Genomic DNA, 288358 nt, shown 5'->3' on the forward strand with positions numbered 1-288358 from the left:
GCTTTGTCAAGTCACGCAAGCCAAGGGCAGATGTATTTGTGTTTCACTGACCACTGAATCTCTTAAGACTGACCCAATCTCTGCATCTCGAAGGGAGAATGAAGCACGGCCCACAACTGGAGCTATACCCAGGGATGTAACAGGTAGAACAGGCTGGCTGGATGCCTCTTACAGCCGTCACTCTTCTCCAGAAACCCTCCGTGGGGAAAACCAGATGTAAACACCAGGAACTGCAAGCCTGTCCCAACAAGCCATGCCAACATCTTGGCCTAAGCACCCACCCCTCTGGAATGTAACGCAGGATAAGAGCAAAGTGTCTCAGCATGAGCTGCTTTCTTCCAACACTGACCAAGAGACATTATGTGAAAAAAGGGAAGAGTTTTATCTCTAAAGCTGCACACACTTGTGGCTGCTTCTGCACTTCACAGTTTTCAACAGTTTTCTTGCCCTAACTGCAATTCGTTGGCTTTTGCCCATATTTTGAAGGGTTACAGACCCTTGGTGGACATAAAACCCTTCTCCTGGCAGAAGGGATCAGATGCTGAACTGATGTACATTCATGTTGATATTGAATTATGCCAGCAAAGGGCTAGATCCCAGGATTTTTCCTTTTTTAATCTCCAGTGCAACCCTCTAAGTGACTAGAGAAAAAGGAGTAGGATAGCTGCATCTTCTGTATATATTTGTGTTCATTCTTACTATTCTATAAAAGGCCAGATGAGATAAGAAGTACCAGTCTCTTTAGATGTAAATACAGAACATAATTATACTCTATTTTTTCACAGGTATATAAACCCCAATTTTCACAATTAAATGCAAATTTTGAGTCCTCTCCAAAGGCCAAGATGTAAACCAAGGTCGCCGCTGCTCAAAACAACTAGAGGCCAAACATCCCTGTGTAACTCCTGCATGTAGCTGTCAGAAGTGATCACAATAACTTCCCTTTTCTTATTTTAGAGGCAGCACTCTCACTCTTATGTAACGAAGGCGAAATCTGTTGAGGTCAGGGATTCAGAGACACCAGCTTCATCCACTAAACAGTCTTTGCCTCTCAGTGACAGGCCCTGGGAAGTTCACAAGACACTGCAGGTATCTATCTCCCTTTAGTTATCACTCGTTCATGTCAGACCCCGTTAGTCTGCTTTATGCTCTGTGCTTTGATAGGAGATGTCGTCTGCACAATATCCTCAGCTGAGAATTGGTTTTTCCTGGAGACATTAATGCATGTAATTGGCACATGCTTTTCTGGAGTATTTCTATCGCCTTTTAAAGATAGAGACAATCAAATCTCTCCTCCACTCATCAAGGAAATGCTTAAAGCATCAAGTGGGGAATTCCAGGCCAGTTCATAGCTGTTACTTACTTTACATTTTCTCAAGCAGCAAGGTAACATGGGACAAGGACTGTCAGGGTGTTTATTTTGAGTTCCCTGGTGAGGAAAACATTTTACACTTATCCTGTATGGGTGAAACCTTCCTCCCCTCCTGGGGAAGTCAGGCTATCTCTGCCGTTCATATACAGCTCCTGTTACTTGACTTGACCCATCCCCACTGAACACACATTGCGGAAGGCGCTGAAGTCAGTTATCCTAGATCAGGCTCTAACCTTCAAAAGGGTAAGGTAAAATAGAGCTCTCATCTCTAGCTAGGTCATAGTGCTCATTAGAGATGAGCTCAAAACTCAGAACCTCACCTCAAAGAAAAGAAAAGTACTAGGAAAAGACCAAAACCCTTCTCAAAGTTCTGCATCTCTCTAGCTCCTGCCATGCTGTTTTCAGTCCTGAACTAGGACATTTCAAAATGGAAGAATCGAGAAAAATACACTCAAAAGGGGAAAAGAGGTCCTGTAATAAAGTGATTAGCCTGACCAGGGTTTAATTTCAAACACTGACATAAGATTGCTTTGTATCAATGGGCAGATGGAGCTATGGGCTCTCTTCACCGTGCCATTTTAAGAATAAATGAGAGATGATAACACTTTTCTCCAAATCTTTGTTTTGATTGTCAGTGTTTAGAGGCAGATATTTTTTATTTGATCAGAAAGTAGCTTGCACAACAAGCCCTCTCATCTTCTGAGAGATCTCTGTGTTGTGATACACCTTTTATTTGTGCACTCCAGAACACGCCCAGACAACAAGGAACGCAATGCACCTCTATGCGCCATGTATCCTTTCAGCAAAAAGGAGTGAATTCGGAGGTGGAGACACAGATGATCTAGGTACAGGTCATAGCCAAAGACCTACAAAACTGCATGCCGAATTCAATCCAGCAGAGAAATTACAGAAACACAGAATGGAGGGTCTATTTATGTTATTAATAATAAAGGTACTGCAACCAGTGAGTCCAGAGCTATGCAATTACAAGGAGACATGCAGTGTACACAGTCAGGAATCCTTATCAGATTGTTTGGTCTATCTTTTCCATTTAAAAGTGATGTTTAAACTATGTTTATAGACAAAAGAATTGATCAATGAACCTGTCATTTGGTCATGAGTAACATGGAAAAAATTAATCAGGTGATGAAAATATTGTCATTTCTCCACTTGGGGAATAAATTGAAGATATTTCAAAAGATTTTGTCAAAACTTTGGGGACACGTGCATCAGCAAAGTCAAATACTACATCTTTGAAAATTTCCCACAGGCAAACATCTCCGAAGATATTCGGAAATGAGATTTTCCAAAGGTAAAATAGTTGGAAAAACCAAAACCAAAGATTTACTATTATTTAAGCTTTTCAACTGCTCCCTAAGAAAATAAACTTGGAGTTAAACAAAAACTTCACTGTTTTCCTACAAAATAAATAACAGTAACATTATACCCACTAAACAGGAATCAGCTGTATAAACAGTTTACCTGCCTCTGACAGCATCAACTAGAGAGAGAATTTCTGGGCAACTATATTCAAAGAAGGAATAACCCAAGTTATGGTAACCATTGTTACCTGATGCATAATAAATATGAAGTAGAAAAGGAGGGAAAAATACCTAAAAACTTCATCACCTTGACTAAGCATCTTCAAATATTATACTTGAAAAAGATGACAATCATCACACTCTTCTCCTGCTTGTCACTTTAAGCTCGTCCAGTAATTGCCAGATTCAAAATCGAACTGTCTTCAACCAGCTAATCTCACTTCAGTCATTTCTGAAACTTTGGTGTCTGATTTTCCACATTCATTCCCTTCACTCACAAATAGACAGATAGACACTGTATGTAATTTGAAAGCATTTTGCAGCTCGGAAACAAACCCCTATTTTTCTGTCATGTAGTCCCCTCTGGATACTTTGCTTAATTTCAGTGAACTAAATCTGAAGAGCTCACAGGCCTCACATGGTCCAAGCAAGAGAAGAGAAAAAAAAATCAATCATTTTCACAGTATCGTACTCTGCAAACTTGAACTATAACAACTCAGTGATCAAACAATTTGCAGTTGTGAACACTAAGAAATGGGAGCTTTTGAAATATGTCAGCGTGGCAGAAACGTCTCTCCCTCTACTCTCATCCTTCCCACTAGCTCAGCATATGTAAACTTTTAGGTACTGCATGTTCAAGTTGTTCCCACAATATATAACAGAAAAATGTATGCTGTTGCGGAACAGAGGCATGTGTAATAAATATTTTGTGTGCTCAAGAGCCTAGAAATAGATTGTAGGCTACATGTGTATTACAGACTTGTGTCAACAAAGCTAGATCTATCAGGTGCATGAAGAGAAATGATCCTGATGGACACAGCTGGGTTTCAGAAGCTGCTTCTACAGCCTTATTTATAGCAGCAAAACTGTCCGTGGTCTAGTTCAGCTCTTGACAAAAGGATATGTAACAGAGCTTTGCTAATGGGGCTGCATCCACAGTAGGAGTGTATCAGCTGTAGAACACATGATATTTGCAACTGATACAAATCACCCAGTACAAATCTGGCATGAGATCTATGAATAGAAGTTGTATGTGGAGGGATTACATCCAGCACTTTCTAAGACAGTGCTCTCTGAAGAATGAAAAGGGCTTGATGCTACCTTGCCCCAAATTTTGTGCTGTCATCCTCATCAAAGCAACCAAGATGAAAAACCTTCTCTCTTCAATCTTGGATACTGGTACATTTCACACTGCTTTGTGAACAGCTTTCTTCAGTAACCAAGTGCCTTGAAATAACAAACCTGAATCCTCTCATACCATTTCAGCTTTATCACGCCTGTAGTCACTTTTCTTTTAGAGGATTTGCAACAGGAACTGAATGCTGAATTGCTCTTTATGCTTCTTTGGACCAGATCCTCAGCTAATACAAACTAACTTAACACCCACAGATGTCACGAAATCTTCCCATATTTATACCAGCTGAAGATCCAGCTTTTGTTTGCCAATGAGGGTGTTGCTCTACAGTAATACTGTTTCTGTTCCAAGTAATTCCTAACATTATTGTAATTTACAACACTACCAGGCACAAAAGAGAAAGAGTAACCACCATGAACAAATCTTTTCTGATTCTCTAGAATATGTGCATGTAGCTAATATATGGTCAACAGAAAAAATATAGGGATATGGCCATAAAAATATCCTATAATTATCTTAACCTGCTGCTTTGGGACAGACTTCATTTTTTACTTCCCTCAGATGCTCTCCTGCCTCCCTCCTCACACCTTGAGTGCTGTCAGTTTGCTGCCAGCTTTACAGTATCAAGCGTGTGATCTCTCTGTTGGTACCCTGTTCAGTGTCATTTAAGCTGGCCAGTCTGCAAGGCCACCAAGGTCAAGGAACTATCAGGAATAAGGTTTCTTAAGTGCAACGTGTGAGACACCATCTGACACTGTTTATAGATAGAGTTAGCCTCTTATTGACCACAGGATAGAAGTTAAAAGCATTGCTTTGGGAGTTCAAATGTGTTAACCTCTGAAGTGATGTTTGAATTAGGGTTATAAAGGGCCTAAAGTTTTGATCAGAGGCTTGGAGAATAAAAAGGATTTGGAAAAATTTTAGAGTAGGATCAGAGTAGCTACACTGAGTGTGCCAACTGCTATATTATTGTTGATTTAATTGAGTCCATCTATCAGGTCTGTGCATTATGTGATCCAGTTCCAAAGATGTTTCCCTGCTGCAGCTGACAAAATACAGACTATACACTTCAAATGCAGTTGTCGGTCTTTAAAACAGGCAGTTACAAAACACGTTGGCTGCTCTAGCAATCAATAATGGGAAGGGCAGTGTACGTTGGACTAACTCCCAAACAATTAAATACTTGCCAGTGTAAAGTAAAAAACGACGTGAGACCACGCCAAAAGCTTGTTCACTGTTTGGCAACTCAGAGTATTACAAACACTGATGGTTTAATAATCAGGAAAAATTAACAAAGCTGGAAGAGCAGAAATGTTTTCTGAGAAGTTTTCTGATGAATACACTGAAGAGGTAACAAATACACCTTCCCTTGAACTGCATCCACATGCCACCTGGAATTCCTGATGCACTGTTTTCCTGGAAGTTGACTCAGCGAGGAGAAGGTGAGGTACCTGTCATGAATTGCACACACAAACTATGAAGACACCACACCACCTTCAGCAAAAGAAGCAATGCCTCTTACCCCAAGAGGAGGCACCTAACAGCTTAAATGTTTGGAACACTGGACTTGCACTCTGCAGACTAAGAATGAGCAATTCAGCCCAGCCCTGAGAACAAGGGAAGGAAAGTGCCACATCAGGGTGCAGCAAGGGCCAGTCACTCCCTAAAGGACCAGAGGCTGAGCATGATGACACAGGCAGGAGACAGGCCAGCGAGGCGAGCAGGGCAGCTCTCAGGGGACAGCCCAGGGGCAGCCTGGAGCCCGGACCACCAGCCAAGTTCACCGAGAGCTGAGGCCAGCCCAGGCCATCAGACTGCAGGTTGGGCCTGGTGCGGCAGGGCCGGTGGCCAGGCAGGGCAGGGCTGTGACCCAGCTGGAGAGCGGCATCCCATAGCGTCACTGGGGCAATGAGTAACGGCCCCAGCTGGGCTGAACTGGAGCCCTGAGCCATGCGCAGGAATGCGAGCGGAAGCCCCAGGAGAGGCAGGCAGGGCCAATAAGGGCCATTAGTGCCATTTTTCCCTTAAGAATGTCACTGGTTTTCACTATTAAATTATCTCGCTTCCCATGCCTTGGTTTCACCACAACAAAGTGTTAAATATTTTGAAACTTTGAGCACTGTTATTAATTTTTCCACATTTGTGACCTGTCTTACCAATACAGAAAAGACAGAAAGAGCAACAAAACTGCAGAGAAAGAATGGTAGAAAGGTCCACTCTATATGCTATTCCAATGGTTACACTTAAATAGTATGGACTTGCTTTTACTACTCCACAGTCTTGCAATATGTTACTCCTCTTCACCAAAAGAATAAGGTTCAGGCATCTATGCCTTGATGTATGGGTGGAAGGAGGGAGCCACTTAGGGGCTTCCAGTCAACCTCCCCCCTGCTATTAATGCCAGCTCATGTGGCATGTTTATTTGTCATCATATAACATGCAGGTACACAGCTGTTTCCCTCAACCTCTCCGTTCAGACAAGGGCTGGGCATAGCCCGGCTCTATTCCGGGAAGGACTGAGCAGACTCCGCAGCCAAACTGGATAGATGATGCCTCGGAGACATCCTAGTCTTAGTCAATGGCTATTGCTCATGTGGCCAGAAACAGAGACCCTAACTGGCATTACAGAATAGCCCTGAGTAGAAACAGGTCCTGTGGGCCATTCTCTTTTCTGGACTAAAAGCTACAGACTTGTTGCAAATCTCCTCAGTCTTTCAGAGTGTGGAAAATATGGTAAATTTTGGTATTAATTCTCTGAAACATAACAGGAAATGCGATGTACTCAGCTACTCTTGCTGCTTGCTACTGTGGTGTACCCTGTCCACAGTGGTGTTATAGGATATAAGATCCATAATCACCTTTTCTATCTCCATCAATTATCTGGGATAATAATCTCTTCATATTTTATAATGTCTCCACTGCATAGCTGAGGAAATAACCAAGTATAGGTAGCTATTAACCTTGCGTTAAAGGTCATTTAGAATGCTCCCATTACACACACATATCTCTGGATTAAGCTGGACTTAACTTCAAAGACATTTCTCTTTCAAAAGATGGTGTATGTACCTGGGACAATGAGCATTACTAGTAATTAAATATTCTGGTGCTCAAATTAACACAAAACAGGTTGGTTCCTTTAATTCTTCCCCTCTACCCTTCCTCCATCTCCCACTTTCTCTCTTTTTCCCTTACTCTCTTCCTTTCTTTATTTCTTAACTAGTACATGAAACTACCATGGGAGTAACTGGATACAGAAATACATACCTATTAGTTTTTATGCTTCAGGTAAAACACGGTACTGTGTGATTTCTAGGCACGTACAGAAAAAGATTAAACAAAGTTACCTGGCAAGTATCAGTCTTAATACTCCAAACTATCATTTCAGAGTGCTGCAGAATATAGTTCCCTTTCTTCAACCCTGTAATAGAATGTGTGTCAAGTCTCTGTAGACCAGACCCCAAATAGTCCAAGTCCAAGGCTGCGCAACCCTTCCATCTGCTACTCAGATATCAGTAAAAGAACTGTCCCAGGCAGGACGTGTAAACAAATTGTCAAAATGCAGTAATCTGTAGCACCAAAGTCTCAATGTAGACAACAACCTCTGATTAATGAAAGAAAAAAACTGATGTCAGCCAAATCAAGAAGTCCTAGACCTGGAGATGACACCATAGGTATATCACAGAAAAATTCCCAGCCAACAACAAAGAAAGAAGGTAGTGACAGAGGGGTAAGTGGCATTTACTTCAGAACTGTTAAGAGGTGGATTCTTATGCATAGTCCCACGGTTGTTCAGGTGAGACATGCTAGGAGCATGGGCTACCTAAGAAACTTTGACAATCTCACTAGAATATGAACACAGTGTTACTTGGGCATCTTCCTTTTTTCACTCTTAATTTTTTCTCTGAGGAAAAGGATATGCTGTTAGAAAATGAATTCTGTTAGGGGCATATTAGTCTGTAGCAGAAGATACAAACTGTTACTCAGTGCTTTATAAGGAAATGCACTGATGTGCAGTCTAACTCAAACTGCCTGTTGGCAGTTTAACTGAAACCCTGGGAAAACCAGACCAACAATATGTGCCCTGTAATGGAAAACCAAAATATAGTTCTAGAAGCTAATTCTGACCCCAAAAGCTTTTTTTGAGCTCTCGTATAATGCTAATAACTTTTTTCTAAGTCAGGATCACTTTAGATGGGAGGTACAATCAATCTGATCTGCAATTCACAGTTATTCAGAGGACTTGCAATAGCTCACTGACATTAAAATTGATAGTTTGGCTGAGTATTCCATCCTAGCAGGAATCAACAAATATTTAGAAGAGAAACCTCAGATCCTGATTACTACCCTTTTGCAGAAATCATGTAAAAAAATCAGAAAGAAAAGTTTGGTCTTGAAAATTAATAAAAATGCAAGCATGACTTTCCATATTTTAAGAGCAGACTAAAACATAAGTTGGTTGACTTAAGGTAATATTTTAACCAGAAAGCACAAGAAAAGAAACATCCTAATTGACTGAAAATCCAGCTGTGGACTTAAAATAGAATTTTAAAAAGTCGCATTTTTCATGTTACTAAGTTCAGCACTGTCTAGTCTTTGAAGAAATGGATTGGCTCAACAGAGCTAGCTGGAACACTCAGCATTCACACGGGAACTCTCTTCTGCTGTCAACTGGCCCAAAAGCATGGCTGTGAGACTTACCATATCCTGACTGCTAGCTATTAAACATATCTGCTAGGGCCACCTTCGTGCTTGAAGGAGAGATTTAGAGATGGAACTTTTTAAGCTTTTTGTGGATGCTTTGTTCTGTTTAAAAACATTTTTGCCTTTACCGAAGAGATTTTCAAAGCTGAGGAAAGAGTATGTGGGCTGGATCCATTCCATTTCAGTAGTAATTAAACTCTCTATTCTGAGAGGCCCAGTCTAACTCTTAATGAAATAAACAGCATAGCTCCCATAGCGTTCTGGAGAGGCAGGATCCAGTTCCGTCTACTTAGGGTTCTTCACACGAATGCTTCCTAACTGTGATCAAGACAGCAGCAGATAGAAATCAAAGTAGAGCAAAGTGTTTGAAATTATTATCTCTAGCACAATGATTAATCTGTGCCGCATTTTCCACTATCAGTCCCTCAATGGAAACTCCATAAACCATATCCACTGTCTGTTATATTAGCATTCTGTACTTAAACCAACCACTTCATTCACTGATTTCCATGTAACACCCACCTCGTAACCATATACCTTAAAATCTTGCAGTGCCAAGTGTGTCAGGGATCCTGAAATGAGTCCCTGCTAGCATTAACTTTTCCATCTTCCAGGCCTTTACCCTACCCACTGAACTCTCCCCCTATTTCCTTGCTGCCTCATGACTCACCACTGAACCATGCTGTCTGTGCAACGCAACCAAGCGATCTCTAGCTGCCGAGCCCCAAAACCCTCCTCACTCAAAAGCAGTACAGTAGCACTGTTCTAAAATTCAGCTGAACTCACAGGGCTTCTGACTTCTCTTAGAACCAATACTGGTTGGAAAAAATGCTGATTTGGTAAAATCAAGACATTCCACAGAATCATTTTAACATTTTCTTTTTTTTATGAAGGAAAAAAATAATCAAGAAATGTTTCAACCTGAAACCTCTTTAATTTCCTGACAGCTCATCTATCCAGCACATTGACAGCTCATCAGGTGGAGAGGCATCCAGCATCTGTAGTTTATTACCCAGATGGAGCCAGGGGACCTCAGACTTCCAACTGATCACTGGAAAGCTCTGTAGTAAGATGAAGTATTTATCTCAATTTATAAGCTTCAGGGACAAGGTGCTTCAGAGAGTGAAAAATCAATGCAGCTGAACGGAAACTAGCAAATGCCAGGGCATTTGAGGGAGCTGGGGATTTGGCCCTTGTTTTGTAATATTTGATTGAAACAGACTTCCACATCCCAAATGCTACACTGCCAAAGTTGAACATCAACTGCTTGAGCAGCCATGTGGCAGGATGTGGAAAACTACTTTGTGTTAATGATTCTATGCTCTGATCAATATTCTACAGTCTCCCCATAAACAAGTTAGTGTTTCACAGAAGATAACACAGTGGAAGCAACAAGTGTCAAATCACTAGGGCCCTGTCAGGTTTCACACTGCTACAATCCTGTACTGCAAGCATTTGAAAGGCTGCCTGAAGCAAAATAATAGTAATTGCACAAAACATATGCAAAAGAATCTCACTGTTCTATGAAATGTAGCATTTAATCACATGGGTTCTTGCTGTTTGGAGGATAGAGAAGCAAAGGACTCTAATGAATACTCTTCAATGGGAAGTCAATTAGCTTATGGCTGTTTATATCGCATAAGGACTTGATCATATGTCTGACTCTCATTTGGTATTTTTTAAAGAATTAATGTTATATAAATCGCATGATTAAAGCCATTGCAGGGTGGTTTATAGACGTAGGCTCCCTTTACAAACCATAAACTTACTATGTGACCTAAACCTGGCTATCTTTTCTAATTTTTTTTATTCAGTTGCCAAGAAAATCAACTGGCAACGCTTCCCTAGTTGTCTGCACATACATCTAGAAGGTTTTCAAGGATTCTTCTCATTCAAGTCTTTCTACCTGCCTTCATTAAAATTCTGTGAACCTCTGCTGGTTAACCAGAGAGACCTGACCTTGAACAGCCTGTCCCATCTGTGATTACAAACCTGTGTTGCTCTCTCCGCTGGGACTTCACCGAGACACCCATTCACGGGGTAAGAGTACCAAACCTGAGCCCACAGTGAACACAGATCTATACAGACACCCTCTGCTTGCCCACCAATCACACATGATTTCTCCCATTCATTATTTTTTTGAAATCCCAGAAACTGTTCCGGGTACCTGATCAGTTAGTCTTTACCTTCTTTTTTTTAAGAGGCCTGGAAGAGAATGAAGAATGTTGTAACATGAGACATAGTTCACTAACATGAGTGTGGAAAAGATCTTTGGCACTGTCAAAACCACCTGTTAAAATGAATACATTTAACAAACCTTATCTCTCTTGATGGTATGAAAAGCTAAGCACTTTATCCCAAAGGTTTTCTCAGCTCTCTTTTTTTTTTTTTTTCCAGATCAGTTTCCAATTCTGGTATGTAAAGATGGCTTCAAACCATTTCTCTTTGTAAAGTACCACAGAATTTATTAGTCTGAAGACAGGAAGTATTCTGCTCCAGAAACCTCTTCTGCTTGTGTGCTGTTGGAATGGAAAGGGTTAAATATCTGGGCAGTGGGGATTGTCCTACATAGGCCCACCAAGTCAGCAAAACTCAGTTGTTTTTTTTCTTTTACACAGGCAATACAGGAAGAGTCTGATAATTAGAAGAATAACAATGAAGTTACTCTCACAGCCTAGGAATAGAGAAGCCTACAAAGGCAATCATGAATTAACAGTTCAGAGCCCAAGTTCTTCATTCTAAAACTAGAAGACAGTTGGGGGAGAAGAGATATCTGTTCCCAGAACAAAAGGCCAAGAGGGACAGGACGGGGGGAGCTCAGCTTGTTGCAGCCCCAACTGAGTTGCTACGTTTGTTTTAGCCTGATATGATTTTTAGCTCTCTTTGGAAGAGGCATGCATTTGACACTGTGCTTGTTCTACTTACTGTCACTATTAAACATTTTTTACTCCTTTGCAAAGGGAAAGCTCAGTCACTGGATCTGTCTACTCCTTCTCCCATCTTCTCCCATTTCTCCTCCCCTCTCCTCTGACCCTCGAAGCCAAGACATGAAGTTACATTTCTCTCTTTCTTCCATCAGCTATTGTGGTATGAGAGTTCCACTAAGACATGGGCATGTTCCAAAAATAACATGCGAATAAGGACTTCTGTGTTTTTAAGACCTGACCCAAAATATTTATTTACCCAGAAGTTGAAATTCTCACGAGCAATGGGTGAAATTCTGAGGAGAGGAGATCTGCAGCAGGCCGGGACGTAACACTGAATCTCAGGGCAACAAGTGCTATAACATAGGCAATGAAGGATAAGGCATAAACCAAGCATCAGCAGAAATCTATATATTAACATCATTTCATAACTCACATCAGTCACTTTTATATTAGAAAGGAGGGAGAATGAAAGCATAGGTACACTTAAATAATAATAGGGATTCCTACAAATCCTGGAATGATTTACTACTGACAGTGCAGTAATGGATTGCTTATGGCAAACAGGAGATTCACAGTTTCCCAGGAGGCTTATTCCACCACTGCAGGATACAAATAATTCCCATTGACTTCAGTGACTTTCCTGCCATGAAGGTCTAGGAATTTATTGGCTTCAGTGGGAATAACTGAAGTACGAATAACTTGCATGAGGAAAATGAAACCCTAAAGAAACAAATTAAGAATGACTCTGTCTACTTCTTAAATCTATTTCAAATATTTCTCTCTATGTCAGCTGGAAAAAAACCCACACTCAACTCAAACTTAACCATCTATAGAAAACAGAAATTGTAGCAACATCCATAAACAAATGTATATGCTCAGTGTAGAGCAGAAGTAGCAAGAAAAGCCATAAGAATCTGAAAGATTTCTCATGGAAGAAGTTCTTTGTAAAGTATTTGTCTCCTGGGCAGATTTCACCAGCTAACAGCCAAGATGCCTTCACCCTGCAGATGCACATAGGATTCTCTCACTAACACCGTGTAGTCATCTCGCCGTAATTGTGCTCCTCGTTTCATTTAGCAGTGAAGAGCAATTGCATTAAAAAAATCAAACCAAGTTATAGGTTCTACTTTTTGACTGTTGTGTGCTTAAATTTCCATCCTGCTCATCTGTACCACTTGTCTGACAGTGTATCTGGCACAGAAGAGAAGGAAGAAATGTCCTTCTTTGAGAACCATATTTGGAGAAAATTCATTGCTTTAAAGGAGACATGAGGGCTAATATTTAATCTGGTAGGCCAGCAGATGGACAATCACACAGCTGTTGGCCTACCTAATCAGGAGAATCACATGTCCACAGCAGGAAAGTTCAAGAAACCAGTGAAATGTGCATGTTTGGCAGCTAAGTAGGTGAGCAGAGGACTGGTGTGGATTTTTTACTGCCTCCTTGCAGACATCTAGCTGGGGCGACTCCTAATGACAGGAAACACGACCAGAGCATCTGCTCCAGTGTAACAATTTGTATGGAAGGAGACCCTACTGCAATCTCCACTGGAATGGCAGCAGCGAAGGAATCACTCCTGGAAAGAGGAATTAATAAATTACTCTCAGACATCCTAGGAAGTCTCCCACTGATGTCAGTGACACTCTGGGCATGAGTGAGGGAACAAACCTGAAAAGGCTGGGCTTTTCAACAGGAGAAAAATACACATTTAGACTCTTTGTGTCTAAATCAGTAATTTTATATGTGATATAGCATTTAGTTTCAGCTGAGCTTTCCCAAGCTAATGCAGACTCACAAAACTGAGTAAAATATGGAAACATGTCCTTGTAAGTCACCTTTATGTAGCAGATAGGGATTATGCAATGCGTTTGTTATTTTCAACTTCTCGTTTAAAATTTAAAAGTCTTTTGCTTTGCCAAACTCTACTGCCCTTATGACGTTCCCAAAGATATCGCTGTCAAGTGTCTCAGGTTGTACCAGAAATGTCAGATGATTTCTAGTCACATCGCCCTCAGTAAATGGAGGGAAGGATTGTATTATGGTAAAGTGCTTCAATACTACCATAGAAAATCTACATCCAGCTGGAAAGGAAAGAGCATCTCCAGAGTATTCAGGACCACATAAGCTGGCAGAACAGTTTGGGGACATAGGAATTGCTCCATGTACTTATTTTCCTTTTAAGCAGAAACTAGGCCCTGAAAAAGCTAACAGTTTGTGTGTACACACGATTATAAGCAACGCATTTGCTTGAATTGGTTCGCCTTTGCTGTTGAAGAAAGTGTGGACAGCCTGTATGACTAAGTAATACAGGTTCTGCTAGAAGGGGATGAAGTAAAGATGCAGTTTTGTAAAGGATTTAGAAGGAAGCAGGGGAAAAAGGGAGGCTTCATCCTCTATTTACTATTTGTTAAAACACCTGTCATTCAGTCTGTTCCTAAAGCTCAAAAAAGAGAGTATCCTTCCAGAGTATTTTCATGAGCCCTGGGGCCAGGCAAAATAATCTGGATGAGTCAAGAGCATCCACTACAGAGGAAGCAACAGCAGGAAGCATGGAAATAATCTCAGATTTTCCTTGGCTTTACTGATTTAATAGGGAGACCCCACCTACACATTTAACAGGGTCAGAGCCATAACCCGAGGCTATAGGGTATTCAGATTCTTGATCATTCTATTACAGTAAGGATGTATATTTCTAGTTAAACTCACAAACAATGCTGAATAGCTACTCAGAAGATTAACAGGACCTCCCACTTCATGGAAACAGTGACTGTTTACATAATATGTAATGACAGTAAATCATAACAAATCCTAGGAGAAAACTCCAGTGAGAGATAAAATAACATGACCTTCTGATTTTTCTTCTATTCTCAGTCTTACAATCCATGTCTTTATTCCCCCATCCTGTCAGGATTTCTGCATATGCTTAACTTTCAGCACATCAGTAGTCTCCCAGGTTTCAATTAGTCTAATTAGGTGCAAAAAAATAAGTGCACACCTAAGAGAATGTCCTTTCTTTCCTTTTGCTTATGCAGTGCGTAACGTGGTAGGGTGCCTCTCCATAGCTTGAACTTCCTACCACTGTGATATAAATAATACAACACGTTCCACTTCACAAGGTTAAACAATTAGCATTCTAAGTACAGGGCTGGTATAAAGTAGCACCACTATTGATCTCCATTACTGTGCTGAGCTAGACCAGCTGAGGATCAGACCCTGCCTAAGGTGGTGAGCAGTTTACAATATGCAAAGGAACTAAACAAACATACTTCTGTGGGGAAAAAATTTGCAACTGGACAACTGCCTTCTGAAACTCATCTGTCAGTTGAAATTAATTCCTGCATGAGAAATTCTTCTTCTATCATTTGCTGTGTTATAATACAACATAGCTTTTGCAAGACAGACTTCATTACTTTCCCCTTGGGAACTCCTCCACTCTCTTTTTGCGCATGTGCACGTGAGCAGATCCATAATTACACAACCAGAACTCAGATTTTCTGAAAATGAACCATCCTAGTGCTTATTTTCTGACAGGACACTCCTGTGAAAAAACACCTATTCCCTGCTAAAACAACAGAGTCAAGGCAAGAAAAAAAAATATTAAAAAGAAAATTTGTTTCTTTCCACATCTAGCATTTACTTGTGCTGCACTTGCATCAAGAAGCTAACACATCAGGCCTGAAAGCCAGTATGCTGGGTGCTGTAACCCACATGTGAAAAAAAAGGCAGTCTGCTCCTGAAGCTTTCCACCAGAAGCACCTCAGTGTTGCATCACAATGTGTGACTTTAAGGGATTGCCTGTAGCAAATGTGCAAGGCTTGGTGCAAAAGGGGGAGTGCAGGAGTGCAAATCCTTCACATCAGTGCTAGAAGGAGGTGATGCACAACCGGAGAGCCCTGTCTGCAGCCTTCTGCCAACCCTTGCCACCGGGCCAGGGTGTCTGACACAGACATGCTGGGGAGTCCTGCAGAGTCTCCCCATGTGGCCAGTGGTCAGGAGAGGGTTCTGGCTGCTCTTTTAGTATTATTAGTGATTTAATCATCCAACACCGAAACAAAACTCAAAACAAGGACTCTCACATGTGAATTCACTACACTTCAGCACTTGTCCAGCTCCCATTCATGTGGCAGCTAAAAGATCTGGTGGAAAAGAACAAGCTTTAATGACCATGCGTCCTTGTGCTCTGGAGTGTGGGCTACAGCAACTAATAATAGATGAAGGTTTACATGTTTTTCTTGTGTTTCTGCTGGGGCTGCTGTGTCATTAATCCAGCTTGTGCCTGGCTACTTATGTTAAACATTCCCTTTGTGGCTTTCTCTAAATCTTAAATTTTGCATGTGACCACATGTAAATGTAAATGTGTATTTTTATGGTGCTGTAATCTCAGTGCTTTTAAATCCCAGTTGCCTGAAGGCATACAGGGAGCTGAAGCAGAAAAGCTTGGTCAGTTTGTGATCATTTAGAGCCAGTTTATTTGCTCTTTCTGAGTGGATTCAGTTCCTGTAGAGGTTTTTGCCATTCGGGTAATAGACTAAAGATAAGATCTAGGAACCTAATTAACCCTACAGGGCCTGTGAACAAGGCTCATTAGAAAACAGTCAAACACATTTATATTTAAATACCTTATTTACAGGAATTCATATCATATTTCTGAACAGCAGATACACATGCCACACACTCATACCTTTAACCACTGTAAAGCATTTCCTTAAATAAACCTGAAAAAATGCACCAAATTTGAGCTCAAAGTCATCTGGATTATACATGTAAATAGTCTACAGTTTGAAAGACTACCCAGTAATAAATGAAAGTCCTGCCTGCAGCACACTGTAAGCTATAATGTCCTTTCACCTGCACCCAAAAAAAAAGCGCACATGTTCCACAAAACCAGCGTTACTGCAGCCCACATCCTGACCAGTAACCACCACTCTGAAGCAATTTCTCTGGGGACTTTCCCATCTGTCCAAGGCAGTGACAATAAGATACGCGTGATCATAGACATCTTTGAGAACTTCTGGAAAGTCTTCATAAGGAGTCAGAATAAGGTTATTAAAAACCTCATTCTGAGGTTATCTCTGTAAATATCCTGGGTCAGACAGTAGCAAAGCACGGGTTCTAGTACTCAGTGCCTGTGAATATATATGTACTTTTCATACAGGTTCCAGTTATTTGAAATCAACAGTATCCTCCACAATTCTGAATTCTCCTTCTTTCCTAACCCTTCATTCCTTGCACCCCCACCCCTCATCTCAGAGAGACCAGAAAAGCCAAGCGAAGAGAGATCTTTGGAAATATCTGCCCCAATTTTCTACTCTGCAGAAAGGTATGGGGAAAAGAAATGTTTATTCGTGGGCACAATTGCTAGTTCAAATCCACATCCTCAAAGTGCCAGCACTTGACACATCCCGTTGATTGAGGACTTCAGGAGCCAACAGCCTGATGCCGGTGATTAGCCCCTGCCTCGTATGCTGGTGCATTAACTGGGTGCAGCTCTACGTATGTACTGTGTCCATAGGGGCTTAAAAGCCAGAAGAATTAGTCTTTCTTCTCCTGACATCTTGAAGGGCAGCCTGGATTCAGAATTAGGTCTGGACAGTACCTAACTTTGTTGTAAGTGACTGCCTGACCAGTGAGTAGGATAAATTATGCCACTGGGACTGAAATATATCTTCAAATTAATCATTTGCTTAATGGTTTTCCTGGGGAAGGCTGGGTTTAAATACAAATTTAAGGGCATTTTCTGCTGCAAGGCTTGTAGGAGTGAAGGTCCTGTCACAGAGAGATTCTAACCAAGACAGACCTACATTGTGTCATGGATATTTTAAAATCAAAGACATTATAAATTTAATGTATTTTATATTCTATATGTAGACACAACTGGTAAAAGCAACCAAACCTTTACACTATAAGTTCTTCAGGAAAGGAATGAGTTTTGTTTGGGATTTATATGGCATTTAATACAGCAGAAACCAGTCTAGGACTGGGGCAACTGCATTGTAATGCCATACAAATTAATATAATTTTGTTTTTTTAAAAACCCTTAGCTTAAAATTCTGCTTCAAAGGCCTGAAATTAATATTTTATTACCCAGTTTAAAAGCATGCTGTTTAAAAAAGACAAAACCCCAACTGCTTCTATAAGTAGATTCATGATTTATATTGTGAATCACTTTGGCAAGAGTAGGAAAATCCCAAATCAAGTTACTCTTCAACCTGCACTAATAAATCCTGTGTTGACATGAATTCTTTTTTCAGTGCTTCATTTTCAAGGAGTCATGTGGTTTTTTAATAATCAGTCTTGTTTTTTCCTCTTCATCCTATTCAACAAAGTAGTGATAACTGGAAAAGCATCTCAGGCAACACACAGCAACTCAAATGCAGCACTGAGAAATATCTCTGTGAAATCAAGTTTAATGAGATATCAAAATATTACATCTGCAAGTCTTGGCTGCCGGACAGTACTTTGGAAAGCAAAGTCAGTTTCCCTAGTCCAGATTAGTCAACATCAGGTTCATTGGTCTAACATTTCACAAAATATTTTCCCACATTTGTCCGACTGCAGTTTGAAGGGTGTAGCTGACAACATAAATGTGCCCTAAGGTGAAAATCCCTAAACATTTCCCTCAGCGATCTTTTCGTCTGGACATTACCAATGCAGATGTCTGTAATCAAGAGATCTCTATGGACTTGCTAATTATTCCCTAGGCTTTTCCACTGGCAATAAAAATCCCATTTGTCGCAGCTTGTTTGCAGAACTGCTTCAATTTCCACAGTGGTGGCATTAATTAGCAAAAACCTGTGAAAATTGTTGGAGTTTATAGGTTCAGAAAAACCCACTAAGCATAACTCCTAAATATTCCTATAAATTCAACCATGGCAACAAGTACTGAAAGTCCAACTTTCTCAGTTGGAACAATTTTTCATGCTTGTAGCAATAAGTGGGAAATAATGGGGGTCTCAGAGTCACATTAGGAAAGTTGCTTCTGTGACCTCTTCATGCAGATGGATGGTGAATTTCTCAGATAATAAATCAAAGTTTCCTGATGGTACAGTGGCATCTCTTGCTGGGGCCCGTAGAGCTGCTAGCTGCCCTCTATTCAAAGGCAGCAGGCCTCTACCCTGCAGGATGCTTTCTCTACAAATCCTTCAGTCACAATCAGGAGATATTAGGGCCTCTATAAACTGCCCAGGCATTTTGGGGAACAGCCAGCATCCTGCTGGGAAATGGACACATTTCAATTTCATTGACATCTGTCACATACAAAGAATAGAAAGTGATCAGGAAAAAAGCCACATTATGACTTTCCCATCAGCAGGGCCAGTTAAGTCTTTGTTCTTAAAAGATATTTAGGAGGTTCATCAGAGCTACCTTGCTTAATAGTATCTGTACTAAGAGAATCTTACCTTTGGGTTTTAATGACCATAGAATGTTTCTCTGTTTCTTGATACTTTTTGCATTCAGCTAACTTTCCTGTAGGAATTTTAAACAAAACAAAACAAAAAAAAATTAGCTGTGATGCTAGTTTTTCCATGAAGTTTTTATTAACTTTCTTCCGAATAAGTCCCTGCAAGGAAAATGACACTGATTTTTATTATCAGAAATATATTTATTAAGTGACAATCTAACTCCCAGAATAGCAATGCATTCATTTTTTTGGAGTTAAGGCTTTTTCCCAAATGACCCTAAAATAAGCATGGGAAAGCAGTACTGTAAATACAGTAATGAACTTCAAGCAAATACACTTTTTTCCCTCAACGTATTGCCTATATTAAACACCATTTGGGGGATAAGGCTATCAATTATTGTGCTTGTATAACATAAGGATAAAACTTAAGGTGATGCTCTCTTGCTATTTATAATCATTTTTAAGTGTCTTAAACACAGAGTGACAAAATTTCAACAGGAATTTCACCCCCTCTGAGTGTGATGTATATACACAACTACTTTTTCAGTTCCTTCTTCATGCAAGTATTTCCCTCAAAAAGCAATAGAATCCAGCAGGTAAAGGAACCTTGCAGGAAAACTAGAAATTTCAGCCGTAGCTCTGACATGCTATGGGACCATGGGCATACTTCTGGGACTCAGTTTCTTCAAAAGCTAATGATGCATAATGTAAGTGGGTTTAGATGGCATTGTGATACCTAATTTTCAATTGCTTTTGCACTTATCACAGAAATCAATATAATCTATTCATTCTGGGGTTTCTCTGTTGACTTCAGTAGTCAGTGTACTTCACGTAATGGTAACTGAAAACAAGATTTGGCCTGCTGGCTTCAGTCTTTTTACTAGTCCCACCCGAGTCAACTAAATTCAACAGTGAGGTGAACGAAGCAAGCAAGACTGGATCATATTTTATCAAAGACACCGTTGAGCTTGATCTGGCAGAAGTATGGGAGAAAATGTACTTACCCAAATAAAAACTGGGGGGAAAATCTCAACGTGCCTGCTGAGCTACAATGACAAAACCCTGGTACCGCATGGGCACCTGGGGAAAGGGATTTAGTTGCTGGTGGCTGGACAAACAGGAGCAGTGACAGGCTGGGATCATCAGTCACTGAATGCTGACCATGGTATAATATTTGCAATTTAAGATTAGATGTAAGATTAGATGAGTAAAGGATAAGGTGGGCTTAGAAATGGGTCCTGGTGAGGTTTACGGCAGACCACTAAGCCCAAAGGCAGCTGGTGCACTGGTTTCCCAAAGCAGAGTGAGAGCCAGAATCATATAAATGAGTCACATTTGCTTAAAGCCATTGCAACAGAGCGCGATGAAGGGCAACCTGGTAATGGAAAGCAGTGTGGATCCCTCCACCGGCTGACAGATTTTTAATAACCCTTTTTGCCCCTCTAGTTAGAAGACTTTTTTCTAAAGGCTGAACCTGACAGAGCAAACTTAGCAGCAACGTCAAATTTAGGAGTCCTCAAAGTTTTAATGGAAAACACTAGTAAATTCTGTTGGGCAGAAAAGATGCTTTTCATGAAGAAAACCTCTTTGTTAAAAATTAACACACTGAAAGCATTAACATAGTGTTTAAAAGACTAGGCTCATTCCGAACACTTTAAAACAAAAGTAACTACAACATTCCAGAAATAGGTTTTCATTCAGTCAGGAGTTTAACAGTTAAATACCTTTAAAGGTCCAAAGTTTAATGATTCAGACCCTGGAATGACTTTTAAAACTGCTTAATTCTACTAAAGCATGTAATTTTTTATAGCGAATGGACTTTTCTGAAATAAAGCTGCAACTTCCATCTTTCTTACTATGATTTCATGGACTGCCCACAGAATGTAGTTTACTGCTATAGTTATAGTTCTGGGTGTAAGTGAACACAGCACGAGGCTGATGGAGCTCAGTTCATCACCGTCAGTCCTACCTGTGCTCAGAGCTCAGGTTTGGAGCACAGGACAACCCAATGAAGTATTTAAGCATACACTTCATTTTCTAGGATACAAACAATGAAACCAAAGTCAAAGAGTCTGTTCGACTGCTTAAAACCACTCACAACTTCAAGCATTTGGCAGACGAGCCTGAAGCACTCCCTATCCTGCTGGATCAAGCTCTGATGTAAGGGCAAAGAGGTGCAAAATTGCAACACGGCCAACTCAAGTCAAAGGCAGCACTGAAGTAAGTCAGTGGTCTTCCCAGTTCATGCTAAAGCTACTCCGTACAAAACATTTTAAATGTCAGTGCTTTAATTGTGTATTGACTCTACTTTCAAAAAGGGAAATTATTCAAAGTAATTCAAAAAGTATCTTTCTATTTTTGAACACAGTTTAAACATTGCAAAACCGAGATTTTCAAAGTGTTGTTTTGATTTCTGTTTATTTTCTAGATAAACTATAAACTATTCTCTATAAACAATAAACTATTGTCCTTCTATCAGACTGTACCTTTTTCTGAATGGCTGCATCTTTTATAGCTCTATAGAGAGGGCATTTTATCACCGAGATTTGAAACAACCTAGATATTCTGGAATAAAAATATTCTAGAAGTGTCCTTAACAATCGGCCAGTATCTACATATACTAAAGAAGTGCATTTAATACTGACAATCTGTGCACAGCTAAAGTCCTAAGGCAAACAGCAAAACTTCTGAAACACAGACATTTATGATTTTTAATTTTATATCATCAGGTTCTCTTTCTAGCATTATAATACAGCTTCAGAAATAACTTGATACTGTTGTTCCCATGTGCCCTGTATATAACAAATTGCCATCCTTCTTTTACCTATTGTCTTATTCCATGGAGGGACTTCTGGGTTCTTGTTTTGTTTAGGAAAATCCTACAAAATGCTGAACAAGCCTTACTGTCATTCAAGCACATTTAAAAGCTATGTCTCTCCTCTCCCTGGATCAAACAATTTCCTCCATGTGTACATGTTTAACATTTTAAAACTCCTTTTACACAAGAAAAAAATCTGGCAATCTTTTCCCCAGGATTTTCTGAAGAACACATGAATACTTCATATTCCTGTGCTGTAAAGGGAAAAAGTCATTCATCCTCTGACATTCATCCTTTGCAGTTCCTGCAGAAGATAAGCTAATGACCCAAGATTTGCAAGAGGACTGCCCCATGCTGCGACTTCCAGCTTTGTAAAGGCCACACGGAAGCTTTCATTTGTCTCATTAACTTTCCCACTGTCCCAACGAGTTTATTATACAGTACTTTTCTCTTTCAACTTTTACAGTTCATATACCTCAGCAGGAGCCTGGACACAATGACCCAGGACGCCCCTTCCAGTCATGGGTTCCTATGAGATGCATGAAAACAAATCACAAAGGTCCAAAGCAGTATTTTTAGAAACTCTAGGTTAGATGAAGCACAACAATGGAACATATAATTACAACAACAACCTTCAAGGTAATATGACAGACACAAACCATATTGTGTTCTCTATAAACTTTATACATATACTTTAAACTATATACATTTCCACTTGATTTCCTAAGGAAATGAGGCTTATGCAGTCATGCCGTCTGTCTGTTCATGTCTCCCCCAACAACTTTCAACGCAAGTTGTCAGGGGAGAAGCAAAAGGCTGGGAGATAATTATGTTCCTACAGGTCTTGTCATTGCACAGAGGAAAGAGACCTAAATTAGTGCCCCCAGCTGAGGAAAATCTCCTTGAAGGTGTGGGATCAATGGTTACATGTCCAATCAGTACAAATCAGCTTATTTCTAGCCTTCGAATCAGTACATGTGTAGCTCCATGGCAGACGCAGCAGAAGCTGTCTTTTGCCCTTCTGGTCATGGAGTGGTTCTGGGAAGGATCTGGGGGTCTCATGAAGGTCCCTAAGGTGCGTGGGAGACAGAGGGTATGGTTCCAAAGGAAACTGAGCTTCTGCTGCTCCTGGAACTGCTCCTTATATTTTTTTCACAAAACAAACAGGATAGTTTCTGACTTTAATCCCTTAGTTGGACTATTTCTGCTCTGTCAGTTCTTCCACTGGCCTCAAAGGATAGGAATCCAGTACACAGTCATTCAAGAAGGCTTGGTCATACTACTGGCTGCATTTTTCATTTGAGATTGAGAAATTTATTACTGGGCTCAGGATTCCCTCAGACCTTTCAGTGACTCTTCTAGAGAGGGCATGTCCCATTCTCCTAACCTTCCAGTAATTTATTAAACCATATGAGTCCCTACTGACATGCAAGGTTTGCTGTTTCTCACACTGAAGTTAAATCTCCCTAATTTTAAACTTTCACCACCCTTTGCTTGAGGGTGTCCTTTGGAACCAGTTCATCTTCCATAATACCTTCCCTCCCCTGCTCGCCGCCTTCTGTTTTTATTCCCACATCACACACACTAATACTGTCATATTCAGAGGCGTTCTGAGACACCTGTTAAACTCATGCTAAGTGGAAAGCAAAATGAGAAGACACTCCTTGAAGCTGTGCTGCTGACATGCATCACATGGAAAAGTTTTGTGAAAGTGGCTGACTTCAGCATCCTGTGGAGCATTCTAAATCCTGTCACTGCACTTGAAAAAAAAAAAAAAAAAAATTAGTACATCTGGGTGCAAGAAAAATCACCCTGAAAAAAGAACTAACTCTCTGAAAAACATCTGACACGGTTTCCAATCCGCTAATAAAGTCAAACAGAGCAGGTAGTGCAGCAACTTGAGATCTGAGCAGAAGAAAAAAAAGCTTTAATCCAAATGTGCCTTGAAGTACAATACTTATGGATCCAGCAAGGCCTGTCCTCTAGGTTAACAGCTATTAAGTACTCACACACAGGGAAGAAGGACAGATTCATTGCATTTGAGATAAACAGAATACTGATGCCAAGTTGGGGAGTCTCTTAAAATTCAGATCAATTCAGTCAATAAATTAAAGACTGCAGTGTTTTACACACTTGGGATGGAAAGGTTCCTCCCCTTCCAAGTTATCTGACACTTCTTTGAGGAATTACAGTACTCATAAAGGATTTCTAGAGATTGTGATTTTGAAAAAGGTTTACACTTGCATTCTTTCATGAAAGTGGGGCACGTTGCTGGGGATGTAGTCATATTTTTAAAGGATTCACCATCAGACCTTACTTTTAGTAACTGTTTAACCATTCTGCCAACAGAGCATTACTCTTAAGAATTTGTTAAAATAGTGTTTTTAAGAAGGACCAAGCAAAATCGAAACTGCAATCAGGGCATCTGAACAAACAACACACCATCCTCCAAACCCAGTGTTATAACTCAGTTGGGCACTGTTGCTGAAGCCAGTCCGTTATTTGCACGGGGAATTGTGAGAATCGGGCTTTTTTCTTTTTAATGAGTTATTGATTTTAGAAAATCACTCAAGGCAGAAAATCCATACATTAACAGGCTGGCTTCCCTTGCCAAGATGTGTTATTTTATAGCACTACTGAGAAAATTCAATACATAAAGTCCTTTCAGCTACTCTAGACAAGAGATGTCAATGTGCCTCTTAGACAGAGATCAACGCTTTACAGTACTGATCAATAAGGAAATACCTGAGAGCCTCCTCCCTCAGAGGGATTAAGATGTTTACACTTTTTCAGTATGACAAAGACCTGAGATACAGAACTAGGGGGTGAAGTAGATACCCTATTTATTGTAGACAGAGCTCTTACAGAATTCCAGCAGATTTCCTTGTATAAGAAATTCCAGGTCTTGAAAACTAAGACCTTGTGAGAATGTAAAGGAATATACTTTTAAATTCAACAGGATGTTAAAGCGGATGTGCTTTTGAAGGGAAAAAAGAAAAGCAGCAAGACGCCAGAAAACAGAACTCCCTTAAAATAGTTGAAGACACAAGCTATATCTCCAGTTCAGGAAAGCATCCTTATTCAGAAAAGGTTACATGTTGTCCATAAGAAGGATGGATTTCAGTAGTGTTTAAGTGTTGTCAGAGTCTGGATTGGCAGCCTTCTATAAAACAGATGTGTTCAAATACATTTAGAAAATATTCCTGAATTTAGGAAATGCAATGGTAACAAAGCTCAAAGGGACTTTTGAGGAGGATTTTTTGTCTGGGCTCACTTGTTTTTTAAATACTAAATACCCTAAATACTAATACCCTAAAAAATGAAAAAAAAAAAAAAGTATAAATTTAATTCCTGCTTCGACTACCTTAGGTGTTAAAGGTACTCACTTCCTTGTGGCTTGTTAACTGACACACATTTCCAAGTTAAACATTGATTTTCCTTTGCCTGCTTTCATTCCTGTCTTGAGCAATCTCTCGGATTGTGGGATTACAAAAAGAGTACATATATATATCACTCATTTCAGGTTTCATGGACTTCGGAATCATTAGGTCTTTATACAGTAAACCTACAACAGCCAAGCCAGACTACATCTTTGGAGAGTGCTATTGCTTTGAAACCGAAGTAGTTAAAGTGAGAAGAGGTGCGATCTGGCCCACTATCTGACAGGAAATAGTTTTGCAGAGATAACTGGGTGGAATTCTATGGCATGCAAAATACATATGGTCATATTAGATAGTCTTGAGTTTCCTTCTCATCTAAAATACATTAATTTAGTCATGTTTCCTTGGTAAATGAAGGAGTAACTTTTGACAAGATGCAGATACAGTTGCATCTTCTCTACATTTCTGCTGTACCTCTTGAACTCAATATTGTCCCAACTTTGGACTAACTTCACTGTGATTTTACTGCTTTCTGTTTATGAAAGTAATCACAAAAATGAATAAAATAAGCACAACATCCTATGAAAAACATTAAAAAGTAAAATGTCAGCGGAGTAGACAAAGCCCAGAACAAAAATCTTCTGAATTTTGGGTCTGTTTTGCTACTTGCTCCCAAGAGCAAAGTTACTTGTTTCGTTTTTCTGTCTCATTTTTTTTTTCTTAAAAGTAAGAGAAAAGCTGCCTGCTTGCTTTTCTCTCAAGCATATTGTAAAAATTAATTGATTTTTGTGCTAGCTTGGTTTATTTAGTTTACTCAAATTTAATAAGGCCCTCATACAGCAAAGCTCCTAAGCATATACTCCACAAACTATTGTACAGCCTTCTGTAGGAACAGAACACCTTGAACCTGACCTTCCCAACTGTGAGTTTTCATCTTGCTTTCCGTGCACTCACTGAAGTTTACCAGCACATTTAGGGGTTCTTGTTAAAATAAATTTCTGCTTCTACACTTGCAATGAGACTATCTCTAAGAGCAAACCTGCCCTTCAGCTTGGCTTCCCTCTGGACACAGCAGAGACTGCACCGATGGATTCAGGGAAAAGAAAAGCTTGTTGGAGAGAGACATAAGGGAGATGAAGGGGAATTTATGTTTCTTCTGCAGTGAAAAGAGTAATGATATAGAAGGGCAGAAGAAAATGTTTGAGATACTACTTTGTGTCATTCAGGTTTAGGCAGGGGTCACCTACCCTGATTTCTAACGAAAAAAGCAAAAAGGAGCCCAGTGGCCATACAACGTAAGAACTATGCATACCCCAGAGTTTAAGTGCCTAAATGGCACATTTAAGGCTCATGGAAACTGCATCTTCAATAGGCTCTGACATCTGTCAATCAGACTCTCATTAACAAATCAGGCTCCAGCATTAAGTGATGTTGTTATTAAGAGTGACGGAGGCTGTTGGTTAGGCAGAGTACTATCTCCCTTTATCTAGAGCAACTTCTGAGAACTGCAAAATAATAGGGATAAAGTGAACAAAGACAATATTCTGTGTGGAAGAAAGAAGAACTTAAATCCCACCAAAGTCAAAGTCCTTCAGAAAGACAGAGTAGAGAAGAGAAGTTTAAGCAGTAACTTGCCTTCCTAGCCAACAAGAACATGCTCTCCTTTCAGCTACTGGTTGATTCTGAAGCCATAGATGATTTATACAGTTTAGTTAACTCAGGCAGGGGAGGCAGACTGTTAAATGTGCAAGAGTTCTATGCTGAAACAGTACAGAAAAAAAGATGGAAATATTCTGTTACTAATTGATAGCTGAAAACACAAGCTGGTATGAGAGTCAAGCTGATATTACAGTGTAGGGGAAAAAAAAGAGAGAGAGAAATATTGTTAAAAGATTTAGGAATAACCCAACTAGAACTTGCCAAGAAAAGGAAGCCACTCTACCCAAACTGAACCTTAGTGGGCAGGGACAGTTCTGACAGATATGAGAGACAACATACAGAAAAAGAGACCTGTGGCAAAAATGTTGGAGTCTGCAAAAAAAAGGCACAGTATGTGAATAAGAGAAGCCAAGACCACATCTGGTATTTGGAAAAAGATACCAGAACTGCAAAGGCTCACATCATTTTGGCATTTGCAAACTCTTGAAGGGAGGTACTGGAGAAAGTCCAGTACAAAGTCAATGGCCACTGCATGTCTAGCTCAGAAAAGGTTGTAGGACATTAGATAATGCCGCAGAGGATCAGCTGACTGCTGAGAAAATGAATTGCTTCATTCAAGTTGGACACGAATGTGCAAGACAGTTTGATCCCAGAAAATACAATATTTGTGCTACTTTGTCAATATGAGCCATAAGCATTGAAAACAGCCAACAAAAACTCAAAACTCTACTAAGAAAATGTAAACTAAGCATTGAGGTAGATAAACTAGAGAAAGATATTGTGTAGCAGTACCAGGAGAAAGTATCTGCAGTGGTAAAAATCATGCTCCTGGGTCTTCTTAAGAGTGTACATTCACTGCAAGGTTATGGGACAGAAACAAATGAAGACTTTGATGTCAACTTTTGGGGACAAGCAAATTCTCTGAGTACACAAAACTCAGAGAGCCCAAACATGATATTTTACACTCCTGGGAAAGTGTTCCTGGAAGCTACTTTGAATAAGATTATTGTTTGAAAATAAGCAGAAGAGCCAAGAGTCAGTTCAATCATCAGTTCAGATTAAGGGAAAAAAATGAGTTCTTCAGCTATGTATTGGCACCTCCATTCTCCCCCAACAACAAAAAAAACCAAAAAAACCCAAAAAAACCCAACTAAAAACAACCCTGAACCTTCAAATGTGCTCGCTCAAGCAGTGGAAGAGATCAGATACAGAGATCCACTGGGAGAGTGGTGTGTGATATGAAGATAATGCTCAGTCTAAACATCCAATACTGATCTGAGAGGACGATGGCAGGGAACAGGCCCCAGGGGAAACCACAGTTAAAACCAGGAAAAACTGAAGGAGCAAGTTAGAAGTGCCAGACCCAAGGTGTGACTGCAAAGGTAAATCTGAATTCCCCTGGAAATTTCTAAGGTGGGTACCAGCACAGCCTGGACAGCTGGGATGCTGAGGTTGCTGAAGACTCACAGCTTGCTGTAGTGGCACAGAGCATCCTGAACACCGGATGAATATTATTAATTAATTAATAGATATTTAGACCACACAAAATGCTGTATTAGGATAATGTTTTGTGGGAAACTATCTTTACTGAATAATTTGCATAATTTATTGAGCAAGTTGGAGTTTCATATGTCACACAGTCTCATATTAAGTGAAGCTGAGCCTGTCAGACACCTTGGCTCCAAGTAATTTCTGCATGGCAGAGGACTGGATGCTACTCTTGCTTTTTACGTGTTTCCCAGTGATGACAGTCCTCTGCCAAAACTTGCAAGGTTGTATCTGTATCAAGTTCATGGTGAATGAGGTAAGGTTCTGCTCACTCTGACGCAATCTGAAATAAATGGGATGGACAAGGGATCAGATTAAAGAAGTGGGTCAAATCTGTCGCTAGCACCGCTCCACTGACGTCAATGGAACTAAGCTGATTTACACCAGCTGAGTATCTGGCCTGGAGGTTTCAATGTATTTAGACAAAATAAATGAAAATGCACATAAAAAGCTTGGAAGATCCCCTCATTCCTAAATAGAGTAAATAAATTACAAGAAAGCAGTTACTGTAGACATCATTCATTGCAAGTCAACAGTGACCAGAATAAAGGTCAGGCCACCCTAAATCTTTAACTGCCCCTTCCACTCCTGAGTGAGAAAGAAACTGATAATTCAGCACAAAATCACCTTAACTCTGACCCAAAACAAATATCTTAGCAGTAACCATTCCTGGAATGAACAGGTGCAGTCCTTTGCCTCATGAAACATTAACTTCAATCCATATCAGGCAATTGAGTCTATGAAATAAAGTTTAGCTTCTGCCTAGAACTGGGACATACCTTTACTGCTGAAGGAAAGCAGTGTTTGTGGTCCACATACAGGAACACAAACACTTTCTGAAAATAAATCTACATGCATAGATAAATTTTCAGGTGTTCCTCAGACTTAAGTTCACACCCCCACATCCTTATCCTAACTTTAATACAATTTCCTTTGGAAAATGTCTTTATAATTGCTGTCCTTTTAAATAATGCTTTGAAAATACTGCAGTCAGATAGTATGTGTGTATTGTAATACTTCACAACTTTGTCCCTGATGAGGAAATATTTAGCTGTTGATAGTGTAAAGCAACCATAAGAAATGGAAAATCAGGCTTATTATAATGAAATTATAAATCATACACATTTCTTTGCGTCTAGGAAAAATAGGCTATATCCTCAAATTGTTGGAAATCAGGGTTGCCCTGCAGAAATTACATACCTTTGCCACTCACACCAAGTGACTCTTTGCTTTGGCACATTCATCATACCAAAAAATAAACCATGCCTCAGTTATTTAAGGATAGTGATCTAGAGAGGCGGAATTTCAGACAAGTTTAGATATACTTATTTTCACGAATGACACTAAACTGTACACATTCCGTGCAAAAGCACTCTAATCTGTGTTTCCAATTTACTTCAACCTGAGCTGTTCCTAAGTGCTTCTGTTCACACTGTCTTGACTTAAAGCACAGATGTTTCTGCTGTGGCGTAGAAGAGAGCTGGAGACTTTTATCATGTTTTAAAAGTCCATCAGAAATCATACATTCAAGAAGCAGTCACACTCTCTTGCTGGACATACGAAATTAATCTGGCATCTCCCGAGTCTCTACTGCTTGTGTTTGCCACAAGAAACTTAGGTGTGTTTTACATACACAAACTCTCCCCACAATATTTGCAGACTAAATAGATTTGTTTATATTTATGTTACTGATTTTTTTTCCTCACAGAAAAATAACAATTTTCTACTTCTACACTTGAGCCTCAGTTTTGAGGTCTTACTGATGCCAGCTTTCTGCTGTGTTGGGACTCAGTCTACACCTGCTTTGTGCTACAGAGATCACAAGCAAGGATGCAAACCTGGGAAGGCTGACTTGCTAGTTTAATCTTTCCTCCTCTACATGCAATTATCAAAGCCTACTTTCCTGATGTGTGTTTGTGCACTAGAAACCCTCCTCTCCAAACATCTACCCCGGGTAGTTGTATGCAGAATAAGTCTTGGGTTCCTAAAATGCTACAGCAAAGCACAGAATTTGACCTATAGCAGAGCAGAGGGAAAGTTCAAACACAAAATGAGATATTCATTCCACAATCTGAATTCCAATAAGCAATTTCCTTTTCCTAGTGTACCACAGAATCTGATCAGATAGGCAGTGACAGACAGAAACCTTGCCAGTTTTTATTTTATTTTTTTATAACCCATAAAATTTTTTCAAGCCATTGTACAGATCTCAGGCTTCCCTTTGATCGGTCTTTGCAACAATGACTCCGGGCCTTTGCCTAGGTATGATTCCTCAATCCCAACACATACAATGGAAGTGCCCTAGCCCACAGAAAGCCTTCTCATTAAAGCTCTAATCTGTTCCACTACATTCTTGCAAGACAGAATTATCCAGCTTTAAAGCATGCCTCAATAGTGAGCCGTAATAAGACTGATAGAAACAGCTTAAGTAATTGGATTGCTATATGGTATTGAATGTCTGACAACAAAAGATATCAATCTCTATTCTACTACCGAATCTTTGTTCCAGCAATGAATTCATTTAGTAATGCACTTGGAGGCTTGCAGTCCCTGCAGGAGAAATAACAGACTGCGGACACAAAAGCAGGGCCATCTGATGAGCACAGAGAAAGCGACTGTGCCATTCCAAGAAGTTAATTACAGTGAACAAAAGCACAAGACTATGACTTGTTGACCATTACCATAATCACGTTACTATAGTCTTCTTTTATTCCCAGTAGCAGAGGGTCTATTCTTTCTTTCCATTTGGCACTTTGAATCATATTTGTGTTTTGTCACCTGAAATGTATTGTAGAACAGACCTCCCTCTAAAGATAGCTGGAAACGTCACACTTCTGTTTTGGTGCTGTTTCTTTCACAATTTATTCTTTCAAGGCTGATTTACAAATACTGTAAGTAGATTATTTTTTTTTAAACTTTGAACAAAGACAAAAGCTCCCAAGATTTTCTGCAAATGAATATTTGTAAGAATGATTGTCTATGAAATCTTGTGTTTATGACATACGATACTCCTATGATTTATGTATATTATTGTAACTCTGACACGATAGAATGGTTCATGACATACTGTTTACACCCACTCCACTTTTGGAGCTAAACATAACCTGCACTTGCATAGAAACTAAAAGAGGGTAGATTTAGACTAGATATAAGGAAGAAGTTTTTTACGATGAGGGTGGTGAAACACTGGCACAGGTCACCCAGAGAGGTGGTAGATGCCCCATCCCTGGAAACATTCAAGGCCAGGTTGGACAAGGATCCAAGCAACCTGATCTAGTTGAAGATGTCCCTGCTCACTGCAGAGGAGTTGGAACTCGATGATCTTTAAAGGTTCCTTCCAACCCAAACCATTCTAGTATTCTATGATATTTAACAGTGGTTTAAGTCCTTCTGGTTACTCCTGATTTGCTCCACAGTAAGGTCCTTTCTAATAACATGTGACAAATATTGTGCATCAGACAAAAGCAAGTTCTAAGACTTTTTAAATGGATGACTTGATGGAAATAGCACTGGAACCCAGTGTTTTCCTATCTGTTAGGCATAGTAACATACCAGGGGGCTAGGATACCTAGAATCAAGGGAGCTGGGTGGCATCTGTGTCTGGGAAAACCATCAGCTTTCGATTCTGTATGCCAGGGGACAAATTTTTAACTGGTGTACATCAGCCTAGCACGAAGTTAATATATCTGGTTTCAATAACTCCACACATTTCATTTCAAAATACAACCAAAATAAAATGTAGCTAGATCTCTTCTTCTTCAAAGTATCTTAAACGGCACAGTGAATTAATTCCCAACCACTTAGAATTACTCAAATGGTGCTGTGCCAAAAACTGTATGAATTTATTTTTTAACACTATGATCAGCTTCAGTAGAGCAGTAAGTACTTCCCAGTTAGAAGGACAGGGAGAAATGGGATTGTTTGCAGTGGAAAAGACCAGAGCAGTGTCCATTCCTCCCAGAAAGCTCCAGAAACAAGATCCCCAAGTGCTCTCCAAGGAAAGGGAAAAATGAACAAAAGCATGAGAGAATATCAAGATCACCAACTTTCTCTGGTGTTCAACCAGTGGCCAGGAAGAAAACGTGTAAGTAGCAGGAACCTGCCTGCAATCCATCATGGATGGACTCACAGTTTCTCTATAAAGGGCCCAATATCTCTGCTATTGAATTTAACATAAGGATTATGAATCAGCAGAATGTCTTTTAACTAACCAGCCAGGGTATGAGGAGCACTGTCATAGGAGCGACGGAATTGCCAAGTGCTAATTGAACAATCAAGCCTCAAAAGAAGCTCTAGTCTATCCAAATCCTATGTGACCCGTGGCTGCTCACAGAACACCTTAACTAGTGATTACAGCCCACATCCTACCTCGGTAGTGAACCTTCTCTGCCACAGTGCAGCTCCCAAATGAAGGGCAGGGAGGTTTAGTGAAGCATGGTTCTCCAGACCTCAGCTCACCAGTGTAATTTCTACTTTGCTAGAATGCATCTCACCCAAACCAATCCTTTTCACACCCCAAAAAAATCCCTTGTGGAGCAGCCAAACCCTGAAAAATTTCAACCAAAGCGGGACATGCTATTGAACAAGAAACCCTCCAGCAGAGCCCTGGGGAGTCCACTGGATGACCACAGGGCAGTCTGATAAAAATCACCCACCATTGACTGGAATCGCTCTCTGTGGTACAGTCTGACACACCACAGCACATTTCCTGTCATACGCAACCCATATTCCAGCAACAGCCCATCAACACCAAGAAACAAAAATACCCGTTGCTCCTGAAGCATTTCTCCCATCCAGAATGGCAACGGGCTACAGAGCACTGGCCTCAGAACCCAGTGTTCAGAGGTGGAAACCGAGGCACCAAATAGTAGTGCGGCTTACTGGTTGGTTAAACCTGGAGAGGACCATGAGGTCTCTGCTCACCAGGCCTCTCCTCTTTCAGCTGTGAATTCAGGAATCCCCAAGAAAGTTCTGTTTGATTTCTGACAGCTTCTAAATCCAGGCCTGACTTTTTAATAGCAGCACCGCTGGTTTGGAAACACTAAACAGTATAGACACTTCCCTATGTAGAGTAATGATTAAAATCAGCAGTGCTGTAGGCTCTCTTGAAACTTGCTGAAGATTTATTCTTTAAACAAGAGAATGATTTATTTCAACAATTATCTTCAGGCGGATTAAATTATGTGCTTTCAGGGCTCTTATTCACCACAAAATTAAGAACACTGGGTGCCAGCCATGGAAGCCCCATGATCCTTTGAGACTCGGCACTGATGGAGACTCATCCCGACCCAGCAGAAAGAGCTGTCTCTTTCCCATGGCCACAAAATGCCATCCCTGACCTTCTGCTTGGCTCCACCATTTGCACAAATCCTTTGGCTTCCCCCTACTTGACCTCCTGCAAGTTGCAATGGACATATAAGGCACATGGCTCCCCAGGACTACACTAGGCGTGCTCTGGGTTGGTGTCATGACAGAAGAGTTAGGCTCTGAAAGGACTGACTGATTACAAGCCAGATGCCCCAAAGCAATAGCATTTCCTAAGACTATCTGTTTTAAAATGCTCTAAAAGACCAATGATTTTTCAAAGAAGCAGTAGCTTTCAGTGAGCTGGAAGTCTCCACCAGGAACACTGAAAGCAGGGGGGGTTTTAAGAATAAAATCTACAAAAGCTTTTTCTGCATGTTACAAGGGAGGACCCTAACTTCAGCGAGCAGTCTATATTTATCATCACGTAAGGCCACGTTTTGACTTTGATGAATCAGGCTGAAAGTTGAGAGGGAGGGAAGGTGGTGGTGAATTCTTGCTGATAAATAATCTCTTCACCTCCAAGAACCTCAAACCCAAACTTAAATAAAGGGGTTCTTGCATCAAGCAAAGTTTTGGAAGAATGACTCATGCCTTTTCCCCATTGCTGGAACCCAGATCTCTATTTCATACAGAAGAACCCTCAAATGTTGATTCTCCTTTTCCCTTCCCACTCCATTATTTCTATTTCCCTTGATTTCAGCTTTTGCTCCCTTTATGGTTTTACAGCTTTGACTCAGTAAACAAAAGCCAGTTGTTCTGTGTGTACTGGACTTGTTCCTGTTCTTTTCACCACAGACCAAGATCCCTTGAAATGAGCCATTCACACTGCCTAATGCTCAGTGTCAGCAGCAAGACACTGAAATACGGAGAGTGCGAGCCTTCCTGAAACATGTACTCTAGAATTAAAGATACCCAAATGTGCAGGAAACATTAAAATTGTAACGTGATAATCCTGTAGAAGACCACAGACCCTGAACCAACAGATTTTCAGTACCACCATGCTATGAGTCACTACCAATTTACCTCCAGCAGCAATATGAAAGATCATGCTCAGGCTGAAAAGTCATGCTCAGTGCTGCAGCTCTCCTGTAATTTAAATAATACCTTTATTTTCACTCAGCTGTAATTATTAAGTAGTAGCAGCACAGCATGCCTACCTGGCTCAGCCAAGCCATCGTTTACTTAGCAACAGAATTCATTACACTTCTCCATTGATAGTCTAAAACCTAAAAAATAAGAGCCTTGGATAAGTGTTGTAAAATCTTGTCTAGACGGTTGTTTATAATAGATGGGCATCTAGTATAAACTTTATTATTTTCCTATTACAATAGTGTCGCTACATAAGTTCCTTGTCTGAAATACTGAATCCACGGGAAGAAGAGAAGAGAGCAAAAACAAGAGTGGTCCAGAGACTGGCAAGTGAAGTGCCTAGAAGCTTAAAGAAATACCTGGAAAAAATAGGCTGAAAACACTAAGATTGTGATTGTGAAATGAAAATGAGATGAGAGTTACATAACAGATTAAACATACAGAAAGGGAGCCATGTCCTCTTCAGCCTCTCTCATAACAAAAGACAAAGATTCTGCCAATGAAGTAGAATGATAATATTTAAAAGTGATTCAAGAAAAGGCTCAGTATGAATAATTAATCTGTGGAACTCTGCCAGAAGAACAACTGGGAAACCAAAAATGCTGCCTTTCAGAATGAATTAGTGTTATTTATGACAAGATACAACTACATGGTTATAAAGCCCTGTGATTCTGACCCAAACTACTAACTAAAGGCTCAGGATATTTTTTTCCTTTAGGCAAATAATTAATTGCTTTCTAATTTCTTTACCTCTTGGACTGACCAGTACCCACAAATGTTATTGCACTGGATATCTTATCTGGTATGACAGTGTTTGTGCTCCTCTACTGCTTTCCTTCTTATGTAACTGACTTCTCTACAATATAGTGATATTAATAGCGTTTTCCTTTTTTAAAAACAGTCCCTTTCAAGCTCAAAGTTGTTAGAAATCTCTTGAATGCTGGACTTTCATTGTGAAAGTGCTGCTTATATGAAAATTATTCTGATTATAGCTTTGTGTTGACAAAAAGTCAATGACTATTTTGGGTGAGAATGCAATTCTTGTGCTAACATACGTAAGCGTAACAGATACGCTGAAGGAACCGCACTGTAATAAAACCAATAGCTATATTAACAGTTGTGCAAAGCCAGCTGTTTCTAATGTTTAAGGATCTTCTTTACAGGCTTTTGAGCTTCTGGAAGTTTGCGGGCAATTGTTTATTTATTTTTGAAAAACCTTGAATTATAGACTAATCAGTTCTAATTGTGGTCAAAGTTATCAAATATTTAATCATGTTTTAGAGAGCTCTGTCGTGATGAAAAATGTGTAAAATAAAAATCCCACAGGTCCTTTTAGATCAGTTTTCAGGCTATGTTTATCAACATCAGAATGAAAGACTAGCCTTGTAGTCAATCCATGGGGCACACAGCAAGGTATTTCAGCAAAAGAATCTCAGACAATTGACGTCTTCAGTTTCATGTTAAAGTATATATTTCATTTCCTGCCCGGGTTGTTTTTGTGTAAGGTCTGGGCTAAGTGCTTATTCCTAAGCAGTCTTTCTTATGCACTTTAATTCACTTTTCTGTCCCAACTACTTAAACTCTGTTTTACAGACTAGGGATTGTCTCTTGATTAATATAATTGATCTCTGATACCAGTTATCAGTGCTAAGCACAACAACCATCACAATCATACTGGAAGCTGTCTCACAGGAATCAGCCTTTCACTCTTCATGTCTGTACAAGGCCTTGGCCAAGGGATTTGTTGTTCTTAAAAAAAATCCAATTCCAATATGACTTTCCATATATCTGAGACCAGCTAAACACAGTGGGATGGTACAAAAACTCCTGGACTCAATGGGAGATTTTCTAGTAACTTTGAAATACTCTGTATAAAGTTATTCAGAAGTTGTCCAGACTGTTTTAGGGCTGGTCTACTCCATACTTTTCATTGTGGTCTCTTCAACCTTTCTGGTATCAGTGAACTTCCTCCCAAAACTCTGCAAGCCCAGCATCTTCTCCTCTGGCAACCAGGCTCACCCAGCTAGCCACTGGATGCAGGGTGCTACCTGAATTTCAGATCTGCTGGCCATCTATCTACCAACAACAAAGGAGGTCACAAATGTAAATTTCTTCTGTACTTGGAAGGCATCACCTTGGGAATAAATTTTGCAAAAATCCTCCTCCAGTAGCAAATTTCCTTTAGCAAAGCTAGCTGGGCTCAGGGATAATTCTCTTTCAACAAAACCCCCCACTTTTTTTGCAACCTGAATTCACAAAAATAAAGACCACATCTGAGTAGAAAAACATAAGTCACTACATGGACATACTCTTTTGAGAATGCCAGCTCTATTTTGCCAGTTCAGGTCTGACAGCTTTCTTTTTTGTCACTTGATGTGGATAGGTTGAAACAACTTAAAATCAAGCCCTGCACAAGCTTGTGTACAGCCACAAATCTTCCCAGTCACTTGCCATCAATGGCTGCAGTGCACTCACCCTGCCTCCACCGCACCATAAGCAGTCTTTGGAAGGGAAACATCACGCTTAGAATCACAGCATAGTGAACTGTCAAGTCTTATTTCCCTCCTTAATGGGTTAGCAAAAGGGCTGACAATTTTTTTACAAGCATCTAACTTGTGAATTGATAGTGTTTACCCTTGGCTATTATTTTTAAGGAAGCCTACTCCAGCCACAGTACAAACATCCCTTTTGCTGCAGGCTGCCTCTTTGTTTAACAATCTGATACGTGGAGCCTATTGACTGGTCCACTGCTCACACAGAGATGAGCTTCCCTGGATATAGAGCTCAAACTTTCACTAGTCTCCATTCAGGCTAAAAGTGGCCCAAGTTAAAAAAAGTTCAAAGAACTGGCAAACAATTCCAGAGTCCTAGAGAAATAAAGAATTGCTAGAGGAAATCTTCGTCTGGCACAAAAAAGCCTCTATTGGTACAGTGGGAAAGCATTGTTTTCCACCTACCCCTTAGCTATCCCAGAGACAGGCTTCAGAAGAGTAACATTTCTACAGCAACCTGCCCTTCACACAATGAGCCAGCATCTTTTTGTGCACAGCCAAGGGGAAGATGGGAAGGTGCGACGTATATCCGATGACCTGTACAGGATGGGTGCAGTGGGGCCTGCCCTTCCTGATGGCAGCCTGCTCTGGAAAGCAGAGAGAAAATGGGCTGCTCTACATTTAGAAAAGAAAAAAGTAAAAAAAAAGAAGGAAACAGAATCTTTCCAACTACCAGGACAGCGTGAATCCAGTTTCTGTCCTGTCCTCACATCTATAGTACCCTGGGGAACCTGCTCTGCTCCAGCCCTAGGCAGTATGGACCAGGGTCCTTTCAAAAGCTGGCTGAAGAATTAATAGATGGGGGGTGAGAGGTAAGAGGCACATTCAGTTCTATGTAAAGAAATGCAGCCCCTAAAGAAATGTTGCCTTCTCACTTGTTGGCCTAAATGAAATAAATTACCTTCCACAAAGAAAAGAGTTGTTTCCTACCAGAGGTGAGGTAGGTGCCACACATGCAGCTTCTTCAGCTGGAGAGGCACATGGAAGGAGCTATCAGGACAGAAGAGACAGGGTCTGCAGGACCCACAGGAGGGAACACAGTTATCCCAGAAATCCCAGTCTCTTCCTGGCTGTTGGACAAAGGACCTTTCTCCCTTCTGCAAGGTCCTTCCTCTTGTATTGAGAATTCTGTGAATCAAAACCTTGAGGAGTTCAGGAATTATATGCCCATCACTTCATGAAGATGCATTCAAGAAAGCACTGGACAAGTCATTAAGCTAAAGAGAGACTTCACTGCAACAACTGCCTAATCCCTGTCGATTCAATTTTTACAAGCATTGGTTATTGCAGCAACATACTTACTCAAACACAAGTAAAACAATGAGCTTAAAAATATTTAGCAATAACTTTCTTTTTATATTTTCTATTAAAATAGTTCTGAAGTAGATTTATACTCTCATATATAACACACTAAAGAAATGCATTCCAATTTAACCAGCTAATACCTGTATACCTTCAGAATTGTTCTGTTCTGAAAGTATGAAAGTTAAACTACCTAAATATTGAAAGTTTAGTTATGGAGGATGACTTGATGATGTGCTTTAACAGCATTATGGGCAAGCAGTAAAACAAACACGTTTTGCCACAGATTTAGTCAGAGGGAGGCTCAGGGAAGCTAGCAGGAGAAGGAAAGTAAAAGATAAGATAGAGTGGTGAAAAGCAAAAGTTGGTATCAGTGAGATCTGGTGCTGAGTATGTCCCTTATATGTTACTTTGCAAATACAATGGACATGCAAAAACAGGCTGGAAAATATCCTCTGAGGAGAAAAATCTATAGCCTTATATGTCCCTCTCAAGTATCTTCTTTAGCAATCTTGCCTTTGGTTTCAGTGTAATATGAACAGACCTATCTACTTACAAAAGCTCCCCTCTTCCCACCAGCCTTGTTTGTTATTTTATGTGTTTCTGCATCATTTGCAGAGCTTGCTTTGATCTACATTCCTCCTGGATGTGCGGTTTCCTTTTCGGCTACCAAAAGGAAAACTGTTTGGTTAGAGAATTTGCTTATTTTGAAGCTCCGCTGGCCCAAAATACCTATTTTTAATCCAAATGAGCACAGCTCACTGCTTTCAGCTCTTCAGCACTGGTTGCCTTCCTTTCAGGAAAAACCCCTTTGAAACAATAAGTGACCTCTTCATACTCTAATAAAATTGCCAAACTGTAATCCTAGCTGGCATAAATGAGAGCATTCTGTTTGCTACAGCTGAGTTTGAATATTTACACTCATGCATAATTTGATCCTTGAATTGTTTTTATTTTAGCACCATCCTGAAACGGCCAATATTTTGTTCCACATCTGACACCCAACAACATATACCATGCTGCTCTAAAACATCATCAGAACAGGTAGTTATGTATTCTCTATTTCTCTATTACAGACTCAATCTCTCTTCCACTGATGGCAGAATTCCCGCCGCCTCCAAGGGTTGGCTGGGCTTTGGTGCATTTGTAATGTGACTGTAAATCCTTCTGCATACAATATGTGATGTTGAATGTGAAGTCTGAGCCATTTTAATCCTTCCTCCTTCCCCAAGAAGCACCACAATGCCACCACACTAGGAATAGTCCATAGACAAAACACAGTTCATAAATAACAGGTAAACAATCTTCAAATGAGAAGAGAAGACAGGACACATCCTTGGAATGACTCTTTGACTGGGAAACAGGATATATTCTTCAAGGATCTTGCAGAAATAGTCCCAGAGGACAATTAGAGATTAGATCTTCTCTTCTATGGGGTTAGGCCGCAGGAGTTAACTTGGGAAACATTTCAGATAAACAAAGCGCTAGCGAGAGGAAGGACACTGTTAAGATTTTTGCTTCTGTGCCTTTACTAGACACGGGTCTCAATGTCAAGCTCCATTAAGAACTTAGTTTCAAATGGTAACAGAGCATTAACTGACATCACCAGTATTGGAAAGGAGCAACCCCCTATGATCCTGGAGACTAATTAACTATTGTGAGAATAGTCTTAACGAGATAGCCTAGAATTAGAGTATCCTGATCCACTGACTGAAAGTAAGGACAAATGTGGCTAGCATCCCTCAGCAAATACACAACTCCTTCTGTAAGAGCCAGTGCAGAAGCTTGGAGATTTATGTTCTTTTCATCTGCAGCCTGGTGTACTACATGCAGTCAAAGGCAGACATGCTCTCTATGAATAATTTTTGGTTTAAGAAAAAATTGATGAGGGAAATTTGTATTCAAGTGCATGTGCACACACAGACACCGCCACATGTAGAGCTGCATAAGTAGTGGGGGAAAGAGTGTTTCTACTTTGCAAGAAGAAAAACATTCCTCCTAAAAACACAGCTATGCCCATTTTACCAGAATAAATATTAAGAAAAGAGTTATCAAGGATAAGTTAACAGAAATGTCTAAGAATAGCTCCCCTTTTTCATGCAGATATATATGAGGGGGGAAAAAAAGCAAATACGTGGAGCAATGTATTTGCCCACCCTCGTAAGCTTATATGAACTATAAAGAAGCTTTGCTGGAAGAGGAGACATAGAGAAGATCCGAACTTCTAATCTGCTCTGTATCCAATGTAAAATTAAGAAAATGGAAGCTGTTTCCCGCTAAGTGTACGTGGATGAGGCTATCACAGATGCTAATGTAAAACATAGTGGTTTTCTGTACACACTCTTTTGAAATACATTTCTCTGTATCTTTAAAATATAAGGCTTTAATAACAAGTATACATTAGAACACGCTGGTGGTGTTCTGTGTGGTTCATTCTGCACAGCCAGGTTCCCTGTCTCAGAAAGCGTAAAGATTAAAAGATCACAGAAGAGATTTAGTACTTGAGGCACCCAAAGAGTAGTGCCAGTGGATGATCCAGGGAAACACCTGGTTTCTTTCTACTAGATTTAAAGTCTCTAGAAACATATATAAATTGTAAACCTCAGATAAATAAGCTAAAAGCAGGAAACACCACACGTGCTGGCTGGCAACGCGTTACTAAAGCAGCACATCAGGGATACCCTGAAGCAGACCCCTACGAGCGGTGTCGGTCCTGCTGCCTGCAAGGCAGTGCCTCAGCTGCCCTGCCTGCCATCTTCTGCATTGTCAGGACCACAGCTTGCATCCCTAAGACTGGAAACTGATCCACTTCAGTGATTAGGCTGATCCAAGGACACGGACAGAAGAGCAGGATTTAATGGGCAGGCAGGCAGGAAAAGTCTTTTAACACTTTAGAAAACATTGACTTGGTGGAAGGAATTGGCTAGCTCAAGGGATTAGTAATGAGATACTGAGCCCCTTAGCTCTAGGTCACCACACTGAATCTGGTCCAGGTCAGTAGAAATCAAAAGCTGTTGCTGTTCGGTGGCCTTCAGAAAGCCAGTTGGTGGTCCTACCCCAGCTACTACTGGCAAAATATCTGTACCGTCATTACCGATAACAGCTGGCAGCACCAGGAAAGGTTTAGGACTGGCACGGTGCAGGAAAAGACTGAGCAGAGGAAGATGTCTCAGCAAACACACTAGGCTGGGACTCAAGAAAAATGAGAAAACAAGCTCCCTGATCTTCTACAGATTTTCAGTGTGACTTGGGGCACGAGATTAAGGACCCCGTTCAATAAAAATTTGTTTCCTCACCGCTATGGTCTTCACAAGGCATTTGTGGCCTAAATGTCTCTGAAGGGCATAGCAATTGCTGAAGTTCAGATCCCCACCTTTAAAGTGGGAGCAACTAGCTCACAGGGCTGCTGCAGGGAGATCCACAGTGAAGGGGTGATTAGATACAAAAGCTAAAAAAGAAACCAAGACAGTGAGCAAACCCTTTCTACCTAAAATCAGTTCCCCTAACTCCAAAGCAAAGCGTTTGCCGTGTGTGCACAAGGCTCCCATTTGCAAAGCTCTGTGTTTAACGTGCTTAAAAAGAACAAATTCTCCTTATAGCAAAAAGTACCACCAAAAACCCCACACATTTCCACGGCTGCCCAGCGGAGCAGCAGCAAAGAATCCAGCTGCTCCCAGCTTTTATCCCACCTAGGATGAGATTCTGATGTCTGTGTTGAGCAGGAGGTCAAATAGATTATCATAATAGTCCCTTCTGGCCTTAAAAACTATGAAATTGGAGAGTGAATCACAAGATATCGGTCACTGTTGAGGGCAGGATGGTAGGCGGCATAGATCAGTGATGGGGTGTGATATGGCAGAGTAAATCCGATGTTCTTAGGCCGCGTGAAGCTGGGAAACTGACATTTTGCCTTCTTTGTTGCCCCTTTGGGACACCAAGAGAGATGCAGGTTATTATAATAATAAGCCCGGTCCACTCTCAATGCAGCCTAAGAATATTGCCTCTTACAGGAGTGAGTGCGTGAAGGATTGAGAAACACTAGGTATTTTGAAACTGGATTAAGTCTTTCAAAAGCTAATAGGTTTCCAATGAGCTGTGGTGTTGCTGCTGCAGCTGCTCTAATTTGAGAATAAAAGAATGCAGGCTTTGTGCCTAGGGACCTGTTATTGATCTGAGCAAGGAGGATGGGAAGGAAGGGGGTAGAGGAGGGTTATCCTCCTTTCAGCTGGGGTGGGGGCGTTCTTTTCAAAGTCACATTATCTGCTAGTAACAACAAAGCCTAACCCCATGACATGCTGCTCTATACAGGATTGCACTTGTTGAGAACTAAAAGCATTAGAGAAAAAAAACTCCTCTGGCAACCTTGCGCAGCTAACTTCATTGAAGGCCCACGAGACTCAACAGATGGGTCGCGGGACTCCCTCATTAGGAAACGCGCCTGTCCCTTTGCATCTGGTGCCCCACTCTGCTCTGTGCCACGCACTCATTAGCATCGCAGGCTCACAGATTCCTTAGCACGTGCTTCCAATAAATATTGGAAAGAAAGGAGGGGAGGGAAGCCACTGCTTGGAGCATCGAGATGAGGGGTCACCCACTAGGCTGGGAAATCCTTCTACACACACACACACACACACACTCCCCTGCAGCCCCAGAGGAGGGAGGACAATAAGAGGCAGCCAACCACAAATGGGCATTTAAAGGGACAGGTGTGGAATTGCTTCTATTCATGCTGCGGCAGATCCTCATTCGTTCCCCTCTGCCACAGTAAATAAAAATCATCATTACATATATAAAAAACCCCAACAATTCAGGGCAACACACAGACTGGGGACCTGCGAGAGTCTGTGGCTCTTGTCAGACATGAAGCGGATACACACTGGGTAATGCCATTACCTTCAAAGAAATTAATTGGTTCTAAGGGTCCAGTTCTACAGCCAGGCTCTTTTTCTTTCAGGTCTTCACCAAGCATGTCTTGCTGCCCCAGTGCCACAGATTGGGGATGTCCTTCCTCACACCTGGAGTGGTCCGTGACTCAGGGCTGACATCAGGAGCACTCGAAGGGAAAATCATCTCCCGTGTGTTTGAAAACTTTGTGAGACAGAACAGCTGACAGGGAGTGAGGGATGTAAAACCTCCAGGTACTGTGGAAAGAGCAAAGAAAAACAGAAAAATCAGAGAAGCAGGGTGGCAGGGCACTGTATCTTGGTCATACTCCCAAGAATAAGGCCTTTATTTGCCATCTCTCCATGATGCTCCTAGCCTATTCTTACTCCACTCCTTCTCAATCACTCTTGTTTCCACTACCCTGCTAGTAGTTGCAGGCACTTGGATCACAGCTAACTCCAGATCAGGACTGGGAGAAGCTCAAGAGATTAACTGCTGAAGTTGATACGGACCTTGTTCAAAACACAGTGTTTCAACAGCAAAACCCCCAAATCAGAGCAGACTCGGACTCCTCCGAATGCTGCTGGCTCTAACGCGCCGTCCTGTCACACCTCTCACTGCATGACCAGTGACAGAAAAGCCCTCAGGGCACATCCAGGTAACATCTGCACGCCAGCGGCACTGTTGTAACACGCACAATGGTCGAGGGTGTTTTGTAATTCCTGCATAAAGGATGGACACAGCCATTTTTAGCCCCTTTGCACAGGACCTTCTCTTTATCTGTACCACCAAGGACGCTAGCCACCCTCTGGAGCTTATTTTATCTAAAAATATTTAGTTGATACAAAAAGGTTCCTTCTGCCAGGGAGCAGGCAGCGCCAAGGGACTAGATAAACACAGGCCGTGGTGCCACTGTACAGACCCCTCACTCCCTGGAGAAACGTTTCCCCGGAAGATCAGTAGGATCCCTCCCATCCACCCAACTCTGAGGCTCAACTCCCTGGCCATCCCAGCAAGTTCCTTAAGTACATCCCTAACTTAAAAGTTTTTCATTCCTTGATTTAGGCACATTTATATTTGGCGCTGAATCAGGATTTTAGTAATCCTAACTTCTCTAAATGTTTCTTCATGCCAAATGAAGCAACTCCCTTTATATCCCCCGTGCAGGACTAAGTAAACTCAAGGCCCAGAATATTAGATCAGACATGGAATAATGGTGGTCAAGGGCAAGAAGTCATGTACTGTACACCCAAATTTAAATTTGCTAATCACAGCTCTCTCCTCTTCAGTCATTTCCTTAGCTAAATGACACCCCTGTATACTTCAGTCTTGCACCCTTAGGATAGTCTGTGATCGAGAACTTAGTGAACACATACTATCATATGCATTTAACAATGAAGAGAAAACAACCTACACAAAAAGAAAACTTCAGACATTTTGACGTTTTCATAACAAGAAAATGAAACTTGATCTGAGCACTTAATAAAATTGGCTAAAAGAAGCACCCTTGCAGAAAGCTGGGAGGAAAACCCTACTAGAAACTTGGAGCTGTCTTAAAAGCATCCGTTGTTTATTGGAGACAGGGCTCAGCCTCGGTTTCAGTGCAGTCTTTTCTACAACTGACAAGAATAGCTGAGGTTACTGCTTATCAAATGAAAGTGTCATCTTGTCTGTGACAGACGTGCCAGCACTGCTCAGTGTCATAGTCTTTGCACCTACTGGAAGCTACTCTAGCTCGATAAGCTGTATCCCTACTCAGATCTAAAACTGTAGTCCCAGCTCTCCCCTGTTTTTAGAAAGCAGGGATTTGAGATCAAATCACTGGCGTAGGGGAATCCCACCACTGGGGAGGATAACTGAAGGACAAAGCAATTGGGTTCACAGATTAACATGGAGGCATCCAATCCTTGAAGGGTTAACAGAGAAACAACCAGAAAGCAGGTTTCATATGCATATAAATAAAGGAAACTGAAGGAGAAACAGTACTATTCTCTGGAATGGAGTAAGGTCTCAATTTTAAGCTGTGACAGAAAGCAATAATGTTACGGATTCAGTTAATTACAGCTGGATAAAACTTAAAAGCTCTACAATAGATGTATTTTTTGGCTCTACAACTTTTAACCCTTTTGGGGACTTTACTGGTTCTCATTACAGTCATTGCTCAGTACCCCACAGTCTTTACTTTCTACCATTCTCAGAGCATCCTCTGAATTAGATTTAGTGCAGTCTTTTAATTCCAGGGAGATAAGGTGCAGAAAAACTAAGGTGGGAATTGCAAAGTCACAAAACACACATACACAATATACACAACAGGGCTTTGAAATTTTAACTCTCTTAAGCAACGTGCTGCAGAGAAAGAGGAAAGTAAGTGCTTGTAGCAGCAAACTGGATTTGGGTCTCTAGTCCCTAGAGCATCTTCTTCTCCAACATCTTTTGTCACATTTGCAAAGCTTGCCTAGAGATACAGCTTGAAGAAATTGCCTGACTCTGAAGAACTGATGCTTTTACGGAAGTAGGCACACACTGCTCAGCGTCTGGTAAACTGTACTCGTTCTCCTAACCTCTGCTCAACTTTCTCATCAGAGGGAGTTTTCTCTCCCTATCCATTTGTGAAATAGTCTAACTCGGGATGCGGCCTCCCCACAAAACGCTTTCTAATTAGTTTCTAAACATTAAATGATTGTTGGAAGTGCAATTCCCATTCCACTCAGGTGATGAAAAGCTTTACAGGAGTTCAGTCTCACTTTGTAATTAGAGAAATTAGCTTTCTAAGTTTAGATCACTCAACTGTGCAAATGGGTTCATCTGCTGGAATGTGTTGCTCTGAAATGTGTGTCAGCCAAGCAGCACGGCGCAGTCCCTATCTCTGCCTCCGCGACACTCGCCCAAGTGGGGAGGTCAGTTCCAGTACAGCAAGAGGAAAATAAAGTGTTATGGGTGTATTATGGGAAAGGCCTTATCTAAAAGCTCACTCATCCGTGATTGACTGTAGTGATACGTTCTTCTCCTTGCAGTAGGGAAGCTTAACTCCTAGATAAAGGATTATCCAAGTGGATGAAATTTTCACTCTTTCACACAGCTTGTCCATCCAGACTTGTATCTAAAACTGCAGCAATTTTAGAGGGTGGCTAATTTTGAGAACAAAACTACTTTTATAAAAACCTAGAGAAACAAAGGGCTCCTCTAGCCTCTTCGTTTGCTGTGAAACGAGGTCATCAACCTTTATGAATTCTTTACGACTACAGATTCCACATTTCAAGAGATCCTTTTCTAGTAGCCCTTTCTACTGGTTTATTAAAGGCTGATGCAGGATCAGGCCCCCACAATTATGCAAGCGTCTTGATCTGCATTACAGTAGTAAACAAAAGTTTAGTCACTGACTTGAAAACGAGATGGATCGGGTCCCTGAGCGAAGAATTTTTCCAGGGGCGCCATTCCAAGCTTACCTTCAGGTATCACAAATCTAAGGAAATCCTGTGGGATTGTTCACAGCCATGATTCAATGACTCACTGAGCTTTAAAAGGAAATTACAACCTTCCTAACACAAAGAATTGACTTCACGACACCTGACCCCCGTAAGCCAGGCGCTCCCTCTAAAGGCTGCGATCCTCACCCCGCCGAAGTCCTGGGCATTCGCCCAGTGGCTTCAGTGAAGCGGGATCTGACTCTATATTAGGGAATTGATTCAGGCCCAAAGCGAGGTACTATCTGTAGCACTGGACCTTGGCACACTAGATGTTTATAACGGCTTCTAATGTGGATGTAATCTAATTACACCAGAATAGGAAGATTAGCAGGAAGTAACTTTACGCAATGTATAAAGCTGAGTGCCAGACATTGAAAAGTTCTTCACCGGCCTCAAAGGAAGACACGTCGGCTCCGCACCTCCCGAGACACGGACATATGCAAGCAGAACATTGCAGTAGGAGTTTTACACGCACTGGGCTCAGGCTACTCAAAGCAACTATACTTCAGGCCCCCTGCGCACATGCAGCAATTTGCACATTGCTGTACACGTAGGAAAAGGGAATCTTAAAAAGATCCTCGGGCTGCGTAATGCACCCTGCTCAATCGGTTTTCAGTGCTGCTGAGCAGGGGCTAAAGATCCGGCCTTGAGAGCTCAGTGCAGAAAAGCAGGAGATAGGACTTCAAGGGTGAAATTCTGGCCTTAATAAGTTAAGGGGATTTTACTCCTGACTTCCACGAGGTCAAAATTTCCTTCAGGGCTGCGAGGGAGAGGGCTTGCAGTGTGCTTCTGCACATGACTCACACTCTGCCTCGGTTTACCTATCAGTAATACTTTGCATCTCAAGACATTGGGAGGCTTAATTCATTAGTGCTTGCAAAGCATTTTAAGTTGCTGGACAAGTAATTCTGTTGAAGGGCAGCTACACTGCTGAGTCACAAGCACTGTGGGAACCAGAACTCTGGATTTCCTAAGCGCTGGAGTCAAACAGGCGGAGTAACCTTCTGCAGAAAGGCCAACTCCAGACCTGCCCTAAAGGTACGGAGCATACCAGCAAGCAGCAGGGTATTTAAAGGCCCAGAGGAGCAGATGTGTGGCACTTGTGAATGAGTAACATTTAAATAGGCTGCGGAAACTAACCAACACCCACTGAAAAAAAAAAAAAAAAAAAAAAAAGGGAGAGAGGCACTGATTCTTGTATCACCAAACTGCAGCTGCTTTGTGGATAAAACACAATGAAGGTTTACCAGCCTAAGGAAAGTTAATGACTCCAAGGAGCAACCGATACTGTTAGAACTCCTGAGGCTGGAAGGGGAATTCGGCAACCGCGCAGCTCACAGGCGTGCCAAAATTGCTGGTATGTAATCTAAGCTTTGAACTCAAAAATGGGAAGTGGTCTGCAGGAGTCTGATAAAAGTACGAGCACGGTTCTAGGGCTCGGGGCACAAATACCGCTAGCTTCACAGCCTTAGACACCCCGTAACAGGACAGACCTCACCACAGCCAAGAATGAGCATGCTTTGGCCGTAGGAAATGAAAACAAAGGATATAAAATTAGGTCAGAAATCTTATTTTCCTCTATACCACTGACCCTGGCATATGCAATAGACATTCACACATCTACGGCGTTAGATCAGGGTGGAATAGGAGATAGGGACGTAAGAATAGCTGTTCTGGGTCAGACCGAACGTCATGTAGGCCAGGTTCCTGTCTCCAGCGCCTCAGGAAGAAAGGGACAGCGATGCAGTGACAGTTCCCAGCACACTCGCCCAACTTCTAGATCAGCGGCTCAGGGACTTCCCGAACCAGAGACAAAGTTAGGGGTGGTGGTTTGGTTGGGTTGTTTTTTTTTTTGTTCAATGCCCTTTGATGCATAGCTCTTCCTCTGGGAGCTGCTCTGAATGCTTTTGGCTACTGTGCAAACTGTTGGGCTTCTCAGTATCCTGTGGCAAGGAGTCTCACCTGGCTAGGTGTCCGTCCTTCGAGGATGGGGCTGACAAACCCCAGCACACACTTGGAAGCCGGGCAGGCGGGATGTAGGTCTCCAGCGCCAGGAGCAGGCGAGCCTGAGGGAGACCCTGAACTAAACAGCCAGGAGCTGTAGCTGAGGGGTGAGCCCCGTTTCCAGCTCCTTCCCGCCTGAACTGCGGGGGTTTTCTTGGCGGTGCGGCCTCGTGTTGAGGAGGGGACAACGAGTCCCACGGGGGCGACGGCCACCCCCGCTTCCCTCAGGAGAGCCGCTGGCCCGCGCAGCGGCCACTACCTCAGAGACGGGGCCGCCCGTCCCTCCTTTCCCCTCACCGAGCGAAAAACCCGCTCCCGGGGAGCGCCATCACCTCAGCGGTCCCGCTCCGTAAAGGCTGCGCTCCCTCAGATAGCGCCGGGCGGGAAGGCGGGCGGCAGCCGCCGGCCGAGGGCGGGGGGGGGGGGAAGTTTTCACTCGCACAAGCGACCCCGGGAGGTTTCCTTTTCCCTTCCACCAGCCCCGAGGAGGACGCGGTGCGGCGAGTGTCCGCGCGTTCCCCTCAGCGAGCGGCAGGCGGGAAAACCCGCGCTCTCTCCTCAGCTGAGGGGAAGGCGCGCGCCCGCCCTTCCCGGGCCGCCTCAGCGCGGCCGCTCCAGGTAGCCCGGGACGCACCTGCGACCCTTGGGGCGGCCTGAGGCCGGGGCCCGCCGCCTCCCTCAGGAGGAGCAGCCGCCGCTCGCTCGCCTCGCTCCCGCCCAGCCCTCCTCTCCGCGCCCTCTTCTTCCTAATCCTCCTCCTCCTCCTCTCCTGCCGGTACCTGCCTTCCCTCCTCCCGCCATTCCCCTCCCTTCTTTCCCCCTCATGCATATGGATGGGCGCATGCGCGGGCGGGCGGCCTCCCCGCCTGCCGCCGTGGGCTAGATGAAGCCGAGCGGCGGCGGGGCTCCCAGACGGGCGGCCGGCTCCGGGGCGGTGTGTGTGTGCTGGATGTGCGTGTGTGTGGTGTGTGCGTGTGTGTGTGTGTTTGAGTGCGTGTGTGTGTGTCTCGGGGGGGGGGGGCCGGGGGGCTCGCCGCGCCTCCACCGCGCGGTGGCCGGCGACCTGAAAGGAATAAAAGGATCGGGATAATAATCGCAGTAATAAAAAAAAAAAAAAAAAAAAAAGAAAAAGAGAGGGAGAGAAGAAAAGGGAAAGAAAAGAGGGAGGCGAGAGAATAAGGAGAATAAAAGGAGGCTGGGCTGCTTTGCATTGAAGACCGGGGCGCTATTGAAAGCGCTTGAAAAGCGGCGTTGTTCGGCGCGGGTGCGCGCCGCGGCCGGCGCGGTATATTAGAGCGGGGCGGCGGCGGCGGCGGGCAGCAGCGGCGGCGCCTCCTCCTCCTCCTCCTCCCTCCTGGCCCTCCCCGTCCCGTCCCGGAGCGAGCGGCGGCGGCGGCCTGCAGGCAGGCGGGCGGGCAGCGCGGCGGCGGCATGCGTGCGCCCCGGCGGGCAGCCGCGGCGGCGTGCTCCCTCGTCCTCCTCCTCCTCGCCCTGCTGGGGCTGCGGGCAAAGGTACGTCCCTGGGGCTGCAGCGGGAGGGAGAGGGGGGAACCGCCAACCGGGCTCCCGGATCCGCCGCGCTGAGCGGTTGTTGCCGGTGATTTTTTGACGCTTTTTCTGCGGAACGCGGCTCCCGTGGGGATGGCGGTAGGTGGCTTTTTTTTAAAAAAAAACCCAAAACCCCCAGACTTTCAGCGGGGCACAAGGCGCTTTTGCAGAGCTCCTCCAGCCGGAGCGGGGTGACTGCTGCGAACTTTTCTGCGGAGATGGCAAACGCAGAAGTGCTCCTTGCAGCAAGACTTAATTCCCTGGGAATAAAAAACGCAATGACTGCAAACCGCTTTTCTTTTTTCTTTTTTTTTTTTTCCCCGAAATCACGTTTTTCTTTTAAATTTTTCATTTTTTTCTTTAAACCGGGGCTAACCGCGCTACTCTTGGGGGGTGACTAATGAGCAAGGTCTGAATCTCAGCTGGGCAGCCTTGAGCGGGGAGGCTGTTTTCCCCGTTTCAGCTGCACCTCGGAGAAGGCAGAGGGGTTGCCTTTCCAGGGTGCTTTAGCTACATCGTTTTGTTGGGTTTGCCCTGGCGTGTGCACTCCTGGTCCGTTTTGGTTATTTCCTAACGATTTAGAAGCCTTCCTCACATACACAGTGTGTGTTGGAGTTGGCACCTACGGTTCTTTTTTAGCATTAATGGCATTATTTGGTTGGGATGATTTATGAGCCTTTCTCATGGATGTCTGATAGGGAAAAGCTTGGAGTGGTTCTTTTTTTTTTTTTTTTTTCCTTTAATATTATGTGTGTGCTTCTTGAAAGCATGCTTAAAATGACTTTCTCCTGTTTGCAGAGTTGTTGTAGATCGCATTTGGGGGAAAAAGTGAGGTAACTGTCTGTTTCTTGTTTCTCTTTTTTTTTTTTTTTGTTTGTTTGTTTGGTTTTTTTGTTTCTCCTCCGGTTCTTTCTTGGGATTAACAGGTGACTTTAGCATCGGGACAGTTCGAGTTGGAGATTTTATCCATGCAAAATGTGAATGGTGAACTGCAAAATGGAAATTGCTGTGATGGCACCCGAAACCCAGGAGATAGAAAATGCACCAGAGACGAGTGTGATACCTATTTTAAAGTTTGCCTGAAGGAGTATCAATCACGGGTCACTGCTGGCGGTCCTTGCAGCTTTGGATCCAAATCCACTCCTGTCATCGGAGGAAATACCTTCAATTTAAAGTACAGCCGGAATAATGAAAAGAACCGGATTGTTATCCCTTTCAGCTTCGCCTGGCCGGTGAGTTGCGTGGCCTGCTCTGGCTCTGCTTCTGTTGGACGGTGCTGTTTGAGATGGCCATAGTGAGCCGAGCTCTAACTTCTTGCGCAGGGGGAGAGGGACCAGGACTGGAGAGGGAGCAGGCATCTTGGCAAAAGCGTCGGGAATCGGCAGCACAGAAATGAGTAAAATGTTGGTGGTGTTTTTGTTTTTGTTCCCTGGGGCTCACAATGCACAGCCTGTTAAATTTGAAAGTCAGATGTGCAGCGAGGGGGATCTAAATGGGTCAGGGAAGCAAACCCAGTATCTCTGCACTTTACAGCATGAATAAGTCTCTTGAGACTTAGAAGGTCAGAAGTTCATTTTTTTTTTTTTTTTTTTTTTTTTCCCCCCTAACCAGTGAAGTCTTGGGCTTAAGCCAAAAGAGCAGTGGGTTAGGGGCTGTAGAGGGATCCCGTGTGAAAAGTGTGTGTCATAGCTGGCCTCCTTCCCTGGAGCGTGTTTGGGAAGGCTTCCTGCTTCTCCCAAGGGGAAATCTCGCTGCACTGCTTTGGTGTTGATGGGAGCCGCTGCTGCTCTTGGTGAAGTAGTTGCCAGCCTCCCTGAGAAGCTTGCTATGTTTTGAGGTACTTGCGGACCCTAGGAGCTAAAGGCTGAGAAAAGCCTGGCCTTAGCTGTCAGTCCATTTCGCCCGCTCCTCCCCACAGCACACCTTTTCCTGGCTACTTGTCTCTGTGGTCCATAGATTCTGGCTTCCCTGTACTTGTGTGCAGAACTTGATGGCTTGGGGGAGGTGGGGCTCTCAGCCGGGCTCTTTCCCAGTGTTGTCCACTCTAGCAAATACTGGTCAGCCTTGCAGAGCGGTGAGATGGAGGACTGGCAACCCCTTGATTAGCCAAGCCTGCTTTGTTGTTGGTCATGTAAAGAACACTTGCTTAGACTTCAGTGCAGCTTATTTCTTCTGGGGTGCTCAGAGGGTTGAAGCTTTGATACGGTCAGCTCTGTGGAGGAGTGCTCTACTCGCTGCACAGAAACTGAGGATCACCTTTCCAAAACAGCCATCGCCCAGGACAGACCCACAGGGGTGGGTTCCGGGGCCGTAGGCTTTCTGGACATAGAAGAGTGCCATGGCTGTGGGTGGCAGGAGGTGCGTTGTGCTGCGCCCAGCAGCGCTGCGTGCAGGCAAGCAAAAAAACTGAGGGCGACTGCTCTGGGGGGCTCTTACGCACACACTGGCTTTTGAGGTGGCTCTCTGGGGTGCCGTGGTCAGAAAGCCGAAAGCTCCCAAATTTATGCTTCTAAAACTTATATTTAGAAATCACCTAGGAAACAAAACTGTTTTTCCCCCCCTCCCCTTCTCCAGAGGTGCTGAGCAGGCAATTTCCCACCGACTGCCTTGGGATATGTTGATGCTCAGCAGTTTTGAAAATCCAGTCATCCTAACCTAGATGCCTAAGGTCATTTTTGTGAGGGGAGGAGGACTCTTACGTGCATGCAGGGGAGGGGTGAATCTTGTTTCCTATCCTCTGTCACTATCACTGCTGGCGAGGTGGAAGCATGCGTAGACTTTCCGCTCCCTCCAAAGCTTGGCCCTTCCTAGTCAGATAAGGACTGGTTGCTGGGAGGGCCTGGACTTTTTTTTTTTTTTTTGGTGGGGGGGTGGAAAGGCCGCCTCAAAAGCATTCCTTCTCCAGTTGTAGTGTAGACACCCACTTTGTAGTCCTGCAGCCAAGTGCTGCAGGCAGCCATGTGTTCTTGAAGTGTCCTGTGCTGCCTCCTACCTGCCTCCTCCGTCAGTTGTGACTTCTGGAGTATTGAGGGCTGCAGAGCCACGAGGGTGAAATCAAATCTGCGTTTTTAAGGAGATAGTATTACAAAGTACAATAGCAGACTTAACAAAAGTATTCTCTGTTGGAAGTACAAGTCCTCCCTTTCTTTCTTTCTTTCTCTTTTATTTCTTTTTTTTTTCTAACATGAAATGAGATAAAACTGTTATCAAATATGCCATCAAAGGGATAAAGGGCTTTGTAAAAATCTGAGGTATTTGAAGCTCTGCCAATGGCTGCAGTGCTTGTGTTGCAGATTTTTACTTTTTTTCAGGAAAGTCAGGTTCATCAAAGATTTTTTTTTTTTTTGTTTTAACTAGCCCCCTGCCCTGCTCCCAGTAATTCAAGTGCCTCGAATCTGAAGATACGTGTATGTATATAAAAATGGTGTGAAAACTGAACACGTTCCTTCTAACAGCTCCTCTCTTCATAGAGTTGGGAAGGGAAATCTGTGTGTAGAGGGTGGGTTTGGAGGGGTGGGGACCCTGGGAGAAGTTTCTTAAGCTTGCCTGCATCTTAGTAAAAGAAATGCTTCTATTGTCCTGCTGAATCTAATTGAGCACTGGAATCCTAGAGCAGCAGCAGCAAAACTCCAGCGCAGCATTTGAAATGTGTGAAACTTGACGACTTCAGACACTCTGGTTCCTAAGACTGGAATTTTTGGAATAAACTCTTGCATGTTCCCATGCAGAAATGCACTTTTCGAGATTGTGATGGTAGTCTGTTTGCAATTATCAAGCCTGCCCCCCCAGCTTTAACTTCTATAGGACACAGCTTTTATCCTAGCCATTGTGACTTTCAAATGGCATTTGAACAAAAGAATATCTAATGTGGCAAAGCTCTTATTTGTACTAAAATTGTGTACACAAAACATTTTAGGCATTTTGAAAGCTCTACAGATAAAGTAGTAAACTGAATTAGTCAAATCTGATGCTGGAATTTTAGAACTTAAAAAATTATTTAGGTGGGTAAATACTGTTGACTTTAGTAAAAGCTTGAGACTAGCGTTGCGTTTACCAATGTGGCTAATCGTGAGAGATGTCTTTGAATACATCCGACTGAAAATTGCAATAAAGGTGGTAGGAGCCAGACCGACATGTTAATCGTATTGCACTTCAAAATTCATGCTCATCTCTGAATATGTGTTGTTTGTGTTCTACTGTCTGAAGGAGGTTTTTGTTGGATGTTCCAGCTTGAGTCAGTAACATTAAGAAATCTTGTTGCCTTGACTACTTTAAAAAAAAAAAAAAATCTCTTCCCATGTCAAGCTGCCCCCTTATGCCATTTGTGAAAAATAGTTACATTGCATTAAAGGCCTTTATTCATCATGCAGGAGAAGAAGAAGAGAGGATGGTGTGTTTTAAATGTATTGTTAGATTTGGCTTGTAGTTGTAATGTAGATTTGCAGTGTCAGAGTCTTATTAATAACTTAGGTGGTTTGCTCTTGTCAGTTCTGATATGTACCCCTGTGAGTAATGGCTGTGGAGATGGTGGGCCATAAATTAATTTAAGTGATGGGAGGTTTGAGCAAGTTGCTAGGAAACAGGGCAGCAGACCAGCATAAAGGAACTAGAGTGCATCAGAAAGCTGCCCCTGCAGTAGCTAGCAATTCTTCAGTAAACTGAAACAATAGTGATGATGATTTAAAAAAAAAAAAAAAAAAAAAAAACAAACCACAACACATAGGCTTGCTTCCTGCGTTCATTTTGAGACTTCAGTCACTTTCTTGACAGGCAAACTTGGCTTGTGAAGCCATATAGAAAAGTACAGAACAAAAGAATTTCCATGTTCCACTTGTCAAAGTCTGTCTCAACAAGTTTTGTTTCGTGGTAGACACATGCTCTTCTTTGACATAAATCAAATCTCTTGCCTTTCTTAAAGAAGCCAAAGTGTGATTTGTGCTATACCTTAAGGGAGCTGTGCATGAATTAACTAAGCAAAGCTTAGCACTAAACTTTGCTTTTATGTAAAGAAAGATCTTTTGGGGGTTTGGCGAGACTGTGAGTAAGAAGGAGGTCAAACTTGGCAATTCCTTTGGTATGCATAGCTCCAATTTCAAACGGCTTGTTTATCCTGAAATTATGATCCTTGTAATTATTTAATATTGGGGCCAATTGCATGAACACATCAGGAAACTACTGAGGTGGAAAAAAAGCCTCCAGCATCTAAATGACTTTAGCACGAAATACAATTAAAAAGAGGTTTGAATGTCTTATTTCAACCTTACTCTAAAAAATACAATAGTCAGCCTTTCCCCTCTTTAATGACAAATCTTACTGCTACTGGTTCCTGAAGACGTAAAATATGTTTTCTGGGTAGGCATTGTTTTTTCTGGCTACAAAGAGATAATAAAAGAGCTTTAGTGTTTTTTAAGCTTCGTGAACTTTTTCCCCCGTCTTAACACAAGAGGCTTCCAAAATACTAATCTGCAGCTGATATTAAAGTAACAGCCTTTTGAATCTGAAACAAAAATATCAACTGCTCTTTTTTTAAAAAAAACCAAACAACCAAACAACAAAACACAACAGTAGGTCACTGCCATAAAACTAAAGTTTGTTTTTTGATTTTTTTTTTTGTTTTTCCTTCCTTCCAGTTAACTTTTTAAAAACTTGTAGAAGCGAATGTTAGATATTGTTCAAGCTTTTCTTAAAGAATGCCCAATAAGTCATCTTGGAGCACGGGCAGATCAGAAGACATTTTTATAACAAAATGCATATTAATCAAATCCCCACTGTGTCATTTATTGTTGACTAATAATTTAAGAATAAATCTTCAGCACTCAAAGGGCAATGTTTTGCCTAGGATTACTATCAAGAATGGAGCTGAGAGTACTAAGTGACATCTGAAGCATAATTAGCACCCACAAGGCTGGTTTTTTCCCAGGACTGCAGAGAAGTGATGCATCCATTTGGAGGGTTTGGACTTTTTACATGTTCTTAGGAGTTACTTATGTTCCAGTCAGTTCAGAACTTCATCTTCCTGGTAAATCCATTTGACTGTATTACCACAATATATCTAAAAATAAATCCTTGTCCTGCCTGCTCCCAGGATTTTTGTTCTTGTTGTAATAAAGGCCTGCTCCAGTTTAGCTTCTGTGGCAGCTGGATTGGGCCTGGCATTGGAGCTTATTCCTAAACTTTCTCAGACTGCATACATCCAGCACTGTCAGCTTGTTTATGCAGCTGGAAGTCTGCGTGTCTGAAAATGAATTGCATAAAATTGATGCTTTATGCTTAAAATTCTAGTATACTCAAGGAAACATACCACTTCATTGTGGACTGAAGGCTGGAATAGAAGTAAACTAGTTCTGAAGCTAGTGAAGTTGGGCCTTAGCTAATGAAGTGAGGTGAGGTGCCATGCACGAGGCTTGCACTCATCATTGTACATGGCACTTATTCCAGCTTCAGTTCTTAAGGCTGATGCCCTGCAGTATGTGCAAAAACCTTAAGCTACAGTTCTTAAAAGTATTTCTGTGCAGATAATACTAACGACACGATTGGTTTTGAAAATTCAAACTAAACTTGGCTTTGCGTTTCTGCTGATGAATAGAAGTTCTCTGTGTTAATTGACACAGTTCTGATAATTTTACCTGGTAACCCATATGCCTGAACATGGGGAAAGATGTCAAAACTGGAAGCTGTTGCGTTTGTTTCCTGTTAGTCTGTGGAGCTCATGGTTCTGTGGTAACTATTCTGCAGCATAAATTACACTCGTTATTCTTGTAGTATTCAGAAGAAACTGTAAGATGTGGATAGAAGTGGTTAAAGTGGTTTGTAAATAGTCAAACATCCAGAGTCCTTTACCAGCTCAACCCAGTTCTTATGCACTTAGGTAAATAAGTAGAAAGGCTTCTTGTTCAGGCTTGCTCTATGTGAACCTGACTGTTTTGCTTGGCTGGCTACTAGGTATTCTCTCTATTAACCTTGCCACCCTTTTGTAACTGGTGCATTTAATTATCAGTGGGATGCTTTAAACAGGTAGGGGGACTGATAAGAGCAGGTAATCTGCTTGTTGGGGAAGGTTGAAAGCAACCATTGACATTTTGGCCTACCTGCTAGTCTTTGACAAGTGGGGCTCCGTGAGAAAATAACTCCGTAACTAGATAAGGTGCTGATTAAAATGCTGTTGTTGTATGAAGCATCCTGGTAGCTGAAATAACTTAAAATCATTAGTTTAAAAAGAAAGAAAAAAAAAAAAAGGGGGGGGGGGGAAGATGCTATACTTTTTTCTTTTTTTAAAGGAGGGGGGAGGAGGGAGGACCCCAAGTCTCCCCCCTCTATCCCAGTACATTGTTTGGTTAATGCATGCTAGTTTTATGATTGGAATACATTGTAGTCCGGCCACCCAGACAGAGGCATTGACTGCTAATATTAACCAAGAACAATAGTGTGGCCATACTGACTGCAGTGAGGATTACAGAACATAATGGGGCCTATCCAAAAATAATGCTAATACAGGACAAGCAACAGGAAGCAGCAGTAGACTCAGCATTGCTCGGCTCCCAGACAAACCATGGACTTACTTCACACAATGGCAACTTCAGCACATTATGTATTCACAGGATACTCATTATTCCAGCAGGCTTGCCAGATCAGAGATCAGCCTGGTTTACTGGATGCTTAAGCGTATGCATGGTTTGGATAGCGGTACTTTTGTGTCCTTCATCATTTGGCAGGAGGGTGGCAGTTGCATCGCAGAGAAGGTCTTGACTTCGGTTACTGACTTGGCTTGTGCCAAGGCAGAATGGGGAGGGGAGTGGGGGGAGTCTCTCCTGGAAGCTGCTAATATAGTTAAATTTGTTTTCGTGTCTTCTCCTTTATGTGGCAATGAAGTGTTTACTGGCACTAAGAGCAATGAAGGAGCTACTCAAAATGAAGACTAAAGGAACAGTGTGCTCTGTTTTCATGTGGGCATATTCTGTTGAGGCTCCTGGCTGGGCTGCCTGCTTGAGGTTCAGCCCAGCTCTTGGCTGTGAACTCTGAGGCGTGAGATTTTTACAGCCTCGACGCTGTTAATAGATGCAGGGCTGAGAGAGTAACAGCTTTATAGGGTCTTGCCTTATCCTTACGTAGGCTGACCCAAAGAAGATCTTCCTGATGATGTTGCATTTGACAAAGGGTTAAGAGGGTTAGGCTGTTTCCCTCCTTTTCCCAGACAGGTCTGCATCTCCTCTGAATGAGCTCCCTTGAAGGAATATTCTGTTGTCAGAGCTGGCTGGCTGTCCGTGATGTGACGCATCTGTGTAGCGTCATCGTGACTTGTCACGTGGCAACAGGGGTACCCAAGCGAGTGCTGCTGAGGTTTAGAGGAAGGGCTTTTGTGACCAGCCTTTGCTCTGCTCGGAGATGCCCTCCTCCCTCGCCCTCGGGCGCTTTGAAATACGCCTCAGTTTCCCTCTTCCCCGTCTCCCCCCCTCCCAGCTGAAGGGAGGGGGGATTGCTGGAGCTCTTGGCAATTTGCTGTGGCAGCGTGCCGGTCTCCTAACCTTCTGCCAGAGGACGCAGGCAGGGTGCGAGCACCGTTCTCAAACTGGTCTCCACAGCTGTGCGTGGCTGGCGGAGCGTGAGGAGAATGTTGCTGGGCTTAACCTGCTCTCCTTGTTTGGCAGAGGAGGAGCAGGCGCAGCATCCAGAACGCGAACTTCCCACTGCATTTGTCTAGTCATGGTTTCACATGCTCAGCAAAGCTCTTGCATGGTTTAACCACAAGGATAGGAGGGAAAGAAGTTTGACTAGTTGCAACGTCTTTCAAAAAGGAGGCAGTCCTTTCACTAATGAGCCTGATGTTTTAATCTTGCTCTGTCCCACTGACTCGCAGAATGCCTTTAGCAGCCAAAGTACAAAAACACATCTTTTGGGTGGATGTCTGCATGAAGGGAGGGAAGAAGGTAATCAAGCTGAGAGCTTTAAACACCTTCTGCTTACCTGGAGCTGCTAGTATTTCATTTAAATAACCAGAAAAGAGGTTGCCTTGCCCTTTGAGACCCTTAAAAGGGACAGTTTCTGATGGACTTCAGGGTCTTCAAAGTCTTTCTTGAGTTGTATTATCAATGGATCAAGACTAAATCCCGGTGTCTCATTGAGGAAAATGGCCCTTGCCTGTTGGGGCTTTCTCAGTTTTTTGGAGTGTGAACTTAACCATTTCCATCCTCTCATGGCTTAACTCATAGGAGTTTTGCTTAAATTTGACCATGCTGCCTTTCAGCCCTCTGGGCCGATCAGACTGTGGATGTTCTGCAAACTGTGCCGGCTTGCTGTTCCTTTCAAGCTGCCTTTCCTCTCGAGCCAGAATCCCTGCCTTCTGGTCAAGCTCAGGTTTACAGTGGCTAATTGGGTGTGACTCTGGAAAGTTCACTGCTGCCTTGTTGCCTAGGACATTGCTTTGATGGAATAAGGTGCATGATGTGGAATTCTTGTGTCTGGATGTATATATTTATTCAAAGATGGGCAGAGGTCATCTGTGGGCATGGGAAAACTTAAACCTCCGTGCTGTAAGTAGTCATTCCTGAGATATCTGAATCGTTGATCTATAGAGTGGGGATGATATGCACTCTTAAAAAAATCTCAACAGTGCAGTCTTTGCACAGAACTGGTTTCTTTTTTTGGGTGGGGGTGGGAATTGGCTGGAGGTATGTGATAGTTGGATTGTTGAGGGGGGCTTGCTACTGTTGTCGTGGGGCTGTGGGTGTCTGTGTGCCTTTTGTTTAGGAGTGTTCCATCTTGAACACAAAGTCTTGTCCTTTCTTTGCCTCGTGCTGAGAGGGACAGAGCCAAGAGATTAAACTGCCATTCTTTGTATCATCTCTTTTCAGGACAGGGATTCTTCATTTAAAATATTCAGATGAGGTGAGAGGGGGCACACAGAAACAAGGGAATTGCTAGGGTAGGTCTGTTCCCCCTGCATTTTGTTTCCATCCAGTTAAGCAGAAGCGTCTCCTCTCTTTAAACAAACTCTGAAAAGTGGTCACACAAGTATCTAGCAACAGTAGCACTAGGATTCAGCCTTTCCTTTCCTTAAGGGCTAGGTGTGTTGGTAAACAGTCCTGAGAACCAACCGGGAACTGTTGCTATGAGTTTAGACAAAATATCTTCCAAAACAATTATGCAAGGCCAAAAGGAAAACATCCTTCACTTTATTGGAGTAGTGCTAGTTGCCATAATTCATTCTCTAGATCATAATATTTTTTTCAAGCTTGCAGTAACATGTTGTGCTTGTGCTTCTCAATGTTGGTAATTAAACCAGTGAGGAAGCACCCAGGATAGTGCAATCTGTATCTGTGATATGGCTCTGGAGTTCTATTCTGGTTTTGTTTGGTTTTTGTGGTTTTTTTTTTTTTACCTCTGACTTGTGTAAGAACTTCTTAAATCTGCTTTAAACAGTGTTAAATGATCATGTTGTGTCGTGTTTTATTTTCAGAGGTTTTTTTAAGCTGGCAGACTGCATCTAGAATAGTAACAAACAATATGTAACTTTTATGAAATGTTAACCAAAAATGGTTTGGGCCAGTGGAGCCTCTCTATAGAAGTTTGGGTGCATGTCTTGGCTTGCCCAGCTTTGCTTACTTTGGAAGCATTTTCCCACAGTTATCAGTGAACGAAATGGAATCCTAGTCTGCTTTGAATATGAAACATATTTAGGCTATATTGCAAGCCAGTGTCCATCACAAACTAGGTTTTCATTCAGAGGCTGCATGCTGTGTCCAGTCGTGAGAAAGCAGTCTGCTTCAACTCTTTTTTTTTTTTTTCCCCCTTCTTTTTTTTTTTTTTTTTTTTTCCTCTCAAGGAATTTGAGGTCTGCCTTACGCTCGCACCTTGTAGCAGCTTACTCTCGGAACTGTATTTTGGTTTCTGTTACAGAAAAGGTGTTAAGCACTGCAGACCACAAATGAGCAGACTGTGAGTGAGCGCAGATACAATTAAGGAGAAATAAACCTTACGATATACAGCTTGTATGGCAAAGTATCAAAACTCTTCATGGAGAGTTTTTATTTGTTCTATTATTGTTCCGCTCACCAGAAAGAGCGTTACCTCATTTATAGTTATTATTATACTTTTTAAAGTAATTTTTTTTCTTATTTTTCCTCAGCGCTTTTTTTTCTTTTTTTTTTGCAGGGGGGTGTGTGTGTGTGTTGTTTTGTTTTTGAATCATTCTGTAAATTTGAATATGGCTTGCTAAATGACAATTTTGAAAGATACAGCCTGGATAATAATATCTCAGAGTAGAGCTGGGGGAGGAGAAGACGTTTTAATGGCTCTTGTTCTCAAGTTAGGATTGAAGATAAAGGTGGCTTAGATGTAATAGCTGGCAGCTTCCCAACCCATGGAGTCACTTCAGTTAGTTTATGCTTATGATTATTATTACTGGAGTGCTGGCGAGCTCATTGGCAGATTAGTGCATCTGTAAATGTGACACGGGGTGGATAGCGCGTCTTCCCTTTCCCTGCTCTTCCAAATAGTCTGGTCTTAGCCTTTGTTTTACAATGCTTCTCTCTCACCCCACCCCCTTCCCATATCCATCAGTTCTTCCCTCGGTTACCTGATACTTGTGGGAGCTGCGATGGCCCTCATGCAGACAAAGCTTTCAAAGGGGGTGCTGAAAAGCAAAGTCCCTAGAGATCGCGCTGTCAAGGCAGAGCACAGTAATCTTAGCAACACTTCTTGCTTTCAGGACGGTTGGGGGAAGGGACATCAAGACTATTCTTCTGTAACAAAATTCTTTTGAAGCAGTTTTTGAGGGTGGGGGTTTGGTTCTGCTTTTTTGATGCTGCTCTGCCAGCCCGGTGTTTTCTGTCTTCCATGTGCAGTTCTTCCACACGTGCTTTATTGTGGCTACAGCATAGTGTCAAAGGCTGTACTTCCTGGTTAAGTACATAAGATGCATTAATGATGACAAAGATGAGCTATCCAAGGTGAAAGGTCTTCTAAGTCAGACTGGATAAGGTAGCTTAGGGGGTTTCAGGAAGATCATGTTTGTCTCAAGTATAATCTATTACCTATTTATGTTTTCAAGTATTCCATTTTAGGGCAGAGACCAGGAATTTTCCCTTTTAATTAAAATTGTTGCTGGTGGACGTGGGTTTTTTTTAATGTCTTACAGTCATGTGTGGCCTTGAAACTAACTCTTTTTTTTCTTCTTTTGCAGAGATCCTACACACTGCTTGTTGAGGCATGGGATTACAATGATAACTCTACTAGTAAGTATTCATTCTGCTGGTTTACTTAGTTTGGACACCTTGATTTCCTGTCCATTGAAAGGCCTTTAGTAGACTAACCAGCTTACTGTGAAGTAGAGCATGAGGAGAGGGAAAAGCTCTCCCCCAGACAATTTGGAGCAACTACTCCAGGCTCTGCAGCAGCCTGTCCCCCTCATGTTGCCTGTAGAGGGTGAGTAGCTCACTCACCTAGGCACCAATGGTTTGATGCCTAAAAATAGACACTGTTAATTCCCTTTTTCTCCTTAGGGAGAATAAAAGCCAAGGGATTTCTTCAGGTTTTTCTGTTTGGATTATTATTTTTTTAAATTAGGAGTGGTATTCAGAAGCCTAAGTCTTGTCCACTTGGGACCTCTCTATAAACTATGTACTTCTCAAAACCGAACATGCTGCTTTTAAAAAAAAAAAATAAAAAAAAATCTCCATAACACTTGGTATAGCTATCCATTTTATGACTGTAGATGAGAAACAGGAGTGACTACCAGCTCTTCCTTGGGAGTTGGATGACTAGGGATTTATATTGAGGGACTGAAAAATATTTACCAGACACCATCTGGTAGAGCTGGCTGCAAATCAAGGGTGGGAATCTTTTGCCTGGAATGTCTTTGGTTGGTTTCAGAAACTTTCTGCTAAGCTTTTCCTGCTGGCTAGAGGAAGCCACATAGAGTCTCTTGGCACATGAGCTGTTCTGCTTGCTGCCTACTGTTACTGAAGTAGGTGGGCAAAATTAGCTCTATTTTCAATCTAAGGCTCTAATAGTGTGTGGTAAAAGCCACAGGAGAAAGTATGAATCTGAACTCATAAACCTTTTGTTGACACAACAAGCCTTTTCCTTCAACGAGGAAGCAGCAGTGCTATGGCCCATCTTAAACCAGCCTTTTTGCAGTCCGCTCTGGAATGCCAGGTGACAGCCGCACAGTAATGAAATGGACTTCATGCTTCACGAGAGAAAGGCCTTGTAAAAATGTGCACAGTGCTGTGGTTTTGTGTTTTAATCGGTGAAGAGCACGCTGCTTGGGAATGGCTTTTGAGTCTGGGAACCTTTCTGCACAGATCTGCTCTTTAATATCTTCTTTTAATATACACGGGATGTCCTATTAGTTCTTAGTTCCAGAATAGAGGTTGTCCATTGCAGATAATTCCTGTGACCTGTCAGTGGGAGCCATGGTTTGCTTTACAACCCGCCACACTCAACACTGTCGCAGTGCCTGTGATTTCAGGCCCTACCCCAGCACAGTCGTGGAGCGCTGGCTGGGAGATTTCTTGGCTCTTGTCTACGAAGTGTTTTATGGAGGAACAGAAAATAGATTGCTGCTGCTGCAGCAGCAGAGTTGTATTAAAAATGGAAGATGCCTGAATTCAAAATGAAGGTCTTGTTTACAGTAGGATCTGAGAGTTTTTTCAGACTGGGTCTCTGCCACTTTTACTATTATTAGAGCTCATCTTTTTTCATGAAAAAACAACTGCATTTCCAAAGCTACACAATGAACCCTTTCTTTGCTTTCATGTTCTGGAAGTACAATTGTCTTCAGACAAAATTGCCTCATTTCTCAGCAGTGCGTTTGACCAAGTGCAGACATGTTCTTACATATGTTCCTGATTTGCATTCCTGCTCCAGCTTTGCTGTCACATATCCATCTGTAGGTCACTTCAGTCGCTGTACTGCACAAAGCTTTTCTTTTGTACCTCATCGCTTAGTCAGCTTTCCCATAGCTGAAGAATAAGTCTTGAAGAACTAGTTAAGGCAATCATTAGAACTAAACAATTATCATATAAAGTGATGAGTATTTTTTTTGATGTCCAGGATTTTCTTTTGCCCTAATTACTGCTCAATTGTAAGGACTCTGTGACAGCTCAAAAAAAAAAAAAAAAAAAAAAAAATAGATGGGTTTAGTAGGCTTTGTGTAACTTTTCCATAGCTCTAGCATCCTCTGATCAATGCAGTCGTTAGGAGATCCTAGAGTGGATGCTTCCTTCCCCCCTCTACATTCCACTCCTCCTACGTTCCCCTTACCACATACTCTCTCTTGTCTCCCTTCCAAGAGTGGCTTGCAGTTAAATTCTGGCCCTGTTGAAGTTGATGAGAATCGTGCTTTGTTGGAGCCAAGATTCAGCTTAAATGGTTTTCTTACTCTGGTTCTTGTCTAGATGCCATCTTGCTACTGTCGCTTCATACATAAAGCTAATGGGGCTGACATTGCATCTCAAACTATGTCAAAGAGCTATTGTAAATTACTGGTATCAGTTGCATGTGAATTCCAGACGGGCATAAGAGACTTCAGCACAATGTAAACCAAGCCATAGCTGGAAGTTGTCTGAAACAAAGACTTTCAAAAATAACTGTGGTGTCCTTGGCCACCCAAAACGCCTAGAGGAGTCTGGGCTTTTGTTGTTGTTTGCTTCCTGGTGCTGCATAGTTATAATTTCCAGAAATTGGAGCACTGAAAAGCAAAGGTGGGCAGTCAAAATAGCTAATTGCCCCGTGCCTAAAACCTTTGATAAAGTTGCCGACAGAATAAAAAGACAGACTAATAGCTTTGAAGCGCAGCCACAAAAAGTGAATGAAACCAACAAACTTTGTCAGCGAAGTGCAGAGTGGAAGCTCAAGATGTACGGAAAGCCTCTCTCTTCCACTTCATCAATTTCTAATTGGTTAATGTTTCCTGTAACCTTTCTATCAGAGCATGGGATTCCGAGTCAGATGATGTCAGACGAGTTAGGAAGATCGCCTTTCTCTCAAGCCTGGCTGACTGCTTCTTTTTATTTACTTAACCAGTCTGCTGCTTTGGGATTGCTTACTATAAAATTTAAAACATTGCTGGTGCGGGCTAAGAATGGAAGAGTTGTTGCAACGCCTTCCCTGAAGTCTGGGTCAGCGCACTTGTGTAAGGGCGTACTGACAGGTGGGAATAGGGAAGGGTGGAGAAATTTTTGTACAAGAAGGAACATGCCAATACTTCATTGTGAAAACTCTGGGTGATGGCTAATGGAAAGGGATCTTAAGTCTGTGAGATCTTACTTGAATTTAAATGCACGGTGGTAGCTTTATAACGAGTATCAAATGGAAGGCATTTTAGCCATGATCCAAAGTGAAATCACAGCTGGTTTTCATCTGGGCCCTTTAAAAAAATTAGTTTATCCAGTGGACTAATAAGGATGTTTCCATTTGAGTTCAGCCTGTGGTTAAGGGCTCAAAAGAGCCGGTGACTGGAGTGAGATGTTGTAGACATACAGCAAGGATGTGCTTCCTAATGAGCTGGCAGATAGGGGAATGATAGAGCAGAGGCAGGAGGAAAGATCTCTTTTCCAAGGCGACTGTTTTTCTGGTGCCAAGGACTCAAATAGCTGTCAGTGGTATGTTCCCAACAGGGAACAGGAAAAGACTGGAAAAGCAAGAGTGAGAGTGCGTGTGTGTGCGTGGAGGGGGGGCGGTTTGCAAAACTAAATTGAGTGTCATTCCCCTTTTCTTCTGCCACTTAGAGGAGAAAAGGATAGAGTTGTTTTACTCGCAAGAAACAGGATGTCTTTATGCACGGAGTCGGTATTTGGGGAAACGCATTTGCTTTCCAACTGTGCTGTAGATCGGGGTGTAATCTTGGCAAGTGCAGCAAAGCCATCTCCAGCATGCATGAGTGGAGCTCTAATCGCTCGACTAGCCCCATTCAAGGCGAACAGATATGCATCTGCTTAAGTACCTCTTAGAATTAGTCAGTAATCTTGTTGATGAGATCTAAGAGCCTTACACCTGCACAGTACAGGACATGATATTGCTCTGGATATACCAGTATGGAAAAGTCCTTAGGCATCTATGTTACTTGTGAATGGGATTTAAATTAATAAAGGCCTGCATGCATTTGAAACTCTCACGCATAGATGTGGGGTTGGGGGCTTAGTGCCAATGAATAATAAAAACTGATTTAAATGGAAAATATTATAGAACCAGAAATACCAGAAGGTGAATAAGAAGTTGTTGCCCTTAATTTCACACTGTAAACACTTAATGGATGCCGTAGTCTCCAGCCAAGAATACCCCCCAAAATGGGTAAATGCGTACAATGTCTGTGTATTGTCACTCTTCTGTGGTTGTGCAGCCAGTGCTTTGACTTGACTTTATTCAAAACTGCAGACAAGCAGGGAGGATCTAGTGGTGAATTGATAATGGGTATCTGAGGCTTGAGAAGCCTGTTTGGAAGTTCTTTTTGAAAGCCACAAAGCAAAGGTCCTTAGCAAGATATTTAAAAGCATTTTAGATGAAAAACTGCCCGTGTGTCATCTCAAGCTTTATGTGACAACTTCTTTAGTCTTCAGCTCTGCCTTATGTTAAATCCATGAACTTTCCGTTGTAACTGTTAGAAGAACATGCTGAACATCAGTAAGTTTTAATTATTAACACTCAAATGTGCCAGTACTTCACGCGCCGCTTTCTAACACATCATTGGCAAACTGCCCTTCTACCTAAAATTCTTCTGTCGCTGGATTATGCTCCCATATACAGAGCAGTGTAGCCTGGTACTTATTTTTGGGTTTTGTACTATGTCTGCAAGGATATTTTGGCTGTTTTATGATAAACTTTCGCTCGGCAGTCAAGTGCTTGCTAGCAGCAGGTCGTAAGGCAGTGTCAGATCATTTAAGTCACAAGACCTGGATTACGAAGTGAAATACCACAGATATATACAATGTTCCGAGCTAATGTGAAGTATTATTATTTCAAACCATAATTTAGACAGTTGTAGGGCTCTAAAAGCCAGAAGACCTTTGCTGCAACTAAATGTCAAGTACAAAGTCTAAACTTTGACAGGCTCTGTAGAGAGAAGGGGGATCTGTAGCACATACATGCAGTAATTTGAGTTCTCTGCTTTGAGCTCTGGTAGTCTTGAATTTTTAGTGTCAGCTAACAGCTGAAGAGAGAATTTCCACGGTATTTCTCAGCCAAAACCTGGTGAGGTCACTGATGTCATCTGAATGCCAGAGTTGCTAGTTTTCAATTTAATGTTTACCCCAGAGTCCTGGGAGGCTGCAAACCTTTTGCGGTGCTTACGTTCAGTTTGTAGACATTGCTTTATTAGGCTATTGTAGTATGATGTTTTTGTAAATATTCCTGTTAAAAACAAAACTAGTACCATGAATGGACAAGCCTGGAAAACCACATTATGTACCAATCTGTTGGAGCTAGATGTGAAAGCAGCTGAGTTTTTCTTTACTCACAAACTGTGTGATTCTTACTGGATGCCCTTACAGTGCAAAAGGGATAAGTGATTGGCAGTAACCTAACAGTCCCTTTTGATTTCAAGCTTTGTTCAGTTTGATAATGCTGCATGTGTGTTTCAGTTAATGGTTTGTAGCTCCAGGGCAGACTTATCTTACTCTCTAAAACAGAAAATTAATAAAACCAACTGGCTGCCTCAGAGAGTCTTGCCAGTGAAGCTAGAGAGATGTGACGTGGGAGGTAATGATACCTAAAGGAAGCTTTAACTCTGACATCTCTTCTGACTTGTAGATCCTGATCGCATTATTGAGAAGGCATCCCACTCTGGCATGATCAACCCGAGCCGTCAGTGGCAGACTTTGAAGCATAACGCAGGAGTTGCCCACTTTGAGTACCAAATCCGTGTGACTTGTGCAGAACATTACTATGGCTTCGGCTGCAACAAGTTTTGTCGACCGAGAGATGACTTCTTCACTCACCATACCTGTGACCAGAATGGCAACAAAACATGCTTGGAAGGCTGGATGGGACCAGAATGCAACAAAGGTTTGTGACGAATGCTCGACCCCCGGATGACCGGCGGGCTTGGGCAGGATTTGAGTGCGTCATATCCGGGTTGCAATTCAGTGTGGCCAGTTTGTGCAGACAACGGGGCTAAGGACCGATGGGACAGCGACTAACTCTTTACACACAGAACTAGGGGCAGGGGAGGACTAGTTTCTGCCTTGTTTTAAAATCTCAGAGAGGTCTGACAAGTACTGGGCACTTAGCAGATGTGTTCTTTCTCTGATTATCCACATCTTTGCCCTTGGGAATAAAACCCAGCCCACTGACTTCAATAGGAATTCTGCTGCTGACTTCAAAAAGGATTTCCCCTTTGGTGCAGAACTTCAAGACAAGCAGGAAGGAGAGACTTGTTTTAGAGCTGACCTGGCAAGTGTAAAGCTTTGGTGTTTGAAAAGTCCCAGGCTGTTTGTTCTACCTGAGAAGATGTTTAACACGTTTATTAGGGAATGGCAACTTCCTAGGTAATTTCAGAAGGAGAAAGCAGGACTCTTGAGTAGGAACAGACTATCAGTATGCCTTGCTGACTGAGTTTCCCTGCAATTTGAATCGATGCTCATCTTAATATCCTGTCTGTTCAGAGATAATGGCTCAAAAGTAAATCCAGAGTAGTTAAAGGTTGCTTTGAGTTAGATGGAAAGCCAGGGAGAGTGGGCCATTTCACCTGCAAAAGACAGGGAAAGGAAACCTGTGGACTCAGAGTGACTTGAGCTCTCTGAGGCGAGATGGTTTCTGTTGCATAGAAAGAACTGAACAGCGTGAGATACGATTCCTCTGCAAAGCTAGCTGATTTCCTATCGCAGGGAGCCACCTACCTTGGTTTTTCCTTCCAGTAGACTTGATACGAGAGACTTGTTAAAACCTTGGATTTAGTACGATTACAATACTGGTTAAAGTTTAAAACATTCCCACGAGTGTGAAGATGCAGGAAGCAGGCAGCATGCTGATACTCTTCTTTTTTTGTTTTAACAGCTATTTGTCGTCAGGGATGTAGCCCCAAGCATGGTTCTTGCACGATTCCAGGAGAGTGCAGGTAAATGCTCCCTCTCCCTCCTTGTTCCCCCCCCCCGCCACCTCCCCATCCCCAAATAATTAAACAAGTGATGCTAAACACAATAGAATTGGGGAGGGAGGGTGTTTTTGGAGTCATGTTTTTGACCAAGGCACATTATTCATGCTGACTTGCCCAGAATAAGGGGGGAGCAGGCTTTTTAATGCACTGATAATTTTAAGAAGCTTTTGGTTTGTGAAATGGTGGCACTGAGGGGGGGGAGGAGGGTACAGGATACATCGTGTGAATGCTGCCTAATGAGCACTAACTAATTGTTTCTGCATAAATAGTGCAAATGTTTTGTGGGTACGTTGTTTTTTTTTTTTTTTTTTCCAACAGCCTGATTAATAGGCTTTTTCAACTACAAGCTTGAAGTACAGTGTGGCTTTTCTCTCCTCTTCTCCCTTTCACTGTTTCCCCCTTCCTCCCTCCCACCCCCTGGTTTCTTCCATCAGTAGGCAAAAGTCAAGCATTCTTTAGAATGGGATTAGTTAAATCTCTCGGTTCCTTTACCATTGTGAGCCAGGCTCCGAGTGCTGAGAGGTTAATAGCTGGGATGAAATCTTGTCGGTAGGCTCCGATGAATGCAGAATTCTGCTCCCGTGCTTTGAAGTCCCGTTCTGTCCTGGCAAGGAGACAATGAAAAGTAGAGTTTATCCATAACTCAACAATTAAATATTTGGAATGCCTCAAAATACATGAAATACATTTACAGCACGGGGATGTTTTCTCCCCTACTAATAGAGGGTTAATGGATATTAAATGTGGACGTTCTTTATCAACAAACTGGTTGTAAGTTGCTTCATGTAACCCTTTATCATATCTGTTTACCTGCGATAGGGAACGGAGGGCTTCTGAGGTTACAAAATGTTGATATTGATCCTGTGTAGGAAGGGTTAAAAGTGAAGCTTGGGTGTTCACGAATAAAACTCAGAAGTCTGAAGGAACAGAAAGTAATTTTTCTACCTCACAAACCTATTGGTGGATTCTCTATTGCTGGAAACTTTTGCATGAAGAGGACTGCTCTTCGTTCTAGATAAGCTGTAGTTCAAACAAGAACTAAATCTGGGGTGTCTGACAGACTATATATTATATAAGAAGTCAGCCTAAATAGCCACAGTGGCTCATTCTTTCTCTCTGTCCCTGTAATTCATGCTTCCAAAACAAAACAAACAAAAAAAAAATCACCGAGGAACATTCTGAAAGTAAGGTAGGAAGTAACTTCTCGTTCTCCACAGGAGACATGGCAAAGTGAAAGTCAAGCTGCAGGATGGACCCTTGTAGGTTGCTCACTGATTTTAATGTTTAGCAGCACTGATATAAGCCGGTTAACCCCCAGAACACCAAATCTAAATCTTTTTTTAATTAAAAAAAGAAAAAAGCCTAGCAAGTAGTAGGAAATACTGGGGGGCCAGATGGTGAGAGGAGTGTATCAGTCAAGGCTACCAGTGATTTGTGCTTCTGTCATCAGAATAAACATGCCTTGTAGGGGTTGCTGTCTCCTAGTCAGAACAACAGGCTTTGTTTCCAGATTTTTTTTTTTTCTTTCCTTTCTCTTTCTAAGTCTCTTACCTCCCACTCACTGCCCAGACATGCACTAGTGCTCTTATTTACTTAAGGTGCAACTTTCCCACACTTGATTTGCATAGTCTTGAAACAATGCTGTCCTTCTGGTGCTTTCAGATAACTTCTGCTTGCCAAGTTAGACCAATATCTTTAAAGTGAACACAGAAACAAGATTTTATTTTCTTTTAAGTTTTGATGAGTCATATAGCCTGTATGTTACAAATGCAACAGAGGTTAAAAATAACATCCCAGCAGAAACTGCTCTGGGTTCTGGTACAATAGACGACTTGCAAACATTCTTAAAATATCCCTTTCCCTTTTGGTGCGAGTCACTTTCTTTAATGCAGGCCAGCCAACAAAACCATATTTACTCATGAATCACTATACAAGGAAAGTTAACTTCAGATTTCTCATGAGAAACTGCTGCATACATATTATTAAACAAGAATTATTACCATGAAACTTTTTCTGGAATTGATATCTAACTTTTCTTTTAAATGCCCGTAGCCTTATCCAATTTTGTTTGTTATACTTTGAAGCTGATGTTTGAAGAAAGTCGTAGCTTTGGCTCTAAAGCTCATGGCTTTTTTTGTGTGTGTTGTGTTTTTTTTTAATTACTTGTCTCTCTTTACACTTGCTTTAAAGAAAACAAAAAAACCCACCCCTTTGATTTAGCAAAAAGGAGTAAAACTCTTGATTTGGATACGTAGTTTTGCAGGTGAGGTCCCTTGGTTTTGCTTGTGTGCAAGCTCACAGGCAAGTTGCTTTGAATGCAATACAAATTAAAAGGGTATGTTCCTAAATTTTGATCTCTGTGCATTGTTATTGTATTCCCTATATGGAAGGATTTTCCAAGAGCTACTTGAGAGAGGTTATTTTGCCTGATCCAGTTTTCTTTCATGTTCTTTGCACACAAAGACACATAAGTTGGACTAGATTTTTTTTTTAAACACACAAACTAGTAAGAATTTCCCATTGACTTTGAATAGGCTGCTACTGAAATAGCTATTAAAAAAAAAAGTTAATTAGGATGCAGTTTGTCACCTGAGATTTTTAGAAGGGAAGTCTGACTTACCACTAGCTGTGTCTGTGATTACCCAATGGATAGATCCTTCTGGCTTTTTCCCATGAGAAGAAATTGCCCGTAGAAGAATGGTGGGGGGTTTTATAAATAGAAAGCTTAGCTGACTTCTGTACAGATGAGGTTTGTTTTCATAATTTAGTGACAGCTTAGTGCATAATTGCTGCTGATCAATTACTCTCAGGACCTGTTAATGAAATACAGTACCTCAACAAACCCTTGCTCTTCATTTTCAGCTTGTTTTCCTTGTTTCTATCTATAGATCCTCTTTAATTTGAAGAATCCTTGGTCTGCCTTGCTAGTGAGAACTGAATGAAAGCCAAAATGAGCTTCCCCTTAAAGGGGCTTTACTTTAGAAGAACATCTTCCTTTTAAGTACCAAATTCGGGTAGCTCATTGATAGTGGCAATAAACAATGTAAATAATAATAACTTCTTCTCCAGACGTGAACTTAAAAGTTTCTCAGAATTGGATATGTTTTAGTTATTCCCTGAAAAGAGGTTAGCATAAATCAAACTCTGAACCACACTTACAACTGATCATCTTTGAACACATGTAAACTCCTGATGTGTGCTGTTTTCTTTCATGCCTTTCTGTGGCCCAGTCCATACTTGCTGTGTGTCTAGTCCAGACTAAGGTTGGCTTCCAACAGAGCAGAGAACTCCCGATGCTTTGCTGAGGGCTCAGAGTTGGTGTTGATGGTTTTGTTTGTCTTCCTACAAACCCCAGAGTGGCTGAAATGCCTGGAACCTTGTATTCATGAGGATCTCTGGATAACTATTGTTTCCACTGACTTTCCTCCCCCCCCTCAATTTATAAAGCACCCTGTCAAAGTCCAGAGATTGATTTGTAGTGCACACCCACCCTCTCCGCCACATTTGTATGAGGCTCCAAAAGAGTATTATTGTGCTGAATGGCCTCATGCTGGTTCTCTCAGAACAGTTATTCTTTTGTCAGGAGCCCGGCTACAGAGACCTTGGCAAAACTACGAAAATGTTTGTTTACAAGAAACCATCAAACAAACCTTGAATAGCTTCTCCCCTCCCCTCGTCCTGCCCTTCTCCCCCACCTCCCCGGTCTTTCTCCAAGCTTTGGAGTGCCACCCTCACATCTACACCAAGCAATTCTAATGGATTTTTGGTTTGTTTCCCTGTTCTGATTATCTTTTTTTTTTTTTTTTTTTTTCCCTTTTTAAACGAAGGTGTCAGTATGGATGGCAAGGCCAGTACTGTGATAAGTGCATTCCACACCCAGGATGTGTCCATGGCACTTGCATTGAACCATGGCAATGCCTCTGTGAAACCAACTGGGGTGGTCAGCTCTGTGACAAAGGTATGCTAATCTTGTGGAGAGCCAAGTGCAACACTTGAATTTTAGCACCGGCAGATCGAGCGAGCCTTCTGAAACACGGTGGGAGGGTTTTGTCCTTCAGCTCCTCAGCATCGTCTCCTCTGCTGTTCTGGCGTTGTTAGCATATGTGCTTAACTTCTCCCTGTCCCGTCCTGCTCTCGTGTGTGGATGTATTCTGTAAAGGCTCTAGAATAATGGAACAAAGCATGCACGTGGTGATGCTTCCGTTCTTTTTTGCAACCATGGCTTTAACGTTCCTCGCCTCTTGCAGATCTGAACTACTGTGGAACCCACCCACCCTGCTTGAACGGGGGTACCTGCAGCAACACTGGCCCTGATAAATACCAATGTTCCTGCCCTGAGGGCTACTCGGGACAGAACTGTGAAATTGGTGAGTGTCTGGTGCAGCTGCTGAGCTGCCACTTGGCAGTGAATTCTTGCCAGCTTTTAGTAGCTGGTTTGGGATGTATTTTATGAGGCTGGGGAAAAGTCAATTTATGATACGAATTATGATGTCAGGGCTAGGTACAAAGATCCAGACTTGCTTGTTCATGCTTCATCATGAACAGTTGGCATCTCTGAAAGTCAGCCTTCTGCTCACCAGAGAGATCACTAGACTTTACCTTGTCTGGCTCAAACTCAGACAGGTCCAAGTCAGCGTGGTGATGAGTTTAGGGTGGAAGGCGGCTCCCTGCTGGCTAGTAGCTTTTTAATTCACAGGAGTGCGATACATCAAGCGTAACGATGGTGTAGCCCAGAGCAGGAGCGTGTGAAGGGAGCGGGGGGTGGCTTCTGGGGATGTTCCTGTAGTCCCTACCGTGACGTACTTGTGTCCTGGCACAGCGGAGCACGCCTGCCTCTCTGATCCTTGTCACAATGGAGGGAGCTGCTTAGAGACGTCTACGGGATTTGAATGTGTCTGTGCGCCTGGCTGGGCTGGACCAACTTGCACTGATAGTAAGTCCTTTCAAAATTGAATTAAAAATGGGCTAGTTTGCTGGTTTAGATCAGTCTTTCTAATCCCCGATAAACTTACAGGGCAGCCTACTTAACCTTTCTCAGCTTTAGTGTTGGTTCTTGGCAGCCATTTATACCACTGTGCACTCTCTTCTCCTTTGCTTGTACTAAAGTTTTTTTGTTAAATGCCAGGGGAAGGAAGGGCCAACGGCTTCTTGAAAGAAGCAGAACACTGAAGTGTTACAGCGTTCCGGCAAGTTGTTTAAAATGCTGCTTAGAGAGACTTGCTGGATCAAAATCTGACTTCTACGTGCAAAAAGGCCACAGGTGTAAACCTCTTCCCTTGTGTTTGAACCCCCTGTCATGCTACTGTTATTTTTAAAGGAGACTTTTGCTGAAATCAGAACAGACCTAGAAATTCCAAGTAGAAGTCCTGTTGTCTTGCTGTTCCTCCGGGCAAATCCCAGTAGCAGCAACCATTTATCAAATTTGTCAGTTAGTGACACCGCCTGTTCAGTAACAGAGCTAAGCCTCTCCTCGCTCTGCCTTACAGATATTGATGATTGTTCTCCAAATCCCTGCGGTCATGGAGGAACTTGCCAAGATCTAGTTGATGGATTTAAGTGTATTTGCCCACCTCAGTGGACCGGCAAAACATGCCAGCTAGGTGAGAACCGCTTTTCTCTTCATCTAGCGTTGCTCTGTGGTGGGGGGGAAAGACAAATTCAAGAGGGATTGTAGTCCAGCGGGCAAGGGCAGCCGTGCCCCTTGCGTTAGGCAAAGGTTTATGGTTCCAAAGCCTGCAGATGTATTCTGGCACATCGAGAACATTGCAGGCCTGGGGTCTAGGACAGCCCCAAAGCCTCGAGTGTCTGTCTTCTGTCCGTGTTTTGCTGATGCGTGCTGGTGGTCGAAGGAAATGGTTAACTAAGCCAGAGAGGCGTGCTTTAAACCGTAAATGAACCGGAGTGGGGAGGGTGCCTGTGTCTGCCTCCCAGTCCCGCCCCCACGTGCATTGCTTCCTTCACCCTGTGAGAAAGTTGCTGTAGCTCTTGGGCCGTGTCAACTCCTCCGGACTGAGGAGTTCACAGCTGGGTTCCAAAATGTGGATGATCTCACGAAGAAGGAGCTGTCTGCATTCTTGACACAACACACTAATCCCAGTGACCAGGCTGCAGTGCTCCTCCTTCAAAATGCTGGGCTGAGATGTGGGGGGGAAGTTGCTCTTAATGAGTGGCTGGGTAATCATCAAATAATTAGCGTAGCCTGTATGTTCTAATTGCAGAGAAATTGAAAGAGACTTCAGAGACTGCTGTATGATTGACTTTTGTTCATTCCAGTCACGCTAATCCACGCTGTATATTACAAGTTCCTTTTAGATCTGAATGAAGTGCTGATTATTGCTGTGAAAACCGGCTGTAGGATTTTTTATTTTTTTTTCCCTTCTCCCCCTGCCCTACAAGCCCTGCATTTGACCATTCACCTTGTTTTTTCAGATGCGAATGAATGTGAGGGCAAACCCTGTGTCAATGCCAACTCCTGCAGGAACCTGATTGGCAGCTACTATTGTGACTGCATTACTGGCTGGTCTGGCCACAACTGTGATATAAGTAAGTGTCTATATCCTTGGGTTTGTCAAAAACCAGTCGTGTGGTGTGTATGTCACTGAGTTTAAGCTCAGATTTAAACATCAGGCAGAGTCCCAGCAGCTGATGTTTTTAGAAAGGGAGTAGTTGGTGTGGAATGAAAATACACAATTTTATCAAACTCATTAGTCCATAACATAGCTATATTCTGATAAAGTGGCTAAAACAATGATGTGAAGTTTCACTGCCTCTAGTAGAAGAATCATGAAAGGTTCCCACCCATTATAATAACCTTATCTCAAGGAAGGCATGCAGGAAACTTGACAAAAGTTTTATCAAGCTCCAGTTTTAGAGAGACTTGAACCCTGTATCTAGTGTAAATATATTTTTGCCTTCTAACCACGCTAATTTTATTACAGATATTAATGACTGTCGTGGACAATGTCAGAATGGAGGATCCTGTCGGGTGAGCCATGCTTGTTTTATTTTGGTTTCCCTGAGACTTCAGCAGTAACTAAAACACTTGAGTCTAAACACAAATAGTGTGGAAAAGAGCAATTAGCTGGTATAAATTGTCACTTCTTTGAGTTGGAGGGAAGGTCTGTGTCATGCTACAGCATGTCGGGCTACGTCTGTAGAACAGCAAGGGCAAAAAAATATAACTGTAATAAATGACTCATTTTCACTGCTGGTGTCACCAGTGAATGGGCTGGTTATTGTGCAAACTACTTGCTGTAAGTGTAGATACTCCACTTCAAAATGGGGATTAACGTATCTTGCCTGGAAACCAAGAACATAAGCCAGTGTTGGGGGGGTTGTTGTGTGTGTTTAATATTTCCCCCTAAATATTCTTGCCTTGTTTGGACATATAGAATCTTTTTCCTTTTTTTTTTTTTTTTTCCTCTTTAATAAGGATATGTCAAGAGGGAGGAAAAAAAATCTTAACGCTAAACTTTTTTATTCCTTCCCAGGACTTGGTTAATGGTTATCGGTGTATCTGTTCACCTGGCTATGCAGGAGATCACTGTGAGAAAGACATCAATGAATGTGCAAGTAACCCTTGCATGAATGGGGGTCACTGCCAGGATGAAATCAATGGATTCCAATGTCTGTGTCCCGCTGGTTTCTCAGGAAACCTCTGTCAGGTAAGAAGCCTGGGTGAAAGGCAGGCCCTCAGCCAGTCGCGTTTCTACCAGCACTCTGGATCCGTACACGGAATGCCTTGCATCCAGTGAACCATAGTATAAACTTGTACTTGATATCGCTGTCAGCCTGCCAAGAAAGTGCTTGATTAATATATATTGGGGGGGGGGGGGAAGAAACCAACAAAAAACCCTGACGGGCCGCTGAGGATTCTTTTCGTTGAACGGACTGCAAGCGTTTGCACATCAGGTTTTGTTGCCCGCTAACTATTAACTTTCAGTGGCTGTTTAATATCAAGAGTGCTGTCTGCTGAAATAGTTGCAAGTCTAACTAAACTCTGGGCATTCTGAACAATTCATTGAGGCAGCAGATAAAAAGGTCAGATTCCACAATGTCTGCCTGTCGTAGTGCGGGAAAGCTATGATAAAGCAGCTGTTTCACTCGGCCTTCCCCCCTCTTTTTTTATTTTTTCCCCTCCTTTCCTCTCTCTGCACTGCTTACAGCTGGACATAGATTATTGTGAGCCAAATCCTTGCCAGAACGGCGCTCAGTGCTTCAACCTTGCTATGGACTATTTCTGTAACTGCCCTGAAGATTACGAAGGGAAGAACTGCTCCCACCTGAAAGATCACTGCCGCACGACTCCTTGTGAAGGTTTGTGTCACCTTGCAGGCGAATGAGAACCACGGGCAATAGTTTCTGCCCCTCCCCTGGCTGAAGCCATAACACAGCTCCACTGGGGTGGTCGCTGGGGTAGCTCACGCGTAAAGAGGCTGAATTTTGCCCTGTGCCTTATGCCTCTCTCGGGAAGATGAGTAATATTTGTAAATACCGGCCATTTGAAAGACAGCATTATGTCAGCGTGGACAGAAAACACACGTAGCTAATAGTCTGTTTTGCTGAATTTATTCCGGGCCACAGATGTGGTCCAGCAATCTTCAGAGAAGATGCTGTGATTATGTTATGCACAAGCAGTGGGTATAGTTCTTTGATTTTTAAAGCGGCAAGCGTATTTGGCAGCGTTCAGTTTATGGTTGGACTCGATGATCTTAAAGGTCTTTTCCAACCCTAAAGGATCCTACGATACATACGTCTATTAAACGTCCATGGCTGGGAATTAACATGTTGCTCTTAGCTTAAGAAAGCAGATAGAATGGGCAATCCTCATGCAGGTCTCTGCTTTTTCTACAGTAATTGACAGCTGTACTGTGGCAGTAGCTTCTAACAGCACGCCAGAAGGGGTTCGTTATATTTCTTCAAATGTCTGTGGTCCTCACGGAAAATGCAAGAGCCAAGCAGGTGGAAAATTCACCTGTGAATGCAACAAAGGATTCACTGGCACCTACTGTCATGAGAGTAAGAGCTAAAAAGAGAATATATTTTACTGTCCCCTACTCTTTTTGGAAGAAGATTCCATCCTTTCCTCCCAGACTGCTTTAAGGTTTTGATCTTGTAACACAGTGAACCTTGGAACTGCTTTAAATTTTCATATCCCGCTTGGGCGAGGCAGATTGGAATTTGCTAGGCCTTGGGGAAAGTTCACAGTAATGAACCTTCTGGCCTTGAATTGTATGTTTTGAAAAACCTTATGTATACAAGGTCTGAGGTAGTTAATAGTGGGGTTTAACATGGATCTTAAGGACTCCTGATTTTCTTTGGTTTTAATAGTAATTGAGTGACAGGCTCATCACTTTGTGCCCTGTTTTTCAGCTATTCCTCATCTTCTTTATAACCCTTCATCTCAAAAGGGTCGTAGAAATGGGAGTAGCACCAAATAGTCTGCAATAAGACGATGACCTCTAGTAGCTGTACTTCTAGCTGATTTTTTTTTTTTCTTTCCCTCCAAACTGTTGCAGATATTAATGACTGCGAGAGCAACCCCTGTAAAAATGGTGGCACTTGTATCGATGGCATCAACTCCTACAAATGTATTTGTAGTGATGGATGGGAGGGAACATATTGTGAAACAAGTAAGTTAACCATTCTTCAGCTCGCAGAAGGATGTCTTGAGCCAAAAAACATCAGGAAGGAATGGCTAGTGCTGTCTTTAAGATGATAGTGACCAACTGGCACCAAATCAATGGAAAGTTTGCTCCGAAGGCCACACAGGACAAGGTGTCCTCTTTTCCCCTGAGTCCCCAGGCTTTTGTATCAGAACTAAACCCAAGTTACAGAGCTGGACTGGGAATAGAACCTGGCTCTCCTCCCGTTTGGTTTTCTGCTCTACCCTTTGGATGACTTCCTATAAGAAACCCTTAGCATTAGTACGCTGCTTTAGCAAAGACATACCTGCGTTTCACACTTGTATTTAGTCGGTATCAGGAGTAGAAGAGGAGTGAGCACTCCCCTCCTATCCTCTGACTGATAGGATAGTTTATGTAATAGGCCTTTTCTTGTTTACTGAAACAAGATGACAAATGAAATGAACGCAAACTGGAGGAATGTGGTGACATAGTCTTCATCTCTGTGACAGCGCTTAAAGCTTTAAAATACTGTTTTAAGTGTTTAAACACAGGCCAAAACTAGGGATGGGACATGCACCTTTCAAGCATGAAGTGTTTGTCAATTCCGTAAGCACTGCTTAGCTTGTTTTCTTTTCTTAACATATCTAGATATTAATGACTGCAGTAAAAACCCTTGCCACAATGGAGGAACTTGCCGAGACTTGGTCAACGACTTCTTCTGTGAATGTAAAAATGGGTGGAAAGGAAAAACTTGCCACTCCCGTAAGTTCAGCATTTCCAAACCAAAACAGGCGTGCTCTGTTAGGCTGCTTAAACTTGTTGCGTTCCCTTAAGAAAGCACCAGGTATTAAGGATCCTTTGGGTTCTTCGCAGGTGACAGCCAGTGCGATGAGGCAACGTGCAACAACGGAGGAACGTGTTACGACGAGGGGGACACGTTCAAGTGCATGTGTCCTGCAGGATGGGAAGGAGCCACTTGTAACATAGGTAAGGACCTGGCCTAATCCCCAGGGAGCAGAGGCAGCGCTGGGTCCGTGACCTCGGTCTTTCCTCTTGGCCCGGTTTTGACGGCTTTCTAACCACTTAGCGGCGAATCCTGTTTCTGTTTACAGCAAGGAACAGCAGCTGCCTGCCAAACCCCTGTCACAACGGTGGTACCTGCGTCGTCAGCGGGGATTCTTTCACTTGTGTCTGCAAGGAGGGCTGGGAAGGACCCACGTGTACCCAGAGTAAGTCATCTCAGCTTGAACTTTTCCAGAGTGTTGCGTGATGAGAACATTAGCTCATCCTGTCGCCCTTGGAGTCCAGATTGAAACCAGAAGGGAAAGCTTGTTTGATGTAGGCTTTAGCATCACCTGAATCTTTGTTTTTAATGACTTTATGTGATAGAGCCTTGACCTGGGCATGAGAAAGTTGCAAATGAGCTAAGTGGAGACAGATGTTGTCTTGTTTTCTCCCGCATTCTTTTTCTACGAGCAGCTCTGTCTGCTTCCACTTTTTTTTTTTTTTTCCCCTGTTAGATTCTTTACAAGGATCTCTTCCTGTGTACATGTGTTCCACAATGTAGTTAACAAATTTTGTGGTAGAAGCCTGGAATCAATTTAGTAGAGAATTTCAGCATATTTTTGTAAAAGTTGAGCTAAGTGTAACTTGGGCATTAGGGGAAGTTTGATCCTTCTTTACTGACAGTGGAGTTGTATTAGCCAAAGGCTGCATATTTAATGTTGTCTCTCTTTGCTTTGCAGACACAAATGACTGCAGTCCTCATCCTTGGTGAGTTTAATATGTTTATCTTTCATACTTGGCTTTTTTGTTATTTTAGAATTCTAGATTCTTTTTATCTGTTGCAGGTTTTTAATGTATATAACGACTTTTCTTTATTAGTTATAATAGTGGCACTTGTGTGGATGGAGACAACTGGTACCGCTGTGAATGTGCTCCAGGCTTCGCAGGCCCCGACTGCAGGATCAGTAAGTGTTTCACTGGCACCCTACCTTTAATTTTTTTTTTTTTCTTACTTGAATCTTGTGGTGAGACAATCATCTTAATTAAGTGGTAGATCAGATTAATGACAGGTGTCCTGTGTCTTCTGTATCCGTACCCACACCTGTAGCAGATGTGGGGAGGGCAGGAATAGCACTGAAAATGAAAGAAGTCTTAAAGTCAGTTCAGCCGAGCAGGCAAAATGCCCTTCAGGATAGTCTTCCCTGTTAGAATGTGTTTGTGTGGCAGAGGTTTCTGCTCGAGACGAAAGCGTGCCAGCCAAAAACCTTGTCAATTAATAATCCACCTACACGCCCTGAGGTGATGTATGCACTTCCCTGTAATTTAATAATAATTACAGGTAGGAGGACACTAACACTTTTTTTTTAATAACAGCCATGGAAATAGAAGTTTCATAGCAGCAATACAACTGGAAGGGGGTTTAACACTGTCATCGGTTGAAGACTCTAGGAGGGAGGGGGGGGGAAGCTGGAGTATGTCAAAGGAGAGGAAGTGTGTTTGTGTGAGGAGGAATGTGTCCTTGCCCTTGAAAAGCTGAAGTAGCCATAGGGTCAGGTTTTGATCTCTGTTAGTGCCACACAGCAGGAACTTCAAAGAACGTGCTCTGAGATTACACCGGTGCTACTAATAAGAACCTATCTCTGAGTAGACACTAGAAAATGAACATGAAGCTCCAGCAGGCAAATCTCTTTTCTGACAAAATAAAAGGATATTTAGACTGGCTATTAGGAAGCATTTCTTTCCAGAAGGGGTTGTTGGGCGTTGGAATGGGCTGCCCAGGGCAGTGGTGGAGTCCCCATCCCTGGAGGGGTTGAAGAGTCGGGTTGACCCAGCGCTGAGGGATCTGGTGGAGTTGGGAACGGTCAGTGTGAGGTTAATGGTTGGACTGGGTGATCTTCAAGGTCTTTTCCAGCCCAGGTAGTTCTGTGATACTATAGATAGCTTTTATTTCCTCTCCTTCCCATCGCAGATATCAACGAATGCCAGTCGTCACCCTGTGCCTTTGGAGCTACGTGCGTAGACGAAATTAACGGCTACCGTTGTATTTGCCCACCGGGTCGGAGTGGTCCAGGATGCCAAGAAGGTATTCCAGTGGCCATGGCTGCGTATATACATCTATATACATAATATACCTGTAGCAAGAGCTGTGTAACTGTGTGGTAACAGGTTTGGGGTTGTTGGGGGGGGGTTATTTGTTGTTACTTGAAAGCAAGTATATTCTTTTACTGAAGAAGGAAACTTAGTGGTAAGATGAACCCTTGGGAAAGGGTTATTTTCACTTGTTGTTTCCCTGTTTTGAAGTTTATAATTCCGCTCAATCTCTCTTCAGTTACAGGAAGGCCTTGCATTACCAGTGTTCGAGTAATGCCAGATGGGGCGAAGTGGGATGATGACTGTAATACCTGTCAGTGTCTCAACGGAAAAGTCACCTGTTCTAAGGTACAGCGGTGCTGTGGTTCGGGTTACGCCGCCTCCCGCCCCGTAACCAGCGGTTACTTACCCGTATTTATTCTCTGCTAGGTTTGGTGTGGTCCTCGACCTTGCGTCATACATGCCAAAGGTCAGAGCGAATGCCCAGCTGGACACGCCTGCGTTCCTGTCAGAGAAGACCACTGCTTCACGCACCCGTGCGCGGCCGTGGGGGAGTGCTGGCCTTCCAACCAACAGCCTGTGAAGACCAAATGCAATTCTGATTCTTACTACCAAGAGAACTGTGCCAACATCACCTTTACCTTCAATAAAGAGATGATGGCACCAGTAAGTAGCAGGACGTAGCTCGCCATGCTGCGGCACACGTGTGCCTGTTTGCCAGAGCATAAAACCACTTTTTGGACTGGTAAAAGGACAGTAAAAGCTGACACTCCCTTATTATTAAAGAAAACAGAAGGTATAGAAAGATTAATACAGACTTCTACCCAAAGTGCTTTTGTGTCCAGAGAAAAACAAAAGCTGGTTTGGAGGGGATTTCCCCCTCCTCTTCCCTTGAGAACTCTTACTTCAGGGCAAAAAAAAAAAAAATAATTCTCGTATCTGTGTGTTTGTGTGCATATGTATTGAAAAAAAAAAAAATAAAACCACCTTTTTTTTCGTATCCTCCAGGGACTTACCACAGAGCACATTTGCAGCGAATTGAGGAATCTGAATATTCTGAAGAATGTTTCTGTTGAATATTCCATCTATATTACCTGTGAGCCTTCACACTTGGCAAATAATGAAATACATGTTGCGATTGTAAGTATTCCTGGAATATTTTTAAATGTCTTAGTAGTTAATTGCTTGGATATGTGTGCAACATCTGGATTTCATAAAAATCGTAATTCCTGGCTTTGTCAGCACTTCTCATGGTTTAGTTTCCATCCCAATTCCCTTTAAGAACAGGGAAGAAATCCGGGTTCCATGTGCGTACCTGAGAGCTACCATCTGGTGGCAACTGTAACGGGGTAGTAAAACTGTTATACTCTCGAGTGCTGCTTTTTTGGGGGTCTTTTGGCTGTCTTTTTTTAAAGACGGGGACAAAAATTCTGCGTTATTAGTTTCTGCTCATAGCTGGGCTTTTTGTTTGCTCCTGTTTTGCGTTTTAAGTATTAAAAGACCTGAGAGCCAAGTGATTGTGAAAGTTTATAAAGAGCAGGTTACCCACGCATCTGATCTGGCATTTGGGATTAATTGTCTGACTTCCTCTGTAGTCTGCAGAAGATATAGGGGAAGATGAAAACCCAATCAAAGACATCACAGATAAGATTATTGACCTTGTCAGTAAGCGCGATGGTAACAACACGCTAATTGCTGCAGTGGCGGAAGTCCGAGTACAGCGGCGACCAGTTAAAAACAAAACAGGTGAGTTTTTTTACCTTGTCTCCAAAAACTCGCACGCTTGCCCTGGCTAGAACAGCCCTTCAGAGATGGGGAAGCTTTTCTCGCTTCTGAAAGTTGTAGCAAGTCTGAGAATCTCTGTCTCTTGGCCCTGTTAACTGGGAACAAGAAGGAGACTTCGCACCAGGGTCTTGTTACTTTAGAAAAAAGAAAGTTCTCCAGCCAGCACTGAGCAGGTTAAGAGGAAGGAAGACGTTTGCCTCGGGGGCGATCGGTCAGTACTCCCGAGTCCTAAACTCACGTTAAACCTCTTGTGTTCTAAAACAGCCAAGATTATGTTACAGTCTGGACCCCGGTGGAAAAAAAGCAAGGCTTAAGAACTGAGACTTGTTTCTGTAGAAAGCCGGGGCTGGAACGCTTGGTGTGCAGCAGCGTTAACTGGTCTCGTATCTCTTCCAGATTTCTTGGTGCCGTTACTGAGCTCGGTCCTAACAGTGGCCTGGATCTGTTGCCTGGTAACTGTTTTTTACTGGTGCATCCGAAAGCGCAGAAAGCAGAGCAGCCACACTCACACGGCCTCTGATGACAACACTACCAACAACGTCAGGGAGCAGCTGAATCAGATCAAAAACCCCATTGAGAAACACGGAGCAAATACTGTCCCAATCAAAGACTACGAAAATAAAAACTCTAAAATCGCCAAAATAAGGACACACAACTCAGAGGTGGAGGAAGACGACATGGACAAACACCAGCAGAAGGCCCGATTTGCCAAGCAGCCAGCCTACACTTTGGTAGACAGAGATGAAAAGCCCCCCAACAGCACACCCACCAAACACCCAAACTGGACAAACAAACAAGACAACAGAGACTTGGAAAGTGCACAAAGCCTAAACCGAATGGAGTACATCGTATAGCAGACAGCGGGGTGCTGCCGCGCAGGGCCTTTAAACGGCGTTCTAAAGGCACTCAAGAGCTTGTAGTTCTTAAACTGTTGTGTAATATTTGAGTCTAAGGCTATTATTTACTTAGAATCCCTGTGTTAATTTAAGTTTTGACAAGCTGGCTTACACTGGCAATGATAGTTGCTGTGGTTGGCTGGAATACCAAGTGCTGCATTTCACATCTATGCAAAACTAGTCAAAAGTGCCCTCCTGTAAATTCAGCTGTAGCTGACACATCATGGAAACGTTTCATAAGGTATTACATAGCCTTATTACTCTTCCTTAGTGTTAATTTTTTTTTTCTGCCAGATGTCCCGATTTATACAGTTTCTTTAGAATAATACATTTTATTTATATTTATTGAATTTGAGTTTTTTGTATATTGGTTTTATGGTGACGTACAACTAGTTCTGTATTTGAAAGTGCCTTTGCAGCTCGGAACCACAGCAACTATCAAAAATAAGTTTATTATTTATTTTTTTATTGTATTTTTGTTGGGGGCGGGTGGGGGGAACTTGTCAGCAGTTGCTGGTAAATGAAGAATTTAAAGAGGAAAATGTGTCAAAAATAGAAGTTTGTATAGATATGTAAATAATTCTTTTTTTATTAATCACTGTGTATATTTGATTTATTAACTTAATAATCAAGAGCCTTAAAATATCATTCCTTTTTATTTATATGTATGTGTTTAGAGTTGAAGGTTTTTGATAGCATTGTAAGCTTGTGGCTTCTCTATTTTGAATTTATTTTCTTGTTACATGTTGCCTATATGCCAAAACTAAAGTGTTCTAAAATAGTTTATTTTTAATAGGATGGGCTTTCATGCCTTGATGCTGGTTTTTGTACAATGTCAAACGTTTGAAACACCTTCCATAGTATCACTTTAAGACTATTTGTAAGTACTGACTGAGGCAGTTTAGATAATTAGACTAGAAAATTTTTTTTGCTGCTTTAGACTTGAAAAACGAGTGACAGGCAGATAATCTGCTAAGAAGCAGTTTAAGGGAACAAAACTGAGTTTATTACTTTATGTAGATGAAATGTGAGTGGTTGCATGTAATTAAAATATCAAATTAGCGTGTGAAGTTGGAAACACAGCAATCTTATTTTGTAAATTCTAATTATTTTTTTTCTCACCATGAATATGTAATACTGAACCACTTGTAGATTTGACTTTTTTTGTAATCTACTGCATTTAGGGAGTATTCTAATAAGCTAGTTGTTGAATACTTGAACAGTAGAATGTCCAGTAAGATCACTGTGTAGGTTTGCCATAGATTACACTGCCCGCCTTAACAAGTGAGGAAATCAAAGTGCTATTACAACGTTTAAGATCAAAAGGCTTATAAACATAGTAATCTCGGTGGTTAACCATCGAGATCATGAAGATACCTTGTATTGTGATATTAGTGTTATATGAAAATGCATCTTTGATGTGTTGTTCCTGGCAATAAATCTTGAAAAGTAATATTTATTAAATTTTTTGTATGAAAACATAAAAGAGCGTGGAGATTATTGAGCTGGGAGGCACTCCCAACTAAGTTAGTTGTGCAAAACCAGGGGCAGGTGCTGGCTTACATTTCCAAGACCTGCCACTGATTTCAGTGGAGTCAGTCAGATTTTTGTTAGATGATTACACGTTCCCCTCTGGCTCTGAACCAGGCTGAGGGGGTTTGAAAGCAGCAGGTCCCTTGTTCTCAGTGTCTTCTGGCTCGTGTACCTCCGTGTACTTCTGAGAGGAGGAGGAGGTGACTGGAGTTGTGCAACACGTTTACTTTGCATGGGCCAATGAGCTACCACCAGATAGTAACCAAATTTAAGTAGCTAGGCAAGATCCAAACTGCTGACCGGGATGGGAAAGGATCCATAGATTATTCTGATTTTGAATGGGCAGAAAGTGCTTTGTAAAGCATAAAATAAACTCTTGAAATATTCAACGTATGGCTTCTCATGCTTAACTAATGCTGCCCCTCCCACCTACGAGGGGCTGCGTGTGGGAATAGGGGTTAGCTGGCTGAGAGTTACTCTTATTTTAGCATGTTTTCCTGAGGAAGCTGCAAGTTTGTTTTGGGAAGAGGCTAGTACGAATCTGAAAGAACAATTGACAGTGTGTAACAAATGTAATTGAAAAATAATATAAAATAAGGTCAGGCTGCTGCTTGTACTTCAGCTTAAACCAACCCTCCGCAAGGTTAGGCCTTTTCATCCATATTTGTTTGTAGTAAATACTTTATATAAAGATTGCTGCGATATGAATACAATGAACACTTAAATCTGATAGCAAGACATACTCTGTTCTGTACCTTCTTTACAGCTGTCTAAAAAAAAAAATCGATAAAATCTATTTAGTGTTACTTTTTATTTCAAACTCGCTTTAAAAGGAGCTTTCTAACTTGTCACTGCGCTGCCGTCAAAGGGGGACTGCCTCACTCTTCGCAATCACATGCCACATAACTTAAGTACCAGAGAATCAGCAGTTTACTGCCTCCTGAATGGGAATTCAACACGATTAGCTTCATCTCACCACTTCAATAACTCCTCATCAAACAAATCCCAGGAGCATTTATTTCCCTTTGTTCCCTGACTTCTACAATCTGCAATAAAGCAAACACGTCGTGTCTAAAAAAGCCACTTAAAGAGAAGCGAATCTTCCACCCGCCTCAGAAGTACAAAGCGAGGCTGTGAACTGAGTGCTTTTCGCCACTTTTCATGTTGAATTGGCCATCTTCCTGATGGCTCCTGTTCACGTAGGTCTCAAAGTCAATGATGCAGGAGCCAACTGCTTCTTTAAGTGACAAACATTTGTACCTGATGTTGTGGGAATAAATCTGAGTCTGCCTTCTATTAAGAAAAAGCAGAAAATAAATTTTCAAAGAGAGGGCTTTTGCTAGTCCTGGGAACATGTATTAAGCGACTTCAAAACCTACTTCAAAACTCTAATTACAGACTTAACATAGTGACAAAGGTGTCTAGATCTCTGAAGACACCGTAGAGCAAAACCGGGGTTCCTCAAGCTTCAAAACTCATCAGAGCCCTGAGCATGTTCATTTATTTGTTTCCAGCCTTTCCTGGGCTACAAAGTACCGTATCGACCACGCAGAGCTTCTCTGTACACAACCTGGTTTTCCCCTATGACTCATTTCATCACTACCTCACAGTGTTATGAAATTAGAGCCACACAAGTCGTACAGGGGGAGGGAAGAGAATTCCGTGACATTGCTTTAATGATATTTTTAAAATTATATCCTCATATCTCAGCAGTAGCTTCAGAATTTACACCGGTGAATAGAACACAAAAACAGTCTTCCAAAGCCCAGAACCGCCACCAGGCTGGGGGCTGGTAGATGAAATGTTTTCCGTTGTCACGAAAATAAATAGGAACATGAAGTTTAAGGCCTTCCCATTAGACTACTACCAAGGCACATTTATTTTTGTGGAAATTATACTTTGCCAGTTCACAGTTTACTACTCCGGGAATCACAGAATCATCTCGGTTGGAAAAGACCTTGAAGATCCTCCAGCCCAACCATTAACCTCACACTAACCGTTCTCAACTCCACCAGATCCCTCAGCGCTGGGTCAACCCGACTCTTCAACCCCTCCAGGGATGGGGACTCCACCCCTGCCCTGGGCAGCCCATTCCAACGCCCAACAACCCCTTCTGGAAAGAAATACTTCCTAAGAGCCAGTCTAACTCTGCCCTGGCGCAGCTTGAGGCCATTCCCTCTTGTCCTATCGCTTGTTCCTTGGTTCAAGAGACTCATCCCCAGCTCTCTGCACCCTCCTTTCAGGTAGTTGTAGAGGGCGATGAGGTCTCCCCTCAACATCCTCTTCTCCAGACCAAACCCCCCCAGTTCCCTCAGCCGTTCCTCGTACGACACGTACTCCAGACCCTTTTAGTCAGGAGAAGTTTCCCGCTGCTAGCGCGTGGGGGTTCTTTGGATCCTTATTCATCCAAGAACTGAAAAATGTGTGCTTCCTGAGCTGCCATTTACACAGAGGAGCTTTAAATAAATAAATAAACAAAATTACTCCCCTTCGCACCCTCTGCTTTGCTCTACCTACAGCTAATTGAACCTGTTGAATCTGGGTTTGGTTCAACTCGAGCTGAGCAGAGCCACATCAAAGCCTCTGCACCTCCGCGTGGAGAGGGCCCGTCTTACGTAGAGGGAACTAGGGGAAAGGCGCTGATTGTGCACCTCACATCAGCCGTGACGCCGAGATATTCATGTCACTGGGGGGGGAAAGACAAGCCTTGGGAACGGCTCTTTCTGCGCTGCTAACAGGAGCAAACGACAGCCAGGTAGCGCTGGGACACGTGGAGCCTAGCAAGTGACAAACCTAAACTGGCTCAGGGCCTAAACACGAGACCAGCACCTCCAAGGGATTTCGCTGATGAAGCTCCTTTCCTTTCCACAGAAACACCACTTGTTCTCACACCAGCTGGCACACCTGCACAGCAAGAGTTAATATTATTAATCAGCTCTCCGCCAAGCTAGAAAACCAACAAGGTTACGCTCTCGTTGCTCCTTGAGTTCAGCTTCCTACTGCCAGCCCTGGCCCTCAGGCTGCAGCCGGCCTTGCCTCCTCCCCCGGCCCAGGCCCAGGCCCCTACCCTGGCCCTTTGCTGGAGCAAGTCACCAGGCAGAGGCTCGATGTTTTCATTAATGTATGCAAAGATGAGAAGTTCTGACAAGGGAAGTACCAAATTCAGCCTTTTCCTCCCCAGAAGACGGAAGCGACTGAGTAAGCTCCCCCTCCCCTTCTAAACAGAGCGAGAATATTTAAGTATACTTAAGAATTTGTCAACTTCCTCTTTTTCAGTATTTACACCAGTGGCCATCATGATTACTGTTTACCCGTGCACACGGAGTTTGTTTTTAGAGGTCAGCTGTTGTTCCCAAAAGAGGGAAAACCCCAGTAAAACAGCTGTGCAAGGATTAATCCCAGTTTCTGGGGGTGATGAGGAGGAAGAGGAAGGTGCTGAAGGTTCTGAATGGTCTGTTGGCCACCGGCTGGAGGTTCAGCAGATGGAGCGATGTGGTATCAGACAGGGCGTCAGACCGGAGTTCCAGCCTGGATCTTCCAGCGAGCGCCTTCTCTGTGATGTGCAAATTGTTTCAACCAGTTTCTCTACAGGGTGGAGAAATAAATCTCTATTCTTTTCATTCTAGCACTATGAGATCATATTAATATTAAAAAGGGGCATGCCCATCTCTAGAATTATAGCTCAAGACACTTTTCTTTAATGATCTGATGCATAAATCAAAAAGATAATTATTATGGCAGCAAATAAAGCAGTTATGGAGCTGGATTACCAATTCCTACTACTGAGGTACTATGTCTCAGCTATACTAAAGGATCTAACTTGGATAGAATGGGAGCAAATCAGTGAAATTCTCATTGAAAAAAGGTGCACTGTCAGCTCTCACAGGAACCAATTCCCAGCTCTGGAATAATTTAAACAGTAAAGGAGGTAGGACAGTCGAGATTACTTCCCTGGACAATTTCCAGGTTGCAGCTGAAATGCCCTGTGGCACTACACCATTTTCACAACTCGTTTATAATTTCTCACCATGGGCCATCAACAAACAAACCAACAGTCCTCATCTAAAACTGTCACCTTATTGCCACTATGAAAAGGACAAGGTCATGCACTACCAGATTCCACTTTAATTATCTGGGGAAAAAAGTGAACAAGATGGAAGAGCTGTCCTCAAAAATACCTGAACGAGTTGATGAAAGAATTTGCAGTACGAGTTCCTTAACCAGCTTGCGTTACCTTGAAGAAATTGCTTATGCTCAGTGCTGCCTCAACTGTCAAAATAAGCATATTCATATCCCCCCCAGGTTCAGCTGCAGAACGCTTTGATATCCCTTGGATGAAAGGCTCCGCGCGCTGCTATTCCTCCGTCCCACATCTTCCCCTTCACATAGGGTTTTGGGTGCTAGTTAATGCTTATTAGAGAAAAGCAGAAAGCAAAGAAGCGAGGAGTGCCTTTTATTAAAGCTAATTTCTGAGGCCAACCCACACTTCCCACTGTTGGCTAAAAGACTCTTGATACTATTAACTCAGTTTGCTCAAGCCTGCATTAGGGTGTTTTAACACAGTATGAAACCTTTTATTTGATACTGATATAGACAAGGAGATAATACTAATAACATGCAATCTGGGGTAGTCTAATTGTACTTTACATCTTTCTTATTCCAACTGCAAACAAAACAATATTTCCTCCACCTTTTTCTTTAAAAAGGATCCATTTTCCAGTCAAAACCAATGAGATGATGCTGTAAAAATGTCAATAAAAACTTAGCTGATGTGACCCACACGCAGAGCGGCGAGAAGGAAGGAAGTTCACACTGACAAAATAAACGCCTTCAGAACGCTACTTAACACCTTGGTCAAAACCTTCTGTGGTGAGGAAAAGCTTTGGTTCTTAAAATTCTCCATTTTTGTTAGAAACAGGTGCCCTTGAAATTCTTCAAGTCAAGCATAACACAGAAATGTGGCCACACAACTGTCATAACACACTAACATACGCTCTAGATCCTGGTATGCAGAACTACAACCTGACAGATACTATCAGAGCTAGCACAAAGCTTATTACTCAAAATAACTCTTGCCATGGTTAAAGCCTTCCTACCGATCAACACTGGGCCAGGGAGATTTTACAGCAGCTTCCTCTTTATAAATAAATATGTAAAAGGCCGGTCTAGCTTTTGATGTGTGTTTAAACACAAAAGTTCACTAAACAAATATTTTCAACTACTTTGATGTAAAGAATAATGGAACTGATAGTCTGCACACATTAGAAAGTGTTTGGCTAGGAAAGGACTGTTTCACTATCAGCAAACAGCACTGACCAAATTAACCAGATGATTCATTAAAAAAAAAAAAACAAAACAAACACATAAAAAACAACCCCAAAGTTGGCTGGTTTGGAATAGACAGTTATTTCTCTTTAAGACAAACATGTATTTTTGAATGTGAGTATTGCATTGTGGGCTTTAGCCAGTCTCAGATCTACACATATTTCAGAGGAGTTCAAAGAAGCTCTAAAAATGAAAAAAGCCAACAAAACAAATAAACACAAAAGAAAAAAAATGAACCCAAGACATTGTTTCTGTGCTTCAATGGCAGTTTCAGAACAGAACAGAGCCTTAAATATTTATTACTTTTAACAGAAAGGTATGCTAACGCTGCCCAGAAGCAAATTGGTAACAGAAAGCCACAGCCAAGACTTGCAAGTTTTACCCTAGTTCAGTTTCCAGCTCCCTTTTTTTTTTTTTTTCTCCCCTAAACCTGATTTAGGAAATTGAGTTTGTGGTTCAAGAGCGTGTCAGACCACACCTCTGCCAGTCATCTGGGTGCAGGTGGATTGCTGATAAAGGCAAAGACTAAGAAGACAACCTTGCCCTTAAAGTACAGAGATAAGAGAGCCATACGGTAGCGGTACAGCCTGGATGTCACAGCATCACGTAAAGCACCCACAGGGTTTGCAAAAGGGAAACTTTTATAATAGTCCTGCTGCTCAGACAAAAGAAACAATAGTTTTGAGCGGCGACACCATCTAAAATCCAGAAACAATCATGAATTCAAAGCTTCTTCTCGGAATAACGGCATTTCTGAGAGGATCCAAGGGACAGCTTTTTAAAGGACACAGCTACAAAGAGCCTCAGAACCTACCAAGTCAGTAATTACAGTAAGAATGACGCAAATATGGACTTTTGAGAAAGTGCACTTGTATTTGTTCTGACTCTCTAGGCTCTAACACCTTTAATCGATCTAGGCCTACATTTCTCAGTGTTGCACAATCCCCATTTTAGGAGGAGGATGTTCCCATGCTATCAGTGAGGTGATGGAAACAGCATTTTAAGTAACATAACAAAATATCCTAAAGGAAAAATCAAGTGATTTTAGCTACACAGACAATGGTTTATTCTACACAAGCCCCCTATAAACGTATGACATTCCTTTGTAAGGGTGCATGCAGGTACGTTACTCAGTTCAAACTAAATTATAATTACAAGATTGAACTACGTATATAACAACAGTATGCAATGATATGATAAACTATATGGGGTTGCCCTCTGGTTTCTAACACTTAAGTGAAATGGATTAAGAGAGGACAGATGCAAGAAGAAGAGAAGCTTCTTAGCAGTAATAGTTTGAGGCGTACTTGCTCAAGACCATCCACAATTTTCACAGATACAATCCATGTGTTCAGCAGTTTGCAAAAGCAAGCAGAAGGTCTTTTTCCTGACCAGAATGAAATAAAAAGTAACTGATTTTATAAACTCAACATCTGTCTGACACTGCATAACAGTATCATACAGCGTAAGACCTAAACCTCTCCTGTAGCTATCTGTTACAACCAAGAACATCATCACAAAGATCCATGGTAAAAGCAAAGTAGAAATAATGGAAATTTAAAACTGTGGTCTAAAATATGTGCTTGTACAATTTGTTACCTTTATTCACTGAAGTAAGAAGCCACTCAGAAAATCTACACTAAGACTTTAATATAAACTATCAAGTTATTCTACCTTAATAATTCTTATTTTTCTGATAAATACTTAATTAAATGTCCTTATACCTCTTTTAAGTCCATCAAAATGTGCTTTTTACTGCCTTCCTGGCCCAGTATCTCGAGTCCATACAAAAGACAACAGTAAACATATCTCAGGCTATTCTTCCTCCAAACCCAGCTCGGTTTTGCTGTTACTAGGAAAGACCTTATTGCAAAGCACTGTGAGAAACCTCATGCAAACAGGCTGAAAGAAAAAAAGGGAAAATGTCTTCAGGCATGCAGAATCTTTTTCATTTATAGCAAAAGCAGAAATTATTTATAGCAGAAAGATGCTGTTTGATCGAGAGTGTCTTGCTGTCAATTGCTGAGTTGCTAACACTCATCAGGACCTGTATTACACTGCCAACGCTAATGCTTATGGATGGGAGTCGTCTTCCTAACCTAAATGAGGATATTCACAGTCCTAAGTACATGTCAGTAACATTTTTCAAAATTGCTTCACGTATAATGTCTGTGGTCACACTGATTTTAAGAGAATTATGAAAGAAAACTGCTTATAATTTTATTTTAAACATTTAAAAAAAGATAAGCATGAATTAAAAGTTGCATTTCCTTAGCTCATTAGCACATGAGTTACAAAAGCAGTATGGAAAAGCAGTGTGCAATTCAAAATTACCTCTATCTTAAAATAACAAATAACTCGGGCATCGCTAATACATGAAAAACAGTGTGTTGTCCTTGCACACAAACAAGGCCTGATTTTGAAACATGACTGCCTGAAGATGCGTATGCGTGTTTATGTATGAACTTCTCCCAGTAGCAATGTTTGCACGTCCAGGTGACTGCACGTATAAAACCAATCTTCGTTTTTCCAAAGACTGAACGCATCATCACTTGTATCCACAACGCGGGTTAGAAATAAATGTTCGTATCAAAACTGCCCAAGCAGAAACCACAGGGATTTTGAAACCCCATGGAAAAGGTGGGCTTTAAATTATCAGCAACGTTAAATCCTGGTTAAAGATTTATTTGAAATAACCTTAATTTGCCTTACTGCTGTAAAGATCATGTGAATAAACCATGAACTTCCTAACACAAAAAGGATTAATTATTACTAAAATAAACTATGTGTTCAGAAACAAAACACTGAATAACTGCAGCTGCTAACAGATCACGAAAGTGGTTTTAACTTTTGCTGTCATCAGCTGATAGGACTTTTTAGGAGTACTAAAACATATATGGATCTAAAATTTTGCTTAGTAAATATTATAAGAGATTTTTCTTGCTATAAATACTACCCTGGTTTGTACAATATTAAACTCTAATTCCTAAAGACTTCACAGAATTATCTTCACTACAGTTCCAAATGCCTAAGATACTTAGTTAACTAAATTTTCTTTAAAAGTCTTATCTAATTTTAACTTTGTATTTTTATTATCTTTAATTATTTTGAAGAGTTTCCTACTTTTTGCATATGCTCCTGAACACAAACGTGGCTGTCCACCCATGCCACCAAGGTAATATTTTAGACTTTATGACTTCTTCAGCCTTCGCAGTTTTAACCTCCCGAGACCATTTTCAACTTCTTTTTTTCTCTTTTGGATAAGCTTCTCTGAAGACATGGGCTGCAGTTCTAAACAAGATGATGGCATCACAGACAATTCTTCAGGGGTTGTGCTTGGCTCATTTTGGCTTGTCTGCACTGTGTTGTTCCTCACAGAAAGAGGCCGGGAGAGGTTTTTTCCCAAAGTTAGTGACTCCTCATCAGATGCACTCTTTGTCATGTCTTGTTTAGAAAACAACCCGGAATTAAGTGGGGTCTTCTCCTCCAGGAATGGACCTAAACAATCACCATTGGACTTATTCATTTCTGTATTGCTAGGAATTAAAGGAGTTTCTTCAGAGGATACTTTTTTGAAATGCTCTAACTTTTCTCCTGCACCACAGCTCTTTTGTTGAGCCTGTGTTTTGGTCACTCTTTGACTTTGTTTTGGACCTAGCAGTGCTGACTCAGAGCTACAAGGAGGGTTCTCGCTTAGAGGGCTCAACTTCAACCACTCCACAGAGGGAGGTTTTTGCTGGCTGCTAACATCATCTGGCTGTCTCTGATTAACATAATTTTCCGGCTCTAAAACAGGAAGCTCCAAGTTGCTTTCAGCTGTATTTGTGCAGTCCTTTAACAGTCCTCTACTCCTACATTTCACTTCAGATGGAGGACCGAGAGAAGTTTGACAGTCGTTCTTTCTGTTCCCTGTCTGCGAGTCCACTGAGCCAAGACACACTTTCTTGGAGTCCTTCCTGATTTGAGGTTTGCTTGTACTCCTTCTCCTTGTTTTTGTCCTTTTCACACTGCAATAAAAAGGAATTTCGGTTTTAAATTTAAAAAGAATCTTCGCTGCCTCAATCCGCCCTTCTTGCAAACTCTGAAACACCACTAGGGCAACCCTCTTTCTGAATGTGGAAAAAAACCCCGTATATCATCTTGACAAGCAGCGTTTTGTCTAGTGTGGATAATATCAAGTGTCATCCATCTCATTTTCCACTGCACTAGGGGAACCCTATTTATTAATGACTAAGCCATGAAGGACTTCACATTCTATTCCAAGAGGCAGAACTGGATTCATTACAGATGTTAAAGGTCAACACGGCAGAAGTATGTTGAATTCCCTCCCAGACTGGCTAGATAAAATAGTATTTCATAAGTGCCTAAATGATTTCAAACCATTCCCATATATTCACATGCATAATGTGTATCTAAAGAATAGATGGGAGCAGGCGGAGAGAGGCAGCGTGCGCGTCTCTGTGTGAGAGTTTCTAATCTCTATTTTAGAATGTTCCTCTGGAATTTTTCCCAGGACATTTCAAAGCATCACTTTAAAGTTAACCACTACTCATCTGGTATCAAGCCCGTTCATCTGGGAAGGACTTGGGGTAATGCAAGTAGATGATATTCTAAAAGGAATTATACAGGAAAATGGGATCACAAGGGACCTGATAGAGTGTCAGTACATAAACACTCCTCAGCAGCGTGTTTCCTACAAATCTAGATTTTGCATAGGCTATAAGATGAACTTCATACACAAGTGTTGAAGCTGCCTATGTAAGATTTTGAGTCTAAAAATATTACTATAGATTGTCCCATGCCGAGACCGTTTTCTGCTGCTCTGCTGATGCCAAGCAGATTCCAGCCCTTCAGAAAGGGGGATCTTCCCAAATAGGTAGAGCTGGCACACCTCCAAACCTAATCTCATTTCTAAAGACAACACAGATGGGACAACGTGGGTAAAAAGAAAATTTGCCAAGGTTCACAGCAAATCCCCGATTCCACATTGATTTGGGGCTACTGAGAGCTCACACAAGTAAGAATGGCATCCTGGTACAGCAGAGGACCAGTAAAATGTTCAGCAGACCAACTAACCCTCCCCATCCACTACACCTGGGACACTCTTTAACTGCAACAGAAGATCCAGATTAATATCATGATACACTGCAGGCTCTCAAAACGAACAACAAACATCTTTGCAAAGTGTTTTTCACCAGTTTCAAGCATCACATGTTTATTCTGGCTCAGATCTTCATTCAAGGAAAAAACACCCTGTTTTGATTCTGCCTAGTGCTATGCGAGCTATCTATGTGGGTTGTAATAGCTTTTTTCATGCCGTACAAAACAACAACGATCATTTTATGTGCTTTTCCACACTAGAGTAGTAGTCTCTTAGCAATTTAAAATAATCTTTTCTAAAGGAGTTTATATTATTTGAAATTTTACTATGTAGGCTAGATTCTATTTACCCAAATTCTACCAGATTATAAATTTAACACCTTAGAAAGAATAGTGACATACATTTCTTTCAAGATGTCTTGCTTTATTTGTTCATTCCGACTAATCTTAGGCTCCTTGTTCTCAGCAGATTCAGTAAAATATTCAGACGTCCCATTGGAAAGTTCTTCTTTCTGCTCCAAAAGAAAACGCAGGTTTAAAACACGACACATCAAGCTATGATTATTCAACATAAAACTCCATTTCTAATACTAAGACTTACAGATGTTCTTTATTATTTTGATCTGAGCAGTCTAAGAGAAACAGAATTATTTTTAATCTTTTAATATTTGGGAGTCTAGTCAGTTCCCTCCCCTTTCAGACTCCCAACAAACATATTTCATATGCTAAAATATACTGCAAACAAACAAGACTGTAATGCAAAGGATGTAGCTTTCCAAACCGTCTGAGGAAACTGTTGGCAAATATTTGACATCTTTGTGGCTCAAACTGTGACAAATGCCAGGAATCTCTCTTGCAGACAGGAGCATGTTTGTCAGGTTTTTTTCTGAAGAGACTGACTGGCGCAGTGGTCTATACACTTATTCTCAGAAGAATCCCCATAATTTTCCATACTTACAAAAAAATATACAGTGTTATTTGCTCATATAAGAAGGTAAGGGTTAAAACTTTTAATACTAACATTCAAATGCTCACAGCTTGTAGTGGTTGGCTACTATAGGACAACAGGGGAATTCTTTCTGGTCTCAGCTAACAGCAGCACCATGGTTTTATATAATGCAAGATTGGGGCGAGAGGGAGGGAAGGAAAATGCTCTTTTTCTTCAAGCTGCGAGCATTTCCTTTCACAGCGAAACAAGCTCAATGAGAGAAGAGCCATTTGCTGACTTCACTATTAACTACCCCGTACTTCAAAAAAGTATTATCTCTGAGGCTATGGAGAAGAGAGAAAAACACGTGGCAAAGTCAAGAAGAGAAGAGGCTTTGTGCATCTCCTTTTCTTTAATAGTATTTTTCTTCATCAGCCTGCCCGATGCAACTTCTGACTGGGGCTCAGCAAATGTAGGAGCACTTGTTTATACCCTTTCTTGCTCTGCACAGTGAAGCCAGCACACTGGAGCCAGGCGCTACGAAAGAACTGAAGAAAGTAGAGACAGACTGTGGAGGCGCGAGGCCAAAGCGTGTACATGACCGTTGCCTGGAACACCCCTCAGGAACCCGTCACTTACAGGGGATTAAGCCCTGCCCATTTTTATTTTTATTTCTATTTTAAAAGAGAGGGGGTAAACCTCACCGCTCTTTCCAGAAGAATAAGCCAGTGAAAACAACTTCCTGTTTTGTAAGCAGAAAGAGGGGAGTCAGGCAAAGAAATAAAGCCATTTCGACAGTTTAAAAAACTACAGCTGGTTTAAGCCTTCCTTTCAAGGGAAAATTATGGAAATGTTTTTGTGTGTATCGATAGATGCGTGAAGTTCTGTCCACTAATGCTGCAACACGTGTTTACAGCAGGCAAAAAACACAAGAGACGTACATGCAATGGGATTTCAACCTCAGAAATCAAGACTAACTAGTTTAATCTGAGGGATTAATTGCTGCTTCTATTCTCGTTAGAGGTACGGAGTCCCCTAATTTGACTAAATACATTTTCATATTTTGTAAACTATTAAAGAAGGGAATATTACTAAGATACTCAAGAGTTTAATTTTAAGAAAAGGCACAGGCTCTTAACTGCAAAGTCTGTAGAAACTATTCTGATTTTCAGAAACGTTCACACAACTCAGACTGAAGGCTCTTGCACAATCGTTCTGCATCGAAGCAGCTGGGGAGCACTCTGACTTAGCCAGAGAACGGGAGCACAAGCAGAAGCGTTTGAGCTGTCCTTGTTCTGCTTTACAGTAACTGGTAAGGCTAATACTATTAGACCGGCTTCGGTCCTCAGCTGAGGACATCAACACGGCAGCCCGACAGGATCGCCACTCTGCTCAGGCAACTCCAAGCAATAGGTGGGAAGCGGCACTTTGTACAAACTCCAGAGGAGGACTGGGGACAGTTCCCGTCCACACGTACTCGCTACTGCAGATAAACAGTCAACCTCAGTTCTGACTTGCATCTGATTACGAACAGTGCGTGATCGTTGCCTGGAGAGTTCCGTCATCCGGGGTGTGAAGAGCAGACCCTGGAGGGAGTCAAAGATGACGAAGCCATGTCACTTGTGAGCTGAGTCAGACTGGAGTTAATGGTCCAGAGCTGAAGGGCTAACACATTCCCTCACTATGCCATCGTCAACCTTCCAGTTTGCTTTCAAATAACTTATCACACAAAGCAGTGATAGAAAAGGGTTAACGCATTAAAAAAATTAAAAATCAAAATGATTTATATGTGAAACACTTCTGAACATGCCCTCTAAGTACAGTAGATTTTCCCCTTGGAACCACACCCTCTAAGTGGTGTATTTTGAGAGCTGAACAATTAACATAAGGCATATGAGTCAGTCTTTGAAAGACTCTGTGGGAACCAGAGAGCCTTTTGCTATTAGGAGTGATGTAAACTCCCTAAGGCTGGAATAAGTCCACAATAGAAGGCAAAGAGAGTCATAAATAACAACAATGGACACCCCATATACTACTAAGACACTCAGCCATTACTGGTGATACTTCCTTTATTTTCTTTATTAGGCTTAATAATTTTAGTTAATTAAAAAAAATAAAAAACACTGTCTGTTTTGGGAATACTATTTATTTCCTATGGGAACTTCAGGACTTGTTAAAGAAAGAAAAAAAGCTAATCTGCTCTCATCCTGTCTAGTAATCCCAAATTCCTTTTAGGCAGTGAAATAATTAAAGAAAAATATTCCAGGCATAAAAAGGAGGACAGCAGAAGCAGACATCATATAAACAATGACACCATGACAGAGAAAAACGTCAAAGCACCGCCAGACTTGTGACTTGACTCTGAAAGAGCTGCAGGGAGTGGGATTGCTGCTAACAAATTAAAACCACATTTCTTGGCAAATTGTTAAAGACAGACATATTTACATTTGTATAGAGACTGGGTGGGCACGGAAGATTAAAATGCTTCTTTAGCCCTTGAACTGCCAAGTTCTATTAGAAATATGTGCTCTTAAAATCCTAGGGCAAGCTCACTCCTTTTTGTCACTAAAACTCGGCAAAGAAGGGCCTGCAGAAAGGAAGCTTACAAAGTCTTGCTACCCTACCTGCTCATAATATTGGCCTCTCAAAACCTGATTTTAAGATCCTTAGTACTTATCCAAAGAGATGCCTGGGAAAAAAACTCTCTTGAGAAACATGATGGTTAGGCACACGATATACTTGCTTTAGGGCTTAACAAACTGAAAATTCATTCTTTTACTATCTTACTCAACTCTCTATCTCACTCCAAATGAAAAAGAAACCCTCAGAAATGTAAAAAGTGGTGACTGCCATCTGCAGCTCTCTCCAGGATGGCTGAGTTCAGCAATACAGCATTAAATACCCGCAAAAGAACTACTCATGGATGTGCACTCATAGAATCCTTACAACCCATTATCCTGAAGAGTGAAAGGTTTGGCCTTTTCAGCCTGACAGTGATACTCATACAAATCTTGAATTTATTTTTCTTTCAGTCCAGGGTTTGGGATGCTGGGCTGAAAGAAAAATTTCCAATGCTGCCCCTCTTCCCACCTCTTATTTGGTTTCATACTTTCTAGTTGTCTCTTACTACGCTCAGGGTAACAGTTGCACATGTTCATGTACCAATTAAGTAATGCTCAGGGATAATTAAATTTCGTGTCTGGTTAACAAATAAAAACCCCAAACACAATAAAAACCACACATTGTTTCTGAGCTGCATTTATCAATGTGGCTCAACTTGCTCATCAAAAAATACTTAATAGAAAACATCAATGGGTCCAAAAAATCAAATTTAGTATCAAGAGTGCTGTACGGGAGGGGACTCTGAATATAAAAATGTAGATGAAGCAATGAAATAAAGTATTATCCCAGGCACATACAAGTGAATAACATGTAAATGAGTAAAAGGAATCAGACAGAAACAGTTAGTTAGGGGAGCTTTATGTGAGCTTGCAACTGCACGATTTCTCTTAATGTCACTCTAAGGAGTGCCTCGAGCTCAACCACCTGAGATAACCTTTACATCTCAGAACTCTTCTAACAGATGATTGACAGATCAGAGAGGTCATACAGGACTCCTTCCAATCTGATAAACAGAAAAGGGCTCCTAAAGCAAGTGAGGAGGCTTGTCAGTGAAGGATGAATCAGATCCTATCATCTAACTGATAGAAAATCAACAGAGACAGGACTTTGGGTCTAGTCTTCTGCCCTCTCCCATCCCACATGAAGGAAAAGCTTCCCACAATTTCACGATGCAAATTTTTCAGCATTTCCAATGTAGTGAGGCATCTGTCCTAGCAATTCTACTTATGAACTCCTACCACATCATAAAACATTGACAGAAGTTTTCCAAGTACAGGAATGGATATTATTCTCAAACCAAAATACAGTTCCTTGATTGGACTTGCAGAATACAGCTCTACATTGTAAAATGGACTGTCCTGCTCTGTACGTCAGTAAGTTCCAGTAAAAACATTAAGGATCATTCCATGTTACACATGGGAGTACTGATTTTTCATTTGAAATAGGTATTTCTAAGGAATGCTGATGGTTTTAAAAAATACATTCTTTTCAAGATTGAAATTGAGGAAACTACCAGAGAAAACTGCACCTCTCTGGTGAGGAGCAGAACCATATAACCTACCTGTGGCCTAGCACAGAAAGCAAAATCTAACTCCTGGACCAGCGCAGTCTTCATTATCTACTACCAAAATTCATTTTGATTTGACACCATAGATCTTAACTATTAAGTTTTTGCTTGTCAAGAGACTGTACTATTTAGTCCAAGAGTTGGCCCAATCTGTTACAAGCCCCTGTGATACACATTCCACTTTCTCAAAATACAAGGTGTGATCCGGTTTTCTCACTTGATACGTAAGTCCTGGCAATTTCAAAACACTCCCAAGGTCCCCAAAGCATCATCAGATTAGCTTACTGCATATGGCTTCTATATGAAAAATGCCTTCTTGCTTTTGAAGTCTTTTGCTTGGACTTTAATCATATTTTACATATAGCAGGAATCCCAGCCTCTTCTGAATGTAGGAAATTCAGAGTTCTCTAGATCTGCGTTTGAACACTTGCTAGGTAACAGAAAATGGCAAAATTCCTAATAAGCTGTAAATGGCATAAAATGCAATACATGATTAAGAAAATGAAGTTGGGCCCTTTTTAAAAAATCAGTACACATCTGTAACACAGATAGCAAGAACATACATAACACCTTCTAAAGCCACAGAAGGTGCTCCTGAAACAAACCATTTATTTACATACTGAGAAGCACGTGATACGGGCTGTGTGTATTTGCTTGAAGGCAAACAGCCTTAAAATTAATGTTAAGTAATTGAGCTATTAATCATTCTGATTTTATATACTGATGCTACAAGACTCAGATTCTATCTTCAGAGAAAGTGTCCACTGATAAGAAATGGAGGAAAAGACAATGGCTTTTCAACCAAAATAACTCCTCTCAGTGACACTGAAGAAAACTGTAAAGCATACTAATGCTGAATTTTTTTTTTTCTTAAGAACACTGATGTCTTAAAAGCACACATCTTTAGCTAGCCTTTCCTGTCAATTTTAAAGTTCCTGCCTCCAGCTGTTATTAAAGGGGACAGGCATGCAAGATATAAGTTTTAAACTTTAAAGACTTTTTTAAAAAATAGAAGATATTAGGTGGAGCTCGACCTCTTTACCTCATGGTTTGTAAGTTGGGCAAAGGAATCTACTACTCAATTGTCACATGAGTATCTGAAGAAGCAAGGCACTCGTGTAATCTTGTACTACAGAGTTTTTAGCAGTCTGACATGAGGATCCTCCATCTGCCTACCAAATCTAAATGGATACCAGAGTCAACCCGTGCAGATGTCTAAACACCTATCAGTAATACTGAAGTAAACTTTGTATTTATCCTTCCAGATCTAGCATGGGTTATGACATAACTGAATACTACTTATAGTACCTGATGTCCACAAAACCATGATTCATATATGTAAAACTTCAATTCTTACAGAAAAAAATCTGGAGAAGAATACATAAATTTTAAAAAACAACTGTTCTCTTTATACAATTACAATAGTGTTTAACAACTGCAGGAGATCTTGGAAAGAATAACTAATACTCTTGATCTTGCTGGTTATACAGAAGCAAAATATGTAAAACAGGCAGAACTGCACAGCCCAGGAGATAATTACTGTTCAACAATTTAGTCAATGTCTTAGTTTGGTTTCCAAAACAACCACCACCCCACCCCCCACAAAGCCCCCAAGATTTGTGAGCTCACACTGGGGATCCATCCCTCCAAATAATTTCAAATCATTACAAATTGTTCAAAACTCCTTCCATGAACTTTACCATCATATATTTCAGCTTACTGTTCCGTCAAGTTATGAAATTCCTATTAGTTGTAACAGATTTCTGCTAAAGGCTGAGGGATGGATTGCTCTTTAAAACAATTTAAAAAAAAACATGGTCAAATATTCTTTGCCCAACAGGAATATGGAGAATTGTTATCAGAAACTGAAGTAATTTAAACCTTTTAAAGTCCTAGAGTCATCAAAACCTCACAGATGCACAGCAGCTAAATAAAACCTTTAGCTCACTGTAGCTTTAAACATTATCACTGCCAGCCTTCCACCCTGCACCTTTGCTGGGGGTGCCTGTCCTCTCAAAGTCTGCAGAGAGGAAAGAACATCACTCACTGGAAAGTCTAGAACCTTAACTCAAATCCCCATTAACCACCAGCATAAGCTGTGACAGCAAGAGAGTGAGAGGGGGGAGGAAAATGAGGGAGGCGAAAGAATGATGACAGACGATAATATCTTAAATAACCACAAAGTTTTGACAAATGAGATCTTGTGAACACTGCTAAGCAGTTACATTTAAATCAACTGAAGCACTTATAGAAGAAGCAACTATCAAAATCAGTAAAAGATTATTCAATTTGTCCCTACTTTTTGAGTACTGCTTCATATGGAAATCATTTTACGTGCTTAATCATCTATACTGCAGTTACCGAACCTCTGGTATTTCTGCAACTTCATCGGGATTTTGCACAATGAGGGGTACATAATCTTTTATTGATGATGTATTCACCTTGACTTATTGGCTTTAAGACAATTTAAGTATTTTTATTTCGTTCCATACATACTCTAATATTCTCTCTGCTTTTGAGATACATAATGCTGTAGAACAAAGATTTTCAAATCAGTTCCTTGCAGCAATATGTCAGCCTTTTTTCCAGAGATCATACAGTTAATTCACTCAACAGTATGCATGAACACTGTAATTGCTCTTTTCAGTAAAAATACTGTGCATTTATCAACAGATGATTTTCATTTACAGTCCTAATGCTCCTCTAACCAGCTCTGTGAGGTTTCTCTGAAATTCTCCACAGCCTTCTCCAGTCTTGACTAATTGAAGTAATTGTGTCAGATTCCATTTCATCATTTGTCCACTTCTCTGGATCATTGATATAACAAACAGCAGACAGCTATTAGACTTTTGCCATGCAGAAAATAAATCAGTCAGTTTGTAAGCTATAAGAAGAAACTACGACAAGTTCAGACAAATCTCACTGAGGCAATTCACAGCATTACCGCTCTCAGGTATCCTCCCCCCCCTTCTGCAGGAGGTTCCTACCCCCACTGCAGAGTTGGCAGAAGGGAGCACACACACACCCCAGCTGCTCCCACCCACAATTCAATGCACTAGCTTAAAAACCAGGGAAGTTTGGTTTGCATGAATCCACAAGACTCTGATATGCAGCGAGATGAGATGCAGGCACACAGCCCTTTTGGCAAACTCTGCTATAGGAGCGGTAATCTCCAAGGAGAAGAGACAGACAGCAGGGACAAAAGGGAATATTGTAAAAGTGCTGTTAGCTTTCTTCTTTATGACCAAGTCAAAGACTTTAGTATCATTACTTTGTGATGTAGTTTCTCAGAGAGAGCAGTCTTATGATTCAAGCTAATTTAAAGCTATCCTTACATTGAAAGGGAAATCTCACCCTTACCCAACACACGGCCCTGCCAAGTCTCTGTATCAACACTAGTGTTTATGCAGCCATGCAGTGAGTCTGACTGAAGTGATCCAGCTGAAAGCTAACCATGCAAACAACAAAAAAACCTCAAAACCAAAAAAACCCCTTCTTTTCAGAGAGATCAATGAATTAATCCAGCTCCCCACACCTGTCAGGTACTGACAGACACTGAGGACAAAAGTACACAGCTGAGAGAAGGGAAAAGAAGGCAGGAGGGACAGCATGTCTCAGCATCATCCGTCTTGCATCAGCTTGAGCAGAATATGAAGGATGAGTAGAAAAAAAGTGACAGAAGCTTCAAGTGTCAAAAGTAAAAACTCACCAAAGAGAAAACTCTTTACCTGTTCCACTATGTGGTATTATAGAGTTCATTAGTCTGCAGTTTCCTCTGCTCTACCTTTCTGAAAAAAGTAGTGAACCCTCTTCATACAGTTAGCAAACTACAGCTTAATACTGTTTCCCCCTAGCTATGTTCCCTATAATGACTGAAAAGAATTGAGCATATTATTTGAAAACACATGAAAACTAGATTTTATGAAATTTTAAAAAAGGGTAATGAAATCGAAAACCATCAACGAGACAAGTGTTACAACAAATGCAACATTAATGCGTGTTTTGGATGTTACTTGCAAACCAGGGTAACTCTCAGCTGCTACCTAAAGGAGGAGGTCTTGCTCTCTTCACCCAAATCCTGACTGCGTGCTGCTGCAACATTTTTTGTGTTACAATTGGCAACTGTGGGAGTACAGGATGAGTTGGTTCAGTGTCCTCCAATAAAAAACAGAGAAACTTCACAAATAAATTGGTTTTTGCTGGATCAAGTCAATGAATTAATTCATTCTCAACTGAAGAATCACTTGGCCCATTGTAACCAGAAAGGACAGGAATATGTCAAACTAGAGGGGATGTGGACTGACCTTTTCAGTAGTAGTCCACCACTACAGTAGTTTAACTGTGATATTTTTTATATATATATATATATATACACACACACAGTTCCTTGCCAAGATTATTCACATTTATGCAGTGTGAATTGTGCAACTGTATTTCAGTTTCCTTCTTCCCCTACCCAATCTGATATCACTTAACAATAAAAGTCTTTACAGTATTTAAGATAACTAAATTTCACATAAAGTCTACTAATCTTTACAAATTGCTGCTATCTGAAAAAAGTTTTCATTCTGCCTTCCAACAGACACACTATTCCAGCAGCATATATACTCTAATTAAAAGTCTCCTGTTAATTACACCTAAGTGTACATGTTTTCACGAAAGAACCAGAAGCCTCTTCCCAGCATAGCCATGTCATTCGTGCTCTTAGGAGTTTTAAGAAAGAGAATTCTCTAACGTACCTGAGGTATGTTACAATGGCACCATTTACAAAATCAGACATGTATGAAGAAGATGAAGTAGTTTGCTTTCGTTTCTCTGTTGGGGATTTTAAAAGGACTGGGCATATCTTTAGCACTTTTCTTCCCCTTGCGTACCTATGCAGGTTTTTTTGTTCAGTTGGTTTTTTTTAAAGTAATATTCTGTTTGAAAAAGAATCTTTATTTTTGTATAATATTCTCTGTAACTTAACGAGGCTCAGCAGAAAGAAGCCCTGAGATCTTTTTAATCAAGACAGGATCTCCTACTCCCCACTTTCTTTTCTGATTTCACATGAATGGTTAATTTTAAATTTCCACTTTAATGTCATGATTAGCTTAACCTCCTTCATGGTTTCCCTGCAACTGCTTCCTCTCATAGACTCTAGTATAAAGCTGATGTGGTTATCAATGAATACTCCATTGTTAGCACATTTTCAAATGCTCACAAGCCTCCAATAAGCCTTCCACCCATTTCCATTTCCACTGTTTCTTCAGATAACCCATTTCCATTTTTCCATTTTAGCTCTCTACATAATACTCATCAAGAAAATGTCGTCATTGACAAAGATGACTAATCTCTCCAGAGCTCTCACATATTTCCCTGGGTTTTCTCTTTTGCCATGTTCCCAAAACTGTCGCATTTTTCAAGATAAAACTATTCAAGATTGCAAACATAGTTTGGCAAAACAGGAAACAATGGTTTTATGTTTAAACGTAGCATTAATCAGCCAAGCTATTCTTCCATCTTTTCCTTGAGACTTCCAATTTGCTTATGTCTTTTCAATAACTTGCTGTATTGGTTTTTTAATAGAGATTTCCCTTCTTCCAAAATGATTATTACTGCCTGAAGCCTGATTTTGAGATATGACCACTAAATAGATTCTAGAAAATAGAAAATTACGTATCGATAGATTTTATTCTATTTTATTCCAGCTCTACTCCTTAGAAATGCTCTCAAATCTTTTATTAGTTTATGCTTAAAGTTAATCTGACAGAAACTGCCTAAATCCACCTTTTCCTTGATCTTCCAAGCTGCATCACAGAAGGCCTCAAATTGCTTCTCTCGCAACTGATGCTAAGGTTTGTGCTTGTGACTATCTCAAAAGCAATCTAATTATGATCTTTCCTAAGATGTAGGACATCAGAATTTGGCTACATCCCTTGAAACTCCTAGTTTAAGCACAGTCTATTTCAGAGACACAGCCTAAAAGGCAGTGAAAAGGCAAAGAATAAAGTGCTGAAGACAGGGGGAGAAAGAGAAAGCTGCAGTAAGTCAAAGAAACGTTTATCAGGCTGACATTAAACTGGTTCCAAGTAATGGGAAAGCAGGGCATTGAGCCTGACTTGTCTTGACAGAGCTCAGGAATAAAAGCTTGACCCAAACCATAAAACAGCATGAAAACAGTTTAAAAAAAAAAATAAAAAATTGTTAAGTCTTGACTAAGTGAATTGCAGTGACATTCAGCAACACTGAGAAGTGACAAAGTCTCCCTTAACGCATAGTCAACTACTTTTATAAAACACAGATAGGCCCTCAAAACCAAGGGTGTGAGCAGATTAAACGTTTAAAAGAACTTGCATGCAACATTATGAAATTATTCAAACCCAAACAACATACGGAGGAAAACAAAACATATGCCTCATTTTTAGCCCATGACAGAATACACTGGAGTATATCAACGGAAAGGTCTTCTGGGTGGTCTTTTGTAGTTTAGTTTAGAGTTCAAGCATACTCACTGCTAAATTGCATAGAGAAAAGTACACACACAAAGTGCAGATCCTTAGCCTTTACTTCTGGAGTGCCAAAAACTTGAAATTACCTCGCAGTGGCAATCAAACACTCCCCCAGTTTGGCAAAGTACTGAGCTGGAGTATATGACAAATTCGGTACTAATGTGCTATAGAAATTCTGGATCAACAAAACAGTCTGGAGTGAACCCTTTGAGTTACACAAAAACATTTGCTGAGGGTCTGTTCACTTCTTGTTAGTTCTCCAAATCGGGGCTCAGGGGTAACTTTATCTTACTCTCTCCCACCAACATACTGCACTGACCATCCCAGCCAGTTCTATGCACATGCATTGCATCTGGAAGTAAAGCCAACTCCCAAGACTTTATTATTGATTAGGTTATCATACCACTAAGAGATTTATTTTTTTAAAACGTAAAAGGCTTTAAACTCCCTTTTTAGACAACAAGGTGTTTCCATAGATCAAGATCAAATTTTGAAATAGTCAAGCTAAAGTCCACAGCATTATATTTTTCATTTGCCTTCTCCTTGCTACACAGAATAATATGAAAGAAACTAAAGAAAACTTCTCTTTTGTTTTATGGAAAGATTAAAAATACCAAATGAGGGAATTGGATATCTCGTAAGAGATACTTAAGCAAGAAGAAAGAAGATAATTATTTCTCAGTCAAAATGCAGAGACAGGATTTTGTAGTTAAAGCATCTAAGCAGCTTTCAAGACAATACTGAGAAAGTAGTAGTTTTCAAAATAGCAAAGTATTTCTAAAGCAGTTACATATTTTTTTCTGAGAGAGAAAAACATTTGCTTGATCCTCTGACATTTAAGGATACTTATCAATCTAGGAATCAAGATAATAAAATCGGCATTTAGTCTAATAAATAAAAACACCCTGCTTGATTTTAAAAAAATACTAAGTTGAATGAGTAGAAGAAAACCTTTTTTTTCCCAAGGGTCAAACATACTTTAATACCTCTAAGATAAACTACTAAAATCTAAATAGACCTCAGCATGTAATTCTGAGTCTTTCTGTGAGCACAGAAGAGACTGCCTGCCATATAGCAGGTCACCTGGGTCAACGTGAGCACTCCTGAGACAATCAGCAGTTAACCACAGCATAAAATTCATAAGCCTTTGACCCTGATAAAGCCTTCAGGATGAAATATTTAAGTTGAATTGTTTATGGTATTTAACTACACACCAGTGCCTTTTTCTCCATAAATGTTTGGTGGTTTTTTTTTCCCCCAGCAGGACTAGCACTGATCCATTTGAGTTGTTTTGCAGAACAAGTGCTAAGAAAATGTACAAGAAACCTGTGGACATTAAAAACTGCCCCATTATAATTTTGGAAAGTAAAAAGGACAAAATATAAAGGAAGAGATGATCCTTAAATCATCTAAATCTAAAATCATACCTAGCTTTCTAAATACATGGTCTTTTTCTCTGAGCCTTATATGACTCAGAAAATGCTGAGCTTCCAAAAATTCCCATTTTTATCTGCTTCAGACTCACTTCAGGATGTCCTTTTGAATACTTTGGCCCAACTGTTAACGTGACTTTCTGCTTCCAAGATGACAGTCACAAATACGTGAATAACTACATCTCTATACAAACAGTCGTCTTACCACTATAAAATAAACCAGAAAATTTATAGAAGGGTTTTGTACATACCAATACACCACTTTCACATGTCCAAGCACTTGGATTAGATTCAAGTTTACTGACACAAACTATAAATCTGTCTGGAAACACACGTAGCTCTATACAAAAAGAATTGAAAAGATTACAAAAATTATAACCATAATTCAAAACCACACGTATTGACAACATATATACATGTTATTTTAGTAAACAAAAGACTTTATTTTTTAAATTGCACACTAACTCACTTCATGCACTCCACTAATTTCTTACCTACTCTCTCTTCAACATCCCATCCCTCCTTTTGTTTTGCTTTTTTAAATCATTCCAAATAATCAATAAGCCAGAGTAAATTTAGTTCCCAAGAGGATAGTCATAGCTGCAAATTAGTCCACCTGCACCCCTGGACAAATATACCAGACAGAACCAACAGACAAACCACTTAACCATAATTTCTTTTGTGCCATTCTGGTGATGAGCCTTTTCATCACAAAAGCTGTAAATTATGTTTGTAATACAGCACAACATATTCAATCAAGACTTGGCATAAAAACTCAGCATAAGGCTGTTTCAAATTCTGACTGCAGTGATTTCTGAAGTCATTAAAAAAATTGGTTAACTACTACAGAACTACGATGGTTTACTCAAGATCACATGGTTTGTTATGAACACAACAAAAGTTTCTATTTACAAAGGATTAACAATTGAAGGGTTCTCAGATTAGAATAGACAAGACAAAGCTTTATTCAGTGTCTATCATCGCTGGATATTTTGTTATTTTACATATTGGATTATTTCCAGATAGCTACCTTCATATTCTCAGCTCAGATTTTTTTGCTGTAGGTTTTTAGTTTGGTTTTCTAAAAAGAGAATTACTAATTTTTAAAGTTTGTTGTACTTCAAAACCAAGCCATAACACCCTATTTTCTGGAACAAGAAAGAGACAAGGCAAGCAGAAAAAACCACGAGGTTGACCTCAGAATTTTTTGGTAGAACATCTCCTCACAATGAATTGAGTATAGGCATAGGGGCACAATTTGCCAGCAATGTTCAGCTCCCATATGGGTGGCTGCCTCTCTACAAGGTACTGCTGCTTCGCCAACAGCATATTTCCATTAGTATCCGACAAAGCCCTCTGAGAACATACCAGCAGCAACTTTTCTAGAGTCATTACAATGAAAGATGGGGATGTTGAAACAGATCGCCTTGCCTTTGCCATTGGTTGAAAAAGCAGACACAGAGACCTCGGATGCATCTGTACCGACACAACAGCTTGTTAAGCTACTACAACTTCATAATGAATATGAGCCTTTCATAAACCTTTCAAAAATATCAATTCTGTTAGCAAAAGGAAGTATTCATGTGGTGCCTTATGTCCAGATGATTCTTCTTCTGCTTGTATCCTCAAGACTTGAAAAGCCACCCCCAAAGGTCTAGTCCAATGGCTTTCAAACTGCGAGCAGTCTATGGACATCTTCCAAATGGACTACAAAAGAAAAACTGGACAGCTGCTGCAAGGACTGAATTTGGTATGTGGGGTTCCAATAAGAGCCTCTTAGGTAACTTTAAATACTAAGTGAGCATCACAAATTAAAGTACGCAACATTCTGCTTCTGTTCGGCTCAACATCTAGTTTTTGTTTGTGAAGTACTTGGTGTAACTTACAGAAAGGAAACATTGGTGCCAAATTATTTATTTTTTTAGCATATGTGCTTATTTTGTTATCTATTGAGAGAGAAACCCAGCCAAATGAAGTTCCTTTCTTGTCAGGAACTTCACATGGAAGCAAAGTTTTGACTGCAGCATCACAGGCTCTCTTTTTGGCAGCACTAGTAGGACAAGTTAATTCCAGTTAGACATCTTTATTGTTACATTTTATAACAATCTCACTTGCTGGCTAACAAAATGAAAGTATTTTTAGGTATTCATTGATGCTTAAAAAAAGCTCAAATTCAATACACAGAAACCAGTGTTGACTTACCAATGCAGACACTCTGCTATTCTATTCTAACTATTCTTCCAGGAAGCTGGGAGAACAAGTTTGATGAAATATTTAAAACCAACACTCCAATCTCTTCAACCAATATGGACATAGAAAACAATGACTTGACACTTGAAGAGAAATTTAAACATTTACAAATATGATGAATTCCTATAAAAATAAGAAATGCTTTAAAAATATCCATTCAAGTATTCAATATTTTTAAGGGCACCTAATTGATTTATTCTGCTTTTTTAAATACGAAAAGCTCAACACAAAGAGCAGTGATTGTTATAGCTCCTTTTTATTGCTGTTGGTGGGACAGGATTGATATCACTTCCTCACAGGGCATCTTGGCTTGAGAAAACATGAAAAAAAATCTGGTCCAATGACATCACCTGTGTAAAGATTTTATAGCACTGAAGTGAATGAAAGCTTTTTCTTGCATACACTTGTACTGTACCGTTGATGTCACAAGACACTCAAGAAATAATGAAGTGATTCATACTGCAACCTCTGGTTAATTCACCCTGCAGAGACTCAGTAAAATGCTGAGTCTCATCATACGTACAGAATTTGGTGTGGCTTAGCTGATTACCCTGGGGCAAGGCATACACAAATTTAAAATTAAGTTTAAAAAAAAAAATCCATCATATGTTAAGAAACACATCTCTCTTTTTTAGGATACATCCTCTGGGGAAAAAAAAACAAAAACCAAAAACCAAAAGAAAACCAAGATCTGAAAGAAATTTTGATTAAGTAGACCAAAATCTGACAAAGTATTAGTTTATGTTCCTTTTTTTCCTCCCAGAAATGGAAAATTCTAAGTAACTCTATAAGAAACTGATTTCTTACCACGATAATGTTTCCCTACAGCACAACGGAGATTAACCCATCTCTTCATAAAGTAGGCAGTAATGTGAAAACTGTTGGCTGCAACATAAAACAAAGGGATAATAATAAGTGTAAGGGTATATTTGGCATTCTTGTCTCAAAGTGTTGCACATCTGCGAAGATAGGATTGAGAGAAATCAGCAGCAGCAGCTCAAGAATACAAAAGAGAAGGTAACTTTAAAGGAATATTTTTAAAATGAAATGGCTCATACTGAAATCTCAAGAAATTAGTATCTGAAGCAAGGGAAAAATCTAAACAAATTACTAACCATCAAATTTTGGTATCCAACCACAGAAATAAATTTTATGAATTAATTGATCAGAGGTGTCTTCTGCTTGATAGCCTAGCGTCACAGTCACTAGTCCAATAGGCTAAAGTACTATTCACTATGATGTTTTCGTACATATTCTACAAGAACACTACAGATGACCATTCACTTAACTGCCTTCTAGAAAAAGGTGGCATACTCAAAGCTGACAGAAAAAATGCTAGCTATAAAAGCAAACAAACATACATGAAAGGTCTTAATTATCCACAATTCCATTGAATTAAGTGAGAAATGCATATTTTTAAACTCCTCAGTAGCTACAAGTAGACAGAGATAGCCTGGCTGACCCAGCAGGTACCTGTAACACACACAGAGGCTTCTTCAGTTTCTATTCCTGAGAACGACAGAAATCCTTGTGCACCAGGAGCATAAGGAAAGGACAGAAAGGATTCTATTACGGCGAAGAGACTATTAGACTACGGCTAAGGAAATCAGCTTTTCCTTTTGTTCTACTTAAATTCCCAAATGACCCTGAGTAAGTCAGTTAGGACTTGATTCATAGAGGTATTTAGCAACCTAACTCCCACTGCAATTGAAAGAAGTTAGCATCGGTGACTCCTCCTCCATAGTCTCTCTGTACACCTCACTAAAATGAATGTGCAAAAGAGGGTTAGTGGTGTTTGCCCTAACTCTGATGGGTTTTGCAAGACTTAAATTATTGTTGCTTCCAAGACAGTCAGGTATCCTAAATGCAATTACCACAGAAGAGTTAAAAAATTAAGTGCTACTGCTGTTCTTCTAATCTAACCATTTAAAAAGAAGTAAGGAAAGCTTGTCTGTTCCAGCCTCAATCTCTACTGAGCAAGTGCCAAGACATGCATTATTTCTGAGCGTAAGCCCCAAAATGCATGTCCTCTCCTGCCCAGTCTACAACTCTCCTACTTGTACAAGATCTCCTGGAGCTCACCACCGAGTGCTGTTCAGCATCACCTCTCATTAAGAACTATAGTTATTGATCACAATCAATCCCTTTGAAATTTATCAGCCATCTTTTTTCCTTCCCCTCAGGAAGATACCCAAAATTTGACTTCCCTTTAGAGATCAAGTCAAGATGTGACAAGTTAAACCATCCCTTAAAAATGATGAGCGCTAGAGAAAAATTTGGATGTAATCCACCAGCTTTATTAACTGTATATTTACGAGCACAATTAAAGAAAATTACTTTTAGCTATTTCCAGTTTGGCATCCACAATTCTTTAACGTTGTTAGTAGGGTTAGCCAAATCAAAGAATTTGCCCTGTATATACATCAGTTATTAGTGTGATAATAGCATCTTCCACTGTGACCTCTGTATCGCTGGAAAAATAACATTCCTAAAAGGACAACTTTGCAAACAAATCTTCAAACAGAGAGTCAATAGTAAAAGTCTTTCCACTTCCATTTGTCTAGGATATTCCAAATGTATTTTTCTTGAGAGGAACTTAAAATGAAGTAGTGTGAATCTTTTGCTTTTCACAGGGAAGAACATAATACTGTGTTCCTGAAATTCTTTTATGAATCAGTGACATGTATATCTGTTTATTTTTCTTGCTATCCTGGTATTCTCTGACAGGTTAAGTGTTTAATCATATTTGATTGGCTAATGGTCTGAACAAAATTTCAGATTCCTCTTAAAGGCCCTTGATCAGCTAGCTACTGTTCTCTGGAAGAGAACACCTACCTCAAATCTAAGAAAATAAATAATTACATAAGAAATCAAGACACTTCTACACTATTTTTGCAGTTTCAGCTCCAGTCTGGAAGTCTTCTAAAGCCTTCACAGGGAGTTGCACCTGAGCTAATAAACTCAGCCCAGAAGGACTAACACTAGAAAATAATTTGAGTGTCCATTACTATTTACTACTTGACTTTGCTGAAAAAGCCTGAACAGATGATTTGCTGTCATTTATTACTAACTGTGAGAAAATTTTAAGATGTATTACATTCAAGATACCTGTATTTTGAAAATATCACAGCCATGCTCATCAAATGTTCTGAAACCCTCTTGTATTTGACAGCTGGAGTTTGCAAAACTTCCCTAGTTTTAAAGTTGCCAGAGTTACTGCAGAACTATAAAAACAGTGATGTCCTCTTTCTGCTTCCTTCAAGAGAAATATATTATCCAATTAACCATTCTGCTTCATGAAATAAGAAACTTAAAAATAAGCCCCACAAGAAAACCTTCTTATCCGACAACCTCATGCAACCTGCAGCTTTTTAAACTTTCTACACAGTTACTCAGCATGAGTCTAAGTCTGTTCTCAATTCCAGACTTGTCCACCGTCAACACTGTTTAAATACTAGCACATACAAATGTTGGCTTTGGGCAAGCTGTGGATTATGCTGCAGGGAAGATGGCCAATATATCCTCAGCAGGGACCAAAAGCTGCTGTTCATGATATCTGGAAGGAAGGACCAACTGATATGTACCAAATGATCCATCACTAGCTCCTTTTAAGCACACCACAGAAGTTTTAATCTCAAGCTACATACAGTGTTTTGCAGCCAGTAACAGAGAGAGAAAATTCACAGAGCTTAGGCTCAGCAAATCCAGTTGGCCCAATCTTCAGTTTCCTCTTCATCGTGCAATGTAGACAAAGCTCCACTTGTAGATTACCAACACAGAAATAGAAATAAAATTGCTGTTAGTGATTTGGAGTTTTTTCTAACTTCAAAACTGCATACCTAAATCATCCGATCCAGGTTCCACAAGCAAACGAGGGAAAAAAAAAAAAAAACCAAACAAAAAAACCACCACAAAACACCCCCACCAAACCCAACAAAATAAATAGACCCTAAAACCCATAATGTGACTGAATAAAAGTGGCTCTAGAAAAGCCACAGTTCAATTTCAGCTGAAATACGCATCAGAGTGCTGCCTTTTAAGGGAATAGTAATTTGCCCTGCTTGTTATATTTCATAGTCCCACGACACCGAGAGGAAGTATCAGACACTGGCTCTTTACTGTAAGACTATCCAGCAACACTTGTTTTCCAAAGGAGTCACAGCCAAACTGACTTGTGCTTCCAGAAGGCTGCCAAGAAGAGGCTGTGGTACAGCGTGGAGCAGTGGGAAGCCCTCTCCCACGGCTATTACGGACCATTCATCTGGGAGCCTGGGAAAATGCCTCTGAGCTGCTGAGTTATCTGGAGCAGCCTGGCAGGTGTTCACTTCCCAGCACAATCTGGCACCTGCACAGCTCTGTAACTGAATTCAGTCAAGTCTTCTCCAAAGCCACAGTACAAGCCTAAAAAGGCTGACTGCCCCCAAAACATTTCCGTATCTGACAGGCACCTTCGTCTCATCACACAGTATTTTTACATCATCTGTAAAAAAAACACCTCCTCTTCCTCCCAGCCTAGATGTTTCACATTTCTGGCAGGTTGTTCTGGATTAGGACTGCCTCTACTTTTAGAAAGTAGCAACAAAGTAAATCATTGCAACACACAGATATTAAAAAAATTAGAGGATGTCTTTCTTATGTACAATGTGAAGTAAATACATCCTTCATTAGACTTTCTGAAACACTATATTGTACATTTAAAAAAATAAAAATCTACATTTTGCTTATGCTAGATTATTCCACACAGATTAAACTATACTAGTAATAATGTTTACAGTATATAGAGCTTTTCATCTTCAAAGTGCTCTACAGACATATTATTACACTGCTTTTTAGCAGTCATATTTCTCCACTTAAAATTATTCACCACCAAATCCAAATTCCCGATTGTTTGTAAACAAAACAAAAAAGGAACATTTTATTCTAAACCTACTGTTAATCACGCAACTTTCCTTCCCCAAAACAAATGTTCACATTCATAGCATGTGCTCCAGAGTAGATTGCCATTTCTAATTTAGAAGAGATTCAAAACCAAACGTTGGCATGTAAGTTTAAGTCCAAGTCTAAGATAGACCAGGGACAGCAGATGGAAGACAACAGACACAAAAAGCTGTCAAGACTTCCTAAATGTTTTCTGGTGTTCAGCACGGGTACAGAATTTCTGTATCATCTCAGACACCGACATCAACTCCCCCCCCCCCCCCCAAAAAAAAAAAAAAAAAAGGGGGTAGTTAATGACAACAAGCGTCTTCACCTATTGTAAATTTTTATACAAAAAATCCTGGCTTTTAGAACAACTTGAACAGCTCAGGATGGCATCCATTCTTTCCACTCATCCTTTCCGTCCATTCTGCCTTCAATTCAAAGAATTTTTAAGTAATTTTTAAAATTTTTCATTAGTTCAAGTGATAATCACAAGCAAGTACACAGGAAAATGTATACTGATCAATGTAAATTTATACTGATCAATGTAAATTAAAGTCCTAAAACTTTGGAAAAAAGTTCAATACATAAGAAAAGCATGTTCAGGCCAACAAATTTATACACATAAATTATGGACTGAAAGAGAAAAAAGACTTGCGTGCAGTACTGAGTGAGTATTGATGCAGGGTCTGATCTTGCAAACTCTTATACCTGCAAATAAATTCAGCTTAAACCAAGTATAGACAAAAATAGATTACTGATTTTTTTCTCTGTACTCTTTCACAATTTTATTAGTATCAGTGCTATTCTTCTATCTGCTAAATATTCTGAATGCAGGCCAGTTGCCACCACAAATAGGTGAGAGGTCTGTCCCATCCAGGATGCAGGGATAAGATTCTGTTCCTATCAGGGAACAGGGTCCCAGACTGGAAGATAAACATTTAACCTTTAAATGAATCTGATCAAGACAGGATGAGCTACGCCTAGCACAATCCTCTCTATCAGAACGCTGATAACTGAACATGGCACGCTGTCCAAAACTCTCAGAATATGAGCCGTTAACGGTCAAACTGGACTGAGCCGTTTTATGAAATCCAAAAGCAGGGTTGTAGGGCTCTCCTCTAGCAGGAGAGGGACGGAATTCATTCCAAAATCTGAACTATATTGGCCAAACTAGATTCAGGATAAGGCATTTCTTAGCCTGCTTGTCATGGGTATTCTGGAGGAAAGAGCGGGGAAGAAAAGCATCTATGAGACCATCTAGCTGCAACATGAAAAATGTAACCGATGGAGGTCCAGAGAACACACTAGTTCTGAAGGAGAAAGACCATCCTCCGCCCTCGTTAATACTTGAGATGAAGAGGCAGGCTGATCCAGTCCTGTCAAACAGCTCTTAAGATACAGTCTCTCAATACCCATTCATAAAGTATAAGCAATAATAGCTAGCACCACCTGCTAACGCATTCAAGCAGATAAGCGTAGAGCAATGTATTTGATGGTCAGTGTACCATTATCACAGACAACTGCTTTCTAATAGGAGACAAGATTTAATTTCACCCTTTTGTTGATCTCAGGCTCAATGACCATATTATTAATTGCAGGTGAGGGGCTTTAACACATGAACCAAAAGCTGTTTATGAATCCTCACTGTTTTGAACATATAAACTGTATTCCAGAGGACTTCTTTAACCACTGCAACGTGCCCAACAACTGAATGGCTGAGAATCTGTTGCTACCAGCCAAAAGGCAGAGAGAATTGGAAAACAAACCCTGTGGTAAACGCTGTCTGACAAGTCAGCAGCAGAGGAGAATCTAAAGTCTTTTCAAAGCGGCTCTGTCACCATGAAAGAGGAGCTGAGTTAAAAACTGTCTGATGCCACGTTTGCACATCAAGCTGAGCATCTCCCCCAAACTGGCCAGACACAGCTGTATCCAAACAGAGCACTGTCACTTACGTGTATCACTGAATTCCTCACAGTGATAAAAGGTAGATTCTAGCTAAAATGAAACACAGACACTGCGATGGTGATAAGTTTGACTTCCAGGGCACTAGGGAATGCACACAGTCACCTTTAAAGTACATGCCTCTTTCAAAAAATATGTCCTTTCAGCCTACCTGTCTCTGTGGTTTTTTCCTTGAGGATATCCATGAGCTTCATGAAATTTTTTGATGACATGAAATACTTGAAAGGGAGGATTTTGTATTTTAAATGTCAGGAATCTCTATGGAGCAAAGTCTTTTCTTGCACAAAAAACTCAATGTGGAAATGAGCCTGTCAGAATTTAACAGACATGACTGGTTCCCCTTATTGTTCATTAGAACAACATAATTGTGGGTGCCAATACTATGATGCTGAAAGATTTTCAAGTAAAGTCAATCAAACCTTTCAAGGGTCTCCAGGCTCTATTTTTTTCCCTGGCAATAGGAAATAACTTCTGCAAAACTTGTTCCCTGAGAGGAAAGGGTTTTAACGCTATAGCTCCCACAGCTGACAAGACTTTCATCTTCTACCAATAACAAGGTCTCTAGGCAAGGGTCACTAAAAATGTCAGGACTATACTGCATCACATGGCTACAAAACCTATGGGTTTGGTGAAAAAAGCCTGACAGTCTGCCACTGGAGACATGATGGGAGAGAATGAGAGGGAAAGAACAGCTAGTAGAAGGTATCTTCAGCAGAACTTTAAAAAGATGGCATGAACCTGAAGAGGTAGCTTCTTCAAAGCTGATCTTGATATATGGCAGCAGTGAATGTTCTTGTCTTTCTTTTTTGAGGATTCCTGTTAGGATAGACCAGTGGAGCTAAAAGGTAGATGTTGACAGTCATGACTCCTCTTTTCTTCTATCCTATCGACTAGAGGACACTTCAAAAGAAAGTGAGTTCTAAGAGACGTGTGTGGACTTGAACCAGCACGTGTTTCACACTGTTGTCTGAATACACCAAGTTGTGCCAGACGTTCATGGGTTTTTGTCTTTTCACACAACAGACTTGTTAGGTTTTTATAACAACTCAGAATATAAGGACATTCTGAAGCATAACAAATAAGTGGAAAGTCACCACAATGGAGCCTTCTGTATTTTCTCTTTTAAAATGCTGGCAAATGCCATAATTAAGTCAGCTGCTGAAAGGCTCTATTTCCAAACAAGTCTCAATCTCTTTCTCCTCTCACAAGCTCTGATGCAGAGAGAATACCACCAAAAAGACCAAGAACAACCCATAATTGTGATCATCTGATCAGTGCCACTCAGCTCTAGCAGTGAAACAGGTGCTGGTTGTGGTGCAAAAGAGCTGGAGACTGGCTGCAAAATGGTTTGTAACAAACTGCTGGTTTTAGCTCACTCAAGAATGCAGCGTTGTAAGGGACCACCTGAATTACACAGTATCTCGCAGTTTCTGGCATCAGTGTAACAGATGCTAAGTGCAAAAAAAAAAGGACAAAACCCATCCTCTTTCTCAATATTAAATACCAAATTTAAGGTCTTGTATACAAAAGACCAAAAATGATGAGCCTGTCTTGTGCCCTGGGAAGACAACAGAAAAGAACAGGCAGGCATTGCCCATATCCTATGACACACACCTGTGCACACACACACAAAAAAAGAAAACTAAATAATTAAAAGAAGAAGAGAAAGATACTCTGTAAACAAACACAAGACTGCCACCTTCTATCATCTTTAAAGAGGCTTTCTCATTTAAGCAACTTTTCCATGGATTTGTACAGTGAGTATTTCGCAGGTAAAATATTTTTCTCTGAATAAATGTAATTTGCCCTGCATTAGACCAGCTCTTATCTCTCTGAAGTTGGTGGAATACATCAAGTTCTGTTACTATGCCCACAGTGCATATTCAAGATTTCGCTGGACTTTTTAACCTCCTCTTTTCAAGTAAAAGCCTTTATTATTTCCTGCACTACTAAATTTTTATTTACTTCTATACATTTTTAATAAATTAAGGCCCAGGCCCCGCAAAGCTTTGCTGGTGGTGTTTATGATCTGTCACTTGTGCCTCTGTAGTCAATAGAAATACTCAGTGTGTAGTAAACACAACGTATCTAGTGCCTTCCGTAGTGAATCAAATGCACGTAACTGCTCCCACTGAACTACTTATGCAAAGAAAGTATGCACAGCTTTTTTCAGGAATTGGCCCTCCATCTCTATCTGGACAGATTTCTGTAAAGCCTTATAAAAATTTTCCAAATATAAATAAACCCACAAAAATGTTTACAATTTAAAAAGCTGTATTTTCTCTCTACCTTTGTCATAGGATAATGAACAAAAGAACAAAAGAGAGTATTACTGTGTAATATGGTAACATGGAAAGTTTAAAAGAAATTCCTATTCATATTTAACCAATAAATTACACCTACAATTACTTTTAGTTATAATGAAAATAGAAAGGACTTCAATGTTCAACGCATACCTATAATGATTTTTTTTTTTCTTAAAACATAGTGACAATTTTTGTTTTTCTTGGACTGCTGGTGATAGTTTGGGGACTTTTATACTGAGACTTCTAGGGAATGCAAGGGTTAAAGATGTGTAAAACAGATTTTCTCACAGTTTAAAGAGAGCAAAACAACACATTTAGGAAACCAGACAGCTAAAAGGTCAAAACGTTACACTTCCAGGTCAAACTTCTGGTTGCAATTAAGTAAATTCCTCTAAACATTTCTAGGGAAATCATATTTCTTTTAGGTTTTATTTCAAATCCCTATTCTTTCTTGCTTACATTGTAACCAAAACAATATTGCTCTCTTTAGAAAAATTTAATAAAGAGTACTTACTTAATTTTTCTTTTTAAAGGAACCTGACATTTCATCTCAAACTAAAAATAAAATCCTTATGTTTTCCATCTCACTTAACATACAGTTGAAGTAATTAAAAAAAAAAAAAAAAAAAAAGGCAAAAGCAGCTATCAACTTATTTTTTAAAAAATAGTCTGTTTTTTCCCTTAGAAACCATATTTCTCTTTTCATCCACTTTCATTATCTGTATTTTCATAGTAGGGATTGGTTTGGGTTTTCTGGGTTTTTTCACTAAATCAAGCTATTTTCCCCCTCCCATGCAGTTACATGAAAACCCCTCAGACCTAAGATGCTGCCAACAGTCCTGATGTAAATGCTTATGTGCCTGCTAAAACAGCAATCTCATGACTCCTGTCACCTCCCAACAAGACTACCTGGGTCTAAAAACATAAGAAACTCTGCCCCAGTAACACAGAGACTTCCAGAGTTTTTTCAGAAGTCCCAAACACACAGCCACAGCCTATTTGCACACTGACAAGCAGCACAACAGGAATGCAGTGTACGTGGGATTTGTAACCCAGGAGAGGTAGACCTGGTACGCATGTCAACAACACAACTCACTATGTATGTTAGCAAGTGATATATGCAATCATAACGTACTCAAGCTGAAAAAATGAAATCCTAAAGGCATATTCATAGTACATTAAAAATTTAGCCAGACACAAAAGATATGACCAGATTCAGTCATTATTTGCGAGTGCTTTACTTCAGCAGAATGCACGTATTATGTGAAACTGCCCTCACTACCTTATCTGTAGCATATTCCAGGCCGCACAGTCTTCGAGCTATTCCACACACAGATTTGTAAAGGTCAGACAGCCAAGGAAAGCCAGGTCTATCATACCGACCAAATAATTTCTTCTCTGGTATTTTAGACATTCCAACACAAGGAATTTGAGCATTAAATGCAGACCACAGAATCTATAAAATACTTCTAGTAGAAATCCTATTTGCCATGCTCACCAAGATTAGGAGAAGATAAAGTCAAACTTATTCTTCAGAAAATTTCAACTGAAACTGTGAGCACTCAAAAAACCCCCAAACCTATCTGCTACCTATTCCAGCTGTGCTTAGTGCTCAAACAGGTCCATAGCTTGTACACTGATATCCTATCCTCTGCATTCCTGCTTCCAAGTGACTACGGAAGCTTTAAAAAAACTACACAGAGCACACAAGAAAGAGTACCTTCAAGAGGAACAGATGTTACAAAGAAGAATCAGCCAGTCAAATAAGAAATGTTAAGCGCTTAGGGACAGATTTGCAAAATCACTCCATGTGGATTCCAAAAATGCTAAATTCCCAACTGGGACAAATAGATGCTAAGGGCTCTTTCAAAAGGTAGCTGTATGTTCCCCTGGCTTAGATGATCAAAAGTGACTCCACTTCGACATTCTCGAGTGAGTATCAAATCAGAAATTAAAGGTGAGGTTCATCTTGCCAACATCCGCATCAAACTAGTATCCTAAACTCCATTTTTAACTGATAATTAATTGCCTATTAACTTCTAGCCAGCTTTGATAAACTGAGACATAATTCCACTTCCACACACATGATTAACAGATACTTTTTGCCTAACTATATAATGAAAACTCCACAGATAAACTTTAAATTTGCATAAATATATGTGTCTGCATAAACTGAAGTACTAACAGCAAAATTACTACGTAGAAGTACTTGGATGCTATAGAAAGACCTTTATAGCTTATATAGGTGTGTAAGATAGCAGCTGTCAATGTTTGTGCATGCAAACATTTTTTTTGCATACACACATACCTCATTTTCATAATTTGTTTTTCTTTTCATAAAATGAAAAAATCATATGGAAACAAGAGACAAAAGACGGAAACAAGAGAAAGAAACATAATTAAGACAGATTGTACTTAAAGGTTAGATGTCAAAGCTGTTTCCAACACCAAATTCTTTCTTTTCTCAAAAATACACCAAATTAAATAACTCTCCTGTTGTTTTAAATAAATGATATTTCTTTTCAATACAGTACTAACTATATAAAACACTTTATTAAAGGTATCTTTAAAATAAATGCACTATCTCATTTCCTATCCAAGACCATAAATAAACTTCACACAGGAGCTGCAACCAGGGAAGTAGTAAAAATAAGGACAACACATTCAACCCAGCTGGTGCTGCAGCTGCACATGTCCCATGTAAGACAGGGATAGCAATCGCTAAAGTCTCTGCAAATATCAGTGTGATAATAGGAAGACAAAGGTAGATCCTTGAATCTAGAGAGTGCAGACCTTTCTCTGAGAATCTTTGAAACACACTGACTCTCTCTGAAAAACTAATGAGTTTTCAGTGTATAGTGCAGGCTTCTTCCAGAAAAGTACAATGATAAGAAAGGCCATACTGGGTAAGATCAAAGGTCCATGCAGCTAAATGCCTTGCATGTAAAAGTCGCTGGAAATGGCTACAAGGGGAGACTAAATACAAGAGCCAAGAGCATATGGTTATTTCCCCAATACTCTCCCAGACTCCAAGCACTCTCAACTCAGGCCTTTATTGAACCAAAAGAGATTTGTGAATTCTGTACCCTCCCTGTTCTTGTGGACTCAGCATAAGCTTTTCTCATACCCACTATCCTTTGGCAAAGAGTTCCACAGTTCTGCAACCACAGCACTTCCAATAAGTTCATTTGATGCCTTCTTGTTCTCAAGTTGGAAGAGAATGAGAGAAGAAATGATTTCATAAATCTCTGTAGTGTTCTCCCAAACTCATACATTTTCCAGGCTGAAGAGACCTAGCACACCTAACGTATTCCCTGTATTTCATATGTTCCCTGTATTGCATTTCCTCATCTTGGACCATCGTTGTGGCCCTTCTTGGAGTTTTCCCCAATTCTATTGTATTATAACCAAAGGCAAGGAAAAAAAACCACATATCACTAAAAAGAAAATACCCAAACAGTGCATAAGTATGGGGGTTTTTGTTCTTTTCAAGTATCCTCTACCCTGAGGAAAGAACAAAACAAAACTCAGATATATAACCTTGATATAGAAGAAAAATGTTTTGGTGAAAAAACAGATGCCTTTATTCCCCATTAGCTGACTGTAAAAAATAGGAAAAAAAAAGTAATCTAAAGCAAATACAGGAAATATTAAGTACAAGATACTAATCAAAACATTTTTAATAAGTTATTGCATAAGTTACTGCATACTTCAGGGAGCTATGAGGCTCTGTTGTCACAGACAGATGAATGTAAGTTTAAAGTTCACAAAGATCTGCAGGACTTGGCCACACATCATAAATGAGTCCATTACAAAGAAGCTGCAATATAATTCTTTTGAGAGAGAAATTACAATGTGCAACTCCAAACTTCAAAGTTCACTTAAAAAAGACTTCTGTCCCCCTCAGTCCCCTATGGCAGCTTATCTGCCATAGCTTACCTTCCCTCCAGTTGCACCCATCAAATTTTTGTGAAGTTGCTCTTTAAGCAAGATAGGTGAAATGATTCCAGTTAAAACCAAACAAAACACTGTTTCACAGCAGAGGAGTAAGAGTTAACAGCTTGGAGGGTGGGAATGAATCAGTTTTGCTGCTACAGGATTGTAACATGGAACTTACCCGATGAACATCTTACACAATTCATGTTCTACAGCAATAGGAACACTCCTAAAGTAAACTGGGGCAGTCTGAAAAGGGTGTTTTCCTTAAAAACATCATAACTTCAAATTAAAATGCAAGGCCAAAACAGTTTGGAATATTTACCATCATGATTTACTGTATATTTTTTGTGTGCTTACAGGAGCCAAACAAATAGTTTCATAAGCAACAGAAACATATTCTGTTATGAAATTGCATCTTATGCATTTTTTTATACTAAATAAGACATGAACTTTGACTCCAGATCTTTGTACGGCTGAACATAATAGCACTTGTATGTCTTCTAGTTTTTCCTTTTAGTAAGCTTATCAGAAGTTAATGTCTAAATATTGAATGTCAGACTTCTACCTGTTAATAAAGTTCAATCAGGTTTGCAAAAAGCAACTGGGGGAAAAGATGGACAGACGAACAGACACACACAGAGAAAACATGATCACAATAAGCTCCATTTCCTTAGAAAACTAGGCTAAAAATAAAAAAAAAAAATACACAATCCCAGAGAAAGCAGATAAAATCAAGCTGGGAGCTCATTGTGCCATGTGACAGCATGCTCTCTAATTATTTTCACTGTAGAAGAGACTGTACAATAAAAAGATCTGAAATCAGAGCAAAAATGTTCCACCCTCAAGCCAAGAAAAACAACAAGGATGCTAGGGAAGGAATGCGAAAAGATCTGAAAATTACTTGTAGGATAAACACAGTTCACTTTTTCCTCCCTCAAGATGGGGAAGAAGGTCAGTTTACAAGATAACTTCTTCCTTCCTTCCATTTCTAATGTGGACATTTCTACCTGCCATATTCTCTTTACGAATCCTCCTTTTTGTTTCCTCTGTGCCTATGTAAATTTTGCCTTCTTCCTTAATTTTCCACAGTCCTCCCTTTGTCATTCCCCTGTATTTAATAGCTCCACGCAGTCCTCTTTATAGCCTCTTTTTACTTAATTCTCATTGCTCTTATTCAGAAACAGCCACCTTCTGTGGAACATGAAAAAACAGGCTCTGCTTTTAGCTTGCTTAAGTCTACAGTAGGTGAGCATTACGACAGAGTTAACACGCTTGACATCATCACTAAAAACCAGTACGTGTTATTGAGCAGTGCAAGCAGCGCAAAGTGAAAATGTATAGCGCATCCATATAAAAACATAAGTTCTAACTTTAAAGATTATACATTTGTAAAGTGTAGTAGTATTTTTATAATGAGAGAAATCCACTAATACATGGCTTTTGTTATTGGATGGCTTACATTCACTGAACTTCAAGTAATGCAAGCAAAACCATACCTGATCAATGCTCTTCTTGCAGGATTTGGCCATGCAGATTGGATGCAGGCAAAATTAAATCTTTGAAAATCTACCCCATTTTAATTTTCTCTTAAAAAAAAAATAAAACAAACCAAAATCAAACACGTTTGGACATTAATTAAACACAGGAAACAGAGTTTATACCAAAGCCTATGTCCAAAGACTAAATTAAAGCTTACTTTGGCAAATTGTTCATACTGGCCATTTGGGAGGGGTGGGGAAACTGTTCAGACAGAAGGAAGAATAGGAAGAACTTGCTTGTCTTGGCTACCTTCTCTCATTTTTCCATTCTTCCTTTCTTTCTTCTCTTGTGTGTAACACCCACAGATTTCCTAATGAGATGGTATGCGACCCACCACACACTGCTGTGTGGGTGTAACTTAAATGAAAAAGAAATGTAAATTAACAAGTAACGTGCATGGGTATTTTATTATGTGCCACAAAACTGAAAGGTGGTATTAAATAATATTAATGTTAAACATAATGTAACATTGATACTAAAAAGAAATTGTGATAGGTGCAATTTTTTTCTTCAAAATTGTTATGGTAGCCAGCTTAACAGTATTCCTTGCTCAACAGATCTAGACAGCAGGATGAGATCTGCTCATCAAAGTAAGGTAGTTTGGCTGCTATTTCTGAAGAAAATCCTCATACAACAATCTTCGATGCTAGAGATAGTCTAAAATCTGACTAATACTGGTTCTAATAAATTCTGAATGCCTCCTGCAACGTGGAGAGCAAACTAATTAAAATTGATCTGAAAAGATGCGAGTTCAAATAGGGGTGGAATGCTGACCTGGGATACTTGAAGTAGTAAATATCCAGCTAATAAGCATCTTAATGTTCCTTCTATTGATACACTCTTCCTTACAACAGCGAGGGTTTTACAGCAGTGAAACTCTAGACACAGACTTGCATAACTTTAGGCAAAAGAAACCACATACAGTTTGAAGAGCTCAAGAACTTTTAATAACCTCCAAATGCAACAATAGCTGCACGCTTAAACATTTCACCAGCAGCACCTACAGTATGTGTATGTAGTTAGCCACATACCAAGCTTGTGCATTTCTCTGTATACTACAAAACGCTGTCAGCCAAACACTGGCCAGCTATCTTGCACTTCACCTGTTTGTGAAAAAACACAAAAACATATCACTGTACTCTACAAACAGAACCTGTGATCCTAGAGAGAAAGGCAAAACACAAGAGGTTTTGGAGCCACGTTTGGGTGATGATAACTGCTAAAGACTGTTAGACTTGTGGCCCACCTAAAAAGGTCAGTCCCTTCAAGGTATGTCCCAGTTGCTCCGGTGAACACCCACCTATTCTGTTATTTCCTTCTCAGGTAAGAACAGACTTGAACGTAACTTGAATAAACTTGATTCTTGGACTTGAACAAAGCACGCCTTTCTTACAAATTACAGCCCTGAGCAAAGCAGGCTGAGAGAAGAGGGAAGAGATGGATGTGGAAATTAAGCTCAACATGAATGCTCATTATCACAGACTGTTTTCTTCCTTTATTTCTTTAGTGTTAATTAATAACAGTGAGATTAACTGCAGAAAACTGATGGAACAGTAATTCTGCCTCTTCCAAAGTAAATATTCTTTAATCTAAAACTGTCACAGATATTACTGATGACCTCCTCAAATGCAGATCCTTAAGTTTTTCAATTTCAGGAAATAAGGGGAAGAGTCAAGCAGAAGATCAGTTCACAACCCTGGCACAGCATACCAGTATTTTTACTGAAAAGTTCATGATATAAAAGAAAATATAAGACCCTAAAATCTCACGAACACCCTCAAATTAGTGTTGCATCTGTCTGCATATATAAGAACAATTATTATGGCTGCCAGTTTTATCTTACAAAATCATTGTTTTTGAAAGCCTACTTTTTCCTGAGGCAGGAAACTTTAAAAAATAAAGAATAAAAATTAGCACTCGGTAAAAGAAAACACAGAAAAACCTCAACAAATCTCAGAAATTCTGATCCCACCTTCTTTAATGTCCCTCTGCTTTCACTGTAAGAAACTTCCATTTGTTCATTCAAAAACAGAAAAATATGGGGGTCTGAAAGTTTATGTGTTTCACAAATACTAATAATACTTTAAAGGGATAAAATGTAGTTACAATTTGCAAGGGAAAAAAGGGTTTGAAAATCCTTTAGTGTCCTGAAGCACTTTTTGCTTATGCAGTACCGTGTTCTTGTGGGTGGAAAAAAACCTCTCCTGTCATGCCATAACAATCTGGCTCCCATGTATGCCTACGTTTTGCCATAATAAGCAAACCATACAGTATTTAACCTGTGTTTTCTGTATTAAAAACACTCAATATTGATAATAGTGTTTAAAGCTGCAACCATCAACCAAACTTCTATAGAAATACACCTTTTCAATAACCGAAAACATTCTGAGGCAAAGAATTTGTTCAGAATTAAAACTGATAATATAATATACAGTGAATTAAAAAATTTGTATCAGTATACTGATAGTATATTCTAAGTATGTAATTATTTTCACTGTGGAATTCATATTTCAGTAGAGATCTATTTCAATATATTTAAGAAAATGTGAGAAACCATAGACAACACAGGGCTTTACCACTGCAGCCTTTCTTTTCTGTGACAAGTTTATAAAACGCTGCAGGCTGGTAATAAAAAAAAAGTCATTATTTCCTAAGAACTATTTAAAAATAAATTGCTTGTGTGATATAACATCAACGGATAAGCCTATCAACTGCAAAACCCACCATGATGACCACAACAGCTAGTGAAATAACATTAAACAAAAACTGGCAAGCCATTTAGCCCCAAAGCTGATCTAACATTAGAGCACAAGCTATAGTGATCATTATCTTTAGTTTAAAACATGCATGTACTGAAATTGCACCTATTAGTCTCACCACCCTCACACACACAAAGAGTTCCAGTTGGGTAAATGCTCTTTACTACTGTTCTCTTCTGCACACTAGGTCATCGTTGCTACTGCCGAGCCTGCAGTAACACCGGTGACACGACAAATGCCATTTATCACATCACAGTAAATTTTTAAGACTGAACAGGCTGTCAGAAGAGGGAGAAGTAAAGATATTTCTAAATTAAAAACTTCTAAACTAAATGTTCAAGTGGAAAGGAGACTTAAGAAACCAGCAAGATTGCCATTAATTTTGGAGGACCCAGGATTATACCATTTATTCTTTTTAATTCTAATGATAGGCTTTCATACTAATAGTACAAGCGTTATGTCCATTTTTCAGTAACATTAGAAAATTAAAACCCACTTCATTTTTTCAGTAACAGAGCTGAAGTAATTTCAGACCCAAACACCAGCTACTTCAGGCCTACCAGCTTTCCTGATGAAAAATTTCTTATGGAAAAAAATAAAGAACAGCAGTTTCCATCATACTTTATCTTACTTTATTTCACAGTATGTTAAATAATTTATTTTACCGGTAAGAAACAAAGGACCAGATGTTGCATGTTCCGTTGATTTCCATTGACCACGTTGTTTAGGTGCTTCCAAGTAGTGTTTGACCCTTGAAGCAACAACTTCTTCTAGCAGCATGCAGACCTCCTGAAAAGAGTAACCATTGGCCCGTTTAGATCTACATTGACTTACATATCCGCAGACACGCAGCAGATATCAATACAAAATCGCTCCCTTTCACATAAAAAGGAAAAAAACATTATCTGCAAATAAGTACTGAAGTATTACACAGAGGTAAGAAGCACATAATTTAGGAAATGAGTGGGAACAGGGGGCGGGGGGGGGGGGGGGGGGGAAATCAAACAATTTGCCACAAAACAAGGGAAGTGCATTATGAAATTCTCACTTGTCAAATGAAATACATTATATTACAATACTAATAATTTTTGAACAGCAATTTAGTTTTATTTCTATGCAAAGTAGGAAAAAAAGACATGTTAAAAATGTACCATAACATTAAGTATTTAAGCAAAATATCAGTAAAAAACCTCCCAGGAATTGTCAGCACACTATTTCTCTGCAAGAAACCTTATACAGCACAACAGATTCTTTGGTTCAATTCAGTGTAATTTTGGGATGGAAGTCTCAGAGCTAATTAGGTCACAGCAATCTACTTTCTCTAGTTCATTTTGATTTTTCTGCCCCTAAACATAACTGTTCATATCTTTCATACTTCCTTCAGCTAAGCACAATAAAAACCACATACAACTCAAGAAGAACAAACCGATCAGCCAGAATAACCATAGAAAAAAAAAAAAACTTGGAGTAAAAGCAAAAAATTAATGTCTTGAATACCAGAATAAATTTTCAGATTAATACATACACACATATTTGAGAATTTTCCCTCGGTATTTTCATTTTCCATTGTGCATAACTATGTGCTCACAAAATGATACTTTGTGGAACACAAAAATATCATTTTACCTTTTTACAATGTTTGGACAATAGACAAAATTGTATCAATATTATCTAAACTAAAATATCTTGGCTTGAAATTTACTTTTGATTAATCTAGAAAGTATGCAGAGCAACAAATTTTTAACTTACTGCCCTAAATGAAAGCAATGCACATATATTGGTCAACCACAAACAGTACTTTCTCCTTACAGTAAGAAATTAATTTTCCTTTCTTCTTGAAGAGTACAATTATAAAATACTATATTTACTTATTCTTCTGTTTAACTCATTAAAGTGATCTCATTACACATTCCTTCACAGGACTATGCATTCAGGTTAGAATGAAAAAGTCTAGAAAGCAGCGGAAACGTAGTGTGCATTTGGTTCCTTCTGCAACAATAAAGATTAGCATTCACCTCCTTAATTTACATGGAAAATATTTTAGTTATGTTTATGGAAATATTATTTAAATGGTTCTCCACAAAGAGCTATACAGACCTATATTTAAGAAAGCATAAATAAGAGCAAGCTTCAAGAGAATCGTCTCTACATACTTTCCACCGCTAGAAAGAACTTGTAACGGAGACCTTCTATATGCACATGGAGAGATCAGAGCAATATTAAAAGTCAGTTTAACATATGTTTCACAAAGTACAAAGATAAAACTTTGCCTTTGTTATTCCAGAGGAAAAGAGGTAGGGCAGAAAGGGCAGGGAAATTTGAAGGGCAGAAAGAGAGAAAGGCTCCCAATTGCCTCCGTCTGCATCTCGCAGAGAGGATGACTCTGTATACAACACGTGTGACAGCAGTGATGCAAACTGTGGTCTTTACAGTGCCCGGCCAGACAACGTGCTCTGTATCTTCTCACCCCAGCCTCATGCTTATGGGCACTCATTTAGCTCCCAGCCTGCTCTGCACGACCCACGCTCCAAGCAGGAGCTGGCAGCTGCCAGGCCAGCACTGCTCCCTCCTCCTGCCTGGGACCACGTCGCCAGGTTCCATTTGCTACAAACAGCGGCCGCTGACTTTCGTCCAGGGCCGCTGACTTTCGTCCAGGGTAAGCAGGGGATCAGCAGAAATGATGTTTGTGTTACAAGGGGTCTAAGCAGCATCTGCTTTCCCACAGACAAGCAAAGGGGGTTGTACCACCATTAGTATTTTTCATTGTTTCCAAATTCTGGAAATGTTCAAAACTGCTTGCGAGGAACGTATAAAAGGTCTCATTAAAAAAAAAAAAAAAAAAAAAAAAAAAAAAAGGTAGGCGTAATTTGCTTATAGTACCTTATTGACCTTTTTCTTCCCACTTTAACAAAGATTCTGCACAGGGCTTTCAGGAAGCGAATTGTAAAGCTATTGGAGTCACACTTCTCGGCTGTCGAAAATATGCAACCTTTGTACTTCACTCAAAATGTGCGGTCACAGAAATGTAATGAATGCTGCCCTGTCATGCCTCTTTTTTAAATCAATCATGATCTAATTTCCTGAAATTCATATCTTTTGTTTTGGCAGTCTTACAAAATACATTTTGAAAACGCTTTAAAGTCAGATAACTGGGATAGTAAAACTGGTTCTAAATAGAGGGGGTAATGAGTATTCATTTAATCAGAAAAAAGAAGTCTAAAAGATTTCCCCTGTTTTCTTCTTTCGCTGCTTAATAAAGCCCAAATCGGATGAACCTCATGCTGTTAAATATTCTGCTTTCACTCCCTCAGGACATTAATGTATTGTTTCTTTTAATTTTATTTAAACGTACTACTTTGAGACATACGGGGATGCTCTGCAGTGACAAGTTAATTATGCCATTATTAGGAAAGCTATCTGCTGAAAATTACCGTAACAGAGACTTGCGGGAAAGTCCACAGGCATTTGAAACATGTCCTGCATTCATTTTCAATAGGGAACTTCTCAAGTTCCCACACAAACTGAAAGAGGGGAAAACTCCCTCCAGTAATTCATCACAAGATTGTAGCAGAAATCACACAGAATCTGATGAAAGTTACATTAATAATTTTGCTGGTCACTGATGCACTGATTTTCCAAAATTTCATCTGTCGTCAGGATATACAAATGACACACTTAAAAATAAAGACTGGGAGCTTTTCATAAAATACAATGGTTCTAATATAGTTTATCCTGCATACTCATTATTTTTTCTTGCACTAAATGCAACATCATTCACACTTCTCGGAACAAGAAAAAACAATTAATAGAAAGATATTTCACCAACAAGCTCTGCAAAAATGATACCTGTCACAATCTGGTTTATATCACTCAGGATAATTTACAAACATTCACGAGAAATACGTTTTTAAAATTAAAAGTTAAGTCAGAAGAACCAAAACAGCACGCACACATGCATGTATGCACACACACAGAGTTTAAAAAATAAAAGGCAAATTGGAAGTGGTCATTAGTGACCCAAAAAGCACATATGGTTGACTTAGGAGTCCCACAGCAACCGTTGACAATTAGGTATAACTAACAGTATTCTCATAACACTGAAAAATTCTGAACAGTTCAAGGCAATCCAACTTTTTCCCTGCAGCCACATGCTTTTGAAGTAGAACTCATATTGGTTGTACCTCTTTCTCATGATCTGAAAACCAGCTGGTGTCTTTACTGGAGCCTTGAGGCAAAATATGAACATCCACCAAAACAGCAAAGTTCCCACACTGAAAGAAAGGAAAAAAAAAAAGAAAAAAACTGTTCAACTGTAGCTGCTAGGAAGTACATGTACAGCAGACAAGGGGGTAAACAATCAGGTAAGCATATGCATCTGATTCAGAGATACAGCAGGCAGAACATAAAACCGGGGAAGATTACAAAGTATGGAATTACAAATTTACCATTGTTTGTAGGATTAATGAGAAACAAGAGCCCCAGACCTATCTTGGATAGCTCACTGAAAAGTTTAAACAATAACAACAAGCACAAGTACATGGAATTTTCTTCTGCTGCTGTTACACCACTTTTAAATCTGAGTTCAAGTGAATTTTAACATGTGAAAAATTTCACCAAACTCCCTTCATTCTATTTGCTGAGAATTTAGGACCATATTAGTTACCTAGTTTGCATTTAGAATTTATTAAGTCCTTCAAAGCTCAACATCTTTAGAAGTCCTTTCCTCTCTCCAAACTACCTAAAGAACAGCAAGTCTGAAGAACTTGTGGTAACTACCTAATATTCATTGACATTTGTCATTTAGCCAGTACTATACTGTGAATGGTTAAATAATAATAAGGCTAATCTACTAATGAACACTATATGCAGTTGTTCGGATGATACAGGCCACATCCCAAGACACATCACCTATTTCTGAAATTCCTTGATAGGCTTTCATTGAGGATAGTGGGACATAGGAGGTTTAATTATTTTCTTTCATTGGTATATCAGGTGTTACAACGACCTTCTAATATAAGGGTGAAGAGCAGAAACACATCTCCTTAGTTCTGCTGTGCACTAACTCACCCCTGGCAAGAGAATACTGCCCCTCTTCATGCACAGAGCTATGCTGCATTACAAGCTAATGCCTTCCCTTTCTTCTGCTGTAACACCGCACCAAATATCACTCACACATCCTTTAACTAAACAACTTGCAAGGTAAAAGCCAATTTCATCATTCTGTTTTGGCTGCTTGTGCAGCACTTGTGATGCAATAAACTCACTCTTTGAGAAGACTGGACATGTGCGGTCATGGCAATTGCACATCCGGAATGTCTGATGGAATAGAAACAACATTCTGATTCCAGACACATCTCAGATGTGTATGTACAATCCAGCATTAGATTGGTCTTGTTTCAAGTGGACATTGCAACACTTGACACACTTCTTGTCTTAACTCTCTCTCCCTATTTGCTCTTCACTGCCAAACATCTGCAAACCCCACACCAGAATTCCAATGACTATTACTAGAACTAATCCTGTTAGCACAATACATACTTTTACACTATAGTTGTACATCACCTACAGTCTTAAGAGGTACATATATGCCTTAGGCTTATGCTATAGCAGTAAAGTCTTCGAGAGTAGCCTTATCTGTACAGTTAGTACAGACGAACAAGATTTAGCATCTATTTTATTAATCATGACAGTGTATTTGGTAAATTAGAAATATCTGGATTTATAAAACAGATCTGTAAATTATCCATGACCAGAAGTATTTAAAGATTGATTTACATATAATTAAAATATAATTCATGACCAAAATTGTAACTAGAATGCAAAAGTTTGGCAGATGAGACAGGCGTTGTGAAATCATTTACTTATAGGTATCAGTCACTGAAAGAGCAGAATGCTTTGATCTATTTTATCAAAAGGCTTCTCTTTCCTCCAGAGAACCAAGAATTACCAGATGGCTGCAACAGCAAACCTCTCCAAGCTTTAAATTGATGACAAAATATATCTCAAAAATCTCTGGTGAATCATTAGTCAGCTCCAGCAAACTTTTGAGTTGACTACTGAACTTCAAAGTTAGCAGACACTGCATATTATAAAGAGAAAGCCAGTAAATTATTCATGGTTCAGCACTTATAACAACGAACAAGTATTTGATACATCAAGAAAATTCAAATTATCAAATGCTACATGCTAACTTGCATCATTTTCTATTGACTACAGAAACTTTATGTATAGATACAGATGCAAAGTATAAACCTGTTTTTCAAGGCGAGATAATGTTTGTAATTATTTTCTTTTGAATGGCAGTATTTGTCAGATTTGCCAATGTTGAAACAACTGGCAAAAAGAAAATAACAAACCATATTTAAAACTATATTATGGAACAGTTCAAAATTATCTTTAAAATATTACAAACAGACCAAACGTTTGTAGTGCTTCAAAGAAAAACAAATATATATGAATAATGCGTAAATCCTTGTAATAGACAAGCTTTCCCAATGGAAGATTTCTATCCCTCTGAGTTTTGGAGCACTCTTCTTGTAGCCAGCATACCTGGGACTATTTCAACATCCAAAAGGCAACAGTTTTGCCACTCAATTAGAATAGATTTGGGACAGGACACGAGGAAGCATAACTGTCACAGACAATGAGGAATATGGGGAGTAAGGGAATATAAGCACAGATCGTTCTGGGTCTCATCACCTCCCATTTTTCTTAAGTCCTGAACATGATACAAGCAACAGCTCCCATGGAGGCTCCTTTGCACTCTCAAATTATATAATAATTGTATACCCTACATCTGTATTTACACTTTATATGCCTTCACACAGTACAGCTTTATGTATGATACTTACACTGAGTAGCACAATGCAGCTTTGGCTGCTCCAGCAGCAAAGCAAGAGTTCTCTGTACAGACTAAATTCCAATAGAAACAATTGTGGGGAACAGAGGGAAGTGGAAGAAAAAAATGTATACTGTTCATATTAACAGATTTGATGATCTTATAAAAGTTTCTAAATAATTTTTATTCTGAAGACATGCAATTCCATTAAAATACTAGCTTTTATTTTAAAGGAAATGAAGCATTTCCAGTCACTGTGGCTGTAAAAAGCAACTTGTGACTCTTAAGTACTGTAACTGAAAGGCAAGCCAAAAGAATAGTTTTTTAATTTTAGGTTTTCAATCTCAAAATTTGCACTGGAAATTATTTTCAGAGGTGCAGTTGTCAAAACTGAAACCCAAACTCCTGATCTGATGGGAAACACTTTTGTCAAGAATCAACAGAAGAACATTTCACTGAAAATTTAAAGACAGAAACAGATGCGCTAATTTGATATCCTCCATAATTCTAGAATTCAAAAACTCTTCATTTTTACAAGCTGTTTTTTAATGTTAACGTACTTACTCTAACAGTCTAATAACATTCACTGTGTTATTAAACAAAGGGCTTTAAATGATCTCAGAATGTATGTTGTTAGTGTATTGTTATACAACAATGGCATCTAATTCGGAACATATTTCAGGAATCAAACTGTTTATACAAATACATCAAACACTTCATAGATTCTGCAAATGGAAAAGATAACAAGATATGCGACCTAAACAGAATGAATACCAACGCAAAGTGGTAAGTCAGTCAAGGAAAGTCATCTGCTCATAACCTGTTGAAACCTTGGCCCAGGATAAGCAGATATTAGATGGTGGATTATTATCTCAAATCCCCCAGTGAGCAGATAAACCCAAACAAATACTTTTTATTGCTATACTCATTTTTACAATTGGCTCCTACATGAGTATTCTCATTTCTTTAAACTGCATCACTTCAAACAGCATAAAAACAGCCAGAAACAAAAATACTTGGGATGCTGGGGATAAGCACAGGGAGTTTGTATTCAGCTACATCATTCCAAACGTGCTGTATCATTAAACCAGACGGGACTGGAGATCCAGCCTCCCAAGACACATATTAGCATTTCCCATTTCTGTGATTATTCCATGGATGTGAGCTGTAGGGTCAGAATTAATTGAAGCTTAGTTGAAAAGGAAACATATGATAGTTTGGCTAGCTTTTGGGGGCGGGTGGGAAGGAGGCGAGCTGCAGCTGTCACACATGCTTTCACTTTCCAGAAGGACAACTGCAAACATAGGTGACGCCATCAGCATTACAGTATAGTCAGCTTGAAGTTTGCTGTCTCTGCTTCAGATGAGAAATGGTCTTTGTAGTATCAAAAGCTTGGGAATTTTGTTATATTAATTGGTCTACAAAGCCTTGCTTTGTTTATAATCAGTTTTAATTAAAGACAATTTTGAAACACATTTCCCAGTTCCACTGGGAGACAAACATGCCCTACACTGTAAAACTTTAGTTCTCCAGGCTAAGCAAATATGTCCTGTTTCTTTCTAATGTTACCTCTTCCCTTAAGTTGTGGTACTTAGCTACAGTAATTTTATTCTGCTCTCAGATGATGTCAATAGTTCAAAATAATACACTAGGATCCTGATGACCACTCAAAAACGTCACAATGCTGAAGAGGACTTCCAAAGGCATAACTGATAGGAGTTACCTATCCTAATTGTCAGGAGTTAGATATCTATTACAGGAGTCATCAGTCTCCAGATGGCAAAAGCATGGTTAAGATATTTTGTGGGGAAAAAATAAAATAAAATAAGGAGCTTGTGTAAAATATCTTGTCCTATAATAAACAGGAAAATTATAATATAATCCACCCTTTTCAAGTTTTTTCTAAAAATCAGTAAATGTTCTACATTCAGTTATGCAAGTTCAAACATCTACAGCGTTAAGTATAATTATGCATTGTCATTGGCCTGTACACTGCGCCAGCTATATTATGACAATATGTGGATGCTATCTTCAAATTTTTGCTTCTAAAAAACCCTGAAAAAAGTATTCTCCTCCTTTATTTTTCTGACCCTAAAGAAAATGACATGTCTTTTTCTTTATACATTAGCACCAATGATTTTCAGTATTTTCACTCCTCTTCCAGAGCAATAGCAACAGGCAAAAATCATTGAAGTGAGTGTAGAGCACAGGGCAGGTATTTGTCATTACACAAAATTTACCTTTCATTTACAAGCGTGTCTAGGAGCACTGTGATTCAAGGCAATATACAGAGTTTCCCAAACTGCAGGACACACTTTTCAAGTAGTCAAATACCTCAACCTGCATAAACACATGGCTCAGGATAGCTATTTATGCCATCCCCACTGCTGATGGCTATATGGGAGCAAAGGAAGTTTGGTGACACCTGACACCATACGTTTCTCATTCTTTAAGTAGATAAAGTTACAATTTGATGTGTGCATAGCTTTTCCGTATATTTTTTCCAGAATCTCCAGGGTTTGTTATTTTTGGGATTTTCTTCATAGGAAAAAAAAGGGGGAGGGGGGAAAAAAGAATTTTCTTTTCACCATACAGTCAAGTTGCACGGAACTAGTGCCTCTCTAGTTACTGTTCAAAGCAAGGTGGTTTTTCAACTTTGAATTTCAAGAGTCTTTTAGAAAACAACAGGTTACCAGTGATTGGTTTTACTGTCATGAGATTAATCAGGTCACCTGACAAGAGGAACTGGTGACTATAAATAGTTTCTTACCAGCTGATTCAGAAAAAGAGCAGAACAGACCAGAGAGAAGGCTCCAGAAGAAGCCACAAGCAGGAAGCCTCAAGGAATTTATGATCTGAGTCCATTCTTCAGAATAGTGAAGAATTAAGAAGAAAAAAAGGGGCAATACTGCTTTTGACCTTTTGTCTTTTCTGGATAAGAACTGCTTGGTTCTGGAAATTTGAAAATCTTGTTGGTTGTTATAAATATTGCATAGTTCCAAGGAGATGAGTTGTAACCCAAAACCATCCTCAACGCTAAGTGATTCACTATATTATTGGGGAATCTGCAGTTGCTTGTACTAGATGCCAAAATGGGAATACAGGATCCTGAATCACAAAAAGGGGAAAAGACAGAAGATGTGCACAACTGCAAGAGTAAGTAGAAACTCATACCCACAGACTAAGCTCTACTATGTTTCAGAAAACAGTCTCTGAGCTGCATAGTGTAGTTTCGTGAGTGTCCAGCAAACAACCAGGCTGCCCTGTGGAAATCTCAAATGGGATTCTGTTTTATTTATTAGAGTCATAAAAAAGTTTTGAATAAATAGCTGACCTTGTTAAAGAAGGGTTATAGCCATCAGCTGACACTGCCTAGCTCTTTTTAGTCCTCTGCTTTCAAAAAAAATCTGAGATCACTCTGCAACAGTAAAAAGGGAGCAGCAGATCAACAGCAATAGCATAGGGGCAGGGGGGTCAAACTTGAAGATCTATCCTCAAAGATGCTGTACTAAATCATACACTGATTAAGCAGGAATCAGTCAACCTAAAATACACTCAGACTTTGCAAGAGCAAGGAGGAAACTCCCCCTTTATAACCTGAATATGAGTTAAATCTAAGCAATCAGTAATCTTTTGCAAGTGGTTGGCTTGCTGTTTTAGGAGAATAGTCCATGTATGAGCAATTCCTAGAGGGAGTAACATTCAATTTTCTGGTGGTTTAGTGTAAGGAAAGAAGTAGTATCTGAAAATTCAACCCATGAGCTATAGGAGTATTTGGATCCCATTCAGGGATGCCAAGCAAAGAGGTGCAGGCAGAGAACAAGCCTTTAGAACAAACTTCTGAGAAAAGTAGTCTGAGAACACAACAAGACACTAGGATGCATCGTCAAGGCAGTATGTTGGCTCCTAGAAGATGCAGATAGACATATTCTATCTGGATATTAAATGTAAGAACTAATGGGGAAAAGAAAACAAGAAATACATGTGGATGATTCAACGCCTAGGAAAATGTAAAGAAATGTAAGTAGTTTCAGATCTGATGGAGTTATGTATAATGGAGACTTTCAAATTAAGGACTAATACGCTGTTGTAATTGTGAGAGAGCCACCCAAAGCAACAGATTAAAATAAATTAATCAAGACAACTCCTTCAAGAACACCCTAAGTATCTGTCATGGCAAAGGATCTGCATGGTTTTTAGCAATATAAAAATGCTTCAGTGCAAACAGAGCCCTTCAGTTCATCACCCACAGTCAGGCTAAGGAGTAATTACCTAATCTAAACATCTGAACTGGTCTCGGAGAACTGCTCTATCAGGTACAATGTTGAAAAAGAGGCCTAAATTGCATGAGAGAATTAAGCTTAATTTAGGTTGTCAATCTATGCTGGTCTGGTCCCAATTCCGTAGGAGGTTTTGTAGCCTACATATTGAAAGGAGCCATGAAGCTGTAGCTCAAACAATTGCAAAAACCAAGTTTTTCCCGAGGGCAAAGTCTCCGAGTAACAGTGCAATCTCAACATTGTTTTGAAAGGATATATACCATGTCCATGCCTGTGTCAGAACTGATCCAGAAAAACAGAAGTAGCAGCACAGTATTTGTTCAAGATAATAAAAAGATAATTTGAGATTCCAACAAGCTACTTTCACCCTTCTGTCGTAAAATATTATTATAAAAACTATGGTATTTTTTAAATCATAGCTAGCAAGCGATGAAGAAACACTGATCTCTGCAGCAACCTGCACTTATGGTGCTTTGAGTTGGGTAGGGTGAGAGGCCGTGTTAACTGGATAGCTGAAGATATTCACAATCTACCTAAATGCAATTAATTCTTAATTTTAAATTTTAAGGACATCTCCTAGGGATTGGGCACACCAACAGAGTGCCACGGGATAACACGTTATTGTGTATCACCTGATCTTTGGTAGGGTAAAGATTACAGCTACCTTACCAAGCTCTCACCTTAAGCTATCAACAATACAAGTTTGGTATTATGACAGCAATTCACGATGAGAAGAATGGCCTTGTCATTGCTGTACTAAACTGGAATTTGGGTCGTCCTTTGTGGTTCTAGAAAGTCAGTGCTGGGATTTAGTTTCTTACCCAGGTGGAAAGACAAAGGAACCAGTACGCACCCTGTACAAAAAGCTCTACACACCTGAATCACATTTTTTAATGATCAGATACTACAGTAATAGTATCATCATATTAAGTACTGAGAACTGGTAACCCTAACAATGACCGTTACTTCCTTTGATTTCTGCACTGTAGATCAGAGAAATACCTAGTTCCCTATCAGCTTCTTCAATACTTCCTCATAGTAACTAAATTGAATTTCAAAATTTAGCTATTTCTAACAATCACGGGTCTGGAGATTGGTTAAAACAACTAGAATGCATAGATGTTCATAATACATAAAAGGGCTTGCTTAAAGTCTTGCTAAGAAACAGCAAGGATGACTAAAGCTTCCAATAAACCTAAAAATCATGAACACTAAAGTGACAATATAATTTTCTGAAGAAATTACAGCCAGTAATAAAAAGGTTTGAGGACCTTTTTCAGACCTTTAACTTGTTAAATAATTTTCACAGGTTTTCACATACGTGCTCTACATACTGTATTTTAATATTAACAAGCCAAAGTATAAACAAAAGATCACGAAGTATGTATTGGCAAGCTCCTGATGTATTCGGTAAGCATACAAAAAGAAGAACCATCCTGGACAGCTAAGCTTAGTAATGTGCCGCCTGATTTTATGTGTTTCTGCATATGCTAGTTGTGACTAGAAAATTAAGTGCAATAAAAATTAAAGTAAAAAGACACCACCCTCAGTATCTTTTGATGTAAACTCTGTCAGAGGAAATAAATTCAGCCATTGGATAGCATGGAAAACACAATTTACAAAATTCTCGTAAGGTGAAGAAGAGATAAACCACAATGTTTGTTTGGTAAGGTAATGTGCACATTACTAAGATGAAGGGAGCAGCAGTTCTCAAGCGTATGATGCATCCAGTAACATATTTTTTGAGTTTACTGCACAACAGCTGCAGGGATGGGCCGACTTCCCTCTCACAAAAACAGAATGGGGAAGTGAGGGCAGGTCCCACGCAGGAAATTGTTCCACGTTCCCCAACTTTGCAATTCTTTCACAGTCTCCGATTCCTTTTTACACTAAGAGACAAGGTCTCACCTGCTCTAAAATCTAATTCCTTCCCTTCCTCTCATGAAGATGTTACCTACCGCAGCATGCAGCTACTGAAGTGGGAAGCAGGAGGCAACAGAAAACCAAACATCTGCAGTCCATGTTTCAATATAAAATATTTGCAGATGTTAAACCTTTATGCCAAAACAATTTAACAGATTAAAGATACATTGATTACACATGCTCAGACTTTAAGACAAATACATAAAGCAAAACTATTTTTTGTTTGCAAAAAAAGACTAGCAAGCCAGATTTCTTAATATTGTTAAATTTGCTTCAGTGATTCAAAAGTTACATTTTCCAAGTGCGTAAAAGAAGTACTTTTTAACTCTGTGTTTTAATTAATTTGTCTTTTAAACAAAGCTAAGCCAGGAAAGTTTCAGAACTCCTTGAAAGCTTTTTCAGAAATAACGTAAGAAAAAAAGTGATTCATTTCTGAAAACAGCATGTTACAAAAGTGACACCCTTTGGACAAAATCCTTCTGTTAAGTGGGAGCATATTGAGTCAATGTAAAGCAGAGGAAAGCTCAACAAAATAATCAATGCTTTATCTACAAAGGTACAAGGGAAGAAACAGATGATCCTTCCAAGTGAACGAATCACAGAATCATCTAGGTTGGAAAAGACCTTGAAGATCATCCAGTCCAACCATTAACCTCACACTGACAGTTCCCAACTACACCACATCCCTAAGCGCTATGTTGACCCGACTCTTAAACCCCTCCAGGGATGGGGACTCCACCACTGCCCTGGGCAGCCCATTCCAACGCCCAACAGCCCCTTCTGGAAAGAAATGCTTCCTAAGAGCCAGTCTAAACCTTCCCTGGTGCAACTTGAGGCCATTCCCTCTTGTCCTATCACTTATTACTTGGTTACAGAGACTCATTCCCAGCTCTCTGCACCCTCCTTTCAGGGAGTTGAGGAGGGCGATGAGGTCTCCCCTCAGCCTCCTCTTCTCCAGACTAAACCCCCCCAGTTCCCTCAGCCACTCCCCATCAGACCTGTGCTCCAGACCCTGCACCAGCTCCGTTGCCCTTCTCTGGACACGCTTGAGTCATTCAATGTCCTTTTTGTAGTGAGGGGCCCAAAACTGAACCCAGTAATCGAGAGGCGGCCTCACCAGTGCCGAGTACAGGGGTAAGATCCCTTCCCTGTCCCTGCTGGCCACACTATTGCTGATACAAGCCAGGATGCCATTGGCCTTCTTGGCCACCTGGGCACACTGCTGGCTCCTGTTCAGCCGGCTGTCAATCAACCCCCCCAGGTCCCTCTCTGACTGGCAGCTCTCCAGCCACTCCTCCCCAAGCCTGTAGCGCTGCTGGGGGTTGTTGTGGCCCAAGTGCAGAACCCGGCATTTGGCCTTATCGAAGCTCATACGGTTGGCCTCAGCCCATCGCTCCAGCCTGTCCAGGTCTCTCTGCAGAGCCTCCCTACCCTTGGGCAGATCAACACTCCCACCCAACTTGGTGTCATCAGCAACTTACTGAGGGTGCACTCGATCCCCTCGTCTAGATCATCAATAGAGATGTCAAACAGGAGTGGCCCCAAAACCCAGCCCTGGGGGACACCACTCGTGACCGGCCGCCAACTGGATTTAACTCCATTCATCACAACTCTTGGGGCCTGGCCATCGAGCAGCCAGTTTTGCCAGGAGAATGCTGTGGGAAACGGTGTCAGAGGCCTTACTAAAGTCAAGGTAAACAACATCCACAGCCTTTCCCTCATCCAATAAGCAGGTCACCCTGTTGTAGAAGGAGATCAGGTTTGTCAAGCAGGACCTGCCTTTCATAAACCCATGCTGACTGGGCCTGATCATCTGGTTGTCCCGCACGTGTTGTATGATGGTACTCAGGATGAGCTGCTCCATCAGCTTCCCGGGCACCGAAGTCAAGCTGACAGGCCTGTAATTTCCCAGATCATCCTTCTGACCCTTCTTATAGATGGGCATCACATTGGCCAGTTTCCAATCTGTCGGGACCTCCCCGGTCAGCCAGGACTGCTGGTAAATGATGGAAAGTGGCTTGGCGAGCACCCCAGCCAGCTCCTTCAGCACCCTTGGGTGTATCCCATCAGTCCCATAGACTTGTGTATGTCTATGTGATGCAGTAGGTCACTGACGATCTCCTCCTGGAACGCAGGAGGAGATCCCCCAGTCTCTGTCTTCTGGCTGAGGAGGCTGGATTCCCTCAGTACAACTAGTCTTGCTATTAAAGACTGAGGCAAAGAAGGCATTAAGCACCTCAGCCTTTTCCTCGTCACTCATTACCATGTTTCCTCCTGCGTCTAGCAGGGGATGGAGGCTCTCTCTGGTCTTTCTTTTGCTGCTCACATACTTATAGAAACATTTCTTGTTGTCCTTGATTGCTGAAGCCAGATTAATTTCCAGCTGGGCTTTAGCCCTCCTGATTTCCGCCCTGCACAGCCTCACAGCCTCTTTGTAATCACCGTGAGTCACTAGCCCCTTCTTCCAAAGGCCGTAAACTCTCCTTTTCTCCCTGAGTTGCAGCCAAAGCTCCCTGTTTAGCCAGGGTGGTCTTCTCTGTCACCGGCTTCTCTTACAGCACCTGGGGACCGCCTGTTCCTGAGCCATTAAGACTTCCTTCTTAAAGAGTGTCCAGCCTTCCTGGACCCCTATACCCTTCAGGATCGTCTCCCAAGGGATCCTTTCAAGCAGGTGCCCAGACAAGACAAAGTCAGCCCTTTGGAAGTCCAGGATGGCAGTTCTGCTTCCCCCTCTCCTGGCCTCTCTAAGAATAGAGAACTCTATTATTTCATGATTGCTGTGCCCTAGTCAGCCTCCAACTGCCACATCATCCACCAGTCCTTCTCTGTTCACAAAGAGGAGATCCAGCAGGGCACCTTCTCTGGTCGGTTCACTCACCAGCTGTGTCAGGAAGTTATCTGCCACACATTCCAGGAATCTCCGGGACTGGTCCCGCTCTGCTGTGTTGTATTTCCAGCAGATGCCTGGGAAGTTAAAGTCTCCCACAAGACCAAGGGTAAGCGATCATGAGATTTCTCCAAAATGCCTACAGAATATTTCATCCACCTCTCTGTCCTGGGTGGGTGGCCTATAGTAGACTCCTACTACAACATCTGCCCTGTTGGCCTTCCCCCTGATTCTAACGCAAAGACACTCCACCCTGTCTTCACTACACTTGTACTCAAAGCAATCGTAACAGTCCCTAACATACAGTGCCAGCCCACCACCTCTCCTTCCTTGTCTGTCCCTCCTAAAGAGCTTGTAGCCATCAATTGGCACACTCCAGTCATGGGAGACATCCCACCATGTTTCTGTTATAGCCACTACCTCATAATTTTCCTGTTTCATCATAGCTTCAAGCTCCTCCTGTTTGTTACCCATGCTGTGTGCATTGGTATACATGCACTTCAGATGGGCTGGTGTTTTGCCCCCTTCCCTCTTCGAATCTAGTTTAAAGCTCTGTCAATGAGCCCAGCTAACTCCTGCCCCAAGATCCTCTTCCCCCTCTGGGACAGGTGCATCCCATCTAATGTCAAAAGGTCTGGCATCTTGGACACTAACCCATGATTGAAAAATCCAAAGCCCTGACGGTAACATCAGTCTTGGAGCCACAAGTTCATCTGTCGAGTTCTCCGGTATTCTTCTTCATCCATCCCCCCAACTGAAGGGATGGAGGAGAACACAATTTGTGCCCCCGACCCCTGAATCAGTTTCCCCAAGGACCTGAAATCTCTCTTCATTGCTTTAGGACTTCTCCTGGTAATGTCATCGCTACCTACCTGAAAAACCAAGAGAGGGTAGTAGTCCTTGGGTCTCACTAGAGCGGGGAGTTTTGCCGTGAGGTCCTTGACCCAGGCCCCAGGGAGGCAGCAGACTTCCCTATGAAGCAGGTCTGGTCTGCACATTGGGCCTTCGACACCCCTCAGAATGGAGTCACCTACTACAATGACTCTTCTGGGGTTCTTTTTAGAACTGGTTTTAATACCTGGTCTGGAACGACCCGGCCTTGGTGGACCTTGGTCTTCCTCCTTGTTTGTCTCATTTTCTTCCTCCTTGTCTTCTTCACTCAAAAGTTCCAGGGCCCTGAATCTATTGTGAAGGGGCACCATGGAGGGTGAGGGAGGTTGGGAGAGGATTTTCCTGCCTCCATGAGCAGGGACCTGTTTCCAGCCTCCCCCATCTCTTAGGTCCCCTCCTTCTGCCTGGTAGCAAGAGGATGAGGGATTACCTGCCTCATTTGGAGCCTCCATTTGCTCCTGTTGCTTCATGCGTGCCAAGGTGCTACTCCACCAGTCAATTTTCCTTTCACACTCCCTAATACTTCTTAATCTCTCGACCTCTTCTTTGAGTTCCGTCACCAGGCTGAGCAGGTCATCCAGCTGATCGCAGCACACACAGGTGGTGTCACTGCTGCCCTCCAGCAGGATTGACAGGCTCAGGCACTCCCTGCAGCCCGGGACCTGGACCGCTGCATGTTTGCGTGGCAGCTCCGTCTGGGTCGCCACATTCTTTCTGGTGGTGGTTTCAACGCGAGTGGAGACCATGGTTCAGTCCACTTGTGGAGGACGGTAAGATGAAACTAGCTCAGATAAGTTCTAGACCCAGATGGACTGCGCCCTGTCTGCTCGCACTGCCGCGCAAACTGACACGCCTCACCCTTCTGACGCATCAGGCCCTGTTTGCCCGCCCTGTTCGCCACGCTCCTGGTCACTCACGCTCCCTGGGGGCTGCTATTGTATGTGAGGGGTGTCGTTACTCCAGTCTCTGCCCACTCTGAGTCCCCGCTGCCCTCGTTCGCAGCTCACTCTTCCCGCTCAGGGGGGAGGCGACTTGAGGCTCTCCCTCTTCCCTGGGCTTCTGCCTTCTGTCTTGTGGTTTTGCTGCTGTTTTTTGATGCTTTCAGAAGCGTCCCCCACCGCTATCCTCCTCTTTGGAGCCCCTCTCCTCAGCAACTGAACTGAAAAGGTGGAGGCAAGGAGTTTTAAACTGCCATCATTACTCCAGTCTCCGCCCACTCTGAGTACCCGCTGCCCTTGTTGCAGCTCACTCCTCCCGCTCAAAATCTTACTGCTGAAAAGGCAGGATCAAATGGATGGAGAATACATCGTATTTCAAAATGGAAACAGATTGGCAAAAATCTCAAGGAATTACCAGCTGGAAAACAAAGACCTAAATTGTTTTTATCTGGCATTGAACAGAGTATATAATAAATAGACTTTATGCATAAATAAAAGAAAAATGGATACAAAAGAAATAGGAGCAAAAACTGATATATAAAAATAAGTAAAATATTAACATAGTTGGATAAGCAAAATATTAACAATGTCGGAATACTGAAGAGTCAGCAACAAGCAAGAACACGTTGTAAAATGTACCACGATTCCTGGTGGAGGTGTTTGTCACCAGAAAGGCTGCTTAGACTAAAACTTAACCTGCTAAGGAAGCTATTTTCCCATTTGTCTGTCCTTGCCCATTCTGCCTCCATCTTCCAGAGATACCGCTTCCAGACCAAACAGGTACAACTGTCCCCTAACAGTTTTGATACAACATCTGTTTAAAAAGACATCCTAAAAACTACTGAGTTTGATATAAATAAATAGGGAGTGACTATTCTTAAGCAAACTTAAGAAGTGGCAACCTCTGGTAGGAGAATAGGGCAATGAAAAGCAGGTGGTGGATGACTAGACCTTAACTTAAATCAGATGCAGCTGAAAAAGTACACCTTGACTGTTCTAATATCAGGCCTTCAGAAGGCACCCAGCAACACATCACTCACCTGTGAGGAAGGCAGGTGCGTACAGCATTAGATCATACACAGTAATTACTATTTACATGCACCTAGCAGGCACATCAAAAATTTGTAACCAAAAAAAAAAAAAGTGGATCCTGCTGCAAATATTCCTCTTTCTACAACTCAGTATCTCAGGTTGGGGGGCTAAGTGCCTACCATTTTTCTTCTAAGGAGTTGTAAAAATGAGTTTATCAACTCAAGTCTCTTCCAGTAGGGCAAAAGAAGATCCAAACTAAGTGTGATTGTTTTTAACATGAAAACAAACATTCAGTGGACATAGAAAGAAACAAACTCAGTACTTTACACAAGTATAGATTAATCTAACACTGGTTTTGTCAGTTTCTATAATTCTTTTTCACACTAACTGCATTGATAGGTATTATATTCACATGTGGTCAATCAAGTAATGAAAACCCAAGGGAAAACACTTGGTTTTAATACAATGTACAGACAGTATGAGTAACACATTGCTCATTTTCACCTATTATGAAGTATAATAGAAACAACATGCTCTCAAGATTGCAGAGAAGTCCTATTTTAAAGCTGGGAGGTGGGGAATGGCAAGGATGACTGAATTATTCTCAAAAATATTTATCTAATTCACTGAGATCAAAAAAGCTGTTGCCTCAAAGCAAAAAAGGACATCATTTTAGTAATGTTAAAAAGGACTATCAGTACCTAGGATTTCAACTGATATTTGGGAATGCATTTAAAAAAAGTTGAAGCTTTAAATTTCAAAGCCAATTTTTTCAAATTTCCCGTGGATTATGTTACTAATTGGGAATATGTGGGAATATTTCCCACAACTATGTTTATAAAACTCAAGTTCCAGTGATAATTAGCAGCAATCCTAACACACGTGGAAAACATTAAAATCACTTAAAATGATAAATAGTGTTGATTTTATGTAACAAAATGTACACTTTAAATACATAAAAAGTTATACTGGGTCAATCCACAGGTGCACAATGACCCATATGCTCTGACAGTGACTAGTAGTAGATGTCTACAGGAAAAAGTTAAAAAAGATAAGCAAATAATGATACTTTCCTCAGTAGATATATTAGACATTCAGCAAAGTCTAATGACATTTTGGTAAACAGCAAAACTCTACAAATGCATCTTAGTACCCTTTCCTGTTGTGTGCAAATAAGAGAATCATGCTCAAGCTAGTGCTTTCTCCCTCAGAAGACTAATTCTGCTTCACTCGTCTCCCCGATTCCCCCCATACTGAATCGAACTGCTGAAAAAAAGCCCACCTTCTGTACATAAGATGATACTCTTGTGTAAAACAGTCCCTTAACTTTTTTTTGTTCTTATTTTCTAGCCAAAGATATATTTCTACATTTATCAGATTCTTTTCTCCTTGCTCTATCAGTAAGCCTGTCACAAAAAATTGCCATAGATCTCCTAATGCTCCATGACATTTTTCACTAATTTAAATTCATCATTCAAGACTTTCTCCATGCCTGCCAATTCCTCCTTAACGCGTCTTCTAAGTGGGTGAGTGCTGTAGTAGTACTGACAGAAGAAAGCAGCTCAGTAAAGTAAGGTATGCCATCAAATAATGAGCGTCTAAGATGTCACCTGGCTGAATTAAATCTTGCTTAATTGGAATGTTCATGTCTATCCAATAATAGATGTATGAAATGTTAATGACACGAAAGACATATGAAAAGTTAAAAATTAAAATCAAACTGAATTACTTAACATGTCTGCAGTACACCTAATTTTCCATAACCTTTATCTACCTGCTTAGCTCTGTAAGGGGAAAAAGAAATATAGCTTACATGCAACAAACATCCCTACCAGCTGCATTGTAATTTGGTGCTCATAATCAATAAAAATAAGACAACCATCACTGTCAACTGCTTCATATCCCACAAGGGGTAAATAATTTTCATCAGTTTTGATTTTGCTCCTCTGAAAAATGAAATTCCGAGAATGATATAGCATTTTGCGTTAACAGAAACTGCATTTTTCCTTAAAAATGTCAATGATCAGTTGCCAGAGCTGTAAAAACTAGGCCCAGTTTACACTACGTGCCAACAAAAACAACTGTTGCTTAACTTGCTAGCCCTTTTAATTTATAACCATATCAAGGAGATATAACTCAAATTTGTAAGCAACAAAAAAATAATTACTGGTGCACCAGCGTAAGAGAAGACTTTTTCCCTGGCTTGCTGAAGTACAGTTCTGGTCTATATCACTCTCAGTTCCCAAGGCTCTTTCCACCTCTCCTTATCTCGGTCTTCATTTTCCCACTGTCAAAGCCTGTTTTTCCAGGAAGGAAAGTTATGGTAAAGATGAGGAATATTGTTCAGCACCTCTTTGCCCTTTGGCACTGCTATCAAACACTGGGATTTTATCTGCCACATTAGCAGAGATCTTACAAAAAGCACATTCCTTTTTGTATAATGTACATGGTGGTCACTCAAACAATAACCAGCAACAGATGTCTGAAGTGAGGAGAATGGACTATTTAAATAGAACTTTATAAATTCTGATGATACTTTCCCAGATTTGAAACCTTGACACTTAATTTATAACGCTCAGTATGGCCATACACTTTCCTTGGTGTGTTTATTTCTCGTTCCAACCTCGGTAAGTATACTTTTGTCCATCATGCTTTAAGTTTTACTATGACCTTGCAGATAATCTTACCCTCAACTTGCATTCGTTTAATAGTGTAAAGATAGTGGTAAAAAATGACAAACCCTTTGCAAAGAATCCGATACCCAAATAAGGAATTCTGACAGGGGCTATGAACTTAAATGCTTACATAAAATTACTGGTCACATTCAGTACCCTGCAATGACCATCTGGGAAAGTTTTTCTTTCAAAGGAAGCACAAAAGTATGGAAGAAATGTAACCTACCAGGGTCTTTTCCACTGAAGTTTTAGTGTTACAAGATTTGTATTTAGGTCTGCTTTCCAGTGATTTTTAAAAAGCACTCTCAGTCAATATGCATGGGAAATTAAGTAATAACTGCTTTAAACAGCCTTACGGTTTAGTGTTACAAGAAAGTGTTGGAGGTCTTAGAAGAAAATTCTCCATGAATCCATATTTGTAAACCATATCTGCCAATAGCACTTTTACTCATATAGAAATAGTAGAACTAAAGATCAATTTGGCATAACAGAAACAGTTTAAGACTAAAGATCAATTTGACATTGAGAAGCAGTTTAAGACTAAAGTCTTTATAACGCTTCATTATGTTTAATTATCTTGTTTTCACAGTCCCTTTTAACACAGATTCCTATACGTATTTCTGGTTACAGCTGCTTAAGAAAAAAGTAATTTTTTTTTAAGATGTCATTAAAAAAATCCATCTCAGCTACAGAAACAAAGGATACCAACAACAGCAGCAGCAATGGAAAAGAATAGATTTTAAAAGAAAAGGTCAAATTCTGCCATTGTAACATCTCTGCAAGATGCATGAAAGATCTACAGACACACACTTAGAGACAATTTGTCGTACTTGAGGACAAAACGTATCCTTCGGGATCTTTAAACTTGCCAATATGTAAAACCAAGCAGAATCATTAGAAGTTTCACATTCCTGACTAAATTTTTAAAACAGTTGAATAAGATGAAGAATAATCCCAGAAAACATGCAACTCTAACAATTTTAAAGCTCTGCAATCAGCTTCAATAGCATAAATCCACTTGAATTTTGCTCAAGACATTCAGCCATGAATTTCAGGGTCATTTTTAGGGAATACACTTCCCCTTTCTTCTAAAGGCAGCGCAACAGTAGTATCCTGTGTAAAGGTTTTACCTGCTGTGGGCAGTAGATAAACAGATCTATGAAGCATTCTTCCAACAGACAGATCATATTACAGGTCAGAAAGTTTCTTTTCTTCCTGTTACAATATTCACCTGTACCCATGTTATTGGAAACCCACAAAATTCAAAAAGACAGGTTGACAAGATGGAAAAGCCTCTTTGTATACAGCAATAACATTTTTGACAGAACTTAAGCAATGCCTACCAGTAGTCAGAAATTGTATATTAAAATACATGATGACAGATGCTACTAATCAGCAACACGATTTCATCTGTTTAAAAAAAAAAAGCTACAGCTGTCATACAATTGAGTGAAAATCACAGGAGCAAAACCAAAGGATGAACTCACATACTGCAAAAATCACCTACCAAAGACAATGGCTGATAAGACTATGCTAACTAGGGATCTTCAACAATATCTGCAAGGCTGGACTGCTATGGCTGAGTTTTCGCTTCCTGTGTGTCTGCATCTTTTTAAAGAGCCAATGGAGGAAAGATAAATTAAGTGAAAAAAAAACACCCTACATTTTTTCCATGGATTTCAACAGAAAAAAATCCTACATTACAGATTGAGGGGGAATTACCCCTTGGAAAGCAACAGCTCATTTTTTAATTAAAAGAATTGATAGTATGCTAGTCTCACAACTGTCTTTGTTAAAAGGAATGAAGAAATAGAAACAGCACGTGACAGACGACAGTTCCTGGATGTCAGGAACGCAGAGCACCACAGCGAAAGGAACAAGTGCATGCACGGTCCATTTTATCTCATTCACATTTGTAAGAGGAAGACAAAAAAACCACTTTGCTTTAGACGTGTCTAAGAATGCTGTTAAGCTTCATTATAGTTACATATAACTATTTATTTATACCTCTATATTATTTTTTTGCTTGCACTTAGTTACAAAGGTCCACTCAGAGCTTCTTAAAAAGACAGAAAGACAAGCAACTGTATATAGCAAGCACAGCAAAAATACATGTTATTAATCAACTAGTAAGACCTACTATGTTGCTAAGGGACACAACTGAAAAGGAAATATTTCCTTACTTGTCTGACACCAAGAACGGATTTATGTGATCTACTGTAAAGTAATTAACATCAAAGAGAACACTAGAGACCAGGGTGTGTAAACATTTTAATTCATTAATATTAATGATTATCACATGATAAAAGCGCTAGATACTCCAAATCTTGCTGGCTTTAAAGTTTTTCAATACGGCCTTCATCCTTTCTTCATTAGACTGAAGATTACACTGAAATAGTTACACTAAAAATACATAAAACGTCAGCGTGAGCTTAACAAAAGTTACATCTTCTTGCAATTATACAATAAGTCATGAATTGCTGAATAAGCATGACTACAAAAAAAAAGTTAGTAATTGATAGTATTCAGTGAAAAGTCTTTCATGGACCAAAATTTTATTTTTGATGCTTCAGAAAAACAATGAAAAATAACAACCTACAAAAAATCTGCGATTTTATCAACCAAGCATTTTTGAAACATTCAGATAAACACACAAGCGTTTAAAAGCCATTCAGAGAAATATACACTTTCTGGATAAAATGTTAGATCTTTTATATAACTGAAATGACAAAAATATAATAAAATCAAAACTAAAAAATCTATTCATATGCATTTTCTGTTTCAAAAGAGGTTTGATTTGGCTTTTAAAAAAGAAGCATCTTTCTATACTCCTGAGGATATGGTGATTATCCAAATTTATTTTTTCCTCCATTAGCTAATTAAAGTAGGAATAGCTAGGAGAGAAATGTTCTAGAACAGGTCTGGCCTTTCTAACAAAGTCTTGAAAAATGGACTCCTGGAATAGCTTACCTGTATTCCAGTTAAGTACACATTTAAAGCCTTGCTCCTGCAAGAATAACACACTGAAGTGAACTTTATTTTTTCCAGCCTTACACAGATACTGTTCATCTCTTCATCAGAAAAACGCACACAGGGAAACAGTGATATACGAAAACCACAATCACAATATACTACAGAAAGACTTAAAAAAAGGCTGAGGACATCACACATGCTCCTAGATGACTACAGGTAGATTTGTGAAGTTAAACAGTTTCTGAATATGACCTTGATAAGGGCAGGTGGAAAACTGATTAAGGAAAAGCTACCATATGGTGACACGTTGACTCCCACGGGGAAATGAGCAGGATTGAAAGCACCACAGAAGTCTCTGCCAATTGAACCAATACAATTAACCTACAGTAAACCATCATCCTTTCTCTGGATTAGTACTGGAGAAGGATAAAACATTTTGTGACTTTGTTTCACTTCAGGGGCCTTAGGTTCTCCTTCCAGGGTGCAAGGGAAAGCACAAACTATAAAGTGGACAATTGTGTCCATCGTCCCCCAGAAATGACACTTTCCAGCATCTGGGTATTCCTAATCTCTTCCCTATTTCAGGCTCCCAAAACCAGTCTTTCGACCAATTAATCTTGCCACTCAAGATTTTCCATCAGTTTGAATATTGTTTACTACTCTTTAATCTTCATCTCGTTATCGAGTCATTACTAATTCCTGTTTTACTCCCCCTGCTCCATATGTTGGAAAAGAAAGGGCAAGCAGGAGACTACTGCCCTGTTTCTAACCTTCACTCCATTCCGACTTTTAGTTCAGCTTTCAGTTTGACACTACCTGCACATCCCTGCTCCAGTGTTGATGTCCATCACTGATTTTCTCCTTATTCCTGCTCCACTGCTCTTGTAAGAGTCAATTTCTGTACCTCGCCCAAACTACTGAATCCCTGTAGCCCATTCTCATGCCAGCCACCTCCAGTCTCTACCCCATAAATAACGATCTTCAGCATTTTTGGGTTGCTTTGCCTATTGCTGTTGGGGTTTTTTTGTAAGCGAGCCATCCCCCCCTTTCTCTTCTTTACTTTCAAATTAGACAGACTCCATCTTCACCTTTCTAATCTCCAATCCAGCAGGGACCACTAAAATCACAAGAGATTCACTCTCACTAGAGGGTTTTCTTAACTAAAAATGGAATCTACTGAATAAATGTAAACTGATTGTCCCAGATGGTATAACTTGGTGGGGAGATTTCCAAACCAATGGCAACGGGCTCATCACAAAACTGAACTTACAATTACTGTCGCTTCTTAAAGCCTGTGATGTGTTACCATCCAAAAGACTACAGTACAGAGCTGGTAGGTATGTCCAAAATTTGCCATTTGTGAGGAAAACACAAGTAAAAAATTAACGTATTTATTAATATATGCAGTAATATAGAAACATTGTATGAACACTATATAGTATGTATGTATGTTGAAGAGGCCAAATATATTGTCAGCTGACATTGGGGGGGGGAAGGGAAACAAAACCAAAAATAGTTAGGAAGAGTTTTAAAGTTGCTACTTTACTATGCCATAACATGCAGCTAGAAGATGATCTACCGGTTCTGGAAAAAATATTCTGTTCCAATTACTGTATTAAACAAATTCTTTGCACAGAATTCACAATTTGCATGCTTAAAATCTTTGAAAACAAAACCAGTATCAAGAATTTAGTTTTAACTAACAGATAAAGATCATTTGCTGCCCACTGCATAATTTATATTTATCATTTTTCCATCAAACGAAATGAAGCTGGGCCAGACAGCTGAACAGGAATGATGAAACACGCTGATTCTCTTTGTTCATATGTTGTTTGGAAGAACGGTATGCTTGGTTTTTACTGGGCAAAAGGTTCATTGAAATTTTAGCAACTTACAAAACGTGGTGTTCAGTAACGGTAACAGAATTTAAGCAGCAAAGAGCGTTTAAGTCTTAAAAAAGAAAAGATAGTGATCTACAAACGGAAAGCTTTACTAACCTCCTACAGTAAGTGACACATTTCTTAAATACTTTATAATAATGACTTTAAAAATACAGGTTTGCCTTGTAAGACTTTCAGTATAATAGCTTATTCTATCAGCTGACTATTCCTAGAACTGGATTTCTCCCCAGTAATTTAGCTCGCCCATATTGCAATTCTGTATTTTGAGATTTTTAAAGTGGTAGTCTTCTGGATTGGTATGCATTCTATATCATGCTGTTATTTTTAGCTCTTAAATACTCATAGGAACACAAATACTTTAGATTTGTACAAACTTATAAGAAAAGCTCAAGTGAAATATTTTAACAAAGTGTCCCTGAAATCACAGACTTAATTAATGGCAACCTTCTCAGGAGCAGTGGCAAGGCTGAGTTAGTGATTATACAACCTACTTCTAAGTAAATGCAAAAATCCTTACCAAAGTTCTGTAGATATATCTAGTAAGCTTTGGGGTTTGTTTGGGTTCTTTTGATACCTGTAAGACCTCAAAGATACACTGAAACTAAATTCATAAATATATTAATAAAGACCTTGAGAACAGAGATAAAAGACGCTATATGAAAACAAGTATTTATTATTTGACTAGATATGACGTCCATAAAAATGCTTCTGTGCCATCTTACTCTTATTAGCTCCATACCATAAACAAATGAAGAACAGTCTATCAGAACTTGTAGTCTTCACAATTCTTTGTGACCAAGACGATATGTTGCTTAGATAATATTGCACATGACCACTGCACTTGCAGTTCCTAACAGTAGTAAGAATGCTGAAAAGATGTATTAATTACAGAAAAATAAACAAACCAAAAAATCCTAGCTATGTGCCAGGTCTCATGATAACCAAGGCCTGAAAGAGATGTACATTCCTGTCTCTACAGCTAAACTCACGTCAAATAGTAGTTACAGAATCTTATTTAATGTATTGTACCTGTGCCTACTAACAAACAGGTATAAGAAAAATATTTATGAAATTTATTGCTCCAATGTCCATTTAGAGCTCAAGGCCAGCTGAAAAAAAAATCCTTTGTTTTACTAAACCCAGAGTGATGATGCAAAGTAATTCTTTGATCTATTATCTATTTAAAAGTACTAAGCTAAATGTAGACAGTAATTGCTGACAAATCCCAGTAGTAAACAAACCAGTTTCACATTTTACATATTATCAAGAGGCTACAGAATTAATGGTTACAGCCAAAGAAATGTTGACACAGTTGCAGATTGAGCCTTAACATGCTGATCATGTTAAAATACTGCACAAGAAATATTTTTCCACTTTGTAAAAAGCCAGACTGTTTACATGCGTAAGTGGCTAGAGACCTTGTTGTCTGTGTGTGGTCTTAACATTTCAGTATCATAACCAGGAATATAAAGAGAAGCAGCATGAAATAACCTATTAGGCTTACAATGAATGTCAGACTGCCAATATTAGAAGTGTTGTGATTCAAGTTTCTTAAAATGAGCATTACAACATACATATACCTACATCGTTACCCCTTTTTATAAAAGTAATTAATAAATAAATGGAAACAAAGATTTTCTAAAAGTAAACAGAGGACTCATTTCACAAAAGTTAATTTTTCTTCCCTTTACATTGTTTAGAAAGGAAAAGAATTTGGGAAAAAAAAAATCAAATTAAAAATAACAATCATCATCATTAAAAACCAAGACATTCTGAAACTATGGTAACTTCATTCGTATTCTCTTAGCACATAAGATGTATTAAGTTATTCTAATTTTTATTACAACTGTAACTATTATATCACCGCTTTAGTACATGCATGTCTTAAATCTCTAATTTTCTCATTTTTAGCAAATTTTTGCTGTAAATTGCTGTTGATAATTTACTTAGAAATCGCTGGAAAGTCTCATGCAACTACTGGTACTTTTTTTAAAAGAAAAAATAAGAAAAAGAAAGTCCTGCTGCTGTCATGGTTTGTGGAGAACACTGTGGAAACACTAGGGACAAGAAGATGCAAGCTATCTGCAACACAGGGAGATCAATTTGTAGCTTTAGCATTCACACATTTATAGCTAAAGACTGCCATAGCTAAAGCATGTCAAACTGTCCCATCTTCCCATTCTACGTCTAGCAATAAAACATACAATTTTAAAAGGCAGGTATGCAGTATAAATCAAAAATATTTTCTCCAATCATTCAATACAAGAATTCTCAATATTTTTCGCACTAATTGAGATTTTCTGCCACAGCCAGCAATAAAAAGCAGAGGCCATCATCCTTCCAGGATCTATCTGTGAACCCCACTACCCATGGCTGAAATTTCTAAGATCGCATTGGAAAAAAACCCAGACTCAAAGTACAAGGGTGTTATCAAAAATGTGGGTGTAAAAAGGTCAGAGATGGATTTCTGGTTCTATTTGCCTTTTTTCCCCTAATGTGCATTTGCATATGTGGAAAGGTGAAATTGCCTATTAAGTTTTCCATATGCTTATACCTTATTGATATTTTTGATGTGTGCATGGAAAGCAAACTTCTTCAAAAATAGTTTCTTCTGTAAAATTACAGGATTCAAGTTAGAAGAGGAAAATACAGAGGTATAACGGATGAACAGAATTAACACTGCGGGACCTTTCTAATTCCATCTGGGACACATGTCTCGGGAGGTTGTGTTTCTGTTCCATAAGCATTTAAGAAAAATAAACACATCACCAGAAGTCTTTAAAAGTATACTTCCCAAATTAGAGAAATGAACAAGAAGTCGTTAGAAAAGAAATAGGTATGAAGAGGTAATTCGCTAGAAAAACAAACAGTAAATGACCCTTGAAAGGGGTTCTTCTGAGTTTCCTCAAGCGGTAGGGCTCTAACTGGGCAGAGCTGAAATGAACACCGCTCTTCCACCTCCCTGGCTTTGAGGAGGGGGCCTAGTTGGCTAAGCTGGAGCTAAGGGAGGAGGCATCCAGGCAGCACCGCGGCCTGGGGCCGAAGCGGGGCCCAGGCCTGCCCCGGCGCGGGGCCCGGCGGCGCGGGGCGGCAGGAGCCGCTGTCCGGGCCGGGCCTGGTGCTGAAGCCGCCCTGCCCCGCCCGGCCGCACCTGCGGGGCCGCCGCCCCCCGCCCCACCACCGCCTCACTTCCAGCGCCTGCTGCTGTTACACCGCTGGCCAGCTACACCAGGCCTCCTCAGACCGACCTTATCTTGCACCTCGGGAGGAACGCAAGATCCCGCCATGACTGGACTCTTTCAACAATTTTCTTCTTTCTTTCCTAAATAAAACTTTATGCTACTAACTTCTTCAGTGCGGAATGATTTGTAAAATTCAGCTTTTGCTCTATTGCAGAAACATTAAGGGATGGGTTGAAGACAGCTACAAACAACAAAAAAAGGCCTGAGAATTAACTTTGTATAAGGCCGGATTGCGGAAGCTTCCTATGGAAGCCACAGAGGGAAACTCCAGAAAATACAAGTACGATTTTCTTCCCATTTAGGCAGCAGCATAATCATTCCAAACCCATTACCTGATCATGAGCAATCTTAGAGTATTAATGGTACATTATTGCATTTTCATGCTTATAATCTGCGGTTCATCTGCAATTTAAGAAGTTAAACATACATCCCCGCTATTCTACAGCGGTTATACACACGAAAACTTATCCCAAGTCACTCCCCCCGTAGGACACTGACCTTCCACGGCCTGTTCCACAACCCTGCCACTTTTCATTTTACTCTTTCCCTAGTTCTGTCCAATTCATAAATCCCAATAAGGTGCTGCTATAAACATGAAAATAAAAGCAAGGGAGATGTTCGCTGCTGAGAATGAGCTCTCACAGAACAGGATTTCAGTCTTTGTGGAAAAGTCTGGAATCTTCACCTTAACTACAGGGGAACCTCCATCACGCAGCCCACAACCGAACTACCATTTGAAAAAAGCTTTGGTGGTTTTCACCACGCTAGTAAGATAATAGATGGCATCGCATTTAAACTACTTTATATTGTAATAGATTTGGACTAATGTCTTACTACTTTAACGTTCACACATGCAACGTACTGACTTTTTGAAGAGGTCCAAACTCTTACTGAAAAGGGAACTAGTTTAAGCACCTTAAGGATCACTGGACTATTGACAGGTGGTCAAATTAGAGAAACGAGCATGTCATTTGCTGATCAAAGTCTAATCATTAAATCTGTGTGGTAATCCAAAAAGAAAGCAGTCGTCTTTCAAAATCAAGTACCAATATGATGGCAGCCAGCAGCAGCAGCAATTTTGCTGTGGGTGTTACTACAAAGTAGATGTTCCCAGAGAATGAGTTTACCCTCTTAAATACCATTACGTTGCCTATCCTGAAACTACCATTTGCATCAATTTAAAGTCACTAGTACCTATGTAGACAAAATTTGGTGTTAAGGACACAACCACTTCTTACATGGAATAGAAATACTCAGCAGGAGGATACAAGCTGACGTTAATTCAGGAGCACCTGTGCTCTGAAGAGTAGGCACAGTTCTGCATTGCTATTCAGGCATCATTTCAAAAAGCTCCATGTAACAGAGCCTACAGCTAATGAGTTAATAGTGATACCTCAGTGCTCCCCTTCTTGCTTTTTAATAAAAAAAAAGCTAAAGTGTTTCACAATCTATTATTGCCAGTATCTCCATGTTAAGGAGGAATACCACGCTGGCAGAGCAACAGACTGTGAAGCAAGGCTCTGCTTACACCAAGGAACACGACAAACATTGCTGCTGGTAATTCCAGAAGTATTTTGTCCTTCTAAACTAGTTTTGAATTTGTAGTCCACTGCAACAATCAAACTATTATGTTTTAATAGTCTGTGATCATCAGTGGCATCCATAACACTTTGTTACAGATCCAACGGACTGGCCATCTTACAGATCTGGTAATTGTTAATTTGCCACCTTCCTTTTCTCTGCCTGGAGTAAGAATGCTGTCTCATAACAGTACACAAATAACAGTTGCCTCACCCTGTCACAACACTGCCTACCAACAACAGAGCTCTAAGTGATTTTCTAGGTGTACAGCTTGAAATACTGTGAGATTTCTTGATGCTTGCAAAAGACTCTCTAACAAAAAGGTAGGTTCTAACGATATCTGAATATCATTTCACTTCTGAACTTACAAAATTTCTTATTGTATTCTTCATCACTGGATTTTTCCCTCCCAAAATTTGTATCATAGTTCAGTAAGGAATTTACAAAACCAGACTAAATCCCAACACTTCCTATGTGCTTATTAATGTAGGCCTCTAAAACAACCACCATGATGACATGCACCATCTCTAACAGCCCTACAGAAAATGGCTTCAAATTAGCCAAGAGTTTTCTAAGCTATGTAGAATATGCTGGGCAACTGTAATTAAATCTCTTTTCAGTTCATAATCAGCAAGTACCCCTAGTTGTACCCTCCAAACATTCTGCAAATCAAATCACAATTCCTGCCAATTATCAGGGTGAAGAAGGGATATAGGCAAAGAAATAGCTTCCCTTTTATTTTTTTTAAAGTATTTTAAGGTCATCTCTAAACAGCACCCTCTGTTTTCACCAAACAATAAAAGCAAAATAAAATATTCCATTTTCTGAAAGGTGCATAAATTGACATATAAAGATTTAAAACTAATGACAAATTCTAACAATTTTCTGAGGAAACCTATAAACCAATGTTGCTCTTTTATTCCAAACCTTCCTGTAATATTTCTCTCTGCTGGGACGCCCATGGCAGCCAGTCACTGCTATTCAGTCTATTTCATATTATACTCCAAACACTCAGTACTCAGCACTTGTCTGAGGCGAGAATATGTTCTGGTTGATTGCTTTTTTAAACTGTGGGCTTCATTTTCCACTTTTGATGTGTCAGACTTACCCCGATCATCTAAACTGTTTGTAAATTTGCCGAGACATGGATTGCGACTACGTGACAGTTTAACACCCAGCAAAATGAGAACCAGAGACTTACAGACAATACCACAAAGGGAATAATTCTTTTTAAGCTTGCTTTCTATTACTGAAGATTACCTTATTATGGCAAGACAATGCACTATGGTAGCGCTACTTATATTACTCTCCTTCCTATTTTTGTACTGTAGGAAAGTCAAAATAAAGAAGGGAAAGTTATATACTGCATGACCCTACTGACTGTCAAATCCTAGGATCTTGGCATTGAACAGATCCTCTTTAATGGCCCAAGACTTCACTCTTTCCCAGCTCTTTAGTTCAGCAAATATTTTATGTTCAGAGCTATACACTTCTCTTCTATCAGCCTTTATCTGTATGATACAAAGCAGGATAAACCACAACCATGTATATTTGGTTAATTATGAGTGCTATTAAATCACTGGTATATTCAGTGAACAAAGACGACCCTCTGAGTTTAAAACAGGAGAATATTGGCTTGAACTTGAAAGGCTCTATTTAACTGTAGCTTATATAAACTATTGTTTCACCAGCTGAGTGGTGTCAGATATGCCAGGCACCTTGCTACTTCCTGGAAACTAAGCAGGGCTGTGCAAAGGGAACCTTGCACATGGGATAGAGCTTAGTTTAGTTATTGAGGACAACAACAAGTTATTGAGGCTTAGTTTAGTTACTGAGGACAACAACAAAATGAGAACAGAGTCACTAACAATATGAAAATGCTGAGAAAATGTTCTGTGGCTGTGTCACATTTTGTTGCGTGGAAAGCAGTGATATATCATTCCTCCTCACCTCTGTTCTTGTCCTCACTCTCCCTCAAGACTAACTATTCTTCAACGTGCATGTGATGCAACATCTTTATAGAGATTCTCCACTCAAAAGCTATTTAGTATGTACATGGCAAGTGACATAGAAAAAGGAATAAAATCTTGGTTTTGCTGAAGCTGGTAGATTCAGGGTTTCATACAAGAGGATCGCTCTGTAAAACACAGAGCAGAAATAGCAAAGAAGCCTTAGTGAAAGAAGTTACAAAGACAAGAAAGTACTAAGCCAAGAAAGATGACAGTTGCTCTTCAGGCTTCATAAACGGATCATACTTCCCCAGCAAGGCGTATACAGCCAACAGGAAAAGATCATCTTGAAGCACTCAAATCACTGAGTTAACATTTTGGTTCAAAACCGTCTGCACATGATCTAGACCACAAACTGCTCGTTTCCCACTTTCCTACGTGAAATTCTCTCAGCTACAAATACTGTTTTGTAATAAGAAGGCAGAGTCACCTTTTGTGTAGGCCTTATTAAAAACACTGCATTCTAAGAAGAAGGCAATAAAAATATGCAAAGGTACAGACACCACGGCTTGGCATGACTTATCTTCATTTACCATTTCTTTGTATGACAAACTGAATCTGTACAGCTAATCTGATTTTTATTCATTACATAAAGGTGTTGTATTGTTGCTGTTCATTTGGCCAAGCAATATCACACAAAGGCAAAAGTAGACAGATTCTGTTAAAAACAGAAGGATAGAACAGTACACAACAGCAGAAGGGGTAGAATGTGGACAAACTCTACAGAACTTGCTTGCTGTAGTAAAAGGCCTTTTCTGTCAATTAAGATACCACTTCACATTGTAGTGTGTTTTTCAAATGTATTTCTGACATTATTACTAAATTTCTTTATTAAACCTGCAACTTTTTGCCTCTTCATTACTACACTGCTTGTGGTAATGAAAATGGTGCAGAGGGATTCAGGGATTAAAAAAAAACAACAAACAACTAAGCCATGACTTTCCTATATGTGATTTGTTGACATAGTATGTATGACTGGTATTATAGCAACTAAGTAATTTCTCTTGTTTCTACCTTTTTTCTTAATATCTGAAGTTAATATTAAATTCTGATCAGACCATTCTTTTTCAAACTAGGTGAGTCCCAGTTTTTAGCACAGAGTAAATACATAATGTACATCATCTCAGTTTGAAATGAGTCAGCTGGAAAATAAATGGAAAAAAGAACAGAAACTGAGATATAACTAAAACCACTTTAGGAGTCTGCATGTTAAATTTTAAAGCATGAATTTTACTTAGTTAACATCTGTTTAAAAAGAAAAATAATATTTTTATATTGCTCTCATACGCATACCAACGTTGTCCATTCTAGCAAAAGTTTCAATCATACACATCTGAAATCACTTAATACTATTTTGATTTTCTTAAGCATGGTGTCTCACAGCATTTCAAGTTAGAAATATTTCCAGTCAATATGGGAAACTAGTGTAAGACAAAAATCACCAGTGGAACTCCTGATCATTTAGGAGTTTATGTACCATTCCACACTACCTTACATTCAATTACTTGCTGAGAACCTTTTTCTGCTTTATAATACAGAATCATACACACCTAAAGTCTAATTTAATGTTTTTTCATAATTCTACTTTCACTTTATCCATCTTTTCACAGTCCCTAGGTAATCACAAGTCGGCAACACAGGTGTTTTTTCATTTTACTCTCTTCATACTGAAATTAAAACTGATTTCTATTTTATTATTTGGCTGTATCACATTTCAATATTTTTCCAACCTAACTTCTTTAGACATTGACATTATAGACAAACAGGTTGCATTTAAAAAGACAGATAAATTGAACTGAGGAAGGCTGTTGATGCAATAAATTAGTATGTCCTTAGTTAAGCTACAGTGTCCTACCAATATAATCCTACAGGCTCTGATCCAAAGCCCATTGACTTCAGTGAGGTTTGGGTCAGATCCACTATAAAAAGAACTTAATTCAGTAAATTCAGTAGTGGTAAATGAAATCTAAGATGTATAATACGATTAGAAAACACCCCAAGTAACACTGAAAATAATGTTGGCAACTTCTTCATAGCTCATACAGATTTTTAGTTCCTTAAACTATTATTTTAAAAGTCTGGAATTTATAGTTTTTGCCAACCACATTGTCACAGCTTAATTGAGCAGCTGTCAACTGTTAGAAAATAACTGCATCATCTTCCCTTTCAGAAGAACTAGTGTGGGAAGTGAAACACTTACATGGGATCTAAAGTTTCTGGAGTCATGGTAATGTATCTGTTTTCATCAGGTGACCATGAGTCATCATTTTATCAGCAGTTTAAAGGGTTTTCACAATAGTTGAGCATCATCAGTACTCATGCTTACCAATGACTACAGCAGAACACTGAAATTCGGTGCCACATCCTGTGGTACCATCATTTAAGGAAAAGTTTGGCTATTGAGTCAAGAAAAATACTGCAGAGTCATGGTTGAATAAGTGCTGCAGTGAACAGAAAATGTCCAGAAACTAAGCTTTTATCTGAGAATTGAAACCAAGCGATAATTTTGCTTTTAAAAATAGACTCCTTTTAAGGAAGTCGTGAACCACATGGATGAAACATAAGGAAAGAATAAAAATGTGTCGTCAGTCTCTCTTCTCTCTTTTACTCCATAGTCCAGTCAGAACACACTCATATATCAAATACTCAGATGACTTTCACATATCAGAATCCATCTACATTGTCCAGGGTGGGGGGAGGCCACACGAAACAATACAAAAAATTTTACATTAAATTGTCATGATAGTAACATCAAGAGCAACAACTGCATCACTGCTTCATTAAACTGTACGTGACATTACCAGGTACTATATGAAACATGGATCCCTTCACCTCCCAGCCTACTAACCCCCATCTGAACTCACTGGAAAGAATTGGAGAATTTCACCTACAGCACAAGCTGAAGCCTCTCCCAGGACCTAAAGACATTCAGTGACCCCATGCAGCATCTCTGCTAAGCCCTGATGTTTTGCTGGACTCAAAGAGATTGAAGTCTGCTTCTAAGTTTCCCACCCCTTCCTCCCTCACTGCTGGACTCAGGGGTCAAGCAGGCAGTACCACCAAGATCTCCAAGAAGCAAAACAGTGGCAGTATAAAATATGGTAGTGCTGGTCAGAAACAAGGCACGTGACAATTATCGTGGAGATTACACCTCTGAATTAATTATGTCTTTAAAAAATTAGCATCACTTGGTATGGTGTATATTTAGAATGCCATACCACTGTCACAGTAGTATAGCGCTCACAATTAGCGAAAGCCTCATTTTCTGCTACAACTGAAACTTTCAAAAGTAATCAGATTACTTTATTTGAATTACCAAAAAAAAGTCATGCAAGTAGAACCACTCTTTTATTCCTTATTTGGAGTGATCCCCGTGAAAGCAGTGTTTCCACTATTGATGTTTACCCCTCTGGCTTCCTATTCCTTTCTCCTTCTGCTAACACTTTAATCTCTCAACTCTTCATCCACTCATCATTTCCCTAGGCTTGAAAATTAATCCTCTGAGGTCAGTGAGGAAACTTCCATTGACTCCAGAAGGTTTAGAATTAGACCGTACACTTAATTTTCCTCCCCCCTCTACCTCCCAACTTCCTCTTTTCTTTCTTCTGGAACTTATTTACTCATCACTTTAGTCATTCCGTATCTGGTCCCATGAAATCGTGAATTAAATGCAGAGTTAAGAAAGAGAACTAGATGTCCCTCTATCCATTATTATTGTTTTCTACTTCCTACTTTAAATCATATTTTCCCCCCAGCTCCCTTCTTAACACATTTAAGCCCTTTTAGACATGTATCATATCTTATCCATTCATACAGAACAAACATCACAGCTGAGTGAAGTGTGTGATGCTACTTGATAATAACAACTCCAACCACCTGTATTTATAGTTGCTGTGAGCAATGCTGCTTTAGGAGAACACCATCCCTAGAAAATCACTATTAAATGGTTAATATAGCTATTTCTTCATTTTTAAAGACCCCAAAAGCAAATATAAGAACATCCAGTACATGTAAAATTCAACAACCTTTAATTAGTTTGGAGAACTTTTACAAATTCTAATTGCAAAAACTTAATCTTAGCATATTTCTGCTGAAACATTCGTAAGTACTTCAACTACAGGAATTTTACATACAAATGTCTTCGTTTTGCAATGGGAAAAAAGAAATGAGCATCAGAAAGTACTATATTTATTAGTTATTTTAATTAAGGGCTCTTAAAAAACCTAGCTTTCAAACTAGAAATCAGTACGCTAAACAGTTCAAAACTATGTATGTAAAAAAAGCTTCTGTAGTATCAGCCTAGTAACTCTGAGTAGTCACAATCTACAAAAATATTATTTTAAACACAAATGGTATTCCTTATTCTTACTCTCCACTTGAGAGCACTGCATTCATGTATCTATAAACTTATAGCAAGAAAATGCATTTACTATCCTCCATTACTCATTATATGGAATCAGAGAAAAATTTAATAATTAGATAAGAAAACCTACTCACCTCCCTAGGTTTTCTCCTCCCCAAACAACTTGTAGGAAGAAGCAAACACACTACTTTCTCACAGAGCAAAATATTTACAGAAATATTGATTAGCTAATTCAATGGACACACTTGACAGAAATGGAAACTTTAATCTGTCTTGCCCACTTAGATGTCACCTAAGAACCATCCAAAGAGACATATCTGATAAAAAAAAAATCTTTGTTGACATACTATCGCTGTATTACATTTCAATTGGTAGCTAAAAAAAAAGCAAGCACTGGAAAGATATGGTGAAGCTTTAGCATTAGAAATCTGTTAACATATTTAAACACACATGGAAATAGCAAAAAAGGCCCCTTCAAAATAAACTGCTGATTTTCTACAGTCATACTGTCATTTTTCTGTCCAACCATTTCCAGCACTTCCATCTTTGTTCCCAGTATAAAACAGAAAAATATGCTCACTGCTTCAAAGGAACTTGCAATTTAAAGCAAGCAAGATGTTTGAAGTGAAGGACCAAAAAGTTTCATACACACTTCAAGCATGCAATAATTTAAATTGATAACAAGGAACACTGCTGAAAAATCGATTGCAGAGTGTGCTGTATGACCAGAGGGAACACTGAAACTATAATTATCCTAATCTAAGATATGTACAAGCAAAGGCCTTACAAATCTGAGACAGAACAGAGCTCTTAATTTCTCAAAGTAGGAAATGGCAAAGTAAAAAAAGCTTCCCTTTGAGCTGAGCTATTGAAGTATAGTAACAACTTAAAGTCTTCAGTGTTTGGCAAATGAACGAATTGCAGAAAACAGTAAATGAAATTTTTCTATTACAGCCATAAAAATTACTATATTTAGTTCTGCAGTTTGGCATGAATAAAGTCATTTTACACAATTCTGGAAGAGCAATGCTTTCTAGTTTGTCCAAAGTTTAAAACAAGGCCCTAGCGATATTACTTTTCAAATCCATATAGAGTTCATGATTTTGCTTTAAGCCTCACCAATTAAAGTTAAGATTTATTTCTCAGAACAGCAGTAAAATATTTTAGCAACACACAGAGAAAGCTTAATTAAATTCGTATGTCTTATTTTCCAGATCTGGGGGTATTCTACCATGCAGTACTTCATGAAGTATCAATATTTCCTAAAATTGAAAATTGCTGATCAAATTAACTTGCATAAAATATTATCTATTGCACATCACAACACCATGGCATCCAGCCACTTGGCAAGTGAAGAAAGTGTGTTTAGGACCCAACTGTAGTTTTTGTATTAAGGTTTAAAGCTATTTTACTGCGTCAATTATTTTATTTCAATGGCTCTTAATTGCCCATAAAACCAAGCTTAGGATCGCCTTTCAAAAACAGGCCAACTACTCCCTCTACTGAAAATAACTGACCATTACACCAGAGGTACAGAGATGCTCCTATGAAATACGTGTTGTTAAGAAGCAAAGCCATTAAATACATCATCGGTGTTTTCCTCTTAGTTACATTCCAGTCAGCTAAGACTTGACAGACTGATAAGCTGTACTTTTTTCTCTTTCACCAAAAAGATTAACATACACGTGCCTACAAAATCTAAAAACTTAAAAGTAGAGTGTAGAAGACGAGGCGTGCATGAAACATTTTCAGACTCAGTAAAATACTCCTATCAGTTTCAAACACAAGAAACCTGAAAGTAGAATACAGTATTTTCTATACTGCCCCTGCAGAGAGGAGTGAGAATATTTTCTGCCTTTTAATGGGCAATCTTCTGCACATGGATCTTCCTCGCAAAATTTATGTGAAAGTTGAACAGTCTTTAGATAAGGGAATACATTAAATGCAAATCCAGTGAATGTAAAGCAGCAAAAATTCACACACAAAATCCCCGATCTACCAAGAAAATGTTACGCATCTGCGTACAGAGTGAATTCTAATCAGCTTTTCACATACTTACATTATGTATTTGACACATTTTAGTCAAGGCAAAGTTAATTTTCAGCATGCAGTACATGCAAAAACTTATCCTCATTTCTCAAATACTAGCAGGAAGAAAATAAAGTTGTACCTCACTGGCACTGTCTAAAGTTGTATGGGTGATACTGCTTACCTACAAACACATGCTCAATGAGAAGGTATCCGTTTGCTCAGATAGTCAGTGATATTAAACTACCTAGAGATTGCCAGGGTACATGTTGAGTACCCGTAAAGCGTCTATGCCGAATCAGCAAGCTGTGATAATGCAGGTCAGTAACCACATATCTTAAGGCTTTTTTATCTAGCAAAGGTATTTCAACTCACACCACTTGTTTTCTTGGGCACTTATTAACATTGATGATATCAAGAGTTCTCAACTGAGAAAAACAATGCCTTCAGCTTCAGCTCCTGTTGTTACCCACATCATGGCATACAGACTCGGAGTATCAGCTACAACATGCTGAAAATCAAAGATATTTCCCCTAACTCCTTTAGCAATGCAGAAGCAGTGAACAGTATAGACATGATACTGTCAATTTAAGGTTTACAATCACGTTAAGCCTTAAAAAAAAAGCAAACATCCCACTAGATGACAGCAGTTTCCCTTGGAAAAGAACACATAACACGGAAAAAATAAGTGTTTGGTCTGCTTGTTGAACAGGTTGGCTATGTGCAAAATCAAGCTTCAGCAGCTTCCACTGCCTGATCAGTCAGGAAGGTTTTTGTAGCTGCCCTCCAAAAAACCCAGAGAGGAAAAAAATCTTTTCTGTTAAGAAAATTCCTGGACAAATAATTTCCAAGAGAATAATATATTCCACTAATCACTTCAAAATGTACACATTACCTAAACTACACTAGACATACAGGAACACAGAAACAAGAGAGAAGGTCTAAAAGAGGTTTCACAATTTTTACTGAACAATTAGTTTTATTTATTGATAAACTGATATAGCTATGGTAGAAGAATTATGAAGTGCTATGTTTATTACAGAATGTTTTAAAAAGCATTACTCTTCCAATACATAACCAAAAGTCAGAGACTGTTTGCAAGATAAAATGCAATGGCATTTTACTGGATGTAAGACAACTAATCCCTGAAAATGGGAAAACAAGCAAATAAGAGATGGAAATAAAGAGCTAAGTGCAATAGTTTAAGAACACTGCTACACCTTAAACCAGGAACTCCTAGATTATCTGGGAAATATACTAATAATATTGCAAGATTACAGTAAGAGAAGTATCAACCCTAAATTTTATTTCAGGTAGCAGATACTGTTCTACTGAGAATTCATGCAGTTTCCAATTCAAACTACACAACTAATCACTTTTAGTTACACGATTTTAATCTTCAGCTGACCTCAAACACAGTCTGCCATGATACAGCAACGACTGAAGAAGTTTGCTTCCAAAGAGGGAGAAAAACTGATACAAAATATGCTATGACCAGAAGCCTGAAGGATGAACCTCTTCATCATTAACTTTTAAAATCAATGTAAACACATTCTAAGCAGTATTACAGATTTTTTTTTTGTTTAAATGAAAGCTATAACATTCTACTTACCTTAATAACAAATTTGTTGGATGCCATGATAGGTCAGTGTAAGCTGGTCCTATAAAAACATCAATTAAAAGTGATCAGCACTAGAGGAAAAAAAATCAGATCTCTACACCAACTGAGAAGGATTTTTAAATTCTATTACTCATTTTTTTCATTATTGCTATTCTTCAAACCCTCTACTCTGCTTTAAGAAAACTAAGGAAAACTCTTATTTAAAGGAGATTTACTTAGCTGTGTTGGTTTCTTTAGTGAACCTCATAACTGTTCAGGCATTTAGCATACAACACATAAAATACAAAATCAGAACTATTTTTCAGACCAGTACCAAGACAGAGACAAATCCACCTAGTTTATCCTCAAGAAGCTTTTCAGAGAGCAGCAAACTAAACTTGGAATATTCCTTTACTACTGTCTCAACCACCAGTCCCTATGTACATTGCCCCTGGCCTAGTTTCTCTTTCAAAGTAATAGCTTCACATAAAACCCCTTCGCATAGCTTAAAGAAAGAAAAAAGAAGAAAAGAGGGAAGAAAACACACAAAAAAGGTATTGTTTTCATGGAAAAATAATCTTAATACATGAAATAATACCTGCCCTAGTCAACAGAGTCCTCAAACCACTCTGTGTACAGTTCATCGCTTCCTATCTTGTGGATACTCCATTTCTACTTAGCTAGGGAGCCCACAACACCCTGCATACCACAATGGCCCTACAGAAATAATATCATCCATCATGTTCTCTTACTAGGGGCTCAGCAACACTACACAAATTTCAAAATTTGCTTTCAGACCAAGCAGCAGTAAGCAAACTTCAGAATCGAGACACCCATTCACTACCTGCAGTTCTGATAATCAGTAGTATCAGAGTTTAAACCAGTTCAAGAACAAAGCACAGTCACTTTTTATTTTTTTTAAATAAGAAACTATGGCTTCTGGTGCACCTGGTATGCATATATATATACATATACATTATGTTTATTTAAAATTTTAGACTACTGCATGCATGAAGTAATGTGACCTGAGCATTACTGTGGTTGCACAAAAGTAAAGTGAACTTTGGACATCCTCTTCTCTTGCTTACCGCCACACAGGATTTAGATTGCTTAACTGGGGATATTGAGTGAAATACATTTAGCTGCATAGACCTTGACTCTGCCTCAGACCACTTCAAGTAACTCAGGAAGCATTAATTCATGCTGGAAGTTAAATGCACCCTCCCTTGGGGGAAAGAAGAAACCTTCAACTAATTGTGAAGTTTTCCCCCCCTGCCCCTTGGAAGAACACTGGATCTCACTCAAATGACTACAAGCTTCAAGCTAGCTTGCAAGCCAAACCACGTCTAGTTGCCTTCCACACTGATTTCAGTTTAACTGCTATTTTTTTCTGAACTGACAACAATTACAGTCACAGCACTACTGGGGAAGTTCATCATTCTCCACATAAACGGGAGCTAAACATTCACTTGTCAAAAGGTAAAAAATTAGTTTAAATTCACAAAAATCCTTCCAGCTAACCCCACAATGTTGGGATTCAGAAGTGACATGGCATGGGGCCTATGGTACCAAATTAATATCTACAAAAACCCAGGAATAAAAAATTTAAATACATTTTGTTTTCACACAGGAGAGGAACAGAGGCAACAGACAAGGAATAGACTTGGATTGGACAGAAAACCAGGTGAACAAGGGCCCTGGTATACAAAGATAGGGTACCCAAATAATACAGTTCAAGCTTCAAAATCAAGAAAAAACAAGTGTCAGTAGCTGCTGTCTGCAACAGACGAACCACAACAGAACCTACACTAGAATAGAGCTACCTTTTACACTCTAAAGTTTCCTAAAGGATTAGTCTGTTAGAAAATTGGCCAGATTTGTCCCTCTCATTAAGAGATGGCATAGGAAAATAAGAACACAGGAAGACATACCCATTTCTCACATCATACTTCAAGTTATTGTAAAGTACTGTGACAGAGCTGTCAAAATTTCATGATACAAGTTAGGCTGGTGATATGTGTCTCTGCCAGGCACTACACTTACAGATTTCAAAAGGCAGTCGTTATCCTTATTTAATGTCAAAAAAAGTGCAAAACAAGACCCACTTTACAACCACACAGTATAGCATAGACAATTTTGATCTTAAGATTCAACCGTAATCATTTTGAACTAAATAAACACTTCTATGCAGTGCACACCCAAGATTTTAAAACAACGAGAAAATGTGAAAGTAACAAGGGCACAATTTCATATACTGGCTCAAGGGAAACTCTCAATGATTTTTTTCTCTATATTTCATATCAATATCTAAGCAGTAGGAAACAGAAATAGTAAAAGGATCGTAAACACTGAGAAGTAACACAGTTGTTACTGTAACCAGGTTAAAATGAGTTTGAACTGAGAACCATTCTGGAACTACTGAAAGTAAATGTTAATATAGTTAATAAATTATTTCAACTATGTTCTGAAAAAGCTCAAAGTTAGAGCTTTTCTCAGCTGCACAGTAATAGCAATCAGAAAGCTATGTAGAGCAAATTGAATTTTCAAGTCAGTCATGCAGACAGAAGCTGGAACACCATGCCTTATGCCACACGACTATCATTCTCCCCTGCACAAAACAGCCCCGGAAACCTTTCTCTTTTATTGGAGTAAATTCTGTCAACTCTACCGACAGCAATTTCAAGAAACACAATGTAAGGAACAGTGCTCTGGACCACTCGTGACATCATATTTCAATACTGTCAGATAGGAAGGTGCTACTTTATAGAAGTAAACATAGTAGAACAGCTATAAGAAGAATCCTAGTAAGGGATAAAGCTCAGAAATTCTTGACAGCAGCTGCCAGAACTAGGTCAGAAGAGATGCTAAAGGGAAATAGCAGCCACAAAGCGAAAACCAACTGTGCTTCTCAGTTCCTTCGAACAGTGTACAAGACTGTATTCTTGGTGTTCAAGAACTCCAAGGAAGGACTACTCACCCCATCATGCAAGAACAAAAAGCAAATAATAATATATTACAGCCCTTTCAAACTACCACAGAACCTGGGCATGTATGACTCAGATTCTCTTAAAAAAAAAAGGTTTCAACAGCATTTCAGGATCAGGTTTTTAATTTTAATGAAGGGCTTTACTAATGATCCCTACCTCCTCCCTCAAGCAAAAAAAAAATTAAAAAAGGAAAAACAGTAGGCAAGAAACAGCAAAAAACGGGAGAGTATTAAATGCTATAGTCTCTTCTCCAAGCAGCTAGAACCATAACCTGAAGTTAGGAAATCTGTAATTACAAACACAATTTGCTGTGTAGCACACCATCAACTAAGAGCTTCTACAACAGCAATGACAATATTGAACACACCTAACATTTACACGGAATTACCTGTACCTTGGGATATGGTAGAACACAAGCTACATTGCCTCATGCTTCCAGGAATATAGTTTACCTAGATTGTATGTAATTTTTGAGCTGCATACAGTATACAAGTTACAATGGTGCTGCAGGCCTGTGATCTGAAGAAGAATATTTGGACTGCTAATGTTTTATCATTAATCCTTACAGTAGCAATAATATGAAGAGTTACCACAAAACATGCCAGAGCATCATCTCTTCTCCAAATGCTCATGTCCTGCCTGAGAACAAAGCAGCTGGATGAAACAGCTGAACTTATCCCAACATCACCAATCTCTTTTATGTAACAATTTACCACCCAGAATACTACTGTTGCAACAAGACTGCTACTACTGATGTGAGAAGGACTGCTGGCAGGCAGAAATCCTCTCAAAATCCAATTTACAAAATGTTAGATGAAAACAAACAAAAAAAAATAAAAAAATATGCACAAGAAAAGTTATCTTTGGTTCAATTGCTCTTCACAGGAGTAAGCTGACTTTGGGAGTTTGCCAACTACCCCATTCTTTGCATTGACCATATAGATAAGACAAAGGAAACACAGCAGGCAGAATAAACGCAAGCAAATCCTTAGAAACAAAAAATAATACACCTAACGTGAACCACCAGGAAAGCCACTGAATTGTCACAGATTAAAAAATACCCAACACTAAGACATCAGAAAATGAGGAAGAACACCCATCATCTGTACAAGAAAAAAAGCCAGCAAGCCCCAAAATACTTAGCCATTTTCTGTTCTGAAAAACACACAGATCCATTACAATTGCTACTATCTGGTAACAAGAATCTGACTCATAGAATACCATATCTGTTGCAACCTAATGCAAACCTCTAAAGGAAAATGTACATAAAGAAATGTGAAGATAAGCAAACAAGGCAGAAAAAATCCTCTCAGAAGCTATATATATTTTTTAAAAAGTCTTGATATAGTATTTGTAGTATTTCAACATCTAGATTTTTGATAGACAGCCTATACAAGTAAACATGATCTAGAACTAAACACATAGGTTCCCTGTACCTAGAGTGAGACACACTTCAAAAATAACGTGGCAGAGTATCTTTCTTTCCGAAATCTGACGTCAAGTGGAATGGCAGACGCTCAGGAGAAACCAGGAAACATGGACTCCCAGAGAGCGAGCTAAAGTGTTTTCTGCCGGCTGATGAACAGCATCTTACCTTAGCAAAAAAGTAGCTTCCTGTGGTGATGGAATGTGAACTCAGCAGGGATGAGGATCTGAAAAAATCCTGCCACACATGCCCACTTGAAGACAGCAGCTTCTAACACAACAGCTGCAAACTATTCATATACTGCCCATTTTGGGTGCCTTTACCATGTGTGGGGAGAGATGGGCACCTGAAAAAGGCAGAAACAAAAATACAAATGCTAATTAAGGAACTCTCTAGAACAAGTTAGTATTAACGATTTTTGTAGTTCAAAATTAACTACGACAATATACAAGGGGGTTCTGAAATTTCCAGTCCTTCACTATCAGAGTCAAACGCTGCCCAGCCCAGACCCATCACTCATCAGTTTCTGAGAGCGGATCCTAAGCTTGGGTTGAGCAGTGTAATACTTGGCTACTCACATATTTGGTATTTCTAGTTCTGAAAGTATTTCTAGTTCTGAAAAGACATCAGAATCTGCAATTTTGCAGTTTCACAATTTTTAGGCCCACTGTTGCCAATTTCTCCACTCAACCTTTGGAAACTACCCTTCCAACAAAGTTAGCAGATTTTTAGCTCATTGTTATTTACGTTCCTTCGTTCATCAACTGCCAATTTATCTTTAAAGTTCAACAATCACTTTCAAAAATGTTACCTATTCAACAGCAACTGCATAGAACTAGAGGAATGAGAGATTCTGAGGAACATCAGAGTGCTTATTACAGACAGGTGCTGGCTACTATCTTTTTGCATTGCTAAAAGCCTTCTTAAGTTTTGCAGAATAGCTGAATGCAACAAACACTGCATTACAGCTGTCCCACAAAACTTTTTTTAAAAAAATGTTATACTCCTCTCTGCACAGAAAGCAGACATTAAAAACTTATTTTTTGGCTCCGATTATAAACTTTGCAACTATGCGCAAAATTAAATCATGTGTGCTCCGTTCACACATGAATATACTACTAATTATTCTTGACAGCGACTGCAGTAGGGGAAGACAGAAGAGCAAACAGAAAAGGTGCAGAATAGAAGCGCTAAGCAAAAAAAAAAAAAAGGAGAATACGTCAGGCAACAAAGTTTGCTTCAATTTGTTTTGCTCAGAGCAACACTATCCGCCTGCTGGAAGGCTCAGGCACGCACAGAAGCAACGCGGAGTGCAACAGAAGTTAAGGCAGAAAAATCAGAGAGATAGCCGTATTTTTAAGCCTGGCCGGTACTTTCAGAGGCTCGCACCTCGCCGGACCGGGAGGGGGTGCTGACGCGAGGGGCGGCGCCTGAGGGAGGCGGCTGGGGCCGCCACCGCAGCAGCGACCCCAGGACACCACCTCGTACGTTTATCTACGAAGGAAAGCGAAACGGAAGACCGAGGCTTAGCCGCTCCCGCCAAGAACCTCCCGGCTGAGGGTCCCAGCCGGGCGGCGGCAAACGTTCCGCCGCCACAGTCGCGCCGTACCTCCTCGCGGCGCCGCGCCTGCCTCCAACGGTTCTAACGGCTCCTCTGCCCCCAAGCAAGATGGCTGCCGAGCACGAGCTTCTTCTCCCCTATCCAAAATGGCCGCAGGCTGTAGCCACCGACCCTGCCCGAATGCAAAATGGCCGCCGGGGCAGCCCTACGCGGCTGGCGGAGGCGTAACGCCGGCCCCGCGAGGGAGCGCGAGGGAGCGCACGCGCGCGCACCTCGTGGCCATGTGACTCGGGGATTGGCCAATGGCGGGCGAGAGGAGGAACGGCCCCGCGCGAGCAGGGAGGCGGGGCGCAGCAGCACTTCCGGGCTGCGCCAGGCCGCTTCCTGCCGTCGGGGAGTTAAAGGCGCAGGAGAGGGCGCGGAGCCGGGTCCTCCCTTCGCCTTCCTGGGGCGAGAGCCGAGGTGAGCGCCGGGAGGGCAGCGCCTTCCTCATCCGCAGCCTCTTTCTGCGTGAGGAAATGGGAGAGGAGCTTCAGGTACCCCGGTCCCTCCCGCCGCGCCGGCCCTCCTCAGGCGTCCGCCCTGTAAGGCCGCTGTGATGCGGGGTAGAGGGGAGATTGGCTTGGAACGTGTCGCGGCGTGACCGAGGGCGGTGGGGTCCCTGCCGCCGGCCCGCCCGGCAGAGGACGGGCCGCTTGGGCCGGGCCGCAGCAGCTCGATTCAGCGTCTCCTCAGCCGCTCGCAGCACGAGTGTGGCTGCCCCACGCGTGCCGGCCCGCTCTGGGACTTTGGAGTTTGCTTTACCTTGTGTGCCAAGTGGTGTGAAGCTGTGAAATCTCCACAGCATGATCAGGCCGGTTTAATAGGGCACGTTACTCCTGTCAGGTGAAGGAAGTCGGGCAGGTGTAGGAACACTTACTCTCCGAGTTGTACCTTTGCAGCTCTTTAAACCAAGTTATTTGATATAAAACCTGAGTATACACACCTTTTTTCCTATATTAGGTACCTCTTAACAATCCTGAGGGAAGTAGTCTTTTGCACATTCTTTTTAGATAAGGATAAATTGATTGTGTTGGTATTGATACTGTTACAGCCTCTGATGATCGAGGCATAGCTGCTGCTCTGGTTAAGGTAAAGTGATGTCAGAAGCATTGCAGCTTGTTTGGCCTGCAAGTTAAAAGCTCCATATTCTGTTAGGAGTTTAGTCATTGAATTTTATTAACTGGGGGGGGGGGGGGGGAAGATTTATTTTGAAACTGCTTTGTTTTAGACTTCAAATATTTATCATCTGAAGCAGTAAAATTTATAATTAGGTGAACATAAACTAGCAAAGCTTTAAGATTTAGCATGCTAAAGCTTGAAGCAAATGCAGCAATTAACATTTCGAGATCTCTGAATTGAGGTTATTTTTATAGGTTTTTTTGAAGTTCACAAAGACTTTCTTGTGTCATTTGGTGTTTTAATCATCTGCTGCACTGTAATTAAAGCTATTAACATCAGGTTCATCCATTCTGTGCTATTATTATAGAGTAAAAAAAAGGAGTTCTAGAATATATTTAAAATAATAAATTATCTTTATCTAGGTAGATGCCAGTTTGCAATGGGTCTTAAAACCATCTGGAAGGACTACAAAGTTCTGATTGTTATGATACCTAGCCTTGGGCTGGTGCACTGGGGCTGGTTTTATATCAAGTCCAGTCCTATTTTCCAAGTGAAGACAGAGGACTTTGTTCCAGAACCTGGGATTGTGGCATATGTGATGCGAAGGGATCACAAAAATAAAGAAAAATAGCATTTGTGCTATGTATTGTGGGTAAGTTGCCTAATTAGTTGTGTCTGTATGTTTGAGGCAGGAGCTGAGTCAATTAAATGAGAATTTTCTAAGAGATACAGTCTTGCTGTTCAAGCTTTAGTCTTCCAGAGTTTTATTCTTTTTTGTACAAGTTAATTTGGTAGTTACGTGGACCAAAAAAAATGCATCATACATCTTAAAAACTACTGCTAAATCCCATGTGATAGGATCAATTAAGTGATGATATTACAGGTCTTGAAAATATTTCAGAACAAACTCCAATAACTTCAAGACAACAGTCAAACTCTTGTGATTGACTGGTTCTGCAACAGTGCTCTTTCAAGTTCAAAACTGCCCAGAAATAATTGTGACTTTACATAGTAATAAATTCTGTGTTGTTAGTAGAGGTGGTAATTACAATAGAAAACAAACAAAATTAAGTATGAGAAGTCTAAATACTGTAGAGATTACCTGGAAATGTAAATAAATATCCCTTTAAGTTTTGAACTGTTTAAGAACTGAAGAAGACATAATTGTATGTTGGGCATCTTGAAGTAAGAAACTTTTCTTTCAGAGGCAGAGATTTTTTTGAAGTTGTATGAGCATTAAATAAAGCTTTTGTTTCTGAAGTGGTTGCCTGGGAAGCAGTGCTGATTGTTCTCCAGTAAAAACAGGTTAACATCACTGTAGTCTTTAACACAATTCAGGGCAGTTTATAGTGGCCTGTTGTTTATAGACCTACAGGTAAAACAGTATATAAACTCATGGTCAGAATTGAAGTTGTTAACAAACATGTATAATTTGCGTGCTATATGCTTGTATATATCATATTAATAGTTTTTTTCAGTTAAAAAGCATTATAGCATATACAGGTCAATGTATGAGGTTCAACAAGGCTCGGGGGGGGTTCCGCACTTGGGTCACAACAACCCCCTGCAGTGCTACAGGCTTGGGGAAGAGAGGCTGGAAAGCTGCCTGGCAAAAAAGAACCTGGGGGTGTTGGTACACAGCCAGTTGAACATGAGCCAGCAGTGTGCTCAAGTGGCCAAGAAGGCCAAGAGCATCCTGGCTTGTATCAGAAATAGTGTGGCCAGCAGGGACAGGGAAGGGATCATCCCCCTGTACTTGGCACTGGTGAGGCTGCATCTTGATTACTGGGTTCAGTTTTGGGCCCCTCACTACAAAAAGGACATTGAGGTGCTGGAGCTTGTCCAAAGAAGGGCAATGAAGCTGGTGCAGGGTCTGGAGCACAGGTCTGATGGGGAGCGGCTGAGGGATCTGGAGGGGTTTAGTCTGGAGGAGACTGAGGGGAGACCTCATCGCCTTCTACAACTCCCTGAAAGGAGGTTGTGGCAAGGTGGGTGTTCATCTCTTTTTTTTTTTCTTTTTTTTTTTTCCCCAAGGAACAAGTGATAGTACAAGAGGAAACAACCTCAGGTTGTGCCAGGGGAGGTTTAGACTGGACATTAGGAAAAATTTTTTCACCGAAAGGGTTGTCAAGCATTGGAACAGGCTGCCCAGGGCAGTGGTGGAGTCACCATCCCTGGAGGTATTTAAAAGACCTGTAGCTGCGATGCTTAGGGACACGGTTTAGTGATGGACTTGGCAGTGTTAGGTTAACGGCTAGACTCGATCTTAAAGGCCTTTTCCAACCTAAGTGATTCTGTGATTCAGTATTAGTCATTATGTGAGTTTCTTGTGAAAAATAAAATAGCGGTTCAAGCTGTGCAATATTGTCATAAGATTATCCTAATACCTTTCTGTTTTTAATTGTAGGTATAACTAGCTTCGAAGCTTTTCATCTGTGGGTGTTGCCAGAGGAAGAGATGAGGAAAGCTAGCTGGAGCAGAAAGAACTTTCTCCTTGTGGCAGGACTGTCACTTATAGGTGTCCATTTTGGAAGCATGCTTGTAAACTTTGTTGCTAAAAAATCTGTTCGATCACATTCAGAAGCTACAAAAGATCGTCATGAATGAAATAGCTTATGGTTGTCATTATGTAACAATTTCACAGTAGGATTTAAGCTTCATTTTAAGAGAGATCATGAGCAGTCACAGGAGTGTTGTTATCATACCATATGTACTGCTTCACATTTAAAATAATAATCCTTAGCTGCAAAGAATTTAAATGTACTACTTCAAATTTTAAAAGTGCTATGAATTATAGATCCAAGTAAAAAAATCTGTTTTGTTGGCCAGAATTAAAATCTTACTTTGAAAATGTCTCGTCTTGAAGCTAAAAAGCCTCCATTATTTATTAGTGAACCTTTAAGTAAAGACGTAGTTAGTCAGTCACTGTCTCTGCTGAGTGGAATATTAAAATCTTGCTATGGTCCTGCTGGTAGACTCAAACAGCTCCACAACGGTGTGGGAGGCTACGTTTGTACAACCTCACAATCTTCAGCTATACTCAGTCGTCTTTCTGTCAGTCATCCTGTGTTAAGTGTTTTGACGGCCTCTGTACAGAACCATATATCCCGCTTCAGTGACTGTGGCTTATTTACTGCCATTCTTTGCTGTAGCTTGATCGAAAACTTTAAAAGCCTGAATGTTGCATCTTGCACTGTCATTAAAATAAGCAAGCATCTTCTGGGTTTGTGTATGGACTACCTCAAATCTGAGGCCTGTGGCTGCCGAGTAGCCGTAGATTTTAGCAGTGTTGAGACTCTTCTTTGTTTGGTACGTAGCGTATTAACAAGTAAACCTGCTTGCATGCTTAATAAATCAGAAGTGGATCATCTCACCACGCTGATTTTAAAGGCTTTTATGTTTACTGTTCCATGTCATGTTGAGACTGATGCTGTTTTAGGAAAGTGTATAATAGTACCTGTGAAAGGTGGAAGAGTTGCAGATTCTACGGTTCTTCCTGGACTACTGATAGAAACACCAGAAATTAAATTGACAAAACCACTTACTGTCAAAAGAACTTGTTCCAACATGATCAAGATAGCACTTTTCTGTGTGTCCATGTCAGGAGACTGCTTCAACCACGAAGAAGGAACTATAACAGTCCATCACGGAATTTCTCTAGAAATGTCAGAGCTGGATCAGTTGCTTAATGTAGGAAAGCAGCTGGTTAATGATGAGGTCGGCCTTGTAGTGTGCCAGAAAGTTATCCATCCATTCTTGAAGCAGTATCTGAAAGAGAACCATGTCATCGCTGTGGACAGAGCTGGGCTCTCTCTGATGGAACCCCTGAGTCGGATGACAGGTAACAAGCAAGTTTTCTGTACTAGACAGTTGTGCTCAACATTCATCTCATAATGAAAACCGATCTAGGTTGGTGTCATTGCAAAGTAAGGATTCTTTTATTTCTGTCTGTATCCTACCTCAGCAGCTGAGCAAGAGTTGGTCTTTTCTAGTCTAAAAACGACTTTTTTTTTTTTAAGGTGAGATTGGTCTTTTGCAAGCTCTAATGATGACATACTGCACATGTGATTACTGATAGCTGCATGAGGAATATCCAGTTAGAGCAACTGTTTGCAAATGTAGATTATTTTCAAACTCTAAGGAAGAAAACAATTACTTTTTTATTTGTAAACTATCACTGAGTTTTGCACTTTGAAAAAATGTTGGTTTCTGTTTGTAGTTTTCTGTATAGATTGAAAAGCTAGGTATTAAAGAATATATGTATAATTTAAAAAGCCAAGAGGAAAGAAGTTCATGCTTTATGAAATGCGATAGCTGTTTTGATGACAGTAATACGTACTGTTCTCTGCTTTTCTTAATTGGACAGGTTCAAAGCCTATAGCTTCCATACATTTGTTGTCTCCTAGTTGTTACGGCAATTTGAAAGATGTGTGCCTTGAGAGTTTTGCCTCAAAACATTTTGTGCATCTAATTCCTAAGGACACAGTTATCTGCAGCTTGATACTCTGTAACAGAAATGAAACAGCATGGGATGAATTGAAGGTAGGCAAATTTTCTTGGAATCTTTCTTGAAAAGTCAAGTTTTTAATGGAAAAAAAGTAATGAGAAATACAGATACAATAAGTTTAGAAAACTGATTTTTCAGTACATAAATGGAGTTTAGTTAGAGTTTAGGTATACAATTTCAAGAAAGCAATTCAGAAACACTCGTTTCCAGAATTTCAAAATCCTTGTGCTCATGTTCATTTAATGCCCCTGTTTTAATACGAGAAGTTGTTTAGAGGCAGAAGCATTTTTTTGCCTGTTCTTGAGGCCAGTGCTGGATAAACATTTTCATGCTCATTACTTGGTTTATAAGAGCATAAAGAAAAAATTACCCAGCAAAAGGCCAGCAGCAATACCTGCAATGGTAGTCAAGCATAGCTTTTCATTGAATAGTTGCCCTAGAAATGTCATTGATACTGATTGACTTTTTATATATAACTGTGTTTTGCAAGAAGGAGGAATAAAATACAGCTTTTTTATTTCTGCTTTTCCATACTGAGTGTGGACAAATAAAGACAATTTCTTAAGTGAATATGGTTTTGGAAACCACTCAGCAGGTTTATATCCAGATGTAATTCAAGTTTATGAAGTCTGTAACAGAAACTACTGAAACTTTTACTCTGGTAGTTTTTTCAGTGGAGGCAAAACCTATTAATCATGGTATGTCTAATGACAAATTCCTATGGTTTTCAGCGTGCCTGTGAAACTGCAGAGCATGTGTTACAGTTAACAATCAAGGAACCTTTGGCATTATTAGGAGGTGGCTGTACAGAAACTCACCTGGCTTCATATGTAAGGCACAAGGTATGTAAGACATAAGGGCTTTTAAAGCTGCTTAATACACTTGGGAAACAAGAATTTATGTAGAATCACTACTGCAGTTAAAACACTTGTCTAGATTAATGTTGCGTTTTTGCTGTCTAACTACTAATATAAAACAAAAGGGTCTTTGAAGCTCTTAGTGCTAATTACATCTTTCAGACTTGTTAATACTGTATTTGTACTTGTTAATCTTTAGGTATATATTATAGTAAGTGCTTCTATTTTAAGTGTTAAAATAAAAATGTGTAGAATTTTTATGTTGAAAGATAATTGTGCAGAACTCAGCTTTGACTTGTCTAGAAATCTTTCCTATTGTGGAATAATCATCACATAGACAACTTTTTTAGGACTGAACCATCTGTTTTAAAAAAAGCGAGAGTATGTTTGATTAAAATTATTTCTGTAAAACAGTGTTCTAACTTTCTGTTTTCCTGGTTTTGTTTTTTTTTTAGAGTGGTAGTCTGTCCACCAGCAGTCTTAACGATATAGATTGTTCTCGGGCACAATACCAGTTGGTTGCTGATGGTTTTTGCCGTTCCCTGGAGTCTGTAGCTTGCTCTCTGAATCATGATGATGGAGAAATTCTTACAGACATGGTTTATGGACACTGTTGGTTTGTTCCATCAGGTTTTCCCTCTGTCTCTAATTGGTCAGATTTAGTTTCAAAATGTGGCTGTAGGATTAATGGTAACACTGAGAATCTCAACTGGAGGCTTTTGCAAGGCCAGTTTGGCTCTCCTGTTATACAGAGCTGCCCTAAAGAGCCCTCGGTAAAGGTTGCCGACTTTCTGACACTGGACTGTTTTGCTGCAAAGTGTAGTGGCCTACAAGTAGCTCTGGAGACAGCTAATCTGATTTTGGATCTTTCGTATGTAATTGAAGATCAAAATTAGCTCTGATCTTATGTGAATTGTGTTGCACAACGAGATACTTAATTGAAAGCAGAGTAATATACAGTGTGTTAAGATAATTTAAATGGTTAGAATATAGACAACAGACAGGAATTTTCAATCAAAGTTTGCCACTAAGTACTCTTCTGATTGTTAATCTACTGTGCCCTCAAGCATTTTCAGATGTTTAACATTTTGTTAGGAACTGTTAAATGATCAGCCAAATATACAATGAATCATAGCAATATATGACTTAAGAGTAGTCAAATTAGTGTATTCAAAAGAGTGAATGACACTTTGATATTCCCTCTGCATTAAGCAGAGTTTTGGATGTTTGTTAGTTCTGTGGCATCTTCAGAGGAATGGGAAAAATGGATTCACTTGCTGAGAAAAACATATGTTACGGATTAGAATTTATGTAGGCTCAGCAAAAGCTTTACACATTCAAACAGAACTTTATCCCTGGTATTTTTAATTTTGTAGGTAAAAAAGGCTTTCCTTATCCACTTGAGCCACTTGTCTTCAAATTTTGTTCTGAAGATCTTGTCACCATATACAACTGTATACAGTGTCCATTTTTAAATGGCCAGAAGATTTTGGTTCATGTATGTAATTTATTTAGCAAATTACTATAAATCAGCCTGGAGATCTTAAGTTAGCATGTAGGTCAAAGATTTGAAAACAAATGGCGGACTGTGGAAAAAACTTCTGTAAAATGGACCTTGATTGTCTTCTGTGGAATACAGGACAGTTTATAAATAATGATATTTCTATCATTTCAGGAAAGCTGCAAGAAAGAATGTCCCACTTCCCATTCAATTAACTCTTTGACTGTGCATAGCTTCTCTTCTTTTAATGAAGTAAGGCTTTAAGCTGCTCAGGCTTGTTTTGATCTTTAAATAAGGCTGTAAACTGAATGATTGAAACTTTTTCTCATTTTCAGCTTGCATGCAAGATCAAAAGGGGTGTTACAGTTTCTTGCTTAAACTCATTTTCTTTGTCCCTTTTCTTCCTCTTTGTTTTCAGTCACAAGGGACAAATTGTTCATGACATGCTTTTCCAGAAAACATCCGAGTTGGTTATAGACTAGTCTGCTTATTTGTTTCCTGGTCTCTTTAAGTTTTTAATATATTTACTGAATATAAGCAGTGGAATTGTTTTGTATAACTCAGTTTTGAAATATGTAATTAAAAACAGATCTTTCCAGGCCTTTTGTACAAAGTCCTTTTCATTTTAAGACCATAAATAATCATTTTCTCACTAGAAAAAATGGAAAGTTATTTGAAGTTCTTTATCTTTTTATGACCTGAAATGATTGCTTCAGTGCTATAAGGCATCCTTTGGGAATTTGTGGAAGAATGTTACAAGGGTTGAGATGGAGGCTGTTCAAAGTTGGTTACTAAAAAGGCTCCTTTCATATCTTGATCCTCCTGTATAATGTGAACCATACGAAAACATCAGGAATAATGAAGCCAAATGATGTTGTATATCTTAAGGCACAGAAGAATCTTGGTAACACTTCATCTAATTATGAGTCTCTAACTCAGAGTGTTGAATTAGAGTATTTTACTTCCTATAATAGCAGCTTGTTATGCAGTACAGAAATGTGGAGTTTAGTGACTACAGCTGTGAAGCGAAAAATTAAAACAATATTTAAGTCGAAGTAGTTGCTAGTGTTCTTTTGTCTTGGTATCTGAACCTATAGGAGGTTCACAGACCCTATAAAACTGTGGTTAGCTCAGATTCTATTCATCTTCTCCCCCTCTGGTTTTAAGAAAATCACACATTAGGAAATTGTGAAAAAATTAAATTTAATTTTTGGTGAGTAGGTAAAAATTCATCTATACCTGAACCAAAGATGGTTTTGTATATAGATAGTTTTAATAACAATGAATTTTTGTCATCCAGTGTGAGTGGAAAGGATGAATAAGCAGCTGGCACTGCTGCTTATGGGCAGTTCAGGTTCAGTTCTCAGCCTTCCAGAAGCTTCAGTGGTTAGTGTTACCCTATTTTTAATGGGTAACATAGGAGGAATGCAACTTTGGCTACTGGTTAAAAATTTTGACTCTCAATCCAAGAGCCACATAAAAATAATTTTTCTGAACTCCCATGTTTCCTGATAAAACTTAAGGGCAAAAATGGTGGGTGTCCCCCCCCATTTGAAAATGACAGAATGAAATATTCCCAGTTGTAAGTCCTCTGAGAAGGCACTATGGTTTTATTCCTGCTCCCCTTAGAATTTAAAGTTTGTTCAGTGGGAAAAATTAGCATTACACAAAGTATTATTAAGAGACAAGTGTTTTCCGATCATGACCTCAGTCGTGTCTGACTTGCACAGCTTGCTCAGGGGCTGTTAATTTAAATTTTAATAATTCTACTGGTAATGCATAAGAAGTAAGAACATTCATCTCCAGCCTTCTCAGCTGTGTTAGTGCTCCAGGCCTAGCAGGAGCAAAAAGAAGTGCTGATATTATAATCACTCAGGTCAGCGTATTTAAGTAAGATGCCAGTTTAATATAGTTGCTCCTCAGTTCAGTATTTCAGTTTTCATTTGGTATTTCAGTTCCTGGTTGGTACTTAAAACTTCAAAGTGAAGAAGACCTGAAAAGCTGATTAATTTAGGGATCTTCAGTATTTCTATTATTGTGTCCTATTTCCAGCAGACATACCAATAAACATTACTATTTTGGCACTGGCAAAGAATGCAGAATACCTGATTCTGCTACTGATTTGTGCATTTGTAGAGTCACTGCACCATATCTGAAGTCTTTTTCTGTCTATTTTCCTTTCTGTAAAATGGGAACAAAGATGATAACTCTTAAGGCATGGACATTAGTGGGTGAAAAGGTCTAAGATCCAGATGTAAAGGGAAGAACTACTTGCTGCACAAGTACAAAGAAGTAGATAATTCAAAACAAACTCAAATCCTGGCGAAAATATTTCATTAACGGAACTTTGGCCAGGATTTGTGTAGACTCCTTCAACTAGCCTGCTAGGTATAAAATTTCTCTGTTATCCCTTGTACATTGAATCTGGATGCGTTTTCTTTTTCTCTGAAATTTTGGCAACAGTATATTACTGTTGCTAACAGTAACCTAATTGCCTTACATCTTCAGTACGCACACCCAGAGAAATGTGACCTCAAAGCCCTGTGCAGGAATGGTTGAACTTCAAGATAAGCATTGTCAGACACCTCAGCAGTCCTTAATGTATCATGTGTCTTCAGAGGCTGTGCTCTGCATGTTTCAGACCAGATGTTCATATGATGCCAATCCTTGAGCACGGGGTAAAAACAGATTTATGAGTTTGGGAAACCTAACCTTACGTATTGGTAGTGTAACACTGTCTTGGGTTGTGGTTTTTTTTTTTTTTAGAAATGTCTGGATGTTTTTAGGCTAACCATCTGCTACAGGGTTAGATCTGTCCCAGTAAGGGAAGACAATATTATCAAAGCTTGTAAGAAAAATACTGCCTGGAATATTGCAAGCACAGAAGAGCATGTACAAAACAATTCACCTTACCCAAAAACTGAACTGTCGATTTTTACTTGTGCCCTTATTTTGCTGTGCTGAGAAGCAAAATGTAGTATTTGTCACATTTTCAGCAGTGCCATGTGAACGGAGTCGTGCAAGTACTACAGTCTTCTGTCTCAGAAAAATCAATATCCATAAGTCAATGTCATACGAAGAACTTTAACTGGATTTGGATTTACTACTGTTCTGAAGATGCAGAAACAGTCTGTTTTTATCGCAAAGAGACTGCCTCCAGCATGCTTATAATCTGTGCAGACAGGCTTTTTGAGAAGTCAGTTGCCAATCCCATTACAATGTTTATTTTGAGAATTTTAGTAGCTTTTATCCAGTAATGTAAGTATGAGTTATTTCTACCTGCTTGTCAGAAGAGACAAGCTGCACAGTGCTAGTAATTAACTTTGTGGCCACTGTGATCTTAAATTCTCAGTTAAGAAATACCTTTACTTTTTGTCTATGTACATTGCACTTTATAAACATTGTGCACATTATAACCTCAAAAGTATATACGGGTTTATTCTTTATGCTGGAAGCAGAAATGTAGTCACAGCATATATAGATAGAGCCATGCTGTCATTAGTCCAAACACCAATAAAATTAATTGCAGAATAGGTTCCAGGATTGGGCTGGGCACTTTGTGTCTTTAACTGTGCTGACTTCCATTATTCTTGACCTAGATTTACATTAAACATAAATAAATATATTGTCGACATACCTCCTGCAGAACTTTATTTTCATACCGTACTCCAAACATCTTTATAAACTTGAACTTTCAGATCTGCTTGCACATGAAAACCTTTTATTCAGGCTTTCATCATGTGCCTTGAAGGCTACAGCTGTGTACTGTCTGGCTTCTGCAAACTGATTGCTGGTGTCTGTTACTTTCTGTCCTGACAACATCAGCTCTCTTCAGGTACACATTAAATACACATTGAATACTGGCTGCTTATTATTATAACACTATTATGTGCTGTCTGCTAGGCATTTGTGTGACAGCATACCACAATATCAACAACTATTCTTTATCAGTTACTTTCTTTTTATAAACCATTAAGTCTTTTTCCAAGTAGAGAAGCTCAATCACCTCTCTTTAATCTTGAAAAGCCATGCTTAGTATCTTCTCCCTTAAGGCTTATATTAGTCTGATCTATTGTATGTGTGAGTGTTGGGGGGAAAAAAAAAAAAAAGTTGGGGGGAAAAATTAATTCCCTAGTCTGTAGTGATGACTTGGAAAGACTGAGTCATTGCTCGTGTGTGGGGCTGTGCAGGATCCTCTGCTGATGGATGGTGTACTCGAGGGTGATGACTAAGTGATTTTCAGGGAGTTGAAGGGACTGTGTATCGCAGATGAAAGTATTAACATGGTAATGATTTAGCAGCAAATCAAGATTTATTAATGACTAGCAGCACTTAATCATTAACCAATTTAAAGATTTACAAAATAATTCAGTAAAATAGGTTATAATTAAAATAGTGACTTAGCTACAGATTTGAAGATGATTGTATGGTACCTTGATTCATATATACACGTGCATTGACAAACACAAGATGTACAAACACAGAGACAAAAGTATTTGGATACAGTGGAATAAGTATGTACCTCCACTGATGAAAATGACTGTGTATGCCCAAACACATTGGTAAGCAGAGAAAGCGGGTGAAAGAGAAGCCAGCTCAAAGTTAAGCTTTCCCTCTTCTCAAGTTTAGAGTAAATAGAGTGCATTGGCATTCCTCAGCAGGGGATAATTGAGTCTCAAGTGGGTTGACTTCACCCTGGCCTCCCGTTGGCTCTAACAGTGGATGATACCTTAAGGTTTTTGGTACCTGAGAGGTGTCCCAGCTCAGGGAAGATGCTGGTCGCAGGCCAGCTGCAATCCAGGAGAGCTCAAAGAGTCTCACTTGGGGTTGCTATTTACAGGGTCCAAGATAATTGACTTTTGTCAGGTACTTTTCACTCCAGCCCAGCTCTAACAATGAGGTATTCTGGTTGTTCTCCTTTGGCAGGCCTTGTCCTTACCTCCCATGTTGGTATGTGGCCCAGGAGGGGGGTTGGAATCCCACCGAGCAGCCCAGCAAGGGCAGGGGCTGGGGAAGGATTGCACCACCACACTGGGGTAGCTCCGGTTCTTGAAAGGCTTTGTGACCGAGTGGCAGAAGCAAAACTATTACACCCTTGTTTATTACTCCTTTTTCACTTGCGAGCGGTCCCTAAGCTCTAGCAGGGTTTGTCTTAGGGTTTCTGGTACATTTGTTTGGATGATGAGTGCACTTTTGCAGGTGAATTTGTGGGTTGTCCATGGCTGGCTGGCCAGGCACCTACCCAGCTGCTCACTCACTCCCTACCTCAACAGAACAGCGGGGGGAAAACAGGCTGAAAAACATCCTGGGTTGAGATAAAGCTCCTCCCGTATGTGTCTCATATTTTTCCCCCTTCATTCCTCACTGCTGAGTGGCATTTTGCCCTTTCTTAAATCTGTTTATGCTGAGGTGCCGCCGGCATGGCTGAGGGGCTGGGCCATGCTCTGTGGTACAGCTGCTGGAACCAGCCCCTCCCCCCCGAGGCTGCGCAGCGCCTCCTGCTGATGCCTCTCAGGTACCTCACAGGACGCCATTTTGTGAGCCCTCTCAATCGTTGTTGAAGGATGTGGAAAAATTGCTGATTTTAAGGAAACTTGGAGGTGGAAGGAAAGAGCCAAGGAAGAGCACTGGAGATGTTAGCAAAGCCTGATCCTGGAGTAGGTGCTGGGTAAAAAAAGATTGTGTGGTGAGTGCTTCAGGGGGGCACATGTGCCACTCCTGGAGATCAACCAACCGAAAGGGCTGACCTCAAGAAACAGGCAGGGGCAAAGAAAAACCCAACTTCTATTGGATGTGGATGGTGTAAAGGTGTGGTTGCTGATGGCTGTTATTTAGGGCAGGTGTGAGAGCATGCCATGCTCCCCTAAGAGGCAGATCACTGGGACCTACCTGTGGAGAAACAAGGATTTGAAGGTGCGTTTAAGGACTGAGCAGCTTCCTGAAATGGGCACTTTCTGGGAAGGCCGAGATGGCTTCCCAGTATCTTTGAGGAGGAGATTGGCCCAAGAGCTGCTTTGTGTGGGGCTCCGTGGCTGCAGTTCAGATGGGAAGACTGCCTACCTGCACCTATAAAAGCTTCCTTAAGCGTGGTCTGAGGATATGAGTGCGTATGGGATACAGAGGATCGACCCATGGCCCTTCTGTCATCGCATGAGTGTTGCAATCCATGAGGTGACTCCAAAAAGTGAGTTTTTCCTGTACTTATTTTGCACTGGCACGGTGCCTACTAAACAGAGGGGGGTGTGGTATGGCTGGCTGTCTGTGCCAGCCTTTTTCCTCTTTTTTGCTTTCCAATGCTTCATTTTTAAGCAAGCAAACAAATATTTTTTCTGTAACTAACAAAGGTAGGATAAATTCCTCACTAGGTTTTATATGCCTTAACCCTGGTCTCCTGTTTTTCTTTTTTGTTGGGGTCAGCCGACAGAGGTGAGAAAAGGAAAATTAGATTTTTAATTTATACCTGAGTTCTTTTGGGGTATTGAAAATTATGATCCTAGAAGGTGTCTCCTGAAACTCTGTCCCTCTATCGCTTGTCATGTTGTTCTGTGGTCAGTGTTGCACTGGCTTCCGTGCTTTGTGTTTGGCCCAGACATCTTTGCTGAATCAGGTCTTCAAGAGTACTGTTGTGATGCTTTACTTGTAAACATGAAGTTGTCCATAAATTATGCTTTTTCAGGCTTATACACAGGCACTGAAGTGTTTGGTCTGGCCACTTAAATGTGTTAATGTTCCCCAGCTGGGAACATGTCTAATTGAAAGTTGCTCTCAGCTGAAACATGATGAATCAGGCAGTAGCTAAGACAGTTGAAGACATCCCTGCTGTCTCTTACCTTTGAAATAAACTGGTTTATATGCATTGGTAATTAGAAGAATGTACAAAATGCTAAGGAAGTGGAATACTTGAACCCTGCATTTAAATAATCCAGTCTTCTGGTTTTTTATTGATATTGTGTGGGCCTTTCCAAATTAAAGTATTCATCTCCAAAGCAAAGCAGCAGAGAAATTAGTTTAGATTTTTAATAATGAAAATTGCTGTGTAAAATCCTTTGAGTACTGAAATATTATAGTGTCAAATAAGAAAAGCTGTATGCACTTGATGTCTTTGTGAATGTAAAGTCTCTTCAAGGACTTCTTTATATTAGTGTTCAACAGAATAGCAGCATTCTGAGAGGAGTGTGAGTGCACATGCGTCCTGTTTTTAGGTGTTAAGAAGATCCACTTCATCTGTTTAATCAAAATGGCTGCTAAATGAAAAATCCTGGTCTAAAACTGCATGTGAAACAGCAGATGTCACTCCAGTCTTTCTCTGTGGGCCAGAGAAGAATTTGCTTCTGTACAAGAATAACTCATGCGTGACATTATTGCTTATGTTCAATATAGTGTATGTTAAGGAATAGATGCAATACATGGCAGAATTTCTGAGGTTAACTGTGGATTGCTACTTTACCTACAAGTGAAATAACTCTGTTTCTGCACTGTCTCCATTTGGATCTGTGTATCTTGGCATGGGGTGGAACCAATTTATGAAGAGAAGTGGGCAATGAGTAGCAACACATAGCTTTCTCTAATGCAAATCAAACTCCATAGTAGATGCTGCGAGTACTCAGTGTAATCTTGAGAATGTGGTTTTCAGTGTGTGGGTGGTTTTGCACACTGGTAGGGATCTAAAGCCTACTTTGCTATTGGATCTAAGGACACTAGAGTAGAAAGCAAGATATTTCTTTCTTACTTTTAGTTGCTTAAAACTCTTACTTATGGGCATAAAGTCACCCAGGACTACATCTGTCTGAAATTAGTGCCTGTGGGGGAAGGAAAATGGAGTTTTTCTCACACTGAGGGGAGAAAAGAAAAATTTTATACTATCAAAAAGCACTTTACATGAGAACTGTGGTGTGGTATTTTGGGTTTTTTATTAAAATAACAGTGTAGCCCAATGTCATTCTGTTTTAAGAAAATTAGACCATAATGAGCTTGTGTTGTTACAGAAGACAAAAGCTTAGGAATTGTAGATATCTTTGGCACTGCACAAAAGTGTAATTTTTTTGTTTACTGGTAAGTTCAATCCTCAATTACTAGTTTCTCTCCTGAGACTTGGATCTTAGTAATATAAAAAGTTCTGCTGTTTTAAAAGCTTTGCAAGCACATACAGCCTCTGCTTCAGTATGTGCACAATCTAAATTTTGTTACTAGGTCTTGGTATTTAAATAACTGAATTTTCCCTTCCACCTTTTAAACGCTAATTTTTTTAATCTTGTGAGGGGAACGAGAAGGGTAGAACTCAGTTGTCTCTTCCATTTTTTGTTTCCTCTTTTAAATCTACAACACCGTTAAGTGATTGAAAAGACCTGAACTTACCATTTTAAAAAAGTGATTGTAAGAAAATTACTTTTGGGGCATTAGACATAATTGGGGGGGTGGGGTGGAGGAGGATTCCTTGAGTGGTTCTTTGCAGTTCCTTAAAGTGCCTGTGAGCATTATTTGAAAATTTTGGGGATGTAATTGTTTACTATGAAACGTCTGGTCTCCAAGAGAGGTGCCTGTGTGAACTGAACAAGACAGCAAGGCTTAACATTTCATCGAGCTTTGCTAGGAATAGTTCTACCTCTGAAATAAAGCAGTTTACATCTTGCTGACAGATATTTTGCCTGAAGCTTTGCGTAGTGAAAGATGTTGCAGATAGTTACCTTTTTAACAGGGTAATATTAACCTCTCTTGAATATGCCTGCCAGCCTTAGAAGGGCTACTGGTATTATTGGGAAACAGGAGTTTATTTGCCACAATGCTTTGGTCATACACAGCAGTTGTCACAAGGTGCCAAGCAGGTGATAGTAAAGGATTCAAAATAAATGTGCAAATCTGTTTTGGAAATCATGTATTTCTTTATTCCGCTGTGAGGCCTTGTGGCAAGGCTGCCTAGCTTACCATGAGTTTTGCCTTCAATTCATCACTGGCTTGATGTTGCTAGAGTTGCAAGTCTTTCTTACTTATATGTATTTATATTTATAGCTTCAAATAGAGAGTATTTGCCAGCCTAAATGATGACTAGGCATAGCGAGTGGCAAACCCAGCAGTAATTGTAAAGCACAAAATCAATTCCATACTTGTAATAAATACAAGTTTCAAACCAGCCAAGAAATGCAGAAGAGCGAGTGGATTTGGAGCCACAGGCCAAAAGTTTATTTCTGTACAGGGGACAAAGAAAACACTCAATTTTATCATAATTATGTAGAAGGGCTCCCTGAAGAGAGAATTAGATTGATATTTCCAGGTAATAAAAACATAGAATAGTTTGTGTGGCATTTAGTGGAAAGAACACCTGAACAAAAAATCAGTGCGTTGCATATATAAGCTTGAATTTTATTTGGTAAAGATGGGCAAACTGACCAATATGCTTGTTGCTTGCGTTTAGTAACATTTAATGAAGAATTGGTCTGAATTCCTACACAGACATACTCTTTATAGCTGTCACAGGAAAAAAAGGATTGGTCCTACCTGGGGATCTGGCTATCAGTAGAAGTCCAGCTGGACATGATATTTATCTTTGTTGTGGACAAGTCACTTAGATAGGAACTTCTTGCCATAAAGAGACATCCAGAAGCAGAAACGCTGTGCTTTAGCCTCTTCCTGGTAGAATCCTCAGGGACAGGTTGATAATAAATCGAGTTGAAAAATTATGTTAACAGAAGGTTCTTTGATGAATTGAAGACAGTCCTAGGTCTGTGTAGTTCTGGTTATTGTCAGAGTATGGCAGGCTGTGCTCTGTGTGTAGACCTTGATGGAGAACCTGGAGGTATTGTGTGGAAAGTGAGCGTCTTCCAAAGAGGTTCTCAGCTTCAGCCAGATGGTAGGCGCAGGAACCGCTGTGTTCCCAGAGCTCGTACAAACGCTTACTGGTTTCTTTTGGCCTTAAACAATGTGCCAGGAGGATGTTGTCATACTGTTGTGCACTCAGTTTAGCTGGCAAGAGCCAGAGTTGATGAGATTCTGGCCTTTTCAAAAACTAGTGTGTTTTATTTTTATTTTCTTCTGTGTTAATCTTTTTTTTGCTTCCTTTTTTAAACGGGAGAATTGCAGTTACTTGTATGGTAAGAAAAACTGTAAATCTGATTTTATTCCGATTTTTAAAAAGGGAAATGTTTAAAATTTGGGCCAGATCTTAGGAATGTCAAGGAGACTTTAGTCTCTTCTTTGTCCTGAGAGGGTGGAAAAGTATCATTTCCCTACCACCATGTCGAGAATTCGGTCTGTTCCTTGACACTGAGTACAGCAGGCACAAAACAAGTACGGATTAAAAAGATGGTCCCTGTCCTCAGAAGATATGGCTGATGATGAGACAAAGTAAGCACGTTCTCAGATGAGACACAATTATCTTTATTCTCTACAGTGGCCTTTAAGTGCTGAGGGAAGAACAGCAAGAACTCTCCTGAACTGCTCTCTTAGTTTCTAGCAATCGGCAATCTGAGGACTTTCTGGGTCAGGCTGTATCGGGATTGTCAGTTTTAACAGGCACTGTGAGGACTGTTTTTCAGTTAGGTCTAAATGTGTTTATGTATGTCCATATTTGGAGCAACTGTTTAAAAATCTGGCTCAAAATAAAATAAGGGGACAAAACAGGCAAGTGCTCAATTGAGATATCAGGTCTGCAGAGGCCTGTGTCTAGGGCTGAGCCTTGCTTGGGCTAGTTCTAACTAACACCAGTACCTAAAAGCCATGATGAAAATACTGAAATGGCAGGATGAGATACAAAAGTGTTTATATGGACTGCTTTTGAGGCCCTGGGTCATTCTTTAGTGAGAGGTTCTGTTTTGATCATAAGAATGAGATCGTGGAAGTTGCTTTTGTCCACTTGGGGACAAGGCAGGAGGGCTGAGCTTAAGACCCAAACAGATTTATTGTGTGACAGCAGGGAAAGAAATCTGAATGATGTGTGTGTCCTAGTTTTGAATTCTCTAGGTATCCCTGTTCTTCTGCCCACCTGTACTGAATGCAGTCTCTTCTACAGCTCACAGAATCAGATGATAACAGTCATAATACAAAAGACTTACAGGTGAAGTTGCCTAGGGAACTTCATAGTAAATGTACTCCAGACTGGTTAGCTATTCTGTAATGGCAAGTGTTTAGCATGGTTTAGGTTGCTGATGTCTAAATGGTCACATTGCTCTGAGTAAACCAACGTACTAAGTTGTTATAAGCATACAAAACACAGATTAAAAAAATACAACTGCAAAGCACAGTGTAGGCTGGACAAAGCATGCATGATGGAGTACTGTCCTCTGTAGCAGAACCAGCCTTGAATTATTCGTAATGTAAGTGCTAGTAGTAAGGGACCGCAGGGTGAATTTAACAGATCTTTTAAAGTACATTGGGGACTTAACTTTGGATTTGTTTCCTGTTGTGATAATAAATACAGTAAAATAAGTCCTATTTGTCTCTTTTTAAAAGGGAATGAAAGAAGTTAGGAGACCCCCACTGGAGGATAGTCAATATTCTACTGATTAGGGCATTCACCTGAGAATCTAGTTAAAATCCTTGTGCTGTGTGGCAGCATCCCACAGTCCATGGGAGTGCCCTAACTATCAGGTTGCATCTTCTGAGAGGGAAAAAGCCATGTGTATTTCCTGGTTTTATTAAAAAAGCAAACAAAAAAAAAAATTCTTCAGTCAGAACTGTCTGCATGTAACATAAAGGGCAGAGTCAGGCTCACTTTCTTAGATAATCCTTACAACAGAGCAAGTGTAGAGCAATGCGGTTTCTAGATAGATTAGAAGAGGAGGCCTAATTTAAGATGCTGTAGGTCATACGTTAGGTGAGAAGAGGTGGTATTTGATCTTTTGTCTCATGAGTCCTAAACTCATGTCTTGTCTACAGAGGGCCTGAGATGTTCTGCTTTACATCCACATCCTTATAAATTAAAGAGTGTTTGATCTGGACATTTGGGATTTTGCACCTCTACGTATCAGTTCTCCTATACCTGTGTGTGAAGTTAATACTGAAGCTCATGCTGCATTAAAGGTTGAAACCTTTGAGATGCCCTTGATATCAAGGATGAGAAGCTCCACTCTTCTGGAAGTAGCTTTTTGGCAAACTGTTAGACTAGGGAAACAAGCAAAAGAGAGAGGAAATCTGTGCCTTTTGCTGAATTTTTTTTCTGGAGTAACTATGCAAATCAAAGAAAAGATCTGCTTCTTTGCTTTTGCTGCTTTTCTTCCCTCTGCTATTTGTATACTTTAACACTTTTGTCAGCTGCAGATGGGCAATAAGGGAAGGACAGAGAAAGTGGCAGGTGTCCAATCCTTCCAAACCCAATCCCATTTTAGCAAAATAAAAAAAAAAAAAAAATTGGTTGCTATGATAGGACTAAGTCATCAATTACTCTGGCGTGCTGCAATGCTGTCATGGGACTGCAGTCAGCCTGCTGTGGTAAATCAGGCACCTTACTCCCAGTCCTCTGGTTTGATTTGCACTAAATGCTTGTAAAATTTGGAGTGGTGATGAAGTTGAGTTGTAAATGTACATTTTTACATTTCTCTTGGTACTGGACACATCTATTTCCAGAGCAGCTCAGGCCTTAACATATCTGTCTGTCCCCCCAATACACCAGTGAAACACTGCAGTGTTGCTTATGTTGGTTCACAAAACTTGTTGAACTTGTATTCTCTGTATGCTTTGGTTCTGGCTGATGGGTGGGAATAGCAAGACCGAAGAGGTCAAACTCCCCAGTGATCTGGCCAGCTCCTGTGCTTTCACTGCTGAACTGCAGCAGTTTAATGTACTGCCTTTTAATGCAAATAAATGATGACTGACACTAAAACAATGCTGTGCTATAAGTCGAGGATTCCAACAGCTCATTTGTAGATGTTTCAGTCCATTGTATAGTAGGTGTGGGTCAACCAGTTGGGGTTGCTAACCTTGGCCACTGTGCCATGTCTGCTCATTTAACAGATATCTTTCAGCTATTGCCCATGCCAGCAGTCAATCTATCCTTCCTCTTTCTCATTATCCTCTTTGGAATAAACAATGGTTTGGGTTCCTGGGTTCTCTGGTGTTTTGGGGGTTTTTTTGCTTGGATTTTTGTGTTGGTTCTGGCCCCTCCACCCCCCACCCCCAAGTGAAACAGATTAAGTTTGAGAAGAATAGCCAGCACACTAAAAGTGATGTGGGGGCATGACATGATGGTCAAGAGTTATTCTTGGAAAAGGGAGCCAAAGCAGTTAGAAATAGGGGAAAGTGTAAAGCCAGTTACAAGCTAACAGTAATGGTGCTCTGTGATGATCTGCATTCAGCTTTAAGGAAGAGCTAGCCTGGGTAAACAAAGGAGCTAAAGCTGGAGGCTTTTTCACATTGGAAGTGTTTATTTGCATCTATATTTATAACCACTTTCCTTAAGAAATACCTCTGTTTAGGAGGTACTGTTATGCCATATGTTTCAACAAATCTAGTATCAAACAAGTCCTGATGGCTGAAAAGCATTTTATGAAATGTCTAGTCCTTTTTTTGCCTTTTCAGTGGGTAAAAGCAATATATGAAGTCATGTACAGTATATCCAGATGCTACTGCTCTTCTGAGATCTATCTAAAAAAACATTTTTCTTTGGTTTTAAAAGCAGAAAAGCTAGACATCCATTCTGTGTTGAATTTTCCAGTTTACCAGTGTGTCCAGGATGAATGCAAATAGCTCTTTCCACAGTGACTGAGTGGGGTATGTATTCTATCTATCTATCTTCTTTTTTTATAAGGTCAAGCTGGTGTATTGCTTTGAGGTGTCAGGCACTATTTCAGTCTGTACAGTAAGTTTTATATTTAAAATGAGTATATAATGGTTTCCACTTTTTTTTTTTAAATGCAATGTATAAGGCAACTTCCACCAAGCACATCCATTTCCCCTCCATATCTGGCCATGACTGTGTCTCAGGATTTCTATTTTTAAGACAAATTTTTAAACTTACTTTCCTTATACAAGCAAAAGTGTCTTGGACTATGTCAGAGAATGTTATGATCCAACTATTTTCTAATATATTTGCTAGATTCACTTATTGGTCTGTCCTAATTTTGGCTGGGGGTGGAGAGTGAGGAGAATTACTTTCTTTTCCACAAGATCAGTGGGAGTGGTTTCCAGCAGCGAAAAGCCAGGGATACAGTTTGTGTACTTGGAGAAATTGAGAAACTTTTTTTCTTTAATGGTTGCCTATTGGTACTTATTGAAATTGCACAGCCAGGAGTGTTGTGACATTCAGAGAGTTACATGAGTATTCAGTGCTTCTGTCATGTGAAGGATAATCATACAGTCTTGCAGCATTTCAGTACGTGGCGTTGTCATGGCTCAAGCAAATCCCTTCCATGTAACCCATCCTTCATTCTCTGTTTTAAAATTGATCTTTCCATACTAGAAAAAGTCTGGAGTCGCTTCAATAGGTACTCGTTACTGTGGTTCAACAATTTAATTTACATATTTGTTACAAAGGAAGCAGCTGGTCATGAGCTAAAAGTCCTGTTAAACCATCTCACATGGAGTCATCTTGACCTCCTGTATTTCACAGTAAAGTGACTGTGACTTTACAGTCACCTGCCATAGCCAAAGGGACCTGATCTCCAAGAGATGCCAAGCATTATCTTTTTAAAAGAAATGGCAGCATTCAGTTTTGTAGCAAAAATCACGAGTCATCTCTGACAATCATCCTGTGGTAGGTTTGTGGTTTTCTAACTGCTTCACACCTACTCACAACTCCCTGTTGCTGTGACTCAACAGCAGGAGTGCTTCTGCGCTTCTGTGGCTGGCCTGCAGCTACGCTAGTCATTGTATTTTTATCAATTCACATCTAGGCCGTGCTCTCGCTTCTGGTATATTTTGCTTTCTTGATGTGAGCTCTGAGTAGGGCGAGCTAGTGAAGCTCTGCACAGGCTGCAGTGCTTGTCCTGAGCTTCCTGTGAACAGGAAGATGTTGGTTAAGTGGTTAGTGGGCATCCTGTGTACTCCTAACCTCTTTGTTTGCTGACAAGATGTCCCTGCTGCTTTTTATCATTTCTCTTACAGCTAGCTGGGCCAGACAACAGATAGTTTCCTCTGAAAAAATAAGGACTCTTACTCTCCAATTTCTTGCATGTTTTCTCTGCATGCACTTCTTATTTTCCAGTGATCCCAGGGCATTTTATCTCTGTAGCTGATCCAGCGCTTGGATGTCTTCTGTATCTGTGTATTGTGTCAGGAGAATTTCTTTACCCAAAAAAAGGTGTCTTTACATTTTACCTGGATATCTCATTCCACCAGCTCGGTTAATTGAATGTGAGAATCTTAAGAGCAGAATTGATAGAGGTAAACTATTCAACCAGCTTTCAGAATTCAACTCCACAGTGTATAATGTGCTTGTTAAAAGAAAGTGTTTTCACAAATAAAATGGTTTTTTGTTACTGAAGAGTTCTTGTAATGAAAATATGGGAGATTTGCACAAAGAAGAAAAGAGCAAAACAAAATACCAAAGCCCTTTGTTGTTGTTGTTTTAGTAGCACGGAGCAAATAAGTGTTTAACAGTAAAGGAAATATGGATAAGATTAAAGTAACTAAACTAGTTTGAGGCTATTGCTTTGTGATCTTTTCTCCTTTCAAAGTGTTTTTTAGGTTAAAATACAATGAAATATTACTTGATCACCCAAGGATATGATGAAAATAGAATTACTGCAGGGGCTTTGAGGAAAAGAACTGGTGCTCTGTAATTTGAGTGTTTAGACACTTGAAATGGGCTCATTAAATTAAAAGTTATTCAATAAGGGTGAATATTAAGTGGCTGCCCCAAGTTATTATATAACAATTACAAGTTTGTGGGTTGTTTTTTTCACAAAAGATATTTCATAGGTGTATTTGAAGTTAATGGAAAATCTTGGTAAAATTATGATTAGAAGTCAAGCAGGGAACTTGTGGGGAATAGAATTATACATGAATAGAAGGAATAGTCAGAGATCACAAGACACAGAATTGTTTTGGTTTTGCCATTCACAGGACTCCTTAGTGTGCTTGGTCCAGTAGTTGATCAAGAGATTTCTAGGCTTAGCCAGCCAAAGCAAGGATGGGCTTTTTTTGCTGGAGACAATTTACCAAAATAATTTGTGCCACAGTATGTCACTAGCTTTATTGGTGTTCTTCCATCTCAAAACAGCAAATAAAAGAAGCAAGAAGCTCTTACAAACACAAAAGGGATTCTTTGTTCTGGTTGCTAGGCACAGAGACCCCAAAATTCCTTGACTCACATCCCCAGGAACACAAAAACTCATTTCTGGTCCATTGATTTGTTGTAGAAATGGCTGTGAAGTATTCTTGAGTCTTTATTTCTTACAACTGTTTTCCTATGTTGCTTCTGCTTTTTATCCAGATTAAACCAAGCTTTGCAAGTAAAATTTTCCAAAATACTCCTCTTTGTCAGTGATCCTGTGAATTTAGACACATATTTTGAAATGCTACAGTTTCTTCTCTGAAGTGACTAAGGTGTTTTGTCTGTATGTCGGGAGTTTGGTAGTTCCTATCTTGAATCCAAAGTTGGTGTCCTCCTTTTCCTCCTTGCATTATTCTGACTTTGTGAAAGACATTCAGCAGTATAGAAAGCTTGAAAAATTTTGTTAGAGCTCTCTGAAGATCTGATTCGCTTCATCCCAGTAGTGGACTGACTATTATTAGTCCAAGCCCTGTTGTACTGATCTTTATGTCCCTTGATCTTTTTAGGGAACTGCTTCAAGTGATGTTCAGTCTATCTGGATTCTCAGACACCCATCGTGCATGTGTATTGTTGCTCCTAGGAAGGCTGCCTCTTAACCATTGTAGTGGCAAATGCAGTAGAAAGATGCTGCAAAAGTCTGATAGAAGGGGAAATATCATGCAGGCGGTTTTCGTTTTATACATAGCAACATTTGAGGCAGTAAGCGACTCTTCACAACTGCGACACTGCAGAATGTGGACCATCAGAAGGTCTCCCAACATAAGACTGCACTGAGAGTTAGGATAGAGGATGAACACTGACTCTTTGAGATCGGTATCAGGAAATTGGGAAAGTTGTGAGTTTGGATGAGGTATTTTACTATTCTTTTAAGGAAGTTCCCTTTTGGAATCCAACAAAAAAAGCCATAGTTGCTGTAGTCTGAGGTAAAACCAAAAAAAAAGCCTGTTTGTTTAAATGATAGGAACTAATGGTAAAGATCCAAATCAACCTCCAAGAAGTAACAAGTGAATTAATTCAGATTCTTTTCAGTTAGGAGGGCTCCATCTATTTCAGTTGGACTGCTTTGCTTCAGCCTTGTTTCATCTTGTCCTGTCAGTTTTCACAACATCATCCAAATGTGATCCTGGGAAGTCATCCACTGCAACGGCCTTCCTAATTTGTATGTTTTAATATGCTTTCATTTATGTACATGTATGTATATAGATGTTTTTTGCTTGGAGCTCTAGTCAAGAGAAGAGGCCATCATGAAGTGTTAATCTCAAATTGAGTCCAAATCATGTCTACAGAAGTACAGTGGGAAGTCAAATAAGTACTCTTGTTAATCTGCTCAAAAATGTGATATTATTTTTTACATATTTGGATCATAAATACGGCCTAGCTCTTCCTTTAGATTTGTGCTTGTGCAGCTAATAGAATTATAGTGAGGATATTCTATGTGCAATAGAGGGCAAATGCAGGCACCTTGCAGCAAGAAACCTGTCCCAAATCCCTAGTTCTGGGATAATCTGTAACCTTAATTTCTGCTAAAATGCTCTTATGTTTACGCCCATTTGCTGATCTTGAGTGTTCTCTGCTGAGTTTTAGAGCGTGCATAAACAGCCACAAGCTGTTCCACCCTTTGGCAGGAGGAGTTTTACTGTGTATCTGATTAATTCCTTGTAAAACATGGTGCACCTGTCCACTCTTCTTGTCTAGGAAGACTGGAGTACTCCTCTACTGCAGTGTTAAATGATATAAGGATTTAACTTGACAGATACACAAAATTTAACTCTTGAGATTTCTGTCTTGAAGCAGTGGAAATAGGCACACCTGCACTTCCTGCAAAAAGTTCCGTGAGCTTGGCTTTTTCCTGCAGTTACAAACACTTGAAGTGCCAATTTTCAGTTTAAAAAAAAAAAAAAAATCCATGTGTACTGATTGCAGTACAGAGAAGCTTGAAAATATGAATCTGACAGTTTCCAGGCAGGTAACACTGTAACTATAAAATCAATCTTTTGGCCTACCTTATTATAAAGGGGGGGAGGGCATTAAAAGGGATTTAAAGGTTTGACATGACGCATATCGGTTTTAAAAATAAGGATTAGATTAGTGTATGTTCTAGGAGAGTTCAAGAGTGGGGAGTCATGATGAATTTTGTCCCAGAGATTCATAAGGAGCACATTTGCTTTCCCCACTGTTGTGCGTAGTGAGACACTTTCCCATAGCACAATCATGTCTATTAGCTCTGTAGCTGCTGTGGGGGTTTTAATTTTTTTCCACCCCCATCTCTTGTACTTTCCAACTTTGCCATATTCATCCCAGCTTGAGGAATTGGACAAGCCACCTTTCTTCTTTCCTGTGGGCAGTGAGTGCAATTCTTCCTGGAAGCATGAGCCATAGGAAGCCTAGGGAACAGCCTGTTCTCCTCTACTGTAGTGTTGTACAAATAATGGGCTCCTGAGACCTCTGCCATCTCTGCAGGGAGAGGACCAGCTGACTGACAGGCAGCCAAAGCAATAACTGGGAGATATGGGGCTAGAAGAGGACCCTGCCGTTTTGGAGGGGATAGCAAATGCCATTGCTATCCTATTGCTATCAGACAAGATCTCTGGTTTTGTTAGGGCCTCATCAAATAACAGACACATGCTAATTTATTTGACAGCTAACAAAGTAGATTCTCTCATAGTCTTTCACTTTTTCTTCTGAACATGAGGAGATTAAAAAGAGAAGAACGAAGAAGGAAAACAGCCAGATCGCAGGAGCGGTCCACTGTCAATCCTTGCTGCTTTGCCACATGATCTGTGTGGCAAGAGTAGAAAGCAAAACAGAACAAGTACTCAAATCTACACTGGCTTTTTTTCTTTTTCTTTTTTTCTTTTGAGGGAGAAGTTGCTAGTTGTCGAAGGCATAAATGGGTCATGTAGCTGCTGCATCTTAAAAATAAAATCATTGGCAGGCTTCCCTGCCTGCAACGTAGTGCGCTGAATTTCAATGAAAATCACCCAAATGTACAGAGCTCTTAGGCAGCTCAGAATGCTGCAATATAAAATGCTGTAGCATACATTTCTAGGCAACTTCCGTGCCATTTGATTTGCTTGTTCATAAATCTTTTCTCAATCAAAGTACTATTATTTTTTTTCAGACGAATATCTAGATTCTGAACTGAGCAGCATTAATAATACTCTATTTCCTCTTCCATACCCATACAGGGGATGACAGATACTTTGAAAATATAAAATACATTCTTCTGAAAACGATCAATCTAAAAGGCAAAAACCAAATCCAAACTCTATGGTTTTGAAGGAGTGGAAAAAATAGTTTGTCACAATTGATTTTAACAGACATATGAAGACTTGGTCTTGCTCAGACTGTTGAGCATTCTCCTTTACCTTTGATCTCTCTTTTTTTTTTTTTTTTTTTTGTGTAGTGCTTTGCATGTGCCAAAACTATCACAGATGTGAGATAACAGCAATAATCTGTCGTGTTGATGCTGGCATTGTTCCCCTAGGTAGCCATTAGTTCGTTTCTACCGCGTTACACTTCTGTCATAATACTGTGCCAGGTAATGTGTATAAACATACTGCAAAGTAGGTGTGATCAAGTCTAAATCATTGGCTGGTCCAGGATGAAACCTCTAGACCCTCTCTTGGGTTCTCCACTGATATCTCCCGTTAGCATGAAGTGCAGATGGAACAAAGCAAGCACCAAGTCTTTTTATTTCTGTATTCTTCCTACCAGCTTCAGATTTTTTTGGCTGCTCTTCATCCACAAACTGATCTTAACTAGACAACTGGCATTAGTAGTAAATTTTATAATGTGAAGGAATAAAAGAATGATCCGTGTCTATAGCTGGCAGTGGAGTCTCAGGCTGAGTATCTCATGTAGAGGCTGAATGTAAGTGCTGAAGGAGCAGCAAGAGGTTTGAGTCTGGTGTGATCAGTAAGTGAATTTCCTAGTGGACAGCGTGCATCCTTTTCACAGGAAGAAATCTCTCCCCAGAAGGGCTAGAACTGTTTTAGTACATTCCCATAAAGCCCTGCCTCTTACATCTGGCAAACACACAGCAGGTTCTCACTTTTCCTGTTGCTGGATGGTGTGGTAGCAACACAGAAGATGAAGATGAGTGTCTATCTCCTCTCCTTTGACAACACATCACGCATGAGTGATATTAATGTATTTTCAGTTCTGCATCTCGACCTAAACCAAACAGTGGCAGATGTAAAGTATAAGCTTTTGAGGAACAGGTGGCTGTGCTTTGGCAAGATCGTCTACGGGGTTGCTCAGGAATGGAAATCCTGGTAGTGATCAGCAATTGGGGAGCTCCCTGTGACTGATCTGTCTAGCAAAACTGTCAGTAGATGGAAGGGCTCTTGTCTGAATGAATACTTAAATCACATGATTTTACCTTCACTGACTGTACAGAGTATCTAGCTGCCTTTGCCATTTTATCTAGTCACTGTAGACAAATTATTCCTCGTGTGTTTTTACATCAGTTATCGCTTGCTCCTGTGAAGTTTGCCTATGGTAAGCAGTGTCTGATATCACTGGGCTGTGGGTTCATATTCTCCAAATATTAACGTTTCCATGTGTAATATCTGAAGGGGATGTCGGCCATATTTCAGTCTAAATTAATCTCATTTATGTTTGTTTTGACACCATTAGCTGTCCTGTCTTTCCTTCTTCCTGGTGGTTAATTTTCCCATATTTATTCTTGCTGGCTGATGAATGTCTGTGCTGGTTGTTTAATTGGCAGTTGGGTTCATTTAAGTTGACAGAAGACCTAACTCTGAAGGGGAGCATGTTATCAAAATGCATAGACTAATCTTATTAGGTGAAAGCATTTTTGTTTAAATGGAAAATGATTCAACTGTATCTTCAGTATCTCTTCAAGAGCGGCTATAGCTGATTGCTGCTCCTGGAGACTCATATGGTGTTTCCTGAGTCGTGTAACTGTGAGCAGAGAGGCAAAGGAAAATGTTTTCCCCTAATTGTAAGTGGTGAACTCTGTCCTGCTTCCCATACTGAAATCACCGTATTGTGTTGTTTTCAAATATCATTGAAATAAACAAATTGATGTAGTGCATGTTAGGAAGTATATGAAATCTCCCCCCCTCCCTTTTTTTTTTTTTTTTATCCTCCCCCTTACTGAATCCACTCTGTTTTATTCCTGGCTGTGCCTGCAGCTGAAGTCATGTGGTAGTACATCTGCTTTACACCAACAGGACCATTTTACATAATTCATTATGTGCAACCACAATGTCAGCTGCTAATCTGGGCTAATCCCCAGCACTTCCCTGAAGAGCTGCATTAACAAATCTTGCTTCAGCATTTCCAGCTCAGCCCTTAACGGCTAGCGGTCTGCTGGATGTGCAGAGCTCGGAGGAGGTCAAGCCAGGGTGCACGGAGCCATCACTCTCCGTTCATCCCTGGTGACCGCAGCCCTCCGGGGCAAGATTGCAGCAGAAAGACATGGGGTGTGCTGCTGGACTTGCTCCCCAGCCCTCTGTCTGCAGAGGCTTCAGCAACACGAGTAGACGTGGTGCCTGGGAGAGCCAGCACTGGAAGCAAATAGCTGATGTGCCAAGACAGGCAGAGCCCCTAGTCTGCATCAGTGACTTCTAAAACAAATCCTGATGAGCATGTCTCTGGGGGAGCGCGAATTGGGGAGCACAGTGTGTCACAGAATCATTCAGGTTGGAAAAGACCCTTGGGATCATCGAGTCCAACCATCAGCCCTACTCTACAAAGTTCTCCCCTACACCATATCCCCCAACATCTCATCCAAATGACCCTTAAACACATCCAGGGATGGTGACTCCACCCCCTCCCTGGCAGCCTAATTCCACTGTCTGACCACTTTTTCTGTGAAAAATTTTTTCCTAATGTCCAGTCTAAACCTCCCCTGTTGCAGTTTAAAGCCATTCCCTCTTGTTCTATCACTAATTACCTGTGAGAAGAGACCAGCACCAACCTCTCTACGATGTCCTTTCAGGTAGTTTGTGCAGTGTGATCAGGTAAAGATCTGCTCAGGCAGGTGGTTGAACTGAGAGAGGAAGTAGAAAGCTTGAGAAGGATCAGAGAGTGTGAAAGCGAGATGGTGGAGCCACACTCTGAGGCAAAGGCAGCAGGTAGAGGCTCTACAAGAAATGCATGGCCCCCTCCCCTCCTCTCACCAGGGAGGAGGGGTCCTGCATCCCTGCATGGCCAAATCCAATGCCAATCCAGAAATCCTATTTGTTTCCCTGAGGGTGAGCAGGGGTCCTGGTAATGCCTGGAAATTGGAAAAGTATAGCTTGTGAGGTGTATGAAAGTTGAGGGGATTTTTGTTTGCTCTTTGGTTTTGTTTTTTTTTCATACCTGTGCTGTCAGGACATGCCTCCTGGCATTTGGGGAAAGGGAGATCTCCTAAATGGCAGTGAACACCTGAACATATGCTCCTCAAGTAGAGCTAAGAGCTCAGACTACTCCCACAGAAAATTGAATTTCAGGGTGCTGCTTCAGAGCCCCTTCTTTCACTATTACAGGTCTTAGCACCTCTTTGTTGAAAATTAGAGACTTGAAGCTGTTTTCTTTCTTAATTTACCCTTAAGTCCTTATTTCTGACTGAATTTTTCTTTTCTACCGATGTATTTACGTGGTCCTACTTTCCAAGTATAGGCTCTGTATATCTTGGCCCTGCCTGAAAAGCAAAACAGAGTTTATTGGTTTTAATTTTTCTTTTTTGGCAAATATAGATGTTTGGGTCTGATTTTTGTCCTGAGACTGCTCTGATGGAGACATAAGATCGTGCCGCCGTCTCCAGAGTCCAGAGAGCACAGCCTGGCATAAAGCCATGCCACGGATATGGATGTGCAGAAGCAATTGCTACCCTACAGTATCTGCTGTCAGGAGCAACTCCAGGCCAATTTGGTGCATTTTTGAACAGCATTTGGCCCAGAGGCATAGGGATCTCCTGAAGGTGTCCCCTGTCCAGGCACCTAAGTCCCTTGAAGCAAAACTAGATGGAATATCCTTCAGTGTTTTCTCAGTGTTGCTGTTAGCTATCCTTACATCCATATGGTTGTGATATGCTGTAGGATGTGGGGGTCAACGTAGGAAACCCATGGACAGCCGGAGAGTATGTGCTCTGTTTAACACTTAATACTGCTTGTACAGCCATGCTGATTTTAGTGGGGCTGCTGGAAACTGGGAGAGACGTTCTCTCCTCTTCTGAAGCATTTGTTCAAAAAACAGCAACAACAAACAGCCCAAACCACAAGCTGTGGAAGCATGACTTCATCTTCTCAGTTTTCTCCACGCTGTGCTGGGCAGAAGAGAAGCTAAGGCATTTGCAGATGCAAAAATACACTTCTGGGACTTCTCCCTGTGGGAAGCCATTGCTTCACAGAGGAATGATTTAAACAGCTGTAGTTTGTCTTGACAGCATATTTTCTTTACTCTGAGCTGCAAAATAACCTTTTCGCCAAAGTTACTCTCAGCTGTGAAAATCAGATGCTGCAGTATGTGCCTTTGCAGGTGTTGGGCATTTCTTGAAAGAGACAGAGATGGTTGGAAAATGGAGGGATGCTTTGGGAAAAAAAAAAAAAAATTTCCTGCCATAAATCCAAAAATTTACATTTAAAAGAGAAAAGGTGTAGTCCACCTAGAAACCAAGATAAAATTTATGGGGGGAAAAAAAAATCCCATAACAGTATTTGATCCAGAAATGCTACCGTTTTATTCCATGGAAGTTGCTGTCTGGGTCCCCTGTGCGCTTTTTGGTTTTGGGGGTTCATTGGGGTTTGGCTTTTGGTCTTGGAGGGGTTTTATTTGGTGTTTTTTTTTTTTTTTGGTTGGTTGGTTTTTTTATTCCTGACATCACCACCACTCTCCCACCTCTGCCCCCCGGGGAAAATCTTCCTTGTCCCATAGTACTTCCTATTACTTGTGATTGCACCAACACTGTGTTATATCCCCTGTCAGAACTGAAATTCAGCTCAGACAGAAGAACAAGAACCAATGGTGGTACTTTCAAGTTTTGAAATCACTAGACTTTGTTTTAAGCTTGCTTAAACCAAGTGTTGGGTGTTTTGTTTTGGTTTTAGTACAACAATGAAAATTCTTTGTGGGGAAACACGAGAAAAAGAAATGCTCAAAAGACTTCATTTCTTCAGTGTAAAAATAGATTTAATGTGGCTGCTAAGTAGAAAGAGATGTTCTAGAAAGTACCACCCATGTTGGGGAAAAATATCTGCAAGGATATTCTGTAAGATATGGGCCGAAACCAAAGATTGTACCAGACCTAAGAGGTTTGGGATTTTTGTGTTGTCTCTTAAGTGTTCAATCCAGACTGAAGTTCTGCGAGCCACTCCTCAGTGAAAGGATGGCCAGGCTTGTTTATAGAGCTGTCCCTTCTTCACCTTGCTTTCTGCTTTTTTTTTTTTTTATTTGCCTCAGTTATTAACATTTTCTGTGTTTGTGTACCTCGCTGGCAGCAAGTCAGTGTCCTTGTGTATTACACAACCATTTACCTGTACATTTCCATCATATTTAATTCTTGTAACTTCCATGATATGTTGATTTTGGGTGCTCTGTGAATCACTAACTTCATAAAAAACTGACTGTATCACAGTGTTGTACAATACATAAAGTGGATTCTTAATCCTATAGAGTTTTCACAGGACAGTGACAGTTGTTCAGAGTATTTCTGTTTGAGGAGATGCAAATATTACAGAGCTGGTATGGACCTGCACCTTCCTTGTTTTTCAGATTAATTTTACTCTTACCTGTGTCACTTCATTGACTGAAGTCACATGTCCTAGATAGTTTGCTGTTAAGTAAAATAGGACTGAGGAATCCAATTTCAGGCTTGATATTGAAACTAGCTAGTTTGCCTTGCTGGGTCAGGACTGAATATTTAACTAGCAGTCACTGTCAGAAAACTTGGGAAATAAAGAACAACAAATGTTCTGCTTAGAACTCTGTCATGATTTTCTAAAAACCATAACATCTCTAGTCCTGTCACCCTCATCTTACGCTTTCTCTACATTCAAAAGATTTTCTGTATTTCAAAGGATTTGTGGAAATAATTTTGAAATTATGTTGGTGTTTCCTACCCCTCGTGGTATCCAGAGCTTCAGGAGTTTGTCTTAGGCAAGACCTATCGAACTGAGTATTTCCAGGCAGTACTGTACAGGGGCCAGCCAGAGGTAAAGTACACCTTAAGGATTTCTGTGGTGGCTGCAACCCCACTCATCGTTTCTCAGGTTTTCCTTAGTATTTTGTTGGACTGGAACTCTAAATGACTAATAAAGTGCTTAGTTGTTTTGGACAATTAAATAAGGGGTGAAAATCAAAGCTGGTACACAGCAATGATATTTTTTTATGTATGTTACTCCTTTAATAATGAGCTCAAATCTCAGCAGCCATTCTCCCTTTTAAAACTCTGCAGAAACACGCTCTGTGTGTTGGACCATGAATAGCAGGTGGATTTTGGTTAGCGTAGGATGACTTGCATCATTGCAGAGTCTTTAGATAGCCATGAAAAAAAGAACTGCGTTCACTCCAACTTCTGCACTGTCAACACATTCGCCAGCCAGACTCAACTAAGATGAACCTTTTATCAGTAGAGATGACTGAAAGAAGATAGCCCTGTGCCAGTTCAGTTTCTCGCTCCGACGTATGGATACTGGTTCTTGAGCAAACTGCCTGAATACGGTTCCTTTTCTATAACTACACCTGAGTGTCTTCTCTGCTGAGTCTGTAAGCTTGTTGGGGTGGCAACGGGCTACGTGTGCCTGTACCAAAGGGATGCTGACCTCAGTAGGAGCCTTAAGGTGCTTCTGGGATACAAGTGCTGTTGGTGCAGAGGATTTGATGGACAGGGAGAACATCTGGCTGGCACCTAATGCGTAACAAGTCAGACTCTTCCCTGCAATAAACCGCTACTGGCTTAAGCTGAGCTATTTTTAGTTCTCCTGATTGGCTTTAAATGGAAGTATTTTAAAGGGAATTACAAACAAATATTTTGAATAAGTTGTCGAGATACTTTGGTAGAGTTTTCTCCCTCCCCCAGACTGCTCTTCTGGGTTTAACTTTTACTACTGAGTATAATCAGAACTATTCTATAGTAATTTCATAATACAGTAATATGCAGTCTATATGTTTCCAACTTAGCATCAACTGAGCCCCTGATCTTTGCTCACTCAAGTAACTATCCATGTTTACTGTGGTCTCTGCTACCAAGTCCTTACTGTCTGTCCACTTTCTGTGTCTTTAAATGAGGTGACTGCAGAGCAAAACGCTATTGCAGGGCTGTGGCTTGAATTCCACCTGTGTCCTCGCATCCACCCCAGCAGCTCTGCTTCACAGTGTGTGTTTTATTGTGTCCATTTTCAGCTTTGATTTCTTGTCCTCTGCACCCTCCTTTGGCCTCAGCCCTTTCCCTTTCTCCAGATGTCTGACTTGCCAGTGCTTCTGGTGTGTGTTTAGGGGTTTAAAACCTAATTATACTTCAGTCTGAGGGCAAATAGGCTTTCTCTCTTTCTCACCTCAAGGCCCACAGAGAGTCAGTGAATATGGGTTGACTTCTGAGGGAAAGGCTGTAAGGATTGCCCGAAAGAAGCAGCAGTTCATTAAATTTTATGTTTCTGGTTAATTTCCCCTCATCTTCTAATTTAATCCAAGAAACAGAAATGTGCAGTGGCCAGTGAAAATACGTTTTCAGATAAGGGCTTAAGGCTGAATGTCAGAATTACAGCTGCTGTTTCTTCAAAATTAGCTTTTCAGCCTGTGTTTTCATGGAGTTTATAGACTGACTCTAGAGCCACCTAAGCTTTTAGGGGTCCTGCAGAGCATCAGAAGTAGTTAATAAAATACTGTCATCAGCTGGATTTATTATTGTCGATACAGTAAAGTCAGAAGTACTGTATAGTAAAGTCAAAATAGGTAAGGTTTCTTAAAGATATTTTGCTCACGTTTACGTACTGTTGGTTTTGATACCAAAGAATACCCTTAGTGCAGTGGGATTTATGCATATTCATGTTTTGGAGGTCTAATAAACCCCCCCATGAATGTGGAAAAGAACCATTTTGTTCCTTTTAATGAACTTTTGATCAGAATTTGGATGGAAAACCTGCTGTGCTGTAAGCAGAACTTACAGCTGCCTGTATTTAACACTTAGCAAATTAACTTAGGACTGCCTATAGTGAAGATTACTAAACCATTTCAGATATAGTATTTAACTTTCTTATGCCAATTTGAGCTGTTTTGGATTATAGATTAAATAACCCAGCACTGGATAGTTATCCTAGGTGGGGCGAGGGAAACTACTTCCTCTACCTGCTTTTTAAAAACACAGGTTATAAAAGCTTCAGTTAAGAAAAAAAAAAAAAAGAAAAAACAAAAACCAACAAAAAACCCCCCAACAAAACCCAAAAACAAACCACAACAAAAAAACCCCAACAAAACACAAAAACATCTTAGTAGTTTTAATGAATTAAATTTGGGGTAGAAGGGAAGGAGAGTTGTTTTGCCTGTGTTAGAAAAGATTCTACAGCTGTTTCATGGAGGAGCACTACTATCCACTAGTGCTGTGGACCAGAGACATAAAATTTAGCAGGCTTGAGGGCTCCTGAGTTATTGCCTTCCTGTGCTTGCCTGTCTGTCCTCAGCTGTCCAAACATCTTGGTTGCATCAACCTACAGAGACTTTTTAGATCTTTTTGGATAGACAATCCAAAAAATTCCCCTGGCAACACACATGCTGCATTCTGGGAGTGTCAGGGCTGAGCAAGACTTTCTTGCAGGCATCCCTCCGGGTGACACTGGCACGGTGCTCAGCTGTGGAGTAGAAAGCAAGAGGCTGTTTGTTTCTTCTCTGCTTCTCCTGCCGAAGTCGTGGAGGAGAGAGCCTGACTGCAAGCCGAGGGGTGGAAAACATGCAGATGGAGGGATGTGTGAAGCAAGTGATATGAGGGACGGGACTGAAGGCAGGCTAATTCAGCACAAAAAAACCCAGCAAGGGAACAAGCAATTGGGTGGGTGCTGTGAGATGCAGGAGGGAGTGAGGAGAGCTAAGAGAAGCCAGTGGAGAAGGGGACAGAGGTGCAGGGTCCATTGGAGTAGAAGTGTGGAAGGAGCTGTGGTCTGGTAGGTGGGGAGAAAAGACAGTTCAAGGCTGGGACTCTCCCATGAAAGACCCCCCCCCAGCACTGTTTTTAAAAAAGGCAATAACTGAGCCCTGATCTCCTCGTTGCTACTTTTCACTTTCAGCAGGCAGCTGTGAAGCCTACCAGGCAAATGAGCACCCCCTCCATCTGCTACCCACTGCTTGACCAAATTGTTTACTCCATTATGTGCAGGTTTTGGATGGGCAGCAGTGATCTCAGAATAGATCCTGAATGTGTGGGAATTGGCATGGTCCCACGTAATAATTTATTTCCTTCACTCTATCTTGTGGGGTGGTTTTGTTGGTTTTGTTTTTTTTTTTAATTACAAAAAAACTTTTGAAAGTAAACTCATTAAAACTGCTCGGTGTTTTAAACGCAAACATAATGTCTCTGAATGCTGTTACAGAGAGGATTCGGCACTATTTGGCAAGTGCTTTGCAAAATAAATCAGCTAGAACCTACCCCCCCTTACCCCCATCAAACCAGCCCAACACCCTAACTTCTCAGCAGGGTTTATCTCCCATGTCTGCATTTCTTGTAGCTATTTGCAGGTTTAAAAATACTCTGTGTTCTACTAACTTCCAAACAAACTGTCCTCATCTCTCTCTAGAAAGGCAACAAAATGGCTCAGAAGACAGCAGTCACATCCTGCACACCTACGCCCACAGGCACACATAGCAGCAGTGCATATATTTAAGCTGTCTCTAATACACATAATTTGCCTTATTACTAAGTACTCGTCTCTTCCCTTTTCAATGCCTTTACAATAAAAGCTTTATACACGCATACGTACACACAGGAGAAGAAAGAGGGAGGAAAAAAAAGTGCAGGAATTGATCGTCTGCCTCTAGATCCCTCAAATAAAAGTCTTGAGTGATCTCTCTAGATTCAAGTCCAAATCCAAAGCCTGTGGAGATTAGCAGTTACTCGTGTGACACACAAAGTATTTTGGAGAATAATTGTCATCCATATTTCTAGATACAAAGTCTATCTGTAATAAGTGTGTCGTGTGGCACAGGCATCTAAGGGGGTGTTTTACAGTTTGCCATGCAAACTCTTCTGTATTTAGTTTTCTTCAGAAATAAACTGTGTTGTATTTAACCCATGTAAGCTAATAAGATTTACTTTAAAAAAAAAAAAGCGGCAACTCATTGTTTTTTAGAGTTATTTTCTGTTATATACATTAATACCACCAAAACTTCAAGGAATATTCATCAATTATTTTTCACTCTGTACCTTTACATCAAGTCCATCTACTTTTCCTAAGATGTTCTCTATCAAACCACAAGGTGCTGTGTGTGATCTGTAGTTTCTTTTCTTGCGTTTGTGCCAATCTGGACAGCTGAAACAGTCTCTTTTGAGTTTAGAAGCTGTGTGCTTATTCTAAGGTTGAAAATCATTAACATCCTAAAAGTTTTAGTGTTTCTTGAGATAAGCTACCTTGATATGTATTTAGGTTTTCCAGTTTTCTTTCTTAGTTTCTCACTGCTGAAATCAGGCCAGGTATTTAACGAAGGTGATTTTTTTTTTTTTTTTTTTTTGCATGCGATATTACACTACTTAGGAATTATGTTCTGTTGAGGAATAACATTCAAATATCCTTCCTTGGGATTATTTTGATGTTTCCATTTCCAGGCTAGACTAGGAAAGGAGAAGAATGCATGATATGAAAGAACTTATTAACTGTGGATTTGCAGAGCTCCACAAAAGTTTGTCTTTTAGTTGGACTTCAGTTTTTAAGTAAAATTTTAAGTAATCCAACTAGGTAGTTCATTCAACTATGGCACTTGAGAATATGAAAAAACCTTTTCCCTATGACCACCTCAAACCAACACCAATGTGAGCATCTTGCTATGTTACAAACTCCTGGTGAAATGGCATTGAAAGTCTAGAAATAAGTGATACTTCATGAAGTTTTCTGTCTTTAAGCACCCTCACTTTTTTTTTTTCCCCTCTCAAATCTGGATTTCCAGCTGGCACTGGTATAGAGACAAAAGAAATTACTGATTGGAAAATATAACATGTTCAAAGGGAAATTTCTTATCAGGAAAAGAATGCTTTGCCTTCAGAAAAAACTATATGTGTTTTGTTTCTATGATCAATGTGACCATTTTATCTTATGGGAGCTGTAATTCCAGCTCCTTGCTGTGTCCCTTTCCTTCTAGTGAGCTTGCCCCAAAAGCAGGTAACTGCACTGTGCTTGTTCAGCCTCAGGAAATGCCTGTAACATATCATAGGAAACAGGGGCCGACCAGAGGGGGAAACGTGAAAAAAAGGGAAATTCCACGTTTGAGGCAATGTTCTGTATAAAACCTCTGGGTTATTTTTGTCTATTGAGTTAACTGCTCTGTCAGGGATTTGGTGTGCCCAAAACAACCAACAGAAGTGGATTGTTCTAATAAAAAACTGCATGTGATCGAGCCTTTCTTTGAATTATTTTGAGATTAATTAATCCTAGAAAAGCCAACTTTCAAAACCATTAGAGAAATGCAATATATTAAACTTATTTACTTAAGTTATTTTCAGCCAGTTCCTGAGAAACCCTGCATACAGTGGAGGAGGATACAAAGATGAATGCAATAAAACATTTCAATATTTCTGTCCTTTCAACTTCCCGTTTGGCAAAAAGTTCTGGTAGTTTGCTTTTTGATCTTTGTTCAAGACAAAAACAGATGTCAAAAGATAGTGAATTCCTTCACAGTAATGGCTTACATTTTTGATCAGTTATAATGATTTTTGGAAGTATGATCTTGTTCAGATAGGGAGTGTTCTTGTCAAACTACCTCCATTAATATCTTCGTTAGTTTCTTATACATTTCTTGCCCTTCTCAAATATCCTGTATTTGTATGTTCCCATACTGACGCATTTTCCAGTACAATCATTGCCCTCCTTCATCAGGCTTTGACATTGCAGAATGATAGTGCTGTCACAGATACTAGAATCCCTGAACGAACAGGACTGGAAATGGTCGGCAGATTAAAAATGTTTGCTTGAAGTTTACTCTTTGGTTTGAAGTAGTGGGGAAAAATATTTGCATAAATTAATTTTTAATAGGTACTAAAAATAAAAGGCTGCTAAAGAAAATATAGCTTGTCTACATTATCATGCGATTATAATTATGCAAGCATTTATGTTCTTTGTGTATTTTGACTTAGGGCCATGTGAGACACGAGTGAACTGTCACTCATGCAGAGTTAATTATAGTTTGTCCATATAGGGAAAAAACCCCTGGGAAAATATGATAACACTTTTCATTGGCAGTAAACACTAGTAGTCGTTAGTCATTTGAGAAAATTATTCTTAGCAGAATATACAAACTCGGTAGTTCAAAAGTGTTCCCTGAAAAGAGGTGTACTAGCACATGGCTAGATCCACTACAGGAATAGATTTTTATTGACTAAGGAACTGTATCCTTCTGTACCATAACACTTATTTCATTTTCCATTTCCATTGAACAAGAGAATATATTTTGATTCAGTGTTTGGCAATCCAAGCTGGGTTATTTAAAATAATATTCACTTGGAATGTGCTGAGTGTGAAATGCCATTTTTAGAGTAGTTACTTTTATACAGTATTGCAAACAGACATCTATAGTTTCCCACGTGTAACACAGGACCAGTTTTTAAAGAGTGCTTAGAATTTGCTCTTCTCCTTTCCCCAGGTAAGTGGCAAATAACTAGTTGTCACTGACACGTAGGGCAACAAATGGATAAAGCAAGCATGGATTCTGAGATCTATAATTTTTAATAATTTTTAAACTAGCTACAAAATGTCAATCACTTCACAAACTGACAGGAGACATAAGGAATTTCATATTACATGCTGTAAATTATATTTATCTCACAGTTTATCTAGAGTTCATTCATTTAGGTTTTTTTATTATTTTTTAATTAAGTCAGCTACTAAACATCTCAGCGATTTGGTGTGCATAGCTCTAGGTAAGCAACAGAGAACTGTACCGATAACAAACCACATGGGGATAGCGACTAGTAAGAGAGAGCCTTATAAAAATTAAATTTCTTTGCACCATTTCATATGGTAGTCGTTTCCTCCAAAAGATAGTCTTCAAAAGCAGCAGACAAACCCAATATATTACACTTATTTCTTTTTGTCTTTGACGTATTTTCAGCCAAGCTTTTATTTTGCTGGCAATGGCTAAATGGTGAGTGCCAAATCCCTCTTTTTTTCATAATTAAAAAAAATGATCATGATTAATAACTATATATATATCAACAAGAAAAAAGTGGCACAACTGCAAACTTGCTGGTATAACATAGTCCCAAAAGAGTCCGAATACTGAGCATGCTTTTGTTGTCATTGTTGGTGTGCTACTGCCATGGGAAAATTCTTGTTTAAGTAGGAATCTAAAAGTCTATTTATTCCTCATGCATAAATGCATAAATCACATCACTTTTTAGTGCAATGCTTGTTATAGTAATATAATTCCACATTGTCTAATCATGAAATCATAACAACAGATAATGGCAATGAAGAACTGAAGACAGCAGGTTTAAGTGCTTAAACATCATGATACCCAAAGACAGGAGCATGGCAGTAGCTCTGTGGAATGTCACAGTTTTACAAGAACAATACTGTATATTTAAAGGTTAACAGCACGTTTAGCATTCCAACAGTGTTGTCATTCAGCAAACATCATTTAAAAAAAAAAAAAATGAGGAGAGGGGGAGAAAGGAAAGGAATCCAAAACAGAAACAAGGAAAGGAAAAATCCCAGAAAACATCATAGTGAGCTATAGCCATCAAATCAGCACTATGTACAACCTTTGGAAAGAAAGATATCTAGAAAAAAATAATTACAAGTATCATTTTTGGAAAGCTGACAAACTACACAGGACAACATTTACAATGGGGCTGATATGTGCATGTGTGCAAACCTAGTAGGTAAATACCATGATAAAAGCATGAAGGTACTGCCCTGTTGGACAGCATTAAAAGGAAATGCACTTCACTGCATTTAACCACTGCCCAGCATCTTTGTTGCACGCTGGTTGGCTTCATCAATCCTGGTTTTGTTGGAATCAGCCTAGGGAAACACAAAGGAAAGAAACAGATGAATACAGGGCAGAAAGAGAACATCCACAACGTGTCGTGGACACTTCTCTAGTTTTGGCTAGGTTGTGGGGAAAAAAAAAAAAAAAGAAGCAGCTTGAAAATACCAGAGAGCTGGTTTTTGTAGTGGTGTTAGGGACCCAAAAGGAAATTTCAGATTTGCTGGTTTTGTGAAACTTCAGGTAGCCTTTGAGTAGAGCTTTTATGTTTGTATTCAGCTTCACTGAGCTCTTGTAAATGCTGTGCCAGATCTGTAGCTGGTGCTGTTGATAGTGCTAGTGGTATTGATGGTAATGGATGACAGGATGAGAACTGATGATGCGCACCTGGATTTCACTGGTGAAAAGCTTCAGTGCTCTCTGAGATTCAGTGGACCTGCACTCTGTTCTAATTTAGATCACCAGGCATGCAGGCAAAACTAAAATTTTGGTCAGCGTAGAGAATCACTGGAGCAGGGAAGCTAGATCATCTGATATAGGGAATGCTGACAAAGATAAATTTATTTGAAAATACATCGGTCTGGATCTCTTTGTCCTACACGTGAAAGGAAAGGAATAGGTAGGAGTGATGCCATTATTCCTCTCTCTCAACAAAGTTCACCAGTGTAGTTGCAAGAGAGAGTAACCTCTCTCATTGGGCAGCAGCATAAACAGTAATTAAGAAAAGGCAGGGATTCTACCATTACTTGAAGCAACCAAACTGGAATTTAGTCCAGCATAGGCCAAACAGTTAACTTCACTGTCTTCTATGGGGTAACACTTGCCGTGATTACAAAATGCTGTTAATAAAATGGCACCAGTTGGGAGGTTTAGGAGTTGTCTTTGAGTGGGAAGAAATAAAATGGCACCACTTGGGAGGTTTAGGAGTTGTCTTTGAATGGGAAGACACTTTGACCACGGCTTTCTGTAGCTCTGCAGAAGTTAGTTTTGGAGACTAAAGACATTGTTTTAACCGACAAAAATTGGCAAAGCTCCACTCAAGCCCATGTTGCTATGCTGACTTGTGCTAGCAGAGGGACAAGATAGAAAATGATTTCAATTTTTTAAAACAGACCTGTGGGAAAGGTGAGAATTGTGTTACTGCTTTAAAAGCATGAACTCAAACAGCAAACTCTTTTCTGTGGTTTGACGGCTGCGTTTTGTTAGCTTTGATGATTGTTCCCACTTCTCTGGGGTGTATCCAAATTGTACAGCTTTATTTTAAATCTCCAATTTGCAAAAACAGAATGGTGAAGCAACTTTCTCACATACATTTAAAAACCCTTTAAAAATGGTTATACTGATGTGCAATAAATCATTCTTAAATATCTTGGGCTTTTCTCCATAATTGTTTTGGCAAATGCTACGTAGACGTGTATTTTTGGTACAACAGCATGTGCCAGATCTTCAACAAGAGTAAATCAACATAACTACTCATTATAAGCCACACTATTTTAGCCATGAGTTTGACCTTGTCTACCACACCACAGTTTTGTGGCTTTTGCCAAAAGACTACCTAAAAAATAAGTTAATGGATTTGGAAGCAGTTATGTTTGTCATGACATACATGAATATTGATTGAATATTGATGAAACTTAATGTTCCTAAACAAAAATACTAAGGTCTAACTCTGGTGGATGATGTTGCATTGAAGTCAGTGGAAGTCTTTGTACAGATCTTCCCACCTAGGTCAAGACAGAATGCTTTGAGCCCCTCCTGCTTTTCTCCCAGACCCCTTTTTGGGGCCAGGGTCTTCTGATGATGATGTCTGGGCCATTTGACCTACTCGTCACATCATCATTTAGTTTTTGTCCCTTTCTCTCTGATCTGTGGGAAGGATAAAGCCTTTTATTCATTGCTATCCCTATTACTGTGGATAGATCAGATTACATCCCTGCATTATGAGATTTCTCTGGTTTGGATGCATGCATCCAGTTTAACATAAATGCTTTAGGAGCTTTTGGGTTAGCTTTGTGACACACCCCAGCTTTTGCAACATGCACTAGCCCAGGATCTTTCTAATGATCATAATTGACCAAAAGCACAGTGCTCCAGCTGGTCAGGAAAAGAAAACAACTCTAGCAATGCTGTATGCCCACCACCAGCTAGGGACGATGGTCTCTTGGCGTATTTCATTGCAAAAGGAGTGTGTATGCGTTTGTGGTTTCAGTATCATCCAGCTAACTGTCATTTCTGTCTTTTACAGAGGGTTTTCCTAATAAATTGTGTTTCTTTTTCTAGTATGTCATTACTGTGTGTCCTTATTCTGAGAAATATGGCAGATTTTCACTAAGACTGAAAACTGTCTTGGTTTCGTGCTGCTTTCATGTCGACTCCTCTGTGTACACTGCAGGTCCGTTTTTCAGAAATATGTCACTGTTCTTTAGCCAAGGGCTCTGCCTGATGAGGCCTGCCTGTGAGGCTGGATTTAATGAATCGCATTAGCATGCAATGTTGTTTTTCTCTTGCTGTATGAAATGCCTAACTCTGCAAGAAGACCGCACAGATGTGGAAAGCCAGTCCCTTCAGTTAACCAACTGCTCTCAGCATGCACCACCTAGAGATTTGTCCCATGTGCTGCTTCATGTGCATGCAGGGCCTGGCCAATGTTTTCAAAATCCAGATGTTTGCAAGCCTGAACCGATAGAAGAACAGTCACTTGTTAAGCTTGCTGTGCTTTGTGATAGTATCCTGCAGGCACAGATAGGACGCAGCTGATTTCCATCCACAGGGCATGTCTCCTGCCACTACATTATGTCATGAGAAGGGTAGCTGGTAACATGTAATAGTGCATGTCCTCATACTTTCTCTGAGAAAATAACATATGTCCTAGACTTCTTATTTAAAGGTAGTTATGACGTAGGCTGTATAATCTTCCAGTCCCTTCTCGCAACGTAGATAGATGTGCTGCTTTCTCGTGCTGAATAGCAGCAGTAAATTCTTCCCCCCCAATGCTCCTATTTTTCCCAGAAATATGAAATGCTGCTGATGGCATCACAGTAATACTGTGCATTTTCCAACACTAACAGATATAGCTTTATAATACAAAACTTTTGACCAAGGCAAAGCCATGTGCTCTGCTGTGTCATGTGACTGTCTCTCTGTCAGAGATGAACTTCCCATCTTTAAGACAACATATGCTTCACCCACTTCTCTCTGGAATCAAACTCCAATAAGGAAATCTGAGTGAATCCCTCAGGGCAGTATTTTCTTTAATTTTTTTCCCTAGGCTCTGATGTAGTTAATTCACATGAAAAATAGGCACGGGCATCCCGCTTGTGTGAGAAGGTTTGCATGTCTAAAAGGGTTCAAGAATATAGGCTCTGCCACTTAAGGTCAGCATTAACTCTAAGCAGCACATATAAGTCCCTGGGTTAGATCCTCAGGTTGTGTAAATCTCAGCTGAAGTGAAGTGTTGTACTGATTTTACACCAGATGAAGATCGAGCCTCTTATGCCACTTCAGCCTGGCTGTGCCTGGAGCTCTGCCAGTACGAATGCAGATGGCTTGCAGATCTTGGGATCTGAGGATGGCAGTGAGTTCCCTGCCGGCTTTGGAGGGTGCTGCTATCTGCTTCAGAAATCTGCAATGCAGGTCTGGCACTGGAACGGTGCGCTCTGCCTGTTTAGATGGTGATTTTGCTATAGTAATGCTGAGCCCCGGTGTGTGTGTGTGTGTGTATATGTACACATATACACACACACACCAAGAGAGCTGGTAGATCTCTGTCCTAATGTGGTTATAAACAGGCAGCACGACAAGGCTGGCTGCACTGTTACTATACAGCAAAGTCTTGCTTAATAAATCCCTATCCTCTTTTGGGGACTGGTCCTCCAAACAGGTGATTCAATTCTCAATTGCTCGTGAAATTTCCAAGAGAAAGAAAGTCCAGGAAAGCTTAAAACTTGCCAAGAAGCGCCAGGGCATTCAGACACAAGCCCTGCAGTTCTGCGTGGCTCAGGGCATTTCTCCTTTCCCAAAGCTGTTGTAAAAGGAGCCTGGATTTGTGCTAAGGGGTCCCCTCACCAGCAGTGTGGGTTCAACCTGACCTGCACCAAAGGTTACTGAAGATCCACAGCAGCAAGCTCTGCTGTGGCCCAACGATTGGGAGGGAGAAGAGAGAGGAGCTTTAGCAGCTATTTCTGTCCCTTGTCCTTCTCTGAGCTGAAGAAAAACTGCGGCATGCACAGCCTGTGCTTGCAGGAGGGAAAACGCAGCCCCTTTTGGGGTCCTCGTAGAAATGTCATCGCTTACCTTCTCCATGATCCTGTCAATCTGGCGATTCTGTGTGTCGATCTCGTTGCCCATATCCAGGGCCATGTGACGTAAGTTGCCAATGATGCCGCTGACCTGCTCGAGGTTCTCATCCATTTCATTTTCCCGGGCATCGTTTGTTACCCTGGGATCAAAAAACCAATTTTTTGAAGCAGAGACGGAGGAGGTTCCCCCTGAAACTCTTATTCACCCAAAACCTCCCCTGCGTCCTCCTTCGCTTGTCACCTGAGGAGCATGCTGCTGTGTTTAGCTTTGAGGAAAAGGGATTAGTAAGTAGCTAGCCTGAAAAACATTATTTTTTTGGTTGTTGGGATTAATTGTCTGCATTCATCACTGCTCCGTTTATACTGCTCATGTCTGCTGCTCCTAGAAGTGTTGCTGTCTGAGCTTGTTTGTGCCACACGCTGCACCTCTCTGCTGGTGATGGTCCTTCTCAAACAAAGAATGGAAGGGTGCTCCATTTGGACTCGTGTGCGGTTAAAGTATGTGGGAAACGCTGGAGGGTGGTGGAATTGAAGCTATACCTGCTCCCCTCCTTGAACTACACATAGCTAACGGATACTGTCCAATCCTCGTACACTTGGGGCTCACTGAAATATTGAGGAAGAGCTGCCTCAGCTGTGAAAATCCAGACTTAACATTCTATTTAGTTAAATGTGTTTCTGGTAAATGACAGAAGCAGCTTCTCTCAGATTTACTGGCTTTACTAAAGATCCTTTGTCTCTCGTTCTTAGCACCATTTTTTTTCAGTTACTTGGTTTTTATAAGAAAAAACTTGTGCTTGAGCCAAGGCCCAGTTCAATGCTCCAGTGGCTGGAAAGGCATGTGGTGACTGATACTGGGAAAAGCAAGGTCCATGGGTTCCACTCAGAAAATCACTACCTTGAGCCTCTTGTGCAATTTGGGTTTGTGTAAGCACCAGAAGGGTGCTACAGGCTATTTGCAGAATGATTATGGTGCAGCATAACTTCCTTCTCTGCTATTCTGTTACCGTGCCCCAGTCTTCGTTTTGGTGGGGCTGCCATCCAGAAATTTAAAAAAAAAAGAAAAGAAAAAGTGAATGGCAGACCCAGCAAACTTAAATGGCAACTCCATCCCACGCTCCAGATTGCATGACAGCATTGTTTCTCTCGCACTGATTTCCCTTTATCACAGCAGCCAAAAAAATAAGTGGATAATAGTTTTTTGGAAAGATAATTACTTATTAATCCAGTGTCCTTAATCTTCAGAGATCAAAGCTTTGCCTACTGGTATGCCTTTATCCACTCAGCTGATAGCATTGTCATCTAAATACATGCTCTATAAGCACTGTAATCAGTATGTACTTATTGCTGGATCCCTATGTATTGCTGAAAGTTTGCAGTTTGGTTGCCATTAGTAGTGCTGTGTGTTTCAACTGGCTTTCATTTGAGTGCACAGGGGTTGCCACTAAAGCATCAATGTTTCTCCATAGTGGCTTTACAGCAGCTGAGGAATAGGTCATCGTTCCCCATTCAGTGATATTTTCTGGACAGTCACGAGCAGGGAAGTGGTGTACCTCTAGTTAAAAGTGTGCTTCTAGTTCTGCACTTGGCTCGGTGCTTTGGCAGGGAGCCTGAGGCTTTTTTCTTATTGAAAAGAAAGGAAGGGGTGCTGGATGCTTTGGTACATCTTCTGGCAAGGATGGATAATGAGCACTACATATCTTGAGATGTAATAATAATAAACTCATGTTCATCTGACACCTCATTTCTGAGGCATTTGACAACTGTCATTAATGAGACCCATAATAAGGCCCCCAGGAGAAGTGCATTGCTCGTGCCAGGAAGCTGGAGTGCAGAGGACAGTGCAGACTGGCCGTGACAGTCTGCAACCTCACATTGCTGCTGTGAAGTAAATGGATATTATTTCTATTTTATTATTGCCCAAATCTGGGCAGTCTTAGGGAGGAAGGCTTAGAGCCAAGTTTTCAAGCATCTTCTGGTTCTCAGGGCTAAGATCCTTACTTCCATGATTTCCAGCACCATAACCGTCCTTTGCACTAGCTCAGGCAAGCACCCACAGGACTAGGGGAAGTCAGAGGACGCAGTAAAGCCTTTAGTACCTGTCTTAATCACCATCAACCTAAATCTGAGCACCCACCACACTGTGGAAAACACTGGCTCCATCACAGTACCCAGCACTACCGAAGGAGTTAATGAGCATCACAGAACTCATGACCATATGGAAGAAATCTAAATATATCAGTGACGAGGAGAATAGAGAGAAAACAGTGGATAAAAAGGCTCACCTGCGGATAAAGCCACCACTGATGGCCATCTGCTCCCGTTCATCTACGACACGTGCAGGCTGGCTGGCTACAACACCATCCTGATTATTGCCCCAGGCTTTTTTGTAAGCATCACTTGATTTAAGCCTATGCAAAAAAGATGATGAGTAACAAAGCATCAAGTGGACAAGGACAAACGCAAAACTCTTTACTTCTCCAAGCTAAAAGCTGAATCAAGCAAATGAGTTTTCAGATAGAGGGTCATTGGTTGTATACCGATATATCATAATCCTGAATAAAAGGAGGGGTTTGGTTTTTGTTTTTTTACTTTACTGCCACAACAACTGTGATGGTCAGAGGTTTTGTTTCCAATAGGGTGAATTGCAATTGTCAAGTCTACAACACTGCACACAGGTTTTCAGATGTTGACTTAGTTTTCAGAAAGAAGGAAAAAAAAAAAGTGAAGAAGAGAAGAAATACAGATAAGTAGAAAACATTGTTTCATTTCAGTGACACATACGTTTTGACATCAAACACAGAGAACGTACTGGCAGACAGACATAAAAACAGAACTGCCAAGTATAGTGTGTACATCACATCACAGCAACACACCCTCTTAGAGAAAGACGGATTTGGCTAGACTAACATTTTACCATGCAGAAGATTGGGTTTCTGTTGATATTTTTTAACATGTATGTGGCATAATAGGCATTTAAAGCCACTAACCTTTCCCAAGGTGATTTGGGGATGATTTTATCATAAACTTCATAGGGCTCGTTAGATTTTTCAAATAATATATCGGTACTTGAAAATAGTAATCATACATCGACAGTTGATGTACAAACCTTTGTCCACAGAGACAAAAAGTAAAATAGGCAGAAGTGAAATGAGTGCAGGAGAAAAGAAAAGATACGAGCAATCTAGCATCAGAAAGGGAAATTTTTCTACATTTTTCTTCATGCACCAGCTACAGGCATGAATAAGAAGTGAAGCATTCTCACTAAGCACAGTTGCCCCAATAGTTCATCATACTTTTAATGCATCAGCAGTAACAGCCTTCACAATAAGCAAGACACAGGCAAAAATGGATCATCACTTCCTTCAGGAGCTTTAAACCACAGGACTTTAAACTAGCCTAGCAACTTGTTATATTTGTTGTTTCTGACAGTTACATTCGCTTTCAGAGAGCCATTTTTGACTGAGCTGCCATGGATAGAAAATTAAAATCCAGGCATACCTTCAGTGGCAGATTAGCATGTGCAGCGTATTTAGGGTTGCTGTCACTGGGGTCGTCAGATGAGATTGAACACTTCAACAGGAGAGTGTGAGTGTTTAGGGTCTGTAGGTGTAAGTTCTTGATTTTATTCTGGAAATGGAGCAATTTCCAACAAAGCTGTTGGGAACTGCAAATCTCCATGGTTCCCCTGTTCTTCGGTCAGCTCCAATCAGTCATAGAAACAGCCCTGTGGCTTGAATTTTCGGGGAGAAACTGAACGTGCTTCTGCAGGATTTGGAAAGGACACAACAAAGCCGTCCCTGATGTTATGTTCTCTCCATGCCCCCTGAAGCAGCTCAGCTTCTATTGAGCCTGAAGATGTGTTGCATGCTCCAATATAGAATTAAAACGTGGATAAAAAGAGGATCTTTCCTACTCATCTGTTTTGTTGCTTATTTCCTATTAAAGTTTGTGAAGACTTAAGAAGATGATGGTTGGCTTGTTTGTTCTTAGTTCTCTGAAACTATACATCAGCTTTGGCATTTCTAGAAATGAGTGAAAGTAGTTCTCTTGCTGCACATACAGCTTTATGCCTGTTCTTTAGACCTGTGCAACTTTGAGAGTGAGACAGTCTCTGTGTTTGAGGTGAATGATTTTATACACCCAGAATTTGATCTCTATTTTCTTGTGGACTTCCTATTAAAGTCGATAGGTGGAGTCTGTGACTGCTCATGGTCAGTAGCAGTTGTCTTTTGAATGCGGTCTGGTCAAAGCTTCATGCTGTGGGCATTTTGGGTCTCCTAAGAATGTAGGATCAAGCCTTGTTGTATTTACTCTATATATCAAAGTATAGTTATGTGTGAAATTTTAAAATATATGCCATTAATCTACCACTAGCCAGAGGAGCATTAGGGCATCAGGGTGATGCTTGATGCCCAGAATTGTATGGATTTCTCTCCCTCCTATGCTTCACTTCTCAGAATATCATTTTATTTGTACCAGTTGAGACCTGGCACAGTGATTCAAGGAACAGTCTCTAAAAGCATTGTTTATCCATACTCTGTTTCTGAACACATTGGCTGATTAGCAATGCTACTTTAGGAAATCTGGCTGCAGACTGCAAAGGTCAGAATACTGCCTTAAAGCAGGGAAGAGACACCTTTAAAAGTGAACGTCCCCAACATCGAATGTGTGCAGTATCCTTCTGTTCTTGCATCTATTGATTTCCTGATACTGCAATACTGTGATCATAGTGAATGTTTCAAGACCATGTGTCAGGTGCTAACCCCATCCATGCCACAGGTCTGGCTGTCAGTTCTGAGCAGCCTTTCCTACAGTACAGAATATTAAAGCTGCTCTAAAAAGTGACAATTCCTGCAAAATACATCAGAATTTTTTGTACTTCAAGGGTGAACTTTTAATGTAGGCATTATGCCAGGTTTCTCCAGGAGGAGCAAGCCAGGACAGTGTTCCTTTTTAAGTCGCAACAATTTTTAGAGTGTGGGAGATGTAAAGTTTCTGTGGCGTGCTCTTGTACCTGCAGCTCTTCTGCACTGGGTCCTCTGGTGCAGGACAGCAGGGCTAAAGCCTGTTTCAGAGCTGATACCAACTGCAGGCAGTCCCACTGACAAAGGCTCTGTGTGTGTGTAGCTCTTTCCATTCCTCCTTACCTCTCCCATTGTGCACACCAAGGCAGTAGTACACATATTCTGGGCAAAATGTTTACCCCAGCAAAGTGTTCATGGCTTGGTACATGGGAGCAAAATTGATTTTTTTTTTTAATTTTTTTTTTTTTTTTAAAAAGCCAAGGCGGTATCTGCATTGTGTCCCAAGGGAATTAACTTCAAAAATAAATGGTGACTGATGAGGCAGAAACCCAGTCCTACTGTTCCCATTTCTGGCAAAATACCCACTGAACTCCATGACAGCTCTTTTTCCTTGGGACTTGATCATCATGGTAGAATCAGGCCCTGGCTGCGAAGACAAAGTATCTGTGCCACGCAGAAAGGCAGTATTATATTATAATACTGCAGAACCACTGCACTCTGCTTTGTTTCCTGCGCAGTCTCTGGCCAACCATTTATGACTGTTTTCACTGTAACCTGGTTGCATGCCTACTTCTTGCCTGCTGGATTTGCCATTCCTCAAGGACTTCTGGTTGGTCCACTTTGTCCCCGATTTCCTACACCCGCATAACCGCACATCACATTTTCATTTGGCATTTAAAACAAGCTTTGCATTACTTGGAGGACGGTTTCGTTCAAGTGTGATGGCATGCAAGCAAATCCGATGCATTTCAACATTTCTGCTTAGTGTACGTGCTACCCAAATGAGAGAAATTTGGCATGTCCAGATTTTCTCAAATTTGTTGCCTATGGCAGGATGAAAACCATTTCAAATTAGGTTCCAATTGTGAAACGTCATGTCTCTTTCAAAATCTTGTCGAGGACTATTTCTGTTGAACAATGAAAAAAGGTGTGATTTTCACACGTAATTTTGAGTACTGTTTATTAGGACCTCGTCTGCATTTTTTTTCAGCTGTTTTGTTTTGTTTATTAAACTTGCTTGTGAAAATATGTTTCAAAATTTAGGGTCTCCAAGAACAAGGTAGCCCCAGTGTTTTTGTTTGCTGGAAAATGGAACCAGTCAGTACACTTTGTGTAAAATGTTGAAACTTTTACCATTAAAAGGTGTCGACAGTGAAGCTTTCACTGCAGTATGCCTGATTTTAATGCATCTACAGTAATTCCCAGTCGGTTGTCTATGCTATGAGATGAATGCATTTGAACCAGAATCGTTCTTTCTGCATGCCACATGCTCATCCTGTCCATGTGCCTAGCAAGGATGAGCTTCACAAGGCCTTTGGGATCAGCCTTAAGTGCTCAAAGAGATGAGGCAGGCAGCACCTACTTGTTACATGGACAGACACAAAGACCACAGAATTTTCCTAGGTCCGTCAAATTCTTTTCTGCTTCTTTCATGTCCTTATTGATTTGGTCCATTCCCTCTTCGATGCGTTCCAGTTGTTCTGATTAAACACAAGTATTTTATCCCCACAGAATGAAGCAGATGGAAAAGGACAAAGAAAAGAAAGACAAAAACTTCAGACATTCACTGTGACAAAAAACTGGACACCACATAGCAGAGCCGGTACCCAGTACCTACTTGTTACAAGGACATATGAAAAGGCCACAGCATTTCCCTAAATCTTTTAAATTTTTCTCGGCCTCCTTCATGTCTTGGTTGATATGGTTCATGCCTTCTTCAACACGATCGAGTTGTTCTGGTCAGGACAAAGGGATGACAGTGTGGAATGAATTGTATTTTTGTTTGTTTGCTTTTGTCTTCAACAGAACATGAAAAATGACCATGTAGAACTGAATTAATAATGACATTACAATGCATTAATCTGAACTGATGCATTGTCGAAAGGATGTATGCCGCACGGATGCCAAAGGTGGTTTTTACTAATATGGGAAGAGTAAAACAAAGGAGGAAGATGTTTGAAAGATATTAATTTAAACAAGATGTAATGATGTAGAAAGGAAGGGTTATAAACTTCAAGGTCCAGAAACATAATACAATACATCCACTTACTAAGACACCAATGACATCCAAGAGAAAGAAAGATAGTGTTATTATTTTGCATTTATGTATGTTAATACAAGAGAAAAGTTGTCCTTCCATGGAAAATACTTCAGTTACTTACACTTACAAATGCCTTGGAATTAGGTGATTTAGGACAGCATAATTGCTTTGATTAGTGAGTGAGCTGGTGGTAATGGTACCAGAGATGGAGTGAGCTGTTAAGATCTGTGTCCAAGTACTCCTTTTTCCAGAGGCTGAGGAAACTGAGACCTGCTACTTTGATTGGCACTGGATATTAATCTCTAATCTGAGTATGGCCTTAGGGCTGGTTTTCTTACTGGTATGGATACTGCAAATCAGGATTAACCCCAGTGAACACAGAGCAATTGCAACTACTCCAGGAGCCTGATGCTCACTGAAAGAGGACCGCTGGCTGTGACATTCATTGCCTCTGTCCCCGAGGGACCTTATAAAAACAAGCATTGGGTGAAGACTTGTGTTTTCAGTGGGGTCACTTCTGCTTTGCTCCAGGACAAGTTATGAAGCACCAAGCCCAGTAACCAGCCGTATATAGACACCGTCTCTCCGCTGGCATCAAACAGAATTTGGCTTATTTCAACCTAAGGCTGATGATGATGTAGGGTTTTCTTAGTGATTTGGTAGCTCAGAATAATTTAATGTGTTAATTTCTTCATTGTTGAAGCTGGGAAAAACAGCCTAGAGGAACAGAATGCCACAATGTAAAATTGTAAACAGATGTAAACAGATATGGATCCAGTGGGATCAGGGGTCTTATGTGGAGTCTGCAGTAGTGACAGCATTTTATAAGCCTCACCATTTGTTTCATGAAGGATATACCCAAATAAATATGACACAGGATGAGAAAGTTACTTGGAGTGGCATTTCAATCCATTAAAAATTGTAACTGTACCTGAAGAGGTAAAGTAAAGCAATCACAGTAAAACACAAATACATCCCTATTCCCAATATTGAATACAAAAAAATAGGAATAGAGAATTAGACTTGAGAGGAAAGGAACTAAGAGAGTACTGGTTATAGGAGGAATCTAATGTCATCCCTGATGTTAACTGAGTCCAATCCAGAAGGAAAAAAAAAAAAAGGTATTTCAGAAAAAAAGTCATGTGCATGTTGACATCACTCCTCTTGATGACTTTGGGAACATGAATAGGCCTAATTTCTTACTTGGGTTTCTAATAACAAATGAGGTTTAGATTTTCAAAGCTTTCTGGGGGATTTGGATACCCAATTCCCATTAAAATTAATTTTATTTAATTAATTTTAATGGGAAATGGGCATCTCATCCCTTGAGGGCCTTAAAAATCCTGGCCTAAATTGTTCAAGCTGAAATAATTCAAATGTGCTCTTTGTTTAATTCTTGCATGAGGCTGGGCTTTGAGAAGGAGAGGTGCCATGTCAGTATTACAAGATGCATCTGCTTTTCAGCAGCCAGTTCTCATTATCCTCAGCTGGATGTGGCTCCTGATACCACAGCAGTTATTGATCCCAAATCCAAGGATACAGTTAGAGGATCAGAGTTACCTGGTGCTGTCCTCTCTAAAAGGGGCACATATAATGTGAGCAAAGGATTGCGGAGCTAATAAGGAAGCCTGAGATAAACTGCTGAGCCAAGAACGAGAAATACAAGGTTGGATTGTTTTAATGCACGTTGTAATTTTCCGTTTTGGTTGGGAGGCTTTAGCAGAAGCTTTGGTTCATGTCTGTAGCCACAGATTGTCAATCTCATCAGAAATATGAGTATGTGGTAGAAGGTGATGCTCCTCTAAGTGCTCCTGCTGCTCGCTAACTCGGAGTCCTGCCTGCTCCTGTATAGTGGGGCAACTCTTGCTCTGGGAAGCAGCTGTGGGAGTATGAGCTGGCTTTTAAGCTGGTTCATGCTGCAGGATGGGAATTGCTGCATTTCTGTTGCAGATTCCCACCTCCTGCTTGTGAGAGCTGTGTTTGCAGAGTCTGGCTGGTTTTCAGGGCTCTCAGTTAAAAGAAAGTTATTTCCACATGGGTATTTTGACACTGGGAGGGACAAGAGGTACTGACCTTTCTTCCACTGATTTTGTTGCCTGCTTTTCTCTAACCTTGGCTGACCAGTAGAAAATGCCAGGTGTAGACTGCAGGCATCAGTTCTAGATCTGGTACCACTGGTGACTTTCAGTCTAAGCACGTTTCCTTGCTCAGATGCACATTCTCTGAAGCCAGGTATGTAGTAGGGCCTTTTGAACTTTCTTTCCCTGTTTCCTATTCTGCCTGAATAGATGAGTGCTAATTGAAGAGTGTATTTGACATGACTCAAAGACTTTGATATAAATGATAGCTCTCTCCAGGAACTTGACTTAATTTATCCTGCTTCAGGATTTGTGTGTGATGCCTATGCTATTTCTGAATAGAAAAGGGAACCACAACTAATTTATCTTCCATTAAAGGAAACCTCATCAGTGTAAAAAGCCCATGTTGTATTTGTAGCCCAGAAGTCTAGACAGCTGGCTGCTGGTCCTAAAACCATTTGGTAGTTGCTAATGTCATGGGCTGGATTGTTAACTGGTTTAAATTGGCGTGGTTATGCCGGCTTCATGGAGCAACACCAATTTATACCTGTCAAAGATCTGGTCCCACAGGCAAGGAAATAGATTCATGAGCCTAACCACAATTATTGAGGCATAAATATTATAGAGGAATTAACTTAATGGGGTCACTCTGGATTTGTTTTGGTGTAACTGATATTAAAATCTGGCCCAGAATGAATCACTGCCAGTAAGAAATCAGATGGCTATCAAAAGGTTAATTTAATGTCTGTTTTCATAGACCTTTCCTATTTTAACTATGTGTATTGTATTAAAGGCTTTAGGGAAGACAGTCTGCTGGCATACACTGCCATGAACCTACGCAAATTCACACTTACAGAAGATCATGTCCTTTATCTCCCATTTAGAGAAGCACTTCAAGGTCAGAGTTTAAACATCTTTTGATGGTTTGTTGCAGTATTCTTGGGATATACTGTATCTATATATACGTTTATATATCATCTATGATAAATAAGAGGATTGACATTGTTCGGAAGCAGAATACACATCAGAGATATGTTTCACTGAGATTTTCTTCATTTTTTTCCCAGGAAGCTCTGCTAATTATTAGCCCTTTTGGCATATCAATACCCTTTTACGTCTGAGAATGTCACTTTGATTCAAACACAGGGGCCATATGTCTTCCAGATCTTACAGCAAACTAACAGCATATCTTAGGAGATAAACAGCGATATGTTTTGACCTGTATTGTTATACTTATGAATTACTTCTGTATTAAAACCATAGGCACCTGAGGGACCATGAGTTAGTCCTGTTAGTTTTACCATAGCATTGTGGCCCTTTGCCAGTGGGTCTTTGCCAGGATCTTCTGTAACAGCCTGGCAAATCCCCGCTCTGTGGCTGATCTGAGGAAGTGGCTGGGAGAGGGAAGGTGTAGCATGGGCATCCTGCTGCTGCTCCTGTGGTCTCTTGAGCAAACAGAGCTGCAAAAGCATCTTAACACAGTGTTGGATGCAGGACCAGGACAAGGCAAGTGTGGTGTTGCTCCACCTTTGCACACCCCTCTGTGATTTATAACAACTGTTCCTTGACTAGTGTCCAGGATCTGGGGCCTGTGCTTGAATGTCAGTTAAATGCCTGTGGAGAAGGGAACTTGCTCCTTTGCCTGGAGTATTGTGCAATGAAGCAATTTCCACAAAGGACAATTTTAATTAGAGGGGGAAAAAAAAAAAAAAGGACATCTAAGAACACATTGTAATCATAATTGCATACAAGAGGGCTGCATCTGAAAGCAAGTCAGCAGATTAACTATTTCCAGTGATATTCAGTGATCCCATTTTCCATAAAGGAGAATCATATCGGAGCACAGGACATTTCTAGGACAGCCTTTTCAGAAATCCTGAGTCTTGACCTAGCTCTGCTCTGAAAGGCATTGCTGAGCACAGGTACGAATGGAAGAAAGCTGGCAGGGAGTACTCGTGAGCCCATGTGTAGCTGTGCTAAAAATAACAGTAGACGAGGCACAACCTGCTTTTGTGGGGGGTTCATTTGTCTTTTGCTCTGCACTACACTTTCAACATAATTAATACCACTTTCCCTGTAGAATCTGGAATAGTTGATGGTCACTGGTTTTGTTGCTAATTAGCAAGCCGTTTCTTACTGTGATCAGATCGGCTCATAGGTGTTGTTGGAGCACCTCTAGCCACTCTGCTTTTGGCATCTCACTGCCTATCAATTTTCATGGTAGCTGTTGAATAGGAGATAAACTGGGGAAGGGGCCTGTGCGAGTGGCCATAACTTTTCTCTCTGATGGAAAGGAACGGTAATTATCTTTGTATTTATTACAGTTGTTTCTCCAGTGCCATAGAAACAGGTCAGCCATAACTCATACAAAGCTAAAACTCGCAACTCCTTCAAAAACAGTAGAGGTAGTTAGCATGGGTACCATCACACAGTGCCAACACTTTTGCTTGTGGGGTTGCTCAGTTTTATCTCCATACTTCAACTTGATCTGGAGTACAGATCTGCTGGGTAGATTAAGCTGCTCCCCGTGTTCACTGGCATTGCTGGTTGTGCATTTGCTGTTGCTGTAGTGCAGGGAGAAAAATTCAATTGCATTGACATTTTCTTTGTGGCTTATCAATGTTGTGGCTATTTTCTTTATCTTGTCTTGGATGAAAAATGGCTGTGCTGCTACTGTTATTGGAAAAGTTTCTCCCCTCCACCCCCTTTTGAATACAAAAATGAAATTCTTTTGTAATAAACTGCGTGAGGACATCATCACACAAAAAAATGTCCTTCAAGGTCCAAGTCTCTCTGCCTGCTGATACTCCCAGGTGATGGGAGTTTACTTTAGATGAAGAGAGATACCACTCTGGGACCCCTCCTGTGTCAGAAATTCAGGTTTATCTTCATATCCCCACTTTGTACTATCAGTTTAATTTCTACAGGCTGCTTTGAACAAACATGCATCCAAATATTAACATTTCTCTAAGTTAGCATGTTTCAAAGACATATTCAACGAAGCAGAGCAATTGCCACTGCTCAATAATCCTTTGCAGCATGACATTTTTAATCTAAAATGTAAATATTCTAGTTTAAAGCATTATGTATATATTTATATTTAAATAATTAATTAAGGAAGCTTGACTCAAGGCCAGGTTTAAAAAACTGTAAGCATTATGGATGCACACAGGGTCTGGGAATGACTTTCTCACTGATGGAAAAACTCTCAACAAGGAGAATCTAACCTCTTAGCTCCTTCCTGTGGGCTCCCCAGGGGAAGAACTGTGTTGAACTGGTTTGGGTGACAATACCTGACTCAAAAAAATAACAACTCTTGGTATTGCAGAGGGACTACTGCAAAAGCCCACTCAGATTCCCAGTGACTTCAAAGGGCACTGGAGGAGGAGGTATCTAGTTTTTATGGCTGTCCCATTCTCTGTGAGACAGGAATAATGAAAGCTCTTGTGAAACTCTATATCTCTGTAGGGTCATAACAGACTCTGTGGTCCCCTGCACAGCCAGATGTGCTAAACATTTAGGCAACAGGAGCTAGCCAGACTGGCTTTATTATATAAATACCTAGTATTGTAAAATTATGTTGACTTATTTCCTTTTATGATCCCAAAAACTTCTGCTTATTGATATCAGAAAATGAGTTCTGCTCTGCGTTACTTAGATTGAGATCGGCTCAAAGACGTTTTTCTTGTAAGGTCTGTTTAACTTCAAAGCAAGCAATTTTGTAAGGAAACCTAGAAATAGAGCTTCAAGCAACTACAGAGATTAGATATTCTGCTTGCCGCCCACTGGAAAGATCAATGTCATGTTTTTTGTATATTTAACACCTAATAATCTTAAGTGACTTGTGCAGTCAGCTGAAAGGAGATCACATGGCAGTGTTAGCAAATTATTTCCTGAATCTGATAATCTGCTGAGACATCCCTGAGTTGCACACATTGTGCTAATTACAAAGGGTTCAAAGGAATCATTAGCATATTTTGCCCAATAATATAATGTCTTTTATCGCTAAAATAAAAATAATCAGGAATTATTAGCCCTACATATGGCTAAAATGCACAAAACTTAATTAAACATTTAGCATAATACAGTGGTTACAATATTCCCAGGGTTTGTAGTATTGTTAGGCTGTTTTCCTTGAGAAACCCATACTGTATACTCACAAGCTAAATTTACTGAACCACTTAAGGCATGACCATAACCAGTTTAAAGAGGCTTTTAAATTGTTTAATTCTTTCCTGCAAGTATCGACTACCCGCATCTCTGGCCATACAATATACGTTTCAGGTTTCGCTGTCAATAAGAGTTTAATACTGAGTTCCCTGGACTCCAAAGAAGTCTCAGGTCCAGTCTCAGCCCCTCAGCTCACACAGACCATCCTTCTTAGCATGACTAGAGTTGGTCGGACAACTTTTGTGCACAGGGGTTTAGCAATAGTAGAATGCCAAAGTAAAAAACAAAATTCAGGATTAAAACCAAAATGAAAACACCTAGTAATCTGTAGAGAAATAACAGTTAAAGAACGGAAACATACTTTCCCAACACTAAACACAAGGGAAGTTATAGGAACCACTGAAGTTTTTGCTGATCTGCCTGTGAATTACATTGCAAGACACACCTGGGTATTTATGGACTTTCTTTGACAATATTTGTGATTTATTTTAATCGTATAACTCCTAAAACAAAACACATTATTTAGACAGGTGCCATATCTGTTTCAATATAAGTAATTTCTGGTTTTCTGTATTCAGTGATAGTTCTTTTATTGCTCTTATTCAGAAAAAAAATTTTGAAGACAACAAAATATTCTCTATAACATTTTTCTTGTCAAGAGAAATTGATGCGACAAAATTTAGTTAGGTTAAATTCTTTTCCCTAAAGGGGGAGGTTGGGGTGGAAGCAATGAGACATACATCAAAAAGCAAATAGGAGAAAATACTTTCTGTTTAGGTCCTGTTTCATTCATTTTAGTGCCAGAGAGGCAGGGACATTACAGATTAAAAAGGCCTGTCAGGTTCTGCAATCCGTTTCCCAACAATGCCATACCATTGCTTATAATTGTTGTCTGGGCTTGATGAGTAATACATCATTACCTCTGTAGAAAACACTATGCAGTTTTGTATCGTGCCACATGGTAAATAATAACAAGGGCTTTTGGGGGGCCGGTTTGATATAGAGAAGCAGAAATTTGTACTCTGTTGATTTAACTTCCATTTGGAGACACGATTTTGCTGATGCTGTGGGTCTGCAGTAAATTAAGATTTATTAGTTTTGTTGGGGAGGGGGTGGGGAAGCTACCTTCTTCTTTGTAGTATTATGGAGGACAAAAATGTAATTTCCTGGAATGTATTGAATATATCTAGCTCTGTCTTTGTCACTGTCATGCACAGACAGGGACTCATCTAGGCTTGAAAGCTCCTATATGGTCAATTGTAATGAGCTGATCATTTCGTAGCTTTTAATGTTAAATTCTTGTTATCCTCACTGACATTTCTATACAAAAAGCAACTGAAATTTCACAAACTAGACCTGTTTTACCTTCTTTTCATATGCATTTTATTGCATGCCTTTCACTTGTGGCTAAAACAAGTGACAAAATTACATAGCACCTGCGTAAATAATGTTGGATTTTACACTTAAGGAGGCAAATCTTCTCATCGTGTAGCTGGATCTTGACCCAAAGCTCGCTGAAAAAAAATTATGATTTGGATGGTTCAGGCTGCAGCTCTCTTTGACATTAATGGGAAACAGATCAAAAGAAGTACAGACTTTTATGCAGTTATTGTACGTTCCTCTGTCAGACAACGAAGCTAAAGACAAAGAGGTTTGGGATTTCTCATGCACAACCACACATATTTTATGGTCCTCATTTTCAGGATTGCACACAGTTAGTACAGTACTTTGAGAATGGTTATACTTCCTTACTGAAGCAATCTGAACTTACCTCCTTGCTCATCCAACATAACCAAAGTCCTGATACCAGCATCTTTACTCTACATCCCAATAGTGGTAGCAAGGTAAGGATGGAGAGGGGGAGAAGAAAGAGAGAGAGAGAGAGAGAGAGAAATCAGTGAGGGAACATTCAGCCCTAGGTATGGGACATAGGAAGACAAAAGAAAAACAGTGAAAGGAATGACAAGGTCATAGGGGCTGGTGGCACAGTCCTAAGACCTTATGTGCCTGGGCACTGTATAAGGAACTGAGTGCTCTCAATTGTACCATCAGTCCTTCAGGATTCACTGGGATACTGAACTACTTCAGAAAGCACAAAGTCCTGGACCTTGAGATTAAAATAATCACTTTACACAACAGTAATTTCTAAAAAGAGAGGGTTCATCTTGCGAGTTCTCTGAAGCAGAAGGGAAGAAGGGGGTGTTGACATTGCAGGTGTATGTTCATCTCACAGGAGAAATTCCCAAGGAAAATAGATATGACACAAACATGTTTGGGAAGGAGGCACGGTGGTTAGTACACAGCCCTTGCAACACAGAAGTCAGAAAGCTTACATACTTAGGAAATCATTTTAAAGCAGGCTAATATTTAATAGGATTAAGCTATACTTTTTGGCTCGGAGATCTAACAGATATGGGGTTGAGCCAAGTTTTAATTCAGCCAACAGATACCTTTATCACCAACAGACTTTGGACTGAGCTTGAAGGTAGGGTTTTTAAAACATCTACATGGCCCCTGCTCCCACAGGTTAGTGGGAGTCTTATCACCTTTGCTGGATACAGGGTTTGAGCAAAGCCGAGCAATTCAGAGCTCCCACCTGCCTAAAGCAGCAGCAAGGCACCTTTCACAAGTACAATTTTCTCATGCATTATCATCACTCTGGGATGTGATCAGGTGTCTCGGGTTTCTGGGTGCTGTGATACTAAGCTATATCACAGATCAGATTAGCTCCTTTTTAATTACGAAGGGGAAACTAGCTCCATTCTGCTCGGAGCAGTGATAACATCTGTGAATAATTAATGGCCTGAACAATCTCCTGACTGTTGCATTTCAATAACAGATGAAGTAAGTCCTCTGCAGCCTGACAGCTTGCCAGTGGAGTTACCTGGACATGTGCAGCAGTAATTTAGGTGCTTCCGTGAACATAAAGCCAACCATACCCCTGTGAAGCCAATAAAGTTGGTGGTGTCAATTTTGCAGAGGGCAGGGCAGATGCCCACAGTTGCACAGAAATCTGAGGAACAGAAACCCAGAGTCCTGACCATCCCTTATGCTTTTCAGGCCACCCTCCCCCTCCTTGAGGCAAATTAAGGACTTCATATTATCCTTCCTCCCAACTGCCCTGCTCCCTGCCATGGCTCATCTCTTTTTCTGGGAGCAGTGATGTCTCTCTGGCTGCCAGCTGCCTGGTCCGTGTTTGCAGGGTGCTCCCAGGCAGGCCAGCAGCACGCTGCCCACGTTGGCTGGGCTACCAGCCTGACTCTGCCACACTCAGGGGCTGTCTGGCTGGTGCAGCTGGTGCTTCTCTGCTTTGCTTCAAGAGGATCCTGCTCAGCTCAAGAGGGACGCAAGATACCTCTTGTTGTGCTCTCGTCTGCCTCTCTCTCCACTCCCATGCTCGTCTTGAATGTCTATGTCACTGCAGAAACTGGGAAAAACATCAGATGTGCGCAGCCTGGTTCGCTCCCTCTTTAAAAATCCCTGCACGTGTTGCCAGGTGGAGAGAAAAAGCCTCCTGCCTCTTCCCATGGTCTGCTGCGCCCTACTGGCCTTGGGTCAGCTATCTACCAGGTACCCACTGCTGGTCTTTCCCTTCAAGCTCATACCGCATTTACTTAAATCCCAGCTGGCTTTTATTTTTGCAGCCTTTAGAACCTTAGGGTCCAATGGTCATCTTAGTTTTGACTTTTTAGAGTAAGGAAACCATTTTTAATTATCTTACATCTTCTGTGAAGCAGGTGTCAGATCTGCTAAGCACTGGATGCGCAATAGCTTTTTATTGTGCTCATTCTATGCTCTTGGTACCCAGGAATATCTTACCCCAAAAGATTTATATGTATTTTAAAAAACATACCTCATGCAAGCACAAGAAGGCTTCTTGGGTCCTGAGTCATCCTGTGTTTGAGTAACTATGGTGCAGTCTCACATGGGATCTTTCTAAATATTTGGCTCAGAAACCTACAGTCGGTGGTGTGATAGTTGGTGGCTTTCAGTGAGTCAAACATAGCCAGGCTGAGAAATGTTTACTGCTCCTTAACCCTCTGACCTTATTTTCCTGCTGTTTTTAACATCTGAGCAAACTGGCTTTATGCAGCTAAGATGTACAGTGACCTGAGTAAGACCTATGCTGAGAGACAAACTCAGCAATTAGATCATATTAAATCCTTGCACAGAGTGAAAGAGGTGCAATTTTCTTTCACTTACCTGGCCATAAGTGCCATTAATTTTATCAGGCATACTGTATCTGTTAAGAGCAGCCTGGCACAGCATTAATACTGATGTGAAAATATTAAGGGGGGGTGTGCATTGAATATACTTGTCTGCATCTGAGGTCTAATCCAAAGCATATTGAAGCTAATAAAAAGATGGTCACCGACAAAGATGAGAGGTGATTCAGACATCAAGTGACAATCTCCTCCTGTTCCAAGTTTCTATTAAGCATTAAGATTCTCCTTTTTCACAAAAAATTATCTGTGTAAAGCCAAATTTCAAAGAAACCCCACATTTGTGCATTTAAAACATATCTAGACTTTCCTAAAAGTTCAGTATTTACATTGTGACTGACCCTTTAGATGACTCAAAACCAAACATGTCTGTAAGACTGAACTATTCTAAAACTGCTCATCATCCAGATGTCTGAGCAGGAGAGAAACACTCAGTAACTGACTCTCAGTGACAACAGACTGCAGCACCTCTGGAAACTACAAAACCTCTTAATTTAAAGGAATATAGAAGAAGAAATGTGCCAAAAAAGTTTGGGGCCCAAACACAGACAATGTTGGCATTTTCTGCACTAGAAGTATCACAGAAACTCCTCTTGGTCTTAGCAGGTGACAGCAGACACACTTGAACTGGTTGCTTAGAGAGTGTATAACGAGGTGATGAAAGCTGTGTTTGTCAAGTGCCAGCCCAGAAGATATGTTTTACAGCAACCGATCATAAAACCTTGATAACAGGCTCCCAGAAAAGCCACAGTCACGGCAGGGGCCCAGTGACCAATGCTTTGATTTGTCTGGTCCTGAGGGCTCAGGAAGGGTTCCCACCCACATCCAGTGCTCACCAACATCAGTGAGATCCTACGTGGGGAGCCATGAATCGGTAGAACTAGCGAGGTCCATCTTATTATGAAAACATGTGCTAACAGTACACTTTCCCCAGGGTTAAAGCCTGCCTTTCTTCCTGTGCAATGGAGGAATTTCTTAAGACCCTAAAGTCTTGCACAGGCAATCCTCTGTTTAGTTTCTAGCAAAATGAGGATTCTCAAAAGATGGGATGCTTAGGGTAGTTCAGGCCAGAGAGAAGAGAAATGCATCTTTTGTAGGACCCTACAGAGTTCATGGAGCACATGCCCCTTTAATCCAGCTCTTAAATCTTTTACAGCCTTCTCTCTCCAGAGTTACTTCTGACTCTCCTTGTCTTCTTGTTGCACTTGAGAGGAGAATTTGGACTGCTGGATTTTGCCACAGTATAGCAAACATCTCACACTCTTGCCCTTTAGAAGAAAATAGCACAGCATGAATTGCTTTTGTTGAGGCATTAAACTGACAGCACTGGAATTCCTCAGTTTATCAATAAAGCAGGTATACCACAGACAGTAAAATATATAATCTTTTCCACTCAGCCGTGACTCTAGGAATGAGCAGGTCGACTGGCGTGTCCCCCCAGACTTTGATTTCCATGGAGACTGCTGTGGGTTGCCAACTGTTTTTCTGAAAAGATCTGCTCAATTTTGCACGCAAGATGACCCCTTAGAGCAGGAGGCCATCACTTTTGACTTAAAAATCGATCACATTAGGTGAAACAGCACAATGAATATAGACTCCATAAAGTTTATGAAAGTCACTGTCCTTCAGCCTTTCACTAGTGCTAAACTCTGGTGTTGAGATAAAAGCAAACCAGCAATGAGTACTTATTTGGATTCAACACGCTTTCTATGAAGCACACGCCCAGGTTCTCCACTGGGCTGCTGGCTAAGCTACTGATCAGAAAGCCAGAATATATGATTTTAAAACTCTGGGCTTAATTCAGCTCTTAGGTATCTAAGTCTTTCAGTGCTTCAGTGAAGCCGGTTTAACCGCATAACTGGGGGAACCCTTTTGGAGGATTTAATATACATTATCCTCAATCTTCTGTAACAGCTTTTTAAAACTTTTTTTTAAGAGGGTCTCACTCAGGAGAAGGCCGCAACAAAAAGTTCAATGAAATTTGCCCAGCACTTTTGAGGGGAAATGGATTGCTGTATCATTTCTTGTTATTGCTGTCATGTCACTTGATTTCCCAAGGTGGGACTAAAACTAGGAAGAGAACTGGGATGGGCTTTGAAAGGGCCCACCAGTTCCTCCAGGAACACAATGTGTTGTGTCCTATCCATGCCTGCTACAAACAGCAGCTGCTCCAACTTTGGTTTAGCTTGAAGGGTGATTTTCATAACAGTATAAGGGAATGATGTATCAGATAGAGAATCCAAATTTTAGAAATCGCTTTCTTTGCACTTCAGGAGATACCCTGAAAAACAGATACGCACTCTCAGTTATGTGAAGAACACATAAACTTCCACTTTGATGAAGAATTTGGCTTCAATCGATACGGATCATAGAGTTTGTTTTGAATAAATTAATACAGACAGTTATGTATCAGGACAGGCTGACATTGCTAGCACTTCCCAGAGATACTGAAGAGAAGTGTCAACACCCTAAAGACAAAAATGTGGTTTACATGGACAAAGGGGTCTAATCCTGCATAGGAAAAACTGAGACCAGAATTATGAAGCACATTCCCCTGTGCCAGATATGTATTTCTGTGGAATTAAACATATTAAAACACTTTTCTGAATAGAACTGTTCCAATAGCTAATGATGTCAAAGGGATTTTTCAAGTTAGATTTGACAAGCTTTGGACCAAACCCTAAAGTAATAGAATATTTTTTTCTTTTATTCTTCAAACTAAGGAACATTTGACTACGATACTAATGTCAGGGGAAACTCACTTGCCAATCACAAATGAAGTTATTTAGTAAAATGGCCTATTGCATGATCAGCGTCCTGCGTAGAGCAGCATCGTGAGGTTATCAAACATTTATAGCTTTACTATTTCAGCTTTGATATGTCAGTAAATTTGACTCTAACCCCCCAGCATATGAGAGGAGAAGATAATCCTGTCTGGATTTAAATGTACAAAACAGCCCTTTTGTCTGTACGTGTTGCTAAGTGCTTTCTTGCTGGGCTTTCTGCAGTACTGATCCTATTGATATTTTTTCCCTTGCTGCATCATAACTAGAAACCATCTTTTTTTCATCCTACAATGATTAATTTTCTTTAAAGGCCATGGTGGTTCCACTGGAATATGGTATTAGACTCACTACTTTTCCTTGCCTTACTCCTTACCTTGCACACGTTATTCTGCATTTCATAAATTTGGCTCAGAGGTAAAAAGCTTGAACAAGAAGATAAGAAGGTCAGCTACAAACTGTGTATTTAGTCTCCCTTCTTCTGCCTCAGTTCATTTTATGTTTTGGCGCAAATATTGTCCAGCATCATCATATAATACAGGTATTTATAGCACTGGGTAGCTGAGTAGCTTAAATGAGTGTTGCTCGGTGTAGACCTAACTGTGTTGCAGGGGTATGCTGGGCACCACAGAGCAAACTGATTTTTGTAATCTGCCATCCCAGTACGTAGCTGCCCTGGGGCAAAGCAGTGGCTATTTTGCAACAGCCACTCACCACATCTTCTTGCTTTGCCTGTTGTGCTAGGACTGACACAATCAGCTTCTTGCAAAGCTGGGTTATAAAAATAAGAAGCAGTAACAGATTTGGTTTTCCTTGCTGTGGTTGACTGGGAACAGCACCAGGGCTTAGTCTCCAAACTCAGCCTAGTCTTCTTGGGCAAGGAGGGCACCGTTCTTTGGGGACATAGGTTTTGTCCCCCAGGCTATGACCTACATTTCAGCATTACAGTTGCTTTGTACTGCTATAGGGCTTCCCTGGGTGGACAGCACTCTTCTGTTTCTAGAGTGGAGCCAAGTCAGTCTGTTTTTCTGTATTTTCCTACTATCTAACGGAGCAGAGCCAACCATGACAGGATTCCATACATATGTATATAGTAATAATGCTTAAACATGGAGGCATCCTTTTCCTGAGTAAGGAATAACAGATTTGCTGTATCAAGAAAACAGAGTAGAAAGCATTCTTTCACTGGGAAAGAATATTTTCTATCTCTTCCCACTAGACAGGTTCTGCTAAGCAAGGGAGTCTAATTGGATTTTTTGGGTCTATTAAATCAGAGCAGTGCAAGTTCAATTTCAAAGACACTCATCGTTTGTCTTTTCAGTATAAAATCTCTCACTCCCGAAATGCTGCATTCTTTTAAAAGTACCTAGGAAATGGGGTCGGAGTAATCAACCAACTGTTTAGACCACAGAAGAATTTTAAAGGTCTTTTGTAGTCACATTAGTGAAAATAATATTCAGCTCATTTTGGAAGAATTCCCTTGACTACTAAGTGCTAGTTTTAGAAACTTCTCTATTTGGACAGGAAGATATTGTAGCATCTGAATAAAAGCCAGGTCCGGAGAGATGCTGAGCTCTTCCAAGAAGCGCTAGAGTCCTACATAAATTCATTGGTAAATTCAGCAGTCCTAGTTCTCCTCCCACTTTGCCATTTGCTGTGATTTAATACAGTGGCATTCACAATATGCTGGTTCAATATGTTAGGAAGACTCAAGCAGTGCATAGGTCACACAAATACGGCTCAGGAGAGACAGGGCTGATATTTACTGATGGCTTGGCCCCGAGCAAATCGCTTCCCTTTCCCGCGCCTCTCTTTCTTCCCACTCATCATCTGCCTTGTCTATTTAGATCACAGGCACTTTGGGACAGCAGGCTCTCCTGCCTTGCGTTTGTGGAGGTACCCATGTGAGACTCTCTTCCATGTCATTGAACTAATTTCAGCAGGGTCTGCATCCAGCATAGAGTTGACATAAAGTGATGGTTAGAAATGGCATGTCCAGGGAATTGAGCAGCAAAAAGAGACAGATTGCTTGTGAGACAAGAGCATGTTTCGGCTGCAAGGGGCCCGGATCTGAAGTGTTTGTGGAGGAGAAGAAATGCTGACTATGCTCAATGACCCATCTGTCTGTCTATCTGTACACGGAAATTTAATTTTGTCTCCACTGGACTCCATTGATCTCCACAGTCATGATTGATTTCAAGGCCATGAAGCCTACGGCTGGGCTTGTGCTTGTTCCTGAACGTGGGACCTGATGAAATTTTCTTCCCGCTATCTCTGCTGGAGACTCTTCTGGTTGTCAGGAGTACTGGCACTGTCAGTGCTGATGACCCTGATTAAAAATGTCACCAGCTCCAGAGCCAAGGCTTGCATGGTGTCTGAAAATAATATGTCCTGTCAGGCGGGAGCAAAGTTTGCCACCACCTGATGGCTGAACACTAAACCAAACTGAGTTTGGGAATTTCCAACTTTTAAACCCCTTTGTTATGAAGAGGGTGAAATGAAGTCTGACTGAATTGTTTTCTCCCTTCTGGCTGTGACCCCTCCAGGTGAGTATAGCCGTGAGGACTGAGCCTGGGTCCTCTTCCTTAGCACCGCAGAAAATCAAAGGACTTCCCTTCCCAAAGCTGTCAATCTAGGACATCTCATGAGCCTTGAAATCCTAATAAATGTTTCAGAGATACATAAAGAAGTGGCATTTAAATGCTGTAGCGACTGATGCTCTATAAATGACCGCAAGCATTTATGGAGAGGGAGGTATTTAGAGACAACGCCTTCCCCACTTGCAGTGTAATGGCAGGGACATCAGAGCTATGCCGGCACGAGGCTCCAGGAGCTCTGCAGCAAACTCAGCCACTTGTCCCTGATTCCAGGTCACCTTCAGAGCCTGTTTCCTTGGTTTGTCTCGAGAAGCCTGTCTCAATGGATACTCAGGTATGGCAAAACAGTGCCTCAGCAGCTGGTCTGCAGCGTGACACTTGGCAACTAGGGCACAGCATCTTGAATGACCCTCACAAGGGGTAAGGATAAAGGGGGATGGAGCGGCGTATAAAGCCATGGCCATGCCCTAAGAACGTGAGTTAAAAAAACCCCAAACTTCCAGTGTCAGACTCTCCATCACCTTTGCTCACAATGGAAGCGCAAATAAAATGCAAGTCCTTACCTCTTCAACAAGCTGCAGCATTCGACGGGTGCTCTCAAGGGACTGAGAAAAACAGAGAAAAAGACACTTAGATTTGGCAAGATACAGTTTCCAGCACTAATGTGGAGGCTCATGCTGACAGTATGTTTTTTTCCCACGCTCTTTGCCTTCCCTCAAAATCAGACCATGAGCAGAGTACTGGTGATCTCTTCATCCCCAGCTCTCTGTTATGGCTTGCGAATGCAGCAGTTCCCACCACAACTCAAGGCAGCTGCAGTCTCTAAGGCTTGTGCTCCCCTTGCTCACGCGTTGTGACGGTGGTGCTTGAAACAGCTGGTGTTCCACTTTAAAAATAAAGTCTGTGGTTTTCAACTAAGACTTTTCAGAGACCTAATTGGTGGCTTTTAACATTTAATAGGTTTGGCAAATTGAAGGAATCCTCAGAAAATATTAAATTGCTGCTTTTTTGCTCTGAGGCCAGTCAAATTGATGCAGACTCTAATACCTAAACCAAACTCACGATCAATAAATGCCTTAATCTAGACTAAACATGACATTAAATTTTATCCCGGCTCATTTCTTTTCCAATTCTGCTTTCAGCGTAAAGCTGACAGAAAACAGAATCAGCCCTAGAAATCCTTTGCCGGATCAGCTCGTGCTTCTGGATGTGTCTCTCATGCCCACCCCAGCCCCACGTTTCGAGTTGAGCTATCAGTCTCACTTCATCAGCAAGCTGGTCGGCACGCCGCTGCATTTCTTCCAACTCATTGCGCATATCAGCGTCTTCCGCCATTTTAGCTGTGGGTGTGTTTGTGGAAGCTGCAGACCAAGGATTTGTGCTTAGCTGCTTGTGAGCCTGGAAGACAGCGACAAGGGAAAGAAACAAGTGTGGTTAGGCTCCCTGACTCACTGAATTGTGCTTAAATGTCAGTCCCACAAAAGTGCTTTTATTACAAGAGTGCCCTCACCCAAACTCTTTTGTTCTGGATAGCAATTACTATAGAGTAGAGAGCACACGGGATTGTTCAAGGTGGTGCTTTATTCCTGTATTATTAATCACTCTCGAAGAACAAGGATGTATCCTTGTCATGTTCTTGGAGGAAAATCCTTCCTTTTTTCTTAACCTTTCAAATGCTATTCATATCGAAGCTGGAGACTCAGGAGGTGTTAATTGCTACCAGAAACAGTCTTGAGACCCATTCATTCTTCTCTAGAATTAAAGGCCTTAACATGAAGGAGGTCAAGGTTAAGCCTATCCCACTCACGTCCTATATTTCAGCTGCATCGCTTGGAGGACTGGACGGTCAGCTAATACATCTGCAATGAAATTAAAGACAATGAAACTTTGCAGATTTTTATCAGCTAATGACTCGTCCACCATGCTGTAGTTCAGACTCTAAAATAATATTTACAGCTAGACTGGGAGGAGTTGTTTACCTGGGAGATCCTTCATTTCAGGGGAAGTGACAGCAGGACCTAACTGGTATTTTCAACTTCTCCCCAAAGTGGGTGAGATTCTGATTCTGGTTATCCCTCTCAGTACAGAACAACACCACTGAGCTCATCCTAGCCAGAGACCAGGATGTAGCCCATTAATCCTCACTTGGGTAGGGTTTCTTTTTTGTTATAAATTCGTGCTAGCTCTGATTACTGAGCATGACTTGATTAAGAAAGGCGGGTCCTCCTACCATCTGTCAGGTCTTTATAATGACAACACTGGCTTATTTCTTTGCTTGATTCAAGCATGGCACATTGCAAATTATTGCTCACTGAATGTTAGATTTGTTCATTGCAGGAAAACCTAATCCCAGGTGCAGAGGAGGTGGGGAAGTTGTGGGGGACTCAAATAAACAGCCATAACACACATGCCATCACGCTCAATTACAGAAAGAGGACAAAAGCAGCCCCTTTCAGCAAAGCTGCTCCAAGAAGACAAAATCCCAGGGCCTGTTTTCTGTCCTGTCTTTGTGATACGTGCGGCCTTTATGAAACAAAATAAGTCAGGGCAGAGCTTGGCTCTATCATTTTAACAATAGTAACTGTTTAAATGGAAGTTGTTATCTACCGGAGATGAATCCGTTCCTCACTTTGACAGTGCTCTCCATCAGGACATCAGGAGTATGGGCTGAACAGGTACAGCTGGGTGGCAGGGATATTTCCTGGATCACACCCTGTTTGCTTAAAAATGTATAACGAAAGCAGTCAGCCTCTTGCATTTCCTCTGCAGCTTCAGCATCAGATTTGCTGTTTTTTCTTATCTAAGAGGGAATATGTGACCTTCATGCTTTCACGTTAGCTGTGCCCTCACTCATGGCTGCTTTTCCTCTTTCAAGCTACGGCAGGAAGAAATCTATCTCAAAGAGTCAGCCCTGCAGCTACTGGCATGGCATCCTACTTTCATCACTGAGCGCATCACCACATCCTTGTTAGAGGGAGACTGACATTTTGCGATGGGTCACACACATGTTTAGGAGCCCAAATGTATGCTGGAGGAGAAACCCACCCAGTTCTGCCAGCTGCATGGTCACAGCAGCATGAAGGATCAAGCTTAAGCAACTCGTCTGCAGCCTCAGCTGATGCAAACTCTGAGCTTAATTTCATGACTAATATTCAGACTGATATCAAGCACTTCAAGGATGCTCACAAACAGCAGTAAATAAGCTTTACAAAAAATGGCCCACTCTGAGGTTTAGGAGGAAAAGATGAACCAGGACTTGGTCTCCTCCCGAAGGGCATGTGAAAGCGTGGGGATACTCTCAAGGACACCCCAACCTTCTCACCATGCTGCTGAACCCGTGTTGCCCTTTGTGGCACATCAGGCAGCTCCAGGAAGACGGTGCTTCTGATCAGCAAATGGAGCATGCTCAGCTGGGATTAAAAGAAGTTATTTTGGTAAAGAACTGTTCTCTGAACTACTGTCCCACCTGTCCCAGGCTGGCACTAGCACTGCCCACTGCTTCAAAAAATGTGTTTTTTTCCCAGATTGAGGCAAAACTCAGCATTTAAATATCTCTGACACAGCCTCTGTGACAGAATATCAGGATTAAGCCCATGAACCTAGTTTTAGAATATCTAGTTAAAATATTCTCTTCTGCTGGGATCTGTTGCTACACTTGTGCTGGCAGAATAGCAGCACTGAGCTTTAGCAAAAATCAGGATAATTTAAACATGGCTTTGGGACTCATCTAATCAGTATATACATCTAGCTGTGAGGGGCAGGAAGCTGGTTCTGTGTTATGTCTATCTGGTAGCATCTTACTAGCTGTGAAGTGGGAGGTGATGCATCAGTGAGAGGATGTGATGCTAACAGGGGATTTGGTTCAGTCTCTAAGCATATCCAATGTGAGCAGAATGATTATGGAACTGTAAGCGAGTGAAGGAGAGATGAGCACTTCTACTGACAATAACGAATAATAACAGTCTGTTTGTCAGTCACTGCAGATAACAAAAACTACACAGAAAATTCAGTTCTCAAGTAGATTCCAGCCTGACTTTTGATCTGGTACTTATTCATTTTTGATCATGAGGCAGTTGGTGGTATTGGGTGGTGCAAAAATGAAACAAAGTGGAGAAACTGTGGTGATTTTTCTTTAGAGTTATCCTTCTCAGTTAGTTAGAACCATCAGTTGGCATCTTAGTGAGAGACGCATCCTATTTTGCATCCAACTAAAAAAAAAGTCAGAGGTTGTAACTAGAGAGATGTTTTGTAGCAAGTGATCAAACCTGACAGGTTTATTGAGATTGTTTGGTATTTGTAAAGCACTTAGAATGGATTGAGAAATAGCAAAAAGCATTCTTTCAGACAAGTCATTTTACATCAAGTTTTAGTCATAAATAAAAGTGCCCCGCAGCAGTGCTGATTCAACTTTATTTAATAGAAAACTGTGCACAAGAATCAATAAAGGTTACTGATTTGCACACAGTATGATAAACTACATATATTTTGCAGATAGCTGGGAATGGGTTTAATTTTTTTGCAGATTTTGCAGCTTAAAATGTGGAATAGGACAGATTAGAGATAGGATTTTCCTTGAAAAGCCCCATTTAGACTGAAATTCCATTCCAGTGTCATGAATTTCCAACAACAAACCTGTAGAGAGCAGATATATTTAGGGAAATATTCCTCTACAGTACAAATGAACAGTTATCCCTCGATGGTGTTTCTTAGAAACACCTATATATAGTCCTATTGATGTATTAAAACATTAAAACTGAATGATTACAGGAATGGCCAAGAAAAGGTAAGCCATAACAAATTTGCTCACTGATTACTGGACAGACTTTCAAAAGTGTAAGGTGTTAGTCTGTCTTGGGCCCACTGAAACCTGCTCTTGTTTTAGTAGAATGGGAACAGGCCAAAGATACTCTCGAGGACTTCGGTAATAAATTGTGGAATTTATATTTTTGATAATAGCTGATATTTTGCATTCTGTTCTCATTCAAGCTGATTTGAACAAAGTATCAAAATCCTGTAATTGCCTTAAGAACCTCTAATACATCTGGAAATAGACTCTTCAAAATGTACTCTCAACTTTCAGTGTAAACTACATTTTATTTTGCCTACGGTCACTGCAGAGATGACAGATCAGAAAACCAAAAATGTGATGTAATACGTTAAGCTCTTCAGGTCTAAAACTTTGATTAAAAAAAAAAAAAAAAAAGTTGTTACAGAAGTTACAGCTACTTGCAGACACTCAGTCAATTTGTGTTTATACTTGCAAGCTGAAAATTTCGCAGGGAACTTGGTTTTTCCATTTCAGAAAAGGGAAAGGAAATCCTCTGGGTTCACACACAAACATACATGGTGCTCTCTTAAAAGGAGCCAAAAGTCCAAACGTTGCTAAAAAAACCCTGTGTACGTCATGTACCAAGCTGTGCTCTGTGTCTTCTAGACAACACAAATAACTTCAGGGACTTGGGTGACTTACATGAAATTCCCTGCGAGCCAGTCTTCTACGTTACACCAGTGTTTGTGCAGAAGCACAACAGACCGAGGGTTAAAGAAAAATACAAAAAGAGACTGGCTAATGGAAACGCATTGCCTATTATACTTTGAATTCTGCATCTGCTATTTTAGTAGTGCACAGATGCAATAAAGAATCTCATAGCGAGAACATTATATATCCTCGTGGAGTTACACTGAAGTCTAAGAGAGACCTACGTATGTCCCCAGAGGAAGAGAGATACAATGAGTGACCTTTGAAAGCAAATATTTGCTTCACAGTGATAGAAACACTTCAATGCAATAAATACAGGAAAATGAAAATGCTGCAATTTACTGTGATGACGGCAACACTGCAATAAAATGTTCTTTTTTAAGCACTCTCCCTGTTATTAAAGGACACATCTATTCTTCCTGTGGATATTTGTAGCCAGAGGATGACTGCATTGGCGTATTCTACTAAAAAAGTCAGAGTCGGTCAACACCACACTTTATGTTTCTTACTTGTAGGATTGAAAGAGCATTACCACAGTGGTGTGGCATTAGCAGAGCCACAGAAAACCCAAAGAGAGGCTTTGGATCAAGCATCTCGGGATGGATGTTGAACCATTTGAAGCTGGAAGTTGGGTTGCAGTTATTCTCCTTTCATTTTTAATCTGGTCTTTGGCAGAAGGAGAAACACAGGCTGTCAAAGGGGGAGATGAAATTCAGGTACAGATGAAGAGGGTCATCCTTGCTCCCCAGTGTTGCCTTGCAGCCGTTCAGTTGGCACCCCGAGCGCTGTGCAAGGCATGTTCAGCCTCAACAGGGACCAGGCACAAGGCAGCTCTGGGGCTGTATAGCATCCTCCTGTCAAGGTGCACACCCTTTTCCCTGCTGCACCTCCCCACCAGCTATCACTGCTACCTAGGGCTCAGCTGCCCAGCACGTTGGCCATGTCTTTCACCGCCTTCACCAGACTTCCCTAGATGGGCTTTTTGCAGCTGGGTTATAAGAAATGCACTGGTATTAACACCAAAATTCAGTCTAGACCAAAACCTGCCTACTACCACCAGTAGGGAATTAAATGACATCAAAAGTGAGAAACTGTTGCAAAAGGATGCTTAGATACCAATACCTGGGTGTGTTGCTGACACCAGCAGGTTCCCTCTGAAATTGTGTTGAGGATGTAGTGTTCGAAGGTGGATCCCAACAGAAAGCCAAGAAAGGCATGTGTGCTGCCCACAGTCGGTGTGACAAACAGCAGCTGGTGAGAAATTATTTGAGGGAGTTGGGAGCATAGTTTTTATAGATTGTGGGCCCTCAGCAATGGCCTTCACAAGCTCTAACTCTTCTAGGTTTCGACTTCTGTCATCTCCGTTTAACCCAGAGCTCATGACAATTAATGCCGTCTATAACGGAAACATTTCTTGCTTTTGCTCTTATTGTTTTTTAATTGATCTGAAAGTACTTGGAGAACAAATCAGCTAATTTTGTAATGAAAAATCCTATTTAAAGATTTTATGCTATTGCATAAAATGTAACAATGAAAAATTACTCAAATTTGTTATTTAGATTTAAATTTTAAATAGCTCTGAAATAAAATCTTGAGGAAAGGCTGCTTTTTATATCAATTCTGCAGCACAGCCTATTGCCTGGATGTAATTTATTCACAAGATTTTCAGCAAAGTTCTCATTTCCAAAGAAACACCTTTGTTTGGTTTGAGTCACTGATTGAGCCAAAAGGCTGCCTCTGTGTTTCTGAAGGGTATGTTAGCATTACCCTGCAGCACAGACGCCTCATCTCTCTTCTGTTGCTGTCCCACAGTGTGTTGCTTGTTACCCCTTGGGCCCAGCTTCACAGCCCAGGCTGACTGAGTACAGCGATAACCAATTTCACTCTGATTTTTCTTTGATATTCAGTAAAGAATAATACCTACTGGTGAGGGCTTGTCGGGGAGTGGCTTTGGAAAAGACAGGCACTGAGATCTTGCAAATCTGAATTCAGGAGAAGCAGGCAATTCCTAGTTTGTCACTGTCTTCCTGCATCACCTTAGACAACTTATTTTACTCTCAGAGCTTGCTTGCGTTGCCTGAAGATAGGTCTCTAGAGCTATGTGAGATGCTGTAGGTATTTGGTTTCCTGCTGCTGGCTATATCTGTCAGTGTTGTGCAGATGTCTTAGGTACCCACTGATGGGACTGCTTGTCTGTGTTTAACAACTGAATCTGTCTCCCATGTACACCATATGGATAAAATTCTTTTCCTTCCTATCTTGTCCTTTTGGGTTTTTTTTCCCCCCCTACTTAAATTCCAGGTGTTTCGGGGCATGGACCAGCACTTGGTTTGGGGATGTGTGTGGTGCAGGACAACGGGGGCTTTTGGGTAAATCCTAGTGAACGTGACATCAGAATCTCACGCTGCATCTCTGTGTCAGAACCTATACCTAGCTGGAACAAGAACTCTCCAGAGCCCAGTTTTCCTATGGGCTTGCGTTGCTATAATGACAAAAAGCTCAATAAAATGATTTCTTAGTGTGAATGCAATTATGCAACATAAATGTGCTACCAGGGGAATTACTTCTTCTTGTAAATGTAGGCACCTCAACCCCTGGTCATTAGTGGGTAAATAAGCATGATTGTGCGTATACACAGTTGCGGTGCAGCAGACAAGTTGTGTTGACACAACCGCTCCACGCCTCCGGTTTTTACAAATAGGGAGGTTATGAGCAATCCATCCCACACTTCTCCCCCAGGCGCTGCAGCCAGGGGCAATCGCAGGTGGAAAAAGTTGCCTTTGAGATCTTGGAGAAAAAACAGGCAGGCATAAAAGAAATGCCTGGAGCCACCCCATCCCAATACAAAGCAAGTCATTGTTGTCCTGTCAGCTGTCAGACAACACTGCTGTTTTATGAGGCTCCGACGTGTGCACGTTGCTTTATCAGGCTCCTGCACCGAAAAAAATAAAAGCACGGAGCAGCCATTTTGTAACAATTTCACTTCAGAGCAATAACAACTTGACTTTCTACCCATTTTGCTGCTAACAAAACCGCTTTAGAAAATAAACCTTTCAGTGTGTTACCTCTTTGCAGTCATTTCTACAGCTATGTACCCACACGTTTTTCCTTTTTTTCTTCCTTTCCGATAGCAACAGAAAAACATTGTGGGCAAAAAATGTTTGTTTTGTTTGTCTGGGAAAGCAACCAGCCAGAGTGGTGGAGGGTGAAGAAAGAAACCCTCTGACCAGGAGTGGGCACCTCATCTGGAGGGAGCTCCCAGCAGCACCGAGGGCACCAAGCAGAGGCCTGGGCTGAACAGGCTGATTGGGAGTCTGTTATTACAGGTAGTTGCCTCATACAGCTTCATTTATAATTTAGCAAGCTATGTCCTATGATTCCCTAAGTTTATTGTGCTCCCAATAGTTCTGAGTCCAGATCCTCACTTCTCCAGTATCCCCAGAAAATATTTCACTTCTAGCACAAATTAATTCACAGCCTGAAAATAGCAACTTGTTCCCGTGCCAGTCTTGTCCTGTGGCTTAAATAGTTTCTCTCCTTCCCCTCTCTCTCCTTCTCTCTCTCTCTGAGATATATAAAGAGCAGTCATAACCTTTCACAGCATTTCTTACGGCTGAAAGATCAGACTCTGTTAGTCCTTTCTTGGTAGATGGACTGTTTGCTGCCCTGATCATCCTAGCAGCTGTTGGTGATCCAGTTTGAATTAGTCTTCTCTGGAAAAGGGTGGCTGGCATTTCACAGGGTATTTTAAATGATTATATAGGCTTTGCTCAAAGGGATTAGTGTTTCCCCATCCCTTCAGGAGATACCTGCTCCAAAATATCCTACAACCTCACTTGCCATTTGTATAGCTGGATCTTGGTGGCTCAGGACAAGAAATCCAGGTATTAGTAGAGAGGATTAAAGAAAATGTCTTGACTCGTAACAAAGCTATTTACATTCTGTGGCAAGAACCTGGGAGGAAAACAAAAGGCATCTGTTTAGCTGGAGGATGAGATTTCTGACTGTGTCATGATTTTCAGTGAAATTCACACCTTAAATTTGTTCAGGTCTTCCTCAAAATATTCACTCACCACCACTGCAGCAATGACAAGCAGACAGCCTCTCTTCTCTCTGATTATATTCCGACCTGGGTTTCCTTATGCTGCTCCTAAGACATTAAATCTGATTAATGGCCAATTTTAGAATCTAGGGGTGAAAGTCACACCCCATTTCAAGTTGGAGGAAGTTTCACCGCTGCTATTAGTGGGGTCAGGCTTGCAGGTGGGGCTACCAGCCAGAAATGTGCTGGTAGATGCCAGCAGTGTGTGGAGAGTGAATAAGGGAGCGTGGAAGGGGAGAGCGTCTGTGTGCTAACATAAACCAGGAGGGCTTGGCATCTTAAATGCTTTTGTGCCAGATTTTCCTGGGGCTCCACCTGCCCCCTTCTGTTTCGCTTAGAAAAATAGATGGATAGATTAAATATAAATATAAATATAAATATAAATATAAATATAAATATAAATAGGAGTTATTGCAAGACATTTAGTGAGGGATTCAGGAGACAGCAAGAAATAAGAAAACTGCATGGTAGATTTTCCTGGGGAGCATAAAGGGCGTTCCTACCAGACTGCATGAGGCCTGTTGCATTTGCTGTTCCTAGAAAGAAACTGTTCCCTCTACATGGTCTTCTCGAGTGCACAGAGCTCCTGGTCCAGCCCCCTGCCTCCATATACATATCCAAGCCTCTTCCACATCTCCTGGTTTAAGTTAATCGTCACCTCTGCTGAGCATCCCAAACCAAAATGACCTTTTAGGGTGGGGGCAGGAGTCAAACCTGTGATGGGGAAACCAGTGTGGGGCAAAGGCAGGCACAGATTTACCAGGAAGCCGACTGGGACCTGCATCCACCCTTGGCTCAGAGCACCAAAGGTGTTTAGCGCCCATCTGCACCAAAGCATTATTACTCCTTTTCCACACAGTTTAAGAGTCGGTCATGGACCACGACTGCAAAGTGCTGAGGTTTTGTGGGTGGTATGAGGCGCACCTACTTTCAGTGGGCTCCGGGAAGGGGGTCAGTCACAGCCTGGGAAGTCAGTGGGCAGTAAGCAACAGCCTGTTCTCTCACATGTCTCCCACTGAGGCTGGGTCAATCTGATTCAACCTTATAAAGTCACTGTAATACAGAAGATGAACTGTGTCTGTGCCTGTTAACTACCCCCCAGTGCTGCAGTGAGTGTCTGTGAGTCAGGAGCGCTTCAGCCACATAACAGGTAATGCATCATGAAAAAATTACAGTAACCACCCTGTCTGCTCATTCTTTTGCTCTTAGTCCTGCCAGTGGGGGTGTCTTACATATCAGTGTGGTGGCAACCAACTTCCGTGGGTGAAGGGTCTCCCTCGGTACCTTCATAAATCAAGAGGAGCAGACCCGGTGTCAACAGAAGAAGCGAGCTGAGCTTCTGCAAGAGACCATTAGATGTGAGCAGTTGTTCAAAAGGCCTCACTCCACATTGCCTCAACCCTTTCTAAGTTTTCTCTGCCTTTGCAAAGTCAGTGTAAAATGCCACCGTGTCAGAAGAGTTGCACACACCTATATTACATGCAGATCACATCAATGGCAGAAAATGCAAGCCAGTAGAGATCATCCTCAAATTTCTTATAATGATCTAAGAAAGCAGACAGACAACTGAAGAAGGACTTTTTCAGGCTAAATGAATGATGAAAAGGAAACCCACAAACTGGAGAAAGATTTTTTTAGGCTAAAAAGATAGAAAGGAAACCCACAAGTATTACATGAATAAAAGAAAGCACATTTGCATTGGCCTCTGTCACAAAGTAGAGCTAATTTCTGCTGCATTTTGTGGAAGTCTGCAAATCAGGAGGAAATTTTGTGGTAACTTTATTTAATTTTAAAGTAATTTTTTTTAATTAATTGAATGGAATAATGAATAACTCGGTCATTAAAACAACTGTGAAATTCTTCATTTGTATGTTAAAAATTGGTGCTATCCCTTCTTTACTAATCCTGATGCTTTTAGGACTGGATGAGACAAGCTGTGAGTTTAACTGGCGCTTTTACAAACTTAGTATGGAATGACTGATGATTCTGGTAGACGGGAAAATACAGGAAAAGATTTTGTGGCAAAAGAACTATAACCCAGTATTTTAGTTTAAAAGATTGGCAGTGACATGGTTAACACCATCAGCATCAATGTTGCCATAGCTTTGATTGCAAAGGTGTTCCCCTGACGGTGTTTGTTACGGGCTGTCAGCAGACTCAGGCAGACAGCATTTCATTTCTTTCTGTGTGCTTTTTATTTGCAAGATTTCTTTGCAGTCCAGGTCTTAACACCTACCCCTGCCCCTGAGCTCTATTACACCAGTAAAGACTTACTTTTCCCATGCTGAACAGGACTTGATAACTGTGCTTTTGTTGAATTGAACGGTGCACAAGACCCACTCCTTCTCAGCGTTTGGTCTTAGTTTTATGCTCTTTTAACCCTTCCAGCACCACCTTGTAAGTGCAGTATTGCTTTGCCAGCAGAGCACACACACGCTTGGCTGCTGGGCCAAAGGGCTGTGGCTTCACTGCGGCTTTTGTGGGCAGGTTTCACGGGATTTCAGCGCATTTGTGTGGGCACTGAGGCAAACGTGCGATGCCAAAGGACACCTTCTTCTAGCAAAGAGTTGGTAGTGTAGCTTCTGGCTTATACACCTGTGACCTTAACTTTAACAGAAATGAATGAAAGACAATTAACGCAGCTATTGCTACATATAAACATTTTAACAGGAGAGTAAAATTCTACACGCGGTGATCATGAGGGTAGAAGGAATGTAAATAGACAACTTTCCACTATTGACATGTATTTGCAGTAAACAGAGTAATTAATTATGTCTATAATATTCATCCTTTCCTTTCATTTCTGCCTGATGGTGAAAGTGCGGCCATGTTTCAACCAATGGAGTGATATTTTTAGCAGAAATCTTCTTTAACTAAGTCGCCAGAGTCAAATCAGCAGCTGACAAAATATAAGCATTATGAAACTGGGCTGATGGTGTTATTTGTAGAATGGGATTTTTAACTGAAGAAAGGCAATATTTTTCAGCTATGAGGGACAGAAAAAAAGATGCTAAAGAAAAGATCTCATTGTTTTTGAGAGTCTTGGTTATCACTGATTATTCATGTTCTTTTTCAAGTTAAAGAGCCTTATCTTTAAAGAAACAATTTAATTATCCGTATATCCATATATCAACCTGTCTGTCTGTCCATCTTTCTGTTCATTATATCCTACAGTGTTTGAAGCAGGTAGCAAGAAGGAAGGGAGCTTGCCAGCTTGAGGTTTTTCCCTTGTGCATGCAGCCATTTGTGGTGAGAGCACTGTCCTGTGGAAATGCCACACCGTAAAGAAAATAGAAAAGGCACAAGAGATTATAGGCCTGAGTCAAAGCCCCATCACCTCGAGGAACTGCTATCCAAAATGTGTCTGAAAGGAGCTCAGGAGACCACCTGCACCTCCTCACTACTGCCAATGGATTTTCTCTAGGGCAACAGAGCTTTAATAATGGATAAGCAAAAAAAAAAAAAAAAAGGTTGACCTTTCTGAGGGCACTCTGAGCTATCCCTGAGGACCAACAGCCACACTCATGGCTCAGGGCTCACTTTCTGCACTGTCCGGGGCAGCCCAGCCCTACCCATGGCTCCACTCTCTTCTACTTTGTGCTGTAGTCTCCACTGGGAACTTAAACTGTGGAAGTAGGACTTAAAGCTGAAGGAAGCCCATGATCTTTTGAAAAACTGACTTCCTTTCAAAAAAGAAAAGAAATAGCTAGAGCCACATTATAAAAAGAAAGGACCCTACTTAGTTTTTAACTACCCTCATTCCCTGTTTATATATAGGTGATGCACAGAGAGACACGTGAGTATGTAAAATGCAGCTGGCACAATGTAAGGACACAGCAGAGTATCTTTTTAAATGCTGTTTATATGGCAAAAAAGCCCAGGAACCCAATTTTAAATGAATAAACCTTTTGCAGATCTAAATTTTATTATTTCAGGACTCTTTTACAGAGTCACAATGACAAAAAAAGTCTGCTGCTATTAAACAGCTCATGTCCCTGAAGTGAAGCTGGACCCTCGACCAGCCCACTCCCCAGAACCTGCACTACTGCAGATGCCGTTCAGAGAAGGGAGAGGATCTGGCTGCTCCCTTCACTGGGCACAACTGGGAGATTAAATGGGAAGATCCTAGTGTCGTATCCACTGTTCGTTACTGGTGAATATTTATACCAAAACCAATAAATTTGGAATGACTGTTTAAGATGTGTACTTACAGTGCACTTACACTTGTACAAGTCAAATATTGAAAGCATCTGACATTTCTAGGCTAAGTAACAAATTATATTAGCCACAGGAATGCATAATAGCACCCCACGGATATGCAAAACTTATTCACTCATTTTCAAAGGCCACCACTGCTTTCTGATTCACACCTACAACTAATTCCTGGCTGCTACTCATTTCCCAGGAATCAGTAATATAAATTCGAAGAGGCCAAGGGCACACATTCACCCTGGCTTTCCCTGGTGCAGGGTATGAGAACTCTTCATTATTTATTACAGGCTCACAAGGCTGATTTAGAAACCTCTCTTTCTTCTGAAGTCCATTTCAGCCTTCACAGGCTGATGAAAAAACACCCAGCACGCTCCTCCAGTGAAGATTACCCAGACTTGCAGGCAAGGATTTAGCTGTATTAATACAATAGCACAACTTCTATTCTTATTTTTTCTCCTTTCTTTTTTTTGTTGACCAGTCAATTCAACAACAGGCTAGATAGTACCTCAAGGGCATCTCTTCCAACCACATGATCAGCAGATTAACAGAGAGGCTGCAAAATCCTTTCCGCTCAAACTATTTTAACAGAGGATCAAAATCTTTCTCTCTGCGTGGGGATTTTTATTTAGCTAGTTCTTTTTATTCAGTTTGTACATGTTTGTGAAGGAATTAAGACCTGCAAGGGCAAGTAAGATGGTCTGGTTTGGTTTCTAACCTTTTCCTTTCAATTTTTGTATGGGAGTAGAATATTTTCCAGTTCCTTGTGGGAATGTTGCCCCTTCCCTGGGTCTTACGGTTGCATCGTCATTCGTTGAATCTCATCAGCCCACAGATGATGGCCCTGAAAGATCAGAACTTAAAACATTTTGCAAAAGCTCCCCCTTTTCCCTGCTGCAGTTCATGTTCTCGTTAAGGGAGATGGATATATTGAAATAGGTTGTGATACAATCTGTAGGGTAAAGGTTCGGGAAAGACATGAGCTGGGTGGGCCCTGTGGGGTTACATGAGATTTACAGAGCTCTGCTGAACAATAAAACATGAGATTAAATTTGATTACATAAATAAAATAAATGGCAACTGACTGATTCTTGGCCCCAGCAGCCTGGCTACTGGGAAGCTGATGTGCTAACTACTTGCAGCGTAGAGGTATATGGGGATTCCTGTTGAAACCCTTTATATTTAATGCATACTCTGAGGTATGCAGGTACAACTACTGCTGATGGCAAGAGGGTGCATTCACTGTTGTAGCACAGGGGTGTTTTTACTGGAGAAAACAGGACTCAAAAAACCCAAAACAAAAGCAGAAAAACAGACTGCCTTATATTCATCCAGGGCACAAAAGCATACCTGGAGCTACGTACCTTGAGAGGATCACACATGAAGATCTACACACAGCATGGCCAAGAGGTTTCTTTGGCTACAGCATGTGTTGAAACAAAACTAACCCGCTCGCTCAGCTGCTGGACAATGAACCACAGCAGTGAGCTGAGACAAGAGCAATTCACATCCTACCAACAGAAAGAGCAAGAATAAACTCAGCAAAAAAAAAAATAATAGCTGACATTTGAGAGCAATCACAGTCTGGTCACGAACAAGTTGCAGACTTCAGCAAATAGAGGATTTCCCCAGAACTGTGCTTGGATATTCCCACAGCCTCACTGTCGATATCCTACAGCTCCAGATTTCAAGCTGGGGAGCAGAGCGTGTGCTACACAGCTGAGGGCAGAGGGATTTTGCCTCACTGCCGGTCAAAGAAAGCTCCAATTCTTTTTTCGTTTAAATCCCTAAACCTTTTTCTGCCATCACTGGGGACCTACATGGGGTGACTTTGGGCCTTTAAGACCAGAGGCTTTATAAAGAGCCATGCCAAAATGAAGGAATAAAATATTCCTTGCAGTGGATGAATAATGACAGCCAGTCTGATTCTTCTAAACATTAAAATGGTACTTGTTTTACATCAGAAAAACAGGATTTGCCTTCCAACCTCTACCTTCATAAGACTCTCATTTATTTAGGCACATCTGCATTCATTCACCTGAGCATAAATCCAGAGAAATTCTGGGTTTCAGGTGAGACAGCCTGCTTTTCCGATCCTTTATATGAGAGCACAGCTTGTCCCAAGGACAAGCGACTATCAGCAGTGCTGCCTCCAGAGCCTCACAGAGATGACTCACCCAGACTCAGCCCCCAGCAGATCGGGAGCAAGAGCCACCACTGCTTGTGAAGCTGCAGCATGACAAGGACCACAAAGCCCGTGATGAGCCCGAGCTGGGGGTGTACAACTCCTAACACTGAGCACATCTGGCCTAGCACAGTCTGTGACACAGAGGAAATACCTGAACAAGAGGGATGGCAGCAGATGTCCTCCTAAAAGGCATATTTGGCAGTGGTAGGTGGCTTCTGGTGATGTCCCCAAATGGGAAGTTAAGAGTTGGTACACTGTGAAGACTGTGAGATCCGGCATTGTAAAATAAGGGAACTCTATCCCACAAGGTTCTTTTACACTTTTAAGCAGCCAAGAGGTCAGTGTTCAAGGCCAGGTGTCTCAAGCCGATGGTGCACCCAAGGATTTTGCTGGAGCTGTTCAGCAGTAAGTATGTCTCTCCTCTGAGACCCCCCAGTAGAGAGCCATCTTTTCAGGTTCTGGTAGAAATGCTCTGGTCTTTCAATATCAGCCAAAACCCCTTTATTTTTTTGGCTGGTTTTAGTTTGGAGAGCTCTCCCTTCACTTCTATCCCTCCTGCAAATGTATGTTTGAGGATTTTTAGAAATGGGGATATTTTGAAGACAAGAACAATACTTGCTAATGAAGTCATTCGTTAGTAATATAAGTTCCAATCAAGAATATTGACACGCTTTACTATATATTTATAAATACTACTCCTGTAAGTGAAGACAGCAGGATGGGGCATGAACTTCACTTGAATGTAATCCAATTTAGATCTAAAGCAATCATTGTTTTCTTGTGTACTTTATGTAATCTAAATTCCTGGATGAAGAACCAGCGAGTCTTCCTTCTTGACCTAAAAATAATGTGGGAACAATTCTATGTCTGATACAGATTTTGTTTCCTGTAAGCAACATTGGCCAGTTCAGGTATTTCAGACTGAACTGCTTTTGTGGTGCTGACACTTATTTCTCACAAAAAGTGAATAAAAAGAAGGAGATGACTCCTTCCTTCATGAAACCCCAATGACACACAAAGCAGAAAATCCATGCGGTGTAAGAGAACTTGTAGTGCAGCTGCTGCCTTCACACTTAACCTGAGGGTAAATTGAAGACCACAGATTTAAATGAAGTTGCCCTCTTAAGCTTTGAAAATGCGTCTAAAGAGCACATCTCGAGGACATATAGCCTGGACCCATCTGGTAGACTAAAAGCCCCTTGTTCAAGCAAATGAAAAAAAAAAAAAAAAAAGCCATTGTTGAAGAAAAAAAGGACTATTTATGTCACTTAAATCAGTTAATGGCTTAAGAGAGCTTTGTAACTGTATTTCAGCTGCTGTAAGCACTGAGCCCTGTGACTGACAGCCAAACTATTGCCTGAAATGTCCCAGGCTTAGCCCAGATACAACAAAGACAGCAAGCAGGTCTGTGGTCACAGCCCTCAGGCTCTCTGGTCTCCTCCCTCATGTGGTGAAATGCCGTGCTAGTGAAAAAGCTGCACTTCCAGGTGACCTTGAGCTGAAGAGAATAGGGGCAAGAGATTTATTTAAGGAGCTTGTGGGAGGGGCATGCTCTATTTTTAAAGAAAAATAATCCATTTGGGGAGTTTATTGCACTTTGGACCTGGGTGGCTGCCAGAGAAAAAGGAGGGCCCTCCTCCTTAGAGGGACGTATTGCAAACCCATCGTGAGCCTTCTACAGCACCTGCCTGACCTCACTGGGCTTTTCTGCTCTGGAACAGCCCCATTAGCAGTGGGATGCCCTTCCCCATCTCCCACCACTCTCAGCCAGACCCACAAGTCCTCCTTTCCCAGGATGTCACCTCCTTGCCCTCGGCAACATCCCCTGGTTCCTGCAAACCAGAGGGCACTGCAGTCTGTGCAGTGACTCTGCTGCAAGTGCTGCTTCCAAGGTTGCAGTGAAGAGGTTGAGAAGGAGGCTTCACGGGTGTTAAATTCGGGCAGGAGTAAAGCAGGGAGGGCACGCTGCAGTATCCATGTTAATATTTGATGCAGTGAAGCCCTCTGCCTCGGGGATTTGCTGTCAGCCGCTGCAGCGTGCGCAGTCTGCTGCAGGATCCGGCGCTGCAGCCCTGCAGGAACCAGATCCGAGCGTATGTCGCTGGGGCAGAGGGTCTAGCAGGCGACGGGCAAGGAGAGGGGTCAGGTAGCTGTTAGCGAAGCTTCGTGCTCTGTCCTTCATTTGTTCAAACCCCAGGTGAAGGGAGGCACAACGACAAGCTGACAAATTACTTATTTTCTTCCCTTCTCCCTACATTCCCCTTTCCTCACCATCAGGCTGCCTTGAATCCAGGTTAAGTAATGCAGGATAGCAGAGTCACAAAAAAAGACTAATTATTTCCTCAGGTTTCATTAGACATCAAGGGTAATTGCTGGCTGAAACTTCAGACGGGCCCTGGATGAACACGAACAATCATCAATGCCCAGTAGACAGCCGGCAGCAGTCTGTGAAGCAAATTTAGCTTCAATCTGAATTTCAGGCAACCCAAAAATACAGGCCATGATTGAAAACTTTGTCCCAGCGTATGGAAATAACTGTAGCTGTGGATGAAACTGGCAAATGTGGAAAATTAATTTTAGATTAATTCTGTATTTAAGAAAAAAAACCGCCAGCTTGTGAGGAAGGACTCTGCACGCCTCTTTTTCTTTACTGCTGGAAAGCAGTGAAGTGCCTTGGGCTGGGTGAACTAAACTATCGCTGTGGGAAGGATTTAAAATCTGTCTCTTCTGAGGACTTGGCCTAAGAGCATGGAACAGGTCATTCTCTTTAATGAAACGCTATAAAGATCCTTCTCCCTGTCAGGCTAAGGTGAGAAAGAAACTCCTGCATAATTTTTCTCGGAGGAGTTCATCTCACTCCTGCTGAAGCAATGAAGTCTTCCTGATGAACCCAGTGGTGGCAAATTTTAGCTCATAAGGCTGATGTTATTGTAGTTCATACTGACTACCTTGTCTAACTGTAGATATCTATTCATAATGAAAAATCAATATTTATTCATATTTAGTAATTGTTCTTTGAAAGCAGAGGTTTCCCCTGCTTATCAATACAAAGTAATATCCCCCTTTGGTAAAAGAAAGTTCTCTGCGACTGACACATGACACTTCCTGTGCTGCATCCCAGCATGAGTCCACTCAGTACGGTCACCCATCTCCATCATGATCTGTGCCATCTTCATCCGAGGAATGTATAAAATTCCCTGGGATGGAAAACAATAGACCAACCCATCAGTCCTCAGTTAGAAGTTGATTAATGTCAGGGGTGATCATCCACTAGGAAATTTCTCCCAGTTATTTTATGTGTCTGAGCCAGGTTAGTGAAACTTTTCATGACATGGGAATCCTAGTTCTATGGCAAGCCTTGCTACTTCAAGCCTCCTCTGACTTGAAACAGGAACAAGAATTTTAAAAATCTATCCCAAAGCTTAATGAGGCATCTGTATTTCCAGGACATTTCAACAGGCCTTAGCTCAGCACTAATACAAGCTCACAAATAATACCAGCACAGCAAACGCTATGTTTTATGGCACAGATATGGAGAGCAGAATAGAAGCCACATATCTTCACCTCATTGTGTCTCAGTGCAACAATAAAATTCATATGAAAGCTCATTCCTAGAATTAATAAACACATTGAACTGCAGCGCTGGGAGCATTAGGTCAGGAGCAAATTAATGTCATTGAGCCAGTGAAGCTTGACTAGGTAAGGCATGTGCCATGTTTGGACTGCTGAGAAGGCTCCTTCGTTTTGCTGCTGATTAACACTTGCCCTTCGTTAGCAGATGTAGTAATGGTAAGATGTGAAGATGGTCTGTCAAAGCAGTCTGCTTCCTGAGTCAGCACATGAAATTGTTAACGGAGCCTTTAAGGGTCCCTGCCAAAGAAGTTACCAAATCCAGAACAAAATCCACAGCCAGGGTTGTGTCACTTATACCCATTTAAGAGGAGAAGCAATGAGTCGTTAAGTACACTCTCCCCTTCCCACTCCCTCGGAGTAGAGGTTTGGCCACTAGGATTTACTGCCTTAGCTCTTCCGGACATACAGACCGTAACCACCAAGGAGCAGTATCAGTCACACACTAAAGGTTTGTGAGTGAATCACCAGAAGTCTGTGGCACGAATAACTGGTCGCAGAGACTCAGGAGTGAAAGTGGATACCAGTCCTCTGACCCTCAGCAGTCATCCAGTCCCAGGCTAAGGGCAATCTCTAAACATGACCAATTCAAAAGCTAGACGGAAGGAGATCACAAAATACGAGTGTTTTGGGTATCCCCAAAATCACCTCCCAGCAAGTGTCTTGGCAATCTTCCCTGGCTGATACGTAGCCTCAGACCCTCGGTGGCCCCATCTAGGGCCACTATGGAATAGCAGTGCCTATCGGCTTGTTTTCTTTTAAGACACCCCAAGGCCCACAGGAAGAAGAGGCACAGAGCATGTGGAAAGCCAGGGAAAGGAGAGCTGTGTTAAGCTTTTCCAGCTCTTGTGGTGGGTGATTTTTGTCCCATGAGAGCCTAAGATCTGAGCAGGTGCCCAGAAGGCACCATAAGGGATCAATTACAAGTGTATGTTGTGATACAAGTACAGAATTCACTAGGATACGAGGATTAAAATATGATTTCTCCAGCTATTCGTTTGGGTTTTTTAAAAAGATATTTCTTTATGAAACATGGCCCAGCATTTGTTACTCCAGACAATGTAAGTTGCAAGGCCATACATTTTATGCTTAATGCTATTTCCAGAAGAGACGGGAGCCTGCATTAGAGGCTGCCAACCACAGCTTCCATATTATCCCAGACATCTGATGCATCGTCTCCAGAAATGGCTCAACCATGGGAAGGCCGATCAGCCTTCATCTGCCTTCATCTCATCCAAAAATGAGATGTAAACATTTCCCACTTTCACTACATTTCTGATGCCAAAGTTATGAGGCTAGAGCAGCTTTTTTAACATCTCCAAAGCACAAGCAAAAACACTTTGTCCCCTTCTCTCTCCAATTCTGATTGTATATCAGTATTTCTTGGCTCTGAAGTCTATAATCAGTCTAAATGTGTTAGGGGGTTTTGGACTAAACAACAGTACAAATGTCATTCATCAATATAGACTCTGGCAGGAGTTGAACTAGACTCATCCCAGACACATAGATAGACAGAAGTAAGCAAAGAAACAGAAAAAGTTTGCCATTTCATTAGAAATGAGAAATATACTGATTATATAAACTAATCAAATAATGATCAAAAAGCTTACTAAGAAGATTAAAACTCTTCATTTCTTACATAAATGGAAGCTTTGCAGAAAATGAAAAAAAGTGCAAGTATTATTTCTAAAAATTACCCTTATCATTTTCAAAGCTTTGACAAAATTTATTTCTTTCCTTTCTGCTAGCAAATTAAAGGTCCATTTTCACTGCCTAAGGATCTGGCTACCTTATCACTCTTTCTGTACCCATACTTAGTTAGCCAGCTACTAAAATAAATGCAATACGTTACGTTGCTTATGGAGGGAAGTGCTGTCCTCTTTGGTATTGGAATAGGTAGAAAATGGATAACATTTAAAATACTGAATTTCCCCCAATATTTCATATTCTGAGCTTTCAGATTGTAACACATAATTGTCTTCATGTGAGAAATACTAAGTTTGAGCAGTAACGGAGACATTTATACAGAGTGAGGTGGTTGGATTCTGAAATATGTTCATTTCAACAACATTGATTAAACAATGTTTTTATATTCTTTGCTGGACTGATTTATTAAGCAAATTTATTACACAATTTGTCTCTCGGTGACCCATAGTTAACACCTGTATGAGGACATCATTCAACAGCACACAACAACAGCATCCTGGTGTTTTACTCAGAAATCTAATTTATCACAAGCAATAATAATTGTATCTACTAGAACAAATATTTATGTTTTTACATGCACAAAACTGGCAATATTGGTTTTCACAGTGACAAATAGTTGCAACTCTTTTCTTCAGTTTATCTTTTTGAGTACTAGAGAACCTCATCCTTTAACAACTTACTTCCTTAGTTCATTGTTAACCTCTATAAAGTTAACTCTTCACGTGGTTTTACAACCTGCTTCCCACAAAAACGGTACTTGTCCTTTGCTTTTTTACGAGTTCTAGGCAGAAAACTTCAAGAAAAGAGATGTTTGCAGTAATGGCCAACTAAGCTGCCATCTGACCTAGAAATGGAACTTCTTGAATCACAAGCACAAGTAAATGACTTAATTTCCTATGACATCTGCAGTTACATCTGGACATTTCGCTTTGGTCCATCTGTATTTGGCAGTCCTGCAGTGTGTATAATTTGCTCAGAGAATGCCAGATTGCTGCTGACCCTTACAAGTCCACATGTATACATCTTCTCTTCCTTTGAAGAGAGACAGGTCCTGGCAGTTCTGTGAAGGAATTTTAAATAGCGGAGCACATGTCTCTATCTCAGCTCAAAGTAATCCACCCCTGGCTTGAGATGGACGCTTTTTTTGATCTTATGCATCTTGTTTGTTATGTCCTGTCTCAGAATGACCACTGGGACATGAGTCTGTGGAAATGAGACTGTCACCCAGACAACAAAAACTTTTTATACCTCACCGGTTTAAAGCCAGTTTCATGGCTCATCCCTGTATTACTACATATGGCAGCAGAGAAAGGGATTTTCTAAAATTCAGGTTGAATACTCTTGTCCCAGCATTCCCAGCAACTTGCTTAGAATTTTTCATATAACTGTATCGTGCTATATTAGCCTTCCTGCAATTGCTATTTGTTCCTCTATTTTACTCACAGCAGACTTGAATAGCCTGTCGTCTTCCTTTAGGAGGCCTTTTAACAATGTTGAAGCATCTATGAGGAACGTTATAATCCAGACAAGCTAAATCACTGTCCTAGATATTCTTCTTTGCTCAGTGTGATTCTCTGGGGGCTGCATCTCTTGTGACTGTTGCTAGTGACAGTTGCTATTTCTGCAGAGGTGAAGATGATAGCTCAGCTGAGGAAATGTGACCAACGTATATCCAGCTGCAATTCTGCATTTTTAATAGCATTCTCCTGGTGCCTCAAAATAATATTATTTTACATGCCACTGCTAGGATTCTCATAAAAAATCTTGTGAACAAAATTACTGGAAGTAATGCTTGCCAAAGCATCGATTTTTGAAATGTTTAATTAAGAATATTCACAGAGAGCAAATTCTGGATTCGAAACACAAGCTTTTCACTTTACCCACATCTGTAGCCCTTGCACACACCGTAAGGGAGCAGAAAGCCCTCTGTACAAAATGGAAGGAATGCAGCACAGGGTGGAGCTTCAAAGGTGTGCAATGAGCAGTCTGAAGATCTAGAAATTCTTTCGTCAGAAAAGATTCATCAGATCATTTCAGATGAAGAGGAAGTCAAGAAAAATCAAAATTTCTGGTGAGTATTCCCAAAACACAGAAAAATTACGGGGATTTCACTATATAATTGATTTGCTGGGAATTGTTCTCTTGCTCCTTCAACTGAGTCATGCCTTGAAAGTGTCTCAGCCATGTGATTACTGAGGTGCTGATGAGCCACTTTTCTCAGCCTTGCCCCTGCTTCGGACTTAAAGAACCGATTCAGTAGAGGTGAGTCAGTTCTGCTCTGCCGTGTTGGAGAGAGGACTTGGCCAAGTTCTCCTTTAAACTTATGATGATTCATAGCAAAATTCCTATTATGCTCAACTGATTAAGTGGTTTATAGAATAGGCTGTGTTCTTGCCTTGTATAAACCACTGTAGGTTTGTATATAAGTAACTTTCTGCCTAGTTTCTCAGTCAGTGAATTAAATTATTACTAACTCTGAGATTGAGGCAGGGGTTGTGCTGTTGGTTTTGTGGTGTGCAGAAGGCCACAAGTGCAGCCCTTGTTTTCCTGGGGCACGTGAGAAATGGCATTCAATGCTTCCTGAGCCTCTGTCCTGCACTGTGCCCTCCACCAACATTCTGCTCTTCCCTTGGAAAGGAGGAGCAGCTCCACAGCTTGTCTTCTGGGTAATGCAGCTATGCATTATTAAAGTGTTTGCACTTAAGATGTTTGCTTTTTGAATAGGCTCCTTTGTTACTGTCTCCATAGAGTTAAAAAGTGCTTAATTACTGCCAAAAAAGCCCTTCCTCTTCCTCTTAAAGTGTGTTTTTAAGTCAGGGGTTGTTAGCATCTCCACATGGTGCCAATCAGGTTTGCTCTTCTGATTGCAGTGGTGCTGTACTGATTTACCCCAGCTATCCATCTGGGACTAAATACTCAGTTGAAAGGGGAAGCATCCTACCACTGCAACAACTTCCTTTTCTTGTATCTATTGTTCTGGTTATTTCAGCTCCATAGGATGTCTTGCTACCAGCATGGTACGTCAGCTGGAGAAGGGCTACCTCTGGCTGGTAGGACCTGCCCATGGCAGGTTCTTAGCCATCTTGTTGTTAATAGTCTGCACCAGTGTTTCTGGCACATACTTATAGGCCTTTATGCATCAGGACACCCCTAGTCCAAGTGCTGGTCTAACAGACTTTGCAAAAATGTTCTTACCTGGTTTCTTGGGATGTCCCATTTTGGCTGAGGACTTGGCATTTGAACATTTTTCTATAATCCTTCCTCATTTTTTTCCTTGCCCTATTCATAATTAGCAGAAGTGGTTTTTTACTTTCTCTTTACCCAGTGAAAGTGGGGATGAGACAGGAAGAAACATTCTTCCTACCCAAGTGAAACATAACTGAAAGGTTTTGGGAAATACCTATATTAAAGCATTGCTTCCTCAATGTAAGAACTGCCATTTTTCAGTAACAACACCCTTAAGCCTGGAATTTTTCTGACGAAGCTCCCTGTTGCTCTGGAAGCCGACGCAGTTAGTGCTGTCCCAGCTCAACAGTCTGTGGTGGGTTGACCTTGGCTGGATGCCAGGGGCCCACCAAAGCCACTCAATCTCTCCCCTCCTCAGCTGGACAGGAGAGAGAAAATATAGCACAAGGCTTGTGCTTCGAGATAAGGACAGGGAGAGATCACTCTCCAGTTACAGTTATGGGCAAAACAGACTAGTTTATTACCAATCAAATCAGAGTAGGATAATGAGAAATAAAAACCTAAATCTTAACACACCTTCCACCCACCTAGCCCTTCTTCCCAGGCTCAGCTTTGTTCCCCATTTCTCTATCTCCTCCCCGCCAGCAGTGCAGGGGGCAGGGGATGGGTGTTGAGGTCAGCTCATCACACATTGTCTCTGCCGCTCTTTCCTCCTCAGGGGGAGGACTCCTCTCTCTCTTTCCCTGCTCCAGCATGGGCTCCCTCCACAAACTTCTCCCACGTGAGTCCTTCCCACAGGCTGCAGTTCTTCATGACCTGCTCCAGCGTGGGTCCCCCACGGGGTCACCAGTCCTACCAGCAAACCTGCTCCAGCGTGGGCTCCTCTCTCCACGGGGCCACAGCTCCTGCCAGGAGCCTGCTCCAGACACATCCTCCTGCTCTGGTGTGGGGTCCTCCCCGGGCTGCAGGTGGATCTCTGCTCCGCTGGTGACCTCCGTGGGCTGCAGGGCACAGCTGCCTCACCATGGGCTGCACCACGGGCTGAAGGAGAACCTCTGCTCCGGCGCCTGGAGCACCTCCTGCCCCTCCTTCTTCACTGACCTTGGTGTCTGCAGAGCTGTTTCTGTCACATATTCTCACTCCTCTCTCTGGCTGCGGTTCCACGGGGTTTTTTTTCCCCTTCTTGAATATACTATCCCAGAGGTGCTACCACTATCACTGATGTGGCCAACAGCGGGTTCCTCTTGGAGCCAGCTGGCGTTGGCTCTGTCGGACATGGGGGAAGCTTCTAGCAGCTTCTCACAGAAGCCACTCCTGTAGCCCCCCCGCTACCAAAACCTTCCCAGGCAAACCCAATACACAGCCACATTTATTTGACTGATCTGGTGAGCTCCCCTGTCCTGGCAGCTGTGTGCCAGCCCAGGAGACAAAGCTCTATGATCTTTAATTGTAGCTTGTGCTGCTGGACAGCTTGTCCTGAGCAAAGCAGCAAACTATGAGACATGATCAAAATGACTGTGACTTTTTTCCTTTCTCTCCCTCGCTCTGGCCCATAAAACCATTCATCTGAGCAACTGCTTACAAGCACGAGCGCGGCATTCACAAATCCCACCTCGCAGTGGGATCTCATCACTTCTGGTGATACCCTTTTTATAGTCTACCACTTTCATTCTGTCTCATGTCTTCAGCTGTGAGGCAGTAATTTAACCCCCCATCTGGCGCTATTAATTTGCACTGATAACTTCATGTCTCTTCTAAAATAGGCTTCTATTTCTAACACACTTGAAAAGAGTGCCTTTTTTAGTCTTTCTAGCTAAAAGAAAAAAGTCTGGGTTCTACCTTGTGATATCACAAACACTGGTTTGCTTTTATTTTCGATGTAAGTGCTGCAGAGCAACTGCGTGTCTTAAATACCACAGTGAGTAGATAGCAGTCATTAATGTTTTGCTCAGTTATTTGTCTCTGAAACACTAACTACAGGGGAACAGTTCTTACAAATACTGCCATCCTGGTCTCTTGGTGTCTGTATATGCATCTGTAAGAGCTCATTGTAGCTAAACTCTGGCTGATTCTTAATTTCTCCCTTTTCTGGCACAGGCTGGTTCATAATTTTCCCCTTTTCTATTAACCTGCTGCAACCCTTAAGAGTAACAGAGCTTGAACACATGAAGAACATGTATTGCCTGCACAAAACAATGCTGTGATGTGTCTGTGCTGCCCCTAGATGTCATGCCAAATTGTAGAGGCCTGCATGTGAATGCCACCCCTCTGCTTCCCTCCCTAGGGTCTGGCAGCAGGACAGAGGAAGAAGAGGAGGACACCCTGCAGCCAGGTCTTTCCTCTCCCCATCTTTGCCCACAGCTGGCAGTGCAGAGAGCTTGACTCAAGAGTCAGTCAGACATGGGGTTATTAAGCAGCTAAGGTGGCTTTGCTTTGTCATTGGCCTGGCTTTATTGCTAAGAGATCTAGTGCCAGAAAGACTGGCACTTGAAGAAAGTAGCTAGCAGAAAAGTTTAAGGTAAAGGCAAAGACTGGAGTGTGAGCTTGGGGCGTGCTGCCCGGTGGTCAGAGCTGCTCTTTCTCAATCTGCAGCAGTGGTTTACAGAACCGTCCTTTATGTTCTGTGCCCACCAACTGCTATAGGTTTTCTTCTCTTAGTGAAAGAAGTAGAAGTTAGACTAATCCAAACTCTTCATGAGATTAGGAGTAAGGGTGCACTTCTGCACCCCTTCTGCATTTTAAAATACAAAGATTGAACAGAAGGTTGTGTCTGCTAAAGTGATGCAGACTGGACACCAAGAATGAGAATATTTTATGACTTAGGGCACTTTTAAGGTGCTCTTCTACTTGAGTATTGAAGTTTACTTTTTAAGTCTAAGTAATTGTCATTGGCGGGCTGATAGGAAAAGAGCAGCAAGAAAGAGAATTAATCAAAAAGTCCATCTTGTCCTTTCTCTTATTTTAGTCTGCCTGGCTTTTGTCTTTTTTTTTGTGTTTGGTTTTGGGTTTGGGTTGGTTTTTTTTTTCCCATTCCCCTAGTTATTTTCTTTTTTTTTTATTCTCTTGTCCCCTTCTTCAGCCTTATTGGTACAGCAGAGCATTGTTTGGGTAAGATACAAGTAACTCTTCTAAGCCCAGGATTTGGCCTACCCTGATTGACAACAGTGGAAAGCCTGGTTAAATTTTGAAGGGTCTCTCACTTTACATGGGAAGTAGATTGTTTTGGGAAATAGATTTGGGAAATAGATGCTGCAGGCATGAATGGAAGAGCTCTTTGTCTGGAGAATAGCTGAGCGTACAACACATTTCTTGGAAATGTCAGCAGAAAAACAGTCTAGACCACAAAAAGAAGGTAAAGAAATCTGTAAACAGCTCGGGAGTCTCACATTCTGTGCTTGAAGGTCTAATCTCCAGCATCATGGAGTATGTCCTGGCTGTTGGATCAGTGTCTTATCTCTTCACCTGCCAGGCTGGGGAATCTTTTAAAAGATTTGTGAGTAATCTCCTAAGTGCAAGAAAAGGCTTTCTAGGGGCAAGGAAGGAACAGAAGTATAATGGGAAAGATTGGAGCTCTCAATAATATGAATGTTAAAGAGGAAAGCAAGCGTTACTCCATAAAGGAATAGGATCAACCATGGGAAAATCACAGTAGGGCAGTAGCAGAGCTGCTCGTCAATCTAAGTAGCTGTTTAATAACTTTGCAGATAAATGGTTGCAGCCACAATAAAATATTTATTGGATTTCACTGTTCAATTAAAAACCATATATTGTCACATTCTCCACCATGGGCAATTTTGAAATCAAGACTGGATAATTGCACTGCTGGAGAAGCAGTTAATACAGAGAAGCCCTATAGCTTATGGGATGTTCTGCTTTACAGGGGGTTCAGCTCACTGATGGGTAACCTCTTCTGGCCTCTTAATCAATGAACCAGTCAAAGGAGAAGGAAGCACTGGGGTCCTTGTAGTTGAGGGTGCTTATGTAGCCATCTCCACCTGCATTGTGTTCCTGTCTTCCTACTCCTTCCCCATGTGTGGGAGTAGGGTGGCCCATTGCATGCACTGCCTTCTCTGTCCCATACCAGCACACCAGGACCCCTGTCCCGAATGGGACTGACATGAGTCTTTCCTTCTATCTCCCTCTCTTGGGAGGGTGGTTTCCCTCAGAGCATTTGGGGAATACAAGGAGAGCAGAAAGCTGAGGTTGGATAAGGTGAGGTGGGACTGGGAGAAAAGCCCAAACTCCAAGAAACAAAAAGGTGGCATAATTACTGAAGGCCTCCAGAGGACAAGAGGTGCTGCTAGGCTCTCCTGTCACATGCTACCATCTATCAGCCTGCTTAATACTGTAACATTAAGTACCCTGGGCACTAATCTGGCAACTGGGGTAGCTAACACCTCTTTTGTGATGTCTGCAGCTCTCTTGCATTATTATTTGTCAACTGTTAGAAACGCACACCAGTTCTTGTTTACCAGGCTTAGAAAATGATCTTCAGAGCCTAAAGTTGCTCCAGGAGCAGCTATTTTGTACTATTTAAAAGAGTTAATTAAGAAAAAGGGACCTAGACGATGCAATGACTTAAAAATGCCTTGCTAATACTGAAAATTTGAGGCCTGCAGATGGCCCTACTGTTGTGTTACAAAAGTGGTCTAGAGCATTTTCAATTATACTTAGTGTATTCCTGGCGCCTCGAGGGTTTTTTCCACTGTCTCTTTCTTGACGTGCTCATCTCTAAAATGAACTAAACTGACAGGCCTGCACCACAGCTGAGAGCCATCCAGGCCTTTTTTTTTTTTTTTTCTCTTTTCTTTTTTTAAACAAGAAAAACCTCTTAGGAAAATCAGACTTGAAGAGACTGGCTGCCTTATCAAGTCTAGTCTCTTGTGACCACCAACAGCTACGTTGTGTAATGTCCTTCATGAATTCATCAAGCGCCATCTTAAAACCCTTTGCTGCTGTTGGCCTTCCTGTCTCTCGCTCCTCTTGTTGGTATAATAAAAGAGATATATTTTCAGGAATTGCAAAAACAGGTACCGTATCCCAAGAACCTGTTTTTAATGGCAAAAAACCTGTAGGAAATCCTTCAAAAGGCTAGGCAACCAATACATGTCTCCGTACAGCTGAGCAAATAAAACAAATGCTTCTCTGGGGAGAATGGCTGTTAGAAGTCAGCAGTGAATTCCAATTTAATTGGGTTCACATACCTTAGTTTGTTTCTGGAGGGCTTTTCACATACTTGAGTGTCACTTAGGTGAATACTCTCCGGAAAAGCAAATGTTTGGCTGAAATACTCAAATATTCACAAAACGTATCCAGGTTGTATATTCAGCTGTCATGTTACCGGTTTGGAACCGGTGCTGTTGAAGAGAGAGGGTTCAGTCCCACTCTCCCCCTGCAGCTTAATGCAGCTCTGACAAAACACACGGCTCTGGCAAACTCCTTGTCTTGCGTTATGCCTGGCCACGAGAGCACGATCAAATGCGTGAATGTTACATCTGCCTTCTGGTCTGGGATCTCTTTCTTCTGTTGCCATCGTGAATGTCATACTAATAATCTGGTTTATGTGGCACCTTCCAGCCAAACCTTTTACAAACCCAAAGGGGACAATCACGTTTAACACCCCCTTGAATGCTAAGTAAATGATAATCACCTATGTTGGGAGGATGTTGCATTTTAGGGGTATCAATTTTTACGTCACCAGCCCCAGGCAGTGGAGACTCTTATGCCCTAATATACATAAAAATATCTTTCCAAAGCTACAGGATACTTGTCCTGCATCTGACACTGAGGAATGCAAACTAAAAGTTGTTTTATTCTCAGTTCTTTCTTCTGTGGATGGAGGTAATTGAGGTACTTGACAAAGGTTACATTTATTTAGTGTGTGATTCTTGCACCCGAATCCAGATATTCAGGGTGCAGCCCCTGCGCTTTAATCACTAAACCACAATATCTGAAGCTAAAGTGACTGTTACCGAACAGCTCTAGTCCAATAAATTGCAATAGCTTTCTTACTGTTTTCTGCAAGAACAAATTATTCCTAAGCGATGGCTGTGCCTAATAAATAGAGAACAGAAATTTGTCTCCTAACAATGTCAGTCACCTACGGGGTCAGTGCTGTGCAGCACAAGCAACCCCGAGCTCGGAGCGGCGGGTGCCCGTGTGTGCGTACGTGGTGCAGAGGCAGCAGCAGCGCCGGGCTGAATCAAACAGCAATTCCCTGATGCCTGCAGAAAGGCAAGCTCGTCCAAATCCTTCTGAGGTAAATGGCGAGGTGGCTAAGGATGTGAATGAGGACCAGGCTGAACCAAAAAATCCTAATGCGGAGGGGAGAAAGAAAATAATTTGCATCTAAAGCAGGGTGAAGCTAATTTTAGTACCTTTTCTTTTAAAAGATGCTTAAATATGCATGGAAGACTTCTGTTCCCATTTAAAAAAAAATCAGCGAATGGTAACACTATTTTGACAGATAAGCTCTTCTGAAGAAGTATACTTTTGTTTCGTGACATTTTTTAGAGTAGCTGGAGGAAACATATTTACCTCCGTAGAGCAGATCAATGAACTGGCATCTGCACAGTTCCACTGTGAGCTATAATTTCCAGAAGAGGGGAAGGAACCAGAGGAACAGTTGGCACATCTTCCAAATAACTGGTTTATACGAAAGAAAAAATAAATTACTTCTTCTGATACAACTGTATTGCAACCCAAAAACAGAATTCCTCTCCTTCAGGTGGAGAGTAGTTCTAAAAAATAAATACATCATGACAAACACCATAGCTGTGATGTGATCGGAGCCTTTAGTTTTCAACCCACCCCACACTAGTCTTCTAGTCTCTTCGACAGGCTAGTGATTGTGAAAGCCTTTGGAGATTTGCTGCCTGGGATTTTTAGCAAGGATATGCTACTGAGAAAATGTGGGAGATGGAAGCGATCAGTGTAAAATTACAAATGTGCCCTACCAAGCACTCTGCAGTGCCTTTGTATGGGCACCCCCCTGTTAATCGGTAGGTTTTGCGTAAGAAACAGCAAAACTTGCATTAATTTCAAAAATCACCTACACGAAGCATCCTTTTGTAATGCCTAGGATATACATTTTAGTTATTAGCACTGACAGAGCCTATGATAACTATCATTTTGCTCATCGATTCTACCAGTAAACTCTGGCACAATAAGTTCATCATATTAAAAGCACAATTAAAAACTATAATTATAGTAAAAACGCACAAGAACAGTTCTTCTCTTTCTGTTTTAAAAATGTGTACAATGAAACTTGACTGTGCCTTTCTTCTCTTATACGTCTGCTCTACCAATAATAAGTCTGAGTAGTCAAATATTAAAAATATTGCCTTAAAAAACTTGGTGGAAGAAGCATAATTTTCCTGTGCATTTATCGGAATGCAGGAAAGCTTCCTGCTACTTCCCAATTCGGAAGAAAAATGAATGGCTCCAGCTAGGAAGTGCAGTATTTGAAATCCAACTGCGCTTGGACAGTGCAGGTTTTGTTTTGTTTCACATCCACTTACAGAGTTCTGACTTTTCCTCCACACAAACGTGCCTCTAGGAGAAACCTCAGCTGTGTCCTGGGTTTTACACCATGTAAAAAGTTCTGCTGGTGTGATGTACCAGCAGAGTGCAGCAGAACCCAACCTGAAATACAGCCATAACGCGCAGTATTCCTCCTCCGCTGCTCCATCATTGCTCACTGTCACCATTTCTGAGGCAGACGGACTGCGTGAACCTTGCCTGTGAGAATCTGCGACAATGAAACCAGGCGGGTAAAAAACACCGTTGGGGGGGGGGCGCGGGGATGGCATTTCAAGTTACTTCTGTTTATAGAAAAGCCTGCTCCTTCAGCAACTATACCCATTTCTGTTTTAAAACAGGAACGACGAGCCCCAGCTCCGGAGCTCACCAGCCTGGAGTGTAGCACAGCACTCAGTCATGCTAATTCACACCAATTGACAATGAGGCCAAATAATAAGTTAAATCCTATTTAAAAAAATGTAATAGAGCTTCGTTAGCTCTAAAAAAAAAAAAAAAATCTTTTTTCTTTTAAATAGCCAGACAGAACACAGATTGGTCAGCCTTAACTTTCCACTTTCAAAGAGCGAGAACAGCCATGATTAATTACTTAGTGTTTCCTCCTTCTCCTCCCTGTGCTTGTATTACAGTTCCGCTTTCTCCAGTGGGTAAGATAAGATACCACATCTCTCATTATTAAAAAAAAAAAAAAGAAAAGAAAAAGGTTGTAATGCAATGATTGAATTCTCTTTAGAATTACAGCGTGGCAGTATATTTCAGAGGGGACGTGTATGCAGAACTTGTTTCCCTTTGAAAAACCTAAACTGCTACATGTCCCACAGAACGATGCACAGGATTTCCTCTTGGACTGCAGGGCTGATCAATACACACCCAGTGCTGGGAGTGGAGAGCTTTCCATACCCTGCATTCACCTCTAGCAGCACACAGCCTGACCAGCAAACTTATTTCAGGGCCCCACGCAAAGTCTACATCATCAGTGGAAGGACTAGACTCCTTGTAATAATCAAAATCAGAAGTCCATGCTCATCTCCCTTCACATCAGGGTCCTCCTAATGCTTTGCCCAAGTTTGTGTTTCTTTCATTATGGTGCTCTCCAACACTAGTCAAAAGAGGATTGTAGGTGAGCATGAAGGCAAGGTAAGCGATGAGGCTATAACAAGCGAACCCAGTGAAAGATGCAAAGGCAAAGCTAAATTTCTTTCTAAAGTAACAGGGCAAGTGGTCCAAGCACTTCCTCGAGGCCACTCAAACCACTTTTGAGTCTCGCAACATCAGCCATAGAGCCACTATAAAGCAGGAAAAAGCAATTTTGAGCCTATGAAGTTGGCTTGTCTTCATGCTTGGTGGAAAGAAAAGTCCGAGAAAATTCAGTGGGATGTGGGACAGCATATTGAAAATTATTATCTGATGAGCGGCAGATTTTGCTGGTGGGAGTGTGTATCTAAGTGCTTGTGGAGGGAATAACAAAGGGGTGATAGACAAGAATTAGGAATATAACTTGTGTGTTTTGGAGAAGTGCTCATGGCAATACGATGCAGCAAGCTAAATCTGCAAGGTCAGTAGGGAAGAAAGCCAGTTTATTGAAGCTAAGGGCCCAAATATCAGTCAAGGCTAAAAAATAATGAGCTAAAAAGAAGTTGACTATTCTTTGACAACTAATGGCCTTGACAGACTCTATCCAGCACTCCCAGGAGTAGATATGTGAGCCCTGGTGCCTGCTCCAAAGCCCAGCTTCCTAGAGGTAATCGTGATCTGCCGGAGATCTGCATCTTGCTGCAGCTCTCAAGCAACGCATTATTCTTCTCCCTGTTAGATGCTCTAAAACGCTTGAACAAGTCTATTGTTACAGATTGCCTGGCACTCGCCCAGCCAAAGGTGACTGCATTGGTAGAGATGGGTGAAACGTCGTGGATAGAAAAATGCCCTCCTCCCAGTGAAGGCTGCAAAATCAGTCTACATTCCTTGTGGCTTTACCTAGCTTATAACCCTAGAAATCTCTGTAGTGAGTACATGTGTGTGTATAAATATGTACAGATGAAAGCACTGTGCTTATGTTATAAAGAGTTATGGCAGAGATTCAGGAAAAAATACCAGAAAAAGAGTAGTCATGTGACAACTAGCCAAGGCAAAGGTAAAACAGTTTTTTCTCTTCCTAGGCTTCCTTACATTCCCGAGAGAAGAAATTATTAACAAAGTGAGCCCTACACTGTGCCATACACTTCCCATTTTTCCCTGAGGGTTGCTACATATGCAGAAGCTGTAGCCTCGTGACACATTGGCATAAAAATTGCTGAAGTTGTTCATACTGACAGGGAAGTACTTTATTTTGTTACCTTGCTCAGTTAAAGCAGTGCAAGCATCGCTTTATTTCCCTTAGCATTTTAGCCCTGCTATTTGTTGCCATACCTAAAGCATACGGAGACAAATGAAAAGCTTTCCGTTGACCTGAAAAGCAGCTCCCACCTCCAGTGCAATAAATCTGCAAATTGGAGCTGCGTCTCGTTAGATGTATTCTGAGGGGTCGGTACTGGCTGGATTCTGCTGGTCTTTCTTTCACTGCCCCCATGAGTTCAATGGACAGGGAGCCTGGTCCTGAGTGCTCTTGGAAATGCCACTCTAATTTTCTAGTTAGCTGTAGAAAGAAAGTTAAGCTGTATTTATTTGGGGGTTGCTATTTAGCTGCATTTCGTTTCGTAACACGCTGAGTTTCTGCAACTCCTCTTGACTTCAGAGGCAGCCTCCAGCTCTTGCTTTTGCAAATCAAGCCTGCTCACACCTTCGGTTTGGTCACCTCTGTTGTCTTTTTGGCACTCATCCTAGCTCTCAAACTCTTCAGTGGTCACCTCCTGGCTGACCCCTTCTGCACTACGCAGAAGCAACGGAAAACCACTGCTGATTTTTTCCTAGACTGGCGTCTTTGCCCGCGATGCAGGGAGATGGGGGGCCCCGGAGAGAGTCGCTTCCCCAGCCGTACCCCCCGGAGCACTCGTCTCCTCCCCTCCCTTCCCTTGCCGCCCACAGGGATGGCTGTCCCGCACCGTCCTCGTCTTGCCACGGTCGATGGAGAGTTGTTCCATGCCCAGAGCTAGGACGGGGTGGGGGTGCGGGACAGGCACGTCCTTGCGGATGCTGCAGCCGGGGCTGGCAGCGACCGGGTATGGGCTGTGGGGCTGCTCCACCACCCCCGGGCTGTGCCGCAGAGCAGCCCCCCCTTCCTCCTCCCCCCCCCCCCCCCCCCCCCCCCGCTTTTCATCTGGGAACGAAACCAGCAGCAATTATTCAAGCCAAGCACGTAAACCTGGCAGATCCCGCGGCCCTGGTTTGACGCAGCTACGCAGCGCAGTGTCTGGAGGCGCAGCCCGATCCCCCCTTTTCTCCCCTTGTTTATTCGCCCCGCAGAAAGCAGCGAAGTTCCCAACTTTGCCAGCAAGGAGCCGCACCGAGGGCTTTGGGGAGACCGGGGTGCCAGGGACCGGGAAGGACGACTCGGGGGGGGTGCGGGGGGCAAGGACCGTCAGAGATGGGGGAGCCGGGTCTAGGTGTGCGGGGTAGCTTTGCCGTCGCCCCCCGCACCAGCCCGGCCGTGACGGGGCAGCCCGGGCGGCGCGTTACATAAGGCGGCGGGCTCCGCACCGCTCCGCAGCGCGGCCGCGGAGGGCGGGGGGAGGGACGGACGGACGGACGCGGGACGGAGCTCAGCCCTCCCCATCTCACGGTTCGGTTCCCGGCAGCGGAGCCCGCGGCACGTTGTGCCTGAGAGGCCGGAGGGGCAGCGGCCCTGCGAAGCGCAGAGGGCCCGGAGCGCGGAGCCTCCGCGGGCGCGGAGAAGCCCCGGGGGGCTGCCGCTGGTCCCCGCGGGCAATGCCCGGTGCCGGAGGGACCCCGCGGGCTGGGCGTTACGTAACCCCCCGTTTCCCTTACACAAACACCTCTCCACCCGCGAAAGGGCAGGGAGAGAGGCCAAAGTCCTGAACGCCGATGAATTTCAGGAACTGAAGAGTATTTGCCTGTTTTTTATTTTTTTTTTTCCCCCCATTTCTCCCTATTCGCATTCTGAGCTGCCCCGGGGGGCCGCGTACAGTCACCACAGTTCCTGCCTGCGGTCCCGTCCGGGAACGAGCCGGACCCGCCGCTTCCCGTGCGCCATGGCGGGGTCTCTCCGGGAAGGGCAGCCCGGGGCGGGGAAGGGCGGGGGGGGGGGGGGGTGGTGGTGTGCGGAGAGGCGCGGAGCCGCAGGGCGCTGCAGCAAGCCCGCCCCCGCGGCGCGCCAGCCCCGCGCGCTGCCTCCGCGGCCGCGCAGGGAGGCCCGCGGCGCTCTCCGCGGTGCTGAAAGCCGCCCCGCCGGGCGGAGGGGCCCGGCCGCTCTCCGCCGTGCTGACTTCGCACCCCGCCACCCCCCCACACACCTTTTTTATTATTATTATTTATTTTTTCATTTTTTATTTTTTTTCCTCCCTCTCTGTCCGCGGTGCTGAAGCGCCGCCGCAGCCCGGCGCGGTGTGTCCCGGGCGGCCGAGCAGGGCAGAGCGCCTCAGCCCCTGCCTCCCGCCCCGGGGAGGGGGGAATGGCGCTGGTTCCCCTTCTCCTCCCGGGCTTCCCTTCTCCTCCGGCCTCCAGCGAGCGGAGAAGCACAACCCGGCTCCCCCTCCCCCGGCTCCGTTTACACCCCGCTCCGCGTCTTCCTCCACCCGCGGAGCAGCCCCGAGGCTGGAGACCAGAAGCCGAGCGGGTCCCTCTTTAAACAGATCCTTTTCTCCATTTCCTTTTCAACCAAGACCGCCCCCTCCGCCCCCCCCCCGCGCAGCCGGTCCCCGCGGTGGTCTCCCACCCTTACCTGGCCGGACCGGAGCGCGACGCCGGGCCGCGGGGTCGGGGGGCCGGTGCCGCAGCCGGGAGACGAGGACGGCGGCTGGTGCTGACCTCCGCGGGTCTCCTTCTTCAATGGACCGGGAGCCGTGCCCTCATCAAAGATGGCCGGCCGCTCCTACGTCAGCAGCTTTTAATAGCCCTCCCCGAAGCGCGGGGGGGGGGGGCAGAGAGGGCCGGGCGGGCTTGAGTCATCGCCGCCGCCCCGCTCCGCGCATCGCGCACCGCCGGCGGGGCGGCCCCCCGCCGCCGCCGCCTCTCCGCCACCGCCCCTCCTCCTCCGTCGCCGAGGCGCGGAGAGGCGCGGAGCGGGGCGCAGGGGGGCCGGGGGGGGGGGGGGGTGAAAGGGGCCTCCTGCAGCAGCGATTTCCTCCGCCAAAGGGGTGGTCCGAAGAGGGTATCCCTCTGAAGTCCCCGGTACTCCATATATGGCCAATCTACGTGGGCTTCTATTTTTATGTGTGAATTCTTCCTTCTCTCCTTTTTATTTCTCACAACATCCTGCCAGGGGTCTGGGTGTCTTAATCTGATTATTCCCCCCTCTCCTCCCCCCCCCCCCCCTCCTAAGTAAGAGCAGCCAAACACAAGGAAATCCATGGTTAAGGACATGTGTTCTAACTGATCAGTTGAGGGACAGGTTCAAGAAAGAGAAATTAAAAAAAAAAAACAAAACAAAACAATAAAAGCCTGGGCACGTACATGCATACACACACAGCAGAGTGAGCACGTCCCACTGCTGCCGAGGAGGAAAACGGTAACTCTGTTCCAGGAAAGAGTCTGCCTTACTTATCATGGATTAATTAAAAAATTCATTCTGAGCGTACCTAATTTGAAGCAAATGGAGCTGTCTCCAGTGTGATTTCTAATGGGGAGGAAATCCTTTCATTTCATACAAAACGTTGCATTCTTGTAAAATTTATCTCTTAATGGGGATTTTAATGAAGGATGGGGATTGCATCTGAAGCGCAACGCTCTCTTTCATAACCTCAGTCCTCCCTTCCTTTTCATTCCACAAGCCTTCGCGCGCTCGTTTGTGGAACCATCCAGACCTACAGATGAGCGGCGATGCCTCCCTCTTCCCTGTCTGAGCCTCTCTCGTGAGCAACAACCGAGCACTGGCTGTGTTTAACTCCGACGCGGCACGTACAGGCTTTTCCAAATAGCCTGCGGTTGACACGGAGTCAAAACGTCAGTCGCACGTTAGTGATCATTCTGTCCTCATGGTATTTTTTTTTTTTTTCCCCCCTTTCTGCCATGGCAAGGAAAACCAGAAGAGAGGGAAGGCAACGCAGCTGCGTTCTCTGGTGTTATGGTTGTATGGGGGTGGGGGAGGGAAGGGGAGGGGAGGGAAGGCGTGGGGGAGAAGGAGAGATAGCTGCGGGTGATTCCTCCTCCCCTGCTCTGTAGTTCCCCACAGAAAAACGTGACTGTAAATCGTGCTTTGCGATTCTCACCCTCTCCTACGAAAACATGTCCTTCAGTCTCATTTGGAAGGAAGCAGTCAAAAGTTTGCTAAATATACGACAAAGGAATTCTCAGGCAAGAGGGGCTCCCTGCTGCATTAGAGTATCTAATGAGCTGTGCACATGAAAACTGCGGGGAAGGAGAGAACCTGCCAGGTTTAAGGGCTGTAAATACAGACTAACAGCGTAAGATTAACACTGTGCAGACCTCACACCCCCCGCACACCCCCCCCCACCGCCCCAGGTGAGGGATCTGGAACAGCAGCCTGATTAGGAAACAGCTTTAGCATCACAGATGGCAGTTTGAGACAGCAAACCTCTTCTGGCCAGCTCACGCATGGGTTAATAGTACCCAGCACTTCAGTTAGGTGTGCACTGCAGATGGCAAGAGGAATCCCAGAGTGAGTCTTGGTCTGAAACCCAGGCTGTCCGCACGCACGCGTTGTGCTTTGCAAGTTCCTAGCACAAACGGAAAGTTAAAAAGAAATTTTTGGTCAGACGGTTTGTCTGATAGGTGGTTTTGAAATGAAGTATGATTTTCAAGAGAGCAATACTAGTGCTTATTAATAATTCATATTAACGGTAGATAAGGGAAGCAAAAGAGAAATTATAAACTGTTGTTTTGACTAAGCCACCAGCACTGCAAAATGCTGGCTGGGTTTGGATTCAGCCCAATAACGCCTTTGAGAAGAATTTCAGTCCATTGGATACCAGCAGGGATGAATCTGGCTCCTTGTATCCAAAGCCAGGGAGGAAAATGCAGTGAAAGCAAAGTAAAATGCAGCATAACTTAGGGAAAGAGCGATAAGGGATGGTAAAAGGAAGAGAGAGGAGGGGGGGAGTGGGAGGAGGATGAAAGGTGGGTTTCCAGTGAGAAAACAAGGTTCAATTCAAGATTCATTTTCAAGCTCTGCTGCAGCAGAAATCACGTAGTTTAATAAAACAACACAGGGCAGAATCATTAAAGAGACATGAACGTTGCCCGATAAGCTTAGTAGGAACAACTACCTTTCCTACAGTTGTTCTTAAAATGAGCAAGGGAAGGGATATATTCTGTGTCGTTAGGAACGCGGATGCCTCTATCCCGGGAGATGCAGAGGGGGGCAGCCTTTTGCACCGCAGCACTAGCATTTCTGTCGCAATAAGTGCTACTAAGCAATTTTAGCTGATTCTCTAGCATCTTTTGAGGATGATTTTTTTTTTTTTTTTTTAAAAAAAAGCACATGGGGAGTTTATTGACTCTATCTGATAGTATTTAAACACTCCTTTCACACCGTGTACAGAGAGCTGTGAGGAGTGAAGCCTAAAAATGAAGTAGGAGGAGAGAACTGGAATTTGGTCTAAGAATGATTCAGCTCCCTCCTAATTATTCAGGCAAATATTCAGCAAGCTGAACAACCAGTACCTGTGGGCACAGCCCATGAATAATGACACAGGGAACATGCTTTCCTGTATGTGAGTGGCATGATATCAGTGTGTTCCCACGTTACCAGCCAGGAGCCGGCGAAGGGCAGAGCAGGCAGAGCCTGCAGCAGGTTAGCAGGGAGGAAACGACAGCCCTTGTTTTGTCCACGATTCGAGGTCTAATCACGGGGAAGCTTTCTGGCTGCTCACAGAATCACCTTCAGCCTCCAGCACGCACGCCTGCATGCTGCAAAGCCGGGCTGTGAGGCAGCTAAGCGAGCGACACACCAAAACATTGAGCAGTGCCACCACGTCCTGGATGTTAATTCCTGGGCTCTCCTCAAGTCGGTTGTAACACAAAGACCGCCTCGATTCCCTCCACCTTCCTCAGATGTTTCCGTTTTTTTTTTTTTTCAGCAGAGAGGGAAATACCTTGTTTATCTAAGTGCCGCTCATCTATGCCTCAAGTATGTGGCTGGGAAATAAATTGAACTAGGGCAGAGAGAGCAAAAAAGAGAGAGAAAAAATGTACCTGCTTCAGCACTGAACATTTCACAGCCTCTCTGATTTCTGCATTTTCCCAAGCTTAGATGCCAAGGCATGCCCCAGTCTGCTAAGGGCTGTGCGATCAGAACAATTTGAGGATTGGGCCCTTTATGCTGAACACCTAATTATTTTGTGTCATTCACTGTTGTTTATGTAACTACTGAATTTTGACCATCAGCGGCACTTACATCTATGTGCCCTAGGCTGCATCTGATTAAAGTTGAGGAAATAGCTAGGCCTAAGTTTCATTTCTTCCCTGCATTTTCAGGATCTCTAGATATACAGTTAAGCTGTGGTCTTTTTTAAGGATCTGTGGTAGGGTGCTCCAGTTCAAGCCAAGCCAAGATTCCTCTGAGGCTTAAATTCAAAAATAGAGAGATTTAAAATACGATTTCAACATCAACTCTCAGAGATGGGTCCCCACCGATTTCCTGGTTACTCTCTTAGATGTGCAGAGCCAGATCCCCAAAGGTGTTTTGGTACCTGATTCCCAACTCTTTCCCTCATTAAAGAGCAATGAGGACTTAAATATTCAGTGAATCTGGGTGTCTGCTGCTGACTCCACCTCCCCCTGCCTTGGCTGGGTGCCTTCCCACAGCTACGGAGTCTGGTTTGACCGTGTCATTTCCAGCGATGCCAGATTTTAACATTTATTATCGGATGTGTAAAGGAGAAGTAGTCACAACATAATCAAATCTCTAGGGATTATAATCTGTCATGGAGGTGTGACTGGCCTGAGGTCTCCAGGAGCCTTGCCAATGGGAGTTTTAGGCCAAGCTCAACTACCATGAGAAGAAGGCTCTGCTCAAGTCCTACTAGTCACAGAGAGAGTCACAAAGGTATTGGACACAGAGGAAGGAGGAATAGGACCATTTGGTCTGTTTTTTATGAAGGAAAGGGGATATGGGCACAGATATTTTAAACTGCAGCAGGGGAGGTTCAGACTGGACATTAGGAAAAAATTTTTCACAGAAAGAGTGGTCAGACAGTGGAATAGGCTGCCCAGGGAGGGGGTGGAGTCACCATCCCTGGATGTGTTTAAGGGTCGTTTGGATGAGATGTTGGGGGATATGGTGTAGGGGAGAACTTTGTAGAGTAGGGCTGATGGTTGGACTCGATGATCCCAAGGGTCTTTTCCAACCTGAATGATTGTGGGATTCTGTGATATAGCTGTGTGCCTGTGACAGAGACAGCAGGTAAGGGTTAAACTCCATTTTTCATTGAAAACTACCTCTGCTTTAATAAAATAAACCATCGTCAGATTTGAATTCTCCTTCTGTGCATGTGACCTTATCTTGGGAACCATTCAAAAAAGTTGTCTAAAAGCAGAATGGAAGAAAGGACAGAAGTCCCACAAAGCAGGACGCAGGCTGACCTGAGAAGTGGGAGCTTCAAACCATGGGTAAAATTCCTTCTGGCTGCTGCGCAAACCTGAAGGCACCTAAAGGCGCCAGGCATTTGTGTTTGATCTCAAAATACCCAACGCTTCTTCAGCTACCTTTTTGGGCATTGCTGGTGTTGTCTGGGTAAAGCTGTTGCCAGCTAGGAGTTACATTCAAGCCTAGGAAAAGGAAGGAGATGCCAGGCCCTTGGAGCCCAGCTCAGACTGTAGAAAATGCAGCAACAAAGATGTGGGATAATACTTCGAAAAATGCATCTTCAAATTTGTCCTTTTAAGGCTTCTTTAATGTCCCATCACTGTTAAATTTTACAGCGGACTGAGTAAAATCAACCATCGGTGCTTCAGTCTCCAGTTCAGTTTCTTTTGCCGAATGTTTCCACAAGCACGAAAACACAGTAGTGCACACCAATATATTAGCACACAATGTAATATATTTGCAGTTCCCTGCATAATTTTGGCCATATACTCTGTTTGACCACTAAGCTTTAAGTGCAAATTAAAGTGCTGGTTGAATCCATGCTTAGAATGAGGTTATGCTTTTGGGGGGTGTTGCTGGTTTACAGGAAACACGGGTTATTTAGAACTGTGAGCAGACTTTCGGAACTGAGAAGTACAATTCTCTGTTTGCAGGCTTTGTGGAGCAGTGATGAGTTCAACAAGCTGGCTTTAATAATCCACCTGGAAGTGAGAGTATGGCTAGTCCTTCCTTTAGGGTTATGATTGCCACCCACATGATACATGTATTAGTTATGTTACTTATTTCACCATTTTTGAGCAGTGTGAAGTGATGCAGAGTACTAACTTCATTCAAGTTGTGCCTGATTATACCGAGTGAGGTAAATATCGTTTAAGGAAGGGAATAGAAACACCACGAATCCTGAAGGAAAAGACGGAAATGTAAAGCAAACCAGAACACCCCTTCTCCTCCCAGATATTGGTTTCTGTCTAGAAGATAGACAGCTCTTGGACTCCCCTACAGAGTTATCAGTTCAGGGCCATCAGTTGTGCCAGCAAATGGTGAAAGCCACAGCAGATGAAGGTGCCGGCCCAAATCAGTGTGAAGGCTAGAGGTGCCGTGTCAGATCATGCCATCAGGTCGAGTGATTTCCTCTGACA

The 288358-nt window shown here is 41.1% G+C and overlaps 6 protein-coding genes and 1 long non-coding RNA gene across 9 annotated transcripts; 4 read left to right on the plus strand and 3 right to left on the minus strand.

Moving 5' to 3' along the window:
* Positions 1-49990: 49990 nt before the first annotated feature.
* Positions 49991-87458, plus strand: JAG1 (jagged canonical Notch ligand 1). The gene is made up of 26 exons (XM_074864390.1): positions 49991-50600; positions 51563-51868; positions 62815-62866; positions 68382-68636; positions 69627-69687; positions 73554-73684; positions 73974-74093; positions 74546-74659; positions 75213-75326; positions 76156-76269; positions 76665-76711; positions 77217-77390; positions 77892-78042; positions 78580-78744; positions 79245-79358; positions 80001-80114; positions 80226-80339; positions 80465-80581; positions 81098-81125; positions 81237-81322; positions 82327-82440; positions 82687-82796; positions 82878-83114; positions 83457-83588; positions 84044-84194; positions 84630-87458. Exons 1-26 carry the CDS (start codon positions 50520-50522, stop codon positions 85085-85087), a joined length of 3660 nt encoding a protein of 1219 aa, XP_074720491.1. The 5' UTR covers positions 49991-50519; the 3' UTR covers positions 85088-87458.
* A 6724-nt stretch (positions 87459-94182) lies between these two features.
* SLX4IP (SLX4 interacting protein) lies at positions 94183-177184 on the minus strand. Its single transcript, XM_074864397.1, has 9 exons — positions 176990-177184; positions 175549-175726; positions 170980-171028; positions 133988-134077; positions 130472-130595; positions 113186-113263; positions 110380-110468; positions 97490-97599; positions 94183-95994 (listed from the first exon to the last, which is right to left on the minus strand). The coding sequence occupies exons 3-9, from the start codon at positions 171004-171006 to the stop codon at positions 95178-95180; spliced, it is 1335 nt and encodes a 444-aa protein (XP_074720498.1). The 5' UTR covers positions 171007-171028; positions 175549-175726; positions 176990-177184; the 3' UTR covers positions 94183-95177.
* LOC141941533 (uncharacterized) lies at positions 153527-154277 on the minus strand. Its single transcript, XR_012628364.1, has 2 exons — positions 154241-154277; positions 153527-153673 (listed from the first exon to the last, which is right to left on the minus strand). It is a non-coding gene; the product is annotated as an uncharacterized LOC141941533 (long non-coding RNA).
* A 113-nt stretch (positions 177185-177297) lies between the features above and the next one.
* Positions 177298-180956, plus strand: LOC141941529 (uncharacterized). 3 transcript variants are annotated; one of them, XM_074864393.1, is made up of 3 exons: positions 177298-177403; positions 178525-178754; positions 180510-180956. In XM_074864393.1, the coding sequence occupies exon 2, from the start codon at positions 178542-178544 to the stop codon at positions 178731-178733; it is 192 nt and encodes a 63-aa protein (XP_074720494.1). In that variant the 5' UTR covers positions 177298-177403; positions 178525-178541; the 3' UTR covers positions 178734-178754; positions 180510-180956. The 3 variants fall into 3 exon arrangements, with proteins under 3 accessions (XP_074720494.1, XP_074720496.1, XP_074720495.1); XM_074864395.1 differs by having other exon boundaries at positions 177321-177403; positions 178529-178754; XM_074864394.1 differs by having other exon boundaries at positions 177341-177477.
* On the plus strand, positions 180560-180956 carry LOC141941530 (uncharacterized). The gene has a single exon (XM_074864396.1). It carries the CDS (start codon positions 180560-180562, stop codon positions 180707-180709), a length of 150 nt encoding a protein of 49 aa, XP_074720497.1. The 3' UTR covers positions 180710-180956.
* On the plus strand, positions 180953-185566 carry MKKS (MKKS centrosomal shuttling protein). Its single transcript, XM_074864392.1, has 4 exons — positions 180953-181943; positions 182469-182644; positions 183341-183451; positions 183922-185566. Exons 1-4 carry the CDS (start codon positions 180953-180955, stop codon positions 184360-184362), a joined length of 1719 nt encoding a protein of 572 aa, XP_074720493.1. The 3' UTR covers positions 184363-185566.
* A 31455-nt stretch (positions 185567-217021) lies between these two features.
* SNAP25 (synaptosome associated protein 25) lies at positions 217022-282584 on the minus strand. The gene is made up of 8 exons (XM_074864398.1): positions 282396-282584; positions 246785-246919; positions 246085-246126; positions 237690-237738; positions 228993-229110; positions 224888-225013; positions 222598-222742; positions 217022-218339 (listed from the first exon to the last, which is right to left on the minus strand). The coding sequence occupies exons 2-8, from the start codon at positions 246854-246856 to the stop codon at positions 218271-218273; spliced, it is 621 nt and encodes a 206-aa protein (XP_074720499.1). The 5' UTR covers positions 246857-246919; positions 282396-282584; the 3' UTR covers positions 217022-218270.
* Positions 282585-288358: the final 5774 nt, after the last annotated feature.

This window comes from Strix uralensis, chromosome 3, assembly GCF_047716275.1.
Source record: "Strix uralensis isolate ZFMK-TIS-50842 chromosome 3, bStrUra1, whole genome shotgun sequence".
In the NCBI taxonomy this organism is placed as follows: domain Eukaryota; kingdom Metazoa; phylum Chordata; class Aves; order Strigiformes; family Strigidae; genus Strix; species Strix uralensis.

Bases quoted from the DNA above. Each gene is read 5' to 3' on its own strand.
- LOC141941529 (XM_074864393.1), top strand. From the start codon at position 178,542: ATGGGTCTTAAAACCATCTGGAAGGACTACAAAGTTCTGATTGTTATG.
- LOC141941530 (XM_074864396.1), top strand. From the start codon at position 180,560: ATGAGGAAAGCTAGCTGGAGCAGAAAGAACTTTCTCCTTGTGGCAGGA.
- MKKS (XM_074864392.1), top strand. From the start codon at position 180,953: ATGTCTCGTCTTGAAGCTAAAAAGCCTCCATTATTTATTAGTGAACCT. The intron at 181,944-182,468 runs GTAACAAGCAAG...TTAATTGGACAG, and splicing joins ACCCCTGAGTCGGATGACAG to GTTCAAAGCCTATAGCTTCC. The intron at 182,645-183,340 runs GTAGGCAAATTT...TATGGTTTTCAG, and splicing joins CAGCATGGGATGAATTGAAG to CGTGCCTGTGAAACTGCAGA.
- SLX4IP (XM_074864397.1), bottom strand. From the start codon at position 171,006: ATGGCATCCAACAAATTTGTTATTAAG. The intron at 110,469-113,185 runs GTAAGAAATCAG...CTTTTTGTATAG, and splicing joins TGTAGGGAAACATTATCGTG to AGCTACGTGTGTTTCCAGAC. The intron at 97,600-110,379 runs GTATGTACAAAA...CTTTTGGAGCAG, and splicing joins CATGTGAAAGTGGTGTATTG to AAAGAAGAACTTTCCAATGG.
- SNAP25 (XM_074864398.1), bottom strand. From the start codon at position 246,856: ATGGCGGAAGACGCTGATATGCGCAATGAGTTGGAAGAAATGCAGCGG. The intron at 229,111-237,689 runs GTAAGTTCAGAT...GTGTTTAATCAG, and splicing joins TATGTTGGATGAGCAAGGAG to AACAACTGGAACGCATCGAA. The intron at 222,743-224,887 runs GTGAGCCTTTTT...TTTTGATCCCAG, and splicing joins AGTGGTGGCTTTATCCGCAG to GGTAACAAACGATGCCCGGG.
- JAG1 (XM_074864390.1), top strand. From the start codon at position 50,520: ATGCGTGCGCCCCGGCGGGCAGCCGCGGCGGCGTGCTCCCTCGTCCTC. The intron at 80,340-80,464 runs GTAAGGACCTGG...TTCTGTTTACAG, and splicing joins AGGAGCCACTTGTAACATAG to CAAGGAACAGCAGCTGCCTG. The intron at 83,115-83,456 runs GTAAGTAGCAGG...CGTATCCTCCAG, and splicing joins ATAAAGAGATGATGGCACCA to GGACTTACCACAGAGCACAT.